This window comes from Lutjanus erythropterus, chromosome 8 (assembly GCF_056507025.1).
Source record: "Lutjanus erythropterus isolate fLutEry1 chromosome 8, fLutEry1.hap2, whole genome shotgun sequence".
Classification (NCBI taxonomy): Eukaryota; Metazoa; Chordata; class Actinopteri; order Lutjaniformes; family Lutjanidae; genus Lutjanus; species Lutjanus erythropterus.
The window spans coordinates 37,719,305-37,977,225 of record NC_139324.1 but is presented as its reverse complement, the minus strand read 5'-3'; the positions used below and the strand labels follow the sequence as shown (position 1 = coordinate 37,977,225).

The window sequence follows — 257,921 nt, the reverse complement described above, 5'->3', positions numbered from 1 at the left end:
TTTCATTTCTTTACCTGAGGAAGACCTCGTTTGGTTGAAATCATATACATGTCAACTTAAAAAATGGGAAATAGACATAAGTGTGACACTCCTTTGTCTTTTTGTTAAAGCTACCACAAGGAGTTTTTAACTGGTTATGAAACAGTCTCTTATTGCTGATGCCTCTATGTGATCTACATAAGTCAACAAGACCATCTATGAGAACATTGGCTGCTTCTGTATTGTATTTCCTAATGCCAGCCACCAGGTCAGATTTTTGTGAAATCACATGAAACAAGGCAGTGTTTACATTTTCTCATGCATCATTGCCATGAGTAGTGGGTTAGCCAGTTAAAAAGAAACAGGAGGAGACTGTTATTTCGTTAATTTTATTTTTGGCATTATATTTTGTGGTCATTACAGTGGATACACTACCACTTTTGTCCACAAGGGGCCTCCAAAATCAATGCAGAAGATACTTGTGTACTTTAACCCAAAATACTTCTTTTTCTTCTTCTTTGTTTGTTTTTTACCTCTATTTGAGTACTTGTTTTTAAAACTAACAGTACTTGATTTGGCTGGTTTACCAACCTCTGGTTGTCAAACATCAGTAATTCCACCCCAACAGTGATGAATCCAGCTCCAGGATGATGTAAAAAGCAGCTGGGAGCTGCTTCTGATGTAACACAGGCGCAACACACATAACTTGATAATGGGCTAGCGCGCGTGTGTGCGCGTGTGTGTGAGAGAGTGAGATATCTAAATGAAAATCTAGGGCAAAGCTCCACTGTGTCAAACACAATCTCTGGTAAACCTACAGACTGGATACATGAACATTTTTCTCTTGCACTACTTAGAAATTTCTTTCAGCACCAGCAAAAATAATTTCATAGAGAAATTACCGTCTCATTGAAGTTCATGCAATGGAATTCACTGTTTTTAATTTGCATACTGCCCTACTGCAAGCCTGCTGTCCCTCCTTTTCCTGCAGTTCCTTACTTATAATGTGTTGAAGATGAATGTGAAGGATGTGGTGGTGTGACTGAATACAAGGTTAACAGGTTTATTGTGACTCCATGAAAGTAGAGAGACACAAAAAAATTAACGTTGAAATTTTACCAACCATTTGATTACCAAATCTATCCGCCACTTACATATTTTACCAGTATTGGCAGGTGGCTGTTGCTAATTTTGGTCCCTGACTATAGCTAACACCTGTACAGTCAGGGACTGCCCTATGCTGCATTGGAACGAATGCCCATTTGTCCAACAGCCCGTTATCCCAAAACAAATGGCCATTTCTGCGTGGTGATCCTAATCATGGGCAGGTGACCTTCACTGCCACGGTAGCAAATAATAAATACATCATTAACATGACATGGTAGCAGTTTTGGTTAGATTTAGAAAAAGATTACAGTTTGGGTGAAAATATGTATATTATTTAGGTCAGTTATCTTACGTACGTAAGGTTAGAGCAATCGATCTTCATTTCTGGGATACTGGGCAAATGGTCAGACTATTTTGCAACTATTGGGGTTTTGGAATAATGGGCCGTTGGAACAATGTATAGTCTATGTAAAGCTATGCTGTCAGAGCTAGCTAATGTCAGTAGTCAATGCATACAGGGTTACAGCTATAGCTAACATCTGTATAGTCCATGCATAGTATTACATCTATAGCTGACATCTGTACAGTCCACACATACAACAGTGCTACAGATATAGTGTCTGTGCAGTTGATAGTATCACAGCCAAAGATAACGCCTGTACAGTCAAATAAACACACTGCAAAAACTACACAAAACTTGCACAGTAAAACTGACACAAGTAATGCAAAACCAGCATTAGCTCTGTATTCAGACTGAACAATTACAAGTCTTTATACTACAGCCAGGACATGGAGGAATCTTTTATTTCACCGAAGTGTTTCAGCACAGGGTCTTTGTCAGGTAACAGACACGTTTAACATGCACTCAGTTATCACTTTATCTGGTTCACTGAGCTAAAACTAATGCAGTCTAATACAACAGTCCAGCTGTAAATTTCTGTTTCATGAATGTTATGATCTGTTTTTGTTTAAAATGCTTCAGGGGGCACTGATTGAATGATTATTGTGGAGGATTTAGTTTGAGTTGCTGTTAAATTGTGTTGCTTTATACCGACATTTGTTTGAACAATTTTGTTTTTCCATGTATCTCAATGAGGGGTAGGCTATGTATATTTTACATTATAACCACTATTGCTGATTATGATCAATGATTTAATGACAAATGGCAAGATAAAGATTCTTAAATCAGACTATCTTAAAATAATGACCTGGACTAATGTGCTGTATTTAACATATTCAGGCTTTATTTCTATGTATTTTTTTTCCAAATTACAATGATAAATGATTATTAATCTGAAATGACATCTCATTATGATACACATTCTTTGTAATTACTCCTGCCATCATTTTTAGGATGTTGGCAAATCAATTTAAGAAAATTAATGCAGTGAATTTCATAATTTCTTCTATTTAACCTTGTGACATTGATTAGCTGCATCAGTTCCAAACGCTGTTTACTCATTAACATATTCATTTTATAGCATTTTGATTTGTTCGCTGCTGTCAGCAGTAATGAATAGAATGAGTCAGATTAGTTTGCATTATTAAATCACAGACAGGAGCGTTTTGTCCGAGTGCTAACTGCACAGTGCAGCTGTTTGTCCACCAGTTTAAGCAGCAGGCTGAGAGATTTCACACGGCTGCGTCTGTTTCCTCAGGGCCTGACAGAAGAAGAAAACCAATTTCACAATTTGGGGCAGCGCTCCAGTCCAGAACAGGGAACACGCATAATCACACAGCGGCCTGTGCAGAGGAGGAAGGAGAAGAAGTGAAAGAAGGCTCGCTGCAGTATTTATGTCTCTGTTAGATTTACTGTGTCAACAGCAGGCTTTTCTCTCTCTGTGGGCTCCTCACTGTTCATGTCACGATTTGTACACAACAGCTGGCAGCAGCTTCATTCTCACATTCGCCAGCTCACGATGGGTGCTTTTGTTTGAATGTTGGTTTACACAGTAGCATCACACTGTTCTGGACAGGAAGTGAATGAGATGGTGGAGAATGCTGGTAGAATAAGCACCTTTTATCCTATCCTGTGCTACCCCATCCTGTTTTATCCTATCCTGTCCTGAACTATCCTATCCTATCGTATGCGTTGGTTGCTTGACCTGAGAGATGTTGAAGTGTGTAGCTCAACCACTCAACTCTCATTTTACGGTATACTATGACTAATGCAGCCCAATAACAGTCACTTAACCATCATCAGTGCCAAGAGTCGTACAGCTTGAAGTCACAGACGCAACAGAGAAAAGCCAATCACTTTTCAAAATAAAAGACCCTGTGCAGACTTGCAAACATTAAAACAGACAAAAAATATTTAACTATACAGCCTACTTATCAATCCCTCCAGGATGTCATGATGTTACGATTGAAACAATTCATGCAAATTCAATTAATGTCCACAACCTTGCAATTTTCTCCAATTACAGCAACCTTCCCGCAAATTTGACCAATCATTGTATCTTCCCGCCAGTTCGACCAATCAAAAAAGTTTCCTGTGCAAACATAAAACATGTATGCCTCAATGAAACGACTGAATGTTTTATTTATTTGTTTGTTTGTTTTGTATTTTAAGATTTGTCATTGTTATTGACATTTTCCAGTGCTCTATGCATGGCAAAAGAAGCAAGCAAGACTTTGCTTCTTTGTGGAATATCCTCCAGGTGCACTTTTTCATTCACAAAGAAGGAAGATTTTCGTAGAACTTTTGTAATCCTGAGCCTTTTTGGTAAGGTTACTTGGAAAACCGCCCAAAAGAAACACTGCAATACACAACTTTTTTTTGTTTTTTTAGAAAAAATACTGTAAAATCAGGCATTTTAGGCTGCAGCACTCCCAGTAAAAGCCAGATGTGCCATGCTGAGTGATCAACAGGTTAGTCACACGTTTTCATTTATTCTTTAGTTGCAAAACACTTCAAATTCCATTCAAGAGCTGCGCTTCACCATTAAGCCCGAGGGAGTGTTGCAACATGGACCTTTAGTTAGCTCAGTTAGCTGTCCTATTAGACTGGGACACTTCAGCCATTTTTGGACTACAGTAATCTTACTGAGGTGATGTACAGGGACTCTAGGGACGCTTAAGACACAGCAAGTTTTGGGTAGGGACATGCATGGACAGGCATTTTGTGGTTAAGAAGAGTTTCTAGCGATTTGTTTTGTATCATCAAAATCAACATGAATCATCTATTCCTGAGATTGGAATTGCATTAATTGGAACAAATTGCATTTTAACAAAACAATATTTTTAAATAATGGTACTTTGATTTGCATTAAGGGAACTCTTCAACTTTCAAAAATAAAATGGCTGCTCACTGCAACTATGCCCGATAGGTTTAACAGCCAAGAGTTTGATCTTTTAAAATATATTTTCCCAGCAGTAAAAATCAAGACCCACTCAAAATATGGTTTTGTCCCAGTTCTCAAGAATATGTGGTATAAATCATCCATTTTACTTTAACTTTATTTTTTTTTAATGAAAGTGGAAGTTATTTATTTCTGTTAGAACAAGACGTATGTAAAATAAATTAAGCAAGTGTTCAGTCTCTGTGCTGGTTGTTATGATACATTCAGAATCATTACCACTTTTTAGCATTTAACAGGCTGCAGAATGCCTGAGGTCCAGTGTTTGAATAGTCTGTCCCCCTGTGGAGCGTTTAAATGCCAGGAAGCTGCTGGAGGAGCTGCAGTGTTCATGCAAACATCGTTCATGTGCGACAGGTTTCACAGACTGTTCATTAAAATCCAACTGCACCAATTTCTCATGAGGGACATATGACTTGGAAAAGGAACAATGGGCCAATTTACACACAAAAAAAATCAGTATTACAACCATGTCTTTCTCGAGATTGAAGTCAACACGTTGTACAAAACATCACTGTAACAAACAGAATACAGCAAGAACTGGATTAATAAACTCAATTTTTTCTTTGTTTAAATCTGTCTCCTGAACCACTTGTTTTTCCTCAGCTCCTCCTCAGTGTTTCTGTCCTCTATCTCTTTCTCACAGTCCCTCCTTCTTCCATTTATCTCCCCTGTCCTTCTCTCTATGCATCTATTGTGCTTGTGTTTGAAAGAAACATCAAATACAAACAGACATTACAGAGGATGTAGCTGTCAGCCCTGGCTGATGATTCCTCGGGGCAGTAATTACTTCCAGCCCCCTGTCCTCTCTCTGCTGGATAAACACACAGTTAGAATACCAGGTCCTGCAGTCTGATAAACCACACTTTGTCCTGCAAAATTTAATCAATAGAGGACAAATTGAAAATGTACATAGAAATGGGGAGAAGGAAACACACTTCCTATAGACCATTTAAGGGCCAACTATAGGTACACAATCAGATGAAACCTGGGAGATGCGTGTGAGCTGCGTCATAATAAACAAAATGAACTCACAAATTATCATGAAAGGAAACATTCTCACACACAGTGTCCCTGTTAAACAGAAAAACACAACCAGTCACCTTCTCAATTCAAGTCTCTCTCTTTTACCCAATGAAGACGAGCTTTAATCGCCTTGTAAAACACATATCATTAAACTCGACAGACAGAAACAAACCATTGTTGTTTGTTTTTCTCATGTCATAACAATCACCAACTTTGGTTTGGTCCCACTAAATTCTTAATTTTTCGAGTTAGAGCTGAGTTGCTTTATTGTGCAACCATGAATAAGTAGGTTTGTAGTCAAATAGCTTCTTTTTTGTCTGTTTGGGTCTTTTATTTTGAAAATCAATTGGTTTCTTTCTGCCGTTTCTGTAACTGACTTCCTGCCCACCCAGTAAGATATGCGCGGCTTGGCATCTATCAAAAACAGACTTGGCGTATATTTGAAGTGGAGCAGAGCGGAAAGCTGCTTCTCGGACACACCGAGGTGTCGCTGGTGGAATCATGATTATCATGACTACAATCAGCTTCAGAGGATATGGCTCAGCTAACATGAATCTAGCCTCAATTTACCGAGGAAAGTCTGTTGAACACATGGATAATGTTTGTGTGGGTGTTTTCCCACAGAACAATATGATACACAGTGATGAGAACAACACCTCTAACCAATGAAAACTACAAAAAAACAAAACAAAGATGGCAACTATTGCATCCTCAAAGAAGACACACAAATTAAAAATCATTGTTAAAAAAAAAAAAACTAAATCAGGCTCAGACTAATATACAATTTTGTCAAAAATCAAAAATTCGATTATAGAGCAGGTGTAAAAACTAAGTACTTTACTAACAACTAATTTATCTGAGACAAGTTATGACTTTTGTGTGTCTAAATCTTTTAATATCAGCAACATAAGAGTCAACCCTGGGCCCCAATATAAGATTATCAAACCAGGCCCTGCCCACCCCAATCAGACATAATATAACGTAATGTCAGTAGTGAATGAAAGATGTGAAAGCATGCAAACGACCAGCAACAGCTAAATGCACTGCATAGTTAATGTCCAAATGAAGTGAGTAGGCCTACTAGGAAAACAGCCTGCTGTGATACAGAGAAGTCAGAAAAGCCAAGATAGTGATAGACTCAGTGATTTGGCAACAAAACAGATGAAAAGATAATTGTTGACAGTGTACCTTGACACATATAAAAACTAACTGGTGATAGCACGCAGTCCACCTTAACATAGATGAAATTACAGTATACTATACAGTATACTATACAGTATACTATACAAAACCACATGAACGGTATATTTCATATATTTTTAACCCATCATCTACTGCCTTGGTATGAATTATATACAAGATGCTAGACACAAACTAAAGTGAAATTTACCAGCTGGGACATTTGTGAGATGTTTTAGTGTGTTATTTTAAAAATAATCCTATTTTCAAAGAAGACGGAGAAGAAGGAGAAGAGAAAAAAAAATAAAAAAATCAGCTGAACAGCCAATTTGCCTCCTGGCCAAAAAATTTATCACTTGCTCCACATCCTGATGAGGAAGTGTGTGTGTGTGTGTGTGTGTGTGTGTGTTGCTGGTCTATAAATAATGTGTTGAGAAGCAGCAGCATTATGAGGAGGCAGAGGGAGCAGCCTTCCATTAGCCAAGCTACATCTCTAATGAAGCCCGTTGACGGCGGCTGTAATTAGCCACGGCTCTTTGTGTTCCCTTTGTCGGCTGCAGTGTCGAGACGTTCTTTCATATCCCCCGCCGCTGTCACGTCTCATCACGGACGCCTGCTTGTCATTACACCTGGCAGCCATTACTGTGAGAAATCTCTTGTGTAAAAAATGTACGTAGGCTATTGTAATGCTGCTGTTAGTTGACGGCTGTGAGTAACTGTAAATGACGGCATCAAATGGCGTGTCCAAAATATACTGTCACTCTGAGGGATGGTACTGCTGGGATTTCGTGTGTGTGAAGCGTGTGCTGTGTTAGAAGTGGAAAGTAGAGTTTATTTACTCAAGTTTTGTAATTTTGTGTTACTGGTAATTCTGCTTTTAGCTCCGTTTTGGTCTCCACCAACTCCTGAGAAAAATAATCAAGCCCAGGGGCCTCATTTATAAATAGGACTTTCAATCAATTTAAATGTCATAGGAATTCCAGTATCGATATATCAGTTGATATTCTTTATATAAATGGGTATTTCACAAATTTGCAGTAAAAATTCTCTTCTTTTTTTTTTGGTAAAAAAAACAAACAAAACTTTATGTAGTGTGAAATCTGATATTTGAGAAAATACAAGGGGTCACTATCTCTGTCAATTCATTAAATGTGTTTGATGGTGTGACAAATCTTAAAGAATATATAAATAACGAGAGATTTATCTTTATTGTCAGACACTTATTTTCATATAGGGTTATTATAAAAAAAACTCAGAATTTTCAAGTCAGAATTAAAACTATATGACCTATAAACTTTTAGTGATTTAATATTTTCTTCTTTGGATAAACTGTTTTAGAGACCTAAAGAATTCTGTCAAAAACTGTTCACCCGATTTGTCATCATTTTGGTGCTTGAAAATTAAATACTTGTAAACTGTTCAATAATTAACAATTATTCACTTTCACTTTAATGAGGTTACTCAAATTCTGAAATACAAACATTTTGTTTCCAAAACTCAAAGACTGTCATCATCACTGTCACCATCATGCAGAAAAGACAGGTGAGAATCTTCTGTAGCTGCACGTCATGGTCACGGGGGCTATGTGTCTGTTCTAATCTGTTAATATTGGCTCCAAAATAAAAACCAACAGGTTCTCACAATGCACAGGCGTTGCTCAAACACAGAGTAAAGCCAGGCCGTAACATTAGTTAGTGTTGCACACTGTTGGGACTGTGGGGGAGCTGCAGAGAGACAAGGCACTCAAGAGTGCACATAAGAGTTACATCTTCTGAATTTTCACCAAAAATCCACAGACTGGCTTTTATGCAAAGGACTCGGGACATTTTCATGGGCTGTTACAGGCAACCAAGAAAGTCTGGGTAAGTCATTTTTTAAGTTACGTTTAAGTCCATTCACACCTTGGCAATACAAACTGATTAATACATGTAAATTACTTTGCATTGTACCTTTAAATAAAAGTAGCAATACTACAGTATAAAATTACAATGTTACAAGTGAAAGTACAAACATATTAGCATCAAAATACTACCAGAAGTGAAAGTACTCATCAAGCAGAAATATCCATTTCAAAATAATATAGTTTACAGTTCAATATAGTTATCACTGGATTATATGTTAAGAATATACTGGTTTATACTGTACATTATTATATGTGCAAAGGTGGAGCTCATTTTAGCTACTTTACATACAGCTGGGTATCTTGTGAATTCACAAAAAATTGACAGCTGGGCCATTTGTGTTTAGTCATCCTAAACATACAACTGTATGGACATCAGCTGTGACCCAGCAACACTGTGTTTTCAGCCCAGTGTCTGACCCAATCAGAACTCAGCAGAAGCTCGAGTTTCTTTAGTCCCTCAAAAACGAAGTTCTGCTGGAAAATCTGTTGTCCTTCCTACAACAGGACATGTGGCTGTTGGACAAATGAGGTATTTGGTATTGGGTTTTCAGAATAATTGGCCATCAGAACAATTTTAGGTCCCCTTCCATAGTATGCTGCATGTTATAATCAAAGATCCATCACTGTTGCACAGAAGTGTGAAGAGCGTAAAAACACACAAGTCGTCTGACCTCATTGTCATTGTGACTGTCCAGCTTCTAAACCCAGTGCCTGGCTGCAAATTTGCAGGCTTTTTGGCTGGCCTACATCTGAACACAATTCCCAGGCCAGTGTGTGTGTCTCTGTGTGTATGTGTGTATGTGTGTATGTGTCACTGTGTGTATGTGTGTGTGAGAGCAGCTGAACTGTTGGAGAGATGGGGAGGGTAGTGATGCAGTGCAGGCGAACCTCGTCCTGACAGGACCGAGGTCTCCTGGCAGCTCAGGTCATCTTTACGGTCCACGGTCCAGTCAATGCGATTTACATCTATTAGACATTTCTGTGATGACAAACTGATGCTGTACACCTGAGCAGGTAACACGCTGCACATATGTCACCTTCAACAGGGTCCCATATGTTATTAATGACACATTAACGATGAGCATGTTTTTAATTCCTTTCGAAACATATTCACAGTTGGAAATTAGAAGTACACTCATTCTTGAGAAGTGGGACAAAAAAAATTATGTGGGAGGTTTGAGTTTTACTCTTCAATTATGCAGGAAAGATATATGTTAAAAGATCAAACTCTTGGCTGTTAAATCTTGTAATGGACCAGCCTCCTACTGCTTAATTTTTTAACTAAATGTAGAAGTCAGATTTTCATCTGCAGGAGTTGACAAAATGTTACTTTTTTTTTTTTCATTTCACAGCATAATCGTCGTAAGCAGCCTTTTTTTGTTTTGTTTTGTTTTGTTGCTCAGATTTCTCTTAACGCTAATCAAAATACACAATTTTAAACCATAAGTCTGGTTTAGCTTTGATTCAGAAGGGCTACAGAGTTGACATGTTATGGGTGAGATACGTATGATAGCAATATTATTTAATGCATTTGTTGAAAACTAGAAAGCTTACCTGCCTGAGTGGCACTCCTGGAAGGAAGTCAAACAGGGGTCCTTAGGGTATAGCTAACCTTTTTATGCCTGATTAAATCATGTTTTGATGTCAAAATCTGACGGAGTTGACCTTAATCTTGGACACAACTTTAAAGGGCTGACATTTTCAGAAAAAAAAACAACAACTATGTTATCAATAACTATTATTAGGGTTAGATTTTGAAGGTATAAAACATTTTTTAATTGTTTGAAGTTGTGAATTTTTGTCTGGGATAAGGTTTAGAGAATATTTTTTTTCCCCTCCAAATAGTGGAATTATACTGTTAGTGTTAGAAACTCAGTAAGTAACAGAAGAAGTAAGTAATAAAACACAGACCAATAATAGTAAAGGGATAAAACAACAATATACAATAATAATACAGTCTAATTTTTAAATTTGTTCCAATTCTCAAGAACGAGCGAGTATAAAAAGGTCAAATGAGAAAGATTTGTTTGGTTTATTATTGATATTTCCGCAAAGTGCAAAAACATTGGTTAATATGAAATATTAGAGCTCACTTAATGAAATAAAATATTTAAGGTGACTTAATACGTTCATACCACAGAGGTTTACAGTCAAAAACATTCCTATTTCTTTAATACAAGAATTCCAGCATGACATAAATTATTTTATAATTGCTCATTATGCTTGGTAACCTCTGCCCTGCCCCTCACTAATGCTGACAGAAAGGAGGTCTGTTATGTTGTGTGGTTCGGTGATGGGTTCCCACTCAGGAGCAGCAAGAGAACAACACAATGCTACACAACAGTTGCTTAGCAACCTCTGCCTGGTCAGTGTTTGAAATGATAGAGAGCAGCGATTCACCTCAACACCTCCACCTCCACCTCGCAGATCTGCTGCTGGAACTGTCAGACAACAATATCTGAGTCTCCACTGCAGACTCGTAACCTGGAGTTTTGCATGTCCTAAACTTTTAAAGCCGAAGCTTTGGGTGGTTGCCGTTTTGTTAAAAAAAAAAAGGGTCAATATATATACATTTTTTGAGGCCAAAAAAAAAAGGAAAGTGACTGTGGTCATGATTCCATCAACATATTTCTACATGCCTTTTGAAGTATCACATCAGAAAAAGATGATGAAATGGCATCATTTGAAAAAACCTTTTACGCTCGCTTGAGGTGGTTTTTGCCTCTTATGAAAAGGAGTGAATGTGAGATGGAAACACCCTTTCGGAATAAGTTGACATAGCGAATAATTAACCCACGTGATTGATCAGCTGTTTCCACTCAGAGAGAAGAAGCTATTTCTGCTGTTGGCATCAACTGTCCCATTAAAAAATAATTACAGCTTCTCCAAATGACAAAAATTCCTGATGACCTGATGACTCTCTATTTTTCTGTCAGAGATGGCCAACTGTCACCGACATATTTTCTTATATTGAATCACATTTGATTGTTCAATACGAATATTAAGTGATCCTTTTTTTTCGTTTTCAATTTAGTGTGCCACACTAAATTCCTATTTCAGCTTTCATGAATTTGTTTTACCAGTATGACTCATGTTTTAATGCCTTTCTTCGCCATGTGTAACATGTAAACATCAGATTTTCACAGTCAGAGAAAGTAAAAGTTGTGCATCTTTATATAGTTAAGTTATAAATCAGTTGCACCTTGGAGCTTCTCTCCCCAGTCCAGCATCACATGCCCTGCTGTGAATTAATGGTTTATTTTGACCAGACCAGGGCTGGTGATTGATTGAATAGTGAAAAGACAAACTGAGACGGTTTCGATGAGTTATATTTTCATTCTGTTGAGTTTAAGTGAAACTGACGCTGCTGGTGTTAAAATGACAGTTTTGGGAATCTGGTTTCTTTCAAAAAAACGTCTCACTGTTGTGATCTTTCTATAACGTTGGCAGACACTTAGAATAACAATCTGAGCCCGTCAGTGGCAAAAACGATCACAAGAATTTTTTTAAAAAGCGTTACCTGCCCTGTCACTCAGCAGTGTGCCGACACTTTTATTTTTTTGTTTGTTTATATCAGTTAGTAAATCCTTAATGTTCCTTGGTAGTTGCATATTGGGTATTATTATTCCTTTTGTCTCTGATAGTAGAAGTTTATGTTTATGCTCATGAATCACTCCAACATTTCAGTGACTGCATAAAGGAAGAGGTTCCAGTTGTTTAATGATGTAGAAACTTTGTAAAGCATTTACAACTAAAATACAGTTACAGTTATTAAATGGAGTGAAATTTTTACAGCGTGGAATTAGTACTTTTAATTAGGTAAAGGATCTGAGTATTTCCTCTACTACTGTCCTGTTATATCTTTTCTTGGACTCATCAAAAACATACAGAATACACTTTGTACCAAAAAACACCTTGCTGTTCTGTTGTTTTGGTCCTAAGCAGCAGTTTGACACCATGGTTACACTGACACCCTGAGGCCAATGTTGCAGACTGCATGTTATCCATACATCAGCACCTCTAGTGAGTAGGAGCAGCAATTCACTGTAGGGTTTGGTCTTTTCAATGAATTTGTGAGAAAGTGAGAACATTTTTGAAAACTGTAAACCAGTTTATTCTTAATCATAATAAAAAAAAAACTGACAGACATAATCATTGAATATTGTAGTGTAAATAGTAGTGTTATTGTTTAAATATATTCTTGTACCTTGTTGCTTTTTTCTTAGTAAAATTGAAAATTTCAGTCCAAATTATCAAATTATGTTTTTTTTTTTAAACCATATACTGCAGCCCTATTTGGCAGGACACAGGGATAAGCTACCTTGAGCAATGTTATAGTAACAACATCCTCATGTCCTTCTTTTGCCTGACAGAAACATTTGGGGGAACAAATGGAGATTACCTGACCTGACAAAGGTGGAGTAAGTGTTTCACAGTAACAAAGGTCAGAGGCAATTTTTTAGCAGGATATAGTCCACAATGATGGAAGTATGACCTGAACAAAACACAGACCGATCAAGAGAGAGGCGAGAATCTCATTTAGATTAGATTAGGTAGAGCAACCGCTGCAAATGCCAGATTTAAATGGGTCAGTTACAATTTTCTGCTTCAGCTTTACCTTTCTGGTAAAAAGAAAGCAGATCTACTGCTGAAATAAAGTATAGTAAAATATATATTTTTGGTTTTGGGGTGAACTGTCCCTGGTGTGAATAAGACAATGTGAACAATTATTTATAAATGTAAGAAAAATATGGACTTGACAGCAAGGAGATATGACTGACACAAGACTGAAATATTTTCTTCCTACATGTCAGCGAGGTACAACAGGTGTGACAAGGACGAAAATCTATGGTCTGATGTAACTGGATATGCAAGATATGGAGCCAAAACACAAAACCTTTTTTAAGTTTTTGGAATATTTGTGTTTGTCTGAAGTCACTGTGTGGTGCTTATCTGTCTCAGAGCAAATTAAAGCAGCCAAAACACAGCATTAAACATTGAAAATATAGATTTACTGAAACCGACAACCTGTGAATTCACCCACTGAGGAACATATACAAAGTAATGTTTACGGCCACAGAACAGATCACCTTTCTGCTACTGCCTGTGTCTCTCTACAGTAAGCTGGTCTCACGGGAGTGAGGCTGCAGGATCTGAAGAGTGACAATGAGTTTAACTGCTTTTCCAAACCAGGGGTACAACAGGGCATAGATCACAGGGTTCAGACAGGAGTTTAACAAAAAAAATGGCGTGAGTATTACAAATGAAGCTGTGTCATTTATAAAAGTGGCACAGTAATAAGGGCAGAAACATATAAGGAACACAAGTATAACAGCACCAAGATTCCTGGCTGCTTTCAGCTCAGATTTCTTGGTTGTTAGAGTCACTGAACGCTGGCTTTTGGCCGCTGCAGTGTGAGTGCGCATGGCCCGAGCCTGAGACACTGCCACCATAAACACTCTTATATACAGAATTATGATGACAGAAATTGGACCAATAAATGTCACAACAGTGTCGACAACTCCTGGAATATAGTCAATGAGCCACACACACTCTTCATGCCTGAAACTATTCCTGCCTAGTTGAACCAGATCACCCATGATAATGAGAATGTTGTAGACCACAGAACAGAGCCAAGACAGACAAACACACATCTGAACTCTTTTCACAGTGAATCTGGTGGAATATTGCAGGGGGTAACAGACAGCCACATAGCGGTCGACTGATATGAGCAACATGTTTGCAACTGAGACAGAGGTAATGATTAAAGATAGAAAAACACACAGAACATCCATGACATCACCAAGAAACCAGCAGCTTGTTTGTTGCAAAACATGTAATGGTACCACCACAAGCCCCCAGAGGAAGTCTGAGACAGCCAGAGAGAGGAGGAGGAGGTTGGTGGGTGTGTGGAGCTGCCTGCAGGGACAGAAGAGCATCAGTAAGCATGATATACATTCATGCAAAATTACATGCCTAATGTTTAGCACATCACCAGCATTAATGTGCAAAACCATGTCAACATAAGATGAGACATTTTTCATGTACTCGCTCAAAGACACATTTTTTGTAAATCTGAAAAATGAAAACATCTGCCTGTAGTGAGAGACTGAGATGATGACAAGCAGGTTGAGAGCCACAGTGATCACACACATGGCGGGGAGTAAAAACATAAAGATGGCTTCAGAGTGACGAGGCTTTGGCTTCTTGCAGGAGGTGTTGAGGAGCTGTGGAAAGCAGAGCTCCGTTCCATCCTGGCTCTCTGTCATCACAGTGAAGGAGGGGAAGCTGCCAGAGCCTCCTCTCTCTCAGCGCCTCTGCTGAGATCGCTTTCTTATAGGCTGTTTACGTCACATCATCATCTACATTTTGGCCTTTCACCCACTGCGTCACTTCAAACATAGATGGTTTATTAATTAGGATTTAATATACTGTCAATCGTTCCAGCTCAATATTTGGACTGCTGTACTCATTCCTGCATGTGAAATAGCTACATATTGCTCCTTTAAGTCTACAGAAATCAAGAATTTTTGCGTGAAGTATTTTTTTTTCTTCTATTTTTTTTTTCTAAATTCTTAATTCTGATGGTAGCTAAAATTAATAAAACCGAAAGTTTTTGATGCCCCAATATTTTTGTTGCCTGGAGTGAGGCCCAACGATATTGAAGGTGGGCTGACAACACAACTCTCTTGTTCTCGTTTTTGTATACTGTGCTGCTAAAGTATCCCACAGGGCCACCAGATGGCCAGTCAGGCTATGATTTTGTCTTGTTTGCTGATTTACAATACTTTCTTTCCTCAGCTCAGTCAACCTTCTCCTCTCAAAAATTTTTTTTTTTCTTTTCAATTTAGTGTGCCACACTAAATTCCTATTTCAGCTTTCATGAATTTGTTTTACCAGTATGACTCATGTTTTAATGCCTTTCTTCGCCATGTGTAACATGTAAACATCAGATTTTCACAGTCAGAGAAAGTAAAAGTTGTGCATCTTTATATAGTTAAGTTATAAATCAGTTGCACCTTGGAGCTTCTCTCCCCAGTCCAGCATCACATGCCCTGCTGTGAATTAATGGTTTATTTTGACCAGACCAGGGCTGGTGATTGATTGAATAGTGAAAAGACAAACTGAGACGGTTTCGATGAGTTATATTTTCATTCTGTTGAGTTTAAGTGAAACTGACGCTGCTGGTGTTAAAATGACAGTTTTGGGAATCTGGTTTCTTTCAAAAAAACGTCTCACTGTTGTGATCTTTCTATAACGTTGGCAGACACTTAGAATAACAATCTGAGCCCGTCAGTGGCAAAAACGATCACAAGAATTTTTTTAAAAAGCGTTACCTGCCCTGTCACTCAGCAGTGTGCCGACACTTTTATTTTTTTGTTTGTTTATATCAGTTAGTAAATCCTTAATGTTCCTTGGTAGTTGCATATTGGGTATTATTATTCCTTTTGTCTCTGATAGTAGAAGTTTATGTTTATGCTCATGAATCACTCCAACATTTCAGTGACTGCATAAAGGAAGAGGTTCCAGTTGTTTAATGATGTAGAAACTTTGTAAAGCATTTACAACTAAAATACAGTTACAGTTATTAAATGGAGTGAAATTTTTACAGCGTGGAATTAGTACTTTTAATTAGGTAAAGGATCTGAGTATTTCCTCTACTACTGTCCTGTTATATCTTTTCTTGGACTCATCAAAAACATACAGAATACACTTTGTACCAAAAAACACCTTGCTGTTCTGTTGTTTTGGTCCTAAGCAGCAGTTTGACACCATGGTTACACTGACACCCTGAGGCCAATGTTGCAGACTGCATGTTATCCATACATCAGCACCTCTAGTTAGTAGGAGCAACAATTCACTGTAGGGTTTGGTCTTTTCAATGAATTTGTGAGAAAGTGAGAACATTTTTGAAAACTGTAAACCAGTTTATTCTTAATCATAATAAAAAAAAAACTGACAGACATAATCATTGAATATTGTAGTGTAAATAGTAGTGTTATTGTTTAAATATATTCTTGTACCTTGTTGCTTTTTTCTTAGTAAAATTGAAAATTTCAGTCCAAATTATCAAATTATGTTTTTTTTTTTAAACCATATACTGCAGCCCTATTTGGCAGGACACAGGGATAAGCTACCTTGAGCAATGTTATAGTAACAACATCCTCATGTCCTTCTTTTGCCTGACAGAAACATTTGGGGGAACAAATGGAGATTACCTGACCTGACAAAGGTGGAGTAAGTGTTTCACAGTAACAAAGGTCAGAGGCAATTTTTTAGCAGGATATAGTCCACAATGATGGAAGTATGACCTGAACAAAACACAGACCGATCAAGAGAGAGGCGAGAATCTCATTTAGATTAGATTAGGTAGAGCAACCGCTGCAAATGCCAGATTTAAATGGGTCAGTTACAATTTTCTGCTTCAGCTTTACCTTTCTGGTAAAAAGAAAGCAGATCTACTGCTGAAATAAAGTATAGTAAAATATATATTTTTGGTTTTGGGGTGAACTGTCCCTGGTGTGAATAAGACAATGTGAACAATTATTTATAAATGTAAGAAAAATATGGACTTGACAGCAAGGAGATATGACTGACACAAGACTGAAATATTTTCTTCCTACATGTCAGCGAGGTACAACAGGTGTGACAAGGACGAAAATCTATGGTCTGATGTAACTGGATATGCAAGATATGGAGCCAAAACACAAAACCTTTTTTAAGTTTTTGGAACATTTGTGTTTGTCTGAAGTCACTGTGTGGTGCTTATCTGTCTCAGAGCAAATTAAAGCAGCCAAAACACAGCATTAAACATTGAAAATATAGATTTACTGAAACCGACAACCTGTGAATTCACCCACTGAGGAACATATACAAAGTAATGTTTACGGCCACAGAGCAGATCACCTTTCTGCTACTGCCTGTGTCTCTCTACAGTAAGCTGGTCTCACGGGAGTGAGGCTGCAGGATCTGAAGAGTGACAATGAGTTTAACTGCTTTTCCAAACCAGGGGTACAACAGGGCATAGATCACAGGGTTCAGACAGGAGTTTAACAAAAAAAATGGCGTGAGTATTACAAATGAAGCTGTGTCATTTATAAAAGTGGCACAGTAATAAGGGCAGAAACATATAAGGAACACAAGTATAACAGCACCAAGATTCCTGGCTGCTTTCAGCTCAGATTTCTTGGTTGTTAGAGTCACTGGACGCTGGCTTTTGGCCGCTGCAGTGTGAGTGCGCATGGCCCGAGCCTGAGACACTGCCACCATAAACACTCTTATATACAGAATTATGATGACAGAAATTGGACCAATAAATGTCACAACAGTGTCGACAACTCCTGGAATATAGTCAATGAGCCACACACACTCTTCATGCCTGAAACTATTCCTGCCTAGTTGAACCAGATCACCCATGATAATGAGAATGTTGTAGACCACAGAACAGAGCCAAGACAGACAAACACACATCTGAACTCTTTTCACAGTGAATCTGGTGGAATATTGCAGGGGGTAACAGACAGCCACATAGCGGTCGACTGATATGAGCAACATGTTTGCAACTGAGACAGAGGTAATGATTAAAGATAGAAAAACACACAGAACATCCATGACATCACCAAGAAACCAGCAGCTTGTTTGTTGCAAAACATGTAATGGTACCACCACAAGCCCCCAGAGGAAGTCTGAGACAGCCAGAGAGAGGAGGAGGAGGTTGGTGGGTGTGTGGAGCTGCCTGCAGGGACAGAAGAGCATCAGTAAGCATGATATACATTCATGCAAAATTACATGCCTAATGTTTAGCACATCACCAGCATTAATGTGCAAAACCATGTCAACATAAGATGAGACATTTTTCATGTACTCGCTCAAAGACACATTTTTTGTAAATCTGAAAAATGAAAACATCTGCCTGTAGTGAGAGACTGAGATGATGACAAGCAGGTTGAGAGCCACAGTGATCACACACATGGCGGGGAGTAAAAACATAAAGATGGCTTCAGAGTGACGAGGCTTTGGCTTCTTGCAGGAGGTGTTGAGGAGCTGTGGAAAGCAGAGCTCCGTTCCATCCTGGCTCTCTGTCATCACAGTGAAGGAGGGGAAGCTGCCAGAGCCTCCTCTCTCTCAGCGCCTCTGCTGAGATCGCTTTCTTATAGGCTGTTTACGTCACATCATCATCTACATTTTGGCCTTTCACCCACTGCGTCACTTCAAACATAGATGGTTTATTAATTAGGATTTAATATACTGTCAATCGTTCCAGCTCAATATTTGGACTGCTGTACTCATTCCTGCATGTGAAATAGCTACATATTGCTCCTTTAAGTCTACAGAAATCAAGAATTTTTGCGTGAAGTATTTTTTTTTCTTCTATTTTTTTTTTTCTAAATTCTTAATTCTGATGGTAGCTAAAATTAATAAAACCGAAAGTTTTTGATGCCCCAATATTTTTGTTGCCTGGAGTGAGGCCCAACGATATTGAAGGTGGGCTGACAACACAACTCTCTTGTTCTCGTTTTTGTATACTGTGCTGCTAAAGTATCCCACAGGGCCACCAGATGGCCAGTCAGGCTATGATTTTGTCTTGTTTGCTGATTTACAATACTTTCTTTCCTCAGCTCAGTCAACCTTCTCCTCTCAAAAATTTTTTTTTTTCTTTTCAATTTAGTGTGCCACACTAAATTCCTATTTCAGCTTTCATGAATATGTTTTACCAGTATGACTCATGTTTTAATGTCTTTCTTCACCATGTGTAACATGTAAACATCAGATTTTCACAGTCAGAGAAAGTAAAAGTTGTGCATCTTTATATAGTTAAGTTATAAATCAGTTGCACCTTGGAGCTTCTCTCCTCAGTCCAGCATCACATGCCCTGCTGTGAATTAATGGTTTATTTTGACCAGACCAGGGCTGGTGATTGATCGAACAGTGAAAAGACAAACTGAGACGGTTTCGATGAGTTATAGTTTCTTTCTGTTGAGTTTGAGTGAAACTGACGCTGCTGGTGTTAAAATGACAGTTTTGGGAATCTGGTCTCTTTCAAAAAAAGGTCTCACTGTTGTGATCTTTCATAACGTTGGCAGACACTTAGAATAACAATCTGAGCCCGTCAGTGGCAAAAACGATCACAAGAATTTTTTTAAAAAAGCGTTACCTGCCCTGTCACTCAGCAGTGTGCCGACACTTTTATTTTTTTGTTTGTTTATATCAGTTAGTAAATCCTTAATGTTCCTTGGTAGTTGCATATTGGGTATTATTATTCCTTTTGTCTCTGATAGTAGAAGTTTATGTTTATGCTCATAAATCACTCCAACATTTCAGTGACTGCATAAAGGAAGAGGTTCCAGTTGTTTAATGATGTAGAAACTTTGTAAAGCATTTACAACTAAAATACAGTTACAGTTATTACATGGAGTGAAATTTTTACAGCGTGGAATTAGTACTTTTAATTAGGTAAAGGATCTGAGTATTTCCTCCACTACTGTCCTGTTATATCTTTTCTTGGACTCATCAAAAACATACAGAATACACTTTGTACCAAAAAACACCTTGCTGTTCTGTTGTTTTGGTCCTAAGCAGCAGTTTGACACCATGGTTACACTGACACCCTGAGGCCAATGTTGCAGACTGCATGTTATCCATACATCAGCACCTCTAGTGAGTAGGAGCAACAATTCACTGTAGGGTTTGGTCTTTTCAATGAATTTGTGAGAAAGTGAGAACATTTTTGAAAACTGTAAACCAGTTTATTCTTAATCATAATTTAAAAAAAAACTGATAGACAATCATTGAATATTGTAGTGTAAATAGTAGTGTTATTGTTTAAATATATTCTTGTACCTTGTTGCCTTTTTCTTAATAAAATTGAAAATTTCAGTCCAAATCATCAAAATATGAGTTTTTTTTTTAAGCCATATACTGCAGCCCTATTTGGCAGGACACAGGGATAAGCTACCTTGAGCAATGTTATAGTAACAACATCCTCATGTCCTTCTTTTGCCTGACAGAAACATTTGGGGTAGGGGTGTGCGATATGACGATATTAGATTGTGAAGGATTAGAACGTGTAGACGATCTGCCAAAGTGAGGAGATCGTATGGATCGTTCAGTGGTCCCTAACAGGCGGACCCACACGCCGTCCTATACAGACCCGGACCTATAACCAATAAATTATTAATAGATTTTAAAATTTGACGGGACGCTTGTATTTTAACTGGCGCAACTCTTCTAGTCTTTCCAGCGCTTCTTTAGCTGATCAGGAAACACACAGACCAACTGCAGAGAAGCTGCGTGTGGAGGAGACTGTTGTTAATGACGGATTTTATTACAACAGAAGCTAACATGATGGTTAATGACATCGACATCAACCAGATGCACTTATAAAATTAAACAACTGTATAAGGAGTAAGGGTGGGGGAAATTTCCGATTCTTAGATGCATCGCGATTCGGACGTGGACGAATCTGAATCGATTCACAAACGTCCAAATTTCGATTATTTAAATCTGTTAATTAAAGTGATACAGAAGCTTCTAAATAATGTGGAACTAAGAAGCGCGGTACGCGTCATCGCCGGGACACTTTGGGACGCGCACCTGGAGCGACATGCGCACAGCGGAAAACAAACATGGCCGACCGGCAGCCACCTCGCCATGAGGTCCGAACAGCTCCTTCTAATTTAAAAGCAGCCGTGTGGAAACACTTCGGCTTCTACAACGTCGACGGCGGAAGCGAACTGGACAAGAGCCACGTTATATGTAAGCTGTGTCGAGCTAAAATAAAATACTTTGGCAACACAACAAACATGAGAAGCCGTAACTCGATTCCACCCGACGGAGGAGTCGGGGAGACGGCAGGCTGCTGTTGCTGCGGCTACTAGTGGCTACTGTTGGTACTTTCCAGTTTGCACATATTTCCAATAGTTTAATAAAATATAATCGAAATGAATTCTTATTACAGATGCGCTGTTTTTAAAAATTGCAAGTGACGAATGCTTATTCAGTGAGACAAAAAGAAATGTGTTTGTGAAAAAGTGCATCAATATACATAAAGATGCATCAATAATCGTTTTATAATCGAATCGTAGCCCCTGAATCGTAATCGTAATCGAATCGGCAGGTGCCCAAAGATTCCCACCCCTAATAAGGAGGCCTATACGTAAAACAGGAGAGTCTGTGTTTCTCTGTGAGAAACTTTCAGACCTTCTCACAGCAGAGTGAACAGGTGAGGGAGGAGAGGAGGGCAGACTGATCGCTAATCAATCACTGATACCGTCGTCCTCTCGGACTGCTTAAAAAATAAAAATGCCAAAATTGGTGACAAACCAAACCTGGGTGTCCACACAAATAAAGTGTTTGTGTGAAACACTGCAGAGTGTAACACCGTGCTGTTTACAGACAGTCTGCTGTCATTAGTTTGACAGAGAGACACTTAATACTTAATTACAATTTAAAAATCTCGCATGTTATAGTTTCCTTTTTTGAAAAATCAACATTTTTATTGCTGTTGTTGTACTTTCAGTTAAAAGAGTTAGTTCCATCTTCTGTTTGTGGTTTCTGCAGACATTACTACCTTTACTTTTACCTTTGTGCTTGAAAAAAAAAGTAGAAAGTAAAGTAAAAACAGTAAATGTAAATCTAAATACATAGCATAATACATCATATAAATACATGTAAGATTGTGATAAAATCAAAATCGTGATTTTCTAATAAAAAAATCGTGATATGATATTTTGGCCATATCGCCCACCCCTAATTTGGGGGAACAAATGGAGATTACCTGACCTGACAAAGGTGGAGTAAGTGTTTCACAGTAACAAAGGTCAGAGGCAATTTTTTAGCAGGATATAGTCCACAATGATGGAAGTATGACCTAAACAAAACACAGACCGATCAAGAGAGAGGCGAGAATCTCATTTAGATTAGATTAGGTAGAGCAACCGCTGCAAATGCCAGATTTAAATGGGTCAGTTACAACTTTCTGCTTCAGCTTTACCTTTCTGGTAAAAAGAAAGCAGATCTACTGCTGAAATAAAGTATAGTAAAATATATATTTTTGGTTTTGGGGTGAACTGTCCCTGGTGTGAATAAGACAATGTGAACAATTATTTATAAATGTAAGAAAAATATGGACTTGACATCAAGGAGATATGACTGACACAAGACTGAAATATTTTCTTCCTACATGTCAGCGAGGTACAACAGGTGTGACAAGGATGAAAATCTGAGGTCTGACGTAACTGGATATGCAAGATATGGAGCCAAAACACAAAACCTTTTTTAAGTTTTTGGAACATTTGTGTTTGTGTGAAGTCACTGTGTGGTGCTTATCTGTCTCAGAGCAAATTAAAGCAGCCAAAACACAGCATTAAACATTGAAAATATAGATTTACTGAAACCGACAACCTGTGAATTCACCCACTGAGGAACATATACAAAGTAATGTTTACGGCCACAGAGCAGATCACCTTTCTGCTACTGCCTGTGTCTCTCTACAGTAAGCTGGTCTCACGGGAGTGAGGCTGCAGGATCTGAAGAGTGACAATGAGTTTAACTGCTTTTCCAAACCAGGGGTACAACAGGGCATAGATCACAGGGTTCAGACAGGAGTTTAACAAAAAAAGTGGCATGATTATTACATATGAAGCTGTGTCATTTATAAAAGTGACACAGTAATAAGGGCAGAAACATATAAGGAACACAAGTATAACAGCACCAAGATTCCTGGCTGCTTTCAGCTCAGATTTCTTGGTTGTTAGAGTCACTGGACGCTGGCTTTTGGCCGCTGCAGTGTGAGTGCGCATGGCCCGAGCCTGAGACACTGCCACCATAAACACTCTTATACACAGAATTATGATGACAGAAATTGGACCAATAAATGTCACAACAGTGTCGACAACTCCTGGAACATAGTCAATGAACCACTCACAATGCCTGAAACTATTCCTGCCTAGTTGAACCAGATCAACCATGATAATGAGAATGTTGTAGACCACAGAACAGAGCCAAGACAGACAAACACACATCTGAACTCTTTTCACAGTGAATCTGGTGGAATATTGCAGGGGGTAACAGACAGCCACATAGCGGTCGACTGATATGAGCAACATGTTTGCAACTGAGACAGAGGTAATGATTAAAGATAGAAAAACACACAGAACATACATGACATCACCAAGAAACCAGCAGCTTGTTTGTTGCAAAATATCTAATGGTACCACCACAAGCCCCCAGAGGAAGTCTGAGACAGCCAGAGAGAGGAGGAGGAGGTTGGTGGGTGTGTGGAGCTGCCTGCAGGGACACAAGAGCATCAGTAAGCATGATATACATTCATGCAAAATTACATGCCTAATGTTTAGCACATCACCAGCATTAATGTGCAAAACCATGTCAACATAAGATGAGACATTTTTCATGCACTCGCTCAAAGACACATTTTTTGTAAATCTGAAAAATGAAAACATCTGCCTGTAGTGAGAGACTGAGATGATGACAAGCAGGTTGAGAGCCACAGTGATCACACACATGGCGGGGAGTAAAAACGTAAAGATGGCTTCATAGTGATCAAGCTTTGGCTTCTTGCAGGAGGTGTTGAGGAGCTGTGGAAAGCAGAGCTCCGTTCCATCCTGGCTCTCTGTCATCACAGTGAAGGAGGGGAAGCTGCCAGAGCCTCCTCTCTCTCAGCGCCTCTGCTGAGATCGCTTTCTTATAAGCTGTTTACGTCACAGCATCATCTACATTGTGGCCTTTCACCCACTGCGTCACTTCAAACATAGACGGTTTATTAATTAGGATTTAATAAACTGTCTATCGTTCCAGCTCAATATTTGGACTGCTGTACTCATTCCTGCATGTGAAATAGCTACATATTGCTCCTTTAAGTCTACAGAAATCAAGAATTTTTGTGTGAAGTATTTTTTTCTCCTATTTTTTTTTTCTACATCCTTAATTCTGATGGTAGCTAAAATTAATAAAACCGAAAGTTTTTGATGCCCCAATATTTTTGTTGCCTGGAGTGAGGCCTAACGATATTGAAGGTGGGCTGACAACACAACTCTCTTGTTCTCGTTTTTGTATACTGTGCTGCTAAAGTATCCCACAGGGCCACCAGATGGCCAGTCAGGCTATGATTTTGTCTTATTTGTTTGCTGATTTACAATACTTTCTTTCCTCAGCTCAGTCAACCTTCTCCTCTCAAAAGTTCACTCAGTCACAGCTTTGGCACATCAGGGTGAGGTCAATCACATCCCCTGGTTGGCTGTACTGAATTTGTGTCAAAATATCACCATAAATATCCCAGTTTTCCAGTAGTCCATAGGCTCAAGATCGAACCCACCACTGGTCATGTGCACAGTGTTTCACTTCACGTTGCTTCATATCTCAATAAAACACACTGGTGATGGTGATAACAGCTGAGGCAACCGAAAGGCCTCAACTTTGACTTTGTTTGCCACTGAACCAATGAGATAACAGCTCTATTTGACGCAGCCAGAAGCGACACATACAAATAGAGGAGGGAGAGAAAATGGAAGAAAAACTCATTCTCTGTGTTTCGAGTTCTCCGAACTGTATAACACCACGTTAAAATCATACCACAATCTCGGCAGGCAGAGTACTGCTTGGCAGAGAGAGAGTTTACAAAATACCGTTACGCTAAATACAATGCTAACGTTAGTTTAGCTGTTTGTCTACGTTCGCTATTCCAGGCAGACACAGCGACAGGATCAGTGCTTCGTAGATATAAACTGTCGTTTAGCTCAGCAATAGTAAATCCTATCATGTTGTTACACAGAGCTGTGGTTTGTTTTTGCAGAAGAGGAGTGTGCTTTTTCCTCCTCATCCTTTTTCTTTCCGGAGTGACAAGTACCGTTTGGTGTTGCCTAGCAACGGTGAATAGCTCGCACTTGTTGATGACGTATACCTGAGCTCCACCGCATCCGCTCGGCGCCTCTGCGCCCTACCTGGCGCTGAGCGAAGAGCAACATGCAAGAGCAAGAGCATGTGGAAATGGTACTGACAGTGATAAAAGCCAAATTCAATTATTATGTGTTAGAATTATAATTTGAAATGCAGTCAAACTGGACAATGCTGACATAACTATGAAGAGTAATTTATTTTTCAAACTCAAAATGTCTTGGAATATACAGTCATTAATGAAAAACTTGGTTTGAATAGCAGCAGACAGACCGGACACTGTGTTTATATTTTGGAGACAAGTCAAAAATTGGTAAATGCAACAATTTCTCCTAAATCACTCATATAAACCACCTAAGAACAAATTGGATTGTATGAGTGGTTTTTGCATGTGGCACGTTCAAGACTTATTTCTCTCCCTTTGCCGTTGTGCTCCATTGGAGAGTTAAGTGGTCATGGAAATTTCTGTTTTAGTATCTGTGCTACATTTAGAAGTTTACCTGCCACCTAAAACTTATTGTGTGGCATTCTGCCATATTCTTTTGTCATTTAATTTGTGTATGGGCATGAGCTTTATCAGTAGTCTGCGACCTTTACTCTCAAAAGAGCCATTTTAGGCCCAGAAAAACCCAAAAGGAATCTGTGTGGAGCCACAACTATTAAATCCTCCATGTTCCTCTGATACTTCAGACTAGCTACTGACAAAATTTAGTATAACTTGATGATTTTTTTTTTTTGTTCAAGCCACAGGGAGCCACTGGAGAGAGGTATGGAGTGTACGAGTGTGAGGAGAAGAGAAATGACGAGAAAAGCAAGGTGAGCAGTAGTTTGTGACTAGGTTTGTGACAAGGTGGAGAATACAGTATTATTCAAAACGCAAAAATCTGCCCAAACTGGCACTTAGTTTGCAGGTATGTGTGGTGCATTATGCTGTCAAAACTTCAATAATTAGTGTCCTCTGTTCCCAACAGGGTGTTATCTACAGAAAAGGTGTTGTAACAGAGTGGTAATCAAAATCATGTGTCCTAACTTTTTTTGGAACACACTGCAGGCATCAAATTCAGAATCATTGTATATTTGGAGTTGTGAAATGTGGTTTACAGTAAACTCAGACATCTTTGTCAGGCTAAAAAGGGGGGCTCCAGAAGTGGAAACAGAATCCTGTATAATTAGCCAAAAAAAAAAAGTGAAAAAGAATGTACACTGCTACACTGAAAAGCTGAAAAAACAGGTTTTCAGCCACGAACCCTACATGACGACTCAAAACCCTCAACAGCATTCACACACCTCACTCACTCCCACATTAAACAATGTCAGCCCTTCACCACTCTCCAGCTGGACTCAGGACATTCAAGAAACAGAAGACCAGGACGGCACCAATCCCAGACCGCATGTCACTATGAGTATGAAAGTCTGTATTGACCAGCTCACTTCCTCCACCTCCTTCTTCAAATGCTCCACAATCATCCTGGTCCTCAAGAAACCCTCTATAACAGGATTAAATGTTACCCAGAAGTCTGCAGTCATGAAATTCTTCAAAAGACAGGTGTTGACCCATCTGAAGGCAACAGAGGCCCACTGATGGACCCCCTGCAGTTTGTCTATGAGGAAAACCAGTAAGGGGATGATATGCTCAACATGGGACTACGTTACATCCTGCAACACCTCGATTTCCAACCGACATATGCAAAGATCCTTTGGATGAACTTCAAGCTTACTGTTCAAGGCCATCATTGCAAATGCTCACTGTACTGGCCTCAAATTGTTGGTAGATCACAACACTATAATCTGAAAATCAACCCTCACCCTTCCTCCTCTGCCATGGGGATGTCACAATACCAGAAATTTAGTAGTTGATACCCATACTAGTGCTCAACTAGTTCTCAATACCTAATTCCATGCTATGGAGAAAATGCAAAAACAAGAATTAAATTCAGCCATTGTTGTTTTTCTCTGCCACCTGAAAGAAAAACTCTTCTGAGCTTATAGAGAAAGACTGAAGGGTAGTTTAACCGAGCCTGCCACAAATTACTCTCTGAAGAGCATTTTGCCAGGTCTGGAAAATAATGCAAAAGTCGTTCCTCTCTCATTAACTTCCTCTTTTTCCCTTCATATTTTAACAGAATAGTAGTACACATCTGTAGGCCTATACTGTATTTTTTAGCCTGGTGTTCAGCTGCACAGTTTCAAGATTTAACCAGTTTTGTTGTGCTTTACGCACCGACCAGCTGGACTGACAGGGAGCTGGATGTGCTGCTGTGTGCATCACTGCAGCCAGTGTGTGTGCGTGTGTGTATGTGTGTGTGTGTGTGTGTGTGTGTGTGTGTGTGTGTGTGTGTGTGTGTGTGTGTGCGTGCGTGCGTGCGTGCGTGCGTGTGTGTGTGTTTGACTGAGGAGGAGACAGAGAAGAAAGAAGGTGGACGATTGCACACAGTCTCTCTGTTAGTCATTAACACATACTCTGACCACGGCAAATTCCTTGCGTGTGAAAACCTTAACAAAAAACCTACTTCTGGTACAGTTTTAGGCCTTTGAGTCAAGACATAATAATCCTGTATATTAACATTCATGATAAACACCATCTCAAAAACACTAACAAAGCTGCAATGATTGCATTGCATGTTGATGTGTGACAGCTGCATCATGTTTACGTTGAATAGTGTTTTTCTCACACCTCAGGGATACCTCAGAGGTTAGGATGGCATCATGTGACATTAAGCCACAGAGGTGTGAACAGACTAGAGGTTCAGCACACTGCTGTCAGGAATAACTAATGGATCACAAATGTCCTCTTAGAGGCAAATTAGGTCTCACTGGCATCAACTGTGAGCGTGTTTGTTTTCTGTGTTTGTTAAGGCTAGTTTCCAAACAAACACTTATCTATAGAGACGTGAGTTTTTGCACACTGTTGTAGAACTAACATCACTTGTGTCATTTGCAGAAGAGAGTAAATTCCAACCAAAGGCACCATGATCTGTCTTTGTACACCTATCAAATGCATATACCAGTAATGTGCGTATGTATAGAATAGAGAGTAAGGGACAGATAAACATATGCTACGATACATACAGTATAAACAAAAATAAAGTAAAGTAAGCAATAGTAACAATGAGACATCCAGAATAAACAGCAGGGGGTATGATGTAAATGTACTTTATGCACTAGATCAGATATAAATAGTATAGACAGCAGTATAAATATTAATACACAATAGCAGTGTGCTCAAATAGAGGTACGTGGCACTCTGCCAGGGGGGTGTCCTCATGGGAGGCAAGTTCAAGTTTATATCCCCACAGATTCAGTTTGAAAAAAAAAAAAAGGATCGCTCCAATTCTGATATCAGGAAAATGCCTCTGATACAGCCCAAAATGCAGCATCAGGCATCACCAGGATGCAAGTCTATGCAACAGTCTTATACCATGTAAAGTATTAGCACCAAAACTAGACCCTGCTATCTCCCAGCAGCCAAAGTTTATGGTATGTGAAGAAGAGGAAAAAAAAGCTTTACCTCAGCATCGAACTGAGTTGCAAAGTCTGCATTATTGTAACCAGCTTGTGTTAAACAGAATCTTGTAGTCACTGGAATCTGTGCTGGGAGGAGGAATAATCTGGTGGATTTTACATTTCAAAGTCAGAGTTCACCAACGCTGACACGCAATAAGTGCTAAACTTTGGGAAACTCTAACACTGGACCATTTTTTATAAAAAGATATTGACAAAAATTCTAGAAATTTTGGAGAGACCACAGATTCACAGAGACCACAAATAACAGGCTCAACTTATATGCTTTGCAGAGTTGTGTAGATGTAGATCAGATGTCTCTTCTCCAACAGCTTATGTTCTCTGTCTCCAGAGCTGTATGTGTGCGTAAAGTTCAGTCCTACCGTATGTGTTCGGTTCACAACGTCCTTCCTACAGGCAACAGGTTCTGTATTATGTGAGCTGGAGTCGCCATCCAGGACTGGAAAAGGTTTCCTCTGGAATCTCTGATGATTCTAAGATGTCCTCTGAAGTCTCAGCCTTTCTGAAGAGGACCTATGAAGAAAGTTAGGATAAAATCACCTTTATGCTAATTCTCTGGGCCTTCAAGCCTATCCAGTCACTTTTTTTTAGAAGGGCCACAAGTTAAGAGCCAAGGGGACAGACACGAATTACTTTATTCTTTTTCATGGTTATTATCTTTTGTCTTTTCCATATTCAAATAATAGCCCATTTCATTTTTTCCAGTGTAACAATATAGGAGGGTATGTGGATTTCCAATCTTTGACTATTAGCTTCTTTAACACAACTGAAGAAAAAGTAAGTAATACAACTCCATGGATATGTTATGGAGTCCTGTAACATATCTTAGAATGTACTAATTGATGGATTAAAATTAAATTTTACATCCAATACCGCTCATAACAAATGCTGTACATCAAACCAAACCTTATTTAGTTTGCTAGTCTCAAAATGCATGGATCAATGAATCTGTTATTCCACATGTAAAACACTTCCCTGGTTATTTCCATTATAATTATTAACTTTATCTCTTGTACAGTGGGTTCTGTACATTATTTTATATTAGATTAAACACAAAGTTTCACAGTCTGTTATATCCCTTGTTAAATTCCAACAATCACTCCATCTTAAATTTATGTCCTTTTTCTTTAAATCTTGATTCCAGAGCTTTATTATAATTTAAGAGCCCCAACTCCATGATGCTTCATTTAGGGGTCGTGTTGTTGAGTGCCACAAAATGTGAAATATTAGTAAGACAGGGTCCTTAATAAAGTACGTTTCAGCCAACTGTGAAGTTGCAACAGCTAACACACTGTAAAAGGGGCCTCAAAACAAAATAAATATCACTATCTTTAATAAACGAGCATTACTGAACGTGTCTGTCCAGCTATATCACTTACCCCCATTACATATCTAGCTTTAAAGTTGCTAACAATTTAGGGATAATGAAATGGGATTTTCAGTGGTTCTAATTAGCATTGCAGCTAGCGAACTTTTAGACGCTAACGTTTTTAGCATATGTCAAAGGTGTTTAGCTTAATGAAAGTTAGCATCCCCGCTAACGGACTTTTGGAGGATAGGGTCATGGTAGTGGAGTTTATTACACTATGTAAGTTAGCGTCGCGGCTGATGGCGTTTTACGTCGCTAACGTTATTAGCATAAGTCAATGGAGTTTAACATAGCAAAGATTAGCTTCGGGGCTAGCAAACATTTTTGCTAGTTAGCAACAGCTCGAAGTCAATTCAACTCACCCGTGCATTAAACCGTAACCTTTAAGTTGAAAAATGGCGGCGTTGTCTTGTTTGTTTGAACTGTAATGTTATGATGTCAATTAGAGCTGCACAATATATGGTTTGAGCATCGTCATCGCAATGTACGTGTGCGCAATAGTCACATTGCAGGTCCTGCGGTATAGGAGGCAAGTGAACAAAACACGCTCTCATTTAATTTCCAGGGTACCTGACACACACTGCGCGCAGCGATCCACCAATCACAATCGTTCTTAATCAGTTTGCCAAAGCAGACCACGCCCCTGCATATGGAGTGAGTCGCGAGATCAGTGCAGGTTAATTGTCCACGAGATGGCAGCAGTGCAGCATAACATAAAATGCCATTCAAGTCATCTGGTGAAAAATTCCTGTATTTTTTCATATCGCAGGGTTAAAAAAAAAATCGCAATGTCAGTTTTTTCCAATATCGTTCAGCCCTAAATTGTCAATATTGTAGGCATTAACACCAGAGAAGACATTCAACTAGCTTTTTTTTTTACTCTTTGCCTTTTCACCTCTACATGACCTATCAGTGGACGGTTAGGAGGTGGGCTAAAGCGTTTGATTGGCCCAATTGAAAGCTTATCAACAAACCTTTTTTTTCCATACATTAACTGTCTGAAACATACACATGTAATATTTAATAAGAGTTTATTTCAGGTGGAATGCAGCAGTAGTCACGTCCCACAGCCATGCTCCCTTTGGGTGAAAACAAGTATTTTACAAGCAATCAGTCAGTGTGTGCCTGTTTGTGTCAAATACTTCATCACAGGTTAGTTAATGGTGTTAATGAGTGAATGACTTGTGCCGATCGAATCAGAAAACAGTCTAATGATGGTGGAATTAAAGTTAATACTTTTAAAAAATATGGCAATACCATAAAACGCCTGATTTTAGAATGGAGTTTGGTTCAACAGTGTTGAAAAAGCAAAATAAAGTTATATAAAAAGTTACATATGTCTGAAATATATAACCATAATATAAATTAACAATTTATCAATTAACTATTTAAACAATGTTTATGTTCAGTTTTTCACCCTCATGGAAATGACATAATGAAGACAAATGGCGAAATTAAAATTTTGTACAAAATTCTAAAATAAATCATGACATTTATTCTAAAATGAATCATTACATTTAAAGGAAAATAAAAAACTAAGAAAGCCTTCTCCAGTGACCTCTTTGTTCACAAAGAACTTCAAAGGCTCAGTGCAGTATTTCAAAATAAAGGTGTTGTGTGCAGCAGTAACATCAGTTACATAATTTTAGGTAACTGATATTTATTTTTTTTTTTTTAAATGGCTATTTATTTACTATTTCAACCGTCAATACAATGTATGTAATGCAAATGTAAATGTGAATGCGATTTAATTCTTAATTCATTCTTAATTTAATTCTGCCCACTGACACGCACCAAAGAGAGCAGCCTGTCTGATCAGCTAGCGTTAGCTTGGCTAGCTTCAACACAGGTATAACACAGACAAAAAGGTTTGGTTAGCTCTGAATACCACATCTTACTACTGCTATACTGATGTCACAGCCATGCCTCCTACAGTGTACATCCTCAACCCCTCATCAGCGTCTTTAAGTATTATGCCAAATTATGCAGTGGGTGGAGTAAAGCTCAGACCTGAGGATGCAGTTACACTTAAAAACAAATATTTGTTATTGCTTATTTAACTACTCTGAGCTAGATTTCCACATTAACTGAAGATATACAGAATATATTTTGTGTGACATTCACTAGATTAAAGCTCAACAGGATATAAAGTGCTACAACATGGACATGTGACCCTGAATATCAAGTTTTTCATTAGCAAAGTCAAAATGTTAACCTAAATATTAAAAACATGTTCAACCTCCTGTGATCTTCCAATTAAAACCAGAGCATGAAGATGAAATGGACACAAATAACCACAGCAGAGACATCCTCTAGTGCTGATAATCATGCTTTATTAAATCAATAATTGGAGAAAAACTCAAGGAGGCTGCGAAAATAGTCAACACTAACAAGTCTAACTTCAATCAAACCAAAGTGCTGAGCGACACGCGAGACCACGTTTCTTTCCGTTCTCGGTGAACGCAGCGGCGGTTAGTTTCCGCGGCGGTACATCTGCTTGGCGGCGCCCAGCTTGACTGACAGGTGAATCTCTAAAAACTAACACACAAACACACTGCAGTCCTCCAAGAGACAGCTCTGCCTCTGCAAACAAGCACAAGATGGACTCTTATTTAATGTGATTGGCCAGGTTGATGGTACAAGTGAAGAGTCGAGCGAGTGGTCATTTGCCAGAAGCAGAGCACAAAACAAAAAAGAAACACTTGTGCTCAGGCAGTGCAGGCCGCTCGCACTGTGAGCATGTCATCGAAATGGCGGTATGACATAATCAGTCAGAGTGTGAGGTCCAGTCGTCCTGCTTACATGAGGGTAAATGCAAACAGCACTCAGGATCTCACACTCTTGTTACAATTGCAACAGCACTACTCCACTTAGCAGTGCATTCATAGTTCTGTCTCTGATTGAGTTAACGTCAACAGGGAGCCTCTCCACCTGTTGAGGCAATCTTAAGACTTCAACTTATCGTTGAGGCACAGAGTTTAGTTTCTCAGTTTAACAGGGTATTCGTTCCACATGAAACTTTCTCCTGTTAAACCACATTTAGTTTCATTTTGTTTCAGTTAATATTATTGTCATAAATAACAATGCATACATTTCCCATAACCGTTAAATTCGGCTATATACATTATGTACATGTCACAGAAAAATGGATCAAAAATCCTAAGTCATAGTTATCCAATATGGCACATTTTATAACAACTTTAGACTTTAGTCTAGTTTGGCATAAATTAATGTCTAGATTGGTACAAAAATAGTTCATATTTACAAGAACAGAAATCCAGATCTTTATCAAGTAGATTATTTCGCTCAATTAATAAATAAAAAGGCATGGAAGTAGGGAAAAGGGGAAGATTGTAAGATTAGATTTTTTTTACACTGATCGAATACTAATGTGAACAGTCGCTGTGTCAGATCCGAGCTCGTTGGATAGTTTGAGGGTGTAGGTTCCGGCGTCTTCCTCCTTCACCCCTGTGATGATGAGGGTGGTCAGGTCCTCCGTGGTCTCGATGTGGAAGCGTCCACCAGCAGTAACCTCTATGGTTTTGCCGCTGCGGGACCACTCGATGTGTTTGGCATCACCAGAGAAGGCGCAGGCGACTGTCAGGATTTTGCCCGGCTCAATGCTGATGTCTTCTGGCAGAGCCTCGATCCTGGGAGCAGAACCTGGAAATCACAGTACATGAACATCAGCGCACTGAAGTTTAATTAAAATGTTAGTGGTCACAATACTTCACAACAGAAAATGGGGACTGTAGAATAGGCTTTAGATTTTCCAAGTCCGGTCCATAAAAAAGCTTCTTTAGCTCATTTTGCCTCCTTGGAATGTTTATGGTTTGAAGCTATTTATTTCAAAACAACTGTCATTCTGTTGCATATGAATATTAGTGTGGAACTAAGAATGCTAAATCAGAAACAACTTTAAAATGACACAACTCCAAAGACCCATTGTGAAACAGATTTCATCACTAACAGTGACTTACCTATTGCCCTGAATGAGGATCCCTCCATGTGGGAGGCCATCTCCGTGAGACTGCTGGAGCTCATTGCGTATGTCTCAGATGTCATGGAGGACATGCTAGACATGGACATGGTCTCGAACTTCATCTCAGCTGCCATGCTGCTGAAGGAGCTGGACTCCATCATGGATGACATCATTGCCTGCTGGGTGGAGGAAGAGAAGGAGGAAGACTCCTCCATCATGTGCATTTCTTTCTTCATCATCATGGCTGAGCTCATGGCAGAAGACGCCTCCTTGTGACTCATCATCGTGGATCCTAATGAGGGTAGAGATGGAAATGGTTAATACGTCAATTTTCAAAGGGACAGTTCACCTAAAAGTCCAATTTACATATCAGTGTATTCCACTATAAACAGAAAGTATTTCCAACATGAAACTGCTCAGAACAAGTCTGTGCATTATTTTGAATAACCAGGTCATGATTTCTGGAAAGAGATGCTAGTGCTAAATTTTTCAAATGTTATTAGCTGAGTGCCATCTAGTTCCATTATACTGAAGAGAAGGCAGACACCTTGACAGCCAATTCCTCCAAAACTTGGCAACTAACACCAAACCAATTTAAATTGATAAATAATGCCAGAGAAAAAATGTGGATTTTTGACTTGTGGGTGTCAGAATTTAATTCAGTTAGCATTAAATCTGACTAAATTCTACTTGGATACTTGAGACAAGTGCTCACCTTTAAGTGCCAGTTGCTGCTCACGATAGGCTGTGATCTTCATGCGTATGGACTGGAACACCTGTCCAGTGAAGGAGAAGGAGGATTTGGACACTCCTCCATCTGATGTCATCTCACAGATGTACTCTCCCTGATCACTGTCTGCCAAATCATGGATGAGAAGGCTGCAGGAGCCCTCAGAGTAGTGCATCTCAAAGTGGCTGCTCTGCGAAAGCCTCCTCCCGTTGACATACCACACCACCTCCCTGACGCTGCTCTCACAGACGCAGGACATCCTCACGGAGCCCTCACAGGCCTCGGCTGTTAGCTGACTCAGGACTTTGGGAGGTTTCGGGGTTGGGGATTTGACAGTGGGTGGAGACACGACCCTCTTGGGGGACATGATGGGAGGAGGAGACTTCATCCTAGGAGGTGATTTGATTCCCTCAGGCTCAGGGGACTTCAAGGCCCTTGGTGACTTGATACCTGAAGGTTCTGGGGACTTGATGCCTTTCGGTGTTTTTATTCCAGCAGGTTCTGGGGACTTGACTCCTCTTGGTGTTTTGATTCCAGCAGGTTCTGGAGATTTGACACCGCGGGGTGATTTTACTCCCTCAGGTTCAGGTGACTTCACTCCTTCTGGAGACTTGATTGGTGGTGGCGACTTGAGTCTGGGTTCAGGAGATTTTAAACCCCGTGGTGACTTAACTCCCTCGGGTTCCGGAGATTTGACACTTGGAGCTGGTGATTTCACACTGGGTGCTGGAGAGGGTGCAGATGGCTCAGGTGACTTGACGCTCCTGGGAGATTTAACTCCCTCTGGTTCAGGAGACTTCACACTCGGCGTTGGTGACTTCACACTCGGGGTTGGTGACTTCACACTCGGAGCTGGTGACTTAACGGAAGGCTCAGGAGACTTGACACTGGGTTCTGGTGACTTCACACTGGGCACAGGGGAAGTTATGGAGGGAGCAGGAGATGTGACTGAAGCCTCTGGTGACTTTACACTGGGAGTGGGTGACTTCACAGATGGCTCAGGGGACTTGACAGCCTTGACCTCCTCCTTGGGAGCTGGTCTGCGGATGGTCAAGGTGAAGTGAGCTTCCTGTCTGCCTGCTGAGTTCTCTACCACCAATGTGTAACTGCCCTCATCAGAGGCCTTCACGGAGGAGATCTCCAGGCTGGATTTGTACTGAGTGGTGGTGACCTGGATACGGTAAGATGAAGTGATGGTTCTGCCCTCATACATCCATGTTACAGTGGGTGCAGGCTCACCATCTATATCACAGGAGAATCTGGCTGTCTCTCCCTCTGCAACTGTCACAGACTGGGGCTTGGTGAGGATTCTGGCAGGAAGAGAAGGCTTCACCTTGAGGACTTCAACTTCCTCAGCAACAACAGCAGAAGATGTCTTCAGTTTAGCCTCCGATGTGGTGTGTTTCCCAGTCAGAGAAAGCTTTTCAGATGAGAAGGAGGAACCAGATGACAGGTAATCAGCAGAGGCATACTTGATAGATGAGTCGTACCTCTCAGCAGAAGAGTACCTCTCAGCGGAAGAATATCTTTCTGTGGAAGAATACCTCTCTGCAGAAGAGTATCTTTCAGCAGAGGCAGCATATTTTTCTCGCGTGACAACCTCATGTGTTTCAGTTAGCTTAGACTTGCTCTCTTCTACCTCAAGGTGTGTCTGGGAAGCATAGCCTGCTTTAAAGTGGCTTATGTGGTAGTGGTCAATTCGAGTGACTTCAGGGACATATGCTTTGGGAGCATCCTCATCCCTGCGGCGAGAGGAGAAGGTGGTGTAGCCACCTCCTGACACTTCAAGGGTGGCATAGTCGGAAGCCTCTCCCTTGGAGTTGGAGCACACACAGCGGTAGGTGCCACTGTCCTCTTCCTGGCAGTCCAGAATAGAGATGGACAAAACACCACTCATGTTTGTGAAGACATATTTCTCACCACTTTCGGAGATTTCATCTCCATTGTGGAACCATTTGATCTCAGCTTCTGGCTTGGCTTGGATGTTCAGAGTGAATTTGGTATCTTGGCCAAGCGGTATACGATGAGAGCGCATCCTGACGGTCACACGAGGAGCATGGTCCAGGCTGAAAGGTGTCTGGCTGACCACCTGATATTTCCTCTCAGACTTCAGAGCAGCCTTTCTGGCCTCATAGCGAGACATAATATCAAAGCGGGCAGACCGTTCAAACCTAGAGGAGGAGCGGGATGACCTCTCAACAGACCTGATGGGGCTGGGCGAACGGGGACGGGTCCTCTCAGGGGTGGGGGACCTCCTTCCCACAATCTCTCCCTCTACTTCCACAGGAGGCCCAGCACGTGGAGGTCTGATCAGCTCAGAGACTGGACGCATCAGCTCAATGTATGTGGGAGACAGTGACCTTCTCCTCCTCGTATACTGAGAAATAGTGCGTTTCTTCTTTGTCTCAACAACCTCAGCAGCCTCGTGCCTGACCTCATGCTTCCTCTCTTCACGTTCCATGGCATGGCGCTCAACACGGACAGGGCTGCGAGTAGGAGAGGCAGAAAAGCCGAGCTCAAGTTCATCCTCCAGCATCATTTTTTCCTCTTCTGTTCTCCTCATGGAAAGGTAGTCATCCACAGGCATCAGCAGCTCTTCATCACTCAGGTCTCCCAGGGATCTCCTCCTGGATCTGAAGGAGACCTCAGATTCAGGAGAGGGTGAACGGCGGGCAGGCCTGACCGTCTCCAGATCATCCAGAGTGAGTTTTGGAATGCGCCATCTTGGCCTATATTGGTCAGTGATTCTAGGGAGGGGCATGACATAGAACTGCTCCCACCTGGACAGGCGAATACGTCTCTGCCTTTTCTGCACAATCCTCTCCATTCTCTCTGGAATCTCATACTGGTCTCTCAGCTTTCTGTACCACTTCATGTCAGAGAGAGGCACAAACTGTTTGATAGCTTTGTCCTCATCCAGAACTCTGGGATCATGAACCACAGGCTCAGGTATCTCATATGGCATGAAGATCCTCCTCTCCTCCTCGAGTTTCTTGGTCTCTGACTTCTCCACTGTGATGTCGAACTCGCCCTCAACGTTCTTGGTGCTCACTGCAGGCTTGTACATCTCTGCAGCAAATTTGAGAGCCTCCTGAGCTGTGGGGTTGAGCGGTACAAGCTCCTCAGTGGCGACAATTTTCTGAGCCAACTTGTTAGTCTTTTCAATTTGTTTCTGGACATGTATATATTTCTCCTCCTCACTCTTGTACTCTCTCCTGGTGTAGGTAAGGCGGTCCACCTTCAGTGTAGCCTGGCAGCTTGCAGAGCCAGCAGAGTTGGTTGCAGTAACCTTGTACACACCAGAATCCTCAAGCAGAGTCTCTCTGATGTGTAGGACATGGTAGTCAATGTCCTCCTGTATGACAACGACCTTGGGGCCAAACTGTAGTGGATGACCATCTTTCTCCCATTTCAGAGTAGGAGTTGGGATTCCTGAGACTCTGAGTTCGAAGCGGACGCTGTGTCCTTCTACACAATCAACATTAGCCAGCAGACGCTTGAACATGGGCCTCATAGTTTCCTCTGTAACAGGATGAGGTGCCACAGTGAGACGGGCTTTACAGCTATCCTCTCCAAACTTGTTGTGGGCCATGACGGTGTATTCAGCATCATCATTCATGTCCAGGTTGTGGATCACCAGCTGGTACAGACCCTTATCACTGGTGAACGTGTACTTGCTGTCGTCTTCACCTGGCTTAATTCTCTCTCCATTCTTAAGCCATGTTACATGAGGCTCTGGGTGCACTGTAATAGTGACACCAAAGCGGACATCTTCTCCAATGTAGGCAGAGCGGTTGTAGAGAGGCAAAGTGAACTCTGGTGGTCTCTGCAGGAGTTTAGTCTTGTCAACTCTCCTCCTCAGTTTCTTGATGGAGCGGCTGATGTAGTGCTCTCTGATGCTCCTCACTGTCTCAACAAAGAGCTCTCCATAAGCACTGTCTTCTCCCTCATCACTCACCACCTTGCATCTGTACACACCATCATCACTCTCTTCAATGTCCTTTACATAGATGCTGGCGAAACCATTACTGTAACTAATTTCATACTTGGCGCTTGAGTGTAGCTGACGGTTACCAAAGAACCATGACACCTGGGTACTCTTGTCATAGCTGAGAATGCTACAAGTGAATCTGACATGTCCACCTTCTTCAGCTGAGCTATGCATGACTGGACCAGCGCGAAGACCGTGGTACTCACTTCCAATCTTCACCTTACCCACAGCCAATCCTCGCTGATTCCTGAAGGCACCACCATAGGCCACACGAGCTGCTGATATAATAGTATCTGTCTTCTTTACCAGAACCTGGTAGTACCTTCTATGTCTCAGTGTCTTAATGATCTTGTTGCTGATGTGCTCAATCTTCATCTTGAGCCACGGGTGCTCGAGAGCCTCATGGGCTGTCATACGGAGCTTCTTGTCCTTGACCAGAAGTCTGTCCACAAAGTCCATAGCCTCCAGACTGATGTCCTTAAATGCTTCACTGTCAAAGACGTACTCACAATTGGAGATGTTCTCGATCATCTTTGTAGTTGACTCTGCTGCAAACGGATTAAGGCCACTGAGCAAAACATAGGCCATTACACCAACAGACCACATATCAGTGGCTGTTGTGACCAGGTCATGACGGTGGATCTCAGGGGCGCAGTACTCTGGAGCTGAGAACAGCATTCTGATGTTTTCTCCTGGCACCAGCAGCCTAGCCTGGCCCATCTCAATAATCTTAATGTTGGTGCTTCTCCTTGTGGTGTAGACAATGTTGTCTGGGCGGATGTCAAAGTGGCCAAAGTTGTGGCTATGCATGAACTTGAGGGCAGAGCAGACTTGTCTCAGGTAGCGGACAATCTCCTGCTCTGTTAGCTCAAAGTTGAAGGTGCCAAGGCGCTCAAAGATGTCAACTCCAGAAATGAATTCAAAGATCAGGATGATCTCCTCCATGCTTTCAAAGTATTCATGTAGGTAGATGATATTCTTGTGCCTTGCTACATTCAGGGCTTCAATTTCCCTGAGAACCAACTCACGGTCCATTCCTTTGACCTTGATAAACTTGGCCATGAAGGTCTTCTTTGTGGCAATCTCTGTGCAGCGGTGGACCACTCCAAACTGGCAGCGAGAAAGTTCCTCAGAGATGATGTACTTGGAGGATAGCTCCTTCACCTTGTAGAACAGAGCCTCCTCCTTGGTGATCTCTCTGGTTTCATCCACTTCCTCATCATAGTTCCTAATTACAGACTTGTCTTCCCTTGTAGTGATGGGCTCAGTTGGCTCAGAAGGTGGGCTCAGTCCAAACTGATTTTCGGCTATGACGCGGAACTGGTACTTGGTCTTTCCGAATATGTTGATGATGGTGATGCTGCAGTCAGTGGTCTGTCCAGCGCGGATCCACCTGTCACCAGTCGTGGGACATTTCTCCAAAATGTAGCTAATGATGTCACTTCCACCATCACTGGCTGGGGGCTCCCATGTAAAGGTGATGGAGTCCCGGGCAATGTCGCTGACAACAAGTCCCTTTGGAGCTTCAGGTATGTCAGCCACATTAACCTCAATGGTCTGCTTGTCTGTTCCAAACCTGTTCTTTGCGGTAATAATGTAGTAGCCAGTATCCTTCTTCTGCATTCCCTTCTGGAAGACCAGGGAGGTGAAAGACCTTGTGGTGATAACTTGATGATAAGGAGAGTTGGAGAGGATCTCCTGACCCTTCTGCCAAGTGATTGCTGGCTCAGGCTTGCCAGAGATGGGGATCTTGATGGTGATGTGATCACCACGGACAGCATGGACAGCTCCCATTCCCTGGAGCTCCTTTGGCAGGTGAATCTTAGCAGGAACTGGAATTAAAATGATAAAGAAATGCATTAGTTTCATATGAATTAGTTTTCCTGTTTGAGGAATTACACCTGCAGAGGAACAGTACTGCAGTACTTTGTAATACCAAAATGATATAATTACCTTCCACCTCCAAGTTGGCTGTTGTAGAGATAGATCCTGAGGAGTTGGTGGCTCTAACTTGGTAAACTGTGGAATCGTTCTCATCAGCAGAAATGATGACCAGCTGGTAGTAGCCTCCCTTGAACTCCAGGGCTTTGATCTTGGTTCCATCTGCCAGGATCTCCTTTCCACTGCGATACCATTTCACTACAGGCTTGGGATATCCTATCACCTTTTCATAGAAAGAATAACCAAGTTAAGTTAGTTACTGAAAAAGAGCTCTGAACATAGACATTTTAGGAATTTGCTTCCTCAGACCCAAAGGCAAACATCTGTTGTTTTAAAACACACACTACAATTTCTAATACTTTTGATATATTTAGACTTTAAGAAATGTAGAGATGGCATGCAGTGCAGTTAAGTTAAGTACCTTAGTGACAAAGGTGGCACTGGCATGGTATTTGACAGTCATGTCCCTGATCTCCTCCCTGAAGCTGGGAGCACGAGGAGACTGGTCGGACTTGGGGATGATAGGTGCAGAGATCTCACTCCAGTCACTCTCGCCACCCATGTTCGCACACTTAACACGGAACTCGTACTCAAAGCCCTCAATCAAGCCAGTGACCTCGTAGTTAGTCTCCACCATCTTCTTAGTGGTTACAGACATCCACTTGTTCTGCTTCTTCTCACGTTTCTCCAGGTAGTAATTGGTGATTTTAGCTCCACCATCACTGCTTGGAGGTTTCCAGCAGACGACACAGGAGTCCTTGGTAGAGCTGATGATGAAGGGCTGCTGTGGGATGCCAGGTTTTTCTGAAAAATAAACAGGATATGTAACTGTTTTGCTCTACATATCTGCCTCTTGACTCTTATGACTCTTTATATTATGGCAACAGAGGCCAAAACTGGCCAACAAAATATGAATGGACTTACCAAATGGACTCTTGACGATGACCACTGATGGGATCTCCAGAGACTCGCTGACTCCATACTGGTTCTGGGCAGAGACTCTGAAGTAGTAGCCAGCATTCTCTATCAGGTTGGGTATGCGGCAGGTAGTGCCAGAAACAGAGGAAGACACCAGGTTCCACTGCTCGCCTTCTTTGGCCTCACGCTTCTCCACAATGTAGTTGGTGATCATTGAGCCTCCATCATCCTTGGGAACCTTCCAGCTGATGATAACAGAGCTCTTCAGCAGGGCATCAACAACAACAGGGCCCTCAGGGATGCATGGTTTATCTGGAAAAAGAAAAGGAATGAATAGCAGCTCTTTTTTATATATGTATATAGATTGAATAATAGAATAACTGAAACTGGAAAAGTGGAAAAATAAATGTATATGTGTAACAAATAATATTTAACCATTAATGTTTACTAAGAATATTTAGACAACAATTTGAATTTTAAAGATAATATAAATGTTTTCACTAGAAGACTATATTATTTGATATATTAATTTTTTTTTTCATTTGAGGTTTTGTAATATTTCCTGTTTGCAGTAGTGGCCATACCTTGGATTTCAACACGCAGTGAAGTGTCAATGGTTCCAAATGCATTGCTGAGCTGCACCTTATAGCGGCCAGCGTTGGTCTTCCTCTGGACATTCCTCACAACCAGGTGGGTGTAGCTTTCAGTGTTTTCAATAATCACACTGTCTGATGAGTTCAGAGGCTTCTTGCCATAGAACCACATGATCTGGGGGATGGGACGCCCAATGTAGACGACATGAAGGCGGAGGCTGGTGCCAGCTCCAGCGTAGTATTTCTCCTTCAGAGGGAAGCCTGGGTGGAACTGGGGTGCTGCCTGCAGGCGCAGTTTGCCACTGGTCTCAATTTCTCCAGCCTCATTGATGGCCCTGCAGGTGTACAGGCCCTCGTCTTCCTGTTCGTCTGTCAGGATGCTGAGAGAGTGGTTGCGGCCATCTGAGCTCATCTTGTACTTGCGGCTTTGGATCAGTTCCTTGCCATAGCGGTACCACTTGATCTCAGGCAGAGGTCTGCCGATGATGCCACAAGTCAGAGTGCCGGACTCGCCAAGCTTGGTGGTCGTGTCCTGGATCTCTTCCTTCAAAGCTGGAGCTTCACCAACTACAGAGACATCAGGAATTTAAATGATGATTCAAATCAAAAAATTTTTTACACTTTCTACTTTTTGTGTGTAACATTGTGCTGAAATGAAAAAAAAAAAATTCAAGAACACATGATTTAGTTTGTAGTTTCTAAGACCCATCACAAATTGGCTTTGATGTTTATTTCACTGCTCTTTTTTTGTTTCAACTAACAGAAATATGTTTTAAAGAAATATCACACTAATGCTATCATGGTCAGGCCATTCTGGAGCTGCTCACCGCTCAGTTTGGTCTTGATGCCCATGGGTGTGCGGCGAGGTCTGCTGAGTCCAGTCTCATTCTCTGCGAAGATTCTGAACTCATACTCGGTGGCCTCCATCAAGCCGCCCATGGTGAACTGACGATCCTTGGAGCGCTCCTTGTTACATTTCTTCCAAGAACTCTCTCCAGCCTCCCTGAACTCAATCCAGTAGCCCAGAATCTCCTTGCCGCCATCGTGCTCGGGCCTGAGCCAGTGGATAGTGATGCAGTCTTTGGTAACAGAGATGATGTCGATCTCTCCTGGCTGGCTGGGTTTGTCTATAAGACAACAGATAGAAGGAGATAAGTGGAACTGATGTAAACTAGTTCTTGAATTAGTTCTACATAAGTTAAGTTCAACTTGGTTTAAACTTGTCTTAAAACTTCATTGTCTTGCCAACTTATTCTACTTATTTTTATAAATGTATTCATGTGGGAATGGGGAGTGTTAACTCACCAAATGGATCTTTGCAGACCACAGACTCTGAAACAGGACCAGGCTCACTCTGCCCGATGTCGTTCTGAGCCACCACTCTGAACATGTACTCTGCATCGGGGATGAGACCGGTGACATTGTACATGGTGGTAGTAATGTGGGTCTTGTTGTGGCGGACCCACTTCTCTGTCGATACCTCCCTCCTTTCCACGTAGTATCCTGTGACGCGGGAGCCACCATCATCCCGGGGCCGGGCCCAGGACAGAGACACTGTAGTCTTGGTAACATCCATGATCTCTGGTGGGTTGCTGGGAGGTTCTGGTGGGCCTAGAGGTAATGTTAGTGGTTAGTGAAATCAATGTTTTTGATGATTGCTGACATCAGAATTACGGATGTACATTGTTTTCAACGTGTTTATCTAATCAGAACATGTCAATATGTCTAGCAGGGTTGGGTAGTAAGTGATTACATGTAATCAGGATTACGTAATCAGATTACAAAAATAAGCAACAATAATCAACCCAGATGTAATGAGATTATAGTTACCTTGTAACAAGTATTGCTTGATTACAGTTTTGATTACATCTTTGAAATATGACATGACAACCAAAAGAGTTGCAAAAATTAGTCAAGTAAATGATTGGATGTCAACTATTAAATTAATCAACAACTATTTTGATAATAGATTAATTGTTTTGAGTCACTTTTAAGAAGAAATGCTCAAATTCTCTGCCATGTAATTTGTAATCAGCAACTGACTACATTTCAGAGTAATCTGATCCAACCCTGCTAATAAGTGAATTAACTTGGCCAATATGTTTACAACACAACTTTGGATGAACATCAGTTGGGACTGGATATAAGAACAACTGCAAAAAGTATCATACTCACAGAGTGGTGTCTTTGGCAGGACAGCCTCATCAGACTTGAGAGATCTGCTAGCACCAAACTGGTTCTCGGCAAAGACCCTGAAGTGATACTCCACATTTTCCTTCAGACCCTTCACCACCAGGGAGGTCTCAGTTACCCTGGAATCCACTGTGTACCAAGCAGCCTTGGGGACCTCCCGCCTTTCCACAATGTATCCCAGGATGTCAGAGCCGCCATCATCTGATGGTGGCCTCCAGCTGACACGGACTGACCTGGCCTGAATGTCGTCAAACTCCAGAGGGCCTTCTGGGATGTCGGGGCGACCGATCACCTTCACCTGGAGAGGGAAGATAAACAGACGGTTTAGTTCCATTTCACCCCAAATGCATTTGTTATTTTTACTTTTAATATTGAAGTCAAAATCTTTCAGTTAAGCTGCTCACCTTGATATACACGGCCTTCCTGCCACATTTGTTTTCCAGCACCAGGTCATAGGTACCGGTGTCATCTTTGTGTGCTTCTTTGATGACCAGTTCAGTGATATCATCATGGGTGGCAATCATGGCGCGGTGGGAGATGTCACGACCATCCTTGGTCCACTTGCATGTAGGAATGGGTTTACCCTTGATGGGCACAGAGAGGTGGATGACTCCACCCTGCCGCACCACGTAGCCCTCCACGTATTTATGATCAAGCTCATAGTCAGGATAATCTGAAACAGACACAGATTAGATTGTTGTCCATTAAATTACAGATTCAATAAATGTATGATGTCTATTTGACTGCAAGGAAACTGTAAATTAGAGAATTTGCTCTCTTACAAAGCATTTCCTGAACTTTAACCACTCCAGGAATCTCAGCAGGCTCTCCAGTACCACCGGCATTGCAGGCGCTGACCCTGAACTTGTACTCGGCACCCTGGGGCATGTGGGTGAGAGTGTACTCGCACATCTTGGTAGGCGTGGTATTGCACAGAGTCCATTCCACCTGGTCCACCTTCTGCATCTCAATGAAGTAACCAGTAATGACAGAACCGCCCTCCTCTTCAGGTGGCAGCCAGGCAAGAGAGACAGACGTCCTGGTGGTGTCTGTGACTCTGGCCTGAACCGGAATACCTGGAGGCTCTGTTCAACAACACAAAGAGATGTTTCATGAATCCAAAACAGGTGGTGAGGATTAAATCTCATTACAGCAGCACTGCAGTAAGAGTTTGTTACACATACCGATGGGATCCATGGCGACAGTAATGGCAGAGCTCTCACTGGGTTTGCCGGTTCCTCTGGAGTTGATGGCGGTGACGCGATGTTCATACTCCAGGCCCTCAATCAGGCCAGAGGAGCGGTACCTTGTCATGGTGACAGGGTTCTTGTTGATCCTCAGCCACCTGTCAGAATGAGCCTCTTTACGCTCAATGATGTACCCAGCGATGGTGGAACCACCATTGTCCTCAGGTGGTTGCCAGGTCAGAGTCATGCCCTCATGAGTGACATCAACAATCTCTGGTCTGCTTGGAGGTCCAGGGATGGCTACAAAAGAACAGATGGGTCAAGAGATGAATTGAATGACAGAAGAGCAGAACTGTCCACAAATTAATAGATAAGATTCACTGATTCAGTCATTATGGTCTTACTCTTTGGGCTTTTTTCTTCTGAACTACAGTCTGCTACAACAGCGTCTTCTTTTAGAAGCAGACTTAAAATACACCTTGTTTGAAAGCTTTTAGTTAGGTTTAAAGTTTTTTTTTTGTTAGTTTTTTAATCAGTAAGCAAAGATACATGTACATGAAAAAAAAAAAAAAAGCTTACGAAAAAGCATGCATTTGTGCATCATAAATGCCTGGTACTAAAAGAAGCTGGAATAATGAGACCAAAAATAACGGGAAGAATAATAAGGAGTTTGCAATTCCACAACACAAAAACATTAAAGAAAATAAAGAGAAAAAGAAGACTGTGCTTTGATAGGAGGAGAACTCACTCTTCGCACTCTTGCACTCCACCACCTCGGACTGCAGGAAGCCACCGACACCGAAGCGATTCATGGCGGCGACACGGAACACATACTCTGTTCCTTCTGAGAGTCTGGTGAACTTGAAGCAGGGTCGGGTCACTGACTCAGAGATGGTGGTCCAGCCTGGCCGGTGGGCATCGCGCTGCTCCACCACATAGCCGCCGATGTTGGCACCACCATCCTTCTCTGGAGGTTCCCAGCTCACTGTCACTGACACGCCATCAACCTCTTCGATCTTCATTGGACCAACAGGGATTCCAGGTTTGTCTGGAGTGACACAAGAAGCTGGCTGGTTAGACTCACAGAATGTTTGTGCATTTTACTTGGTGTATTAAATGATGTGGGTTTTATGCACTGAAGATTAATGGATACTTTTTTCTAGTCTCTAATTAGTGAAAGTGCACTCAACAGATCCTTCATTTGTATGCATAAAGTCTCCTTACCGAGGATGACGACCTTGATGACTTCAGTTGCCTGGCCAATGGCATTCTTCACCTCAAGTGTGTAGTCTCCCGTGTCATTGATGGTGGTCTCACGGATGACGAGATGGGTATATTTGCCATTGCTGTCAATCTTGATGCGGTCCAGGGTGTCCTTCAGCTTGACGCCACCAAAGTACCAGGAGCAGACAGGCTGCGGTTTGGCCTTTATTGGGATGTTGAGGTCAATGGGTTTGCCGCGATGCACATGGACCATCTTCTGAGGGATGCTGGTCATGTCAATCTTGGGCATCACTGGAATACGAAGGACAGATGAGTTAAGGCAGTTCAGTCTCACAAATCACAATTTCCAATCTGTACAACACCCTCTGTCTTTAGACCCTTGATTCTAATCATGAGAATGTCTTACCCTTAATGTCCTGGATGGTGACAGGTGTGACTGTGTCCATGGGCTCACTGGTTCCCCTGCTGTTGGTGGCTCTGAGCCTGAACAGGTACTGGTCGTTCTCCATCAGAGACTGGATGGTGTACTGGGACACTGACGACTTGACTGTTGCCACAGTGCTCCACCTGTCTGAACCCACCTTGCAGGCCTCAATGGTAAAGCCTGTCAGCCTGCTGCCGCCATCGAAGAACGGCTTCTCCCACTGCAGCGTGACAGTGGACTTTGTGACATCGATAACCTGGAGGTTCAAAGGCACTGACGGCACCTCGCACACCAGCACGGCCTCGGCTGTCTCACAAGGCTCGCCAACACCATAGATGTTCTCTGGCAGGACTCTGAAGAAGTAGTGCACACCCTCCTCAAGACCGGTGATCCTGAACAGGGTCTTCCTACACTCAGTGGTCACAGTCTTGTATGACTTCATGCTGGCTTCACGCTTCTCTACAATGTAGTTGCTAACGTGGGCACCACCATCAATGCTTGGGACATCCCAGGTGATCACAACAGACTCCTTGGTGTAGTCCTTCACCTTCACAGAACCTGGAGGACCGGGAGTGTCTGCAGGAGAGAAACACGTAGAGCAAATAAAATATTATTGTCTGTTTGCAAGTGTCTTTATAAAGCAAAACTTGTGAATCTGAGCAAAAAAGGTGATATTTTACTTATTTTACAGATTTATTCAAAATTCAGCCTGTATTTAGCATCTGTAGAAACTTTGGACAACTTTGGACTTTTGACATACCGTAGACTTTAACCAGGATAGTGGCAGTCTTCTTGCCAGATGGGTTCTCTGCCTCCACAACATATTTTCCAGAGTCATAGCGATTGACCTTCTCCACCATCAGCGAGGTGTAGCTTTCAGTGGTCTCGATGTATCCTCGGCTCTGCAGCTCCACACCTGTCTTCCTCCAAGCGATCACTGGTGAAGGCCGGCCGCTGACAAACACAACCAGACGCAGGGTTCCTCCGGCACGCAGACACACAGTTTTCTTCAAGTCCTCGGCCAGCTCCAGGTCTGGCATTTCTGAAAAGGTAGACAGAGAATAGTCAAGGATTAATGTTGCAATGTAACAATCTGTATTATTAATTTCAGAATTTTGGTAAAAATGTCAAAACATTTCTTTCACTTAAAATACTTCATTTGACTTTTTTGTGTATTTTTAAGGAATATTGTTATATGATATTATATAGAAACAGTGAGCATACAAACTTTTGTGATACAAGGTACAACTTGCTGTCTCTTAATACTGTACTGTAAAATAAAATGGGACCAACATTTGTTTAAAGACAAGATGAAAGTTAGTGTAATAGGCTAACTGGCTCATTTAGTTTTCCTGGTGATGAATACATGTTGGTCTAACTAAATAAACCTGCTGTCTGCTGCCTAAAGTTGGTTTTCTCCACCTTCTGTCACAGTTTTTAATAACAGCAATAAAAACTAAAAACTGTATTATAGATAAATGTAATCTGCGCTGACTCACCGACTCTCTCCAGCGGCTCGCTCTCAGCGCTAGGTTCACTGAACTCTCCGGTGCCGTTGCTGTTTATGGCAGCTACCCTGAATCTGTACTTCTTATTGGCTGCCAGGCCAGCGGCCACATACTCATTGGTCTTGAGAGCCTTGGCTGTGGCACGGTACCACTGCTCGGAGCCCTCCTCAAGGATCTCCACTACGTAGCCGGTAACATCTGAGCCACCGTCGTACATGGGCCTGGTCCAGGTCATGCTGATGCTGTGCTTGGTTGTGTCGGTTATGCGGGGCATTGAAGGAGGAGCTGGCGTGTCTGGTAGTAGATGAAAAGAAATACAAATATGTTGTTTATCTGTTTGTCCCAGCATCATTCCATCAAAGAGAAAATGACCCTGATGTTTTGTGGAAATTTTGTGACCACCACAAGAAGTTAAGGCAAAGTAACCCTAAGATTTTGAGAAAGTAGTCAATTAAAGTCTCTTACATGTGGGATCTTTGCAGAGGATGTATGGCGAGGCGTCACTTGGATGGCTGTCTCCAGCAGCGTTGACTGCTGTCACCCTGAACTGGTACTCACTTCCCTCCAGCAGGCCTGTGATCTTCAGACGGGTGTCATAGATGGTGTAAGTCTTATTCACACGAGTCCATCTGGTCCAGAAAAGAAACGAAATTATATTATGAGAGAGAAGCTATAACAATCAACTTTTCAGAGAGTGAAAACCAACATCTGTCTGTTAGCTTCTTCAGGAGTTGCTCCCACCTGGTGCTGCTCTTCTCACGTTTATCCACAATGTAGTTTTTGATCTCACTGCCTCCATCGCTCTCGGGCTTCAGCCATTCAATGATGACATGCTCCTTACCCACAGCAGTGGCCTCTGGAGTGCCTGGCTGAGATGGGATGGCTGGGAAAAGGGGTGGAACAGGTTAGAGACACTGTAATACATCTAATTATAATCAATTTTCTTCTTTCATAAGGCATAACCTAACCTCATTCTACAGTGGATGAGGAAATTATTGAGGGTATATTAAAGCTACAACAAGGAGTTTGAAAGTTAATTAAACTGTTTCCATTTAATACTGATGCCTCTATATAATCTACAAAATAAAACAAAATCATCTGTGAGAAGGTTATTTTGGTTATTTTGTGTTTATATTTTGTGGTTATGGTGGTGGAAATGGCTACTTTTGGTCCACAGGGAAATCAACAAATCAACAAAATCATTCCTTGTAGTAGCTTTAACTTTTTGAAAATAGTAATCTGAAACCATTGAAACTTTAGTTGGATTTTGTTGTAAATATTTGTATTTAATTGTTTTAAAATGTCTTGCTCTGCAACTGCATTTAGCAATATCAGTTTCCCAGTTGATTTTTGTAATAACATTTAAACATAAACCCCAAATTGTCATCAAACCACATGCTCTCAGTATGCTCAATTAAATATGGCCAATTAAAAATGTTGCCTTAGATATGAAATGATGAACTTATAAAATCCTCTGTGCTGCAAAAATATCTCCTCAGCTTTTCTTAAATCCACTTTCTGTAAAACTTTTTATTAGACATTTAAACTTTTTTTTCTTTTAGATATTTTAGACTGCTGCCATAGCACCCCAATCAGGAAACCTGACAGCAATGTTGCAGCTTACTGTATGCGTTCCTGGCAATGATGGGTTCGGACTCCAGTGGAACTCCAGGTCCATACTTGTTGACTCCTCTGACTCTGAAGATGTACTCGTTGTTCTTGATCAGCCTGGAGCTGACACATGACAGTGTCTTGCATTCAGTCTCCATGACGACCCAGTTGAGGCGGCTGGTCTCACGACGCTCCACGATGTAGTGGGTGACGGTGTCTCCACCATCCTCCAGAGGAATCTTCCAGGACACTGTACACTTCTCCTCTGTCACTCTACTGATGGTAATCTTATCAGCCGGAGCTCCAGGAGTGTCTGTGAGGAAGAGGGCGAGAATTAGATCAGACATTTCAGACACACATCTATCCACTGCTAATCAACTAAATGTTTTGTTGCTTTGCTGATTTATTAATGTAGTTCCTCGGCTGCTCACCCAGAACTTTGACATTGACAGAGGCGGTCTTGATTCCGCTGGCATTCTTGACAGTCAGGATGTATCTGCCCGTGTCATATCTGTCACAGTTCTTGATGACGGCCATGGCTCTGGTTGCAGTGTAGGTCAGCGAGTATTTCTCACCAAGCTCCAAAATCTTGTCTCCCTTCGCCCAGTACACAGTAGGCTCTGGTTTGCCACCCACTGCACCATCCAGGACGACATCAGAGCCGGCAGTGACGGTGACAGTCTCACCCACCAGCTTGCTGTCCAGCTCTGCTCTGGGAGGAGCTACAGCAAAGAAGAGACAATACATTTTTACTTCAATAAAGTTATCAGTCCCTCCAGGATTTCACAGGCTTTTTTGGTATTGTTGCAGCCTAAAATGCCTGATTTCAAAGCAGCTTTTCTAAAAAATTGTGATGCATGATGCAATGTTTTTTTTTGTAAGGATGCTACATTTTTATTACACTTTCCTTCCAAATTGGAAGGACGACTAAATGATAAGTTTTAGAATGTAATTTTAAGGTTTAAGCAATTGCACAAGCTCTGAATGTAAATTTACAATGAAAACCAAAATCCTAATTGTAATGCCTGTGTAACTGTCTAACTTACAGTATTCATCCTTGCATGTGACTGGTCCAGTGGACTCAGAAGGAGCACTGTGGACACCGGCCGCATTCTTGGCAATGACGCGGTACTCCAAGGTCTCTCCTTCTCCCAGGTTGGTGACGGTGAAGTAGTTCTCGGTGATGGTGGTGTAGTTGCACTTGAGCCAGCGGTTGTCGTCCCACTCATCTGTGCTGTAGACTTTCCTCTCCACCACGTAACCAACAATCTTGCTGCCTCCATCGTTGAAAGGCACGGTCCAGCACAGCGACACAGAGGAGCGGCTGATGTCAGTCACCTCGGGTTTACCAGGAGGATCTGAGCAGGGAGAGGTAGAAGTTTATCTTAACACTGTACCACAGCTTTAATCACAGCTTTTTATTCTCTTAAAGTAGGAGTGATCTGTAGCAATTATGCATGCAAAAATTAATACTTAAATCCAAATAACGAGTTGGAGCCATCAACTGTATATTAAACAGGTTGAAATCCTATTTAATATAAAATCTACGGCTCCAACTATTTGTTTCTTTGTAGTTAAGTTTCCTCACCAACAGGATTGAGTGCCACCACTGGTCTGGAGGCCTCGCTAGCCTTGCTGAGTCCAGCGATGTTCATGGCATACACCCTGAACTGGTACTCCAGGCCCTCAATCAGGTTGGACACCTTGTAATGGCACTCCAGGCAGGGTAGCTTGTTCTCCCTCACCCACAGGATTGTGTTCCTTTCCTTTTTCTCGATCCAATAGCCTGTCACCTGGCTGCCGCCATCAGCATATGGCACATCCCATTTGATGCTGATGGCGTTGGCTGAAACAGATACCACATCTGGACGAGTTGGAGGACTTGGAGGAACTGTGGAAATGAAATGGAGGTGAGATTAGGGATTCTTAATTTGACCTGGACATTAATATGTTAAACTGGCATCTACACATATAAAATCAGTATTTTGCTTACTAAATGGATGCTCAATGACAACAGGAGACGACTCGGTGGACTTGCTGACTCCAAACTTGTTCTCAGCGCACACTCTGAAGGTGTACTCCATATACTTGGTAAGATGGGTCACTTTGATGGTGGTTCTCTTCACACTGGAGTTCACCACTTGCCAGGAGGCAGAGCCTGACTCTCGTTTTTCCACAATATAGTTGGTTATTTCACTGCCGCCATCGTCAGATGGCTCTGACCAGGACAGGGTGCATGACTCTGAAGAGACTCCAGAAATTTCCAAAGGACCTGTGGGTGGATTTGGTCTGCCAACAACAACCACGGTCACTGTGAATGTCTTCACACCAGCAGCGTTCTCCAGGACTAGGTAATATTTGCCACTGTCGCTTCTCTTGCTTTCTCTCACAATCAGAGTGGTTCTCTCCTTTGTGGTTCTGATGATGACTCTGTCACTCTCCTTCAGCTTCATTTCCTCCAGCTTCCAGGTGACTTTAGGGGCAGGCCTGCCACTGATGGGGATGTCGATTGTGAAGGTGTTGGAAAGCTTGCAGGTGATGAGCTGGTTGGTTATGCTGCTGAGGTCAGCAGTTGGCTCAATGCGAGGCTCCTTAATGACCACAGAGCTGAGGGTGCCCTGAGGCTCACTGATTCCAGCATCGTTCTTGGCCTTGACCCTGAAGTCGTACTCTGTGTTCGCAAGCAAGCCCTCCACCACCATCTTTGGGAACTTGGACTCACCGGCAACAACCCAGCGGTCAGTGCCTTTAGCCCTGAATTCAACAATGTAGCCTCTGATGCGACTGCCTCCATCATGCTCGGGTTTCAGCCACACCAGGGAGGCTGTGGAGCTGGTGGTGTCAACAACATCCAGCCTCTTGGGTGGTGCGGGTTCTTCTGTGGCAATGATGGGCTCTGTCATCTCATGAGCTTCGCCCTGGCCATACTGGTTAACGGCAGTCACCCTGAACAGATAAGGCACGCCAATATCCAGACCAGTTACCCTGATCATCTGGCGAGAGCACTTATTGCTGACCTCCTGCCAGGCAAGGCGGCTGGCCTCACGCTTGTCCACAATATAATGATGGATTCTGGCTCCACCATCATTGGTAGGGGCATCCCACATCACTGTCAAGGCTCCGCGAGTAACGTCTTTGAAACTGATGGCTCCCGGAGGTCCGGGTGTGTCCAGTACTTTGACGGTGAATGTGATGGACTTGCGCCCACTGTTGTTCTCCAGAGACAGTGTGTATTTGCCAGCCTCATACCTAGTGCAACCCTCGATGGTCAGAGTAGAGCAGGAATCTGTGGTATTGACATCAGCCATGACAGGCAGCTCACCGTCCACCTTGGACCAGGTGGCGAGAGGAACTGGTTTGCCACGGAAGGCAACTGAAAGGGTGGCGGTGCCACCATTCTTCACGATATGAGTCTGCTTGAAGTTGGCATCAATGTCGATCTCAGGAGATGTAAGTCTGTCCAGAGCCTGGACAGCGCTGGGCATCACTGAAGCTTCTCCCTCTCCAGATCCATTGACAGCACTGACCCTGAACTTGTAGAGCTCTCCAGGCACCAGGCCCTTGGCAGTATATCTGGTGTGGATGCAAATCTGGCTGTTGACTCTGTGCCACTCTTCCAGACTGGCCTTACACATGTCAACGTTGTAGCCAATGATTTCCATGCCACCATCGAACACTGGCTTGGTCCATTCCAGAGTGATTGAGGATTTGGTGGAGTCAATAACCTGATTGACAAAAAAGAGCAAAGTTTATGGTGTGATGTATGTATGCTTTTCTTTGTTACTTATTCTTATTTTGCTACATTTAAGTTATTTTATGGTCTCTTCCATAATAAAATAGTACCTAATTTGATTATTATTACTCAAAATAACTTGGCAATGACTGATATACCTGAAATTATGTATATCTATATCACTGTATTAAGATTTTTGTTTTTTTGTATGAGAAAATTTGGATGAGAATTTGGAGATGGACCACGACACCTTCGCATGAATGGTTCAGTGTTCCTGCAATCCTACCTTGATTACTGTGGGGGCACTAGGAGTAGTGGTTGGTTCTCTGCATTTGAAGAGCCTGGAGGTACTGCTGGCCGGTCCAACACCAGCGCCATTTTCAGCCATGACACGGAACTCGTACTCGTTGCCCTCAGTGAGGTTGGTGACACGGTGTCTCAGCTCTGTGATGGGCCTCTTGGAAGAAACCTTCACCCAGCGCAGGCTCTTCTTCTCTCTTCTCTCCAGGATGTAATGTTTGATCTCGTTACCTCCATCTGTCCTTGGCCTGGTCCAGCACAGGGTGATGCTGCTTCCGGTCACATGGGTAGCATCTGGAGTACCAGGGGCATCAGGCACAGCTGAGGATGAGAGCAGAAAACAGTGTAAGTTATAAAAGTCATGATCTGAATGTCAAGCTTTGGGTAGTGTTTGCATTTTTAATGTTTGGTCAATATGTAAGACAGACAATACCAGTGAATGACTTAACTTACTATATTGCATCTGTGCGATGATAGGATCAGAGTCCAGCGGTTTGCCAACGCCAAACTTGTTGACAGCAGAGATTCTGAACTGGTACTCGTTGCCCTTTATGAGGTTGGTGGCATTGTAAGAACAGGCTTCGCATTTAGAGGTGACCAAGGCCCATGAGATCCTGGATGTCTCCCTCTTCTCCACCACATAGTGGGTGATGGCGGCACAGCCATCATTCTCAGGTGGATTCCACCACACAGTGCACTTTTCAGCCGTGATGCCAGTGAAACGGATGGGACCTGCTACAGGTCCAGGGGTGTCTGCAGGGAAAGAGAAAGTAAAGGGGTGACTTAAAAAATAGTCATAAATTGCAACATTGTCAACTGATATTATTTACAGGAAATGCTATAGTTTTGTAATCTTAAGTGTTAAGAGAATCAGGTTTGAAACTGTTGTATCATACGTCTTTGTTTACCAACCTTGTACTCTGACGTTGACATCAGCTTTCCTGGTACCGGAGTTGTTCTTGGCCTCCACAGTGTAAATACCACGGTGGTTCCTATTAGCATCACGGATGAAGACACTGCTGGTGCCGATGCCAGTGGTAATCTCAATATCAATCATGGTCCTCTTGTCAATCTCTTTGCCATCCTTGTACCAGAGAACTTGCGGGACGGGACGTCCAGTGATGCTGCAGCCGAGCTTAACATTCTCTCCTGCCCTCAGGGTGAGCACCTGATCTGGAGACCACTCGATCTCAGGAGCAACTGAGGACACAAAGAGAATGAACAAATGAGGAATCTGCACAATCTAAGGGATGATTATTTATTTACGATCATTTGTATATATTTTTTTATTTTGAAAATACTTACTGCTCTCATCCTTGGTCATAATGTATCCAGAGGAGTTAGAAGGTGGACTGACTGTGCCCACAGCATTCCTGGCAATCACTCTGAACTCGAATCTGTCTCCAGCAGACAGGCCAGTCACTGTGAACTGGGTCTCACTAATATCAGTGAAGTTGCACCGAAGCCATTTGCCTCTGCCTTGGCGTCTCTCCACACTATAGGCCACAATTTTGCTGCCACCATCCCTCTTGGGGATTTCCCACTGCAGGGTGACTGAGTCTCTGGTCACATCGATGCAGACAGGAGTGCCAGGTGGATCTGTTTAAGAACAACAGAAGCAATTAATCCATAGTGCTTGATTGTTAAACCCTCAACTAATACAGAAGCAAAGAGAATTTTGATCAAAGTAATCACATTATAAAACACATTTAAACATACCTAGATTTATATATTATATATGTGATGTTAAAAGAGGACACTTTAATTAAATTATTATAATTATCACAGATAATTGTAGTATTTAGCGTGCACTTACCAACAGGGGAGATAGCGAGTGCATGTTTGCTTTGTTCACTAACAGGACTGAGCCCAGCATTGTTCTCAGCGTAGACTCTGAAGGAATACTCCAGACCCTCAATGAGACCAATGATCCTGTACTCTCTGTTGGAAATGATGGTGGAGTTCACCTTCTGCCACATGAGGCTGTTCCTGTCCTTCTTTTCAACATGATAGCCCAAAATCGGGGATCCGCCATCAAAGCCTGGGGCCTCCCACTTAATGGTCATACCATCACTAGTGACATTGAAGGCCACTGGCTTTCCTGGAGGGCCTGGAGGTTTGTACTGGTGCTGGGCAACCACATCTGTGGAGGTGAGTGCTTCACTGACTCCATACTTGTTTTCTGCACGGACTCTGAACTGGTACTGAGTTCCCTTGACCAGGTTGGGAATCTTGAAGGTGGTCCTGACAACACTGGAGCAGACCATCTTCCAGTTGGCCTGGGAGGTCTCACGTTTCTCCACGCTGTAGCAGGTGATCTCACCACCTCCGTCTTCTTTTGGTTCATCCCAGGAGATGATGATACTCTGGGCTTTAATCTCATCAAAGCGGATAGGACCAACAGGAATTGAAGGAGGTCCCAGAGTGATCACATTAATATCAAAGTAGTTCTTAATGACTCTGTTGTCCAGAACCAAGGTGTACTGGCCGGCATGCTCCTTCTTGGCTCCTCTGACTGTGACTGCAGTCTTGTTGTCAGTGGTCCTAAAGCGAATCTTATCACTTTCCTTCAGAGGTAAGTTATCCTTTAACCAGCTGATTGCAGGTCTTGGTTTACCCTTGAAAGGCAACTCGATGTGGATGTTCTGACCAATACGAACAGCAAGCTCTCCATTGGGATAGTCACTGAGGTTGGCCTCAGGTGGAATGAGGAAGTCAATCACTGTGATTGGTCCAATCTGGGAGAAGTCACTGTTGCCCTTCTCATTTTTAGCAAATACTCTGAAATCCATAACAGCATTCTCCTTGAGTCCTGTCACCTCACAGCTGCAGCGCTTACATGTTGCACCCAAAGTCCAGGTGGGATCATCCTTGGTTCTCTTCTCAATTATGTAGTCAGAGATATGGCTGCCACCATCGTGGTCAGGTTTGGTCCACTGCAGGGTAACAGAGGTCTTTGTGGAGTCCAGCATCACCAGATTTTTAACAGCTCCTGGAGTTTCTGTGGCTCTGACAGGCTCAGTGGTCTCGCAAGTGTCGCCCACACCATACTCATTTTCAGCAGACACACGGAAGAAGTAAGCTATATCCTCCTCCAGGCCTGACACCTTGTAAGTTGTGTTAGCACACTCGGCAGTGATCACCTGGTAAGCCTTCATGGTGGAGCCCTTCTTCTCGACAATGTAATTGGTAACAGGGGAACCACCATCAATGAGAGGAGCCTCCCAGCTGAGTGTCAGCTTTCCTCTTGTCACGTTCTTGACTATTAGTTTCTGGCAGGTGGATGGACTGTCCAGAACCTTGAGGGAAACTGTGATTATCTTGGGTTCTCCTACACCATTCTCAATCTCCAGCAGGTACTTGCCGCAGTCGTCACGGGTGACCTTGGGGATGAGGAGTATTGTGGCTCGCTCTGTGCTGGTAATGGTGTAACGGTTGTCACCAGCAATGTTGCGGTCACCACGGCGCCAGGTAACATTGGGGGCAGGGCGCCCCTTCAGGGGGATAAACACCTCAACGTCACGGCCGGCCCTGGCCGTGTACTGAGTTGTCATTGGAACATCCAAGTCCAAATCAGCCTCCTCTGTTGGAGAGAAGTGGGAAAGGAGAGGAGACCAGGACTTAATATCAGTAATGACATAATAATAAGCCACCAGAAAATAATAGGTTTACTCCAAGACTCATGTTCCATGTGAATACGATGGACGATCAATATGTATACAAACCCAAGATATCTTTGGCTTGCACAGGTTGGTACATCTTGATGTCTTCTCCTTTGCCCTTGCAGTTGACAGCAGAGACTCTGAAGAAGTAGTAGGTTCCTGGTTTCAGGTGGGACACCACATACTCACAGGCCTTGACCTGTGGATTGGTGATCACCCATTCTTTGTCCTCAGTGTTCATTTGTTCTAAAATGTAGTGTGTGATTTCACTGCCGCCATCGTAGACAGGCTTCTCCCAGCCGATGGTGATGGAGGTCTTTGTGGAATCGACCACACGCAGCTTTGATGGCTCACCAGGCAGATCTGGAGAAAACAAAAGGGCATGAAATTTGTCAGCAGCTTCATGTAAAGACCTTAATAATAACAATACAATACAATAAATCTCACAAAGAAATTCTTAAAATGCTGGCATGGGGATGCCAGTAAATGTAAGCTGTAAGCATACCGATGGGGTCGTAGGCCTTGTAGAGGTCAGAAGCCTCAGAGTAGTTTCCTGCTCCAGCCTTGTTGATAGCACAAACTCTGTACTGGTACTCATTGTTCTCAACGAGGTTGGTGACTTTCTGCCTGGTGTCTCTAATGGTGCCTTTCACCACCTGGACAAAAATGGATGTAATGATGCTTATAAATACCAGTTATTAGTTTGGTTTACTTTGTATTCAAAAAAATGAAATCTGAAGATAGGTCAGTAAACAAACCTTGAACCATTGCAAACTCTTCTTCTCCCTCTTCTCCAGGTAGTAGCCATCAATGTCGCTACCTCCATCCAGTGCTGGTCTTTCCCAGATCACAGTCATGGTGGACTTGGTGATCATAGTCACTTTAGGCTTGGATGGCTCACTAGGAGGAACTGTACAAAATCCAAATATTCAAGTTGATGAAATGAACTAGTTTTTCATTAACAATTATTTAAGTATAGATATGTATTAAAAAAAATATTTTCTCTGTTTTCACAAGTGTTCTATATTACTGTGTGTATAAACAATATATAATAGTACATTGAAGTACGTTTCAAAGCTAATTATCAATCTGGATTGAACAGCAGTTGTGGTAAATGAGGATGTGATTATTAAGTTTGCTTACCAAATGCATTCTTGGCAATTACAGGCGCAGACTCTAGTGGGTCTCCGATGCCATACTTGTTGACTCCACGGACTCTGAAGATGTACTCATTGCCCTGGATGAGTCTGGGCACGTTAACGATGCAATCTATCAGTTTCTCTGAGACAATGGACCACATGACCCTGCTGGTTTCCCTCTTTTCCACAATGTAATGTGTTACCATAGCACCACCCTCATCAGCTGGTGGAGACCACATAATGGTGATGTTGTCAGCTGTAACTTTCTTAAACTGAATCTCGCCATCAGGGGGGCCTGGCTTGTCTGGAGAGGGGAGGAACATATTCAAGCACATCAGGATACTGTATATAACATACAATTCATGCAAGGCAAAATTAGTCATAAATACAGTTTTTAAATAATCTGAATACCTTGAATGAGCAGCCTGACAATGCCGCACGCAGATCCCAGGGAGTTCTTCACCTTGACCTCATAGGTTCCAGAGTTCAAACGAGTTGTTTCCCTTATGAACACACTGGTGGACTCAAATGTGTGTTTGAAAGTGAGCTGGGCAGTGGGTTTAAGCTCTCTGCCATCCTTAAACCACTCAATAGTGGGAGCAGGTTTGGCTGTGATATTAAACTTGAGCTCCACATTAGAGTCAGCCCTATACTTGACCTCGTTGAGGTACTCCTGAGGTATTTCAATCTCTGGGGCACCTGGATGACAAACCAAAAACAGGCAGATGATTTCAAATTCTAATGGATCTGTGCGTCAAACATGACAGAACTGGATGTGATAATAAGGTATCAACTTCTAAACACGCAAAAGGACAACTGTGATATCTAGTTTCACAAAAGACACTGGCTCTGGAGGAAAAGCCACTGAGTGTCAAAGTGTTTGTTTGTACTAAATTTAATAGCAATCTGCAGTGTGTAATTAAATGTGTGGACTTACCGTAGGTGTCCACACAAGTGGCTGGTCCAGCGGTTATGGATGGGTTGCTTATTGAGCCAACAGCATTCTTGGCCATGACTCTAAACTCGTATGTCTCATCCTGGGTAAGGCCAGTCACAGTAAAACGGGTGTCTGTGATATTGGTGAGGTTAGCCTTGGACCACTTGGCACTAATGCCCTCTCTCTTCTCAATGATGTATCCAGTGATTGGGGATCCACCATCATAGTTAGGTTTCTGCCAGGCTAGGCTAATGGAGTTCTTGGTGATGTCACTGATGCGCAAGTTAACGGGTGGCTCTGCAGGAACAGACAGTAATTATTCATTATAAGACAACTGTTGCTAAGAAATAAAATTAGATTTTCATGACTCAATGTTTTTTACATTAAACTCACCACAGGCATCAATAGCCAGCACTGCATCAGAGGCCTTGCTGAAGGCACTGATTCCTGCAGCATTCTCTGCTGCCACCTTGAACTCATAAATAAGTCCAGCGTTGATGTTGGTGACCTTAAAGTGTGTAGCACGGATCACCATTTTATTGACTCTCTGCCAAAGGATGCTGTTCCTGTCTTTCATCTGAAGGTGGTAGCCAAACACATGGCTGCCACCATCTGACTTAGGCTCCTTCCAGGCAACAGTGATGGACTCCCTGGTTACAGCAGTGATCTCTGGAGTCGATGGAGCATCAGGAATAGCTGATGGGTAAAAGTTAAAGGGTGTTAATATATTAAGATCTTGCAAAAACAGAGAAGAAAAACTAATAAATGTGAAGATAAAGGAGTCAAAGAAAACAAAGACCACTTACTGTAAGGTAGGCTAACAGTGACAGTTGGTGAGTCAAGGTGCTCACTGATTCCGTATCTGTTCTCAGCCCTGATTCTGAACTGGTACTCCAGGCCAGTGGTTAGCTTCATGATCTTCATGGTACAGCGGGCCACAGCAGAAGAGACATCCATCCAGTTGGCTGTTGTGGTCTCTCTCTTTTGAATGATATAGTTGGTGATGGGGCTGCCACCATCATATGCTGGTGGGAGCCACTTCAGGCTCACACTGTCTTCTGTGACGTCAGACAGCTCCACGGGTCCTAGTGGGGCACTGGGGCGGTCCAGAACCACAATGTTCACAAAAGACTTGGTGGTTCCAGTGGAGTTGGAGGCAATGATATCATAGCGCCCTGTGTCTCCAGCAATGCTCTCACGCAAAGTAATCTTGATGCTGTCAGGAGTGACTTCGGAGTTGAACCTCATTGTTGATTTGAGCACCACATTGTCCTTCGTCAGACTGACTTTAGGCAAAGGCCAGCCTGTCAGGGGGATCTCACACTTGAGGGTGGAGCCAGCTCTAACATACACTGTGTTGTGGGGGAAGTCTTTCATAATGATCTCAGGAGATTCTAGAGTAAAAAAATAACAAAGAAAGTTATACCAGGGGAAATACAATATTGCAATATTGTGTCATTTAACTGGGATATATGCAGTCATTACAAGTAATGGATACTGGCTTGTTCTGTTGTTTGTATTTCTTCTAAGTCTTCACTAATCATTTTATTGAATCTGATAGTCATAACTTACCAAGTTGGTCTTTGACCATTACTGGAGTGACCATTTCCTTAATGTCACTGAATCCAGCATGGTTCTCAGCTCTGACTCTGAAGAAGTACTCAGCATTCTCCCTCAGACCAGAAACTGTGAAGTGAATGGACTTGGTGACACCACATTTAACCCACTTCTCTTGGCCCTTTTCTAGAGCTTCCACCAGGTAGCCAGTAATTCTGCTGCCTCCATCTTGCTCAGGCTTGGCCCAGGCCAAGGTCACACTCTCCTTGGTCACATCAGTCACACCAAGCTTCGGTGGTGGGCTTGGTTTTTCTGCAGAAAGAGAATGTAGTGTGTTATACTGATTGAAATAACCAGGTATTATCTTTTGAAAAAAAAAAAAACTTATGATGTTACAGAATTAAAATTTATTACCTGTGATCTTGGTTCCTTCTTTGGTCTCAGCAGGAACACCAATACCATACTCATTCTCGCCTGTTACTCTGAAGTAGTAGACCTCTCCCTCCTTCAGGTCTGTCACTTTGTATGTCAGTCTGTGGCATGTGTCAGTCAACCTGGTCCAGCCTTTCTTGCTGGCCTCACGGATATCAACAAGGTAGTTCTTGACTGGTCCTCCTCCCTCATTCTCAGGGGTATCCCAGGTTACAGTAGCAGAGGTCTTGGTCACATCCTTGACTTCTACATTGGTAGGAGCTCCAGGGGAGTCCAAAACTCTGACGTTGAGTGTCAGAGAGGCGGTTCCAGCAACACTGGACAAGGTGACTGTGTATTTGCCAGAGTCGTTGCGAGTTGCTTTCTCTAAGGTGATGGAGGTGAAGGTGTTTGTGGTGTCAATGACAGCACGAACTCTAAGGTCAACGTCAGGCTTAGTCCATGTAACAGTTGGGATGGGTTTGCCTCTGAAGGGCACTGTCATGGTGAATGAGCTTCCATCCTTTACTATAAGAGTCTTCCTCATCTCATTGCTGATGTCAAAGACTGGCTCCTCCTCTCTTTCCTTGGCGATCTGTTTGTCTGACTCAGGACTGGGCTCACTGATTCCAATCTTGTTAATGGACTTGACAACAAACACATATTCAGCCCCAGGTGTCAATTTCACCACTGTAAACTCTGTGTTCTTGGTATTGTGGACTCCAACAATCCATTCATCATCTAAAGTCTTTCTATATTCCACTCTATAACCAGTAACAGGTGCTCCACCATCAAATAGTGGCTTGTTCCATGACAAGGTGACCGTGGTCTTTGTAGAGTCAACAATCTTAGGCTTAGCAGGAGGTGAGGGCAGGAACTGCGGGTCTTCAGCCTTGGTGAGTGGGCAAGGGGTGCTGGGAGCACTAAGGCCAGCAGAGTTCTCTGCAAATACTCTGTATTCATACTCTGCGCCCTCACGAAGGTGTGAGGCTTTGACTCTAAGGTCATAAACAGGTTTCTTGTTGACACGGCACCAGCGAAGGCCAGTCTTCTCTCGTTTTTCAATAACATACCCAGAGATACTGCTGCCACCATCAGAAACTGGTCTTTCCCAACAGATGGTCATTGCCTCACTTGTAACTGAGGTGACCTGGACATTAGTGGGAGCTGCAGGTACAGTGAAAGGATCCATGGCCTTTATTGGCTCACTCTCCAGGGCCTCACCATCCCCATATTTGTTTACTCCCCTGACTCTGAAGATGTACTCATTTCCTTTGAGCAGCTTGGTCACTTTACAGGTAGTTGCCTTCATGTCACCATAGACAAGAGTCCAGGCAAGGCGACTTGTCTCACGCTTCTCCACAATGTAATGCATAATTTCAGCACCACCGTTCTCCTGAGGGGGTCCCCACGATATGGTGCATTTCTCTGCTGTGAGGCCAGACACTGCCAAAGGACCTGAAGCAGGTCCAGGTCTGTCCAGAACCTTACAATTGATAGCCACAGACCTTGTTCCTGCAACATTGTGCAGGGTCAGGACATACTGGCCAGAGTCCCTCCTAATTGCATCTCTGACAATCAGTGTGGTTGTGAAGTTTGTGGAGATGATTTCACACCTGGCCTTGGCCTCAATCTCCTTCCCATCCTTAGACCAAGTGACAACTGGGAGTGGACGGCCTGTGATTTCAGCATCAATTCTAATGATCTCTCCAGCCTTTATAACAACCAGTTGTCTGAACTTATCTTCCAGGATAATAGTGGGAGGGTCCACATCATCTTTGACTGTGACAGGACCAGTGCTCTCTGAGGGAGCGCTCAATAGCTCTGCAGAATTCTTAGCAATGACATGGAAGTCATATTGGACATCTTCTGTCAGGCCTGTGACATCAAAGTAGGTGTCTTGCAGGTTAGTGAAGTTACATTTCAACCAGCGGCCATTGGGAAGTTCTTTACGCTCAACAATGTAGCCAGTAATCTTTACTCCACCATCATATTCTGGCTTTTCCCAGTAGAGGGAAACTGAGGTCCTTGTAATGTTGGTGACTCTTAGGTTATGTGGAGATTCACATGGATCCCTGGCTGCCACGGCATCACTTGCCTTAGTACATGGACCAATACCAGCAATATTCTCAGCATAGACTCTGAACTGATACAGCAGGCCTTCTTCAATACCTGTCATCTTAAACTGGTTTTCAGCTACCAGACCTCTGTTGACCTTGGTCCACAAGATGCTGCTTTGGTCTTTGCATTCAATGTGATAACCAATAACAGGGCTTCCACCGTCGCTGGCAGGTCTGCCCCATTCCACAAGCATGCCATACTTAGTGGCATGGGCAACATGTAAGTTGGTTGGAGGGCCAGGAGGCTCGAAGGGATACTGAGCAACAACAGGAGCAGAGTCAATGGCATGGCTTTTGCCATAACGGTTCTCAGATGCAATACGGAACTGGTACTCTGTTCCCTGATTGAGACGAGTCACCTTAATTGATGTCCTGGCTACTGTGGCTGAGACAATCTGCCATGTGGTTGTGGTAGTGTCTCTCTTCTCCACCACATAGTTGTTGATTTGACATCCTCCCTCATAGGTTGGAGGATCCCAAGACAGGGAGATGAAGTCAGCACTCACCTCATCCACCCTAATGTTGCTAGGTGGGCCAGGTTTGTCCAGGATAATAACAGAGACTTCAGCTGTCTTGGTGCCAACTGAGTTAGTCAGAGTAATCTCATACTTTCCTACATCATCCTTGGTTGCATCCTTGATGAAAATCTTGGATGAGGTCTTGGAAGTAAGAACATTGACCCTCGTCGTCTGCTTAAGCACCTGGCCATCCTTTTTCCAGGACACCTCAGGCTGAGGTCTGCCCTTGAAGGGAACATCAATCTTCAAGTCATCTCCTGCTTTTACACTGTATGTGTCGAACAACAGGTTGATAATGGGTGCCAATGTGATGTCCTTCACCACCACAGGGGTAGCCAGAGGCTTGGCATCACTCTTGCCCTTATCATTCACTGCAATCACCCTGAAGGCATATTCCTCTCCAGTTGTGAGTCCATCAATAGTAGCTTCCAATGCTTTGACTTCACTGCATACAGTCCATTTGTCATCTCCCTTGGGCTGCATCTCCACAATATAATTTGTAATTTTGCTGCCTCCATCATAATCAGGTTTCTCCCAGGAAAGGGTAACAGTATGACGAGTCACATCAACCACGACAATCTTACCAGGAGGCAAAGGAGCCTCAGACACTTTGACCTGATCTGTAGAGGCAGGCAAACCCACTCCAAGCTCGTTCACAGCCAACACTCGGAAATAATATCTGCCTCCTGCCTGCAGGTCAGAAATAATGTATGAGTTCCTCACACAGTTGGTACAAACACTGGTGAAAGCCATCCTCTTCTGCTCTCTCTTCTCCACAATGTAATGTGATATCTTAGCCCCACCATCAATCAGAGGAGGCTCCCAGGAGAGAGAGACAGAATTTCTCTTCACATCCTTAACCTCCAGGTTGGTAGGAGCACTTGGTGAGTCCAGAACTCTGACATTGATGAAAGCCGATTTAGAACCACTGAGATTCTCAAGAGTCAGTACATACTTGCCAGTGTCGAATCTGTCAACATTATCAATAACCAGCATTGTGTAAGAGCTTGTGACTTCAATCTGTGCACGCTCATTCAGAGAGCCATCAGCCTTGGACCATCTGACCTCAGGCTCAGGCTTTCCTCTTATTGTCACAAACAGACGCAAGGTGGCAGTGGCACGAATATTGACCATCTTCCTTAGGTCAGCATCTAGTTCAATTTCAGGAGCCTCCAGCTTCTCTGCAGCAATTACAGAACCTGGTAGGTCCACATGCTCTCCTACTCCCTCACAATTAGCAGCACAGATGCGGAAGTTGTACTCTGCATTCTCCTTCAATTTCTTTACAGTGTAGTGAGTGTCCTGCACACCAGTGTATGGTGTGCAAGTGATCCATTCATCATCTGCTGCCTCCTTCATTTCAACAATATATCCACTGATTGGTGCTCCACCATCATAGATAGGCCTGGACCAAGACAAAGACACTGTGGTGCTTGAATGATCGGTGACTTTGGGGTTATTTGGAGGTCCTGGTGGATAAATTGCATCACAGGCCTTTATGTATTCAGATGGTGCACTAGGCTTTCCCACACCAGCAGCATTTTCTGCTGAGACTCTGAATTCGTAGCAGTGGCCTTCTGTGAGACCAGTGCATCTGAATCTCAGGTCATTCAGCCTCTTCTTGTTGCACTTAGTCCATCTTATACCATCTTTATCACGTTTTTCAAGGATGTATCCTTCAATCTCAGCTCCTCCATTATGTTCTGGTCTCTCCCAGGTAAGCACAATGGAGTCTCTAGTAACAGCGCTAGCCTCTGGGGTGGATGGGGCACTGGGAGTGGTGAAGGGGTTACGAGCAATAACAGGCTCAGATTCCAAGGGCTCACCAACACCGTATTTATTCACAGCAGTGACTCTAAATATGTATTCATTGCCAGGCAGCAGTTTTGTGATTTTGTAGCTAATGGCCTGGATCTTAGGCTCAACCATGGTCCATGACAATCGACTGGTCTCTCTCTTCTCAATGATATAGTGGGAGATGCCAGCTCCACCATCATGTGAGGGATGGTTCCAGTGCAGGTAACATTTCTCAGCTGTGACCCCTTTGACTTCTAGAGGGCCATCTGGGGGACCAGGTCTATCCAAAACTTTAACATTAACTGGGATCATCTTAACTCCTCCCACATTGACAAGTTTGATGACAAAGTGGCCACCATCTACCCTGATGCAATCCTTGACTGTCAGGACGGTACGTGTAAGTGTGGTCTTGACCTCCATTCTTGGTGTGGTTTTGTCAATTTCCTTTCCATCCTTTAACCAAATTACCTCAGGCATAGGCTTGCCAGTGTAGTCTGCATCAATAACAAATGTCTCACCAGCATTAACGACAGTCAGATCCTTGAATTTAGGATCCATGGTGGCTTCTGGAGCCTCAATTTCATCTTTGGCAGTAATTTCTCCTGTGCTCTGAGAGGGACGGCTAGAAATGCCACCAGCATTCCTGGCAACAACTCTGAACTCGTAAACACAGTCTTCAGTCAGGCCAGCGATTGTGAATTGTGTGTCCATGATGTTGGTGAAGCTAGCCTTCATCCAGCGGGTATCTGGGTGTTTCCTCCTCTCAATCACATAGCCAGTGATTGCACTGCCTCCATCATACTGAGGCCGGGTCCACTGGAGGGTAACATGGTTTCTTGTAATTTCAATAGCCTCAGGAGTGCCTGGTGGGTCACAGGGATCTCTGGCTACAGTGCTCTCAGAGACCTTGCTAGCTGGGCTGAGTCCAGCAATGTTCTCAGCATAAACTCTAAATTCATACTCAATACCTTCTTCCAGCTCTGTAGTCTTGAAACGTGTTTCTGGGATTAGAAGCTTGTTGAGTTTAGTCCACAAGAGGCTGTTTTTCTCCTTTCTCTCGAGGTGATAGCCAAGGATGGGGCTGCCTCCATTGTTGGTTGGGACTTTCCACTCAACAACCATGTTTTCCTTGGTTGCAGCAGAAACAATTGGTGTTCCTGGTGCAGCAGGCTCTGTGAATGGATACTGAGCAATAACAGCAGGAGAGACAATAGCAGGACTCTTTCCATATCTATTCTCAGCAGACACTCTGAATTGATATTCAACTCCAGTCTTCAACTTGGTGACTTTGATTGTTGTCCTGGCAATAGTAGCAGACACAATCTGCCATGCTGTTGTTGTCGTGTCTCTCTTCTCCACAATGTAGTTGTTGATTTGGCAGCCTCCAGTATATTCTGGTGGCTCCCAGGACAAAGTGACATAATTAGAGCTCACCTCATCAATCTTCACAGGGCCTGTGGGTGGGCCAGGCTTATCAAGAATAATAACAGTGATCTCCTCTGTAGCTGTTCCAACACTGCTAGTAGCTGTGATAGTGTATTTACCAGAGTCTTCTCTATTTGCATCCTTGATGCACAACTTAGTAGATGATGGTGTGCCAGATACATTTAGTCTGGTTGTCTCCTTAAGCGCCTGCCCATCCTTCTTCCATTCAACCTTGGGGACAGGGCGTCCAATCACTGGAATCTCAATCTTCAGATCCTCACCACTTTGTAAACTGTAAGTGTTAAATGTCATCTTGAATCCGGGTTCAATAGTTACATCTTTAGCAGTAACTGGTGCAGCCAGAGGCCTGGGGTCACTCTTTCCCTTTTCATTGAAAGCTGACACTCTAAACAGGTACTCATGTCCTGTGCTGAGGCCTGTGACAGTGCCCTCACAAGTTCTGGTTGTGGTGGCCACCACCCATTCCTCTGAGCCCACAGGCTGCATTTCAATGTAGTAGCCCATGATCCTGCTGCCTCCATCATGGTCTGGCTTCTCCCAGGAGAGTGAAGCAGTGGTTTTGGTCACTTCAGTCAGAGTGACCTTACCCACAGACAGAGGAGGCTCAGAGGTCTTAACCGCGTCTTCTGTCTCAGCTGCCTGTCCCACACCAAACTCGTTCTCCGCTAAAACTCTGAAATAGTAGATGGTTCCCTCAGTGAGGCCAGTGATACGGTAGCTTGTCTTTGTACATTTGTTGTCCACATTAGAGTAAACCTTCCTGGTGGATTCACGCTTTTCAACCAGGTAATTCTTAATTCTTGCACCACCATCAATAACAGGAGGCTCCCAGGTCAGAGTGACGCTTTCCCTCTTAATGTCTTTTACTGTTAGATTCAGTGGTGCTCCTGGAGTGTCCAGAACTTTAACAGAGACAAATGCTGATTTGGTGCCAGCACTGTTTTCTAAGTTTAGGATGTATTTTCCAGCATCATATCTGTCACAGATGTCAATGGAAAGCTGTGTATAATCTTCACCAGTCTCTATCTGAACTTTACTCGGGAGTTCTCCATCCTCCTTGGCCCAGTTGATCTCAGGAATAGGACGTCCCTTGAATGGAATGCAGATTCTCATTGAACCTCCTGCACGAACAACTATTCCCTTCCTAAGTTCTGAATCCAGAATCACTTCCGGAGGATCAATCTTATCCATAGGTTTGACCACTCCTTGAATCTCGGTGGGCTCACCAACACCCAGCTTATTGATGGCACATATGCGCACCTTGTATTCCTGGTGCTCTATTAACTTGGTGATGGTAAACTTGGTAGCATTAACTCCAGTGGGTGGGGTGCATATGGTCCACTCCTCCTCATCAGCCTTGGTAATTTCCACAGCATATCCTTGAATCTCAACACCACCATCATAGATAGGTCGATGCCAAGACAGAGTGATGGAGTTTTTAGTTGTGTCCACCACATGAGCATTAGTGGGACAGCCCGGTTCAAAGGTGGGGTCACAGGCTTTGAGGTAGGGTGTAGCTGGGCTTGGCTGACCCACACCAGCTGCATTCTCTGCAGATACCCTGAATTCATATTCATGATCCTCAGTCAGTCCTGTTACTCTGAATCGTAAGTCTGTCACTCTGCGCTTGTTGCACTTGGTCCACCTCACTCCAGCTCTGTCTCTCTTCTCAACAATGTAACCCACGATTTCACTGCCTCCAGTGGTCTCAGGACGGTTCCAGCAGACAGTCATAGAGTCCCTGGTAATGTTGGTGATCTCAAGCTCTTGAGGTGAGCCAGGTGGAACAAATGGATTTCTCATGATAACTGGTGCTGATTCAAGAGGCTCACCCACACCATATTTGTTGACAGCCATGACTCTGAAGATGTACTCATTGCCCTTTAACAGTTTGGTAACCTTGAACATGGTAGCTCCACAGTCACTGGAGACCACAGTCCATGCCAGGCGGCTTGTTTCTCTCTTCTGAATGACATAGTGAGAAACGCTAGCTCCTCCATCGTGCCTGGGTGGCAGCCATGACAGTGAACACTTCTCCTCAGTGACGTTGCTGACAGTAAGTGGTCCCTCTGAGGGGCCTGGTCTGTCCAGGACCTTCACACTGAATGGGACAGTTTTAGTTCCACCCACATTCGTCAGAACCAGTGTGTACTGTCCACCATCCACTCTGATGGCATCCTTTACAACAAGCAAAGCCTTAAAATCTGTGTTTTTGATTTCAGCCCTTGCTGAGTTTTCAACCTCAACATTTCCTTTGAACCACTGAGCTGTGGGTATAGGCTTTCCTTCCACACTGGCCTCCAGACTGAATGTTTCTCCAGCACTGACAACAATGGTCTGGTTGTACATAGGATCTGTCTCACACTTAGGTGGGTCAATCTCATCCTTGGCTGTGATGGATCCTGTGCTCTCAGAGGGCTTGCTGACAGCACCAGCTGCATTCCTTGCAATTACTCTAAAGTCGTATTTACTGTCTTCTGTCAGGCCAGTGACTGTGAATTCATGTTCAATGACATTTGTAAAGCTAGCCTTCATCCACTTTCCTTCAGGAAGATCACGTTTCTCGACTACATAGCCAGTAACTAAACTTCCACCATCATACTGTGGAGCAGTCCAGCTCAGTTTCACTGAGTGCCTGGTCACAATCAAAGCTTCAGGGCGGCCAGGAGGATCACATGGGTCACGGGCTACATAAACTTCAGATACTTTGCTGCATTTTCCAATGCCAACAATATTCTCAGCATAGACTCTATACTCATACTCAATACCTTCCTCAAGAGGAGCAGATTTGAACTTGCAGTCTTGGATGAGCATTTTGTTAATCTTGGTCCAGAGGATGCTGTTCTTCTCTTTCCTCTCCAGATGGTAGCCCAAGACAGAGCTGCCTCCATCAGATGGGGGTTTGTGCCACTCAACCAACATATAGTCTTTCGTGTATGAGGACACAAATGGCGTTCCTGGTGGGCCAGGCTCCTGGAATGGATACTGTGCCAAAACAGGCTCTGAATCAATTGCATAACTCTTCCCGTATCTATTCTCAGCATAGATTCTGAACTGGTATTCAGCGCCTGTCTTCAGATTGCTCACTTTTAGTGTGGTTCTGGCCACAGTGGCAGATACGACCACCCAGTTGGTAGTGGTTGTATCTCTCTTCTCCACCACATAGTTGGAGATTGGGCAGCCACCTGTATATGTAGGAGGTTCCCAGGTAAGAGTAATACTCTCAGCACTGATGTCCTCCAACTTGACAGGGCCTGTTGGTGGGCCTGGCTTGTCCAGGGTGATCACTTCAATTGTAGCATCCTTGGAACCCAGGGCATTGGCCACATTGATGCTATACATGCCTCCATCCTCTCTGGTGGCATCCTTTATAGTGAGAGTGGTGTGATTTGCTGAGTCAGTGACATTGACTCTGGTGGTCTGCTTAAGGGCAGCTCCATCCTTGGTCCAAGTGATGGTTGGCTTTGGATGACCAGCAACTGGCACCTCTATCTTGAGGTCATGTCCTACCTGGACACTATAGGAGCTCACCTTGGGTCTAACAGCAGGCTCAATTACCAGGTCCTTTGCTACAACTGATTGAACCAATTGTCTTGGGTCACTTTTGCCCTTGTCATTTACAGCAATAACTCTGAACTGGTACTCCTCTCCCTTAAGTAGGTTTGTCACTACAGTCTCCACTGCCTTCACACTAGCACACATAGACCAAGCTTCACTGTCTTTGGGTGCTAGTTCGACTTCATAGTGACTGATCCTGCTGCCACCATCATGTTCAGGCTTCTCCCAGCGAAGAGTTACAGTGCTAGAAGTGACATCAAGAACACTGACTTTACCAGGTGGCTGAGGCTTCTCAGATATCTTAATTGGCTCTGTGGTTTTAATGGGGAGACCCACACCATATTCATTCTCTGCCGAGACTCTGAAGAAAAAGATTCCACCTTCTGGAAGAGGTTCGACTTTCCATGACATCTTGTTGCAGGTGGTGATGGGAGAGTAAACTTTCCTGGTACTTTCACGTTTCTCAACAATATAATGCTTAATCTTTGATCCACCATCCAGAAGTGGAGGCTCCCATGTAAGAGTGACAGAATTCTTGGTAATCTCTTTTACTATGAAGTTAGTTGGTGGACTGGGTGAGTCCAGGACTCTGACACTGATGAATACTGACTTCACTCCACTGGCATTCTCTGCAGTCAGAGTGTACTTGCCGCTGTCAAATCTGTCAACATTCTCAATGACAAGAGAAGCATAGCTACCTGTATTGTCAATCTGGGCAGTCTCCTTAATCTCACCCTCAGCCTTGCCCCATTTCACCTCAGGTGCTGGACGACCTCTCACAGGAACAAACAGCCTGAGAGTGCTTGCTGCTCTAATGTTGATCATCTTTCTCATATCAGCATCCAGGTCAAGATCAGGAGCCTCAAGCTTCTCCTCCAGAAGAATCTTTCCTGGAACATCAGCATGCTCACCAACACCAACTTTGTTGATGGCACACACTCTAAATTGGTACTCATGCTTCTCCAGAAGCTTTTTCACTGTAAACTTCGTGTCTGTGATTCCAGTGGGAGGAGTGCACATAAACCACTCATCAGAAGCTCCATTGCAGGCCTCAACAATGTAAGCCTGAATCTCACAGCCACCGTCATAGATGGGTTTGCCCCATGTCAGGGAAACGGTGGACCTAGATGTATCTACCACCTTGGGGTTGTTTGGTGGGCCTGGTTTAAAGATAGGATCCAGTGCCTTGTAGTACACTGTTGGTGTGCTAGGTGTACCAACACCTGCAGCATTTTCAGCAGCAACTCTGAATTCATAGCTGTGGTTTTCTAGAAGCCCTGTCACTCTGAAGCGCAGTTCACTCACTGTACGCTTGTTACACCTAGTCCATCTCACACCATCCTTGTCACGTTTCTCAATAATGTATCCCTGAATGGGGTTGCCACCATCATTAGTTGGTCTCTCCCAGGTCACCACCATGGAGTCTTTGGTGATTGTGGAGACTTCTACCTCTGTTGGTGGGTTGGGAGTGACAAATGGATTTCTGGCAATCATTGGCTCAGATTCAAGAGGCTCACCAACTCCATATTTGTTAACTGGAATCACTCTGAAAATGTACTCATTGCCAGGGAGAAGTTTTGTGATCTTCAGGTTCAGTGTCTGAACTTTTGGTTCAACTACAGTCCAAACCAGTCGGCTGGTTTCTCTCCTCTCAACAATGTAATGGGAAACATCGCTCCCTCCATCTTGCAAGGGAGGTTTCCAGGAAATGGAGCATTTCTCATTTGTGACCCCATAGATGGAGATAGGGCCCTCAGGTGGGCCTGGTCTGTCCAAGACCTTGACATTAATGTTAACAGATTTCTCTCCTCCAACATTCTTTACCAGCAAAGTGTACTGACCTCCATCAACACGAATAGCTTCTTTAACAACTATACAAGCAGTAAAGTCTGTGTTCTTGAGCTCAACGCGAGCTGCTTCACCAATTTCTTCGCCCTCCTTCAGCCAGTGTACTGTGGGCACAGGCTTACCATAGATAGCAGCCTCAAGCCTGAATGTCTCTCCAGCATTTACCACCACAACCTGGGAGTATTTCGTTTCCAAGTCAATCTTGGGTGGATCCACCTCATCTTTGGCAGTGATAGTTCCAGTAGAGTCAGAAGGTGCACTAAAGACACCTGCTGCATTCCTGGCAATGACACGGAACTCATAAATCTGGTCTTCAGTAAGTCCTGTGACAACAAATTCAGTTTCAATGATGTTGGTGAAACTGGCTTTCATCCAGCGGCCAGATCCCTCCTTCTTTTCAACCACATAGCCTGTGATCTTGATGCCACCATCATACTCAGGTTTGGTCCATCTGAGTGTCACTTTGTTTCTTGTTACAATGACAGCCTCTGGTTTTCCTGGTCTGTCACATGGATCTCTGGCCACTTGCATTTCACTTACTTTGCTGGCTTTGCTAAGGCCAACGATGTTCTCAGCATAGACTCTAAACTCATATTCAATACCCTCCTCGAGGCCAACAACCTTGAATCTAGTGTCTGGGATAAGTTGTTTATTCTGCTTCACCCACAATAGACTGTTTCTCTCTTTGAGCTCTAAGTGGTAGCCCATAATTTTACTTCCACCATCATTGCTTGGTTTCTCCCACACAACTACCATGGTTTCCTTGGTGGCTGACTGGACCATAACAGAACGTGGCTGACCGGGCACTTCAAATGGATACTGAGCAATAATGGTATCAGAGAGCAGAACCGAGGACTTGCCATATCTATTCTCTGCAGCAATCCTAAACTGGTATTCACATCCAGTCTTAAGACGGGCTGCCTTGATAGTAGTTCTGGCCACTGTAGCTGAAACAATCTGCCAGTTAGTGGTGGATGTGTCTCTCTTCTCAACAATGTAGTTGTTGATGGAGCAACCACCATCATACTCTGGTGGATTCCAGGACAGGACTACACTGTCAGCAGTGACATCATCCAGTTTAATTGGGCCAGTTGGAGGACCAGGTTTGTCTAGAACAACCACACTGATGTCAGTAGAGGCCTCTCCAGCAGTGTTGGTCAGTTTGATAGTGTATGTGCCCACATCATCTCTGCAAGCCTCCTTAATAACCAGGAGAAGGTTTTTGTCTGTGGCTTCAGCATTAACTCTGGTTGTCTCCTTGAGAACAACACCATCTTTGAGCCAAGTTGCTGTAGCCTTGGGACAGGCAGCATATGGTACATCTATCTTCAAATCATCTCCTGCTAGTACACTGAATGTGCTAAAAAGCAGTTTGAAGATCGGTGAGATGACCAGATCTTTAGCTACCACAGGCACACTGAGAGGACGTGGGTCACTAAATCCCTTTTCATTGGTGGCTGAGATACGGAACATGTACTCCTCTCCCTGTGTAAGGCCGGTTACAAGAGCCTCATTGGTCTTTACTACCATGACCTGGGTCCACTTCTCACTGCCTTTACCCTGCATCTCAACAATATAACCTGTGATTCTGCTGCCACCATCATGGTCAGGCTTTTCCCAAGATAGTGTGACACTCTTACTGGTAACTTCCCGTAGCGTCACTTTGCCTGGTGGGAGAGGCTTCTCTGACACTTTGATTGGTTCGATGGTCTCTACTGGGAGGCCAATGCCATATTCATTCTCAGCCAAGATTCTAAAGAAGTACATCTTTCCTTCCTCCAGGTCTCCAACTTTCCAACTAGACTTATGACAGCTGGCACAGACTGTTGAGTAGGCCTTTCTGGTTGACTCACGTTTCTCAACAATGTAGTTGCGGACTCTGGAGCCACCATCAATCAGAGGTGCATCCCAAACAAGGGAAACAGAATCTCTTGTGACCTCCTTGACTATCAGATTCTGAGGGGCTCCAGGAGTGTCTAGCACCCTGACGTTAACAAAAGCTGTCTTGCTTCCTGAGGCATTCTCTACAGTTACCATGTATTTACCTCCATCAAACCTGTCAACATTATCTACCTGAAGAGTGGTGAATGATGAGGTAATTTCAATGTTAGCTTTGTCCAGGGATTCACCATGCTCTCTTGACCATTTTACTTCAGGTGCTGGTCTGCCCTTAATAGGGACAAAGAGTCTGAGTGTACCACATGCTCTGATGCAGACCACCTTACGCAGCTCTGCTCCAAGTTCAATTTCTGGAGGAAGGAGTCTGTCTTCAGCCTTGGGAGTTCCAGGAACAGCAGCAGGCTCTCCTACTCCCTCACAGTTAGTGGCACAAATGTTTATTTTGTACTCTTGGTTTTCTTTCAAGTTGGTGATAGTGAAAGAAGTGGCTGTCCATCCCTTCTTAGGAGTGTGAATTGTCCACTCATCCTCCTCAGGCAGGCAGGTCTCCACAATGTAACCAGTAATTTCAGAACCACCATCATAGACAGGCTTGTTCCAGGCAAGAGTGATGGAGGACTTGGTTGTGTCCAGTACTCTGGGGTTCCCTGGAGGTCCAGGCTGGAAGATGGTGTCTACAGCTTTGTAGAATGGACTGGAAGGACTAGGCTGGCTTAGACCAGCATTGTTCTCAGCAAGGATTCTGAATTCATATTCATGTCCTGGTGTGAGGCCAGAGACCTTGAATCGCAGGTCAGTTACAGTTCTCTTGTTGCACTTCACCCAGCGCAGGCCAGTCTTATCCCTTCTCTCAATTATGTAGGTGTTGATTCTGCTGCCTCCATCGTGTTCAGGGCGCTCCCAGCAGACGACCATGGAGTCTTTGGTAATGGTTGTGACTTCAGGTTGCTGTGGTGCGTCACTGGGGACATAGGGATTGGCACAGATGACAGGCTCAGACTCAATGGGTTCACCCACACCATATTTGTTGACAGCCATGACTCTAAAGATGTACTCATTGCCCTTCAGAAGTTTGGTGACCTTAAACCTGTTCGCCTGAAGGTCTGTGGCCACATTTGTCCATGCCAGCCTACTCGTCTCACGCCTCTGAATGATAAAGTATTCAATCTTGGCACCACCGTCATGTGTTGGATGCAGCCAGTTAAGGACACATTTCTCAGCAGTGACGTCAGTAACAGTGAGGGAGTCTGGTGGTCCAGGTCTGTCAAGTACCTTGACATTGAATGTGAACTTGGCAAAGCCACCAGGATTGCTTGCAGTCAGAGTAAAAGCACCTCCATCCCTCCTCAGGGAATCTTTGTTTATTAGAGTTGTGTGGAAGTCAGATGACTTTATCTCTATCTTGGCTGTATCCTCAAGCTCCTTTCCTTCCTTGGTCCATACCAGGGATGGGATCGGCCTGCCAGTCACATTAGCCTCCAACTTGAACACCTCTCCTGCCATGACAACAACATTGCTGCTATATGATGCATCAACGTCAAGTCTGGGCTCTTCAACGTCATCTCTGCATGTGATTGCTTCTGATGGCTGGGATGGTGCACTAACAGCACCAGCTGAGTTTCTAGCAATCACACGGAATTCATAAGTTGCATCTTCTATCAGACCACTGACTGTGTAGATGGTTTCTAGGATGTTGTTGAAGTTGGCTTTGAGCCAGCGTCCATTGGGCATCTCTCTCCTCTCTACTTGGTATCCAGTGATAGAAAATCCACCATCTATCTCTGGTTTCTTCCATGATACTGTCACCTCATGTCTGGTAATATTCAGTGCCACAGGCTTGCTTGGTGGGTCAACGGGGTCCAAAGCATACAAAGGCTCAGAGGGTTTGCTTGGTTTGCTGAGACCAGCCATGTTTTCAGCAGTAACACGGTGTTCATATGCAATTCCATCAACAAGGCCTGTTGATTTAAAGATATTTCCAACAACAAGAGCTTTGCTGATCTTCTGCCACAAGATGCTGTTTTTCTCTTTTCTCTCCACATGGTATCCCAGAATGGCACTGCCTCCATCAGAAGAAGGCTCATTCCAGCTCAGAGTCATAGCATCCTTGTTGTGAGATATGACCATAGGAATGCCTGGCTGGCCTGGTACATCAAATGGATAAGCGGCCACTACTGGCTCAGAGATAATGCTTGGACCGATGCCATATCTGTTCTGGGCCTTGACGCGGAACTGATATTGTGTTCCAGTGTTGAGTCGGGCTGCCTTAAATGTGGTACGGATCACTGTAGCTGCCAATTCCACCCAGGAAGTACCAGTGGTCTCCCGCATCTCGACAATATAGTTGTTGATAGGAACACCTCCATCATTCTCTGGTGCCTCCCAGGACATGAGAACATAATCACATGAGACCTCTTCCAGCTTGATGGGACCAGTGGGAGGACCTGGAATGTCATGGACCAGGACTGTGATCACCTCAGTCACTGTACCCAGCATGTTCTTTCCGGTAATGGAATACTGGCCTCCATCAGTCCTCTTGAGCTCACTGATGTTGAGGATAGTTGATGTTGGCGTGGTTTCAGTGTTGATTCTTTGTGTCTCCTTTAGCGTTGTATCTCCCTTCTTCCACGAAACAACAGGTCTTGGTTTGCCAAGCACTGGAATCTCCACTTTAATGCGGTCCCCTGCCTTGGCGATAACAGTCTTCTGGTAGACTCCACGTAGGTCAAAGGAAGGAGCGGAAGTCTGCTCTTTGATAATAGCAGGCCTGCTCTCACGGGGGTCGCTCCTGCCTGATGCATTGACAGCCATTATGCGGAAGGTATATTCTGCACCCTCAATCAGATCTGTGACAGTATAGTCCAGAGCCTTGATGGTGGCCACATGGACCCATTGGTCAGTGTCCTTCTTCTGGGCCTCAATGACATATCCAGTGATCAAGCTGCCACCATCATGTAAGGGCTTGGCCCATGCCAGGCTGGCACTGTCAGCTGTAACATCTGTGACATACAAGTTCTCTGGTGCAGAGGGGGCCTGAGACACCCTGATTGGATCAGGGGTTTCAGCTGGCTCACCTACACCCAGGTCATTTTCAGCAGATACACGGAAGTAGTAGTAAGCTCCCTCTTCAAGGTCTGGAATCTTGAAGGAACATTTCTGCCATGTGGTGCTTAGCACTGTGTATGCCTTCTTGGTGGCCTCTCTCTTTTCAACAATGTAGTTATGAATCTTAGAACCACCATCGATTATGGGGATTTCCCACTGGAGGGTGATGCTATTCTTAGTGATCTCTCTAGGTTTGAGGTTGACTGGTGGTCCTGGTGTGTCAAGAACTTTCACATTAACAAAGCCAGTCTTCTTTCCAGCAACGTTCTCCAGACAGAGGTTGTATTTTCCAGCATCATATCTGGTGCAATCAGGAATCACCAGGAGAGTGTAAGACTCTGTGGTGTCGATGTGGGCACGCATTTTCAGGTTAGTATCATCTTTGCTCCAAGTTACTTCAGGAACAGGACGACCCCTGATGGGAACAAACAGACGGATTGAAGCACGGCACCTGACCACCAGGGTTCTCCTGAGTTCAGCATCCAGCTCAAAGTCTGGCAGCGTCTCCTGGTCCACCAGTTCAGTCACTTTCTCAATCTCTGCAGGCTCACCAACTCCTTCTGAGTTTACTGCGCTGACTCTGAAGTGGTATTTACCTCCTTTTTGAAGTTTACCAATAACATATTCAGTGGCTTTCAATGGGTACTGTGTCTCTGTCTCCCAGTCATCATGGCCCTCCTTTTTGTACTCCACAATATATCCATCGACTTCAAGACCACCATCGTAGTGGGGTCGGCCCCAGGCAAAGGTGGCTGTTGTTTTTGTTGTGTCTGTAATCCTTGGGTTGGATGGAGGACCGGGTGGATCTGTTAACAAGAAAAACAGGGGTTTAAAGAAGTTAAGGAGGGATTTGCAATTATGCTTGATGTGTATCTCTGACTTTTCTGCATACTTTAACTGTTATGTTAAAAAAAAAAAAAAAAAGGAATTAAGTGAAATATTTTACTTACAGACAATATCTTTGGTCATCACGGGCTGTGATGGCTCACTTGGCTCCCCAAATCCAGCCTTGTTTTCAGCTGTGACTCTAAACTCATACTCTACTCCCTCACTCAGGCCTTGCACCTTAAAGCGCAGGTCAGGGATCGTCCTCTTACAAGCTCTCACCCATCTCAGTCCTCTCCTCTCTTTCCTCTCTACACAATATCCTCTGATGTCACTTCCTCCATCTTGTGCTGGTCTCTTCCATGAAATGGTGACAGCATTCCTACTGACATTGTCAATCTCTGGGGTTGAAGGTGGACCTGGTGGGCCTGGAGAAATAAAATATGCAAGAAGAAATTAATATCTTGAATTCTAAGGTCTAATTTCATGTCATTTTTATATCATATTACACAAATTATAACCATAAAAAAGTCATATACTTACGGAAACTGTCACACATTTTGACTGGACCAGAGTGGCTTGAGTCCCCAGTGCCATACTGGTTCACAGCAGACACTCTAAATATATATTCATTGCCCTTGATCAGTTTACTGGCTACATATCTGCAGTCCACAACATTTTCAGCTAGCTTGGTCCACTGCAGGCGGCTGGTCTCTCTCTTCTCGAGGATGTAGGACTTGATAGAGCAGCCTCCATCCTCCTCTGGTGGAAGCCAGGTCAGAGTACACTTCTCAGCTGAAACGTTACTGGCTTCAATGGGGCCAGGAGGTCCAGGCACGTCCAGGACCTTCACCTTTACATGTTCTTCCTTGATGCCGAAGGGGTTGCTGGCAGTGATGATGTACTCTCCTGTGTTTTTCCGGCTTGCATATTTAATAGCCAGAGTGGACGAGGTGGGAGTGCTGGTGATGGTAACAATGTCAGAAGTCTTGAACTCACGGCCTCCCTTTGACCAGACAGAAGTGGGTGGAGGTTTCCCCACAATCTTGGAGGCTGAGATCACAATGGTGTCTCCTGCCCTGACTGTTACACCATCCTTCATGTCTGGGTCAATGGTAATTGTTGGAGGCTCTGCACAGAGGAAAAAAGAAAGTTGTGTTGTAATTGACTACAAACATCTTGAATCCAAATTCATGCCTTTATGACTTTAAGGACCTGACATTTGAAAACTAAAATAAAGACATTTCAAGGACCCAGATTAGTTCAGTCAGCTTACCATACTCATCCTTGCAGGTCAGCAGCTCAGTAGCCTCTGAAGGAACGCTGATAGCTCCAGCAGCATTCTTGGCCCTGATCCTGAACTGATACTGAGATCCCTCTGTCAGGTCAGGGACAGTGAAGGCACAGCCCTGGATGCTAACATGATTGGCTTTCATCCAGGCCTTGCCTCCAGCTTCCAGCTTCTCCACCATGTAGCCAGTCAGCTTGTGGCCGCCATCATATTTGGGAGCTGTCCAAATCAAAGTGACTGTGCTCCTGGTGACATTGATCACTTCAGGCTTGCCAGGAGGATCTAAGAGAGTAGATGTACATGCATTAAAACATACAGAAAACACAAAACACATGAGGTCTCCACATTAGGGAAAAAAGAAAATCCAAAAGAGTGAACTCACCAATAGGATCCAGGGCGACCACAGCCTCAGTGACCTTGCTTGCCTTTCCTAGGCCAGCCATGTTCATGGCCATAACCCTGAACTCGTACTCTAGTCCCTCTATCAGGCCAGTGACTCTGCACTCCTTCACTCTCAGAGGAGTCTTACTGGCCCGTTTCCACATAAGACTGTTTCTCTCCTTAAACTCCACATGATATCCTAGAGAGAACACAAAATCAGTTGGTCACGGTGATTGCTGTTTGCTATTTACTCATGCTTAACAACAAACTGATATCTATCACAGTTACCAGTAATTGGGGAGCCACCGGTGTCCTTTGGATCAGCCCAAGTCAAGATGGCTGACTCATGACGGATGCTCACGATTTCTGGAGGAGCAGGCGCCTCAGGCACATCTGGACGAAGCAGAAAAATAGAGAGGGGTGGAAGGATTAGGAAAGTAATTTAGACATGAAAATACATTCAACAAACCACAGTGAGTCACAAAAGTGTTTACATGGCCACACCTTACTTTGACTTAATGAAGTACAATTACTGCTCTTTTACATGAATCTGTTTCTATAAAAAAATCCCCTCTAAATTTTGCAGGTTGGGTCCTCATTTAAGAAAGACAGATAAAAGATTAATAAAACTGAATATAACTATATTTTTCATTCAGGTCCATTGCATATCTGACTTTATGTTGTGTCAACTTCATAAGATTCACAAAATTAATTCTGAAACAAAATCTTAAGTCATCTGGTATTATAATCGGCACCCAGATTTCTTAAAAACAAGAGAGGTTAGATGATTTCATTTTATTAGGAATGAGTGTTAGCATTTTGAAACAGGACAAAAAAGGTAAGATCAGTGGACTGGAAGTTTTCCAAAAAGTTGGTATTTTTTATATTATCAAAGTTTATGCAAAACAAAACAGGTGAGCAGACCAAAATGTATTGTGAGTGTGATACTCACTGAATGGATGCTGGGCGATGACTGGGTCAGACCTCAGATACTCTCCAATGCCATACTTGTTCTCAGCAAACACTCTGAAGATGTACTCTATTCCATCATGGAGCCTGATCACCCTCATGGTGGTCTTCTGGATGGCTGAAGCTACTGTGGCCCACTTGTTGTCTGTGGTCCTCCTCTTCTCCACAATGTAGTTGGACACCTCCGCACCACCGTCATCTTTGGGTGGTCCCCACTCTAGGGTGATGCCGTCTGCGGTGATCTCATCAAACATAATGGGTCCGGTGCAGATGCCGGGCTTGCCGACTACCTTCAGCTGGAACTTGCACTCCTTGGAGCCGGCACTGTTCCTAACAATGATGGTGTAGGTGTCGGCGTCTCCTCTCTGGCAGTCTCTGATCAGCAGAGTGGTGACACCCTGAGATGCCTCCACACACATGCGGCCAGTGTCTCCAAGCATCACGTCACCCTTCTTCCAAGTTGCGCTTGGGTAGGGCACTCCAATGATGGGGATGTTGATACGTGTGGTGCTGCCTTCCTTCACCACATAGCAATTGTCATGCAGGGCACTCAAGTTGCAGTCAGGCAGCACTGAAATCCGGAGAAAAGGCTTGTTAGAAAATAATTCTAGCAAAACAAGTAACCTTAACTAACAATAGATGGCATGATGGCTGACTTCTTACCAAACTGGTCCTTGGCAACAACAGTGAGCTCGGTGGGTGGTCCCTCTCCGGACTCATTGAGTGCCTTGACTCTGAAGGAGTACTCCTTGCCCTCAGTCAACTCGCCGATGGTGTGTGAGGTGTTCTTGCCCTTCATGATCTGCTTCCACTTCTCCTCACCTTCACTCTGCTCCAGAATATAAGCAGTAATGTGGCTTCCACCGTCACTGATGGGCTTCTTCCAGCCCAGGACGATGGAGTCCTTGGTGGTCTTCTGGGCTTTGAAGTCTGTCACTGGACCAGGTTGCTCTGAAAGGGGAGGAGAGACGAGTTTGTGTTAGACAAGATATTTTTAGCGTAGACAGAGAGAAGTTCCTTCATCTCAAATTTGAATAAATAGATAGATAAGCTGCAGCCTTTTCTGACTTTTGATATATCTTGGCCATTACTCTTAAGTTCAGTTCTTTTGATTGGATTTTGTTGTTTCCTTGTTTGTTTTGTTTCTGATGTTTCCTGTATTTAGTTAACATTCTATAATCTTAAATATGGCTTTTATCTAACTTGATGGTAGCAGTAGTTCAATCAATAATCAATAACAACCTGCAACACTGACAGATGAAAATTAAAATGTAAAAAATATGTTAAAAAGATAAGTTATTAACCATTTCCAGATTATTTAGTTTATCAGTACTTTACAGTCTACTGTACTTTTCAGTACTATACTAAATAGTCTAAGCTGTTTTACTCTGTTAAACAAAAAATCTATTCTAATTTAGAAAAAAGCAACAATGCCTTGTAGCTACCTGAGGCTCGGACAATGCCGGCGGTCTCACAGCCCTCTCCAATGCCATAGGCGTTCTCAGCCAGCACTCTGAAGCAGTAGGCCTGCCCCGCCTCCAGGTTGGTGATCCTGAAGGAGATCTTGTGGCACTCTGCTGACACACAGGTCCAGGCTTTTCTCTCAGCCAGACGTTTTTCTACAACGTAGCTCTTGACTGGGCTCCCACCGTCAAGTAACGGGGCTTCCCAGGTGATGCAGGCATGGGTTCTGGAGGTCTCCTTCACGATCAGGTTCACAGGTGGTCCAGGAGTATCTGAGGGGGAGAGAAGCAGTACATCTGGATTAGAGATTTAGTTAATTGAACTCAGATGCAAATCAGGTCCTAGATGCAAATTATAGGACTGAAAATAGCCTTTTCTGATAATTTGTGGGTCAAGACATCTGGACACCTATGCACATAACCATTGTTTTAACAACTGTATTTCTGTATTGTTGCAGAATCATAAAAGGACATAACCTGCACTCAGCTATATTCATGGAAAAAGCTCTTTGACTTTGCAACTGAATTTAGCTAAATTCTAACCTTTTTTTTCAACATACCAAACTCATGCTCACTTGGGTGTGTGTACTCATATTGTGTGTTATGTTTCTTACCTAGGACCTTGACTATGATATTGTAGCTCTTGGTGCCGCTGCTATTCTCCAGTGTCAGGACGTATTTGCCAGCGTCGTATCTGTTGATGTCCTCAATCATCAGTAGGGTGTCCCAGTCTGATGTATTGATCAGCAGGCCCTGCCTTTCCTTCAGGTTGGCGTCCACCTTTGTCCATGTCACCTTTGGTGCTGGGCGTCCTCTCAGTGGGACGTATAGCCTCATGGTGACACCAGCACGAAGAACCAAAGCCTTTCTCAGGTCGGCATCTAGCTCAGCCTCAGGAGCGACTGTAGGATGAACATAAAATTGCCTTTTAATCATGACTTAACTGTCTTCTTTGCTGTTTGTTTGACTTTCTATGAGCAACTTGTTATTTTCAGTTGAAAACAAGGCTGCATTAGCTTGCACATAGTTAGCATAATTTTAACAAGTTCACAAGAATGGTTATTTCTGAGAACATGCTTTGTTTATGCAAAAATAATTAGCTAACTGAAATGAGCGATAATGCACAATTAAATATCTTGATGTTAGCAATGAATCATTGAGGCAAAGATATAATAAGGGAATGTACTTATATATATATATATATATATATATATATATATATATAAAAGGGACAATATTTCACTCAGATGACTTCATACTTAGAAGTTATTGAGTGGTACAATGACAGTTAATGAATAGTTGGAGCGTACTCAGGATGTCCTTGGGCATGTGGTTTCCAGGGACCTCGCTGGGCTCACTGTAGCCAATCTTGTTGACAGCGATTACTCTGAACTGGTATTCGGTGTTGTCCATCAGGCCTGTCATCACGAATTTGGTGGCCTGTAACTTCTTGGGGATGTTGCACTTGGTCCAGTCCTCGGCTTCAACTCGCTTGCACTCCACCAGGTAGCCAATGATCTCACAGCCCCCATCGTAAGCCGGTTTGGTCCAGCTAAGGCTAATGGAGCTCTTGGTGGAGTCCACAACCTTGGGGAAGGCAGGAGGTCCAGGAGGATCTGGAGAATTAGAGTGATATATTTGTTAGTATTTCCACATTTCATGGGAAAAAATGTTTAAAATAAAGTTGCAGCACTGTCTGTTTAAAGATTTTTTGTTTCATATTTGATGTGTGATTTTTAAAGCTTATACTTACAGACAGGGTCAACAGCCAATGCAGCACTGGACGCATCGCTGGGTTTGCCCAGACCGGCCTTGTTCATGGCGATGACTCTGAACTCATACTCAGAGCCCTCGGTCAGCTGAGTGGCCTTGATAGTCCTGTCGATAACTGGCCGGCGGTTGACTTTAGCCCATGTCAGCTCAGTGGCCTCACGTTTCTCCACCATGTAGCCCAGGATGGTAGCCTTGCCGTCGTTGGCTGGGGCCTTCCAACTTACTGTCATGGAGTCCTTAGTAATGTTGGTGATGATGGGCGGCTCGCATGGACCAGGAACATCTGATTGAAGAGATACAGCCATGAAAATTGTTTGTGAAAATTGTCAACATTCAATTTGCGCTATCTTGTTAATCAAATATTAATCAATATTCATCGAGAGGGACTGAACACACAAAAAATGTAATGATTAAAAGCAGGGCTGTACAATGACACACTGACCAGGTCATATAATATACTAAATGCTCGAACGAGAATGTGATGGATGATAAAATAAAATTGTTCGCAGAAATCAACAAAATTTGAAAGTTCCTTGTAGTAGCATTAATAACAAAAATAAAACATATTTCAGCAGTTTAAACCATTTCAATTTTTCCAGCCATGACCAACCTAAAACATGATTCTCAACATGTATTTGCAGAGACATTCAGAGGAAGCAGAAGGAAGTTTGCACATTTCAAACTGTCTACAAAGCCTTTCTGTGCAATATGACGTTTTTTCTTCAATATGTGTGAATATTCCTGATCTATTTTCTATCAACACGATGCATAAGTACTGCAGTGGTGTGAGTGTCTGCGTGTGTGTGTGTGTGTGTGTGTGTGTGTGTGTGTGTGTGTGTGTGTGAGTGTGTGTGCGTGCATACAGTGGGTGTGGATGAGCAAAAGAGAAAAAGAAAAAAAAAGGGGTCATATCAGGTGATCAGAGCACAGCAATTAAAGTTTAGCCATGAATTTGTGTAGTAGCAGTAAATATACAACTTGACCATGAATAAACACTGCAGAAAAAATTCAAGAAGCTCTTGCGGCTTGCCTTCAAGCTGCTGTGGAAAGCACAAAATGTGGATGAAATACGTTTTCTGTGCCTTTTTACTGAGTGCTAGCCTCACGTTTACAGGAGTTTAGTCAAAAAGATAGACTTGAAACCGAATAAACACAAGAAGAAGTCATATAAACACTTCAGGCCGTATTTTTGCTCATCATGAGGCAGCTGGGAAGCAAGATGCACAGAGCTGGTGCAGACAGCTGAGTCTTCAGCTATATTGGTCTGAACTTACCATACGGATTCTTGACCATAACGGGGTCGGTCATGATGGCGTCGCCCTGACCATACTGGTTCTCAGCACTGACTCTGAACTGGTACTCGTGTCCTTCAATGAGTTTCTCCACTGAGCAGTCAGTGATGTGTCCGCTGATATTGGAGGTGACCAGCGCCCAATTGGCCCTGCTAGTCTCACGCTTCTCAATGATGTAGTTGGTGATCTCAGAGCCTCCATCTGCAAGTGGGGGCTCCCATCGCAGCTTAACACGATCTGCAAACACCTTAGTAATTTTCACTGAGGCTGGAGGGCCGGGTTTATCTGCAGGGGAAACAGTGGAAGGTTAGCTTCTTTGTTAATCTCTAGACATAAAATGCTACAATAAAATAATATAAAATCCAACTTACCGAGTACTTTGACTTTGATGGTGCCATACTTGCTACCATTGATGTTCTCAGCGGTGATGGTGTAGTCTCCAGTCTCCTTCCTCGTGACAGAGTAGAGCTCCAGCAGGTGGATGTGTTTCTTCTGGACCATCTTCATTCCCTCAGTGAGGACCAGAGGAACTCCGTCTCTCTTCCAGCTCACCTTGGGCAGCGGCTTGCCAAACACCTCAGCATCCAGGAAGACGTTCTCTCCAGCCTTCACCACAATCAGGGTCTTCATGTTGATACCCAGCTCCACACGAGGAGGAACTGCTCGGCAAGGAGAGATAAAAAATTTAAAAAAATCATTGTTTGTCAATAATCACATTTTACAGTCATAGTTTTCTTTGATGAATGCAGTTGTACCATTCTCTGCGATGACAGTGATGGGGTCGGACAGCTCGGATGGCAGGCTGATATTGATGGCAGTCTTAGCGATGACTCTGAACTGGTACTGTTGGAACTCTTCCAGGCCAGTCACCACATAGCTCTCCGTTTGGATATTCATGCAGTTGGCATTGCAGCGGGTCCACTTCTCCTCTGGAACCTTTGTGTACTCCATGTAGTAGCCAATCAGCTTGCTGCCACCGTCATGCTTGGGACGGCTCCAGACCAATGAGACAGAGTTCTTGGTCACATCCATGGGCTCAGGTTTGCCTGGTGGGTCTGGATAGAAAAAAAAACGTACAAGAGTGTAAACCTGGTTGGTATCACTTGCCTGGAAACAAAATTTGTCATGCAGCAATATTGTTTCATGCAGACTATTCAAATAAAATCTCCACTAAAAAAAAGCTTCAATGAAGAGACAGTTTTTGTTTCAATTAGCTTAAAATTGTGACTTAATAATATCATTATCTAAAGGCAAGAAATTATGTAATAATTAGGCAGCAGTGGGTCTGCTAGTGCAAAATGAAACATGACAGCCTTCATTTAGTATCATGTTGAAAATGTGATATAAATATGATAGAGCGATCCCTTAATCATTATTGTATTAAATTTCATGATATAATCTGCATTATACCTACCACAATCACAAATTCACTATTAAATGACCTAATTAAAGATTGAAATGTCATCTTAAGATAAAATTTGGAGTGGAATTTGAGATATTTATATGCATTTTTATGTATGCAACCTACAGTCATTATACTAATTTCGATGCTGAAAGGAATTATTAGCAAATAAGCACTTGCTAATAATTGTGTTTTCGTACCAACAGCAGTCCTGGCGGTGATGAAGTCGGTCTGTTTGCAGGGTTTGCCCTGTCCAGCCAGGTTGATTGCCGACACCCTGAAGGTGTATTCCAGACCCTCAATCAGGCCGGTGCAGGTGTACTGTGTGGCTTTGACCACGGACTCGTTGGCCCTGACCCACAGAAGGCTGTTCCTGTCCTTCTTCTCAATACAGTATCCAGTGATGGGGGTGCCACCATCACTGCTGGGACGTTCCCATGATAGGATAACAAAGTCCTTGTTGACCTTGTTGATCTGAAGGTTTCTGGGCTCACTGGGAGGATCTTTGGGGGAGAATGAAACAATTAGTATAAACCGTAACCACTAATGGAGTTAAAAATGTTTAAAATGTTTTGGTTCAGACTCACCAAATGGATATCTGGCGATCATCTTCTCAGAGTAGATGGGCTCGGAGATGCCAAACCTGTTCTCAGCACGGACTCTGAAGCCATACTCTTTGCCGGGTGTCAGTTTGGTCATTCTAAAGCTGGTTTTGGTGCAAGATGAGGACACGGTGATCCAGTCGCCTTGGCTGACGTCACACTTCTCTACAATGTAGTTGGTGATGTTGCTGCCACCATCCTCCTGTGGGGAGTTCCACAGCAGCGTGCAGGCATCGTTGTCCAGTTCAGTGATCTCCAGCGGAGCCTCAGGGGGTCCAGGGATGTCTGCAGAGACACAGTGGACAAGTCATTAATGAAAGAAACATCACCGCTAATAAATTATCTATTATTCATCATTTAAGTATCATCTGTCTCAGTTTAGAACCAGCAGCTGTAACTGCATCTGTTGTTGGAACTGACCCGTGATGATGACTCTGAGGATCTGGTTGACTTTGCCGGTACTGTTCTCGGCTGAGAGGCTGTAGTAGCCGCTGTCCTTTCTCGTCACATTCTTGATCATGAGCGTGCATGTTGTCAGAGTCTTTATGACAGACAGGCGGTCAGAGGTCAACACGTCCTCATTGCCCTGCTTCCACTTGCAGATGGGAGCAGGTTTACCTGCCACAATGGCCTCAATCACCATCTTAGATCCAGCTCTGGCTGTCACAATGTCAGGCATGATGATCTTAGGAGCCACTGGGAGGAGGAAAAAACACCAAATGTTACGTCATAATATATTCATTCATCAAGGGATATTTAATATTTTTGGCTTCAAAGTAAATATTTGAGTGTCTTCCAGTCAGTCACTGAGGTAGACTTTTGTACTCACTTAGCTGCTCCTTGACCTCAAACACACCCTCCGCCTCCCGGGGCAGGCTGACGCCCACTGAGTTCCTGGCTGCCACTCTGAACTTGTACTTCTTTCCTTCCTTCAGACCAACCACCACAATGGTCAGGTCTTTGACCACAGAGTAAGGTGTCCACTTGTCTTCAGGTGCACCCTCCTCCTGGTAGTCCACCACATAACCGTTGATCTTGGCTCCTCCGTCTCTGAGTGGCTTCAGCCAGCCCAGGGTGGCGCTGTTCTTGGTGATCTCCAACACATCCATCTTCTTCGGAGGGTCGGGCTCACCTGAGTGCAACAAACAGCAGGCATTAGGAGGAATAAAAACAGAAAAATGGAGGAACACTAGGGTTGGCATGCTAAACCTTATCTTTGTCTGTGGTGGCACTCACTGATGGGATCAACAGCCAGGTAGGACTTGGGTGAGTCCTGAGGAACTCCAATGCCGTACTTGTTGCATGCCATGACTCTGAAGTAGTACTCAATACCAGGTGTCATATTGGTCACTTTGAAGCTGGTCTTCTTCAGTTCCTCTGTGCACTTGGTCCAGGTCTTTCTGTCTACCTCACGTTTCTCCACAATGTAGTTTAGGATGGGACTGCCACCGTCGTTCTCTGGTGGCAACCAGGCCAGCTGAGCTGTCGTCTTGGTAATGTTGGTTGCCTCCAGGCCACCAACAGGTCCAGGAGTATCTGCAGAGGAGGAATTTAAAAATCATTTTTATAATAAAGTTTGGTTTTTTTTAAATGCAGGTGCTATGAAAATTAATTTTGTCCTTATTATTCTGTTTCTCACCAAGGACTTTGACACGGACGAACACAGCTTTCTCTCCAGCTGAATTGGACAGAGTCAGCGAGTATTTTCCAGAATCCTCTCTGGTGCTCTCAGGGATGACCAGGAAGGACATGGTATCGACCTGGTCCACATGACCACGGCGGATCACATTGTCCACACCCAGGCGCTTCCAGGTAACCTTGGGGGCGGGCCTTCCTCTGATCACAGCGAAAAGCCTGATTGGACAGCCAGCTCTGACAGCCAGGCCCTTCCTCAGACTGGCATCCAGGTCAATCTCTGGAGCCTCTGTTGTCATAGAAACACATTGATGTTGAGATCATTAGAGTGTAGTTAACATTTGCTACCACCACCTCATGTAATACAATGAATTTATTGAGGTACGTCTGCTGTTGGCTTTAGTAGCTGTTCATTCTTACCCAGGATCTCCTTGGGGAAGACAGCCTCCTTCAGGTAGGCATGGCGTCCCCAGCCCACCTGGTTCTGGGCAGACACCTTGAATTCATATTCCTGCTTCTCGTCCAGCTGGCCAATGGTGAACTCTGTGAGCACCAACGGGCCGCGGGTGTCGATTCTCTTCCAACCCTCTGTGGGTTTCTCAGGGTCAGCCTCGCTCTTCAGCCTCATGTCCAGGCTGTAGCCGATGATGGGGGCACCACCATCATACACAGGTTTAGACCAGCTCAGGGTGATGGAGGTCTTGGTGCTGTCGCCCACCTTCAGTCCTGCAGGGGGGCCAGGGGGCTCTGCAGGTAAAGATAGTAAAACAAAGGTTAAAAAACACAAGAAGACACAGGGGACAGGCCCTTCAAGTCCATCTCTGACATCTGAAGCGCGTTCTGGCCTGAGTGCAAATCTGAAGAAAATGTTTAAAAACTGTGACTGCAAACTCACCGATGGGATCTTTGGCTGCGACAGGTCTGCAGGGTTTGCTGGGCTCTCCCAGGCCAACCTCGTTCTCAGCCTTCACTCTGAACTGGTACTCATGGTTGGGAATCAGGTTGGTGACTTTCATTCGTCTCTCAGAGATGGGGCTCTTGGTGCAAGGCACCCAGCGCACTGCCCTCTTCTCTTTCCTCTCGAGGATGTAGCCGGTGATTGACTTTCCTCCATCATTCTCAGGAGGAGCCCAGACAACAGTCATCTCATCTTTGCTCACCTGGATCATAAAAATAGCAAGTGTGAGTAACAGTAGCTTTTTCAAGGAGAAGAGTCTTGACTGTGCCTAATTAAATATATCCTCAGTGTCCCTTTTCCAGTTTAATTAAATGTTCACAACGATACAAAGATATTTGTAAGACTGTCCACTCTTAATTTGCTGAGCCTTAATTCTCACAGAGAAGACTTCCACATTATTCCTTCTAAAATCAAGAATTAATTCTTTTGTCTTCCCAAAATTCAATTTAAAAAAAATTGCATCACACCAGCTGATGAATGATTCAATCTCTCTTTTATAGGCAAGGCTATTGCCTTGGTTAAGTAGACCCACTAGGGCAGTATCATCTGAAAACTTTTGACATTTAATAGCATACCTGACTGTGCCTGTAGTCAGCAGTATTTATGGAACTCCTATGCTGGTTAAAATAATGTCAGAATATTTGTCCTCAGTCCTGACACACTGAGGTCGAGACAAAAGATAAAACCCAAGCAATATTTTGGTTGTGCAATTTAAAGTTAATTTATTAGCCAAAATGTGTGGTTGAATAGTATTAAAAGTACTAGAAAAGTCAAAAAACATAATCCTAACAGAGCTATCAGTTGTTTTCAGTTGGTGTAAATGCAGAATATTAAATGCACCATCTACTTGCACACCCTTCCTGTTGACAAATTGCAAGGGATCTTGAAAGACTGACACTTTGTATGTAACAATGTAAGTCAATGTGAGCCACTTTTAGAGAAATCTATACAAGAGGAATTCTTTTACTCACCTTGGTGACCTCAGGGGCATCCGGGGGTCCAGGTTTGTTGAACTGAGTCTTGACAGTAACAGGCTTGCTCTCCATGGGAGGGCCAGTTCCCATCTTGTTCTCAGCCCTCACTCTGAAAATGTACTCGTTGCCTTCCACCAGTCGGGTGATATTACAGTAGGGTGTGACCACAGAGGCGGAGTATGTAGACCAGACCATCCTCCTCGTCTCACACTTCTCCACGATGTAGCTGTCAACCTCGCAGCCTCCATCATCCTCTGGGCCGTCCCACACCACTCTGCACTTGTCAGCTCCGATGCCAGTAATCCTGAGGTTCCTCACCGGGCCGGGGACATCCAGGACATTAACATTTGCATATGCTGTGAAGGTGCCAGCCGAGTTAGTGGCGGTGATAATGTACTTTCCAGTGTCGGTGCGTCTGGACTTGGTCAAAAGGAACTTGGAGTAATCTGGGCCGGTCTCATAGCTGATTCTCGGGTTGTCTCCAACAGCCTTGTCTTTGGTCCATTTGACCTCAGGCTGGGGCTTTCCTCTCAGGCCGGCCTCCATCCTGACAGACTCTCCAGCCTTCACTGTCAAAGTTCCGGCCAGCTTCAGGTCAATGACGGGCTTCTGGATCTCCTCCTTCACCACAATATCAGCAAGTCTCACCCAAGCACTCTCACCTCCTTCGTTGACAGTTTGTACTCTGGATGAAAAATTGTAAGAATTATTATTTAAAAGTAATCTGCAGGCAATACTCAAAGAACACCATTGCTCCATTGCAATTGATTCACTTGTGCATCAATACTATCAAATCAGGAGATAAGTGTATTGTCCCAGCTTTAAGAAACACCCTGCAAAGCAAACAACATGACCTTTTAAAATAAGAATACAGTAACCTACCTGAAGGTGTACATCTGGTTCTCCACGCATTTGTCAGCCAGGAAGAAGGTGTCAGTGAGAGTGCCAGTGTTGAGCTTCTCCCACTCCTCAGCATCTTTGGCTTTGCACTCCAGGTTGTAGGACAGATTGGGGCTGCCACCATCGTAGTCAGGCCTCCTCCATCTCAGATGGACGTGGTTCTTACCAATGTCAGTGACTCTGAAGTTCTCGGGCTCACCAGGCTTCTCGATGGGGTCGATGGCCAGCACAGGGGTCTTGGTCTCAACAGCAGGTCCAGGTCCCATCTTGTTCTCGGCACAGACACGGAACAGGTACTCGTGGCCCTCCATCAGCTTGGCCTTGATCTTGCGATTGGTGCAGGTGGAGGTGATCATGGACCACATGCTAATGCTTGGCTCACGGCACTCCACAATGTAGTTTGTGATCTCAGATCCACCGTTGTCTTTGGGGGCCTCCCAGTTGATCATGCAGGAGTCCTTGGTGACATAGGTCAAGTGCAGGTTCTGGCAGTGGCTGGGTCTGTCCAGCACATTGACGGTGATGGTGCAGGAAGCCTCGCCGCCCTCATTTGAAGCCTTAAGGACATATTTGCCATGGTCAGCTCTTGTGGCCTCCTTAATCCTCAGATGGACCACAGGGAGATTCTGCATAATGGTGATGCGTTTGCTGTTCTCCAGAACTGTCTCCTCCTTTGACCAAAGCACTTCGGGGTCAGGACGGGCTTTGATGTAGCCAATGATGTTGATGTTGTGTCCAACACGCACAGTGACACGCTCACGGCACATGGCGTCCATCTCAATCTCTGGAGGGATGAGGATATCCTGAGCAGTGATTGACTCTGGGATTTCTCTGGACGCTCCATCTCCAATCATGTTTGAGGCATAGACTCTGAATCTGTAGGTCATACCCTCCTCCAGACCCTTGACCGTGAAGGCACACTGCTTGATGAAGTCATCCAGGTTCACTTTCTTCCATTCTTCAGCATCACCCTTCTTCATTTCCACGGTGTAGCCAAGGATGGGGCTGCCTCCGTCTTTGCTGGGTTTGGTCCACACCAGGTCAGCAGTAGTCTTGCTGTAATCCTTAACTTTGGGGTTGATAGGGTGGCTGGGGACAGTGACTTGCCTGCAGGGCTTGCAGGGGTCAGAGATGGGAGAGGGGCCACTGTAGCCGGCAATATTCTCAGCAAACACTCTGAACTCATACTCATTGCCCTCAAACAGACCCAGGACTCTGTACCTCAGGTCCTTGCAAGGTGTCTTGTTTACACGAATCCATTTTCCTCCCTTGTGTCTACGCTCAATGATGTAACCAGTGATCTGGCTGCCACCATCAGCCAGGGGCATGGTCCAGCCAACTGTAAGAGCATCCTCTGTGATATCAGAGGGCTGTGGCTTACCAGGCGGGCTGGGTGGCATGAAGGAGTGCTCAGCAACAGTGGGCTTGCTCTCCAGAGGAGCGCCGATACCCATCTTGTTCTCAGCACGGATGCGGACCACATACTCCACTCCCTTCTGCAGGCGAGTGATGTTGAGCTTGGTGGCGAGGCTGCCGGAGCTCACACCTCCCCAGGTCTCCTTGTTGGACTCTCTCTTCTCCACAATGTAGTTGGTGATGGGGCTACCGCCATCATCCTTGGGAGGACGCCATTCAATCATCATGGAGTCTGGAGTGACCTCTAGGATGTTGACAGGTCCTATGGGAGCAGCAGGGACATCCAGGACAGTGACGTTCAAGGCTGCTGTCTTGGTTCCAGCTGGATTGGACACAGAGAGCAGATAGGTGCCGGTGTGGTTCCTGGTGCACTCGTTGATGCTGAGCACGGTGGAGAAGTTGTCAGTGTCGATCTTAATGTTGCCTGCACTGGTGATCTCCTCTCCTTCGATGGACCACTTGGCAGTGGGGACGGGGATTCCTCTCATGATAGCTGGCAGCCTGATGGTGGTGCCAGCCTTGACGATGATGCCTTCAGTGAGCTTAACATCCACCTCGATAATTGGAGGCACTGTGGGCATGCAGACAGAAGAGGTTAGCCTGTGCTACTACACAGGTGGAGGTTAATTGGAAACACTTTATATTAAGCATTAGTTAATAGGTAATAAGGCCCTTACAAGGTGCTTATTAACATATGTGTTAATAAGACGATATAAGTGTTAACAGCATAATAAACATTTTTATTGTTATATTATAAGACATTTATAAGCAGTCTTATAAGAAACTTGTTTATGGATTTTGAGGGTACCAGATCTGAAATGTTAACAGTGCTTATTAAGGTTAATTGATCCTTTATTAAACACTTATTAACAATTAACTATGTATTTTGGGGGCACTGGTTCTTCAGCTTGACCAGTGCTTATCAAGGTTAATTAACCCTTTATTATGCACGTGTTAACAGTACATAATAATTTTTTTAAATTATTACTAATTTCAGGCACTTTTCCTCTTCTAAGAGGTGCTAATAAATGTATAAAGAAGTATGTAAAAATCCCAATTAAGCTTAATAAATGTTTAAGAATGACATGATTGGCAAGTTAGTTAAACTCAATAAATGTGTTTGTAATAAACAATTATAAGAAACTCTTTTAATAACTTTTGTAAGCATTCTATAAACTATAAACAAGTGTTTTTTAAGTGCTTGTAAATGTCTTAGAATCCAATAAGAAACATGTTTATTATGGTATTATTAACAACTATATAGTCTTAAAAAATATTAATGGTAATAAGTAAATAAGACATAATCCTGCATAGAATTCATGTGATATAAGTGATATGTGGTGTGTTTAGGTTTTATCCAGTATCTCACCCAGTTTCTCCTGGCAGAGGATTGGCACGGTGGTGTCGGGTCTGCTGAGGCCGATGGCGTTCTCGGCCCTCACTCTGAAGCGGTAGGTCTTTCCTTCCTCCAAGCCAGTCACATGACTTTCAGGGATGCTGACAGTCTTCCACTCGTCCCACTCTTTCTCCCCCTCTTCCTGATACTCCACCAGGAAGCCTGTGATCTCACTTCCTCCGTTGCGGTCGGGCCAATTCCAGACCAACCACACCTCTGTCTTGTCCACATCACTGTGGTGCAGATCTTTGGGAGGACCAGGGGGGACTGGAGGGATGGAAGAAGAGACATTTAGATTTGAACCTGTGAGTTTGAGCAAGCACATCATAGACTCCACCTTCTATGACCCTGAAGAGATTAATTTGCAATATGTTGTTGGCATATTGGTGCAGCTGCCCAGTGTAAAGTGGAAAGTATGCATTGGTATTACATTTTTTTTAAATTAAAGTTTTTTGCCTCATTATCTCCCTGTTCTGTTTTTGTTTTCTACAGTTATACTGTAAAATGCTGTGAAGCTGGATCACTCTGTTAAGGTTTTTCACCAAATATAACTGTATAAACTACTGTGACTATGTAAAAAAAAATGGATGGACTACTACTAAAACACTGAGATCTACTCTCAATACAAGATAATCCACATTAACCAGCCAATAAAAGTGGTCGCTGTGGTGTTACTCACAGAGTGGGTTCATCGCCTTGATGGCCTTTGGCGTCTCGACGTACTCGCTGCGGCCGCACAGGTTCTCAGCAGCGACTCTGAATGTATAGGACGTGCCCTCCATCAGGTGCTTCAGCATCATGCTGCGTTTCTTGGATGTGGAGCAGACAGGCACCCACTGAGTGGATGCCGTGTCTTTCTTCTCCACCACGAAGTTGGTGATGCGAGTACCACCGTTATCCTCTGGGTCCTTCCAGGACAGGTAGGCGGAGTCGCTCCTTACGTCAGACACCCTGAGGTGCTGAATGGGACCAGGTTTGTCTGAAGAAAACATGAGAAGAGCGTCACAAAACTGTTGAGCTTGACTTTTTATTAGTGCCAGATACAAAATGGAAATTAACTATATGCATCATAACCACTTCCAGTCAAGTTTATCAACTAATTGACAAATTATCCCCCTGTTTTTGACTCACTTAAGTTTTCATTCACTTCTCTTTTTAATTGGAAACACTTTAATCACTTCTATTTATTTTTCAATTATTTTTTTGTTATGTTCACCCTTGAGGCCACTTTCCTTAAATGATAAATGGAAATTTTGTGTTGTAAATACTGAAACGTGATTCTGTTTTCATCGTATCATGAGTTTCGATTCACATTCTCATCACATCATCAGATAATTTTTGTTCCTTCCAAACTTCATAAACAATCAATGTTAAGTTGATTATCCTCACCAAACTATTCAGAGCAAATAAGTGCTGAATCACACTAATGAATTCAAGCTAAATATCTTTGTGCAGTTCTTACCAAGGACCAGGACGGTGCAGATGGCAGTCTTGGATCCAGCTGGGTTCTCCACAGTGAGGGTGTAGTCTCCACAGTCACCACGGTTACAGAACCTCATCTCCAGCTTGGTGCCTGCCTGGTTGGTCTCAATGTCGGCCCTGGTTGGCACCTCAGCTTCATTCTTCTTCCAGGAGACGGTGGGGAATGGGACGCCTTTGATGGCGGCCATCAGGGTGATGTGGGTGCCAGCCATGGCCTTCACCTCACGGGTCATAGCAGCATCCAGAATCAGCTCTGGGGGCTCTGGGGGGGGGGCAAGGGTGGAGAAGAAAGACATGAGACATTAACAGTTGACTCAGTGAGAATTACTGGTTGCTAACAGTGTGTTATGTTTAATACTCAATTCTGATCGTTAAATTAAGGCATTCTAAGGTTTGTTATTTCTGTATAATACAGCGTTGCTATGAAGAGCAGACTGTTGCTATGTACACAGTTCTGATCTTGGACTCTGTTAGACTCGGTTCAGATAAAACTGAATGACTGAAACAATGACTCACCAAGTCTGTCCTGTACCCTGACCGGTTCCGTCAGGTTAGCGGGGTCGGACTCTCCGGCAGCGTTGACGGCCATGACCCTGAAGCGGTACAGAGCGCCGTCATCCAGGTTGATCACTTTAAACTTGGTCTCCTGGCAGGAGTCTGGAGTCTGGTTCACCTGAAGACAGCAGCAGGACAAAAGTTACAGATCACATTTTACTTACAAAGATTAAGAAGACGCAGAGCAAAGGTCATGGGGTCATTAAAATCAAAAGCATAACTTGTCCTTCATGAAAATCTGCCTGTAAGATTTCATGGTGACTGGACAACCAGCTCACCTTGATCCACTCCTCCTCTCCGGCCTTCTGGTACTCCAGCAGGTATCCGAAGATCTTTCCTCTGCCAGTGTCGGTGGGAGGCTTCCAGGACAGAGTCACGGACTCCTTGGTGAAATCGATGACCTGGAGGTTCACTGGTGGACCAGGTTTCACTGTGACAAAGGACAGGGACGAATTCTTATAGTGAGGCGACATACTAATAGGAGGATGGTGAGATATGACTCATAAATAATAGTTTATATTAATTAATCTTCTCTAAAATAACATACTGTTAGGGCTGGGTTATATGGACGAAATCAATTACCACTTTATTTTTGACTCAATTCCTCTATCAGTATGTTGCAACAATAACTGACTACTGCTGTTTAAAAAAATGAACATAGTGAGATTTTTACTAAATAATCATTAGTAATGAGGATATAATAACTAAGTGGGTACAGTTAAACAGCTAGAACAGTCAGTAAGTTCATGACTTTTCTGTGATACAAAATCTAATCTAAGATGATATCCAGCTCACATCACAATATTCTTAGAATATCAATATGTTGGATCATCCCAAAAAATAGCAACAAAATGAAATGATGCTGCAAGAGGTGAACTTACCGATGGGATCTTTGGCGAAGACGGGTTTGGATGGTGGGCTTGGGTCTCCAGCTCCCACCACGTTCTCCGCGCTGACTCTGAACTCGTACTCGCAGCCTTGCAGCAGCTCCGTCACCCAGTACTCCACCTTCGGGTAGATCCTCTCTGTGTTGCAGCGGACCCACCTGGAAACAGAAACATTAACAGATAATCTGTTAACTGCTGAGAAACATTTTTATATTTCATTCTGCAGCCACATTATTTCAAATTTTAGAGTTTTTTAGTCATTTGATCTCAGTGTAGTGACTTCAGTAAGAGATTATCTGGGAAGATAAAACTCCATGTTACAAGGTTCAGCAATAAGGATTGCCCTCTTGCCTCCTCAAGGCATGCAAAATGCCATGGTGGGCTAGTAAATCTTAAAAAAGAATTCTTAAACTATGTTGACAATCTGTAATAATAATTTTCACTGCTGTGTGTGTTTATGTACCTGTTGGCCATAGTCTCCTTCCTCTCCACGATGTAGCCTGTGATTGGTTTTCCTCCGTCAGCAGGTGGCTCCCAGCTGATGAGGGCGGAGTCGTGGTAAACTTCCTTCACTATGGGTTGTTTAGGAGCATCTGGCACCTCTGTGATGGAAACAAACAAACACAGTCCCACTGATTAGACACCGCAGGATGTGCACTGGTAGAACAAGACTTCCAGAATGGATTCATTGGCAGGTTGTGTCCCCCTCAGTTTCAACATCTCGTTTCCTGTCAGTGTGTTTGTCAGGACTTACTGAAGATGTCTCTGGCCTTGGTCTCTGCAGACAGCAGCGGGTCACTGATGCCGTAGATGTTCTGAGCCATGATCCTGATGATGTACTCACGACCCTCGATCAGCTTCGGCACCTGAAGAAACAGACAGCAGGAGTCATTCGTCAGTGTTGAGGAGTTACTGCCAAGTTTTTGACTGTGTGCTGATCTGAGTTCCAGATTTAAATCAAGATTTCAAGTTCTTGTACAGCTGCTTGTCTTGAGACAACATTTAACAACTTCAGATTCTTTTCTTAAATGAAAAAAAAAAAAAAAAATTGAGGTACTAAAAAAGCATCTTCACACCAGTTTCGAAACTCATGCATTGTGACAACACTGGCATTGCTATATTTTAAGTAATACCACAGAATACCCCATAGTTATGTTGAATCACTAACATCTTATTGTTGTCCATTACATTTCTACCAACTGTATACCTTAAATCAACATCTGGAACATCTGTGCAGTATTTAATGTTAATGAGCCCATTTGGCAGTTGTTCCAACAAATTGTCTATGTTGTCTCCAGTTAAATTATCTTTTTTTCTTTGAGCACTTCAGCACAGATTTGCCCACCCTGCAGGTGGTCCTGGTGCAGGACGAGGTGACGGGCATCCACAGGTCTCTGTTGGTGTCTCTCTTCTCAATGATGTAGTTGGAAACAGCGCAGCCTCCATCATCCAGAGGAGGGTTCCAGGAGATCACCATGTAGTTCCTGTAGACCTCGTTGAAGACAACGGGGCCCTCTGGAGGCTGAGGACGGTCTGGGAATGACAGGAGGAGCATTCATAAAAGGTGACACTCTGGGTTTATTTAACAAACAAAACTCAAAATTCAAAAAGTTTTTTAATAATAGTCCTGTACTGTCATCTCTTTATCCTTCATCTTGCTTTATATTTACATGGAAACCTAACTACATATTTGTCAAGGACTGTCCCTCTTAATCATCCGCGAGTTGACGTGCTGTCCATCTTGAACGAATACAAAAAACCTTAGTGGTCAGTTTTGAAACCCTAAAACCAACAACTCACCGACAACAGTGATGGTGCAGATTCCTGTTCGTGGTCCAGCGGCGTTCTCCACGCTGACGCAGTAGCGGCCGCTGTGTTCTCTCTTGGCCTTGCTGATGGTAAGACTGAGGTGGCGGGCGGTGCTGTGCATGCTGATCTCATCATCAGCCTTCAGCTCCTCGTCGTTCTTCGTCCAGGCAATAGTTGGGGCTGGTTTGCCGCCGTAGCGTCCCGACAGCGTGCAGCTGTCTCCAACCTTCACCATCATCCTGTCCCTGAAGTCCAGGTCCAGAGTAGGTGGTTCTGAAGGGAGAGGAGGGACAACAATTTGAACATTTAAAAAGGTTTCAATATTTTTTTTAATAGCTAGCTAACAATTTGATATTTTTGATGGGAGATATATTATTGGCTGATAAATGAGAGAATTAAAAGTAGAATTAGTAGGATTTGTTCAAGCTGTTTGTAAGCGTACCAGAGGACAATTCAACTCAAAAATCTAGTGAAGGCACTTGTCTTGAAATTATGAGTTTTCTCATTTTTTTTTAACAGTGTGCAGTAAAGTCGACTGCATTGATCAAACACAGTCTGTTTAAATCACAGCTTCATTGATAAATATAAATTTAAGTTACTGCTGATGTTGATGAACACATCTGGACAGGCTGATGGATGAGTTTAGTTTTTCCTAAAATAAATTTGTTTGTTGTTGTGTTGCGTCACTCACCGAGCTCGTCCTTGCACTGGACAGGTTTGGTGGCGAAGGATGATTTGCCCTGTCCCACCTGGTTGACGGCGGAGACTCTGAACTCGTGGCTCGAGCCGTCCTTCAGCCCAGTAAGTGTGAACTTCCTGTCCATCAGCTTGTCCTCTCCACCAATTCGTGTGAAGGTATCCCGGCCAACCATGCGGGACTCGAGGATGTACTGGGTCACCTCGGCGCCGCCGTCATACTTGGGTGGTCTCCAGGCAACGGAGATGGAGTCCTTGGTAACAGCAGTGATGATCAGGTCCTCAGGACGCTCTGGGACAGCTAGAGGAGACACAAATACAAATGTATTGGATTACAGGATCATACTTTTAGTTCTTTTCTTAAATTCAATTGTTTCACATCTCAGGATTTCTGTAGGTTTCAATGGGTTAAATTCAAGACCCTTTTAATCAATTCATCAATCAATTCATTCCCCATCCCTAATGAATATCCAATATGAAGGGGACTTCAGTAAAATGAGACCAGAGCTGATATTTTCACAGCTCTTCACTGGCTGCATTTTGATATGATATGTGTTGGACTTACAGATGGGGTCCTTGATGAGAACCATCTTGTCAGTTTCGATGAACGGTCCCATGCCGATGATGTTCTCGGCTGCGATTCTGAAGAAGTAGCCCTTGCCATCAATGAGTCCCTGGACCACGGCGTTGTTCCTCGTCACTGTGTAGGACACTGACGTCCAGCCCATGCGGTCCGCCTCCCTCTTCTCGATGATGTAGTTAGTGATGGCTGAGCCGCCGTCGTCCTCAGGGGAGTACCAGGTCAGCTTGCAGGAGTCATTGGTCAGATTCTCGCCAGCGAAGGGGAGACCGACAGGTCCGGGAACATCTGGAATGGGAAAGTCAGAGACAGGTTAGACAGTCCAATGAAAATTTAAGTGCAGCCTGGTGCACCACTGAGGAGACCATATTATAAGGCTCTATTTCACACGACACCATCACGAGGCTGACTCACCCAGGACCTCAACGATGACAGCCTTCTTCCTCTCTCCTCCATCGTTCTTGGCGCTCAGTGTGTAGATACCCTGGTGTTGGCGTCTGCAGTTCTTGATGACCAGAGAATTGGAGATGCCTGTCGTCTCCACCACGGCCTCTTTGGGCACCTCGGCGTCGTCTCTGCACCAGGTGATCTGCGGGGCGGGTTTACCGGACACATAGGCGATGATGCGGATGGTGCCGCCGGCGTGGACCACGATCTTCTCCTTCACAGAGGCGTCCAGGTCCATCTCAGGAGGAACTGAAGGAGAAGGTGATGATTTGTATGTAAAAAGTGTTCTGAAAAGTTTTATCATCAGAAATATCACTTGACATGTCCAGATTCTTACTTGTTCTGTCTTTGCACTCGATCAGCTCAGCCACGAAGCCTGGGTCTCCCACTCCAGCAGCGTTCACGGCTTTGACTCTGAAGCGGTACAGACCACCTTCCTTCAGGCCGGGCACCACGAACTTGGTTCCTCTGACCTCTGTGTCTTTTGCCTGGAGAGAGACGAGAAGAAAATTAACACCCAGGAGCTTTTGTTTGGTTTGTTCATTTTTCAAGGATCCCTATAAAAAAAATGTCAGTATTAAGCATCTTAACTCTGAAATGCAAGCTCAAATACAGGTTTTATGTAGATCATAAGGTTAAACTTAGTAATTCTGCATTTTTCTTTAGAGACTGATTATTCTGATGCAGTGAAATGAAAATTCGGAACAGTTTACTTCTGAAAAGGGGGTCTTTTGCTTTAAAATGGCAAATACTTGATCACGTCACATAAACAGGAAATCCTGTTTGCACTACCTCTTACCATGAATATGTGACACTGAGTTGATCGTGATTTGAGGGATCCCAAAGTTAAGTAATTGTTCAATATTTGGACAAAATTCCTTTAATATAAAAAAATTAAAATACTATTTGGGGCAAGTTAAACTTGCTTTTAAACTTCATCATAAATTTTAGATTATTTTTTCTTGAAAAATTCTAAAATGATCTTGTTGCCTTTTGGTAACTACATAAGAATGTGGAAGTGATCCGTGTGCATTCAGTCTATTGAATTCTAGAAAATATATTTTATGGTACTTTCCACAATTGGGCACCTTTGCCATATGTCAAAAATTTTCAAACTATTCATCCTTCAAACAAAAAAATACTTTCAAGGAAAATTTAAGTCATAAAAACACATAAAATATTTTTTATCATGTTTAAGTAATAATTCATGCAATGACAGTATATTAACTAAAAGTTTATTTTCACCCTGAAATGGTTTCAAAACGACTACTACTGTTCAGCTTTAGATAAGAGGTGCATCTCCTATTTCTCCTTCACTGAAAAGTCTAGAATAAATGTAGCTGTAACTCTGAGCTGTGTTTTTTTTTTCACCTTCTGCCAGCTCTCCTCGCTCTCGGGCTGCTTCTCCTCCTCAGCGTCGCTCAGCAGGAGCCTCCTCTGAGCTTTCTTCTCCTCCTCCTCCTTGTTCACCTCCATGAACTCCACGATGTAGCCTGTGACCTTTGACCCACCATCTATCAGAGGAGGGATCCACTCCAGGTCCACCGTTGACTTCGTCCAGTCCGTCACCTTTGGAGCGGGCGGCCCGGGAGGCTCTGATCGCACACACAGATAAATATCGTAAGTTTCCCATCAACAGTATCATAACAAACAAAGAGATTATATTACTTATTTTCTGAACCTAATTTGGTAATTTAACACAATCTATAACTCAGTTTATCTGTTAGTATTAATTTTGGCTGGTCAGATATTTCCTTCATGGCCCATTTACTCTGATTGGCTGGTCTTGAGACAGAGAGGTGTGGCCTGTCATTTGTATCCACTCTTAAATTCAGGGTAAAAGACTTTGATAATAAAATGAAAGACAAAAATTCAAATTCAAGGACTTCTAAAGTTTTTTCAAGGTGTTTTTTCAAGCTTTTCCAACACATTACAGCTGTGGTGAATTACACATTTATATGCACATAACACAGTGAAAACTTCTCTTTCTTACTGATGGGGTCTCTGCAGAGTATGGGGTCAGAGGGCATGCTGGGCAGACCGCAGCCAGCAGCGTTTACAGCGATGACCCTGAACTGGTACAGGGAGCCCTCCAGCAGGCCGGTGACGTCCCAGTTGTTGCCCAGAGGCAGTGCCCGGATCGGGTCGCGGGTGACACGGGTCCAGCGCTTGGCAGTGGTCTCCTTCTTCTCGACGAAGTAGCCTGTGATGGGGGAGCCGCCATCATACTTGGGCTCGTCCCAGTTGACGGTCATGGACTCCAGACAGACTTCTGTTATGGTTGGCTTCTCACATTGACCCGGGACGGCTGCAAGAGGACAGGACAGTCGTCAATAATCAATACATCGGCTGAGTTAGAATTAGATAATGATGGTTATTAATCTTGAGAGGTGGTGTTTAGTGTTTACATGATGAGGATAAAGACAGCTGACAGGCCAGGTAGACAGATCTGAACTTACTGAAGAGGTTTCTGGCCTTCTCTGGCTCGCTGGCCACTGGAGGACCGACTCCAAACTTGTTCTGGGCCATGACTCTGAATTCGTACTCATGGTTTTCAGTCAGGCGGGTCACCACGTAGGCGCACTCCTTAGGGTCATTGGAGACGTGGACCCAGGACTTCCTGTTGTCCTCACGCTTCTCAATAACGTAGTTAGTGATCTTGGATCCACCGTCGTCTGTGGGAGGGTTCCAGGCTAGGCCAATCCTGTCTGCAAACACCTCGGTTAACTTGACTGGTCCAACAGGTGGGCCGGGAGGTCCTGCAGGAGGGGAGGGAAGGAGGGAAGCGGAGTCATTCATGTAGCATGAACATGAAAAGATATCCATCTCTAATTCTTTACATTGGAAGAGCTACAACCAACTAATATGTTCTACTGGATAAAGCACTCAAATCATGTTTAACTGACCCTTTCATCAGAAGGAAAAGACTTGTCCATTCCTTACACTTTTATACCAGTTTCTTCTTCAATGTGAGAAATATAAAAACTGACTGGCTTGCTTTGAGAAGTTACTCTTGCTAAACTGAATCATTATTCGGGAGAAAGTTTTAGCAAAACCTAATCATAATTCAGGGTAGTCAAATTACAATTTCTTTTGATGTGACAACATGTTAAGTGTTTCTCACCAAGCACGGAGAGCTTGATGGTCTTGGTAACGGTGCCCAGGCTGTTGCTGGCTGTCAGGCTGTAGAGGGCGCTGTCATGCCTGCTGGCCTGCTGGATCAGCAGCGTGCACTTGTCATGGGTCACCAGTTTGTTCATATGCTGGTCATACTGGACGGCAGCCTTCTCCTCAGGTTTGGCCACGGCGGCCTTGTGCCAGGTGAGCGTCGGGAACGGACAGCCGCTAATCTTTGCCACTATGCTGACATCACAGCCCTCCTCGCCCTCCATGGCCTCACGCAGCTCAATGGTGGGAGCGCCTGCAGAAACAAATGAGATCTTTTATTAAAGTGGCCTGCAGCAACAAACAAAAGTAAATGGTTCAAAAATATTTAACATTAATATTCGGTGTTTGAATCAGTCGAAAAGGGCTTCTGATTGGCTAAAGTGTCACTTACATGTCTGATCCTTGATGACCAGAGGTCCAGCAGTGGCGGAAGGTCTGCTGGGTCCAGCAGCATTCACGGCTTTTACTCTGAACTCATATTCTCCTCCCTGCAGATCAACAGGTTAGGGTTAGGATTAGATAGCCAACAGTAAATACAGGGCTGAAGGACATCATCATCTTTATCACACAATAATTCCTCCCAAATTAAAGAACTCAAGTTCTTAAACACCTCAGTTTATAATGTCATCTGGCAGTTATCTAGGATTAATATAATTGTACTTACATATGTAACCCTCATTTTAACTTCTATACTGTCTACACAGTTTCACTAGCACAACCCAAAAGGTAAATGGACTGCACTTAATTAGTGCTTTTCTACCTTAATGGACAAAGTGCTTTACAATTGGCCTATTAGGACACTTACTAGAGAGAATTACCAGTTAATATATTTTTGTTGGGTCTAAAGGACATAAATTACTGGATTTTCTCTGGAAGAAGTACAGTAACTCCTGTAATGAATGCCATAGAATAGAACCAGGATCAATTACTAGACCAATAAGATGATCCTATACATAATTTACTGACTCAAAAAATATTTACTAGGGGTGAGAGAAATGAAGTGAGTATTATGATTCTTTTTTTATGACATGATTTTTTTTTGTGATTCTTTGTAGGACAAAGACCAACCTCCTTCAGGTCCTCCACCACGAAGGTGAGTTCCTCCACGTTCCTCTTGTTGCACTGCTTCCAGGTCTCTTTCTCCTTGCCGCTAGTGTCCCAGCTCAAACGCTCAATGATGTAATGCGTCACCGGTGAGCCGCCATTGTTTTTGGGAGGCTCCCAGCTCAAAGTGACGGTGTTCTTTGTCACCAGGTTGACCTTCACCTTGGTAGGGGGGTCGGGGGGGTCTAAGGAGAAGGAAGGAGAGGACGATCAGCATTAGAGCATGAATTCCAGTGAAGTTTTTTGCTATTTATATGTAAATGGAACAGTAGGTGTGTCCTCACAGATGGGGTCTCTGGCCCGGACCGGGTCGCTGGTGACAGTGAATGGGCCAAATCCAAGTCTGTTCTCAGCTCGGACCCTGAACAGATAGTCCTGACCTTCCAACAGACCTGGCACCACAAAGGCCTGACTGGCACAGGCTGCATTCACCTGATAACAAATCAATCAATCCATCAGTTAATCGATCACAAAAACACTGGATATTTTCTTTAAAATATTCCAGACATTTTATATATTTTAGACATCTCTTTTAAAAGTAAATTCACTAAAAGGATTTGTTTTCTAACGTATTAATTAATAATGAACTAAAATGCTACAATAGTACGAGTGGAAATTAACTAAAATGATGTGGACAAATTGACTAAGGGACTGAGCAACACTTACTTTTGTCCAGGCCTTGTCAGTGAGAGATTTCTTCTCGATAAAGTAGCTCTTGATTCTCTCTCCTCCATCGCTGTCAGGGAGTTTCCAGATCAGCCTCATCGTTGAGCGGGTGATGTCAGTAACCTTCAGTTCCTTTGGAGGTCCGGGGACATCTTCAGCCGGGAATGAATCACAGTTAGAGATCCAAAAACAACAAAACAATGTCCCCAATGTACCGACATCTGAAGTTTGTATGTTTAGGTATGTATGCTGGGTTGAAGTCTATATACAAACAATATGGACATACCAAGGACATTGACTCTGACGTTGACGTGTTTCTGTCCGGACTTATTCTTGGCGGTGATGGTGTAACGTCCAGAGTGGGTCCTCAGACTGACGGGGATGGTCACGACAGAAGTGGTGTCAGTGGACTCAACCTAAATACAAAAAAATTTGAAAATAAACAAAAAGCAGAAGCATGACTAGTCTTTATAGAAGATTGAGTGCTATAAAACATACAACTACAAATAAATTCCTTCTTTGTATGAGTTGTTTTTTGGGGACAAAAATATCTGAAATGCTTTCTTGAAATTGCTTCATAAATACATTGTTTTGTCATAAAGAAAGAAATGTAATGAAAGGGAGGTTTTTCTGGAAAATGCAGTGTAAAAATCATTTTGTTACTGTGTTGGGTCTCACCTCGGAGTCCACAGGCAGTGTGTGCAGTTTGTTCTTCTTGTGCGACTTGGCTTTGCCGTCAAAGTCCCAGGTTACCTTGGGAGCAGGGCGGCCCTTGATGGTGGCAGGGATCCTGATAGGATCTCCAGCACGAATGTACAGCAGGTCATCTACGATTAGGTCAATGCTGATGGAAGGCGCGACTGTTGAGTAGGAAACATTGATTGAAACATTAGTGACATAAAGAGAAAAACTTTTTAACAAAGACGAAAGTCATCAGTCATCTATTTATTGCAGTGAGACTTCAAAGAGGGACATACGCTGGACGTCTTCAACCAGAACCTCGCTGGTGCGGGGGCTGGGGTCAGATTCGCCAATGTCATTGACGGCAATGATCCTAAAGCGGTGGCGTTTCAGCGCGCGGAGACTGGGAACAGTGAATTCAGTGGTGGGGTGCAAGCTCTCAGGGTCGTTCACCCTCATCCAGTCTGATTTGCCCTCATCCTGGATCTGGATGATGTATCCCTTGATGGGGCTTCCTCCGTCCCTCTCTGGTGGCTTCCATTTCAGTGTGACACTGTGTTTTGTCTTATCAGCAATCTCAGGAGCAGCAGGCATGCTTGGAGGAGCTGGAACAGAGAGCAACAGTTTGTCAGAATCAGTCAAATTCATTATCTTCTAAAATGCAGATAAACCAGTTTGTTTAAGAATACTGATCTAGTCAAAGATGAACTTCAATTAAGTACCATAATTTTAGTTATTTAAGTTGATTTTGAATTGAAGGACTTATTTATTTAGTTATTATCCCAAACTTAACAGGATGCCTGCTGTTTTTTTACTCACTCAGGGGATCGACAGCGAACGCAGACTCAGATGGTGAGCTGAATGGTCCAGTTCCTGCAGAATTGCAGGCAGCAACCCTGAACTCATACTCGGTTCCTTCGAACAGACGATTCACCTGGGAGACACAGAAAGATGTGGGGATTTAACAGACTCCTGAGGCCAGCAAAAATGACTGTGACCTTCCTTTCTGAAGGCCAGGGGAGGATCTTCCTAATGGTCTGTGACAAAACATGAAATGTCATTGTTTGCAAAGGCCTGTGACAAACCAATTATGAGTCTAAAATGGAATTCTCTAAAGGTGGTCTATTATGGACCTTTGGGAAAGTCCATAACAGTCTGTAACAGACCACTCCGTAGGTCTACAAAGGATCATCCTAACAGTTTTTGATTGGACTATTCTTAACAGAACTTTTTAAAAGTTTGTGATGGACATTCCTAAAGGTCTACTGATCTGCTTTGGATTACCCTAAAGTTCTTCTTTGATATGCAGGAAGTTGACAAAGTTAGGTACAAATTAGATTAAACACTGTAAATGCTGAGGAAATAATTTCAATATTCAAAAGATTAATTCTGTGTGAATGCAGAAACAAAGCCTTAGCCACTCACCTGGTACTCCCAGCCTTTCATGCCCCTCTTAGAGATTGGCAGTTTGTTGACTCTAGCCCAGTAGTCAGTGCCTTTCTCCCTCTTCTCCAGCCAGTAGCCGATAATCATAGAGCCGCCAGTGTCTCTGGGAGGCTCCCATGTCAGGGTCATGGTGGTCTTGGAGTACTCTGCGATGGTTGGCCTCTCTGGTGGGCCAGGAAGGCCGAATGGGTCTGTGATCTGGACTTCTTCTGTGGTGCAGGGGTCAGATATGCCATAGCGATTCTCGGCTTTGACCCGGAACAGGTAATTCTTGTTGGTCTCCAGGTTCCACACCTGCAGGGAAGGGAGGTGATGTGATCGTTAGGGGCTTTAAAAGCTTATGACATCCCTGGTATCATTATCATTGTCATTACCAGGACATACCCCATATTTCCTCTCAATGATGCTGCTGGTAACCTCCACCCACTGTGGCTCAGGAGGTGCTTGTCCCTCTTCCAGCTCTGGCTCATCTTTCATCACTTCCATTTTCTCAACAATGTAGTTTGTCAGCTCACTGCCACCATTATCCACTGGCGCATCCCACTGAAGGTAGCAAGACTCCGCCCTGATGTTAGACACTGTCAGATTCCTGGGTGGAGTTGGTCGGTCTGATAGGAGAAAAAAATGCACTCAGTACATACAATTTTTTATATACTAGCAAGCACATCCTTTATTTCTTCCTCTGAACTCACCCAGCACCATGACAAAGATGGTGTGCTTGGCTGAGCCCATGTTGTTGGAGGCGGTGACAGTGTAGCTGCCACGGTCCCTCCTGTTGGCTGCAGGGATGGACAGCTTGGTCTTGCAGTTCATCCTGCCAGTTACCTCCGTCTCCATCAGCAGAGCGTCAGTGGAACTAGCGATCACCACGTCATCCTTGGTCCACTCGATCTTGGGGATGGGGAGACCCAGGACATCTGCAGGGATGTCAATGAGCTCACCTTTCTTAACAGTGAGAGTGTCTCCCTTAAACTGCGTCAGCATGTGGACCTCCGGAGCCACTGAGATGGACAGAACAGGAATGAAACAAATCAGCACACAACAATAAATGATGAAAAATCCACCTTGGTCTCTTCCATAAATATCAGAGTAGTGCAGGAGTCTTTTAAGACCATTCCTAAAATTCAGCCTCACCTTCATCATCCTGGATGACCACAGTCAGTGGGATGGATGGCTCACTCTCTCCCATCAGGTTGGCACACTTGATTCTAAACTCGTACATCCAGTCCTCCTCCAGGCCCTCCACAGTCATGGTCATGTCGGGGCAGATCTCAGTGTTGCAGGGCTCGAAGGCCTGCTGGTCCTGCCTCTTCTTCTCAACAAAGTAGCCGATGACGGGACTGCCACCATCATTACGTGGTGGCTTCCAGGCCAGAGTGATGGAGTTCTTGGTACGCTCGGTGTAGTGGAACTTTTCAGGGTTAGATGGTGGGCCTGCAGAAACACCAAAGCAATGAATGGTTGCAAGTACAAATACACTGACCACTTATCATGCTTCTCTTCAACACTGAAGTCTTAGTGTGCTCACAAGGAGGAAGTTTTGCATTAATTTCCAAAACAAAATCGAGTGACTTTAGGACTCACCCTGTGGGTCCACAGCCTTGATGGGTCCCAGCTCAACAGGCGGTCCCAGGCCAAACTTGTTCTTTGCGATGACACGGAACACGTACTCCTGTCCCTCCATGATGCCCACACACTCGCACTTGGACGAGGCCGTTTCAACAGGCTGCCTCCATGTGTGCATCTTAGCGTCTCTGCGCTCCACAAGGAAGCCGGTCAGGTCGCTGCCTCCATCATCCTCGGGGTCGTCCCAGTTCAGGAAGATCATCTTGCGAGTGACAACAACGGGTTTCAGGTCCGTGACAGGTCCAGGGACATCTGAAAATAAAAAAGCATTATAATTCTGTGTTCACCTTTATTTCATAGCATCAATTATTTGCAAGTTAACTGTCAATTTTTATCCTCAACTTCCACTCACCCATGACGTCCACTCTGCATGAGGCGTTCTTGATGCCACTGGGGTTGCAAGCAGAGATTGTGTATTTGCCGCAGTCCTTCCTCTGAACGTTCTTGACTTCAACAATGCTGTCGTTGCCCTCAGTGAGGATCTCCACACGGTCTTTGTCAAGTTTGCCATCGTCCTTTGTCCAGGAGATGGATGGGTAGGGTTTACCTGTGACTGTAGCGGGCACACGGAGCGTCTCTCCAGCTCTGATTGCCAGGCCATTCTTGACGGACAGGTCCAATTCAATCACTGGTTTCTCTGTGGAGGCCAAGAAAAGAAACCAACAACAACAAAAAAAGCTATGAGATTTTGATCAACATTTGATCAAACAACATTTCACTTTGTTCAATTTTTCTTTGTCTCCATTTTTTGCTCTGTTTTATTTTGTTGTCTGCTGACCTGCAGGATTCCTGACGAACACAGACTCTGTGAATCCTGGTGTTCCCTCTCCAGCAGCATTGCAGGCGATGACTCTGACCTGGTACTTGGCTCCCTCACGGACGCCATAGACAGTGAAGGCCCGGTTCTTCCAGGGACGCTCTGTAGACCTGGACCAGTCCTTGCTATTGGCCATTGCCTGAAGAACACCACAGAACCAAGAGTCAAAATCAAGACCGTTTAAGGTCTCGACATGAGAAAGTCTGATTGAGCAGATGAAAATAAATGTAAAGAGTAAGTCTGTATGTGACCTTATCCACGTGGTATCCCAGAATCTCTCCTCCACCGTTGTCAACTGGTGGGTCCCATTCCACATCAATGGAGTGGTCGGTGGTTGATGCCACTCGGGCAATCGGGGGTCCGGGAGGTACTACAGTGACATGAATAAACATTTGGAACATGTTAATTCTATAGTTTCTGATTTCTGCCTGTAGCAGTATTTTCTAAATATGCAATTATTCCAGAATAGTTTACATACGGATCGGAGCCTGGGCTGTCCTGGGTTCAGAGGGGGGGCTGAATTTTCCAGGCCCGGCCTGGTTCTCAGCCGCCACCCTGAAGATGTAAGTCAGCCCCTCCATTAGACCTTCAACGTTCAGCTCAGTGTCAGCAACGATGTCCCTGAAGACCAAGACAGAAGGGAACATTCAGAAAACTGGCAAATAGATTTTTGGAATAATTGTACAAATATGCTTTAAGATGTACCCAAAATCAGTGAACACACATGTTTTTATGAGAACAAATGTTTTGTCATTGTGTTTCCTCACCTGTTTACACGTGTCCAGTGAGAACTGTTGATCTCACGGCGCTCCACCCAGTATCCCGAGATGGGGCTGCCATTGTCATTTGGCTCATTCCAGGTGACCAGCATGCTGTGGGATGTAATGTCGTCAACCTCTGGCTTATCAGGAGCCTCAGGAGGTTCTGTAGGAAAGAAGAGACAAGGAAACAGAAAATAACTGGGTCAGATGTCAATTTATGTTGTTTTTCACCTTTAACTTTGAAAGCATTTAACATTTAAAGTGTTTCCCTATAATAAGTATTTTTTGCACTTTAACTCCAAAAAAACATGCATCATTACTGCTGTTTGTAAATCCTTGATTTCACTTAGTGTGTATTGAGTAAATATTTAATTCAAATTCCTTCCTTTTTAATTTCTTTATAAATGTATTAAACATTTATAGCTTTGTACTGTTTTTGCTAAGCTAACAAAAACTGTAATTTTATATAAGTGCATGCTAACGAACAGGGATATAGCAAAAACGGAGACTTAAAGGGACAGTTCACCCCAGAATTAAAAAGAGATATTTTTCTTGATCTATGGTGCTATTTATCTGTCTAGATAGTTTTGGTGTGAGTCACAGAGTTTTGGAGATATCAGCTGTGGAGATGTAGAGATTAGAGATGTGAAAGCTTTATCATTAATCAATTAATCGCCGTTAAGAATTTAACTGAAAAATTAATTAATTGATCGTTTATCAATAGTCTAAAATAAGTGTGTATCATTTGACAGTTTTATCTGATGAAAGCAGTTGTCCAGGGCACAAAACAAACTTAAAATGAGAAAAAATGGAAACAGTAAAGAGGAAAAACAAAATGTAAATATGTAAATAAAAGAATAATTTCATTTCTAACTTATTCACAAAATGAATTTATTAAAGAATAACAGTAGTAATAATAAATGATACCATACCGAAAGGATTTTTAGCAATGAGTGGTTTGGAGATGCAGTATGGACCAGCGCCAAATTTGTTCTCTGCCACGACCCTGAAGAGATACTCCTTTTTCTCAATGAGTTTGGGCACCAGGTAGCGACATCCTCTCAGTGTGGAGGTGACGCAGCTCCAACCGATCTCCAGCTTGGAGTTGTCCTTCTTCTCCAGAGTGTAGTTCAGGATCTCACTGCCACCGTCGTCCAGAGGAGGATCCCACTTGCAAATGACAGAGTTCTTCCTCACCTCCTCAAATTTGAAGTTCACTGGAGGTCCAGGAGTGTCTGTGGACAGACAAAACGATCATATATTATCATCAAGTTAACTGACATTAAGCACAGGACAGCAAAAAACTGCAATAAACAAAACAAGAGAAACGAATTCTCACCAAGCACGTTGACCTCGCAGGTCGCTGTGGCTTTGCCGTGGTCATTCTTCACCTTCACCATGTAGACGCCGTGGTCGGCACGGATCGAGTCCTTGATGACGATTGAGGACATGCCCCTGCGGCTGTTGTTGATGGTCAGACGTTCATTTATGGTCGGGTAGTCGATCTCTTCCACCTCTGGTTCTGCTGCCTCCTCTTCCTTCTTCTTCTCCTCCTCCTTCTTTTCCTCTCCTTCCTTCTTCTCTTCTTCCTTCACCTCTCCTTCCTTCTTCTCTCCTTCCTTCACCTCTTCCTCCTTCTTCTCTTCCTTCTTCTCCTCCTCCTTCTTCTCCACTTTCTTCTTCAGGGGTCTTTCAGGCCTCTTGCGGAGAGGCTCAGGCTGGATCACCTGGTTGTTCCAGTACCAGGTGATCTCAGGATACGGTGAGCCAGAAATGTTGGCGTCCAGGCAGATCTCGCAGCCTCGCTTCAGGCTGAGACCGGACTGCAGGCTGCCACTCAGGAAGACCTTTGGAGGATCTGAGAGAGAACCGAAGTAAAATTAACAAAAAGCTGCATTATCATCAAGACAGAAGAGAATTACTTTACCAATTTATACAATTAAATAAATGATTATTTACCAAGTATGTGAATTGAGTAAAATATTTTACTATAATATTCAAATTGATATTGTCTAGAATAGGCTTAAGCCATTCGTATTTTGGATTCTGCTTTTCTTTATTAAATATTTGCTTTTTAAACAATATGTTATCTTAAAAAACTTAAAGAACAGGAAAGGTGGCAAAGTCACAATATAAACTCAATAATATCTCACTGGAAACTAATCTGTTGTCTACTAATAACATTACCGTATTTATATAAGTCTATGAAAGGACAAGAAAAAAATGAAGACCTTTGTTAATGAACTTCAATACTTTTAAGGCCTTATTTTGAGATTCAGCAGTTGGCTAACTTAGCTTAGCATAAAGACTCAAAACAGGGAAACAGCCTGGTTCGGTCCAAAGCTAAAGAAATCCCCCAGCCATTGGATTGTTCCTCATCAGAAACGTAGGTATCAATCTGAACATCTTACTTTACATTTCTAGTAAAGTTTAAATGTCTGTAAAGACTTTTGAAACTGCATACTGTATGAATATTGAACTGTATTTGCCTCGCAATGAGATTGTAAAACTGTTCAGAAGCGGACGTCATTCTTACCAACAGCGTCTGAGATCTTGACAAACGGCGTGTTGCGTGATGGCTCGCTGACACCGGCAGCGTTTTCAGCTTTGACTCTGAAGGTGTAGTTCTTGCCCTCCTTCAGCCCTCTGACGGTGTAGGACAGAACAGGCACAAGGAAGTCGTTGCACCTCTCCCACTTGTCCTCGCCCTTCAGCTGCTTCTCCAGGACGTAGCCCATGATCTTGCAGCCGCCATCGTACATGGGTGGCTTCCAGGTCAGAGTGACGGTGTTTGATGTGGGGTTGTGGGTCTCCACGTCCACCGGTGGGTCGGGACAATCTGGGACAGATTTCAGCAAACCAAAGCGTTTTTATACATGTCTATTTTTTGATAAAATAACCTTTTCCAAAACATTTTGGAGCAAAAAAGTTCAAAAGTATTTCTTCAGATTACTGAACAGTTAATACAAAGTACATTTTTAATCATAGTGAAGAGGAAATGTCAGTTTTTTTCTTACGTTTCTGGTCCTCAGCGATGACTGGGTTGCGGAGCTCGATGAACTCTCCTCCCCCGATCTTGTTGACAGCCTGGACTCTGAAGTAGTACTCTCCGTTGGGGATGAGGTCTTTCACATTCCAGCTCACCTTGTTCTCTCCGGACATCATGTTGACGTACGTCCTCCTGCCAGCCTCACGCCGCTGCACACACACAAACAAATAATAAGCAAAATAAACATCATTTTAAAGTTTTCAAGCCTAGCGAAAGTCAGAATAAAACCATCATCATGGCTTAGAAGTAAAACCAAGCTGCTGCCTCTGACCTGCAGGACGTAGTGAACAATCGGGCTGCCGCCATCGTAGTCTGGAGGATCCCAGGACACTTTGCAGGAGCTCTTTGTGATCTCAGAGGCCACGATCTCCTTACAGGGACCGGGAAGACCTAAAGACAGAAAGATAGACGTGTTAAAAAAAGGATCTTCTGCTAGAGGAGGTCGATGTCTATGTGATCATGTGTGATTGAGTACCGATGACTTTGACGTTGATGGTGGCACTGGCAGCTCCCAGTTTGTTCTCCAGAGTCACTTTGTACTGTCCTGCGTCAGCGTGAAGGCTGCTGTCAACCTCCAGGTGACAGGAAGTGTAGTCCTTCCTGTTGAACACAAACAATCCCATCAGCCACTTATCTTATCTTATCTTATCTTATCTTATCTTATCTTATCTTATCTTATCTTATCTGTTGCATATTGACCCCCCAAAAAAACAACTTAATTGATGCATAGTTTGAGTGAGGTCTTTAGTTTTAGGAGGGGGATACATTTACTTCTAGATCTCCAGATGGAAAAAAAACTGTTTGGACTGAAGGAAAAGTTGCACTGACCTGAAGCCAAGGCGTTCGTCAGCCTTCAGCTCCTTGCCGTCTTTGTGCCAGGTGATTCTGGGTGAGGGGACTGCTCTGAAAGGAACGGGGATGTGCAGCTTCTCTGTTTCAACAACAACCAGGTCCAGAGTCTGGAACTCCAGTGTTGGGTTACCTGGAAAAAGAAAAAAAAATGTCATTCACCTCTTAGTGCCAATTTGATGACTTAGAGAACTTTGCACAGGAACCGTGACACTTGAAGGACAGCAGTAGATGTTCTTACAGTCGGATTCTTTGGCGAAGACGTTCTCAGAGATGTCAGAGGGCTCGCTGACTCCAGCGGCATTGATGGCCCTCACTCTCAGGATGTACTCCTTCTCAGGGACCACGCCCTCCTCCACGCGGTACTTCAGCTCTTTCACTGGACGAGAGTTGACCCTCATCCACTTCTCTGTGCCAGCCTCACACATCTCAATGTGGTAGCCGGTGATGGGGCAGCCGCCATCCCTCTGCGGAGGCTTCCAGGCGATGGACAGGAAGTCCCGGCTGGCTCCGGTCACATGCAGCTCAATGGGTGGTGATGGGACGCCTGGAAGGGACAGGACATATGGATTTAGATTCCACTTTCCTATATTTTTTAAAAAACAAGTCATTACTTATTACCAGACAAACCTGTTGGATCTTCGATGGTGAGGATCTCAGTGGGTTCGCTAGGATGACCGACACCGGCCTCGTTCTCAGCTCTGACCTGGAACTGAACCTCTGTTCCCTCGATGACGTCTGTCACTCTGTACTTACAGTCTGGACCTGAAGTCTTTCCGCATTTCACCCAGCGGGTTCCAAGCTTCTCCTTCTTCTCAAGGGAATACCTGCAGGGCAGTCACATAACGGTAAACATGCTTCATACTGTAATGGTCGAGGCATTTTACCCAAAAGTTGCAGCATAAAGAACCTCAGCAGATTTAGTGTCCTCAGCGTGTTCTGAATGAGAGAAAAAAACTCTGAAGGGATCATATGAAGGGAAAGTTTGGAAAATTGGCCAAATATGATTTATGATGGTACCAAAAATACCCTTTTAGTTCAGGCATGCTTCCTAAAGAGATTTTCCTTTAAAGAATTTTATTTTTGATGTTATTATGCTGGAAAAACTTCTGCTTTTGTCCAAAGGGGGCTCAAAAATGAACAAAATATGAAAGTAGTTGTAGTAGCTTTAATGTTGAAAATTGTTTGCTAAAAAAAATTTGGGTGGACAAAAAAACCAACCTAAGGATGGGTCTGCCACCGTCGTTCTTAGGTGCCTCCCACTCTAGGTCCACGTATCTTTTGGTTATAGCCTCAACAGTGAGGGCATATGGTGGCCCAGGAGTAGCTGTGAGAAAAAAAAAAAACAACTTATTACCCTACATCAACAGAACAAACAATGTCGTCTTCATCTTCCTGATTAAAATAATCAATGTATGCATGACTAAAACTACTCTAACTTACTGAAAGTGTCTTTGGCCAGCACAGAGTCTGGCAGCTCGCAGAACGGTCCGACGCCCACAGCGTTCTCGGCCGCGACACGGAACACGTACAGAGATCCTTCAGTCAGTGGTGTCACAGTGTACTTCAGCTCTTTGACTGTGGTGTCGACAGCCTGCCAGCCTTTACGCCTGACATCACGCTTCTCCACCACGTAGTTGGTGATTTTCGAGCCTCCGTCGCGCTCGGGAGCTGTCCACTTCAAGTCGGCGCTGTTCCTGCTGATGTTGATGACGTCCAACCAGCGAGGAGCCGAAGGAGGATCTGAGGAGATGAAGACAAAGGTTTATTTTCATATGTTAAACGTGTCTTTTAATTCCACATGCCATGTTTCTGAGTGGCAGCTGGCATGTCCTCTGCACTGTCTGCTTGACATACGGCCCGGCAATTCATGTTTGTCCTCTGGGTGGGACAAGACACTGAGGCCTTTATTTCAAACACCATGTCGTTTTACAACATCAATTTGACTTACTGAGTCTCTCCTTGCAGAGCACGGGGTCGCTGGGCTCGCTGGGTTCGCTCTCTCCGGCCACATTGACGGCTCTCACCCTGAACGAGTACTCCTGCTTCTCCATCAGGCCCTTCAGGAAGTGCTCAAGGAGGTTGATGTCCTCGGCCACATGGATCCAGTCTGTAGTGCCGCTCTTCAGCATCTCAATGATGTAGCCGTCGATCTTTGCTCCGCCGTCATGCTCTGGTTTGGTCCACATCAGGAAGCAAGAAGTCTTAGCCACATCCTTCACTGTGGGCTTACCAGGAGGCCATGGAGGATCTGGAAGAGTTGGACCATGATGTTTATAGATGAAGGGATTTTGATGCTCATCATACACAGCTTAAGAGAGTAGGTAAAAGGTTTTGTACCGATAGGATCTTTGACAAGGATCGGGTCTGTCTCCTTGCTGGGTTTTCCAGTTCCAGCCAGATTCTCAGCCAGGACTCTGAACTTATACTTCTTCCTGGTGGGAAGACCTTTGACTCTGCAGAGGAAAACACATCACATCAGCACAGACCCACAGTGTAAAACTCATGTCAGACAGCAGACAGTGAAGCCGTTAGACTCACCTGTAGTTGGTGTCCTTGATGGGCAGCTTGTTGCATCTCATCCACCTGTCGTGGTCAGGTTCGTATCTCTCCACCCAGTATCCGGTGATGGGGCTTCCTCCGTCCTCATCGGGCTCATACCAAGACAGAGTCAGGGAGTCCTTGGCGATGTCTGAAGGCTCCAGCTTGTAAGGAGCTCCAGGAGTGTCTGAAGATAAGACAGGAGGGATGAGGTTAGCAAAACTGGACTAAGACCTAGGACAGTGGTTTTCAAATTGGGGTTGTAGTGAGTTGGGCATAGTGAATAATGACATCACTGAATGTGACAAATATATCTTGATCTATCTAACTGACATATAGACAGCACATACATGTGCCCACACACTCATTCACTGGTTTAAACACATTTTTTGTGCTTTTTCTTCATATATTTATCTTATTTTCCTTAATGAGTCATAGTTTTTTTAAAAATCAATTGTATTGTTTCTTTATCTTTAATATCATTATTGAATTTAATATGTACTTCTCTTTTTTATTGCATCATTAATGTTTAGGCAATATTGTTTATAAAACATTCATGCCAATAAAGCGTAGTGAATTGAATTGAATCACACAGTCTCCAGCAAAAAGCGCAGGAGAATATTTTAACTTTTAACACATTTTTTGGAAGTATAAACAACAAAGGAGGAAACAGTGCTGGCTGTACCGATTGATTGTAATTTACAGTGATCCTAGTTTGATCAATGATTGACTTTAAAGCCTTGATTTTCTTCAAACCTAAAATGCAAATACTAAGAGGGAATTCCTGAACGGCATATTATGCAGCAGTTTCTCCAGAAACATCGGCCAATACAGCCCACAAGTGACCAATGGTAACATTGCATTCTCTGTCTCTTTCTTCTGCTCTCTGTCTGTGAGAGCTGCAGACACACACACACACACACACACACACACACACACACACATGATTACAAATTCATGAGACCTACCGAAGGGGTATTTGGCAGTGATGGGTGGGTGTTCAGCCGGTGGGCCGACACCAAACTGGTTCTCGGCGAAGACTCTGAAGATGTAGTCCTTGAACTTGACCAGGCCTACGGCTTTGTAGGTGGTCTGTTTGACAGTGGAGGACAGCCGGTGCCAGATCTCGCTGTCGGCAGCACGACGCTCAACAATGTAGTTGGTGACTCTGGAGCCGCCATCGTCACGTGGAGGGTTCCAGGCCAGGAAGCAGGACTCGTTGGTGATCTCAGAGATGTCAAAGGCAGCCGGAGGACCGGGCTTATCTGTGTGGGGAAAGTGAAATTTAATTAACCGGAAACTAAGAGAGTCGTTATAAAAACTTTTTATTCCTTTTCGGTGTTACCGAGGATGTTGACGTCGACGGTGGCAGTGGCGCGGCCGCTGCTATTGGTGGCCTCAATGATGTAGGTGGAGCTGTCGTCTCTCCTGGTCTTGGCGATGGTGACAGTGGAGTGTCCTGGCTTTGTGTCGATGGACACCCTGTCGTCCGGTTTGAGGACCAGGTCGGCCTTGGTCCATTTCACCCGGGGTTCGGGTTTACCCGTCACCTCAGCGGGGAGTTCAATCTTGCTGCCAGCTTTGGCGGTCAGACCGGCCAGTAGTTTGGCGTCCAGCTGGATCTCTGGAGCCTCTGCATGGACAAAGAGGACAAGGAGTCAGTCCAAAGTTTGCACTTTAGAGGACAATTAACAGGACGTTTGCAGAAAGTTTAAGTAGCTCAAACTGCTCTCAAAATGGGCTCCAGAGACCCCCTTTAAGTTTTATTTCTTCATCGTCTATATAATCATGATCAATCCTCCTCACTCTTTTGTTCCTTTCATACATGAGAGGAAGTAAAGTAATTTCTGGGTACCTTTAGGATCAATGGCCTGGATCTCGTCTGTGGCCTTGCAGGGCATGCTGGCTCCGAGACGATTCAGGGCTCTGACTCTGTAGGCGTACCACTGACCCTCGATCAGACCTGTCACCTGGCACTTCAGCTCAGGGATCATGTCGCCGCAGGGCTCCCACTTATCAGTTCCTCTCTGGCAGCGGTCCACGTTGTAGCCTCTGATGCCAGAGCCGCCGTCGTACTTTGGTGGCTCCCAGGTGAGGAAGATGCCGCTGGAGGACTTGTCTCTCCACCTCAGGTTCTCCGGAGGGTCGGGGATGGCTGGAGAAAAGAGACAGAGGTTAGAGAGTTCTGTTTGAAAACTACTCTCTACTAATCTCTCATACTGTAGCTCCATCTGCAAACTTTATTAGCCCCATTTCCAATGAGTTTGAAGAGAAATTATGTTGTGAAAAGACATCTGCAGCAACGTGGTGAAAAACTAAAGACCTACACTTATGAAGACACTTCTTAGTTTGATTAAGTAAGTCCTGTTATGACTCACTGGCAGGAGAGGAGACATTGACAGGGTCGTCGATGTACGCCGGCTCTCCTGGTCCACACTTGTTGCAGGCAGTGACTCTGAACAGATACTCCTTCCCTTCAACCACGTCGGTGACGGTGAACTCCTGATCCTGGATAAATGTGGCCACCTGAGAGACAGAACAGAGATAACAGATTTGTTAAATTATCTTTAATTTTGCATCAAGTTTGTTTTAGGTCATGCATATAAAAAAAACAGACAGAGTAGAATAATTTCATTGAGTATAATGATCACTTGCAGATGTTGATGACGTACCTTGACCCAGGTCTTGCGGGCCACGTCGCGTTTCTCCACCTGGTAGCCGGTCAGAGGGCTTCCTCCATCATGTTCTGGAGCCTCCCAGCTCAGGTGGACATGCTGGCGTGTCACCTCCACAACCTTGAAGTCCTTTGGAGCGCTGGGCGCGGCTGGAGGACACAAACAGAAATAACAATGACACATGACTTTAAAAAACAAATAAAAGCAGTTTGGAGCCAGAAAATCTTCTTTTGCTGTTTATAGTTTGTATTTTATGTGTTATTCATCACAAACTGCCTCAGATAAACCGTTTTCTCAGATTAGAAAACATTTTTTCCCGGCATACCGATGACGTTGACATCGATCTCTCCTGAGACAGACGTCACATCGTTCTCCAGTGTTAGAGAGTAGGTGCCTTTGTCCGGGCGCACGCTTGGTGTGACGATCAGCTCTGTGAAGGTGGACCTGGTCGTCATGGTGACTCGTTCGTCATCGGTGGACAGCTCCTTCTCTCCGAAGGTCCACTTGGCAACGGGGATTGGGTATCCAGTGATGGGGACTCTGATTGTGAGAGGCTGAGGGACGATCACCTCCAGGCCGTCTTTGAATGCGCTCAGGTCAAAGGTTGGAGCAACTGGGGAGGAGAGAGAGAGGCATCATGGGAACTGAAACTTTAAATGGCCATATTAAATTCCTATGGAAATGAAACCATTTCTGATATTTGACACTGTCTAGAGAGTTTTACTGTAAATTAGCTGCCTTGTCTTTGTTATTTGGTAATAGTTCCTTCAAAATAGTGTGATATAAATCATCTGAACTGTCACACTAAAAATATTAAAGAGTCAGTGATAATGAAACACAATACAGAAGTCTTACAGTGTGGGTCGTCGGCCAACAGAGGTCCGATGATGTTTGATGGGCCAGAGAGTCCGGCGGCGTTTTCAGCAAACGCTCTGTAGTTGTACTTGGTTCCGTACTTCAGGCCAGACACCTGAGGTAAAAAGTTAAAGTTACAGTGTTCAAATAAAATAATTATTTCAAAAAGTAAGTGAGCAAGTTTTAGAGAATAAAGCTGACAATGGTTGCAGGAAAAAAAAATCATTTTTAAGAAGGATTTTATTTCAAAGCAACTTTATGCCCACAACTCACCAAGAAAACTCTCTTAAAGTGACTTTTCCCAACTCTAACACTTTTATTTCAAAACACAACAATATTATAATAATTAATATTAATATCAATAAGTCCTTGAAGGGCTTTTGCTATGAAGCATCTTGAGGGTTTTTGATGCAGCCAAATTTTCTCATATTGGTATAAACCACTTGGGATTCAAGGCGATTTATGAAGCAGTAAAGCAGCCAGATGTTTTTTCTACTGTAAACGGCTGAACTTCATTTTAAAAAAAAGTGTTTGATGTAGCATTAAATGCTAACGTAGCCCATCAAGTTCGAATCAGGAAGTTACTGGAAGTGTTATTTGTACCTTGTAGAAGAGGTCGGGGCAGAGGCGAGCGTTGCAGCGGAGCCACTTGTCGGTGCCGTCCTCGCAGCGTTCGATGATGTATCCAGTAATCATGCTGCCTCCGTTCTTCAGAGGAGTTTCCCAGGTGAGCTGCACTGAGTTCTTGTTCTGGTCTTGCCAGGCCAGGTTCTGAGGGGGACTGGGAGGCTCTGCCGGGGACGGACACAAGAAAAATATCCAAATTAAATATAATAAGCTTTTTTTTATGTTACTCCTTCCTGTTAAACGAGTGACTAAACAAAACCTTAACCAAAGAGATAATTGTACACCAGTATTTGGGGTAAATTCATTTATTCATTAAACATATCTTACTGAACTATAAAATGTGATGAATCTTCTCTCCACCGGCCAAACTTACCGATGGGATCCATGATCTTGACGGGATGTGAGGCGGCGCTGGGCTTGCCTTCACCGGCTTTGTTCTCAGCCTTAACCCTGAAGATGTATTCTTTGTTCTCAATGACGTCGTTAACAATGGCGCTGAGCTCGTCGGCTTTGGTCACCTGGACGGGGGACCACTTCACCGACGTCCTGTCACGCAGCTCGATGATGTAAGAGGTGATGGGAGAACCTCCGTCCGACTCGGGAGGCTCCCAGGAGACGGTGCAGCCGAACTTGGTGACGTTTCCGACGATCACGTTCAGAGGAGCCTCAGGAACGTCTAAAGAAAAAGGTAAAGAATCAATTCAGTAAAATGGAGAGCAACTTTCTAGTGTTTTTGCTTTAGTATGATATTATTTAGTATAAAATTATGCTTTAAGTATGATAATTCTTAGAAAATAAAATTTGACTTTTTATTAAAATTTCACTAAATATGTACTTGGACAAAATATGATGCATCCCATTAGCTTTCTAATTGACAGACCCTGTAGAAGTATTGTTGCCAAATCAACCCAATCATTTAACTTGAAAATAAAAATGAAAATAAAAGTCATTCTTACCAAACTTGTTCTTGGCCTGCACAGGTTTGTCGGTCTCTACGTTAGGTCCGCTGCCGACCCGGTTTCGGGCGCAGACTCTGAACAGGTACATGGAGTCCTTGTGCAGGCCGGTCACTGTGTACTCGGGGCTCTCGGCGTGGTCGGTGGCCAGCGTCCAGGTCTTGCGCTTCACGTCGCGTCTCTCCACCACGTAGGCAATGACCTTGCTGCCGCCATCGCTCTCGGGCTCCTCCCATGCCAGGCTGACCTCGCCATCGGCGGTGTCGACCACCTGCAGGTTCTTCACAGGTCCAGGGACATCTAGGGAAAAAAAATCATCAGGATAATGATTAATGTTAACTTGCCTTAACATGATTTCACTTTGTAGAAAACCTGCTGTAGTCAAATTCAAGGGTAAACCTAATCTTTTGGTCTGTATTTCTAAAGATTCAGTGAAGTCTACATGAAAGTTTTAGGTTTATGCTCGTGTTAAGCGAACTCACCGATGACTTCCAGGTTGATGAAGGCTTCTCCCTCTCCGTGTTTGTTCTTGATGATGACCTTGTAGCGGCCCTCGTCGGCCTTCAGGGGGTCCTTCAGACGGTACTCTGTGCGGTCGGCGGATGTGTAAATGTTGTCTTTTGGCAGACTCAGGTTGTTGTACAGCCAGTCGGCCTCAGCCTGTGGGTAGGCGCTGTAGGGGACTACCATGGTGATTGGCTTCCTGGCGTCTGTGACGTAGGTCTGGTCTGTGGTCTTAATCTGAGGCACAGCTGGAGGAGGAAAAGAGAGTAAGTTAGTGAGACTTATAGTAATCTAACAAAAAAATAGCATAAAGTAAAGATTAACATAAATATACTGTTATTTTTTCCAAATTCTTACCTGCGAGCTCCAGCTTGGCCTTGGCGTCTTTGTCCTTGGCGATGATTCTGTAGTCTCCCTGGTCTCTTGGTCTGATCTCACAGACCTGGAGTCTGTGGACTTTACCCTCGCTCATCATCTGGTATTTGTCTCCCTGGACGACTGTCATGTTGTTCCTCAACCACTTCACCTCCACTCTGTCTTTGTTCAGCTCCACCTCGAACACGATGTCCGAGCCAGGAGGTTCGAACACGTCCTGTGGTGGTCTGATGATTTCCACTGGGATCTCTGCAGGACAGAAAGACATGAATGAAGAGGTCAACCAGAGTACGGACAGAATAAGAACTCATTTATACTGAAAACACAGTTTATACAGATAAATATCTGAGGAACCTCACCGTCAACAAAGAGCCTGGCTCTGGACTTCTTCTCGTCCACGCCACAGGCGTATTCACATTCATCGTCGGGTCTGCACTCCTTGATACGCAAAGTGCAAATCTTTCCATCTTTTTCAAATATGTATCTGAGAAAATGAACAAAAAGAGAGTATCAGAATCGAGTTTGTTCAGTGAGTAACTAAAATGTGAGTCAATGATAAGCACAAGCTAAGTTTTAATGTAAGCTGCAAACCTTGGCCTGTCTTTCTAAATTAAGGCTGATTTATAGTTGTATGTCTGATCAGCACATGCCTCTGTGTTGATCTTGTTCAGGTTCTTAAAACACTGACAACTGAAACTGAGCAGATGAAGTTGGAGTTGAAGCTAATAAATGAACAGTTACTGATATTGACAGCCTTTGTAATGTGGCAAAGAAGAAAATGTCAAAATACACATATATACATATTTTTGGCCTTCCTCAGTTAAACTGTCTTCAGTTTAGTCCATGTCCTCCAAGCTCACATAGGAGCAGCCACAAAAGTGTAGGAGGAAATGTGATGCTACCAAACTACAAGCTACACTGCATTTAACTTTTAAACTAGCTTAAGTTTCAAAAGTTTAAATTAGACTAAAAAAAAACCCAACTTTTTAAATAGGTGCCTTTTTGAGATGGATTGAGCAAAATAATTGTCTGCAGAGCCATCATGAGTAAGCTAACTAAACTAACTTTTTTCCTAGTTAGAAAACAATATAAACCTTTTTTTTAGCTAGCTAGCAAACAATATAATCCTTTTTTCTTTTTTTAGCTAGCTAGCAAACTTAGTAAGTTCACTGACAATATCTTTTTTCTTTCTTATCTAGTTCAAAAATTTTTTTTTTAACTTTTATACTTACTTTTAATTTGGTTCAGCAAGCATATCCATATTGTGAAACTCACGTTATCAAACATCACTTTGGATTTACTAAACAAAGATTTGTTTTTAATTGTGTATTATTTTAAATCTGTATTTACTCATTTTGAAGATAGATTTGCTCAACTCGTTTGGAGCTTAATTTATATAAAATTAATGTTTTTTTGGTGCAACCCAGTCTGAGAGTTTATAAATGAGCATCTGTGGTGAAGTACCTTGGTCCTTCTCTGATTTCACGTCCGTTTCTGTACCACTTGACTTCGGCTTTCTCTTTGGTCAGCTTGCATGTGAACTCTGCGTCTTCGAACTCAGTGATGGTCTGGTCCTTCAGGTGTACGGAGAAGTCTGTTGGCGCCTCGCTGATGATCAGCTCAGCGGTGGACTTGTTGTCTGCAGCGACGGCGGTGTATTCGCCCTCATCTGCCAGCGTGCAGTCTTTGATGGTCAGCGTGTGCTTTTCTTTGTCTACCTTGTAGACGATGCGTTTGTTGAAGGTGATCTCCTCGCCGCCCTTCATCCACTTCAGAGTGGCGTTGGGCCTGTTGACCTTGCAGGAGAAGCTCACGGTCTTCTTCTCCTGAGTGTCGATGTCCTCCAGAGGAACCACGATCCTCAGACTCTCCTCTGAACAACACAAAATAGACACATGTTCAACTCTGTGTTCAGTGTTACAGAAAGACATCCAGGTCAGAAACAAAAGAAAAATACTGAAATTTAATTTGTTTATCATAATTTTTCTGAATTACTTTGGTTGCAGCTGTTGGTTAGCCATGAGAAATATGTTAGCTAGAGGGCTAATGACAGGTTTAAAATGTAATTTATTCTCTCTATTTTATATTTTATTTATATTTCATCTAATATTTTCTACTTGAACATATCTGTACTGATATGCTGTGAATCACTGACCTTTGACGGTGAGCTTGCAGGAGCTCTTGGCCTGCTCGCCTCTCTGATTGGTCAGGTTGATGCTGAAGTTGGCTTCGTCTCCTTTCTGGGCGTCTCTGATCCTCAGAGAGAAGACGTTGTCTCTCTGGACCATCACGTACTTGCTGCTCTCGAACAGCGTCTCGTCGTTCTTCAGCCACTTGGCCTTTGCGCCCTCAGTGTTCACCTCGCAGTTCAGGACGATCTCCTGACCTTCTTTGGCCTCAGTGTCCTTCAGTGGTGTGATGATCTTCAGTTTCTCTGCAGGACAAAAACCATCAGAGATGATGATGACCGGAAAAGTCTTCATACTTATTACATATTTTTGTTTTTGTTTTTTTGTTCAGGGTTGGAGGTTAGATAAATTAGATCTTGTGGACGGGGCTTACCGAGAACAGTGAGGTCAGCGCTGGCTCTGGTCGTTCCGATCATCACCACGTATCCGCCCTCGTCTTTGAGCTCTGAGTTCTTAATGATCAGCGATCTCCTCTTGCCCTCGCTGACCATCTGGTATTTGTCTCCAGCCTCCAGCTCTTTGTCGTCTTTCATCCATTTGACCTCGAAGGTTTCCTTGGAGACGGAGCAGGTGAACTCCGCCTTCTCGCCCTCCACCACCTCCTGGCCGTGAGGCCTGGAGATGAACTCAGCAGCCAGTTCTGAAACGCAGGAAACACCGTGAGAGGTCAGAGGTTACTGAGGTTACAGAGTGAGGTTGATTCTAAAACTAACAGTGTTACTAAAGTATTGACAAAACAACACAAAGACATTATGATATAAATAATTAATAATAATAATATCATACCATTAATCTTGAGATTTCCGGAAGTTTTGATGCTGGGACTCAGCCTGCAGTTGTACTCTCCGGCGTCGGCCATCTTCAGGTCCTGGATGAGGAGGATCCTCCTCTTCCCGTCTACAATCTGGTCATAGCGGCCGCCCTCCGGCAGCTCCTCGTCTCCTTTGTACCACCTGACATCAGCGCTGGGTTTAGAGACCTCGCAGATCAGCTTCACGCTGTCTGTCTCTGTTCCCTCCACGTTGGACAGGTTCTTGATGAACCTCGCCTCCTCCTCTGTGGCGAGACAAACAGACGCAGCGGTGAGACAAAGTCAGATCTCAGCTGAAAGTCACAATGACAGATTCAACAGTCTCATGCGACGACTGCGGTTTTAATCTTACCGACGACAGTGAGCATGCCGGAGGACTTGGAGGTCTTGGCGTCACATTCGTATTCAGCCTCATCGTCAAACACGGACTTGTGAATGATGAGGATGTGTTGGCGGCCTTGAGCGATAATTTCGTACTTCTTCCCCTTTCTGATTTCACTTCCATCCTTAAACCAGCGGACCTGCGAGAGGGCAAACACGAGGAGTTGAAATACAATTTTAAATCTTACCTTCATTCCTAATTTATCTGGACAAACAGACGAACAAACCGCAAACTCACTTTGACGTTCTCTCTGGAGACTTCACATTCAAACCTGGCAGATTCCTTCTCTTTGACCTCGACATCATGGAGCGGCTTCGAGAACTCGACATGTGGAGCTGTAGACATACAGAACGAGGAGTTAACAGGGTGACTCATTCACACTCTTAATAAGGATTCCTTACCACTTCATTGGATCTAATGAATGGTCCCCTAAAGGTTTTCCTTGACATAGTAAAATTAAGAGACAAATAAAAAGACAAAATCGTACTTTTGCACAAGAAACAGTAACTAGATAATGTTTATGAGGATTTCTTATTATTGAGGGGTTCTTTGCCTGTAATGAGGGATATTTCTTAACTCTAATTAGGAGTTAGTTTACTTAACACTTTACTTTACTGAACAACTCTTCAGTAATAAGTCTCATAAACAACTTGAACAAGTTATTTTTTAACTTTTTCTTTTAAACTGAGGGGTTTCTTTAGTTTTATAAAGATCTTTTGGCTTTTAAGTGAATTCCTCAACTCAGTTGAATGATTTCTTATTTTGGGGGAGATTCCCTTAACTCTAATTATCAGTTTTAAGTAGGTGGGACGTGGTCTTTAAACCTCTTGAAACCACTAATGGGGGGTGGGGGTTCTCTAATGAGGAGTTCCTTTATTTTAGAGATCCCTTAACTCCAGTAAGAAGTCCCTTAACTTTTACACTCTCCTGAGGAATCTTTTAACTCAAATGAGGGGTTCAATAAATCTTATGAAGAGTTCCTTAAACCTTACAGGTTCTCAAAGGTTTCATAGAGGCTTATATATGTGGAGGAGGATCCCTTAACATTAGTTAGAGTCATGAAGGGTCCTGTAAATCTTTATTGGGGTCCTTATCTCTTTTGAGAGAATGGGAAGATCCTTTAACTCTATCTCCCTTAGTTTCTCTAAGGGTTAAAGGTTTTTGAGTGGTTCCTTAACTTTTATAAAAGGCTTTCAAGCTTTTTTTGGGATCTCTTACCTCTTCTATTGGATTCCTTGATTCTTAAGGGCTCACATCACTTTTTTATGTCTTATAAAGAGTTTCTTAACACATAAAGAGGGTCCTTTAGCTTTTACAGAGGGTCCCTTAATGCTAATGGGAGATCTATTTACTCGTACTGTGGGTTCCTTGTTCGGTTTAGGTCTCATAAAGAATTCCTTCACACTTATGAAGGGTCCCTTAACTCTTAACTAGAGGTTGATTCAAAAAGGTGATTTTTTAAAAAACTTTTTAGGGGGTTCCTTAACCTTGATAAGGGGTTTCTTTGGTTTTATTGAAGGTTCTTTAACTTATATTAAGAGTTCCTTGAATTTTAAGGAGGGTTTTTTTTAGGAACCTTTAACTCTAAAGGGGTGATCCTTTAATACAGAGGTTTCCTAACTTTCCCCAAACTTGCCCCCCTTCAGAAGAGGAAAAAAGTTCATGCAGGATCTAACTAGAACTTTAAAGTGTTTTCTTTTAGATTTTAATGGGCATCTTAACATTTTTGAAAGGTCCATGATCCTGTTACTGGTCCCTTGATACTTATAGTGTTCCTTAACCCTTATAAACGGTCCTTTAATAACATGATAGTTCTATTGCCTAGCTGTACTCACGTTCAACATTGAGGAAGCAGGAAGTTTTGAAGTCTTTGGCGTCACAAGTGTACGTCCTCGAGTCGTCCATGGTGCAGTCGTGGATGAGCAGAGCTCTCTTGCGGCCGTCGACGATCATCTCGTACTTCTTGGTCTTGCGGATGTCTTGTCCATCTCTGAACCATCGTACCTCTGCGTTCTCTCTGGTAACTTCACACTCAAGTGTGGCGGTGGCTTCCTCCTCCACCGTCTGGTCCTCCAGAGGCTTTGAGAATTCCACTGGCGGCTCTGAACGCACACAAAAACACCCAGAACCGTTGTTTTTAACAAGCCGACAAAAAAATCTGTATTTCCAAATTGTTCACAGTGAGCTCTGAGCTGATTTGTAATTATTTGAGTGATTGAAAATTAAATAGTTGAAAATATTAAATAAGTGACTATTATTCACCTTCACTTCAATGAGTTTAGGAATTTTTGAAATACTTTTTTTTTAGCTTTCTAAAACTCAAACACTTTTTAACTTAAGTTTGAGTTAGGCTAAAAACTCAAAAATCTAGTGATGTAAGTTGCCTTAAGCTTTGAGTTTTCCCAAATTCTTCATTTTTGTCTGAAAAAAAGTATTTGTTTTTGCCACTGACGGACTCAGATTGTTATTGTGTGTGTCTGAAAACATTAAGGAAAGAATCACTACAGAGACTGACCTTTTAAAAAGCAAGATAAGTTTTGTTTAATCAGGAACAGCCATTGGATTACTCTTACCAAACTAACCCTCCTTTTGCAAAACTGTAATTTTAACATTGTCATCTTCGTTCAAAAGGAACGAAAACATCGGAAAATAACTTTAAAAAGTTACCCTTTTATCATAGAATATTGTGGTATTTTCTTTAAATTTAATACGGAATACAATTTGATAAAGGTTTAAGTCTAGAAATCATCAGCACTGATGCAGGAAATGTAATCTGTGTTCAACACGAACCACTAATCACGCCTTTTCATACCTCAAAGGTAAATTCTGGAGCTACAACAAAGTTAGCTTGCAGTGTAATGAATGAATTTGTGAAGATCATCTTTTTGAACAAAAGAAGTAACCATTATTATAAAAAAGTTTATTTTCTTTGTTTATAAAAAACCCAATGCAGAACTTCATTTGGAAATCTGCTGTTTTAAGAGAAACTTGATAACCGGCTGAAAAGCATTTCACTAAACGTCTCTGGTTTACAGTTTCAGGTGAGTTTGTCCTCTGTTAAACCACTCTAGGTCAACATAACAAGATATTTTCAGAGGGTGTTGGAGGATTTACTGCAAATAGATGATCAGTAGATTCATCGGTCCAGTCCGGCTGCATCAGCAGATGTTGCTGTCTTACCTTTGACGATCAGGTTGGCCTCTGTCTGGAAGTCTTTGGCTGTGAGTTTGACTTGTCCGGCTTCATTCAGCTTGACGTCCCTCAGAGTCACACTGTGGACTTTATCGTCTGCCTTCAACACCACCTGTCAGGTTCAACACAGACGGTCAGAAGTAGAATCAGATTCGGCTTTATTGGTCAAGTATGTGCACGTGCGAAGAAGCTGTCATTGTATTTACACAGGAAGCAATTAAGTAGGTGTTTAATATGTCCTGAGCATTGTCTGTAGGTTAAGCAGAGTCAGTAACTTCATGGTTTAACTCTCCCTGAACACCACCTGTCAGGTTAAACAGAATCAATAGGTGAGGGGTTTAATATTCTCTGAACACAACCTGTCAGGTTCAACAGAATCAATAGGTGAGGGGTATAATTTTCCCTGAACACAACCTGTCAGGTTCAACAGAGTTGGTTAGTAAAGGTTCAGCAGTTAGTAAAGGGTGTAAGATCCTCCATAAACCAACTGTCAGGTTTACAGTCAGGCAGAATGTTTTTTACATCCCTGAGCACACCCTGTCAGGATTAACAGTCTGTTTGGCAAGGGTTTTACCTTTACCCCAATAACATCAGTCTGAAACTAGGATCAAAAGCCTTTGATTTTTACCAGCCTTACAAGTTCAACTGAGTCACGAACGTGGACAGTCCTTTCCCTGAGTCTTGCCTGCCAGGTTCAATAGTCAGGCAATAAAGGGGGGTTTACCTTTCCTATTTAGGGGCTCACTCAAATCTTTTAGAGGGTCAGTTTACTCTTACCAGGATTTCTTTAATAGTCAGCTTATTGCCACCCCTTAAGAGGCATACTGACCATTTAATCTCTAATAATATCTAATGGATTTGCCCCGAGCATTGCCTGTTAGGTTCAACAGAGTGAATCAGATTGTGGGGTTTGATATATGTGATTATGTGGATGACTTGAGTGATTATTTTTTAAGACAGTGTCAGTTAGATTATGGGTTTTACGACCCATGAGCCATGACTGTGAGGTTCAAAGACAGAGCTGCTTAAACTTTAGGTTGTATTTCCCTGAACAACACCTGTCAGGTCCACAGCACATGTTAAGACTGAGCCTTACAGTGTGTGAAGAAGGATGAGAGTGTGTGTTTTCTCATTCCTGAATACTGACAGGGACATTCAGAGGACACAGTGATTTGGGGGATTACTTTCCTGAAGTGTACCTGACAGGTCTACAGGCACATTGTGGGTTTCAAAAGACGCAGAGATGAATTAAGGGTGAAATCAGGCCTCCTGCAGCACACAGCCTCAGTCAGCTGAGCCCTGACAGCTGAAACGAACGCAGGCAGCTGCTTTCCTTCCCCCAGTTTAAACTGCAAGACCTTTGACACCTGAGGGCTGATTTTAACACACATCCCCTGACTGCGCGTCACAGTGTGTCGTCTGAACCTCCAACTAAATGATTCACTGACGAGGAATAAACATATGGTAGCCTATTTCTATTTCTGATATGAAAGTTGTCTTCTTTATAATCCTTGTTTTTTAAAGAATAGCAAAGGAAACCAGACTAAAATTATCTCTATTTCTTGGTGTTATAAGATTTAAATATTTCTTCTGTCCAATTTATCATCATGTGTACTTTTTATAGTTTTTCTTGGATAATTTTAATAATTTAGCTTTGTCTAGCTGAGAATACTTTCAACATCATATTTTATGATGCTGATGTGATAAAATGTCTTTGTAGTCAGTGTTTTAAAGAAGATCTTGCAGCTGCTTTCTGGTGGCTACAACATACATTAAGGAGCCATGATGATAAATGTAATCACATTTGGTTTCCAATCCTCATGTTGGAATAGAGACTAGATCTATAATATACTTTTGGGTGATCAGTAAAGTTCATATGTGTCTTGTTTTGTAATCAGCTACAGACAATTTAATATTTTGTTTGAGCGTATAAAATAAATTGTGATTGAGACAGATTGAAATAAAAGGCATTAAATGTAATAAAGGAAGTTTCTTCAGGTCTGCAGACAGAAATAATTTGATTTTTGCCAAGTTTAATGTCAGATTAGGTTCATTCTGATGCTGTTCAGGATCTTGTCTACTTTTCCCATCCAAAGACCAAAACATTATTCATGCATCACTTTACTTGAAATTTTGCCAGATCTTTAACAGTTGGGACGAGTTTGTTTGTGTGGCTTTTGGAGGGTGACAGATTGAGCTCTTTTATTGCTTTATTGGTCTCTCAGAGGTCTGTTCACTGCACATTTTTATGTTACTACATCTTGTAAATGCCACTTTAAAAGATCATTAAAAATTTGTGTGAAGTTCTCCTCACTGAAAATAAAAATATATCTAAACAAACTGCAGTGGTTCATAGCTTTTATTTACCAAAATCAAAGCTTTAAACCTACTTTTCAAGCTTTATATTTAACTTTAGCCTCATCTAAACCTGGATGTTTTTTAGCGCTGTGGTTTTAAACTCTAGTTTTAAACACTTCAAACCAACAGGTGAGGAGGTTTAATGTGACTCGTCTTGGTAATATTCATGATAATCTAATGTGTTTCATCTTGTGTTTTGTTTTCTTTTTTAGTTTTTCAGATGTAACAGAACGTGCATGCATCATTGTTATTTATTTATATTTATCTTTAGTTTTTAAGTACTTCAAATTACCTAACTGGTTTCACTAAATAAAAAATCTGGTTTAATTGTTTTAAGACACGTTTAACTGAAGGCTGATTCATCTTTTTTTTAAATAAATCCTTGCTGGTGCAACCATGACTTTATTTTGTCACCAAAGAAAACCAGGAAGCCAATCTTTGATGCAAAGACAGCCACTAACCAAACAGATAATAGAACAACTCATCTAGCCAGCAATTTAAGGAAATAGTTTATGAACCATTATAAATCATTGCTCAACATGTTAATTTACATACTTTATACTACTGTATTAATTCCATATTAAAAGTAAACAAGCAGATAATTTAAACAAGGTCTATTGAACAGTCAGACAACAGCTAGCGGCTTTAGTTTGAGATTTGGTGAAACAGTTGATGTTGCGTGTGAATATGCACTAATGCTGAACATGTAACATGCAGTAAATCACACTTGCACAACCCACAGAGAGATCACGTGTCCTTCAAGTTCTCAGGTTACATCCGATAATCAAACTAATCCTGCGTTATGACTGGATATTATTTCAAGGCCCGGACTCACACCGAGCTCTTTTCAACTCTAATTTCAGCCTGAAAGCAATGACTTTGACGCAAGCAAAAACATTTACAACACGTCGTGTGATTTTAAAACTGAAGCTGTCAAATAACTCCTGTTGCCACCTGCCCTGCGCCTCAACCTCCTGCAGCTGTTAAAAATAACCCCGTAGAAACGCTTGCAGGGCAGAAAAGCCTCCCCTGCCTGTGTTATCTCAAAACCAGGATCGAATGCTCAGCTGGAATCCTGAAGCTCCACCGGCAGGCCCTTATATGCAGACGGGCTGAAGCTGGAGCAGTGTGGTGCAAAGAAAACTGAACATTGTGTACAATTGTAAAGGGAAACATTGGCCCTGGCTCTGGACCAGAAGCACCATGTGGCCTGGACACACTGAGCATCTGTGAGGACTTTGTAACCGAATGTAAACAAGTGTTTGTTTCAGGAAGTGAACCAACCAGTGAGCCTGTTTGTGCTACAGAAACATTGTGAGGACTCAGTCAGGTGTGTTGGGACTTACTCTGTCGCTTGGTTCCAGCTTTGTACCCCCCAGGAACCACTCGACAGCGATGCCTTCGTATGACAGCTCGCACTCGAAGGTTGCGGTCTCTCCGGCGGTCACGGTGACATCCTTCAGAGGCCTCATCAGACCGATCACTCGGGCTTTGGATTGGGGAGAAGACATGATTAGTCCCCCCCCCGAAACAGGTCAATAGATCCAAAAAATCCGCAGAGAGAAACGGCTAATCCTCAGTGGCTAATCCTCATGGTGTGGTTGAGCTGAAGGCAGGCCGCTGAAAGCCCTCAGGACAACTGAAGTCAGCTACCCTGGGACTTGGCACTGGGGACCCAGCTCATTAGCATACGACCTGCCGTCAGATGTATATGGCCGGCAGAAACCAGTGAGAGACAGGGTCGCGTCCTCTCCGCTGCCAATCACTGCAAACCTGCTCTAGATAAGGCATGTGGCTTCTAAAATAACCAAGGGGCCTGATTGGCTGAGAGCCCACCTCTGCCAAACCCATCAGGGGGACCCAATCTGCTCCTGTCAATCACCAGCCTGCAATTTTCCTGGAAAAGGAGAATGTGGAGCTCCTCGCAGGAGTTACCCAACGTCACACTGGAGAAAATGCCGACATCATGGTTCAGTTGTGTTGTAACACTGCTATGTAACGGGCACTGTGCAAGTTTAAGCAACACGGGCAGAGCTGAAATCCAGGATGTCGGCTTAGATTAACAAGCAGCATCAACTATTTACGACAGCTTCTTCACATTCCTGAATTAAAGCCCTTTAACAGCCAGTTAAAGACCTCTGGCAGCATCAATGACAGCGAGCTGAGAGCCGGACAGTTCATATAATCATCGAGCTGTCAGTCTGAAGTGTTTACAGTCTTTATCTGCTGACAGACAGACAGGGGGCTCTCACTTCTAGATTTTTATCACAATATCTGATCAGGAACATAGAAAGGAAACAGGACATCTCAAAATACACTAAAAGTTGGGGACACTGCAAAAAAAAAATCTCTATCTGAACAAACGGTTTCACCTTTTAAGAGTTTAGTTTTATAAGTTTTACTTTGAGCTTCCTTATGCAGAATATGAGGTGGACACGATAAAATCTTCCGCAGGTAACGTTGGGTAACAGTTTAAACAGAATATGTCTCTCACATCAGTTTTGCGTAGTGTTTTTGCTGTGGTTGGTTGAGAGGCATTTCTTGTTTTAATGGATGACTCTCTGATTCCCTGTAAGCTTCTCAACAAACTGACTTTATCTTTGTTTGATAAGATAAAACCTGCGTCACTACCCATGACAACATTCAACAGGCTGTACTTTATCTCAGCCTGATAACTCTCTGATAACTCTCTGTAACCCCTGATGTCCGCCAGAAGCTTGAGCTGCTGGTCTTTTCTAACTGCTACTATCTGAACAGTCCAACCATTAAAAAGATGCTAAACAGAACAACTTTTTTGATAGACCAGAGAGATTCTAAAAGCCAATAAAGATCAAAGTTTTTCAGTGACATCAACCACTTTTTCTTCTCAGCCAACCAATCGAGATGAAGCAGATGCTGAGTTTTATGTTTCTCGCAACAACAAGAAAATTCCATCATGAAACTAGTAGCAAAAATCAGGTAACTGTGGATCAGAGGCGTCCCAAACACAAACAAGAGTGTCGTCTGTCACGAGGAGAGATTTCAGTGACTTTTAGCTAACTACAAATAAATCTTTTCACAAACTGTCTCTGATTTATGTTAGGGATAATTCTTTCACCTTTAACCCTGAGCTGAGCTGAGGATTTGGCATTCGCTGCCGAGAAGTCGACGGTTCCGGCCATGTCCTTTTTGCAGTTGTAGAGGATCAGTGTGTGTCGGGTTCCCTCCTCCTTGATCTCCATGTCCTGGGAACAAAAATCCACAGTTCAAACAAGATCTGGTTGAGATGATTTTACAGGAGAGTGTGCTTACACGAAACATTTCTTAAAAGCTACATTCATATTTTATTGATTTTGGAGGCTCCTGTGGACAAAAAAAGGTCGTGTTTTTTTACCATAATAACCACAAAATATAACATAAAAAAAAAATTGTCTGCCTTTTTTTAACTGGCTAACAGTGACTCACTATAACTTGCTTCATCTGATATCAAGGACAATCTGACTCGTTAGTTGAATTATTTTGACCTCATTTTTTTTTTTTTTAGCTGGTTTAAATAAAAAGGGGGGCTTCTTTGGTGTCAGTCGGTGTTTAATCTTACAGCAGATGGGTGGAGTGTCTCGCCCTTCAGTTTCCAGACGCCATGAAGGTCCTCCTCTGAGATCTCTGTCTCAAACTTGGCTGTCTCTGTCTCTGTGACCTCCACGCTGTACAGCGGGCGAACAACCTTGATGTCGCGCTCTGCAGAGGTTTAAAAAGACATTAGAGGAAACCAACCAAGGTGCAGCTGACTGAAATCTCTCAGAGAACCCAGAGAACAGCAAGTGAAAACAGTTTCATGTTGTCGTATACAATGAAAAAGACAGCTGTGTGTCTCATGATCAGATGATGGGGGACATACAGAGGACACGACATGGACATGACAATTTGGGCGAGTAGCTGACGCTCTCATTCAGAGCGACTTACAGTTTGCGCAAAAGCAGAAGACACTGATTAACTCTCGACAATAACTCAACCCTATAACATTTCTACACTACCCTCTGACACTCTACAAGTGTCCTATGATGCATTATAACTAAATTATTAATGTTTATGAGAATGTTTATCAACTATTTTATTCAGAACAATTCCAAATGTATTTCTTGTCAAACTGTGAAACTGTAATATATAATAGAATATCAGATTATTATTTGTAAAATAAATTTATAAACTAGCAAAAAAATAAACAGGTTACAAATGTGCAGACTGATGTGATTAAATTATAATCACAGCTCAATAGTTACTGATGAATAAATAAAACTTACTAAACTAAAATATTAAGTGCTATATCTTGATTGAAAAATTCAGCATTTAAAATTGACAGAAATAATAAAAAAAAAATCATATTTCGTTAGCATATTTACAGAAAGCTTAATCTCTTTGTTTATCTTTGATTCTGAATTTGGTCTAATTTAATCATTCATATTCAGGAGGTATTTTACAATTACTTTTATCAGAACAGTGTTGCTTGGAAAGTAAAGCTGAAATGATTAATGAGTAATATATTAACATAAAAATTTAATATTTATTTCAGCTTTTTAAATGTGAATATTTCTGGTGTCTTTGCTGCTTTATGACAGTTACCTTCACAACTGAATATAACTGGGTATTGGGCAAAACAAGGTGTCATGATCTTGGGCTTTGGGAAACACTGATCAACATTTTTCATAATTTTCTGACATTTGACAACAACTAATTGATTAACTGAGGACAGCTCTTCCATGGATTAAAAGGTTTGGGACAAAATCATTCCTACATAAATGTTAAAATAAGCCACTTATAATGATGAACAAGTTTGCTCAAAGTGTTAATTTTGGGTCTATTTATACATGACAACATATGGGAAACAATTCTAAAACTACAGTAATTCTATTTTTGTTTAACTTGACTGTCATGAAACATTGCTGTGTAGTAACCCATCTGCATCCAGCTGGCTTCCTGAGGCTGCTGCTGCATGCACATTGAAATCATGACGGCAAGTTATTTTTTTCTTAATGCAAAATGTAGACTCATGACAAACTGCCAAAATCAAGCCAATGAGATGCAGCAGCAAAACTTGGTATTCCTCAGGTTACCTTGTTCAGTCTACTCAAACTCTAGTTTGTTAGAAAGGCTTAAGATGTATAGGGTTGGATTATCCTCAAGTGTTATGTCACAAACATTGCAAACGTTTAGAATGAGAGTACAGGACACAGTAATGAAGGATGGAGGGGAGATGAGCAGCGGCTTGCAGAGAGGCCATGTTTCGGTGAATGGTGATGGGCGGGGCCTGATTCTGCAGTCCTGACCGGGGTCTGGGGGAGGAAGGCTGGATCGCCGCAGGTATTACCTTCGATGTTCAGGTCAGCTGTGGTTTTGTCGGTGCCACAGTCGCAGGTGTACGCTCCCATGTTGCTCTTTGCCGCCTTCTTGATGACCAGCATGCGCTTCTTGCCGTCTGATTGGAAGAGAATGTTCTTGGAGGGAAAGATTTCGTTACCGTCTTTGAACCATTTGACCTCGCCGGTGGCCTTGCTGAGCTCACAGGACAAAATCACCTCATCCTTCTCGACGGCAGTGTAGTTCTGGAGTTTCACTGTGAAATACAGGTCGCCCTCTGCAAGAAGGCATACAACAAAACCAGTAATGACCTTTTAAAAACAACAGTATAAAAGTATGGAAATTAGGAAATGGGGGTTGGTCATGTCTTATTATAATTTCTCATCTTTTCTGTAATCGTGCCTCTGACATGAGCCTGTGGAAATTCAGCTGCATCCTACTGAAAAAGTTATACTAACCGAGCACTGTGAGCATTGCCTCTGAGGTCTTGCCCATAGCCTCGACTTTAATCATTGAAGTGTCGTCAATGGTGACCTCCTTGAAGGCTAGGGTGTGGACTTTGCCATCCTCTGACATGTGCACCACCTTGCTGGGGTGCAGACGGATGTCGTTTTTGTACCAAACCACTGGAATCTTTTCATGGGATAGTTCAACACTGAACTCTGCAGTTTCACGCTCCTTCACAGTCACGTCTTTAATCGGCTTAATAAATTCGAGGCGAATACCTGACAAACAGAAATTATATGCATACAGGGAATTGAACACAAAGTTGTAACACAGTTGGTAAGACATCAAAACATAAAGATTATAATAGTGCCTAAAAAGAGCAGAACGTGCTCTGTGATCAAAAAGTTGTGCTCATACTTAGGTGTTCCTAATCTGACATGGTCTGACTCCATTTACCTTTGATAAACAATTTTCCAGATGTCCTCTTATCTTCAACATCAAACATGTATTTGGCTTCATCTTCATATTTGGCAGATTTGATTACAAGAGTGTGTTTATTTCCCTCCACCAGGAGTTCAAACTTATCATCGTTTGACAACTCCTGAGTTCCCTTCAGCCAACGGAAGTTTTTGGGCTCTCTAGAAATTTCCAGCTCAAACCTTGCCTCATCCTTTTCGTACACGTGCACGTCAGCCAGTGGTGTAATGAATGAGACAGGGAGTTCTGTTGATTCAGACAGATAGAGTTAAAATCAAGGCGCAGATGGAGTCCTCGCAAAAACAAAAACTTCAGGTCCGTTGTGTCTGGGCAAGTTTATGAAAGTCAAAGTGAAGCAGAAAGAACATCCAAGTGCTCAAGCTTTACATTTCAAAAGAAGAAGACCAAGAGCACATTCTTGTGCATGGAAAATGTGTTAAGACAAAAGAAGCTCACCCTTCACTTTCAGGTTAGCAGAACACTTGGCGTTGGCAGCCGTAAACACCAATTCGCCTGTTTGAGGCACTTTGCAATTGTACAAGACCAGTGTGTGTTTGGCACCATCCTCAATGATCTCAACGTCCTGCAGGTGATCCGAAAAACTTTAGCATTTCAGTAAAAACACAAATACTCAAGGAAAAGTGATCAGAGCAAAGCCATGGTCAATTCACTTTCATTTGTTAGCTAACAAGAGATCAAACATATTCATAGTTCATATCTTAACCCCAACAGGTAAAATATGAAACTGAATAATGAAACCAAGCAGTTAAACTGAAAATGAAACTTTTCAAACAAAAATTTCTCAACGAAATCCAGGTCTGGAATGAGTAAAAATGAAAGTGAATCGAACCACAGGTAAGAGAATGTCTGCTGAGATGTATTTTACTGAGACATACGGGGGATGGACTGAGGACTTCGCCATTCAGTTTCCACTGGCCATGGACATCATCCTCACTGAGCTCGACCTCAAATCGAGCGGTCTCTCCGTCAAACACCTCAGCGCCATACATCGGCCGAACCACCTTTATATGGCGAGCTGACATTTAAGAAAGGGGACAAAAGTCTTACTGAAGACATTCAGACAAACTTAACATAAAGACACCAACAGTACATTTATATATACAAGTATATACATACAAAAACTTAGACAATAGACAGGTGAAGACAGAGTTGCCAAGATATATTACTCACAATTTGAGAAATTTCTACCTTAGCAATTGACACTATACAGAAACCTCTAGGGTTCTGTATAGAAACCTCCTTTATTGTGCTGTAAGCAACCTTTCCATTGAACCATAAAGAAACAAATGGCTTTCAATATTGGCTGTAACAGTGGTAGTAAAAATAAAGTGATGAGTTTGCTACAATTGTTTGGTGCTGAAGGTAAATCGCTACAACATCAAGTCAATTACTTTGGTCAAGTCATTGCCAAAAAACACTTCTGAGGAGCCATTTGGTCCTATATGGGCCTTTAGGATTATTGAGGTGCCACAGTTCTTCAAAAGGCATTGAACAACAATAAAGAGGCTTGCTTCTTCAAAGAGGGATGGTTCTGTTAGGGAAACCATGAGGACCCTCCGAAGACGTGTCTTCAAGAACTCACAAAACAATAGACAGCAAAACAGGACAGAAGACACAAGTTATGGATGAAGATAAAAAGACACACGTTAGTGGAAAAACACTACAAGAGACGATTGATTCCACCACAAATTAGGGTGAAAATCAGGGTTGAATACATCATAGCTTCAACAAGAGCCTTCCTTTGGAAACTTTTTAATTCTTGTAGTGTTTCTACCATTTTTGGAAGGACAGAGTGATAAGAAAGACCACATACAGGTGTCGATAGTGGCAATTAAGAAGATGAGGGAGAAAAGGTGTTTCAAGTGCAAAAACTGCAAAAAAGAGGGTGATGGGGCCTCAAGTGTGGTTAGGAGGCAGTGCAGGTGAAGGGTGAGCAAAAGAAGGGCGTCAAGAAGGGGAAGCTGCCTCAATAGGTAGGTAAGTACTAAAAATCCACACCACATTCTGTCTTTACCTTCAATGTGAAGCACTGCTGCTGTCTTGTCTGTTCCACAGTCACATAGATACTGTCCTTTGTCTTTGTCCCCAACTTTCTTGATCACAAGAGTTCTGCGTTTGCCCTCTGCCTTAATGGCCACCATCTTTGAGGGCTTGATCTCGGCCTCATTGTGGTACCACATGACATCGACATCTTTGCTGAGCTCGCAATCTAGAACCACCTCGTCTTTCTCCACTGCAGTATAGTCCTGCAGCTTAACTGTGAAGTAAGGATCTCCCTCTGAAATGGGGAAATTTCTGGGTGACTATCCATGGCACGTATACAACAAAATATATGGTACAAGGCAAATAACGGACAAGACAGTCAAAAAGGCAAGGACCACAAGTAAATGACACAAAAACAACACACAACACAGAAAAACAATGACTTACAAACACATAATAGGGTCCTTTTATGGACCTGCACTAACACAAACATGGACAAACTGTACGAACGGCTGTGGGGAATGAGAAGAGACACTGGAAGAGGAAGACAGAAAGAAGACAGGCTGTTACTCTGGAAGGCAGTTTACCTATGACCGTCAGGTTGGCCATGGAAGGAATTCCTTTGGCCTCAGCCTTTATTTGGCAAATATCATCTAGAGTCACTTCCTTTATTTCTAGCACGTGTTTCTTTCCATCCACATGAGTGACCACTGTTCTGCTTGGATGAATTTTAACGTCGTTCTTGTACCAGGTGACAGGGATGTTCTCGTGAGACAGCTCCAGCTCAAACCGAGCAGTATCGCCTTCCTTCACAGTTTGGTCCTTTAGTGGTGAGATAAATTTGAGCCTGATACCTATAATTGTGTTAATAAAGCATATTCATATAATTTAGTTTGAAAAGGGAGGAAACCAACTCAGTCAATAGAGTCATAATAATAATGATTCTACTAGTTATGTCCAGTAATAGCAGCCCAGGACTTACCCTCCACTGTGAGTCTAGCTGTTGAAGTTTTGCCCAAAGCCTCAATTGTATATTCGTCCTCATCATCAAACTCACAGCAGTTTATAATGAGAATATGCTTCTTTCCATCATCGATGATGTCATACTTTTGGTCTGGGGTGATGATATCAGCCCCTCTATACCACATGACCTTAGAGACATCCTTCGTGATGGTGCATTCGAACTTAGCCTGTTTCTTTTCAGGCACAGAAACATCCTTCAGCGGGACAACAAAGTCCATTTCGATCTCTGGGTTGAAAAGTGACACAGGCAAAGTACATCAACAACATAACAAAACACAACAACAGCACACGAGTCTACAGTAAGTGGCCAGTTTACCATGTACCCTCCTGTAAAAAGGACTGGGCTGTGCTGCTCCACGGCTGTAGACATTTCGTGCCTCATAGATATGAGGGGTTATTGGCATGAAAACCCCAAGAAATTGCTTGTTGCCTACTAGATTGGGGCTCACTGATGATCTACACAACTAATCCTATCCTACAAGAGGCCTATTGGAGACATCTTCAGATTGTGCAGTCCCAGAGCCAAAAGACGCCACAGTCCCAGGATTGGTCTGCTTAGTAGCACAGCATTAAAGGACTCCATGTCATGAAGACTTAAATGTTGTCATCAAGGAACGCAGTCTTGCTGGTAATAAGGAATGTGTACATTTGAAACATTCACCAAAATGTTTGTCGCAGGGAAGGACCAGTCCATCATCTTGATCAATCTTCATCTCTCAGGCCTTTCTTCTTTCTACTTGCTTTTCATCAAGACCCCACCAGTTTGGTAAAACTTAAGCAATGTGGAATAACCCATTCAGGAACATGGTGTCAGTGCAACTTAAACTGGCCACTGTATGTAGATCGAACATAAAACATTTAACCACAGACAATACACATATTCTGTAGAGTGACATCACTACACACATTTTCACACAATGTCAAATCTGACACAACACCAGACAGGTTTACATTTTCCAGTGAACACACTGTACAACAAGTAAAACAACAAACACAGGACATCATTTGGACCATGAGTAATAGCTGGGATCCCTCATCAAAATCCCTTTTCTTCTTTTCCAGGCTGCAGAAAGTCTCAAAAAAGACGCAAAAGTAATGAATTTGACTCGTCAGCCCTATTAAATAAAGATCTAAGGTCCGCTCTCAGTTGCCTTGAAGCTTTATTTTTATTGCCCACGGACCTTACGCCTTTATTTTTACACCTAATATCCAAAATATCATGGCACGTTGTAATTACGATCTTGGATACCAGGAGTACTTCCTTACCTTTGACATTGAGCATTGCGCTGGTTATGGCATTCAGAGCCTGGTAGGACACTTCTCCGGCCTGATCCAACTGGCAGTTTTTCAGTATGAGCTTACGCACGCCACCCTCCATTTGGATGTCACATGTCTGATGGATACATTACAGTACATTTTTATATAAAAAGTAGTGAAAATTGATATCCTAATATATAAATACGTGCATTAAGACGTCACAAGCTTTATAAAACTAAGTCCATCTAGTCTTACCGGTGATCTGGTCAAAACCTCTCCTTTGAGCTTCCATTCTCCTGGAACATCATCCTCAGAGATCTCTGTCTCAAACATGGCATCTTCCTTCTCAACCACCTCAACGCTGGCCAGGGGCTTCAGGATCTCAGCCTCCCGCTCTGAGAAAGGTGTCATATTAGTATTCAGAAACATACACCAATTTATTGAAAGACAAGTTAAGTATTTGAAGGATTCAAGTTAAAAGAAAGGTAAGGTGGTAGATAGTTAAACCTCCTAGCGTTAGCTTGGCAGTATAGATGCGTCCTTCCACCTCCATGGCATATTCTGCTACATCCTCAGGCTGACAGTTCTTGATGGTGAGTGTCAGCTCCTTTCCATCCTTCTTGATCTCAAGCTTGTCAGATGGAGTGACCTCATTCTCTCCTTTGAGCCACTTCCAGTTAGGGGTGTCCTTGAAGAGCTCGCATTTAAATGTAGCGGTAGCCTTTGGTTTAACATGCTGGTCTCTCAGTGGTTTCACAATCCAATCTTTGATGATTTCTGTTGGGATTAGAAGTTACTGAATCAATGTCCATCATACTATTACAGATAAAATGTGCGTAATTAATATATTATATAATACATAAATGTAGTCTGAGCCAGGGCAGAGCAGCTTAAACAGGCTTACTCTTGGCTTAGTTGGTCTCTTACTGGGTGGTTTTCAGATATTTTGCAGAGAATTCAAAGGTTCTTTTATTCTTATCAAGTTTAAGTTCAAGCTGAACAATGCTCTCCTGTTCTTACCTATCACTTTGACAGCTGTTGTGGTCTTGACATCCTCCTGGCCAGCCACTTCACACGAGTAAGAACCAGCGTCCTCATCTGCTGAGTTCTGGATGGTCACAGCGTGCTGCATACCAATGATATTGATCTGAATCTTGTTGGCCTTTGCCTTCAGGACCTCGCCATTCTTCTTCCATACCACATCTCTCTCTTTATTCAGCTCACAGGTCATGTACACTGGCTGACCCTTCAGAGCTGAAGTCTCCTCCTCCAGTTCTTTGATCCATTTCACAGGTAGCTCTGTAAGGTCATAAAGTTATGAGCAATCTGACATTGGCGAATGTTTAACTTGGATCATAAGAGGTACAATTTCTAGTCTTAGTACAACAAGTATCTTTGGTGTTAATTTTGAGGCAGAGAAAAGCTAAAATACCTTCAACAATGAGCTTGGCTGTGCATGAGATTTCCTTGCCAGCATTCTTGGCTATACAGGTATATTCACCGGTGTCAGACAGCTGGACATCAATAATGTTCAACTTGCGATCTTTGCCATCAGAAGTGAACTTGTGCTTGGGGCTCTCACGCAGGTTACTGCCATCTTTCATCCATGAAGTGACAGCAGTGGAAGGTGAGACCTCACACTCAAACACAGCTGATGAGCCAATAGACTCGGCCTCCTGCAACACGATATCCTGAAGCTTCTTGATAAACTTCAGAGGGACAGCTTTGAGCTTAAATCCTGCAAAAGGTTCCTCTGGTGGTGGTGGTCCTCTGCCACCAGGCTTAAGGCCACGGCCCCTGCCTTCTCCAGGAGACGGGGTCTGCTTGGCTGAAATATACATTGAGGACAAACAACCAATTCATAGGGTTCTGTGGAATGACTATATATGATATAGAATGAAATAATTTTCTTGCTGAGAATTCAAAGGAAAAGCTCATGGGTAAATTAAAACAAAAGACTTACGTTTCACCCCTCTACCTCTACCTCTTCCTGCTTCTGCTTCTGCTGGTTGTCCCTCTGTTCAGAAACAATTAAAGTGAATTTGCTGCACATAATGTAATCACATATCAATGTCTTCATAAACATGCCAGAGCAAGGAGATATGTGATGTCCACTCAAATGTATAGGGGAATATGAAGTGAGAGTGATGGAAAATGTATGAAATAATGACACTGAAATGAAGGCTGACAAAAGACACAATGATGAATAATGTGTAGTTACAACTTTACTGTACTGTAGCTCTTAGAACATGAAGACATGGAACAACAAACAGAAAGGTAAAGATGATATGAGTGTGAAGAACAGATGTGGGACTGATGGGAATGAATGATAGTGACATACAGATAGACATGTATGGAAGACATACAAATGAAATAACATAAATGACAGAAAGCAATGAATATGATCAGACGCACAGAATGATAATTAACATAAATACAAGAAAGAGATGGCGTAAATCGCGTAACACTTAAGATATGATGTGGTAAAGATGATTTAGATGGAGCCATGATGGTGGGAATGGGTAGAGATTATTCAGGGCATGAAGGTTTTCTCAGTCGTCACCCAACTAGTTGGGACCGCCACCATCTCACCTCTCCTGGCCACCCCTGGAACCTCCAGAGCACCTTCCTCTCCTTCACCTTCCCAGTCCTCTGAGCCGTAACTGTCCCGAGGAACCAGCTCCCAGCCCCAGGCCTCTTCCTCCTCCGGCTCCACCTCTCCCTCAGCTTCAAACTCCTCTTCAAATACCTCCTCCTCCAGCTGAGTTGCAACCTTCTTCATCTGTACAGCTCCAGGAGAAACCTCCTTCACCAGGGGAATCTTCCCTTTATCAGGCTTTGCTGGTTCTGTAGCCTTCTCTTCCTCTGGTGACGGCTTCTTTGGGACCTTTTTGAGAGTCACAGCTTCAATAGACTCCTTTGGTGAAATAGTTTTAGGAATCTTTTTAAGTTTATCAACACTTGGCCTCTTCTCAACAGGCACTGCCTCTGGTTCTTTAACTTTCTCAACTTTAGGAGATGGTGTCTTTTTCAGCTCAACCTTCTTAAGCTGCTCCACAGGCTTCAGTGCCACTTCTTCCTTCTCCTCTTTCACCTTGGGTATGACACCCTTCTTCACCTGCAGAGGTTTGGGCTCCTCAGGAACCTTTTCAGGTTTCTTAACAGGAGCTGGCACAGGAGATACCGTCTTCTCTGCTGGAACTGTCTCTACCTCCTTTGGCTTCTCTGGCTTCTTCTCTGGAGCTTCTGGGATCTCAGGTTTCTTTGGCTTAGCCTCTGGCTCTCGTCCTTTTAACTTTTCATCTGGACTTATGCGTCGACGGTGCAGGTCATCAATTGGTTTCCTCTCTTTCTCCTCTACCGGTTTCTTCTCAGGCTCTGCAGCCTCTTTGGAAGGCCTGGAGATGGGTTTCAGCTTGACGCTTTCCATGTCTTCCTCTAGTGTTGGGATTTTCTTCACCTTGGTGGGTGCTTTGACCTCCTCAGGCTCTTTCTCTGGAGTTTTCTTTTTATCTACTGGTTTTGGCACCTTGGCTGGTGGCTCCTTTACCTCAGGAGGAGCTTCCTCCGGTTTCTTCAGCGGTTCTTTGGTTTCCACTTCTCTGGGGATCCTCTCTCCCTTCTGGAAAGGCACAGTGTCCCTGTCTGGCCTCTCCTTCTTCTCTTTCTCTGGCTCTTCAGCTAGTTTAACAGGCTTTTCAAATGGTTTTAGTTTGACAACTTCTGGTTCCACTTCGTCTGATGGCAATTTTTTAACTTTCTTCAAGGCTGCACTTGGTGGGGCAGGTTCCTCCTCCTTTGGTGCCTTGGGAGTTTTCTTCAGAGAAATCTTATCATCTGGTTTCTCATCCTTTGGGATGGGTTTCTGCCGGGTCCATGCATCTTTATGAGCTTCTTTTGGTTCCTCTTCTTTAGGCTTCACAATTCCTGGCTTTTTCACCACGTCTGCTTTCTCCCTAGGTTTCCTCTCCTCTACAGGTCTCCTGGTGGCCACTGACATCTCAATAGCCTCTTCTTTATGCACAATCTCCTCTGCATGGAAGACTGTGGTCTTGGTGACTTTCAGAGATTTTTCCTCTTCTTCAGCCTCTTTAGGTGGAACTGATGGGATCTTTTTTAGTTTGACAGTTTCCTGCTCCTCTTCCACTTCTCTTACGACTCTGGTTGTTTTCCTCAGGGTGGGAATCTCAAATGTTCCATCCTCTTCAAACTGAATTATACCTTTTTTGTGCAGAACCAGTTCTGAGGCAGCAAAGGTTTGACAGTACTTATTAACAGCACAAGACAGCACAACATGTACAACCACATTTAGAAAATACGAAGAATAACTAAAGATATACAGCAATAAGAAAAGAATAAGAAAACACTGTCATAGGAAAAAATTGAACATTAAAGTTTAAACTTCCTAACTTGTCCCCAAGGATTTCAACAAACAGTAAATTCTTAATAAAAAACAAAATCAGTGACAGAAACAGAACAGACATAGAAGAGGACAAAAGACAGACACAAGAAAAGACAACTCCCACAGGATACTACAGAAAAACAGACACTATGTGTACTAGATATGTCTTTAAAATAAATTTAAATCACTTCTGATAAAGTGTTTTTTATTTGTAAATGAGCCAGTCAGAACAAATTTACCTTTAGTGTCCTAAAATCTCCAACTGATCTTTTGAAATACAATAGTGAGCCAGATCTTTACATTTGAGGGCACTATTGGATGCTGTACTAGAATCAGTTGGTGTACCTCTATAGTTGCTGAGTGCGTTGCTGTGTATTGTATGTACCAAAGTAAAGTGAATGGCAATTGATGCTCCTACCTTTCTTTACTCCTCCCGGTGCTTGGACGGGTCCCTTGGTTTCATCTAATATAAAAGTATAGTTCAGAAAATTGTTAATAAGGTCACTTAATTAAAGCAATTTCACTTATACAAAAATTAGAAGGGGTAGAAGAAAAAGAATACAGAAATAATAAATATTCTGATTCTGACAGAATGTGGATGACATGATAAAGTTGTGACTGAGATGCAAAGCAGTCCAGTATGACATGATTTAGTTGAATGACGTGAAATGAAGACATAAGAAAAGATAAAGAGTTGAAATTAGGTTATGTTGTGTCATAGGACAAATGGGGTATGCTTTTTTTTGACTCAAGATCAATTAATTAATGACTAAAATACATGACACACAACATGAAAAGACCAGTAATACAACACCACAGAAAGGGACCGTAGCGACCCAGTGAAGACTGACAACCAAAGCAACAACAGTGGAAACACACAAGAAGGTGGTTACATAGTCAGCATTTGCAGTGATAAAATAAGATGTAAAAAAAGATGGTAAGAACTAAAAGACTCCAGCAAAGAGGATGTTTCCATCTCAGTCCTTCAAATACCTCTACCTGTCTCAGGAGTTATCTTTTCTACAACTGGTTTCTCTTCTTCCACAACCTTCTTAGTTGGTTCTTCAGCCTTCACGACAGGCTGTGGCTTGATCACTTCAAGTATAAAAAAGAGGGAATTGAGGTGTGTAAAGTATCACCAAGACACACTGTCTGCACAAGGTGATGGTATGAATTCTTTAAGAATATTGTCTGGGTACCTGGCTTTGGTTCTTCTTGTGGAGTAATTGTCTTCTCCAACTTTTTGGTTTTGTCAGTGATTTCAGGTCTTTTGACAGCTTCTTCAACTTTTACAGCAGCTTGTGGTTTGCGCTCTTCAAGTACAAAGTATACAGGAAATTCAACAGAAACCTCTCCACAAACACTACATTCAACATGACATTCTAAATCTGAGAGCCTGACACTAAAAGAACCAAAGTTCTTATACTTATTCTATATTCTTGATCACCTTGTTTGATTTCTTTCCTTTCCATAGTACTCCACTCTCTTTAATGACTTGAGTTACTTGTTGGGTTTCTTCAGGGTAAAGTTTCAAAGATTCATATTTGCTCAAGAGCGGCATTCTTTGATGAATGCCTTCAGAAAACCCTCACACAGACATACACAGACATAAACACAAAAATACATTTGAAAGAGAAGTTGTGTACCTTCTTGAGGAGCAACTGGCTTTACCAGCTCTTCTTTGATTTGTAGTGGCGGCTCCTTCTCCTTCACAGGAACTTGGAAGTGAAAGTATATGACAATTAGAACCACACAAAGACTGATGGGGTGAGCACTGAACCATGCAAAGACAAATAACTCAAAGAGAACAAAGAAAATACATGATGACAACATATAAAGTTGGAAGAGTTGAGTTTAAAGATGGAAGAAATTTCCAAGAAATTTCAACAAAAATATCTCACCTTGCCTGTCCATACACACAGGTATAGTGAAACACAATGTGCACAACAAACAGTATTAGAAAAAAGCATGATAAATACCCAACATACAACATGAAACTGTGGTGGTTTAGACATCACGTGATAAGAAACCAAAAGAGACTGTCTCAGTCGACAGCGTGACGGTTCTTCACAATGAGCAAAGAAGTTTGTGCCCAAACAAAATGGGTGATATGACATGAATATCCTCTTGAAATGATGACGACAAAGAGGTATGAATCTAATAAATCCTTAACAGAATGATAACGAGGAGGTGCACAACGATGTTTGGTGCTCAGATCAAAAACGTGCTCTGTGACATATAACATTTTTCCCTCTATACCTCTGGAAGATTCTTGAAGGGAGACGCGTTCTTTCCCTTCTGGTTCCAAAGACAAAACCCTCGTTTCTATGATGGACTTAAGCCCCTGATCTTCTTCCTTTCTGCTTATGGTTTCAACTTCCTGAGCAGGGATGTATTGGGCATCTGCCTTCAAAAAAGACTGCTCGGCTTCTGATTTCCACTTCCTGGTGGCACCGTCTCCGTATTCTGGAGAGTCTGTTTTGTAGTCAGTAGTAGTAGTCGTTTTCTCATATATCTTTGGCTTGGTTTTATCTGTTACTGAGGGTTCTCTAGCAGTGGGGTCAGGCCAATCAATATCAGCTGACTCTCTCTTTGCTGGTTTGTATTTTTCAGAACTCTTCACTTCCTTACCTGCTCTCTTTTGGGATTCATGTATTTCCTCACTTGTTTCTGTGGGTACAACTACCTGTTGTCCTTTTATGTGTCCTTGGAGAGTGGATTTCAGATCTGTTTTTTCTATGTCATGAAACTCTTTGACTTTGATTTTGTCTCGCCCTATCATTGTTTCTGTCTTACTTTCCTTTGGTTTAGCCAATTCCAGTTGTCTTTGCAAAGCATCATGCTCAATTAATGACTCTTTTGGTGTTACTGTGGATCGTCTTACTTTCATTCCTTCTGTAATAACTTCAGCTTGCCCCTCAATAGTGACTGTTTTTGGCCATTCCTCTTCAGTTGACATAGTTGTTCTAATTTCCTCTTTTGTTGTGATTCCGTCTTTGAGAATTTCTCTTTTCTTATGTTCTTCTGGTATGACATCTGCAATAAGTGATTCTTTAGATGCCACCTCAGCTGCAGACATTACTGAAGCTTTGGTTCCAATGTTTTCCAGTTTCATTGTTGTTTCCTCAATAGGACTAACTGTAGCTCTTTTGTCTTTAATTGTGAAAATCTCTGAATGAATTTCTTTATCAACAAGATCAGATTTATCACTTTCATGCAAAGACAGTTTATCTCCAACAATTCTGATCTTATGTTCAACTGGTGCAACTTTGGTAGTTGTGTCACCAAGTTTTTCAACCTTCGACTGATCAAACTTCTGTCCATCCTCTGACTTGTAAGATCCTTTTTTTCTTGATGTAATTTCCTTTACTAGATCATCAGGGGAAATATGCTTTTGTGTAGTATCTAATATTAAATCTTTTTCATGCACAATCAGTGATTTTTCATGTGCAACATCCATTGCAGGTGTTCTTGATGCCTTTCTTTCTACTTGTTCCTGCTTTGTTTCTACATTTGGAGTAACACTGAGAAAAACTTCCTGAACTATATCCGTTTTAGACTGAATGCCTTCCACTGTAACCTGTCCTTCGTCTTTTAGAGAGTCTTGTTTCTTTGCTGAATGGTCTCTGATAAATACTTTTGTTTTAGCATCTTCTCCTCCCAACATTTTTTGAGTCTTTCGTTGAGTTGCATCTGGTCTTTCTGCTTTTTGTTGAACTTGTCTCTGTTTTGTATCATCAACAAATGTAATTTTGTCAGTTTTAAAATGACTTGTGGCTTCTTTTGCCCGAGTATCGTTGTCTGCAATCTCCTCTTTTTCAGTTAAAATTTCCACCCTTTCCTTGGCAGACTCTAGACTTTGTGAATGCCTTTTAAGAGAATCTTCACTGGATTCATAAATGTCCTCTGTCTTTGATGTAATGTCTTTTACACGCTTGTCAGGTACAATAACTCGTTGCAGGGTGTCCAATTTAACATCTCCATCTCTGACTATGAATTGTTTTTCAGATGCAACCTCCATCACAGGTGCAACTGAAACTGTTCTTTCGAACTGTTCCAGTTTTGTGTCTGTTACATCAAATGGCGTAACACTACCATATTCATCTTTAACTTCAACAGTCATAGACTGCATTTCTTTCAGGGAAATTTTTGTACCTTTGTCCAACCTCTGCCCCTTCTCTTTTAGGGATTTTGATTTCTTTGGCTGACTGTCCTTAATCTCTGTGTCTGTTAACTCTGTTGCTGGAGTAACAACTGTTGTTTCAGTTTGCTTTTGCCTTGTTTTTATCTCTTCAACTGTAGAGGCTTTGTCAGTTACTTCAAATGGAGTAACACTACCATATTCATCTTTTACTACTACTGAAGCTTTTGTACTTTTTTCTGACATCTTTCCTTTCTCTTTAAGAGATTTTGTTTTCTTTGTTCTGCCATCTTCAATTATAATCTCTGGTGTTTTGTCAGGATCAGAGACTGTTGTCTTTGTTTCTCTTTGTGTTTGCCTGGTTTTCTTCTCTTCAACTGGAAGAACTACAGTGGTTTTGTCCTTTATTGTAAGTTTTTCAGGAGTGTGTTCATGTGATATCGCTGACGTATCTGCAACTGAAACCTCTCTTTCAACCTCATTTTTCTCTAGTTTATCTTTACTGATGTCTTCATTTGTCTTGTATTGTTCAACTGTGATGTGTTTGTAAGTATCTGATATAGAATCTCCAATTTTTACAATCTGAGATTTTTCCGATGCAACCTCCATCACAGGTGCCATTATGGACTTAGTTTTAACTTGTTCCTGTTTTGTTTCTGCTACTTCAAACAGAGTAACACTGCCATACTCATTTTTAACTGTAACTGTCTTGGACTGGATCTCTTTAGCTGTTTGTTCTTTAGATGGTTTGTCTTGGAAAGCTGTAATTGAATCTTTGCTTTCAATTTGTGCTTGACTGACTGGTTTTGTCTTTACAGTTGCAGGGACTTTGCCAGTTTCATCAACTGCGGTCTTGTGCGTTTTAACTAATTTTTGGCCTATGTCTTTTACCTGAGAAATGTCAACTGGGGTCTTCTCTTTTATTTCAATTTCAGGTATCATTTCTGCCTTTGTTTCAGTTTGTTCTTGCCTTGTTTTCTTCTCTTCAAGGGGAGCAAATTTGTCTGTTTTGTCTTTCTTTGGAGTCCCTATTGATGGAATTTCATCGACTGTCTTCGCTGCTTTCTTTTCTCTCTTAGTAAGTGTCTCTGGATGAATGGGTTCAAATTGACTGATTTCCCCCTTTTCCGTTTCTCTGTCTTTAACAGTTATGTCGGTTCCAGCATATTTTCCTGGTACATCTGCCAAAGACTTTGTATATGTTACATCAGCCTCTAGGGCTGTGCTATGAATTTGTTCCTGTCGTTTTAGGGTTTTCTTTTCAATGGGAGCCACCTTCTCTTTTACATCACTGTATTCATCTGTAACTGTGACTGACCTGGACTGGACTTCAGTAATCTTTTGAGATTTGGCTGACTTAGGCTTTTTATCTTTTTGAGCTTCATCTTTCTCATGATACAGAGGTTCTGATGCATAACTGTTAACTGGTTCTTCGGACCCAGTGTCCTTGGCAGCATCTACCCTCAGCAACTGCTTATGTTCCTGTTTTGTTTTCTCCTTTTCAGTCAGTGGTCTTAACCCTTTTTTATGTTTTATCAGGGATTGACTTTCCTCATCAACTGCTGCAAGTTCAAGTTTTTCTGGTGCTACGTCAAATTCTTTAGAAACTTCCTCCATCATGGGTGTACCTGGAACTTTTCTTTCAATTTGTTCCTGTTTTGACTGTGTCTCTTTAAGTGGAGTAACTTTAAAAGTTTTATCTTTAACAGTGCTGAACTTTAGATGGTCTGTTTCTACTATAAACTCTTGTGGTAGGATACGTTTCTGTTTTGGTTCTTGTGGCGATACTGATTTGCTCTTGGTCGCATCAATTTCCTCATCGAATGTGGCACGCTCTGTTTCAAATTCTTCAGTTTTACCATACTTTTCAGGAGTACCATCTTTTATGGGAGTCACTTTTTTAGTTTTGTCTTTAACCACGACAGACTTTGGTGTGATTTGTTTGTCTGCAGCCTCTTTAGTTTTGGCTTTCTTTTTTCCTTTCTCCTGCAGGGATATTGATTCCTTCTGAGAAATTCCCTCTGACACATGAATTACCTCATCGTCTGCTGCAAATTCAGTGTGTAAGGTTTCTAGATGTTTTTCAGGCACTACTTCCAATTCTTTTGAAGTCTCCTCTATCAAAGGTGTGACTGAAACCTTTCTTTCAATCTGATCCTGTGTTGTTTTTGTTTCTTTCAGTGCACTAACTTTAAAAGTTTTATCTTTAACTGTGCTGATCTTAAGCTGATCTTGTTCAACTATAATCTGTTGAGGTTTGGTAAGTTTTTGTTGGGATTCTTGTGGAGATACAAATTTACTCTCTGTCATGTCAATTTCCTCATCAAATGTTGCACGCTCTGTGACAAATTCTTCAGTTTCTGCAAGTTTTTCAGGTTTACCATCTTTCATGGAAGTCACTCTTTTAGTTTTATCCTTAACTGTGACAAATTTTGGTGTGACTTGTTTGTCTGCAACCTCTTCAGTTTTGGCTTTCTTTTGTCCTTTCTTCTGCAGGGATATTGATTCCTTCTGAAAAATTCCCTCTGACACATGCATTACCTTGTCAGCTGCTGCAAATTCGGTTTGTATGATGTCTTCATGTTTTTCAGGTGCTACTCCCAATTCTATAGAAGGTTCCTCAATTAAAGGTGTAACCGAAACCTTCCTTTCAATTTCTTCCTGTTTTGACTGTGTCTTTTTAAGAGGACTAACTTTAAATGTTTTATCTTTAACTGTGCTGACCTTTAGCTGGTCTTGTTCAACTATAATCTGTTGAGGTCTGGTAAGTTTCTGTTGGGGTTCTTGTGGAGATACTGATTCACTCTCTGTTGTGTCAAGTTCCTCATCAAATGTTGCACGCTCTGTGACAAATTCTTCAGTTTTTGCATGTTTTTCAGGTTTACCATCAGTCACTTTTTTAGTTTTATCCTTGACTCTGACAAACTTTGGTGTGATTTGTTTGTCTGCAGCCTCTTTAGTTTTGGCTTTCTTTTTTCCTTCCTCCTGCAGGGATATTGATTCCTTCTGAGCAATGCCCTCTGGTGCATGACTCACCTCTTCATCTACTGCAAAATCAGTGTGTAAGGATTCTAGATGTTTTTCAGGCACTACTTCCAATTCTTTTGAAGTCTCCTCTATCAAAGGTGTGACTGAAACCTTTCTTTCAATCTGATCCTGTGTTGTTTTTGTTTCTTTCAGTGCACTAACTTTAAAAGTTTTATCTTTAACTGTGCTGATCTTAAGCTGATCTTGCTCAACTATAATATGTTGAGATTCACCGAGTTTCTGTTGGGGTTCTTGTGGAGATACAAATTTGCTCTCTGTTGTGTTAATTTCCTCATCAAATTTTGCAGGCTCTGTGACAAATTCTTGAGTTTTTGCATGTTTTTCAGGTTTACCATCAGTCACTTTTTTAGTTTTATCCTTGACTCTGACAAACTTTGGTGTGATTTGTTTGTCTGCAGCCTCTTTAGTTTTGGCTTTCTTTTGTCCTTTCTCTTGCAGGGATATTGATTCCTTCTGAGAAATTCTCTCTGACACATGAATTACCTCATCGTCTGCTGCAAATTCAGTTTGTATGGTTTCTTCATATTTTTCAGGTGCTAATTCCAATTCTTTAGAAGTTTCCTCAATTAAAGGTGTAACTGAAACCTTTCTTTTAATTTGTTCCTGTTTTGATGGCATCTCTTTAAGAGGACTAACTTTAAATGTTTTATCTTTAACTGTGCTGACCTTTAGCTGGTCTTGTTCAACTATAATCTCTTGAGGTCTGGTAAGTTTCTGTTGGGGTTCTTGTGGAGATACTGATTCACTCTCTGGCACATCAATTTCTTGTTTCTTTTTAGGCACTTCTCTCTCAGGCGTATCTTGTTCTGTCAATGATTTTATACAAGTTTTCTCAACAACAGGAGAAGTTGATGTTTTTCTTTCAGTTTGTTCATGTCTTGTTTTTATCTCTTTTGATGGAGCATCAATGTGTTTATCTTCAGTTGCAACTATCCCTGGCTGGACTTCGATCCCTTTTAACGTCTGTTCTCTTTCTTTTGGACGCACTTGGATATGTTTATCTTTAACGAGTGCTGCCTTGATTTGGTCCTCATCTTCAACCACTGTTTGGTGTCTCACTTTCTGAGCAACATCTTTGAGAGTCCTACCCTTTGATGAGATTTCAGGGCTTTGAGGGGTGTCATCAGTGATGCTTTCTCTCTCTGACAGTGTTCTGTCTGTCAGTTCTGAAGGTTTGACTTCTACTGCATGAGGAACTGAGGTCTCTGTCTTGGGTTCTATCTCAGTTCTTCCTTCCATAGGACTGAGTTTGACCAGTTTGTCTTTAAGTGTAACTACTTTGCACAAAATTGATTCTATTGGTTTAACAGGCTCTGAAATATCAGTCTTTTTGGTCATTTCAATATTTTCAGCTTTTAAAGGTTTTTCCTCTCGGTCAGTTTGTTTTAATTTCTTCTGGAGACTGGCCTTTTCTAAAGGCTTACTGTCTGTCTCACTGGATGGCTCAGGTTTTCTAACTGATAGTTTAGTTTTATCTTTGAGCACCTTTGTGATAACACCTTCCTTTTTTGCTTCAAAAGCTACCTGCTGTGGTTCTATCATCTGTTTTTGATCAGAAATGGTTTTGAGTGAAATTTCTGGACCCTCAGCTTCCCTTTCACTGCTTTGAGAAATGTCTTTATGTTCTTCAGTCTCTTCTTTAATGTGTTGTATTTCTACCTTTGCTGTTGGAGAACATGTTTTTTGAACAGAAAACTCTTGGTTTTTAGATTTTTGTTGATTGGGTTCATCCTGAACTGCCACAATTTTTTTTGTCTTGGATTCACTTCCGGTCATGATGACCTTTTGTTTAGTTTTAGGAGTGACTCTTGTTTTAAGTCCGTCTGTCTTTAAACCATCAGTAACAGATATTTCATCACTTATTCCAAATATTTCATCAGGTTCTTCCCTCTTACTTAAAGATTTAATACTTTTGACCACAATTTCTTCTTCATCTCTATGATACATTTTAGGTTTTTCTTCAATCTTCTCTCTTTCCACGACCTCGTCTGCAGAGAATGTTTCCTCTGATATGAAATCTTTTGGGATCCTCTGAGCATCTGCTCTTTTCACAGCCTTGGTGGCTGCTTGAGGATGGAAGATTTTAAGAAGTGTGAAGAGAAAGCACCATGTGGCGGTGCCAAGAGATTAGGGGAAAACAAACAACAAAAACACAGACACAAACACTTGGTGTTAAACAAGACAAACAGATAATAAAAAACGCTGTAAGAGCTGTCGATCAAGGACAGAAAAATGTGCCCTCATTGTACCTCTCTCTGGTTCTTTCCCTTTAATCTCAACTTGTGTTTCAGGAGGCAAAGCAGCAGGAACAGTTGAGGGAATCTTCTGGGCCTTGACTTCTGTTTCTTTTTTTGTTTGACGCAAGATATTAGTATTTAAGAGAAGAGAAAAGAGGAAGAAAGATAGGCTTGAATAATCACAAAGAGATTAACAAGAACCCATTTGATAAGATACAAAAACAAAGTTGCAGAAGAGTAATGTAACACGAAGACCATGCAGAACACAATGAAGATGAGACGATTACAGATGTGGAGACAGACAGAGGTTGCTGCGGCTGAAATGGTGACCCCTGGTGGAGGCCCAAGATTGTGGATAAAAAAGAAAAGGGACTGCACCCAAACATGACAAAGTTAAAGATGGAGATGATCATGATGTTAGAGTTTCTCTTTGTACCTCTGGCAGCTGTTTGTGGGGAAATCCTTTTCTTCTCCTCTGGTTTTGAAGGGATCGAAGGTTTTGTCTGAACTGTATCCTTAATTAAAAGAGGTGTTTCTTCTTTTTTCTTTTCAGCCTCAATTCTCTGAGGAGGGACATGTTTTGGTTCCTCTTTTTTCTTGTATACTGCTTCAGTTTTTGCAGCAACTGTCTCAAACTTGGTCTCTGGTTTTGAAGGGATGGAAGGTTCTTTCTGAACCGCATCTTCAATTAAGAGACTTGTTTCGTCTCTTTTCTTTTCAGTATCAAGTCTCTGAGGAGGAACGTACTTGGATTCCTCCCTTTTGTCATGTACTGCTTCAGTTTTTGCAGTGATTATCTCAATCTCAGTCTCCTGTTTGATCACTTTTGGCTTCTTCAGCTCGACATCTGTTACTGACTCTTTTGGTTTTACTTTGGGGGTCACCTCTACTTTAGGTTTTGGTTTTTCAACAACTTTCTCCTTCTTTGTATCAATTATATCATCAGGCATTGGCTTCTTTTCCTGTTTCTTTTCTGCTACCTCATGTTTCTTTAGTGGCACCTTTTCTAGAGCACTAGTTTCATCCTTTTTGGAGTCAATGATGACTGATGGTTTAATTTGAGTTTTCTCCTTTCTAGTTGTTTCCTCCTCTACTATTTTCCTTTGAGTGGGGGTAACTTTTGTTGGTGTGTCTTTAACCTCAACCTCTCTGGGTTTGACTATAATTTCTGTGAGTTCCTCAGCTCTGATGAATTTTTCTTCTGGAATAGCTGGTATTATCTCAACTTCATGCTCGACTGATTCCTCGTGGGTGACCTCTGTCAAAGCCTGTCTTTCAATTTCCAGCTTTTCAGTTCGTTTTCTTGCTTCTGCACTGATAATAATTGGAGAAGGTTTGCTTTTATCTGCATCTGTCACCAATGGGAAATCTTTTACTAACTCTATTTCTTTGACTGCAATAGTTTCCACAGTTTTTCTGACTTCCTGTTCTTTCACTTGTCTCCCTTTGCTCTCTGTTTTAATGGCTATCTCCCTTCCCTTTTTGACTGTAACACTAGTTTCTTGTCTAGAAACATCCTTCTTGTCTGGCAGGTGTGTGACTGATATGCTGTCTCTCCTCTCATCTGTGATTTCCTCTGTTGGTGACTCAATTGTCCTGACAAAAAACTCCTCTTCAATTTTTTCTTTTGGAGGTTTGTCCTTCAGCATTGTGACCTCCCTATCTTTGTCAGGTTCAGATTCCTGGACTACAACAATGGTTTCTTGTGTTTTTGGGACAACTCTGTGTTTGCTCACCCTGGTCTCTTTCCTCTTAGAAGTGTCAGTAACAGATATCTCACCTCTCAGTTCAGACTTTTTATCTCTTTGGCTCACAGTTTCTGTTATACTTAAGAGATCTACCTCTGGTAATGACACTACTGTCTCGCCCAGAGGAGCCACTTCCTCCTCATAGAACACTTCGGCGTGTTCTTTCACCACCTCTTCGTGTTCCCACACTTCCTCTGTGGGGGACACTTGCTCTGTCACATAATAAACTTCCTGTATCTTCTGAGTTCCTTTCCTTCGTTCAATCTTGACAAGACTTGTAGTTGCTGGAAGTTTTAAGAGGTATAGAAGAAGAGGCGTCATATGGCGGCGCCAAGAGGTGATGACAAAACACAAAGACAAGCATCAGTGTTAGACAGAAGACAACACAGAGATTAATTAAATGGCTAATGCTTTAGGTGATAATCCACCCATTGTGTATTAGCATCAAGAGTTAAAGATGTGGTTAAAGAACTCCATCATGTTTTCAGATGGTCGGTACCTTTTTCTGGAGGAGAGACTTTTTTCTCCTGTTCAACTTCCTTGGGCAGAATCTTCTCTATCTTCTTAGTTTCTATCACTTTTAAAGAATTAATCAGTTTTTAATCCAAGATGATGTGTGAGTAGAACATCATTGTAAATAGAAGAGAATTTTGAAAGTTAACAAACATACAGAAAAAAACAGCATACAATAAATAACACAAAACACAGCAAGCAAAAGGACATCAAAGAGGAGTGTAAGACGTTAAGAAACCCAGTGAAGAAGTTGCAACAGTTCAGTTTGTATTCAATTTTTTTTTTTTTTTTTTTTTCAGCCAACTTATCGCAGTCAGTCACAACATCAACATAACTCAAAAAACTGAAATTGTTATATTCATTGTTTGGTGCAATTGTTGAGCAATTGTTGAGCTTATCCTAGTTTCAAGGTGCCGTTTTGAAACAAGAATTTATTGTATTTAGTCGTAATTCCTGGATGATGATTTTGACGTAACACTGAAGGCACTGTTTGATTTGTCTGTTATGGGCTCCTGTAGAAACATGGCACTGCAATATGGTGGCAACAATTCAATCAATTTCAATCATTCAATTTCATTTTTTGAGCATATGTTTGATGAATGCTTCATATACTGCCATATGGCAGAAGTACTGTAACTGGACTGTTGCTGATGGCACACATGCATGAAGAAGACACAAAGAAAGATATAAAGAGTTGAGGTCTGCCTCAGCTGTACCTTTAGGAAGAGGTTCTTCTACCTCTCGTTTAGGTTTAGCTTCAGGCACCTTCTCAGGTGTTTTTGAAGGAACTGCTTTATCTACAGAGATCCTCTGTGTTTGTTTCGTAGGCACCTTTTCAGGTTTTATTTCCTCAACCTTCACAGGGAGCTCTGTGGGTGGCTTCTTCTCAGGAATCCTCTCTTCTTCAGCCACCTTCTGAGGAACTTTTACAGGCTTCTTCTCAGGAACAGCCTTCTGTGGTACTTTATCTGCTGGTGGTTTTTCTGGAACCTTCTCAGGTACTTTTTCTGGCACCATCTTTGGAATTTCCTCCACTTTTCTCTCAGGTGCCAGTACCTTCTCTGGAACCCTCTCAGGGGTCTTTTCCTTCACCTCAACTTTAACAGGAGGCCGTCTCTCAGGTACTACTTCAGGTATTTTATCAGGCAGCCTCTCAGGTTCAGGCTCCAACACAACTACCTCATCAAAGACCTTCTGGGGTACTTTTACAGGCACCTCTTCAGGTAAGAGTTTGGGTTTGGGCTCATCAAACACCTTCTGGGGTACTTTTTCAGGCACCTCTTCAGGTAAGAGTTTAGGTTTGGGCTTCAAACCTTTAAGAGGGTTTGACACAAAATATTCACAAGACATGACTATAAAGATTTGAAAAATGTGCTGGCGCACAAATAAGAATACATTAAACACAATGGGTGATGCTGCACTCAAATTATCCTGTTTTATACACAATGCCATGAAATGCTTCTAGTTTGGCCTGAGGGCAATGGTTATGGAATAACCAAAATGGAAAATTTGCCAGTAGTTGCAGAGGAATCTGACATCAAACCTACTGGCACTAGTGTATAATCATATCATTTAAATGTATCACGGTAATTTGAGTAACATAACCCCACTTTCTAAAACTTAAACAGACTCAAAGACAACAAACAAAACAGAAGCAAACAAAGCCTGAGCTTGTTATTAAGGAAAGATCCGTCAGAAACATCAAAGTACCTTTCTCTTTCTTTGTTGGCTCTTCTTTTGGAGGAGCGACAGCAGGTTCTGGTTTCTTGACTGGTTTTGGAGGCTCCGGTATTTTTTCCTCCACAGCAACTTTAAAGAGTACCATTCACATATATTAGAAGAATTTCGACCGATTCGAGTTGAAGAGTGTTGTTAAAGATGGAGAAATATCAACACTCTATCGAGTGTAAGACAAGAAAAACTCAACTAATACTGACAAACACAACGTGCAGCCCCATCATAACATCACAGCAACTCTGATCCAGAAGTTAGACATTAGACAACTGAAACACGCCACAGAAGCTGAAGAGGGTTTAAGATGAGAGTAAGAGTTTTAGAGTGATGGGTTGGGGTTAGATTTAAGAATGCATGAAAATCTAAACTAAATGCAAAAATGTTCAATATGCACTCATGGAAAACCACTTCAGAAGAGTTAAAGCTGGATGATAAAGTTTAGAAGATTAAGAAAAACTCCAGAGTTACATCTCAAACAGAGATGTTGTATACCTTTCTTTGGTGGTTCTTTTGGTGCAGGCATCAGTTCTGGTTTGGTCTTTGGAGGTTCTGGTTTTGGCTCTCTCACTTCAACTTCAGCCTTTTTCACTGCCGGCTCAGGTTTGGGAACCAGCACAGGTTCTGGCTTTTCAGTGACTGGCTCTGGCTTTGTTACAAGAGGCTCGGGTTTACGAACCTCTGGTTTTGGTTTTTCTGGCTCTGGTTTTGGTTTTCGGACTTCAGGTTCTGGCTTTGGTTTTTCTGGCTCCAGTTTTGGTTTTCGGACTTCAGGTTCTGGCTTTGGTTTTTCTGGCTCCAGTTTTGGTTTTCGGACTTCAGGTTCTGGCTTTGGTTTTTCTGGCTCCAGTTTTGGTTTTCGGACTTCAGGTTCTGGCTTTGGTTTTTCTGGCTCCGGTTTTGGTTTGCGGGCTTCAGGTTCTGGCTTTTTTACTGCTGGTTCAGGCTTGATCTTTGCCAGCTCTGGTTTCTTTGCCTCTTCAGGGACTTAAAGTAACATTAAGATTGTTTTAGATGTGAGCAAATACATTCAAGATACACAGAAAGGCAAAGATTCGCTTCCTTGCTTGAAGCTAAGCACAGTTGAGACATTTTCAGACCCAAGACAAAGAAACATACATACAGTTAGACTTAACAGTCCCAAAAGTCTCTAAAACAAAACACACACAACCACACAGAGCAGGAAATACCTTTGGATGGTGGTGTCTCCGGCTTCTTAACCAGCACTGGCTTAACTTCAGGCTCCGGCTCAACCTTCACTGCAGGTTTAGCCGCAGGTTTGGCCTCAGGTTTGGCCTCAGGTTTGGCCTCAGGTTTGGCCTCAGGTTTGGCCACAGGTTTAGCCGCAGGTTTGGCCTCAGGTTTGGCCTCAGGTTCTGCTTTTGGAGCTGGTGTGGGCTTAGGCTTTGGTTCAGGTTCTGCTTTCGGTTTGGGCTTGGGTTCAGGCTCAGGCTTAGCTGCAGGAGCCACTTTTTTGGGCTCAGCTGGTACCTGAGGCTTGCGCTCATCTTCAGGTAGATAACACAGACATTAGCTAAGGTTAGCAGAAAGTCAAGATAGCATCTAAGAGTTATCAAGAGGTGTTCAAAAGAGTGAGGGGACACTTAACAGGGAGACACAGAGTGAAACAAACTAGAGAATTGTATAGAAACTCCACAGATCACCAATTACATAGTACAAATAGTGAGATTAAGGTCAGAACAGAGTCAAGACAAAACAGACATTAAGAGGTGAGAAGCTAGCAGTAAGAACAAGTAAGCTTCTACTGAGGACGCCTGATAAGCTGTCAAACAACAGGAAGAACATAGTTAAGTACCTTTCTTTGGCACTTCAGGCTTCTCGGCAGGTGGCGAGGGAACAGCAGCAGGTTTCTTAACCTCCTCTGGTTCTTTTAAGATACATTCAAAAACAGTTACTCAGAAGATCAAAGACAAACAGGTGAGGAAACGAACAGACTGAATCTGATCATATACAATGGTCAAACCACCAGGTAACAGAGTAGTCAACATAAAGACAGTGTCATCTGCAAAGAATGAAGATGTTCAGTAGAGAGATTTTAGGTATCAGTCATCTCTACCTTTGGGAGCAGGAACTTCCTTCTTCTCTGGGACTGAAACTACAGGAACCTTTTCCTCCGCTGGCTTTTTGGCCACAGGTACTTTAAAATTTCAGCAAAATTAAGTGAGATTTCACAACATAAAAACATTACCAGAGGTTACAGAGTGAAAGACCACAGAGAGACAGTTAAATTAAATACACAAGAACTATCTTGACCATGTAAAAACCATGGGAAGCAACAGTTGAATTTAATACTAAACAGGTACATGCCAACATCAGAGATATGTTGGTACCTTTTGGTGGTGATGGCTCCTTCACAGCTGGCAGTGGTTTCTCTTCAGGCTTTTCCTCAACTTTGGGAGTTTAAAAGACACTGATTGTGTTAGCATCACAAGAGAGGTGCTGAACATTTTCAGATGAAGCAGAGAAGCGAAGCAAAAGATAATAACAGACTACAGTATATGATTTAATAAGTCTGTAGCAAAAATAATAGATTAAGTAAGAGAGGATCAGAAAAAACAAGAATGACAAAGTGGAACAGGACAAAACAATTAAAGATTTTAGTAATGTAGGACAGACAAAAAAGTTTGCATTATTTGCAGGACAGGGCTCTAAACTGCAGCAGGGAGACATTCAGATCTGTGGTACCTTTGGATGGGAGTTCCTCTCTCATTTCAAACTTCGTGGTCACCACTGTCTCCTCAATGGGAACTCTGGCAGCTAGTTGGAAAAAAAAACACACACACAGGAACACATCGAGAATCAACATCACAGTCGGAAAACAAGAACTTTCTGATTATCCATGTTACTGCAGAAAAAACAATAATTTTCACTTGTGAAAGATTAATTACTGCTTGTAACAAATGGATGAAATATCTGTGAAAATTCTTAATCATCCAGGTCATGGTTATCCAAGAGAAGTTGAACTGGTCTTGGTTGTAGATCCTTGAAAATGTTTCGCCAGCTGGTGGGGAGTATTTCATCAAGTATTTAGCCTAAACAAAGCCCTGTGTTTTGCAAACCCATCAACACACTAAAACAAAAACTGCTCCAAAAAAGAACACACCCTAACAGGAAGAGAAGCGGCCTCCTGTATGCAGCCCAAAACAGTGAGGAATGCACAGATTTGTATATCCAGGAAAATAAAACAACCACTAAACAGACACATGGCTCAAAACAGGCCAACCGCCTCTGAAGGAAAATGAACACTAAGGTGATGAAGAGGAGCAAAGGAGGCCAGCTACGTAAATTAGAGAAACCAATCCCTCAACATGGGAGAGGGTCTATGACATCACTTATTCCCCACCTACGATGCTGTCCCTGTCTCAACAACCGTTCATACTTTGCCTCATGTGGATGACTTCAATGACTGTCGTTACACTTGGCCTCAGGTGACTCCAATAACTCTAACAACTCCAGGAGCGCTAACGAACCATGCGGTTTCAACGACTTTGAAAACGGCCCCAGATGTTCAACACCTGGCTCTCCCCACCAGCTCCTGGAATTGAGGTCAAACATTACTTAAAGATCTACAACCAAATCCAGTTACCCAGGATTCAACCTTGAAATGGATTAAATCTAATGTTTTAATTGAAATTATTTAATCAATCAAACAATCTAGAAAAAATATAATTATCTCTAGCATTCCTGTAAAAAAATCAGTGCTGTATAAAGCCATGTGTTATGTCAAAAACACCTTAAAACGTTTAAATAATGTGTAGTTTCTGTGTGGTTTGACATAATAAAATCACCAAAAAAGCTGTTGAAAGTGCTGAGTCGAAACTTTAAATGTACATGTTAACCATTGGACCAATTAAGCCAGAGATATACTTGTTTTGTCCACACGTTCACATATGCATCACGGTTGTCTCACATATCCTGCACCCCTTTGGAGGGATGGTTGTGTACGTCCTCAGAAATTAATGCCACGTGTACACAAACGCCTGGTTATAAAGCAAGTATATCTCCAGCCTTAGAGGTTAAATTTAAAGAAGAAAATTAATAAGCTGATTATCACTGATTATCTACACCCATGCATTTGGGGTAAGCAGAAGTCAAACGATGTCCAAGTTGACCTGAGACCGAAATTAAGGAATAAAGAGGTTATTATGGGCAATGTAAAGACAGCAAACGGATGATTATAACACACAAAAAAAGAATAAGGGTGAGAGACAGGAACAGAAAAAGTAAAAGAACTAACGGACATAAATTTCAAACATTAGACAGAGAAATTTTAAAACTGAGCCATGGTTAAGAGCGGCTCAAACACACACACACAGATATTAACAGACAGATCATCGTCATCCGTCCCGTGCGTTACTGTGATCTGATACCTTTGGTTTTGGACACCTGTTGTGTTATCATCTCTTCTGTCCAGCTCTGATACTCGACTGAGGGTGTGACAACCACAAAAGTGACAACAAACAACAAACACAAGTGAGGCAAACAGTTTGTGCTCTGTGAAGAAAACTCATGTTGTCATTTCACAGTTTAATGAAGTCACTGTCTTGTCTCACAATAGCCTAAACTTTTGATTTTAAAAATATATTCCTTGGTTTCCTTGGCTTTGGGTGGATTACTGAACTGGTCTGGAGACGGTTAACCGAAAGTCACTCAAACGACCACAAAGGGATGCAACACAACTACAAAGGCTGCTGTTTTTAAAGCATTGACACATATAGGCCCCAAAAGTGATGCCAGAACATCTTCATTGCCCCCTAGTGGCAGGCTGCAGTATAGATCATAAACCCCACCCCCTCCATGTTAACAAATTGGACATGGGCCAAACTTAAAAAGTCAAAACATGCGTCAAATAAATAGTTCATATCTGGGCTATAATAGCTTAATTTCTGAACAGCAAGAGGACGTACAGATGTCATTTTGTGTTCAGGGGCCTGTTGTCTCCTAATCTGTCCATGCATTAATTTGTTACAGAGCTGAAAAAAGTAAAGATTTTAGCCTCATATCACTGTTTTGAAAGTTCATAGTTTATGTTTAGAAGCTTTAACAAAATCGAAACTAAACCCTAAACACATCTAAAACTGGTCCACAGAACCCCACTTAAAGTTTGGACACATATAAACTATTTTACTGAGTTTAAATTTCCTGACAAAGCTTCACTGAGTTTAATTGTCCAGACTGACAAGACGCAGGACTTTCACCTGACTGTGAAATGGCCACACAACTGAAAGTTAGAGAGTGTGTGATGGAAAAAAAGATGAAGATGGGATGAGAGTTAAAAGGTGAAAAAAGAAGAACGCATCCCCGAACATCAGACACAAACAAACACGTAAAATCAACTGGACAAACACACATATATATTAAATCTGCATGTGCCTTCATGTTGGCAATAAAGACAAGAAGGCACAAGAAGCAGAGATCAGTTAGACGACAAAATGATGATGTTATGATGAACGCAAGAGGCAGATTTGGGTAAATTCCCATTCTGAGACACTTTAAATTGTGCTTGAATTAACAGCAAAAAAAAAATCAGTGACTTCAACATTATTAGGAAGGAGATTTTGCTTTGTTTACTTTTATATTTATTTTTATTTATTTTTAAATACCTAATCTTAAAATTTCATATAGTTTGTTTAAAAAACAAACTTAAGTTCCTGTCAACCTGTCTTTTTTTTAAACGTACATAAAACAAAACTCAAAATCTTAAAGGAAAATAGGACTACATAGTTTGGACATCTGGACTTTGTTCTATGTTCAGTATTTATATTAATCTGTCTGATTAAAATCACGGTGATGCTTCAAAATTGGAGAGAATTCTGTTTTTTCCCAGATCTGCTCGGATGGTTTGATGGTGATGGAAAGGATGAAGTTTGGGTGAAAAAAGAAGAAATTTGACACGCTGTACCTCTCTGCTCCATCTCCACCTCCATCTCCACCTCTTCTTCATACTGATATGAGTATTCAGCTGATTCTTGAGAAAACAAAAATGTGCTTTTGTTTCCATTATCAATAACACAGACAGAAGAGTTTTCAACTCATGGTGAGAAATAGGGATTAGTTTGACTGTCCGTGAAGTGATGGATTATAACATAAAAAAGTGAATTAATTGTGTTTTTACATTGTTAATGTTTAGATTTAGATCTATGACAAAGATTATCAGTTTCATGTTAAACTGAAGTTAATTTATTTTTGGTAAAATCTTGTTGGGGTGGAGGATGTTAACAGATGAAGTACAAAAACACACAATAAATACCTCTATGTTCTTCTTCATAATGATAGAATTCAGCAGATTCTTTGAAAGATAAAAAAAAACATGTTGTTTTCATTATTATGCTTGATAATTTGGGTCAAAATGTTGTTAATTTTATTAGTCACAAAATGCTTTTCAAATTCAAGAACTGGTATAAATCCACTTTGCGATAAACGGCATTGAATGTGAAATGGCTCCTGATTCCAGTCTTACCTTGAATTGCCACTGATGAAGGCACTTCAGGCCTCTGAACTGAGGAGTCTGGGACATCTACAGAATATGGAATATGGTGCATACCAAAATTTTATTTTTTAAAAACTGTCATGATACAACAGTTTAAGAACAAACATGACTGCATGTTCTGTAGTATTAGATGAAATGTTATCATTAACTGTCCTGTAAAGGAACAGTCTAACATTTTGGAAAATCCTCCTTGCTTCCAGCATTTGCCAGAGGTGTTAAAAGGTGTAAGACATAGACGGCAATAATTCAAACTGCTACCATGAAGCCAGCCAGCTGAAAAAAGTCAGACTCATTCTGTATATGCTAACTGTTATCATGTAACTATGCTATCAGGACAGTGACTAGCCTTGGTCAATGGTGTGTGACTGGGACCTAACGCAACACTGATTATGCTAGCACTTTGTGGCTACATTGGCTACAAGTTTCCCCTTGTTTCCAAGTTTGGTGCTAAGTTGGCTTGACATACTTTTTGCAGCCATCTTAACACTGGGTAACAGTTTGTAGCATAACATCTGTTAACTACAAAATAGCTCTCATAATATAAGATATGCCAAAAATCTATAGCTAGCATAACATAACAGCAACGGCAAACAGCTAGCATAATTTTGGATATCTAGACAACACAAACAAAGCACAAAGAAGATGCCATGGATGCTGTTCGTGTTGTGTGGCTTACTATCCGTACCCATAACTTCAAACAGCTACAAATAGCTAGCATAATGTTTGATATGCTAACAGTTTGTAGCTGCCACAATATCAGTCAACTACAGACTGCTAGCATCATTTTGTATATCCAAACAATTTGTACCTTCCATAACAGTCAATAGCTGTTAAGATAATTATGCTAGGTGTTTGTAGATACACTGTCTTGCAGTTTCCTTTTGCTTCCAGTTTCTGTGCTAAGATAAGTCAAACATGTCTATAGAGATGAAAACTGTTCATCAGACTCTGGTGAAGAAGAAGAACAGGAGGATTTCCTAAAATGTTGTTGATTAAAGGTGTAAACAGTCTAGAAAATAAAATACTTACCTAACGGCACCATTGCTAATTCAATTTCTGCAAAAAGGGAAGAGTGAACAACGTGTTAAACACTAAAAGAGACAAAAGCTGAACAGAAGCATAAAAGGTGCCGCCTGACTGGGAACTGTACCTTTGCCAGATAAATAAAGCTCAGCTGTGCTCTTAGCCTCTCCTCTGGGCTCCAACCTCACAATCACTGAGTACACGCCTACACGGGATTATTAATGAAGACGTTTAACACTCAAGTCATAAAAACAATGAGAAAAAAAAAATCTACTGGGCTTTGTGACGGGCCTTTGGGGCTCGGTGGCGCTCTACACACCTTCGTCTTCAATGGTCACATTTCGGATGACCATGAAATGTCTTCGGCCCTCGCTTGTGAAGTTGTACTTAGGGCTCTCTCTCAGTTCCCAGGTGTCTTTGTACCATGAAACAATAGCGTTGTCGAAGGACACCTCACACTCAAAGGTGGCCGACTGTCGCTCGTTGACTTCGATGTTGTGGATGCGTTTGGTGAAATGAATTTGTTCAGCTAAAACAGATAAAGACGTGAATGGGTAAACGTGTTTGGCATCACAACTGGGAATGTAATGACAATACTTGAATGGTAGTTTTCATCGACACAACATCCACATGGTTAGAAATGGTAACAGGAATGTTTATGGGAGAGTTATGACGACTGGTTGTTGGTGGGAGGATGGGTTTGAGTCGAGACGGACGTAAGAAGACAACGAATGACATGATGACGGACGCTTTTGCGAGATGATCCAAGCGAGGAGAGGCATGAAGAATGTTATGACAGAGGAAGACAAATCGCAGAAGAAAGAGGGAAAAAAGAGGGTAAAATCCAAAACCCCAACGTTAGTCTCAGAGTTTGATGGAGGGAGTCGAAAGAGGTTAGTAAACGGGCAGAACATCCACCACGTCTAGAAGGTTGCAGGATTGTTTCCAGGTACAAACCTTCCACCCAGAGGTCAGCTGAGGACTCCAGGGTCTGGTACTTGCAGCTGTATCTGCCCTGGTCTTCTGGCTTCAGGTCACTGATCAGAAGCTTCTGAACCTTGTGTTTCACCTCGGACCTGTACCTGCCCTTCATCTCTAACTGCTTGCCATTTTTAAACCAGTGAGCCTCTACATTAGGGATGGACAACTGACAAGACAGAGTACACGACTGGCCTTCCTTACCCGATGTGTCCTGCAGATGCTTCTCAACCTCTGGCTCTGAAAGACAGAACACGAAGAAGAAAATGGAGGGGTAAGAGCTAGTAAGCCAATAAGCCGGATAGGCTAACGTTAGCAGCTTAAATTAGAGCAGAAAAACACACTACTTATTCCATTCTTTAAACTTTTGTTCTTTAGAATTTTGTCTCCTATCAGTTTTGGCCATTCTATATGAAGATTCAACAAATTGTTCCTTTTTTTCAGTCCAGCACGACAGTAAACACTCACAGTAAACATGGGTATGTTTTACAAGTAGGACTGATGTTTTAATGCCTTTCTTCATCACATAAGATGTGAAAATATCAAGTTTCCACAGTCAAAAAAAGCCACAGTGTCAGTTCTCCTGTTTGTAGCTCAAGTATAAGCTAGCCAGCTACAAAGCGATTCTCCTGCTGCTCTGTGGTGCGCTGGGGTGAAGTGGCTGACAGCGCATCATCTGCGCTCCATTTCTATCACTCCTCTCTGTTTCCAGTATAGTTAGTTTTGTGGTTTGTGGTGATTTAGAGAGTCACTTTGTTCATAAACTGCTGTTGCATTGCTATGAGTGCAATGTTGCAGCTAAAAAAAGAACTGAAACCTGTTTACCAACCACTTGTTTAACCTTCTCTTATCAGTTAACCACCAGCACATGTTGTTTTCTTAACATGTGCGACAGAAAATGTATTCATGATTCCCTCTAATTTATTATTCCTAGTTAAATTCTTATCCCCGGTCTTTTTTAACCTTTCATCTATTGTATCTGTTCAATCCTGATAATGATATAGTAATCAAAACAAGCCACCTTCAAGATTTTCTTCAAATTGAGCAACTTAATGGATCTCAGCTGACTGAGGATTGAATCTCCAGCTCTCAGAGGGCAGCCCTATCTGTTTTTGGTTTTTGAAAGACTAAAAAAGACCTGACCCTCACAACTTTCTGTATACAGAGTATCTCTCTTTTTTGCTTCAACATGTGGACAAATATAACTTTTTTTGTACATCAATGAAAGTTATGTGTTCGTTTTTCCAGAACTCTAATAATCTTAGTACCTCTGAAAAATCACAGGCGTAATCCAGCTGTAACAATGGTATATAAATGCTATGATGTGACATATAACTAACAGATGTGCAGATGTACAGAATCAGTACTGACCCATGACGGTGAGCTTAGCGCTGGAGATGTGCGGCCCACAGACCACCCGGTAGTTGCCCTGGTCGGATGACTGGCACCTCTTGATCTTGAGCAAGTGGCGGTCGCCACTGATGCTGATGTCGTACTTATCACTGGTGTCCAGTTTCTGGGTGCCCTTGTACCAGGACAGGGTGATCTCTGGGTAGTTGATCTTGATCTCACACTCAAACACAGCCTCTTTTTTTGTGAAGACGGACTGATCAGAGATGTCCTTCACCACGGTGACAGGCTGCAGGAAGAGAATTAGTGAAGTCCGTGTTACTGTCAGAAATATCAGCATTTTCCAGCATAATACGAATGAATGTCTTTAAAAAGCAATGTATAGACTATATATAGACTAGTATGTCGGGGTGGCTATATCTGCAAAGACCTTGCCCTCTGCCTGTATTTCTCATTGGTTTGCTGCATGGGATGTTTAACCAACCCAACATCCTACTGATTCTACCTTTAAAGTCCCTGCAACACTCTATTAATCCCACACTGGAGTCTCCCAGGGCAGATCAATGTTTTGTTAAATATCAATGTGAAACTTTGATTTGTGGAAAAGCAAATGAAAACATGAGTTTGGCCCATTCGTCTGGGTCCCAGGCTACTGGAGATCAGTTTACAGATGAATTATCATCAGTGTGATAAAGGAATTGATGAATTTTGCACTTTGATGTAAGAATAAAGCTTCATCTTTTTTAAGCAGCCACTACACATGTCCTGACCTCTGTCCGCTCCATTCTCTTCTGCAGGTCGGCCACCAGTCGGGCCATGTCCTCATCAGACTCTCTGTCTCCACGTTCCAGTTCCTGTCAACGACAACCACATCATTCAACACAATGCTTACGGACACAAACACACTATATGGGTTGGCTGACTGTGGGGAAAGTTACCGGTCTTCCACTTTCTTCAGCTTTCTCCTTCTTCAGCTGCTCGATGGCCTGCAGCAGGCCTCGGTAGTCAGTGATGCCGTACATTCGGGCATATTTTTCATACTCTTTAGGATCAACGTTTCTCAACAGCTCAACAATGTCGATGTCTTTCTCCTCCTTTGGACTCTTCTGTTTCGATGGCGTCCTGAGAACAAGAGTTTAGAGATTAGAAATGACCATAAATCTAGACAAAAAACAGATGCAGATAGATTAAAGAATATTTCAACAGATATCTAAATCTATCTGTTGGAGTTAGATTACTACCGATAGGATGACAGAAACATGCTCTTAGGAATAAGTGCTCCTAAAGGGTTCTTCCTGAAGAACTGAGGTTTTACCGAGAACCATCTGCTTCTAAATAACCCATTTGGTTAGGTTCTCTGTAAGACTAAGGGTTCTGTTCATAACTCTTTTCATCTCATTTTGAAAGAAAGAGTTTGCCATGGGTCCTTTGTACCACGATTGTATGCAGTTCTAGGTAGAGCTCCCTGAGTGGGTTCTAGATAAACTCCTTGGAATATGAAAAGGTCCTTGATAGAACCCCCAGGTGGTGTTCTACCAAAGAGGGTTCTCCTATAGGAACAAGCCACTTTCATGGTACTAGTTACCTCCTTGATGGTTCTACAAGTATATAACTATGATCACAGAAACAAGCGTCAAAGCTGAACTCACTTCTTCAGTTTGGCGCGCAGGTCTCCCTCCAGCTGTGACGCCTCTTTCTTCTCTTCCACGTGCATGTCGGCGCTGCTCTCGATCTCTCCGTGCTTGTTAGAGGCGACACACCTGTACTGACCCGAGTCAGACTTGGTCACCTCTCTGATCTCCAGTTTGGCCTCCTGGCCCTTCTGCTCAATGGAGATGCGGCCGCCGTGCGTGATCTGCCTCCACTTGCCCTTCATCCACTTCACGTTGGGGATGGGGTCGCCGCCCACTTTGGCGATGAAGGTGGCGACGCCCTCTGTGGAACCACAGGTGCGGAGTTAGAGCAAAACTATGAAATCTGATCAGAAATTTCACATTTACTTTCATGGCAACAGCTAAAACATGTTTGTTGTTAAATTCAGACTCTTGGGCAATTCACCTGAAAGCTAAAGTCTAAGATTACAGTAGGGGTGTAACGCCAAGCTGCTACCTGTATCTGTTCATGGCACAAAAACATCTGTATTCAGATTATATTTCACGGTGTTAGAAACTGTTTAATCTGCTTCATTTTAAAATGGAAAGATAATGAGATCTATGTCAGTGTTTTATGTACATGTTGTGTATTGTGTTCATGTTGTGCATGTGTCTCACTCTCAGTGGCGTGCACAGATTTGGGCTCCTCAATGAAGAACAGGTTGTCGAGTTTTTTGGCTGGAGCTGCTGTTGGAGCTTCAGCAGGAGCTGGAGCTGCTCCAGGTTTCTCTGTAACACAAAAACATGGTACAACATTACAGCCCTTTACACCAACACATTTTTCCAAGAAAGTTTTTAGTTTTCAGTTGAAAGTGATAAAAACAGAAAGATGATCCACATAAACCTCAGTTCAACTGTTAAAGAATACCTGTTTAAAAGGCTCAGAGTTCAAAAATACATTTCTACCAGTGAGTCTGTGCTGAATATAAACATATTTAGCACTTTGGGATCAATATTTTTGAAATAGGTAAAATAAATTCAAATGTCCTGGTTTGTCAAACTACCTCAAAAGTAGCTGACAGGCCTCAGACTCCACAGGGGATGGATATGGTCACAAGTACAAGTGCACTATGTTTCCACAGTTACCTTTGACTGTGACTTTGGCCTTGCAGAACTCGCTGCCGGCGTCGTTGGTGGCCTTGCAGAGGTAATCGCCAGCGTCGTGTCTGGACGCCTGGCTGATCTCCAGACAGGCCGTCCCGTCAGAGAAGCTGATCCTGGTGCTGCCGGCAGATGTCAGGTCCTTCCTGTCTTTCATCCACTGGATCTTCAGAGGAGGAGACCCACAGACGTGGCACCTGAGACTCAGCTTGTCACCCTCGTCCACAGTCACTGGTTTGAGGGGGACGTCAAACACCGGAGGCTTCTTGGCCTCTGCAGGAGAGACAATGATCATTTCATTTCAGCAGGCTTTACTGGTGTCAGTGATGAGGTCACTGGAGTGGACGTTATGTTAAAACTAGTAAAGAAAAATAAAACAGCCCAAAAAATACCAGAAGTAAATAACCAGTCATTTTAACACTGAGGTGATAAGATCTGACTGTCCATTATAATCGTCCACAGCAAAAACTGCCAGTAAAACATGAAACAATGGGCAGTTTACAACTGACCATTTGGATGAAAATTAATCTTGAGGATGAAAAAATCAGCTTTTCTTGTGGGTATTACTTTGCATCTTTACTTACAAAAAAATCAATAATTAGGACTGAGGGACCAATTATAGGATCATATCGTAGTATCTTTTTCATCATCTATTATGAAATTTTATGTTTAAATTACAGAATTCACATGTAATAAGATATAGGGCTTGTAATTATAAAGTACTCATCTTGTAAGTATGTCTTACCATACATTATCTTACCTTTTGTTTATTATATATTTATTGATGGAAAGGGGAAGAATATATAGTTTAGAGCTCAGTTGTGTATAAAATGACAAAGTAGTAAAAAAGTGCCAGCAATTTCAACAAGTCCAAGGTGACGTATTAAAATGATGGTGTTTTTATGCATCCGACCCCAAAATAAACTAAGGGTGTGGCAAAATTTTACCCATTTCCAAGGTGCACGTAGAAGAGAAAAGGGCTTAAGAAGTTAAAACTATAGCAACATTTGTAGTACATAGAACAACTTAATTGTTAGACCAACATGTTTCATCCTCCCTGATGAAGGCAACAAACTGAAACGTGTTGGTCTCACAATAATGTTGTTTTGTATGTATACTTCAAGTGTTACTGGAGTTTTAACTGAAAGATATTCATTTTACAGAAAAGAGTTTACCTTGTGAGGCAGCTGAATTCACAAGATCACAGACTCGCAAGAAAAATGTTTTTAGAAACATATTTTAGTAATTGTGTAGTTGTAATATGAGAAAGATTGTGACCAGGTGCCCACCTATGTGAGTACAGTTTCCAGCCTCCTGAAACTCTGATCAAATTGTCAAATTAGGCAGTGCTGATCAAATATGGATCAAGATTCTGTTCACTGCATTGCGTATTTCTCACCTACAATGATTTCAGAAACATGTTTCAGTGACTGATTAGTTAGTAGTACTTGAAAGATCAAGACCAGACAGCCACTAAAGTGTTTCTGGTTTCCAATGAAGGCTCATGAAACTCAGATCAAACTGTCGAACTAGGCAGTACTGATCAAATATGGTGCTGATCAAATATGGATCAACATATTTTAGTGACTATTTTGTTGTAATACAAGAAAGACTATGACCAGGCAGGCCTCCAATATTTCCTGCTGATTGGACGAGGCCAGCAAAGCACCACCCAAACTGCAGTACGTCACCCACCAGCTCCACGCTCTCGTCGGTATTGAGGTACATAAGGCCGAACATAAGGCTTTAAATTGTTAAACCATAAACCAATGGGTGACTTGAGTCCAACATAGTGTAAACTCTGTAAGTCCAACCCACCTGAGATTCCCACAGTGATGTCACAGGAGGCTCTTCCAGCTTCGTTGGAGGCCTGGCAGGAGTACCTACCACTGTCCCTCAACTGACTGCTCTTAATGCACAGCACGGCCACATTACTCTTAAAGCTGATGTCGTATTTGTCGGAGCTGTAGATCTCTGTGTTGTCTTTGAACCAGCTGACAGACATGGGCTGCGAGCCGGAGACTCGGCCCTCAATCTTGATCAGTTTGCCCTCAATGTCCTCAATGTTTTCTGAGGGCTTTTTGGTGAACACTGGAGGATTTTTACGCTCTGAAAACCAGAGAAATAAGTAACAATGAAGAGAGGAAGTTTGTTATTTTCACACAAAGAAACGCCCTTAAAGTGGACTGAGTGTTAAAGAAGAGAGGGCCGAGATGGCATGAGTGTGGCCCGGGTTACAATACCTTTGACAGTGATATCAGAGGAACAAGAGTCCTTCCCCATGTCATTAGAGGCATGGCAGAAGTATTTCCCTGTGTCGCCTTTATCTGCCTTCAGAATGGTCAGGTGGGGTGTGTTTTCCACACAGCTGATCTTATAATTCCCCCCAGTGCGAATATCTTTATGGTCTTTGGACCATGTGACTTTTATTGGGGCAGAGCCGGTCATGTGACACTCAAGCTCTATGCTGTCACCCACTGTCACCTCCTGTGGTGACAACTTCCTGTCAAAGACCGGAGGGTATCTTGGTTCTGCACAGTTCGTGAAGGAGCGGGAAGAAGATAAGACAACAAGAAGAAATCTTTAGATGGAATTATTTCAACAGTTTGGGCATTAAACAGCCTCACACTGTCTGATCATTAATGTCTCAAAAACATCTGTATGGAAGAAAGTACCCAATCACACAGTCTCACTGAAAGGAGTGTTAGAGTTTCTCAACCTCAGAGACGGGAAATAACATGAGTTAAATTCATATGCAGCTGAGTTCATGATCAAAGTTACTAAATATAGAAACATGGGACTGTCCGGGAGAGTGTTAAGATCCTACGTTTATGTCGGCCCCCCAGTTTGAATTATTTAGAATTTATCTGTGTGAAATCAGGGCTTTTCTGTCGGTTTGGTGGATGGCTCTAAATACTGTAATATCCATGAGTTTTGGTAGCTGTTGCTATGGAGAATCAGCCAGTCAGAGGTGTGTAAGGTTATTCTTCCTTATTTCAAGGTACAGAAATTCCTTTTTTATGACAAGTTCATAATTTGCTGTATGTAAGAATATTTTGCTGTTCTACTTTGTAGTAATTTTAAATCCTTTACTTTCAATTAAGTGTCTTTATCATGTGGTTTTAATACTTTTACTTTAAGGTTCTAAATACTTTTTCCACCACTTCTTGAGGGCAATTTTGAGACCTAAAAAACGGGGGTCACAGGTCAGAGGAGGTTGAGAAATTCTGCCTCAGTGTCTCAAACTATACTGTTTGTAATCAGCACCATAAAGTCTGCTGTAAACCAAAACCTTAAACATCATGCTGTTTATTTCCTAAAGTACTTAAATCCTAATCATCAAATCAGTAAATCAACTCTGCCATGCTGTACAGACCTTGCAGAGTGAGTTTGGCTCTGCAGGAGGCTGAGCCCACGCTGTTGGTGGCCATGCAGGTGTACTCCCCAGAGTGCCTCATCTCGCTGTGGCTGATCTGCAGCACAGCCGTGTTGTCATCGAACACCATGGAGAATTCGCCTCCCTGTCTCAGAGGCTCGCCGTCTTTCAGCCATGACACCTCGATGGGTGATGAGCCAGCGACACGGCACTCGAACTTGATGGGCTGACCCTCCGTCTGCTGCAGGCTGGTGATTTTCTTTGGGAAGGATGGCGGCGTTTTGGCCTCTGGAGAAGGTAAAGACACGACAGTGAGTTATTTACAGTGACCAGTGGTGGACTTTACTTTAAATAAGACATGCTTAGTGTATTCACCGATGAACAGATGGATTGTTAGCTATACAGTCACTTTGACTTAGAATCTGAATTTAACAAAATTTTACTCTGAAAATTTGGCAAGTGCCATGTAATTGAGCAATTTATTTATTGTATGTTTTTATTTTTATAAAGCAGTCTAAGCTTTTCATTTTGTGAATCTGCGGACACCTTTTAAAAGCAGCTCAAGACTAACATTGCATACATTATATTTTATTAATTCTTACCTCAAATTTATTTATTACTTCTATTTCGTTTCTTAATTTTAATGTCCTTTAAGCACTTTCTAAATTTAGATCTAGACAGGTGTAGCTGCATATGAAGAATGGTTACGATTATTTAACAATTACAACAAATTAAATTACACATAAATATATACACAAAAATTATCTAATTAAGTTTAAAATGACACAACTGCTTAAGAAATAAGTTTTTGTTGTTTTTTTGACTATTAAAGCTGAAATAAGATCCCAACTTTATTTGTAATTAAGATTCATATTACTTCTAATTTAAAAATAACACTATTATGAGAAAGCAAACATTTTGGAGAGAAAAAAGAACTTTAGTGGTTTAGAGGAGGAAAAATCAGGTGCTCACCTAGCACATTAAGCCTGCAGGTGGTGGAGGCGGAGCCTATGCGGTTCTCTGCCTTGCAGGTGTATTCTCCAATGTCAGCCTTGGTGGCTTTGCTGAGCTTCAGACAGGCAACGCCCTTCGAGTACTCCAACTTACAGGTGGGGCTGGACCGGACTTTACCGTCAGCCTTGAACCAGGACACCTTGATCTCAGGTGTGCCCGCCACCTGGCACTTCAGACACACAGCATCTCCTGCCGTCACCTCCATGGGCTCCAGGGACTCGACAAAGTATGCCGGCTCTGCAGTCACAAATACGAACCGTTCAGACACCAGAACACATCTGTGTGAAGCCTGACATCTGCTGGTCAACACAAGTACTGCACAGAGATGTTACTGTCTACACATACTCTTTTTTTATACTGAGCCTGCTATAAATACATGAAAGTCTTTTTTTAAAAAATGCATTTCTTAATGTTTTGGCACAGGCATAATGATTGTGTGCACTTTTATTTATACATTCAACTTAAATAAATAATTTCACTTGTTTTTGAGACTTTAATTTCCTGTGCTTATGCTTATTGTTTCTGCATGCACTTTAAATGTAAGTTGATTACAGAGGGCAAAATTACCTAAAATTATATTATTATTATTATTATTGTTGTTGTTATTAAATATTTATTTTTTATATTATATTAACAGTAATTGCTTTCTTAAATCTTAAATATAAACTCTATGATAAATAAAGTCAGTGTCTTTTTGTTTTCTTAAAAACTGATACTGAAGGGAGATGAATCTAACTAATAATGACTTCAGCGAGGCTACTGAGAACAGGTGACATAAATTACATGCAGAGACTTTCAAAAAGTATCCATGTGTGTCTGATCAATCTTATTTAAATCAAGTCTACAAACATCACTTTATAACTCAATAAACAAAAAACACTGTCAGAATCAGATATCGGCCATGAAAAGTTGAACTGACCAAGGATGGACACAGCTGCCTGACAGGTGTCCTTTCCGGCATCGTTGGACACTTCGCAGGAATATTTCCCTGCGGCCTCTTTGTCGTCGGTGCTGAGACACTCCAGGATGCAGGAGCTTTCAGTTGTAGTGATGTTATATTTGTAAGAAGCAAAGATCTGCTGGCCGTCTTTGTACCAGTTCACCGTGATTTTAGGAGTTCCAGTGTACGTACACTCAAGCGTCAATGGTTTGCCCTTCTCAACAGACACGTCCTTCAGCTTCTTAGAGAAAGCAGCTGGCTCTAAAGGACACAAACAAATACAATGTTTTGTTTACATTTAGAACAAAGACATTATCACAAGAAAAACACAGGTGAGACAAATCTTAGGTTGGTGCTTTTTAGCAAAAATTTGGACTGATTCAGTGTTGTCTGATTAACAGGGTTTCTGACTGACAAGAGATGGAACCAATCAGGTGATTGTTTCCTTTACAGTGTGTGATTATAACTTGTATACCACAACCATTTTGCCAAATTAGCTCTGGTTCTTAAACTGGTTCCCTTCAAGATTCTTGGACGTTGGTGCAACCTGGTGAACCAGCCTGTTTCCATCAGATCTGAGCAGAATATCACAGAATATGACACCTCCACAAGAAAACCCTGCTATTTTGGTTTCTGAAAATTTAGTTTCAGCTGGAAACTAACTTTTTGGGTTCCAAACCAATTCATTTTTGGTCTAAGTGCTCTGGATGGTTCAAAATTAGGCACACAAACCAGAACAGGACCATTTCCATGTCAGTGGAAAGGGGCCTTGAGGGGGATACAGGACCTGGATCAGGGCTTGCCAGTCATCAAATTCTAAATACTGTTTCTGTACAGTCTTCATCTTTGTCAATCTTGTTATTATCTTAAATGTATTCTTCTGCCTGGTAGGAGGAGTTGCAGCTTCGAAGCTGATTAGTTTTCCAAAACCAATTAAAATTCAATACTTTGTTTCCGTGGCATATGAATACATCATACCACTGCCTATTACACAAGTTCAGAGGTACCATTTCTAATTACTTGTACTAAGCTTGACTGATTAAAATTAAACCCACTTTATAATTTGGATGTAGCACATTTAAGTGTGAAATATCACTTTTCTTAAGATATCTTTTGAGTTTCCTCAAATAAAATCTGAGTCTCAAATAATGGCTGGGGGTGACACTAACAATTTTCTGATTAAAATGAGACCTTGTAGAAAAATAAAAAAGACCAATTATACTCAGTCAAACAGAGCAAATTAGAAATAAAGGCTTGTCTCTAATACAAGCCTGCTTCATATAAAGGCCTGTTGTCTTCTGCAGTTGAGGTAAATTAAGGCCATTGTCAATACATAAAGAAAATTTTAGCTAAAGTTTGTGTACTTAACCTATGAGATAACAGAAGAAAAATATAATTGCATATCAGACTGACCTTTGACAGTGAGATTAACTGGGCAGTTTTCCTTTCCTGCATCATTAATGATTTGACAGGTGTACTCTCCAGCATGAGATCTGTTCACATTGAAAAGCTCCATAATAACTTGGTTATCCTTCAGGGAGAAATTGCAGTCCTTTCCACTCAGGATTTCCTTTGTTCCTCTGAACCACTTCAGTTTGAGGGGAGCACTGCCTTTCACCATAGCTGAGAAAGTCACTTTAGAGCCTGGCATGGCTTCCACCGGCTGTGGTGGCACCACAAAAGATGGAGGTTCTGGGTATGGACAGAGAGTGACAGAGGTCAAACATGGTAGAATCCATGTATTAAACTATTTAAGAAACTACAAGCACCAAAAACAGGATCATTTGTATTTTTATTTATATTAATTAGTATTTTTTAAAATGTATTTCATTCAACTTTGAATTGATCTGTAGGGTCACTTGAGATCTAAATTGGAAGGACAATAATGCGACATAAATCTACACAGAGCCAGCATTCACTATGCAGAGATGACTGTGGTCCCTTACAAGTTAGAAAAGTCCTGTTTTGTCTTGATTACAAGCTGTTATAATCTATCAACTTCACCAAAACAGGACCAACAGATTTCACTGGCTGATTGTGTTATGGATCATTTACCCGAAGAAGAAAGGCCAAAATTTTTGATGAAACAAACAACACTGGAGGAGGCTGCAAAAGTGGAAGCAGTGTTGTAGATGGCAAAAGTAATTGCTGCAATGGAATACATTGCCACATGTGGACAGAATTATATTTGTGAAATAACTACACTGCTACCCTGCCTCCACGACTTGCGGAGGTACTTCTCCATTTTGCCCATATCCATACGTTTTCAGAAAATGTACAGAAATACGGATGAAATGAACATGAAGGCTCTTTCTGGCTCCATCTAAAATTCAACATAAATGAGTCTTAACTGTTTTGTCATGAGCTAGCATAACTGACACCCTCAGGACTGTAATAAAATTCATTTTGTAACAGAACATTTCTAGGTGAACCTAAAACCTTGTTTCTTCATTCCATTTTCAAAAAGCCCTGGTTATCAAAAAGAGAAAATGTGTGATCCTGACCTTTTACAACCAATGCAGCCATGGTTTCACTGGATCCTGCCTTGTTGACAGCTTTACATTTATACGTTCCAGAGTCGGACAGCTTCAGCGTTGGCACTTTGAGAGTGCAGCTGTTGTCACTGAATGAAATCTCATAATTTGGCCCGCTCTGTATCTCCTCCCCATCATGGTACCATGAGATAATGAAAGGTGGGGAGCCAGACACTTTGCACTCCATCTCTCCAGCTGTTCCAACAATTGTGTTGCAATCCCTCAGCTTCCTTGAGAATGTTGGGGGTATGATCTTATCTGTTAGGGAGGGAAATAAGGAGTAAGTAGTGCACAAGGACAAATCAAAATGTAAGGGTATTGTCATTAATAGGCCTGTGAAGATTTTCAGTCATTCAGGAGCTGTAAAAAGGCAACTGGATTTGCTTGTGGTTCTTGAAGACTTCTCCTCCAAAGGTCTTCTGCAGCTGAGGAGTTCTGATCAGAACTGAAGAAACCTTCTTGATGAGAGGCTAAAAGTCTTCCAAGAACCACAGTAAGGTCAGCTGCCATTGAACAGCTCCTAGAGAATGTCATTAATGACAGGGCTGGGTATGAAACCTCAATGCTTTTTTGATACAACCCAAAAGGCATTGTACCAAATAGTGTCTGGTCACCAATTAGCTTGATGACTCATTTTTATCAGATAGTTTCTGATTTAAATCAAAACTGTGCCAATTCCAGACTAGGTTATCTTTAAGTAAAGTGGCTGCTTGTATTTTGACAACAATGAACATTTGAGAACTTAACATCTATTGTTAAGCCTAAAAACAAGTTGATTGTAGTTGTAGAAAACTATTTTAACATTTCATGAAGTAACTTATGAAAAAAAAGGGATTATCAACAATTGTTGTGTTGGAGTACCAAATTTCATGTATCATATTGGTACTTACTTAAAAATTTTCAAAACATACCAAGCCCTAGTCATCAAACTTCAAGTAGGAAGTAGAAGACACCTACCTAAGACAGTGAGATTAATTTTACTCAGGTCCTTTCCAACCTCGTTCATAACCTCAAATGTGTATTCTCCAGAGTCCATCTTCTCAGCAGAGAGCACATTCAGGCTGGAAATCATCCGAGAAAATGAGATTTTGTATTTCCTCCCAGAGGCCAACTCAACGCCATCCTTGAACCACTTAGGGATTAGCTCTGGGGTTCCACACACTTTGACCTCTAGGGCAGCAATGTCGCCTGCTGTCACACTGAGAGCATCAGGCTTATCCACTATCTTAGCAGGTTCTGAAATCAACAGAGAATGAGCAGAAATGCTTTTAATCAAACCTGCAGAGGGAAGACAAAAACACTGCATGAGAAAGAGAGAATTATATGATTACAAACCTAGAACAGTCAAGTTAGCGAAACACTCCACACTCCCAGCATCATTTCTGAGTTGGCAGGTATATTTGCCTGCCGTGGTTGCATCAGCCTTAAAGACTTTAAGAGCCACCTGGTTGTTCTCAAAGGTGATTTTCCTGTTGTCACCGTCCCTGAGAATGTGATCCTTGTCTTGAACCCAGGACACAGTAATGGGTTCAGAGCCTTTAACAGTGGCCACAAGGGTCACCTCCTCTCCCATTATGACTGTCATGTTTGACAGTTTCTTCACAAACGATGGTGGCTCTGAAGAGAGGAGAAAAACAGCGCAAAAGGGAAAGTCAGCAAGGTGACAAAGTAATAGGAAAATCTAATACTTATGATTTTCATTTGAGACTATCGCAATTGCTACTGACCTCTGAGTTTAACCGACGTCTGGCAGGTGTCACTTCCTACACTGTTTGACACTTTGCACTCATATTCGCCGGCATCCGAGGGCTCTATTCCAATGACATGCAGCGTAGCTGAGCTGCCCTCACTCACCATCTTATACTTCCTGCTCTCCATCAGAGGTTTCCTGTCTTTGAACCAGGTGATCTGGAACGGAGCTGTACCGCTCATCTCGCAGTACAGACTCACGTCCTTACCCTTCAGCCCTTCAATGGGCTGAGGTACTTTGACAAAGGATGGAGGGTCTACAAAAAGATCAGGAAACTGTTATAGAGGCATACACGGGAGAAGAATCCATAACTTGAAAAATCTTAAAGCTGAAACACGTAACATTTCATGTGTCTTCGCGCTAGGCAGTGGCAAAATGCCCACAGCTAAGATGGTAGCCTTTAAGGACGTTTTTTAGAACGACAGCTAACGTGGTGGAATTTTTGTGGAAGGTGAAGATACAGTCAAGATGGCAGACTTATGTCAGACAATTGTAGTCTACATAGTGCAATTTTTGCAGTGTAGTAAGCCTTATTAGGGTGCGTTTATGAGCTAAATTTGCTGTGGGAGGTTCTTGGAACTACAGCGTAGCTGGCATAATTTCCAGATGATGGACTAGAGCTAACATGATGGATACATCTACAACTGTAACATAGCAAATGTGGAATATATTTACTTCAGCTAAAATGGTGGAATTGTAGTAAGAAATCGTTGAAACGACAGCTAAAATGGCAGAGTCACGGAAGTGCACTGAGATGACCTGAGAAGGCGGAGCTGTTGTTGGAACTACAGTCATGGCTGTTTGACATAATTATTGAAACTACAGCTAAGATAGCAGAATTGATGTGCAATTGGTTGGAACTACAACTATGACAGCAATTTCTAGTTGGAAGTTATGTTGGAACTACAGTCTGGATGGCAGACTAGTGAATGTTCAATGAAACTACTACTAATATGGCAGAGCTATTGTGGGAATTTGTTAAAAGTACAGCTAGAATGACAGAGTTGTGGAAGTGCACTCAAATGAGTTGAGATGGCAGAGTTGTGGAAGTTTGTTACTACAGTAACTGACTGCTGAGTTCCACATATTTCTTGAAACTACAACTAAAATGGCAGAATTGATGTACTGTTGGTTGGAACTACAATTGTGATGGTGGATTTTTAGTTGGAAGTATGTTGGAACTGCAGTCCAGATGGCAGGCTTGTGAATGTTGGTGGAACTACAGCTAACATGATGGCATTGTTGTGGGAATCTGTTTAAACTAGAGTTAAGATGGCAGAGATGAGGAGAGTAAAGAGAGAAAAGTGCACTGAGATGAGCTAATTCATCGTGTAAGAATTATAGAACTACACCTAAAATAAAAGGAAAAACAAAAATTGTTGTCACTACAGCCAAAATGGCAGAATTTTTGAGAAAGGATGATGAATATTGGACCTACAGTCTGGAGGGAGCTCTGGAAGTGCACTGAATCTATAGCTGAAATAGCAAAGTTGTTGTGGAAGGATGATAGAACCACAGCTAAAAGAACAGACTTGTGGGATGTTGCTGGAATTACAGTTAAGATGGCCAAGTTTGGGCAGTTTTTGGAATTACAGCAAAAACTATAGTATATAGTGGTATAATGGCTGAGGTGTTGTGGACAATTGTGTATCTAGTATGTTTTATTTGCCTTTCCCCTCAAAAAAGGGGGCAATTCGACAAGCTGATGAACATTTCTCAATAGCAGAAAAAAGGAGAATCTTGAACCAAGGTAAAGGTGCTGGCCTGAGCGTTTGACGACACTTAACCACACGAGATGGCTGTATTAAGAACTTATAAAAATGTTACGTATTCCAGCTTTGAGCAGTGCAACAAAACATCTAAATCTAAATCTCAACAACACACTGAACAGTCAGTGCATCAGAAAGTTAGTCCATGAAAAATAAATGATTAGGATGTCAGTGAGAGGCTGACCTTTAACATTAAGTGTGGTGCTGCAGCTGACACTGCCAGCATCATTCTGAGCTTCACAGGTGTAAACTCCATCATCATCAAAGCTGGTGGAGAGCAGTTCCAGGACTGCTACTGAGTCAACAAATGATGTCCTGTAGTTGCCCCCATCTGTGACCTTGGTGTCGTGTTTGTACCAGGTCACTTTAAGAGGGGCTGTGCCACTGACTTTGCACTCCAGTCGGAGTGACTCACCCTGCTTTACAAACTTAGTGGCAGGGAGTTTCAGCACAAATTCAGGTGGTTCTGGAAAGCCAAAATACAGACATGTTAGCTTCTGAAACCATGAAGGGATATTTAAGATAGATGGCTATGACAGGCAGGATGTGAGCACATGAGATGAGCTGAGGAGATGAGCTGACAATGATGAGTTAGCAGCAGAGGCGGGATGGATATGGAAAATGCAGATGCAACACAAATGCAACACACAGTTCTTGATGGGAAGCTGTGGCGCTGAAAAAGCTTCAAATAATAACAATGAATATGTCACGAAGCTGGTAAAGTGTGACAGAGAATCACAAGTTTTAGCCAGCGATGCAGATGAGCAGTGAGATGGATACAGCCACGCAAGAGTTGATTTAAAAGATGTAAATCCAACCTTTGACCGTCAAGTCTGCACTACAGCGTGCAGAGCCAGCATCGTTGCTGACTTGGCAAGAGTAAACTCCACTCTGGGTGACACCCACTGAATAGAGCTCTAAGAAGCAAGACAGCCCATCCAGGCCTGTGAAACAAGTGGGTCCAGTCATGAGCTCTGTGTCATCCTTGAACCATTTGACTGAGAATGGAGGTGTTCCTTTAAATGTGCCTTTGAAACGTACAGTGGCATTGGGTAGAGCCACCTGGGACTCAGGTGGTGTCACAAAGCTTGGAGGTTCTGAAGGGAATAAGATGGAGCAGGTTAAAGAGGTACTCACCTTTGGTATAGCCATGACCAACCATGTCAGAGAACACTTTCTAACCTTTAACCATGAGAGATCCACTGCATTCACAACTTCCTGCTGCGTTGGTCAGTTTGCAAGTGTAGGATCCTGCGTCAGATCTCTCTAGGTGTTCAATTTCAACTGACACAGAATTGTCCTGCTGAATGAGTTTGTGCTTTACACCACTAGAAATTTTGGTCCTGTCCTTCTGCCATTCCACAGAGATAGGGAGGGAACCGGATATTTTGCAAGATATCTGAACAAAGGACCCCAATATCTCTTGCATGTCTATCAGGGGTTTGATGAAGCTTGGGGCAATTACTTGTTCTGTTACCAAAAGAATAATAAAAAAAAGCAATTACATTTTTTTCCCCAACATGTTAATGTATACAACAGGAGATATGTTTGTCACACCAACCTAGTACGATCACTTTGACTTTGCAGGTACAGCTACTGATGTGGTTTGCCACCTCGAAGACATATTCTCCTTCATCCTCTTTCTGAGCAGATTGAATCTTTAGGCTGCTTATGTTGTTCTCAAACATCAACTTGTACTGCCTGATGGACTGAAGCTCCTTGCCATTTTTCATCCATTTCACTTTAAGCTCAGGGGAGCCTGTTACCTTACAGTCCAGACCCACAGGATCTCCGACTGTAACCTTTATCACCTCAGGTTTCTCTGTGATCTGAGGTGGCTCTACAAAGCAAAACAAAGTCAATAATTCATACATTTTTCTAACCAAGTTAGGACCACAGAAAGATTGCCAAAGATAGCCATGATTAATTAAGCACAGGAATACCTTGCACTGTGAGGGTGGCAAAGCACTTATCCTGTCCAGCCTCGTTAACCACTTGGCAGGTGTATTTCCCACTGTGTGTTGCCTCACAGACAGGAATCCTGAGAGTGGCCACATTGTTCTCAAATTTTCTCTCAATCTTTGGATCCTCCAAAATCCAGTTCTCATCTTTCTGCCATTGTACAGAGAGAGTGGGAGAACCCTCCACAATACACTGAAACTCTGCCATTTTACCCAGAACAGTGGTGGTGTTCTCAATCCGCTTGGTAAATGTTGGTGGTTCTATTTGGGAAAACCAATGTAATGTTAAAGTAAACAGCCAGTTATCACCTCAAGAACTAATAATGTGGATCAATAATTCTGACAGGACCAACCTTTAAGGTTTAGCGTAGTCTTACAAGTACAGCTTCCCACCTCGTTTGCAACAGTACACTGGTATTCACCGATATCTACAGAGTCACATTTGTGCACCTCTAGACCCACAGTGCCATTCATCTGGGAGAAGCCATGTTTACCACTGGGTTTGATCTCCTTTGCATCTTTATGCCATGTTATCTCAAATGGACCAGTCCCAGTAACCTGACAGTCAAAACCAGCACTGGAGCCCTTCACAACATCAATTGGAGCCAGCTCTCTAATGAATGATGGTGGTTCTGAGATGAGAGAAAACAAACTGTCAGTTACTCATTTTTAAATATTTTATGCCACATAGGCTCTTTTGGCATGTTTTTCCCCATATAAATGTTTCTTGATGGTTTCAGACAGGATTCAAATTGATTACGGTCTAATAAGCAATCTGTTAGGCCAGGTAATTTATCAAAGATATTTTTTAAAACAATGGTTTGAAATAACCTGGTTGTTTTAGGAACCAAAAATGAAAACTCTCAACCTAAGTCAATGCCAATACATTTCTCTCAAGCAGTAGAGCAGATAACCTAGAAAAGCCTCCGCAGTGTTTGGGAAACCACTGCCTCCAATCCTACATTCATCCACAAAATGATCATCATGTCTTCTGTCACAACTAACCTTTGACCTTCAGCTCCATGCTGCAGCTCTCACTGCCAGCCTCATTCCGAGCCTCACAGTAGTAGAGCCCACTGTCTTTGGTATCAGTTCCACAGACTTCCAGAGTGGCCACAGAATTCACAAAGGCCATCTTGTACCGATCACTGGGGGTGATTTCAGAGCCTTCCTTGAACCAGTAGATGTCTATCTCAGGTGTGCCAGTCACCTGACACTCAAACAGTTTATTCTGACCAGGACGGACCACGGACACACGGGCTGGCGTCCGTGTGAATTTAGGGGGCTCTAAGAAACAAAATAAAACAATGTAAAACTGACAGACGATGAGGGGGAAAATTTTATCTTTATAAAGCTAATGTGTTTCCATCCAAATGTTACTCAAATTTTAAGCAAATCTGTGTTTCCATTGGTTGTAGCAAAACAAAATAATTAAAAGAAAGCCTTTATAGGTTATGTAACAATGGGAACATCACAGCCTTTCATTGCAGTTTCCCAACCTAATATGGCATTCATTTACTGTTATGTTACTTACTATTTTTATCAATTTGTCCTTTTTTGATTTTTTTGGGCTTTCTTGTTGAGTCTGAAACTTTCTGCATTTTCTCTTGCATTCCAATACCCCATCTATTTTTTTGTGATATTGGCAAGTGTTGCAAGTGCTTAGAGCCCCTGATAGGGAAAATGTGAAGTGCTATACAGTCACTTCACACAGCAAAGTTTTGAATAAAAACACTAATAAGTTTGAAATGGAAATGAAATCAGAACGTGGAGGGCCAGCATGAAGTCAAAGGAAATTCCAAAGTCAAACTGCCCATAAGAACAGATGGATGGAAACACAAGGTCCCTATCAACTCAGTTTCACATAAAGAATGATAACCTTTGACAAAGAGTGTTGCCTGGCATGAAGTGGAGCCAACATCATTCTGTATTTCGCAGACATACTCTCCAGAATCTGAGGTTTTCGCAAAGAAGAGCTCCAGTGAGCTTGAGGTGTAGTCTTTGATTACAGAACAGTCAGCACTGGATAAAATCTCCTTCTTGTTTTTAAACCACTTGATGGTCAGTGGCGGAGTGCCAGATACCAGTAAGTTAAACTGGACCTTTGAGCCAGGCAAAACATTCATGGATTCAGGCTTTTCAAGAATGCATGGTGGCTCTGGAAGAGAAAAGCAAATTAATGCCTGTCAAAGCTGCACAACTGGCAAAGTTTCTTTAAGTTGCATGGCTACATTTTGATTAGACATGTCCATCTACTGATAAGTATTACAAAAACAAATTGTGTTCAAACCTTTGACAAACAAGATCCCAGAGCACTGGACAGTTCCTGCTTTGTTTTTAGCGATGCAGGTGTAGCTGCCGCTATCTTTACTGTCAAGATTAGAGATTTCCAGAAAAGCAACATTCTCAAAGAATGTGCATTTGTGTTTCTCACTAGTCTGGATTTCTTTATCATCTTTGTACCATTGTATGGTTATCGGCAGGGAGCCAGATACAAGACATTCCAGATGAGCAAATGATCCTTTGATACCTTCCGTCTGCTTCAGTTTTCGTGTAAAAGATGGTGGAATTATTTGATCTAACATAGAAGAAAAAAGAGTGAGAAGCAGTGTTCAAAATAATATGTAAGTAAAGATAACTAATTTTAAATTCTGAGATCCACATTAAAAACTGACCGAGAATGGTGAGTGTGGCCTCGCAAGAACTTTGGCCAACATCATTTGAAACCTCAAAGGTGTATTCACCACCATCACTTTTGTCAGTTTTAATAATCTTGAGCACAGAGCTGGTGTCTGTGCTGTGTACTTTGTATCTCTGGCCTGAGGTCAGCTCCTTGCCAGCCTTTAGCCATCTGGCCTTCAGGGGTTTTGTGCCTGAGAACCTGGCTTCCAGCGTTGCTGGATCCCCCTGAGTCACACTGATAGACTTGGCCTCCTCTGTGACCTTAGCTGGCTCTGAGACATCAAACAAAACTGTCAGTAAAGAATCTCAAACTTGATGTAATAAACAGTATTGATGAATGAAGAACTAAAGTCAATAGCAGACTTCAAGATTCTTAAGATTCATTCTTCATTCTTAAGTATTTGGTCCTAATCAACTTGTAATGTCACAGAATTATCATGTCAAATCAGGTTTCTAAGTGAATTGTTGCAATTCATAAACTTTCCGACTGGGAAACTTCCTGCTAGTAAATCTATGACTACACAAGCTGATAAGGAATGTCTGAGCATTCAGCTGAAAGGATGCAAAGTAGGGTACAATCTGGGTAACCAACCTTTGACTGTCAACACAGCTGAGCACGTCTGGCTGCCAGCCTGATTCTGTGCCTGGCAAGAGTATTTGCCACCATGTTTGCTCTGTAAGCTGGTGATGTGCAGCAGGGCAGTCTTGTTCTCAAATGTAAGCTGAATGTGTTCAGCCTCTTTGAGCTCATGGTTGTCTTTCATCCAGGACACAGTCATGGGCTCTGAGCCCTTCAGCACACACTGCAGAGAAACCTCGCTGCCCACCAAGGAACTGAGGTTCTCCAGCTTTTGCACAAATGATGGTGGTTCTACATGGAAAAATGTTGTATGAATATTGTTGACATCCATACTAATTATTAGCCTCACAAAGTCAGACTTCATTCCACACTCTTTTCTCCAAGATTTGTCTGGAGCCTGAATCAAAGGTTTATTGATAGATGGTGCGGTGTGTTGTACAGATTGTAAAGCTATCTGAGACAAATTTCAGGTTAAAAATAACTTGGCCTAATGTTACTGTATCTGTGAGGCCTACTACAAACACAAATGCCTACTGAGCATTGCCAGATCAGGAAGAGCAAAGAGGGAACTTTGTGTTAGCTTTGTGAGGCTATCCAAATATAGATATAGGACAGATTTAAAAAGTTGTTTTTTTCAAATGACAGCAGAAAATTTGATTTAATACATACACAGCATCATAACAAACCTTTTAGGGTTACTTGACATTCACAGGAGACCTTCCCTACTTCATTCTCAACAGTGCACTGGTACAAACCGACGTCTCCTGCCTCTACTGTCAGCACCTGCAGGGCTAACAGGTCATCTTTCACAGTGATCCTGTGTCTCTTGTCATTCCTGATTGGCTTTGTGTTTTTATAGAAGGACACAGTGAAAGGGGCAGAACCAGTGACTTGACTCTCCAGCATCATCTCAGAACCTTTCACCACATCTTTAGGCTCCAAACTACGCACAAACAATGGTGGCTCTAGAAGAAAACAACGGACGAGTCAGCCTATTACACTACAGTATACAAGTATGGCATACAATGATGCAAAATAAAAGATTCCGGTGGAGTTTTATTGTGAAGTTGAAGACATTAATGGTGTTTACCCTATGGACATCCTGACCAGAGAAATGCTGATGATTTATTATTTGAAAAGCAGAAAAGCAGAATGTCTTCAGTGTCACAATAAGTCTCAATTCTAAAATAAATTGCTGAAAAACTCAGGTAATGTTTCAGATTACACCAACCTTTGACTGTAACTGTACTGCTGCAGCGGTCACTACCAGCTTCGCTGGATGCCACACAGACATAATCTCCACTATCCTCTACTGTACACTTGAGTATTTCCAGAGATGCCACTAAGTCAGTCACTGCCATTTTGTATTTAGAACTGGAGATGATTTCCATCTCATTCTTGAACCATTTAAAACTGATGACGGGACTGCCTGTTACTTTGCACTCCAGCCTGGCAGAGTCACCGCTGGTAACAAGCTTGGTCGCCTCAAGCTTTCTCACAAACACAGGAGGTTCTGAGAGAAGAGGTTAACATTCATTATCAGACAGAAGACATTATGTTAGTATTAAAAAAAGATATTGATGTCACTCAAGAATGTCAAGACATTTTCATGCAGCTGCACGTGATACTGAAGACAGGCACCTTTGACAAAGAGGACTGCGGTGCAGTCTACCTTCCCAGCATCATTTGATACTTGGCATGTGTATTTAGCGGAATCACTGGGTTTCACAGAGTGAAGCTCCAAAGAACTTGAGGAGGCATCTTTCTTTATGAAATATGTGCCTCCAGTTACAATCTCTTTTTCTTCTCTGAACCACTTAACAGCTAAAGGAGCTGTTCCAGTGAAGGCTGCTTTGAAGGAAACAGTGGTTCCTGGGATAACATCTTGGTTGTCTGGTTTCAGTGTGAACACTGGGGGCTCTGGGGGCCATAAACAAAGCAAAGTTTGTATTTCATGTTAGCGTGAAATCATTCAAGGACTGTACATAGCAAACAGAAGCACAAAATAAGCCAAGCATTCATAACCTTTGACATAGAGAGTGCCGCTGGTTTCTTTAAAGCCTGCTGAATTGGTGGCTTTGCATTTGTAAACTCCAGAGTCGGCCTTCTCCAGCCGAATAATTTGCAGTGTTGCAGAGTTGTCTTTGAATTCAGGCTGGAATTTGGATCCAGGCGCAATCTCCTGGTCGTCTTTGAACCAAGCTATGGTCATGGGTTGGGACCCAGACACCTTACAATCCATGGAGACATCATTACCAATGTTACCATCAACTCTTTTCAGGGACTTGGTGAAAGTTGGAGGCATTATCCGATCTGGTTGTTAAAGAAAAAACATCTAATGCATTAACACAGTTTCAACTGTTTTTGAGAAGAATCACTCAGATAAAATCCAAAAGCAAATGGCAATCTGCACACCATCTTTACTTAAGACTACTGCAGTGTTTCAGTTTTAAGACCTTAGCTAAATGTACACCCCAAAATGTGTTAAAACAGTGTGTCAGTCTGTTTCCTTGTGGTTATACACATAATCAACAACAACTATAGATTTTGGCAAGAAGTTGTTAGCAACTAAAACTTGTCATATTTTCATGATTTATAAAAGAGCCAAGTCATTAACAAAAGTTAAAGAAGCAGAAACCAGGAGCTAACCTAAGACAGTGACGGAGCAAGTGCACTGGTCTTTTCCAACTTTATTCGACACCTCCATCTTGTACTCTGAAGTGTCTCCTCTTTCTGCTGTAAGAATCTTCATGGTGGCAATATTGTCCTTCAGAGTCATCTTATATTTACGGCCACTGATCATCTCCTTCCCGTCTTTAAACCACTTCACTTTGAGGTCTGGACTTCCAGAAAATGTGCACTCCAAAGTAGCTGAATCTCCTGCAGTCACACTAATGGATTCTGCAGGTTCTACGATTCTGGCAGGTTCTGGGATATGGACAGACTCATTAGTTTTAAGAGTTTATACAAGAATCTATAAAACTTGACATAGGAGCCAAAAAAAGTATTTCTGCATTAAAGATGTCATCTGACCTTGCACAGTCAAGGTAGCTTCGCATTTTTGTTGGCCAGCCTCATTCTCAGCTTGGCATGAATACTTGCCGCCATGGCTAATGGCCACTGTTGTTATCGACAAGCAAGTAACATTGTTCTCAAACACCATTTTGATATTTGGATCATCATCTCTCAGTATTTCAGAGTCTTTCATCCATTTTACAGTGATGGGAGTCGAACCCTTAATGGTTCCCTGCAGCTTCACTGTATTTCCCAACACTGCTGTAGTACTCTCAAACCTCTTTGTAAAAGTTGGTGGCTCTACAAAAGACACATTATGAATTAAAAACTGAGCTTGAAGCACAAGATTAGACCTCAGCCAGTAATGGTTTTATTATAGTTTACTAACCTTTAAGTTTTGCTAAGGCCTTAGTGGTGACTTTCCCCACATCATTGGAAATAACACATTGATAATCTCCAACATCTGCACTTTCAAAGGTCTTAATCTCCAGCCTTGACAAGGAATCTTGGGAAATTATTTTATATTTCTGATCACTGGAGATGGCTTTCTTATTTTTTAACCAGCTTATTTCAAAAGGGGCTGTTCCTGTGATCTCGCACTCCAGCTGAGCTGCTGCTCCCTTCACCGCCTCTATTGTCCGCAGTTCTTTTCTAATGGATGGTGGCTCTGGGTGTCAAAAGGGCAAATAAAATATATGTAGTTATTGTCAAAAGTTTTCTTACTTAAACAGTGTTTGTAAAGTAAATGCAAGACTTGACAAACCTTTAACAGCTATAAGGGTGTTGCAGCTCTCACTGCCAGCATTATTGGACACCTCACAGGTGTAACTCCCACTGTCTGTGACCAGAAGGTTCATTATCTCCAAAGTGGCAACTCCATTCTTGAAAGTGATTTTATATTGTTCTCCATCGCTAAGCTCTCTCTCATTCCAGAACCAGTGGATGCGAAGCTCGGGTGATCCTTTAACACTGCACTGTAAGCGTGCAGCTATACCTTGTTTCCAAGTAATCTTAGGTTCCATTTTCTTGACAAAGGTAGGGGGCTCTGAAATGAGTTTTTTTGTTTGAAAACACCAAGATTTTTAAATGTTGTCAAAAGAGAGAAAGAGACAAAATAACCAAGACAGAAACGTGTGAAAAGAAATGCAACAGAAGAACAAGAAGATAGCAGTGCATAATGTTAGCATCAGCTTGCAATGGGCTGAAAACAGTTGTCAGCAAAAATCCACTTGCTCATTTCAAGAGATATATGTTTTAATCAAAGCTAATGGAAAGATCATCTCTAAGATCTTACCTTGAACTGTTACCATAGCCTCACAGGATGAGCTTCCAGCCTCATTTGTGGCTGTGCAAACATATTTCCCTGAGTCCTTCAGTTTGGACTTGGGTATCTCAACAACAGCCACCTTGTCCTCAAAGGACAGTTTACAGTCCATGCTCTGGTGGACTTTTTTGCCATCCCTGGTCCAGGTGATGGTCACACCAGTGTCCTCGTCCACCTGGCACTCCAACCTCAGCAGGTCATTGACAGCGGCTGAAGCTGGCTCAATGGTCTTAACAAAGCTGGGTTTGTTGATAACCTTAAGCTCTGTTGTAAAGGTAGCAGTGCCGACACTGTTGGAGGCCTTGCACAGGTACACTCCCTGGTCAGTCAGCTCAAGACTTTTAATGTGAAGGGAATACTTGTTCTTTTCACATTTCATAACATAGTTCCCTTCAGAGGAGATGGCTATGTTGTCCTTGTGCCAGACAACGTCCATGGGTGAGGATCCAGTGAGTGAGCACTGGAACACAGCTTGTTTGCCCACATATAAAGTCATTGGGTCTGGTTTTGATACAAATACCGGTGGGTACATTTCTATGGAGAGCAGGTAAAACATACAAAAAATTTAACAAACTGTAAAAAGTGGAAAAATACACCAACATGAAAAATAAACTAATCTCAACAAGGTGATCAATGTATGTAGGTTTAAACATGAGAAAATAAGATCCTCAACAGCATTATGTCTTGTCAAACATGACACCAGATCCAGTTTATGAACAAATCAGTACTTCCACACTGCATCAATGATTCAGGGTAAAAAAACAACAATGCAAATATGTATATAATTCTCTCTCTCTCAAACACACATATATGTAAAGCAATAATTTAAAAATGGTCCCACTGGGGTCTTACCGGTGACAATGAGTGAGGCTGTGCAGCTGGCTGCGCCATGCTGGTTTGAAGCTTTGCAGGTGTATTCATTGCTGTCAGGTTTGACCGGGTTCAGGATTTCCAGTGATGAACTGATGTGGCTGCTGAGGATTCTATACTTGTCGCCTTGTTTGAGCTCAATGCCAGACTTGTACCATTTGAAGGTCACACTCGGAGCATCCTCGATTTCACATTCGAACTTGGCGTGGCTGCCGACATTTATCTCCAGAGGTGTGATTTTCTGCCTAAACACAGGTGGCACTAAGGCACACACAAATTAAAAGATAAATGTTAATAATGGAATCTATGAAACTCTTGTAAAACATTGACAGATCATGAACATGAATGGTGGAATGTACAACAATGGTGGTAGGCAATTCAGGAGTGACTGTAAAGAAGAGTCATAGCAAGAACATTAGCCCCATGGTTTCACAAAAAGCTTCCCGAAAACTCATCATGCTAGCACTGAACATGATTCTCATGGGGCTAGGGTTCAGGCTAAAAGAAGGAGAAAAAAGGGTTTGTGAAATATGAAGCAATGTCAAGTTGAAGGCCTGGAAGCATGCAGAGAGACATCGGAGATATGAAGAGAATGGACCTTGAATGTGATAAACCATGGGTTTAAAGGAACCTGTTGTCGCAGACATGCTAAAGTGACTATGGAAAGACCATGAAAGATGCCTGAAGTCCAGAGTTATGACAACCATTATAGCAAGATGCTTACTGACTACAGAGCCTTAAGCGAATTTGCATGGCTGTGACAGTTGTGGTCTTTAGGCAGTTACTGACCATACAATGATGTGGAACAAACAAGACATGGTGAGTTAGTACCATCAAGTGCCCTGATAAGGGTGCTCATGCCGAGCTATGAAATGAATATAGAGACCAAAGTGAAAAATGCATAATTTCATGTGAGGACGAAGGTCTTGAATGAACCAATTTATGTGAATGATTAGTCATTCTCAGAGAAATGGGTGAATGAATGAATGATACATTAATTTTTTTCTATTTTCAAACCTCTTGAGACCACAGTGAGTCTTGTAGATGTTGTAGTCCTGCCGGCTTCATTCTCAGCCTCACAAACATATTCTCCTTGATGCCTCTCCTTGACAACTTTGTTGATAACCAGTGTGTATGTGTCATGGTCTTTGGAACACTTGAACTCTTTGCCAGATTTTACCAATTGGCCATTGAAAAACCAGTTTACCTTGGTGACATACTTAATTGTGGTGCTAAAGGTCACTTTACTATCTTCTTCAATAGATACATCTTCAAGGGAAGTAACGATTACAGGGCATTCTCTCTGCTCTGGTCTGGAAACTGTGATCTCCTCTTTGAAGATCTCCTCCCTGTGCTCCTTCTGGATGCTAATATCCACCACCTGTTCGGTTGGGACAGTGGTGGGAGGTAGTGCAGTTGAAACAATTGCTGCTCCTACATCTTTCTCTCTGCTTTTCACTGTTACTGACCTCACCTCTTGCCTTGACACCTGGACGGACTGCTCAAAAGCCATGTGAGCCTCAGTGGAAATTTTGATCTGGGATGATATGGACTGCTCCATCTTTGCTGCTTTGGATTCCTCCACTACAACCTTTTGCTCAGCTGCTGCACATTCAACTGTCATTTTTGTCTCAGTCTTGAGTGCAGCAGCCTGAGATTTAGTAGCAGTGAAATCCACTGCACTCTCTGCCACGCTTACTGTCTCTACCATGGATGACAGCATTTGCTTAGAGCGGGCCGAGGTGACCTGCGCCCTTTGAGGTTTGTCTAGCTGCATAGTGCCTGGCTGGTCTGAAGTAAGAACATGGGCTTCCTGGTATACTATGGAGTGAAAAGCTGCCTGGAGTTCAGTTCTGAAGTCAGCTGTCTGAGGATATTTACCCTCAAAAGCCAGAGTGATCTCCATTGGGGCGCCTGCTGTTGTGATCAGGTATGTAAACATGGCCCGCTTGGGCTCTCTTTGAACCTTGACTTCCTGGACTTCTATAGCATGTAATCTTCCAACAACGTCAGCCAGTAACACTGGCTGGTCACTGGCCACAGCAGACTGAAGTGCGTCTCTGAGCTGTCGCCGTATATTCAGACTGGATGGTTTAGGGGTCTGAACCACAAAGGTCATCTCTTTGGGAAGAGCTGTGTTGTCTTTGGATTCTGATGCCATAAAGGACATTTTTGGCTGTGTGGTGACAACGACTTTAGTGGACTCAGACTTGGTAATCTCCTTAGAGAGCTCACCCATCAGAACTTGTTTCTCATCCATCATTACTGACTGTCTGACTGACTGGCCTTCCTGTATCTGAACAGCAAAGTCCTGTTCTGCTGCCTCTAGTAGGACACTGCTCTCAGTGGAGATCTCCTTCTCCTCGATGTGGATTGGCTCAGAGGGAATTTTTGGCTCTAGAGCCATCTGGCAGGTGAATTTATCCACAGCTTTAAGACTCTCAGTGTGACCCTCCTCTAGGGCCTGACTGTCTGCCACAGTGGTGACATGCATCACATTCAGGCGATCCTCCTTCTGCACCAAAGCTCGCTGCTGTTTGACATCAGTAGTAACTGGTGTCTCTTTTGGCAGCTGCATGGGCTGGAAGGAAAGCTGGAGGATGTTTTGAGGCCTGGGCTCAGTTCGTAGCTGAGACTGAATGCCAGTTACTGACAAATCCAGCTCTGTGTGATAATCTGCTGTAAGCTCCCTTCTCTCTTCCAAAATGGCTGCATGACTCCTTGTCTTTTCTTGTTTATGTGCTGCCACCTGCTGGTCAGGCTTCTCAATTATGAGAATACCCTCTTTGGGTAGTGCCTCCACAGGCTGAGTTGACTGGAGATGCAGCAGAGTAGGGGACACTTTCTGGGGCTGGATGGTCATAGTGCTAGCCTTGGCCTCAAACTCTGATGTGTCCTCGCAAAGTACTGTCCTCTGCTCATCCTGAGTAACAGTGTGTAGCAGAGTAGGACTCTTCCTGGTTCCTGCCTGCTCTGGTGCTGGTTTCTCACAGGTGAAGCTCTTCTCAGATGGAAGCAGGTCCTGGTCTGTGATAACCTGCAGGTGCAATAACTGCTCTCCTTCAACCTGCGACTGAATGGACATAGCAGTGTCCAGACTTGGCAGCTGCTGTGTGGGCTCAGCCTGCAGCATTTGCTTCTCTTCTGCAGTTAAAGCTGCCTTTATCACTTTATCCTTACAGAGATGGGCTGTCTCCTCAACAGGCCTTTGCATGGAAAACATAGACTCTTTGGAAAGAGTCTGTTTAGACTCACTGACTGAAGCCAAGATAGGTCGATGCTGTTCTTTCCCAGGAGAAGACTTCACAGCAGAGTCTGCTGTGGCTAGTTCAGTTGTGTGGCCCTCTGCAAGCACCCGTTTCTCTGCAGACTGGGCTGAGTATAAAATCTTAACACCTTCCTTAACCTTGTAACTCTTTTCTTCCTGTGGTTTGGGGATATCCTGAGACTGCTCTTTTAGGATGGACAGTTGTGCCTCAACCTGATGCCCACTGACTAGATGTTTAGGTTCTGCAGTGGGCCTGACAGTAGCAGACTTCCTGTCAGCCAGAGGCTCTGTGCTAACAGTACAAAGTGGGGTGAGCTCCTCAGCAACAGCTGACATCACCTTTGACCTCTTTTCTCTAGCTGCCTTAAGTTCAATGACCTCAGGGCTTTGAATGCGATCACAGTGCTGCTCTGTGAGGTCCTGGCTCTCTTCAACAGACGATGTAAACGCTGCCATGTGAAGCTGTTTTGCAGGAACAGCTGAAACCTGAGGTGGGTGGGTAGGAACCACAGACACCCTCTCCTCTATTTCATGAGACTGAAGCACTGCTGCCTGGTGGGTCAGCTGCTCGCGATGAACGGTGGCGGCAGAGATATCTAGTTCTCTAAGGGAGCCCACTTGCTCACTGGGAATTATCTGCCGGTCTTCAGTGCCAATGGTATAAACCATCTGATCTGACTTAGCTCTGTCCTGGCCTGGCAGGCTAACCTGGTACAATCGGGACTCTGTTGCCTGTTCTGTAACTGAAACCTTATAGCCCTGTTTTTGAACCACTGTCAGCTGTTCCTGTTTGCGAGAAACAGAAACTGATTCTCTGAACACAACAAGCTCAGCACTACAAGATGCCTCCCCAAACTGGTTAGAGGCCTTGCATGTGTACAGGCCACTGTCTTCCTGTTTGACACTCTTAATATTGATGAAACCAGATCCATCTGGGTTGGCTACAACAATACAATTTCTACTGGGCTGTATCTGGAAAGCTCCCTTGAACCACTTCACATCAGGGATGGGATCACCACTGGCTTTGTAATTAAAAGAAACCTCCCCTCCTTCTGAGCACCTCACAGGTTGGATCTGAACTGTAAAAGTAGGAGGCTGACCTGTGACCTTGAACATCTTCTCCACCCATTTCTCTGCCTGGCTAACATCTGTCTTTTTCACTTCAAGGTATGTAGTGCATGTTGTCTGGCCAAATCTGTTGGTGGCAGTGCAAGAGTACTCGCCCTCATACTCAGATGTGACCTTGGTGATTACTAATGTATACTCCTCCTTCTCCTCTATTAGCTTGTATACAGAGGAGCTCTTTATCACTTTTCCATTATGAGACCATTGAACAGTTGGCTTTGGAAAGCCAGACACTCTGACAGTAAACTTGGCTGTTTCTCCACTGGTTATAGCTGCTGGGGAGAGCTGGCTGAGGAAAACTGGCTTTTCTTTTTTCTTCTCTAAAGTGGAAGAGTAACGTTTGGACTCTGGCTTGAGTTCAAGTGTTTTTGTTTTCTGTGGTAACTGGACCCCAGTGTAGTAGGTTTCCTCTTGTTCTTCCACAGTGGTGATGGTGGTGCTATGATGCTCTGTCAGGAAATATTGAGCAAGACTGATAACAATATTCACAACACAAATATTAGCATTAGCAATGAATTCATAAAAGAAAATATTAGGTAACTGACTACAGTTATTCTTAGTCCACCAACAGTCAGATTTTTTCCAATCAATCAATAAGTTGACAAAACATTCTGACAAGTGTCAGTGTCCCTCTGCAGATGACTACTCCAAAAAAGGCAAAAGACCATTTGTGAATATTGATTTAGATAATTAATTTCACATTTTACACCTACTATCTCACTCCTAATCCATATTACTTAAAAGTGAAAATAATAATTGATAAACATAAAATCTCTGTTTATAAATATCACAATAATCTATTAGTTGACTAAGTGATTAAAAAACGACAACCTGACTACATAGTGTATGTGTACACACACATATATATACACACACACTAAAGTAATTAATTAAAGTAATTAATTAAAGTAATTAATTAACATAAACCTGTCATTTCTTTTTACAGTAACTCAATAAGCACCATGTATTTGCTAGAATGACCCAAACAATAACCAAAAACAAAACTAACAATATTAAATCCCCCAAAATGGACTTTCCCCAAATAATAATTTGATTTTCATATAAATCAAACAAAGCAAATAAATTGCTTACATATATGAGGTGAAAAGTTGGTATTTTATAAAGCCCAACAAAACAAAGGTTGTTTTTGACACCTGCATTTTGCCTGTAAATGTTGATTGACAAATAAACCAAGTGAACATCCACTAACCCATATGCACTAACCCATTGTTTTAAAAAACAAACAAACAAACAAAAACAAAAACAAAAACAAGCTAAGACTCCAATTTTACATCATCAAATATTTTATTATATAAACTCTTAGACAAACCACCATGATGTCTGTACAAATAAACCATACATTTCTATCTCAATGCCAGAATTTTTTAAAATTTACTTAATTTTATGATACATACTACTTATACACTCCTAAAATTACACATATTTACAAGACTTAAAACTTGTTTAAAATAGAAAAAAAGGTTTCACAGTATTATCCATTTTTAAAATTTATTGTCTTACTCTACTATGAATTATCAACTTGCTTTAAAAGCCAAAAAGTGTCATTCACACACAACAAAAACTCTTACACACACACACACACACACAAAAAAAAAATCACAACAAAGTTGCTAAATCACACAAGTAACAATGAGTAAGCCCTATGACAATAATGTTCTTTAATAGTTCCAAGACTGACTTTTGATACAATGACTGCTAAAATGAAAAGGGCTGAGATCATTGTTCAATTTACTGGGCATCAATAATGCTGCAAAATTATAAGAAAATTAAATTACTGATTTTGTATCAAGTTTTGTTATTCTGACACAGTAGTAACATATTTGAAATCAAACTTTTTGTAGTTCTGGACAAAAACTGAAGTGACATTACTAACACATTTTCTGTTAGTATTTCCTTAATTACACCAGCAACAGATCAAACAGTTAAATTTTCTTCCTCCTTTTTTTGGATGTCACCATACTCCCATGTTTATTTGAACTGTTAAAAAGCAAGCAATATTTCTTAATAACTTTCTCCTGAATTATTGATTCCCTAAAGTTCAATCTAAGCCCTGATAATTAGACTTGGAACATAAATAGATATTTCAAGATATTTTGATATTTTATACATAGATTATTTCAAATGAAAAATCAATCTCAGTGAAATAATTGCTTTAGCTTTTCACACAAAAATCTGCTGTCATAAATTTCACAAGGATCTTAAAATGTCAATGATATGTACTTCTGTGAATGTTTTGTGTATATAAGATAATTGCTTCACACATTTCTAATATTCCTAGTTATAGCTGTTATGTCTGCAGTGCAAACTGATGTGAATAGCACAATGTTGAAAACAGACCAGTAAAAATTTTTTTGAGCTGCTAGACTTTGGCTAAAACCCAACAGATACAATTTGTGGTCAGTTGTAAAGACATTACTTCATAATATCATTGTTGAATTTCATAGCTCACTCTTAAAAGTCTTACCTTATAACAAAACCAAACATAAATCCAAAATTGTCTACCAAAAATTTAGATAAAACTACTGTGGGAAGTTTTACACAAAAAGTGTCAGCAGACAGTCACTTTCTACACTATTCATCTGCCCCCCCGCACCCCACCCCCAAGGTTTACATTTTTCAACACTGAAACACTAGAACAACATTTACACACAGTTTTTCCCTACATTACTGTGGGCTGGTTGCCCAAAGATTATTTAAACTTTTCTACTGTATCTACTTTTCTATTCAGCTCCAATGCTATCTCACAACACTTGTTCAATTGTAACAATAAAGCACACGTTCTGCAAACTGACAAAATGTGGAACACTTGCAATTTGTAAACAATATTAAGCAAGCAATGAAAAGAAACCGTAGGGGTTCTTAAATGTAAAAACATTTCCTGTTCAATTTAGGCTGTTGCTTCACTCATTATCTACAGAATGTTTCCCAGTAAAGCAACTTTTCTTTAATTTCAGATAATTAATCCTAGTACACCAAGAAAACAACCTGCTAAAAGTACTCAAGGATTAACAACATACAACAAAAGGACTTGAACAGGAACTTTATCTTTGTGCAACCAGCCCAAGACCCTTCAACCCTTCTAGAACACCTTTAGTAGCGCAGTGGTTTCAATGCAACCGGCTGTGTTTTGGATTATGCACTTGTACTCACCAGCATCACTCTGGGTCACATTAGTAATGAGCAGATTGAAATGGCCTGCAGTTTTCTCCTGGATTATACACCTGCTGTCTGTGACACGCTCTCCATCTTTGTACCACTCAGCAGTGGGGTTTGGCTTACCACTAACTAGACACTGAAGGATAACTGGCGTCCCTACTGCTGCTGTGACGTTAGTCAATGGGATGACACATTTGGGGGGTGTTTCAGTCACCTGGAATTGAAAACTACACATATCAGAAGACTTCCCCTTGAACTCTATTTTGTCATCTTTTGCTGGCTCAGCAAATACGTCAAAGTTAATGCTTACGTATTTCTCTCCCTGTTCACTCATTTCTTTGTCAGTGTTGGCTACCAGCCTGACTGCCCGCTGCGATTCATCTGCCTCTTGCTCAAACTCAAACTCAAGCTCTATTTCTGATACCTGTTCACCGTCAAACGATGTGTTGCCAACCATCAAGTCAAACTTCTGCGGCTGCACTTTGGCACTTCCAAGAGAGACAGCGGTCAACTCCCTGCCCCTGGTCTTCCCTGAGAAAGCTTTAGCGTTTAACACCACCAAGGAGGCCCTACAGAGCGTCTCCCCAACAACATTAATAGCTCTGCAGGTATACACTCCAGTATCCTGTGTTGTGACTTTGCAGATCTTCAGGAAGTGGTTGTCTCCATCAGATGAGTGCAAGTATTTTTTATTATTGTGAGGAATTTTTTTGTCACCTTTAAACCAAGACACGATTGGAGATGGAATACCCATCAGTGAGCACTCAAACATGACAGTGGTACCCTCTGGGGTCTCCATGTCACAGATGGGATTGATGAACCTTGGAGGCATCTCAGTGACCTCAAAAGCTATTTTCAAATCATCATGCTCCTGAGTAACAAAATCCACAGCACCCTCCTCATAAATACTTGGTAACACATCCAAAGATATGATCATGCTCTTGTTATCAGCTGTGTACTCAGGAATGGTGATGATCTTAACCTGTTTCTCAAATTCTTTCACCTCATTTTCATCCAATTCTACTTCAAGAAGAATCTCCTGAGGAGAAGGAGAACGAGAAGAGTCATCTTCCTCCACATCAAACTCCATCACATGCTGATGGGTAACAGCAGGTGGGGCAGGCATGAACCTAACTTCCTGCGATACAACGACCACTAAAGCAACACTTCTGGCCTCCCCAACATAGTTCACAGCCTCGCAGATATACTCTCCCTGGTCGGCTTTAGTGACATTGTGAATTGTTAGTGAGATGCTATCGCCATCTCTCTCCATTTTAATTCTGTCATCTGCCACCAGTTGGGTTTTGTTGCAGAACCACTTCACCTCAGGGGAAGGTAGACCAAACACCTCAGCGTAAAATGTTAATGAGTCATTTTCAAACACTCTTTTCTTAATTAGAGGTTTAAGGAAGGCAGGAGGGATTCCCTGTACTTTCTCCTGAAGGGTTGCCAAGCCTAAAGACCCTCTTCCCTTTGTGAGGTATCGATTCTCATCCACGTTTATTCCAGGAGGTGTTGTTTCAATTCCCTCATCAGCAGGAGATGTCAGGAACTGAACTGGTGAGAAGAACCTCTCGCTGGAGTCTCCTGTCGAGGCTCTCTTATGTTCTGCAGGGGAGAAGGGATACTCCTGAGGGGTCATAAACCCACCAGGTGTATCAGAACTTGGAGTATGGAAGGACATGGGGGACTTGGGAGTGTGGAAGGACTCAGCAATTGGCTGTGAGACCTCGGTAGACGAGCCTGGGGTGTAGAATCTCTCTGCTACTTCGGCTATCTCTTCGCTCACAGTACTGCCAATCTCTATGGACATCTCCGACTCAGGAGACAGTGGCCTTCCCCAATCTGTTGGAGGGTTGTAATAGTCATAGACAGCACCAAAAGTGACCTCCTCTTCCTCCATGGAACCAACTGCTGCCACTGCTCCCCCCTCTTCAGCTGCTGAGGCCTTGTCCACACTACCTTTTTCCTGTATAGATGGAACCTGGCTCTGAGGTCCCCCGGCTGCAGTGTTCTCAGGCAAATCAAGTTGCCTAACTCTGCTGTCCACTTTAGGCTTGACAATAAGTGGTTTAGGTTCATCCTGACCCCTACCTTGTGTATGAGGCTCAACTACATCACCAACTGTTCCATCTGCTACGTCTGTCACATCAGCCCGGGAGTCTGGCATACTAAGGAAGACACCACTGTCCATAGAGGGTTCTGGGATGGAAATAAGCTCCTTACTGGGAAGTTCAGCCTCCTCACTGACATGCTCCAATCCTTGAATAAAATCATATCCCTCACTAATTCCTTTAGCCTCTTGTTTCATTTGTACACTCATTTCTGATAACCTCTCCACAACACTACCCCCCTCAGCATAACTTGGGACCTCCACACCGACAACTTCAGCCTCACTGTGAATAGCGGAGGATATTGCAGCTGCACTTTGTCTCTCAGGTTTGAGAGATTCAGAAATTCTTTTAGGCTTAACAGCTTGCTCGGCTGGAGCTGAAGTTCTCACAGAGCGTTTTGCTGCTTTTTCAGACTGGAAAGGAATGAAGCTGCTTGTTCTGTCAAATGTACGCATTGTCTCCTCCCTCACCATCTCCACTTCACCTGCCTCCATTTCTCCCGGCAAAACAGGTTTTCGGGGCTTAGGCCTGACCAGCTCTGGAGACTCCTGCACTTCCTCTACAAACTGTTTAAGTGCACCACGGCCTTCTGCTAAAACTGCTCCCTCTTCAGCATCACCAGATACTGCACAGATGTCACTCTCTTCCTCCAGAAAGGAGATGGGCTTGGTGGTCTTAGAAGATAAAGGTTTTGGTGCAGCAGGAGTGAAACCTGGCTCTGCTCTACTCACATCTTCCGGAGAACCTAGATTTTCTGTTGTAGCAGTAACAAGTCTATCACCACCTTCTGCATGCAAGGTGTCAGGTTCCATTACTTGTTCCTGCTGGTCAAGGGAAACAGCCACAGCAGGTATAAACTCCTCAGGGAAAAGTGATTCTTTTCTCAGCTCATCCGGAGAGGACGACATCAGTAATGCAACAGGTGAATCTGACTCAAAAGCTTGTTTAATCTGAGAAACTTTTATCACAGCGGCAGAAGCTGGCAGACCACAGCCAGATATAGTTGGAGGCTCTCTAGAGGCACCAGGTCTGGATTTTGGGGCTCTGGCAGCCACCTCCGATGGAGCTTGTGAACTCAGACTTCTATCTTTTGCCTGAGCAATACCATCCTCAGTGTGAGTGATGGCAGCTTTGTGGAATACAGCAGGTTTCTTGACATCCCTGGTTAAGCCAACAGGAGACGTCCTAACTCTCACAGATGGAGTAAAACCATCACCCTCAATAGCACCACCACCTTCTGAAAATTGCACAGGCTCTGCAATTTGAAATGACACATCAGAGATGCTTGTAACCTCTCCCATCTTGTTTCTAGCGACACATTTGTACACTCCTGCATCAGAGTATGTAAAACTGTTGATATACAGCCTGTGCACTTTATCATGTGCTTCAACCCTGTATTTTCCAGCCATGACTTCTAGGCAAACATCATCACAATACCATGTGATTTCAGGGGCTGGCTCACCTGTGATTACACACTCTAACACAGCAGTGTTGCCCTCCGAACAGGTTATATTATCTAATTCGCTGATTATGTGAGGAGCTTCACCAACTACATCAAAGGAGAAAGTAAATTTGTGTTTGACAGTCTGAGAGGCTCCCTCATCACTTGGCACATCTGACATTCTCTCTATAAAAGCCTGAGGTTTGTCCTCGCTGCTTTCCTCTGTCATCCCAGGGACAGGGGTCGGTGCAGTAACTCTGATTTCTACAGGTGAAGAGCCAAAAGATTCCTCTGAACAGCGGGGTCTGTGGATCACCGCCTGAGGCACCTGTAGCGTTGCCTTTCCTGAATCCATGTAGGTCTTAAGTTCCTCTTCTATCATGCCCTCCTGGTTTTCCTCACCCTTCTCTAGTTCCGCTGTAACTACCACCTCTTGTGTGACCCCTGACGTTTTCACTACCTTTTTGTCAGAGATCTCAAGAGTGCCGCTGCAGATGGATTTGCCATGTTTATTGGTTATGACACAGTCATATGTCCCCTCATGGTCTGTTGTTGGATAGAAGACAGTGAGCTGTGATTTGTTGGATTTGCTGATGATATCGTAGTCAGGATTGTGGGCAATTGGGTGGCCATCTTTGAGCCAGGTGACTGCTGGCAAAGGGTCACCGTGGAACTGGCATGTAAACTCTGACATCTCACCGATTTTTACTTTAACCGAAGATATTTCCTTCACAAATATTGGACGGGTGCCTCCTTGAGTGTGGTAAACTTCCTCTTTCAAACCTGAATCCTCGTGGACTCTCCTCTCCTCCTTTATATCTCCAAGTCCAGGTCTTTCTGCAACTGTGTCACCACTTGGTTCTCTTCTTATACCTGCAAAATCCTTCTGTTGTCTCCATTCACTGCCCTCTCTGGTAGTTCCTGTCTCCTCTCTCATCCCTCTCTCCTCCCTTACCTCTGACTGGAAGCGTTGGTTGCTGGATTTATCAACAATGATAGCATACTCTTCCCTGCTCTTCCTACTCTCTGCCACTCTTGCCAGATCCTCCTGTGGACTACGGCATGGGGAGCGTCTCCTGGCTGAGAAAAACTCTCTGGAAGGCTTACTGGGGCTCTCAGCCTGGGCAGAGGCAAGTTCATATCCCTCAAAAGGGACACTAGTAATTTGGGTCGGAGAGTATCTCTGAACTGGTGAAGCTTCATGACTTGTTCTATCTTTTACAGAAGTAGATTTTAAATCATAAGAACTTTCAATAGGCACACCCACATGTGGTAAACCAGCACGTGTAGGAGAATGCCTTATTATGGAAGATGACTCACAAGGAGGAGATGGCTCATACCCAGTGCCATGAAGTGGTGTGGATGGGTGGCTTTTTGTTGGTAAGGCTCCACCAGCAAGAGTTGTATGTGGAGGTGGAAGGTCACGAAGGTGGGTTTCATGAGAAATGCCACCATGATGAGGTTCACGATCAAATGGTGGAACATGGGACTCAAATGGCAACCCAGGGCCAGGTTGTTTGGATTGACTGTCCAAAGCCCACTCAGACTCCAGTTCAGCTACTTCCTCTTGTTCAACAACATCTTGTTGCCATTTCAAGATGCGCTGAGCCAGTGCTTCCTCCTCACTTACGAAGTACTCACTGTCCCTCTGCAACCTGGTCTCACGACCCTCTGTCGGGAGGTCACCAGCAGGTGGCCACTGCAGGCTATCACCCCGCTGATCTTGGAAACCAGCAGGAACTGACTCGCTCAAAAGGAACTTCTCTTTGGCTGTTTTTCCAGGAGAAGGCTTCCTGCTGCGGACCACTTCAGGGTGTGGAATCGATTCTGAATCAGGAGCCTCCGTGACATTTCTTCCTACTTCAGTGGTCCTCATTGTCTGGTTCAGCGAGTAACCCTCAACCCAGTCTGACTCATGCTCCACAGCTTGCTCTTGTTCCATCAGAACATCCTGTTGCCATTTCATTATCCTCTGATTCAAGGCCTCCTCCTCACTGACAAACTTCTCACTCTCATTCTTCAACTCAGAGAGGTTCTCCCTTGACAGCTGGAGCTCACGCTCTTCTCTTGTCTTCTCAAACAACATCTTCTCTGCTCTGGCTTTTGTTCTAGGTGATGATTCAACTTCCATTTCGGTCGCTCTAGTTTTTAGTCTGGGTGATTTTTGTGCCAACATGACTGATGCTTCAGTTTCCAGTTCTCCTGGTCTGGCTTTCAGTCTGGCTTTAAGCAAGGGGGAAGAGCTTTCCTCCTGTTCTACTCTACCTTTTACTTTTGGTGACTTAGGTGTTGATGTGGCAGCATGGTCTAGAGTTGCTCTTTTCTCCATCATTTCCTGCTGTGCATAAATGTTCCCCTCAGGCTCCATGTACTGTGTCTCTGCTGGCATGGGCAGATCAGTTTCAGGGCAGGATGTCTCCTCTTCCGACATTCGCATGCCTTGCTGCCATTTCCTGATCCGCAGGGCCAGGAGTTTTTCCTCACACTGCATTCGCTCAGTCTCCAGGCTCTTTTCATACTGAGCTCTCAAAGAGTCCCCTGCACTCTCTTCATATGGCTCAGCTCGCTCTGTTGCAATGCAATCTGGTGTTCCAGCTTCACTAAGGAAGCTCTCTTTGACAGATTTGACATGCCTTGCCCTGGGTGACCTAGGCAACAACTCTGCTTCCATTTCTGCTGCTCTTGCTCTTATTCTGGGGGATTTCTGTGCCAGCAAGAGTGGTGTCTCACCCTCCATTTCTTCTAATCTGGCTTCCATTGTGGCTGTTTTCGTAAGCAAAGAGCCAGACATTTCCACATCTTCCCCTCTGGATTTGATTTCAGGTGATTTGGGTGTTGACACAGTTGCAGCTTCAGGATCTGCCAACTTTGCCCTCATTCTCGGTGATTTATGGAGGGAGGAGGGAATGGCTTCCATTTCTACAGTTGTTCTTTTCTCCACCACCTCCTGCTGGGTATAAATATGCCCTTCAGGCTCCATGTATGTCTCTACTGGCATGGGAAGATCGGTTTCAGGGTGAAATGTCTCTTCTTCTGACATTCTACTCCCTTGCTGCCATTTCCTGATCCGAAGGGCAAGAAGCTTTTCTTCACACTCCATTCGATCAGCTTCAAGGCTCTTCTCATATTGAGCCCTCAAAGACTCTCCTGCAAACTCCCCTGCAAATGGTTCAGTCGTTCCTGTTGTTGCTATGTCTTTTGGTGTCACTGCCTCACTAAGGACCTTCTCCCTGAGAGATGTGACTGGCTTAGGCCTGGGGGACTCAATGAGTGATGCCTCCTCTTGAGCAGGCACAATTCTAACAGATTCTCTACTTTCAGTGTACACTGTGGTTCCTGGGTATGACAACGTTTCAGAGTATGGAACTTCAGGGTGACGGTGCTCGACCTCAGCCGTTGTAGCCTCTACCTTTTTGTCTGCAACTGCACTGTGATGTTCACTTACCATATGCTTCAATCTAACATCTGCCGAAGATTGAACAAAACTCTCAACTTTTGTATCCACCAGTGTATCAATCAACTCACCTTTCATGATCTGAATGGCCCTGGTCCTGGACTGAGGCTCAAATGAATGTCTTACACGAGGCTGAGAAGGAACGGTGCTTGAAGTTTTACCTTGAAACTCCCTGTAGCTCTCCCCTAAATCAAAGGGTCGATTGAAATGTTGGACATCAGGCAGAGAGGCAGGCTTGACCCTGAGCTTGTCCACATAATCTGCGTAGCTTGACTCACTGGCAACTGATTCTAACTCAAACTCAGAGGAAGACATGGTAGAGATAGAGAGCCTCTTCTTCTGTTTGACAGCTTTTTGGAGTGTGGTAAGTTTTGTTCTTACCTCGTTGTGAAGGCTCTCAGTGTCACTGAACCTCTCACTGTACCTGTCGCTGCATCTGTCACTAAATTTGTCACTGAACCTGGCACCAGTGCGCCGGTCACAGTAGATATCACTGAATCTATCATTAAAGCGCTCAGACCTGTCAAACATGGGAGGAGGGGATGGGGCACGCTCAGAGGCAGTCTCCAAACGTTTGGACTCTTTCTCTGACTCTTTTTCCTTGGAATGGGAACCAGATTTGAAGTACACAGAACGCACCAAAGAGTTCTTAGATCGAGATCTTCCCTGATGGACTTTGGACATCTTATCAAATGGCGACCCTACACACCTGAGGTCGACCCTAATTTTCCTCTCTTTCCTCTGCTCTGCCATGGTGTCTATGCTTTCATGGACTTTGGCAGAGCGTCTAACAAAGCCCAGGTAGTTAGCAGACTGTTCTTCCCTAAGTGAAACCAAAAGTGACGCTGTGGACTCGGCAGAACCCTCTGAGTTTATTGCCATTACCTTATAACTGCCTGAGTCTTTCTCTTTGATACTATCAATAACCAGACTGGTAATGTACATGTGCATCTTGCTTTCAGTACAGATCTTGCGTCTACGCTCTTTAGGAATAGATTTATTATTATGAAACCAGAGGATAGTTGGTGGAGGACAAGCGACCAGTTTACACTTTAACTCCACTGGTTCACCTTCCAGGACTGATTGGAACTTGAGTTTCTTGGTGAACGAAGGTTTGATGTTCTCTGTCCATGACGTGATGGAGGAGGTTCTGCTGGAGCAGCGATTGGCTGACACCAGCCCATGATCTAGGAAGTCCTCAGTATCGGAGAAAGCTCCTCTCAGCTGCCGAGTGCTGGTGAGTTCTGTGCTGCTCTCTGGTGCTACTTCTTTGCTTTCATGATAGAATAGCTCTGCAAATAGAAACAGACAATTGTCAGAACAACAAAGCCTCCAGGGGTAAAAAGAGAAAAGGATTTGAATGAATCATTAATGGAAATATTAAGTGCATGCTGGGAGTCACAATGCCATAAGAAATAATTTCACTCACCATATTTGTTCGAATAAACGCAAGACTTGATTCTTTTTAATAGAAATCTGCAGGAAGTTTTGATCCTTCGTCTGTGGAAATTTCTTCAAAACATAAATTATTTTATTATCATTAAAGAAGAGCATAATTTCAAGATGGGCTCCTAGCATTCAGTTGTTTTACTTTTTGATTTGGCTTTATTCTAGAATATTCCTTACCTGACTTGCAGACAGGAGAATAAACGCCCTTTCTAATCCTTAAACTTAAGCGGAAATATATGATGCACAAGAATCATTGAGAAGCAAAGCTCTCCAAAAAGATTCCAAAAACTAAACAAATGAAGCTGGAAAATTGGGTGAGAAGGCGTTTATTCGAACTAATATAGTTTACTGGTGTTATTTAGAGTGCAAACCACAGGAATCACATCCCACTATCTGCAAGCCAGGCTAAGAAATATTTTGCAGGAGGAAGGTATCAGTTCCAGATGCAGTAAACCTCCATATCTTTTAAAGGGCATTTCAAGTCTGGAAGCTTTAAAAGATACATATCCTGCGCCTTTTCTTGGAAAAGATCAGAGGAACCTTCATGCCAAAATGAAACGAGTTTTGGATGCAAACCGCAAGTGTCAAAAACTGGTACAAGCAAGTTCTACCAGTGCTCGCCTGGGGGAAATCATGGAATATTATCAGAATAAGAGCAGGTAGAATAATACAGACAATAGGAATTTTCTGTCAGGACACATAGTGATGACATGCAACTGTGAAAATTCTAAGATGACTTAAAGGGACAGTTCAACATAAAGGCATATTTACAAACTCTAAAAGTAGTCTGTGAATGCAGGCCAACCTTAATCCATCATACATGCACCCACACATCTGTTTTTTTCCTCCACTGTCTCAACCATTTCTCCACTCAAAAGCCATCTTCAACGAGTTAAAGCTTGGATCAAAGTTACCTGCTGACAGACTACTTTCAAAGAGAAGAATCAATACAGTAAAGCAAAATATTGGTTAAACTGTCCCTTTTCCTCTATGCCTGCTACTCATGTGTGATAATAATCAGGTCTTTTGATATATGATGGTCATAAATCTGATGTGATCTTACCTTTGACTTCTTGCTCAATCTTGGCTTCAATCTGCTGTCTCACAAGGGTCACTGTGAGGAAAAGAGAATATATGAATTTAGATTTCATGTGAGCATGTTGATCCAATGCAGATTAGATCTGGGGTCTTCAAACCTTTCCACCTATGACAGTGGATTTCCACCTCTCTCCATTTTTCTTTGCTGGACTCAAACATATTTACCCTCTGTATTTAGGTTTCATCAAGGTCAGTCCATGAACTGAGAAAACTTCATCTCAAAATGTTTCAAAACTGGAAAGGTGTAGTTGAGCTTTCTACTTAAAACCAAGAGTACTTCATATGTAAAATATGTGTCAAAGTTCAATGTTGATCATAGTTTGGTAGTTTGGCCAATAAACATAACTCAAGTTCAATTAACCATCTGCTGATGGATTTGGATCAGTTGCCATTATGTGACCTCTGTATGGAACCTTGGTCACATGATAACAGACAACCCAAATAAGAACAAGTCAACCAACAGTACAGCCAACTCCATCTACTGATGAAGATCATGGAATGCTACTTAGAGTGCAAAAACTCAGCCCTGTGAGTCTAGGGGCCTGGACCCCAGAATAGGAAGCAATGGCATAGAGCAAAGCCATTATTTCACATGGAGGAAGTGGTGGTGCCATGACTGTGAGCACTACAATGGTTTTCCCGTCAGGCTTTATGGACAAATTTCAACTAAACTGAACTTCAAACTGAACTGATCTCAAATATGCTGACCTTTTCAGCAAGTTTTGTAAGTCTACTCTCTGATCCTCCTGGGAGTCGAGTGAAAAACCTCAAATGGGGCAGAAAATATCAGAGAGGATGATAACTGTTTACATTTTAATGTAGTCTTTAGCATACTGGTTAACTGTATAAATCTCTATATACATTTAATTCTTTACAGATGAAAAGTACAAAATAATTTGCAAAATAATCTTAACTCAATGTCCACTTTCAAGCATTTCCACGAGCATCTCATTGTCCACCTTAGTGGAAGATGTCACCTCAGTTGTTGGTTTCATTGGTCATAAAAGGGTTATCTACTATCACTTGACCAAAGTTTTATATACCAAGGTCACATTATGGGCACTCATCCATCAACCTGAGCAAACTCTGCTGAGAAATGACCCTGAAATGCCAAAAAACAAAAAAACTGCCAAGTGGACCTTGATTATTTTGCTAAATTAACAGATCTAGAATGACTTTTATTGCTTTATTTGCCTTAGACTGTTTTGTATTTTCATCATTTGTTGACACATTTTATTTACAAGCAATAATAGGTTAAATTCAGTCAACTTATGGACCAAAATGATGAGATTCAAACACAAAATGAAAATAGATTTGAGTCCAATTTGTCTATCAAATGTTATGACTCATTCGAGGATTTAACCCATATTTCTTGATAAATTAGATTGTGTGGTGAGAAATCAAACAATGCAAACGTAAGAACAAGGTGAAAAACAGTGACAGAAAAAGAAAAAAACAATACAGACATAACATAAAATAGGAACAAAGTGAATCAGACAAATAAGGGTTTGAGTTTCCTGGAGGATAAAGGTACAACAGTGAGGTTACACATGCAAGTTTCATGCATTTTCCAGAGTTTTCCTGTGCGGGAGAGGAAGAGGAGGGTGGAGAGATAAGTTTGTTCCTGTGGGGAAGGATGAGAAAGGTGGAGCAGAGAGGAGACATCACAATCCCAGGATTCAAACAAACTTGTGCACACAAGGACAAAGTGGATCGTCTTTCTCAAAATGTGAGGTTAGTCAGATCCGGAAGAGGGCAGAGGGGATGTCCCGATCCAGTTTCTTTTTTTTTCAGTGTCACTTTAAGAACGCATTCAACTGACTTACAGTGGCAGTTATTAGGATCAAAATTATTTTGGGGTCATTTGGAAGCAATGTTACCATTGCAGAATTTATTCATCAGAGAATGTTGACAACTTTGTTTTTAAATGGTAAGATCTCCTGCTCAGAGAAAATCCTGGCCACAATTCTTGAAAACACATTTAAGGGAGTCTTTAAAAAAAAAAGAATTATGTGTTTGTATAAAACAAGAGAAGAGAAACTGAATATCAAAAACCCTTTGCATGGCTGAACCATCACTTTTTAGCCATATGCTAACACAAAACCTAAAAATTTAGCATTTTTTTTAACTTCTTTAGATCCTGTAGTCAACAAGTTATTAAAGCATCAATCCAGACTTTGTATGAATGCACACACGTTGTCTAACATGTCGACACAGTTTGCAGATTATTAGAGGTCCAAGCAGGGTCACTTCTAGGGGATGAAAAACAATAGACCCCTATTGTTTCTATTTCGATTACAGTTCTTCCTTCTTCTTGTTTTTCTTCATTAAAAGTATCCGTGCAGCAAAATCCGAAAGATGAAAACTCACCAAAATCAGCAAGTGGGTTATAAATTCCACCCACTACTCAGGGAAAAAAGACACTCGTTAACCTCGAGGTGGCGCTATCACAATAAAGTGTACGTTATTATCATTTTACCAACTGTCCCCAAAATTAGCAGGATCATCTACAGACTTAGCTGATCTAAAGATATCAAAGGAATTTTGATACATCAATCAATACTGATGTTTTATGGTATTTCAGAGTCTTGATGTGATCGTCTCATTAAGGTATAGTTATGGTGCTTTGGTCTTCACAGTTTCAGCAGCTCTTGGGTTGTTTAAGAGAGCCTTTTTTTGAGGATGAGATCTTTTATATGACTGTCCTTAAGATATTATTCATGATGTTTAATTAAGGAATATTTATTGCTGCTATCCTGGCCAGAAGAACAGTTTTAATCTGAATGATGCTTTCCTGGTTGAATAAAAGTTTAAAAAATATTTAAAGTACACTTTTTGCAGATTGGTTCGGGACATCCCTTGTAAAGTGTTTTGTCTGTAGACCACAAGGAGGTATTCAAGGAGGGTGAATTAATCTTGCAGGAAGAGAAACAGGTGTGGTTTCAGAGGGAATGTGGCTGCAGTCGATGGATCCGCAAGTTACCTTCTTCTTCTTTGGTAACGGTGAGGGTGGCCGAGCATGCGGCCTCTCCAGCGTTATTGGCTGCCCTGCAGGTGTACTGCCCCGCATGCTCAGAGAAAGCATCGACTATGATGAGCATGGCGGTGTTCGTCATCTCATCGAAATGAAACACCACGTTCTTGGTGGGCTGAACCGGCTGCCGGTTGTGGTACCAGCTGATTTCCGGCTTCGGCATGCCGGACACACATGCATGAAAGCGGGCCACCTCCCCGTGTGGCACCGTGCAGCTTGAGATTGGCTGGATGAAAACTGGCTTTTGGCCAATGGAAGATTTCTTTATACTGGTGAGGCTGGTGGAGACATGCCACTGAGACTCAGCAGGACTGTCCACTGTTTGTTTTTGCCCTGAAAGGAAGCATGTTCATTGACTTTATGTGCCTCATTTGATTTACATTCATCCCAGTCAGCACAAGTTTGGGTGATTTTCAGTGTGAAGTCAGTCTGCATTTGATGGAAAGATGGTGGAAACTATCAAAACTGACATCAGTCATTTGTTCAGTGCCCTTTTTCCGACTAGTTACCTCTCTGGTCGTGTGAATAACCTGCAAAACGTCTTAGGTCCTACCAGAAGTCAGAAGGTAATAGACTTTTAGTTTCATAACTCTGTGTGAAGTGAAAGTTAACATGTCTTGTCGGAAAGTCAAACACATGACTGTAAAGAGTGAAATCAACCCCTGAGAGACACAAAACAAATACAAAGAAACAAAGACCATAAAGTAAATTTTCACAAAAAGAAAGAAAATGACCACAAAAACAACCACAAACTGAGAAGAATGACTAAAAAGAGATGCAAAACAACCACAAAGACAAGTCAAATTATCATAAATAGACACAAAACAATAACAAAGAGGGAAATAACTACAGAGAGGGGTCTTGCTCTTGTGTAGGAGGGGTGGGGTGCATTCTACATGTCTGTGTCTCATAATCAATGGCTGTAGGCTATTTAGACTTACAAAGAGCATATATTTATTAATATTATGTCATATTACAATAGTAAACTTAAATGTTTTACATTCATTTATTACACTGAAGAAACAGAGCACTTTTTACTAACGTACAGTTTATTAAAACCAAGAATCCAGGCTTTAAATGCCTTTGACAGATGTGCTGGCCGTCATTCAAACTGCCTCCATCTTTCTAAATCTATCTCTGATTTTGTTGTTCAGGTTGGAGTTATTATCATTATTATAGAAATCAAAATGCCGTTGTTCATCCAAATTTAGCGTCTTTGTTTTGTTCTCACCTTCAAACCACTGAACTGGTGCTCACTGGGATGTGTGTTTCAGTTTCAGTGAAAAACAGAACAACAGAGCTGGTGTCAAAACTCCACCACACAATCATCATCTACAGATGGGTGACAAATGACGGAAAAAACAAAATAAAGAAACCAGCTTTGAAGCGTCTGCATTTTTTTAGGTTTTTCCTTTATTTGTCACCCTTCTGTGTATTAACACTATAAAAGAAATCACAATGGAAGCTGACAGTAGCCATGGTTGACAATATGTGTTTGCATTCTCATATTTAATAGAACTGTTAACCTGCAATTATGATTTATGGTCACACTGATTTATTTTTGCATCAATGTTTAGTATTTCTATATCAAAATCCCTTATTAATTATGGGTAACCATGACTACCGTTGGTCTCTATTACAGTCTCAGTGCCCGAGTAAAAACTGCACTTCTCGACGGTAACAAACTTACCGTCCAGTGACAGAGTGGCAGAGCAGGACACAGTGCCGGCGTTATTCTTGGCCACGCAGGTGTACTCGCCCTCATCCTCGGGGTAAACCCTGGAGATCTCCAGCTGACAGCTGTCGTCAAACTGAGACATCCTGAAGAACTCCGACTGCTTGATCTCCTTCTCCCTGTGGTACCAGCTGATCTTCACATCTGGGCAGAACACAAAGGAAAAGAGCGTTGGTGGTGTGATGAAGTACTGCAAACATCACCATTAAGGTCGGGTCACAGCACCATTTAACAGTATAACAGTTCGTTCTGATCAAATCGAAATAATGTTTGTGTCACCTGATAAATGTCAGTCCGATATTCACTCTCTTTTAGCTCTGTTTTTGGTCTCCTCTTGCGTTGCTAAATGCTCCACTGTGTTCACCTCTTGTCTCTAACTGTATCTTTGAGCTGTTTGCTGTGCAACAGTAAGATTTTAGAGCCTTTTCTATAAAAGCAGCTGCCTGCTGCAGCTGAAAAAATAACACGAGAGCAGTAAGAGTGTCCCAAAACAGTAAAGTGAACAGTGAGCTGAAACTCACTGTATAGCTGTGTACAGCGTCACTGCACATTTTTCATTTCAAATTTGATACTTTTCCAAACCTCTCAGTAGATTTTTCAGACCATATTTGATATCTGAATACAAACAACTAGGTATTTATCATGTAAATAAATGGATCCAACTCTTAACATGTATGCTACATTCTGACCTTGTTGCCAAATAATTTGCAAAGACTGTATCAAACAAACTGATTAGCTACTTGCTACTTACTACTACACAAAAAGGTGGACAATGTTCCTCCGTCAATTTCAGACTATAGCCACTTAAGTGAGACTTTAGTTTTCTTACCGTCTCCACGGACTCTGCACTGGAAGCGAGCCGGTTCTCCCTCACGGGCCGATGTGCTGGCGATGGGTGTGATGACGACAGGAGGTGCGACGGTAGCAGCCGAGTCCGGAGAAACCACCTCTGACACTACAAAACACACAAAAACCTGCATGTATACATGTCCTGGTGTTGATCTGAAAAAAAATTCCCTCTTCATGTTTGCCTTTGTCTGTCTTACCTTCCACGTTGAGCGTTGCAGTGCTGGTGGCGGTGCCGTAGTCGTTCTTGGCCTCGCAGTTGTAGATGGCGGCGTCCTCTGGGAACACTTCGATCAGCAGCAGCGAGTGCTCATTGCCGTCGTGCAGGAATTTGCACTTGAAGCCCGGAGAAAGAGCCTGGGAGTTTTTGAACCAGGAGACCTGAGGCTGAGGCACGCCGCTCACTTGCACAGAGAAGCGAGCAGGTTTACCGGCTTCCACCGACTGGGGCTCCATGTGGCGAAGGATCTGAGGTGGCTCCGGGACTGAATGAGGCAGAAATAAAAGATTTCAACAGCCAGAAAAGGGGAGAGGACATTCCTTATGTTTTAAAAGAAAAGTATACAATGTATTCCTGTCAGTCACTGTGTGGTAATTATTCTTCCTCTCGACTCACTGTTGACTCGGAGGTGCATGGTGCTCCTGTTTTTGCCGGCGATGAAGGTGTACTCCCCGGCGTCACTCCTGTAGGTCTCAGAGATGGTGAGGCGGTGCAGCTTCCTGATGGCCACGTAGTTGAACCTCTGCTCCATTGAGAACTGAATCTCCACCCCGTTCCTCAGCCAGCGGCCCTCCACGTCGTCCTCGTTCACCTCGAACTCGAACGTCGCTCTGTGTTTCTCCAGAACCTGCGACGGTCAATTTTAAAACAGTGAATAAACTTTAAAACCTGCGCATTAAAAATGCACGGAAGAGGATTGGGGTCACATGTGAACGATTTATTTGTGTCTGAGTTTAAAGAATTCTGAGATTGAAGATCAAATTATGACTTTGAACTCAGACCTCAATTAAATTTTTCACATGGCGCTTTTTCTCAGATTTTTTACTTTTCCCCCAGATTTCTGACTTTTTTAAAACAGAATTCTGACTTTTTTTCCTGGGAAGTTTGACTTTATTACGACTTTTCCTCACAATTCTGACTTTAAACTCAAGACTCAAATACTTTTTTTCACATGTGGCCCTGATCCTCCTCGGTAAAACTGAACATCCAGCTCACAGTGATTTCCCGCTCGGCTGGTTCAGCGATCCGGATGTCACGACCCTCCACAGTCAGCTGGGCCTTGGAGACACTCGATCCGGCCACCACAGAGTACTCTCCGGCATCAGATATACGAACTGTCTGGATCATCAGACGGTGAACATACTTCTCTGCTGTCACAACGTACCTGTGAACACAGAAAATGTTCTCTCTCAGCTCGTATTTTACTGGTCAAAATGCTTCTGTTTATGAAAAGAAGTTAGTGACCGTTATTTTAAGATGCAGTAATACCTTTCTTCAGACATGTCGAGCTCCTGACCATCCTTCATCCACATCACCTGAATGTTGGGCTCAGATACCTCACATTCAAAAATAGCCTTCTTCTTCTCTGTGATCTTTATGTCCTTGATTTTCTTGGTGAATTCAATCAGACGAGCTGAAAGAAGAAACAGTTCAGAGGGGATCCTTCCAAAGAATTACTTTTTACAGTTTTCCTAGAGGTGCGTAAGAAGGCCGTTCAAAATGTGAAAATGTGTTACCTTCTACAAACAGGTTGGCGGCGGTGGCAGCAGAGCCAGCCACAAACTGGTACTCTCCTCCGTCTCCGAAGTGAACATTTCGGATGGTCAGCGAATGCGTTAGCTGCTTGCTGCGGACCTGACATCTGTCCGACGACTTGACCTCCACGCCGTTCTTCAGCCATTTGTAGGTGATGCCCTCGTAGTTGACGGTGACCTCGAAGGTGATGGTGTCTCTCTCCTGAGCGTTCAGGTCCTTCAGCATGGAGGTGATCAGGACGGCTGCAGAGGAGAGGACACATTGGATGAAATACAAAAATATCTTCTGAAAACATTCACTAAAGATCCATCTACACAATTAACATTTAGTCAAAACATATTATTTTTATGTTTTACACCAGTGATTAAAACTATCAGGAAACATTGTTCACATAGTTCTTAATTGTGATTAATTTTAATAAATTATAAATCAGGTTGTTTTGTATCATAATAAATGATTCACAGTTGAATATTTTGATTATACTGGTTAGTTACAAAAAAAACTATTTCTACTGCTAAAAATTGCAGCAATACAAACATGTGAATGAAGAAATCTCAATGCATACTAATTAAACTTCATTTACTCTGCAAATTCTCTTTTGTCCAATTTGTTAATCTCTTTCAAAGTAAATTTGGTTTTCATTGCAAATTTACAAAATTTCAAAAGACAAAATATTACAAATTGTGCATAATTACAAATTCTACCTAGTTTAATGTTGTGAAATTATGAAGTTTTTTTGTTTCTTAAGTTCCCATATGATTAATATTTAGTTGGAGATAGTTTTCCTATGTAAAAAGTAAAAAAAAAAGAAAGAAAAGAAAAAACTCTGAAAAGGGGCTGGAAGCACGTCTCCTCTTTCTCCCTCATTGTGACACTCTGGTTTCGGCTTCGCGTCCTGACCACCACCACCGCTGCTTGCGTTTGGTTGACCGGTGAGCATCAAAATTGCTCACATTAGGACACATTCAGACACAATCAGCTGCAGGGTTGTGCAGAAATAATAATAAAAAAATAAACCAAATAAATAAAAATTGTTTTATTTCTCTGATTTGACAGTTTTGCTTCCAGTGCTCCCTCCTCTCATTCAGTGTGAACCTTTTCGAGCACAGCTGCGCGCTCTTTCTCTCACTCTCTCACACAAACAAATGGACTCAAACCAAAGGAAGCTTCTTGGTGTCGCCATTTTTCAGCATAAACTGCAGTCAGACCAAGACTGTGAAGCTGTGTGCATGAAATGAACCAAGTGAGGACACAAGTGAGAGATAAATCATCGTTTGGTCCATAAACTCCTCCTGAACAGCGGTCTGATCGCCGGCTCGTGATTGGCCATGGCAGCCTGACATCGGGTTGCGTTTCTCCAAAAGTTGTTTCAACATTTCCACCACAGCGCTTTTTTTTTCACTGCTGCAGCCTAAACACACCTGTGTGGACGTATCAGAGTGGGAAGTGTATTTAACATGAATGGTCCACTCTGCGCTGGAGGTTTCAGGTTGCTTTGCGATTGACTTTTGAGTTTGTCACATACCAAATCCAGTTTGCCCAGGGTACGTTTGAATTAAGTACACACACATCTCACACTTCGGTAGAGGCAGGGTTGGGAGGATTACTTTAAAAATGTATTGTGATACAATTACTAATTACATATTAAGAATGTAATTAGTAATGTAATCCAAGTATCACAATATTAAAGTAATGAGAAGATTTGTTACTCTTGGATTACCTCAGTACCAAATATGGTTATTTAATAATTGTTATATTGCCTAAAATAATGTTTTAATGTTCACTGTGAGGTTAAACAATTGTTTGTCCAGCCTTCCTTTGTTATGCAGAAACTTACGTTATTACTTGGCTACATGTTATTCACATTTCACACTAAAAACTTCCAAATAAACTTTCATTAAATTAGATGTCAAGACACTGGATGATAACAGTATTTTCACAGCTAAAGGCAGAACTGTCGCAGTAAGGTAAGGTAACATTAGCTGGTTTCACTGAGACCACAGTGGTGATGTGTGCACACAGCGCATAATATTGTTCTTTAATTTAAAAATGTATTTTAATATTGTAATCTGCTGAAGGATGAAACGATAATTGAAATTCATGATAACAAATTGAAACAATTGGTATTACTATTTAAAATTTTAATTATTGTGATAACGTTACCGCCCTTTGAAAAACTCACGGCAATCAGGTTGAAATTTACTTAAAATTTACTTAACTGCTCACAACTGATACTAATTAATCATTTTAATTTTGTTCTTTTTTCATTTTAAGCTTTTTTACTGAAAGAAATGCTTCTACCAGACAAAACAATGTCAAATAAGGCATAATTACTGCCATTTCTAGACAATCGATTAATTATCTATCAATATCTTTTTGATAATTAAATTCTCAACGGTGATCAATCGATTAATGATTAATCATTAACATCCCTACACAGTAAATACTGTACAGCACCAACCAAAGATTGCAACAGTCTCCCACATGCAGTTGCAGCAGCAACGTGGGTTTGTTTTGCGCCAGTGACATCACAAAGGACATGATGTCATTTCAAATTGATGAAAAGCTTTCAATAAAACGATGATTCGTGAAATGATTTCAGTGTGAATCAGTGCATTTTGAATATTTTCAGCACATCTGAACAAGAACGCGATAACACTGACACCATTGCTACAATCTCTCTGATACTGCTCATAATCCCCTTTTTTACTAAATGTACGTATATGCAATTTTTATTTGTAACTGTCATGGAATACAGTTACCATATTTTTGCATCTTAATTATGTCCCTTATTTGTAATCCATTACTCCCAAAGCCTGAGTTGAGGAATGTGAAAACACCTCTCCAGTGACAAACTTTGCACAGACACAAGTTAGTACAGGAAAGGTCAGACATTTTAGGGGACATGAACATAAGAAAAACACATGTTTGAGTGGAGGGGATCTTTAAGTCTTTATTCTGAAGAGACCGGCCACATGTGAAACACACATAAACCCAACTAACCATGACATAAGACTTCAGGAGGTTAGTCAATTAGTCTCACTCAGCGACATTATTTTGGTGTGAATTCACGGGTTTTGATCTTGAACGTAATCTTACGGCTAACGGTGAGCGTTGCAGACACTCTGTCGTTCCCGCAGATGAAGGTGTACTCGGCAGAGTCGTCCCTGCTGGTGTTCATGATCTTCAGCTGGTGGAGTTTTCCCTGAACCACGATCCTGAACTTCTCGCTCATCTCGATCTCCACGCCGTCTTTCAGCCACGTGGACGGCACGTTGAAGTGAGAAACTTCACACTCGAACGTGGCCACCTGAGTCTCTGGGATCGAAACGCTCTTCATGGGTTTGGTGACTCGCAGAGCTGCAACAGACAAATACAAAAAAATCATAAGAGTCACAACAAATTAGGAGAATTAGACAAAATATTAGATATAACATATTCATATACGTCTATGCTCTTCTCATGTGATGGAATGTCAAATTCTTATTATTACTGTGATCACTGTCCACATAAAATTTCAATAAAAATTTGAATATCTGTAAGTACAAATTAGAAAATATGCATTCTTAATTACATAAAATGCAAATTACAATTATAGAGACGCAGCTGAAATGAATAAAAGGTACGAACCTTACGAACCTAAGTACAAATGTAAAAATGCGTGACTATACCACATTATTTCAATGAGAAATTCTATATTTGTAAATAAATTACAAACTAAAATTCATTCATTTTCTCATGATCTTTTTATAAACTGTTATACTGTGACCTTTTCATTATTTAGATTATTATTATGATCATTCAGTACATAATGATTACGTACCCTCCACACTGAGCATGGCGCTGCACTGCAGGTGTCCGACCACGGCCGTGTATTCTCCTGCGTTGCTGCTGTCGACGTTCTGCAGGATCAGTTTGTGAGCTTTCCGCTCTGACAGAATCTTACACTTGTCGCTCGGCTTCAGCTCCATGCCTTTGAACATCCACTTGACGGGGATGTTGTCATGTGACAGGCTCAGCTCAAAAGAGGCGGTGCCATCCAAAAGTGATGTCATGTCCTTGATCTTCTTAATGATTTTGATTGCTGCAAAAAAAAAATTAAAAAAAATCTAATTTAAAAAATATAAATGTAAAACAGTAAAAGTTTCGATCCTAGATGACTATCGGATGGTGGCTCTAAACTGAGTTATTATGGATTATGGGGCAGAGTCAGAATTTTACAGAAAATCAGTGTTACTCACTCTCGACATTGAGCCTGGCGTTGGCGGACAGTTTTCCCAGTTTGAAGGAATAAACAGACTCGTCGTGCGTGTTGCAGTTCTTGACCTTCAGTGTGTGGACCGTACCGTCAGTGGTGATCTCATACTTGTCGCTGTTCTGCAGCTCCACGCCGTTCTTGATCCACTGGGATCCTTTGACGTCGGGGTGGGTGAGCTCCAGCGTGAACACCGCCTCCTGGGTCTCTGTCACAGTCTGGTTCCTCAGAGTTTTCTTGATCTTCACCGCTGTAGATGGAAACAGAGGACTCAATTATAGAATTCTAAAATTCTATTCTAAAATAGCATTTAATATAAGAAACAACATACTGATGATTTGCCTGCTTTCAGAGCTCTCAATCCAAAAAAATGAAAGGAAGATAAAACATCTACCTTATATTTTGTATTTTATTCATCTTGACATAGAACCTCATACGTCTTAGTCTTAAAATAACAAGGACACTGAATGTGCACGTGCAGAAACTTACCCTCCACTCTGAGGTTGGCGGTGGTCTTGGAGTTGGCCACCTGGTAGCTGTACTCTCCAACATCCTGCGGTCTGGTGATGACGATGACGAGGCGTCTGATGGCGCCGTTCACCTCGCTCACCACATTCTCACTGAAGTCCACATGCTTGCCGTCCTTCAGCCACTTGCCCTCAGCATTTGCGTTGGCGACTTCACACTCGAACTCGGCTGTCTGCGATTCTGCCACGGTCACGTCCTTCAGGGGCCGTGTGATGGCTCCACCTGGTGGCAACACAAAGAGAAACAGTTTGTTTTATGGTTCAGGGGTAACAGAGCAGCTCTATTCCAGATTTGATCATGTATCACACAATCACAAAACAAAGTGAAATCTTTTTCACTACTCTGAAAAACAGTCATAACTTAAAGGGATAGTTTGGATTTTTTGAAATGGGGTTGTATAAGGTAATCTTCGATAGTCAGTGTATTAGCTGCACTATATGCCAATCGGCACACCCCCAGCTGGGCAGAGTAGAGAGGAGAACCAGCACGGAAGCTACACAATGAACTGGTATGGACAGGGTCAACAACAAAACTCATTTTCAACACTTAAAGTTTCAAGTTTCAACTGGGGGGAACTGACCAGCATGTACTGTAGCTAATACACTAACTATCAATAAGTGCCTCATACAACCCAAAATAATCTGAACTATACCTTTAATGTCTTCATGGTTTATATTAAACATTTAAACATAAGTATTATTTCAGATGTAGTTTTAGGGGTATATTTGTAGGGGTTCAGTGTCATGTATAACACGAGGAATCAGCACTTGTGTAACTATTCATTTGAGTGCCATTCAAGGGCACAGGTCAATAATCTCTTATAGAGTTTGGACGTACCAGAGACAGTGAGCTTGGCGCTGGATGTCTTTTCACCAGCGTGGAACATGTACTGGCCCTCCTCGTCCTTCATAGTGTCAATGACCGTCAGAGAGTGAGCTTTGCCCTTGGACTCCATCTTGTGTTTGGGACCAGCTTTGAGCTGCTGGTTCCTGAATGTCCAGACCGGGTCGATGCCAGGGTGAGAAACTTCAACATTAAATGTGACGTTCTGGGACTCTGAGCACACTTTGTCCTCCATGTGCTTCACAATGTGCACCTCTGTAAAAAAACAACGACATGGTCAGAACATGGAACTGGGACTGGGATCTAAAAACAAGACCCTGGGGACAAAAAAATTCTTACTTTCGACAGACAGGCTGCAGCTGGTGTCGACTTTGCCGACCACCAGTTTGTAACGTCCTTCATCAGAGGCGTAGGTCCTGCTGAAGACCAGACGCTGCTTGGCTCCCTTTGCCACCATCTGGATTCTGTCGCTAGGTACCAACAGTTTGTCGTTGTGGTACCATTTGACTGAGCTGATGTCCTGAGCTGAGATCTTGGCCTCCAGAACAGCCTTGGTGCCTTCAATGGAGGACACATCCTTCAGCGGCACCACAATGTCAATAGCTGTAAGTAAAGACAATCAGATGTGAGAATTTAGTGTGTTCTGCTGATGAGAACAGTTTGAAATCACTTAGATCCAACACTGATTCTGACTCTTACTTTGAACACTGAGTTTGCCTGAGGTGGAGATGTCTTGGGCAGGAACCACAAAAGAGTAGGAAGCAGCATCGTCTCTGGTGACGTTCTCCACCAGAAGCTTGTGAACCTGTTTGTCGATTACGATGTGGACACGGTCCGAGGCGGAGATCGCCTGGCCGTTCTTCATCCAAGTTCCCTCAACGTTCTCCTGGGAGAACCTGACCTCCAGCTGAGCGATGTCACCCTCGCACACTGTGAGGTCGGTCAAGGGCTGCATCAGGGTCACGGGGCGCACTAAAGGTAGATAAAGTTCATTAGTATCATATTACACTCCAGCCAACAATGACTGAGTCATAACATGTAATAAAGGTAAAAGAACTACCACCAGGCTGGTAAATTTTAACTCTGCCTGGAATGAAACTTTAAGCATTCTTTAAGTAAGAAACCCACAATCAGAGAACTATAAAATATGTTGAAGTACAGCTAATTTAGTTTTTTAATCTTATCAACAGATCAGTGACCAGGTAGCTCAAATAGTTGAGTGTTGAGGCTCCTCAGCAGCAGCCATGGGTTTGACTCATGCCTGCAGCCCTTTGCTGCATGCCATCCCCCCACTTTCTCTCCCCCTTTCCTGTATTCACTTCTGCCGTCCTATCTATGAAAGGCCCAAAAGCTCAAGAAAACACAAAACTAACAAACTTATGGTTAGATGTGTCCAAAGAAACTTCTCAGAAGCAATGGCTCCTCATAATTTACTGCTCTGTCAAGTTACTTACATTTCATCTTCAGTGAGGCGCTGGTTCTCAGATCTCCACACACAAATGTGTATTTTCCCTGGTCTCCTTTCCTGACATCCTTCACAGTCAGGGTGTGTCTTCCTCTGCGAGAGGACATGATGTATTTACTGCTGGGAGAGAGCTCCTTGTCTCCAAAGAACCAGATGCCCTCAGCATCCTCACGAGACAGCTCGACCTCAAACTCTCCAGCGTAAGTCTCTGGCACCTCAATGTTGTCCATGTGTTTGATGAGCTCCAGAGGGGCACCTGAATACAGAACATGATAAAGAACTTATTATGCACCAGTCTACCCAAACAGGACGAAAGAAAGCAGTAGACTGAATGATTCTAGGTGCTAAGATTACCTTCAACATGGAGCCTTGCGCTTGTCCTCATGCTCTCATCGTCTATAATCACACAAGTGTACTCAGCATCATCCCTCATTTCAATCATCAGCACAGACAGGAAATGGACCTTTCTGTCTGAGTGCATTCTGTATTTGTCTCCGGAAAAGATCTCCATGTCGTTCTTGAGCCATTTGACTTTGACAAAAGGTTCGCTGGTTTCACACTCAAAGGTCACCATGGTGTCCTTCTCATTGGCAGTGGCATCCTCCAGGTACTGAGTGAAGTTAATTGCTGCCTTGGCTGCAATGAGAAAATATGAAGTGAGACTTTGAAACAAATTAGGTCATAAACAGGGCTGGGTATCGTTTGAAAAAATATGATACCTGTACTAATACCAGGACCCTTACAGTGATATCAATACCATTAGATACCTATTTTTATTTCCCTACTACACTATTAGAAACAAGGGTTCCAAAAGGGTTCTTACTAAAGGGCTGAAGTTAAATACAACGTCTTCGCCACCACAGACCTTAAGTAGCTGCTAACTGTAGCTGCAGCTGTCTTTTTTTTAGGTATGGGTACAAAAAGGACTGAATGCTGGTATTGCTTGACTGGGGAGGTTTCGATACTACCTGGTACTGTGCCATTTCAGTCAATTCCCTAAAGGTAGTGACTACGGATACCCAGTCCTAGACATAAACAATGAGTACAGCACTGGAGAGATTTGGTATAAAGTGTCTTTACCTTGCACAAGCAGGAAGGCGTGGCTTGAGGCCTCACCAGCGATATTCATGGCTTTAACCATGATGCTAGCAGAGTCCTCGGCCGTGACATCTCTGATGACCAATTCACACACATGATCTTCAGGCCAGTACCAGTAAATGCGGTCGGTCTTTTCCACCAATATGCCATTTTTGAACCACTGGCACTCAGGTTCTGGTCTGCCAACGACTCTGAGTCTGAAACGAACCTCTTCCATTGGAGCAACTGTTTTGCTTGTAATGCGTTCCAGGATCTTGGGTGCCTCCATGCTGGGGGAGAGCTGGATCCTCTCTGGTTTGATTGTGGGGATGGTGATTTTCCCCTCTTCCTCCAGCTTCCTTCTCTCAGCTTCTTCTTTCTCTTTTAAGTGATGAAGCAGCTCCTCCTTAGTCTTCTTCAGAAGATCTTCATAGGACTCGTCCCTCTTGCGGGTCTTGAACTCCACAGCGGAGATAGACTCGTAGAAGCCTTCCTCTGTCCTACGCTTGAACTTGCTCTTCAGTTCCTCTGACTCCTCTGAGGTTTTCTCATGAACAATTCTCTGTGTCTTACGCAGCTTAACGACTTCTCTGTCCTGTGCAGTCTCGCTAGGTCGGTCGACCTTCACAACGTCAAATCCAATTCTGCCGGGCTCATGTGGAGCCTCTGGAGCCTTTGCTTCTGGAGCACGACGCAGCACAGATCTGAAGTCCTCTTTCTGTTGGATCTCCAGCTTCACGGTGTGCTCAGTTGTGCCGAGAGGATTGTCTGCGACCACCCTAACCTCTCCTGAGTCATAGGACTTGATGTCGACAATCTCCAAGTAGTAAATACCGTCATAACGAAGTCTGTATCTCTTGCTTTTGCGGATAAGTTGTCCATTAAGGTACCAGTTAACCTTGGGTGCTGGATAACCAGTCACTCTGCAGCGGAATCGTGCAACGTCACCTTCCAGCACTCTGGCTGGCTCAGGAGGCAGCACAATTTCAGGTTTGGTCTTCTCATATTCCTCATCAGTGCTGACTCCTGCAGGTCCTCCTTCGTGAGCCATTCGCTCAATCTCATCCATCCTCTGTGGTGCCCTTCTGCCTTCAGGAAGCTGCGATTCTTCAATGAGGCCCTTCTCGTCCTTAACTATCAGAGTGGCTGAAGTCTGGTCGACTCCAAACTTGTTTGAGGCTCTGCAGGTGATGACGCCACTGTCTCTAGCGTAAGCAACTTCATAATCAAGACTGCAGTAGCCAAACTCATTGACCATGCGCAATCTGTTTGCAGCTGCCAGAGGTTTGCCATCATGCAGCCACTCCACCACCATGGTGGGGTCGCCAATAGGGGTCAGTCTGCACTCAAAATGAGCGGGACCAAAGCGCTTCATTCTGATAGAGGTCAGCTTCTTCTTGAACTGTGGTTTCTGCTGCTTCTCTTTGTCATAAAGGTCGCCCTCCTCCCACTGCTCTTGACCATATCGCATGTGAAGGGGCTCCAGCTCTGGAGCTGCGATCTCCTTGGCCTTGTAGGTTCCTTTGGTTATGATGAGCTTCCTCTCAGCTTGAGGAGCAGTGAAGTCCACCTCAACATTGACCCTGCAGCGAGTGGTGTCTCTGCCAGCCTTGTTGATGGCTGTCGCAGTGTACCAGGCGCTGTCTGAGCCTGAAGCAGATGGGATCTGGAATTTAGCCTCTCCTTTAGTTCCGTCAATCCTGAAAAAAGCAATGATTCAGATTATTTATCAAGACATGTACTAAAGTACTCTAAAGGTTAAATCATTTCTAGCTAAAACTAAAAATACTTACTTGATATGTGGGTGCTTCTGTGGGGTGATAATGTCGCTGTTTTTCAGCCAGACAATGTCAGGCAGGGGGTTTCCAATGGCTTTGACAGCCAACTCAACCAGAGTGCCCTGCTTTACAGTGATGTTCTTCAGCTTCTCAACAAACTGAGGGCGTGCCACGCTTTCTCTAGCTGTGGTGGTGAAATACAACACAGAAAAAGGCAGTATTTAATAACAAGACTTATTTAAGCTGCAAGAGTTGTCCTGTGAATGCATTCTGATGCTGGTCTGACATATATTGAACAGATCATCCCACCAGGTGTGAGATGTATATGGATTTAACACAGGTGGCAAAAGTACACCTATTGTTTTTTCAAGAAGTACACGATACCTGCATAAAAAAAGTAAAAGAAGAAGTACTGAGTACAGTACAAAAACCTGAAAAATATACTAAAATACAGCAATTAAGTATTTGTATTTAGTCACTTCCCACCTTTGATATTTAGGTGGTATCTAACAGACTTACCATCAACAGTAAGATTTACAGAGACAGAGGTCCGTCCAGCTCTGTTCTGAGCGATGACGGTCCACTCTCCAGAGTCCTGTGGCATGGCTGGGACAATGATCAGGGACTGGACACCGTCCTCTTTAATCACTATCTTGTGAGTGTAGTCGTTGACCACTTGTTGGCCTTGGAAAAGAACCATAAAAAATGGTTTTAAAAGCGGCAACAGAAACAGATAAAGCTGCGTTTCTTGAATTTGTCTCATTCATCTTACCATTGTGGAACCAGTATGTGTCAGGCATGGGTCTGCCCACAACCTTCAAGTCGAATCTGGCGGTTTGCCCCTCGGAGCATTTTATCGAGGAAGGCTTCATGACGAACACGGGTTTGTAGAGTCTTTCCAGCTGGGCTTCATCTGTCTCGTCCAGCCTGCGGGAGGGAGAACGTCCAGGAGAACGGCTGGAGGAACGTCCGGGTGAGCGGCTCAGAGAACGAGGAGATGTGGATCTGAGAAAGGAGCAGAGTTGTCAGTAGTATCATGTTTAAGTGCTGGTTAAGGCTTAGGGCTCTTTCAGCTGGAAAGTGCTTGGAAGTCTGGTGATAACTCTATGGGCTCATCAACTGGAGCAACCCAGTTCCCATTACCGACCGTTCTGATGTTTTTGATAAGTTAGTATCAGTGTGAAAGCTGCTATTTCTCCCTTGTATGAGCCTGTGAAACCTTACCTGATCCTCTGCATTGCCGGCTGTGGTGTGTATCTCTGAGGTGTTACAGCTCCAGACGGCTCTATGTAGAGCTTTCCAGAGCTGACAGCATTTCCCTTCATGTTACACACGAAGGCGGTATACACGCCCTCATCCTCTGGGAGCACCGAAGGCAGACGAAGGCTGGCTCGTCCATCTTGCAGAACTTCCATCTGGTAACGACCACCAGCTCTGATGCGCTGGCCATCCTTGTACCAGGCAATCTGGCAGAAGACAGAAGATGAGACAGAAAATACAAAGACCAATTTAACTTGCTGTTATCAGATCCTTAAAAGGTTTTTACGTGTTCTTCAGTGAAAGTTTTCTCGCTAATATAGAAAGGAACTTCTCTGATGTATGCAAATACACATTACACTGACACCTATTGAGGGCAAGTTAGTGGCAGCTGAACACTTTTACAAAAGGATAAAGAGACCCCAAAGTTAGTTACCATTGGAGATTTTTTCAGGAAAGTATCAATAATGTTGATGTTGTTTTATCAAATATGATACAAATGGAGTTACAGGGTTAAGAAAGCCTACAGAGGCATTAGTGAAATATCCAATAGTGGGAGCTATAAAGGACAAAAAATCTGATCTTGTTAACGAAACTACAAGAACTTAAGCATTCATGAACCATATATCAAACAAGCTGCATACCCAGCATTGGTGAAAGCTTGTTTTCTACATTGTTGACTACTTTTACATGATATTTAGTTAAGATTTTCCACTCTGTACCTTTGGTAGTGGGTTTCCACTCATCTTGCAGTGGAAAGTGACGCCCATTCCATCCATGATCCTGTAGTTTTTGACCGGCGTGTCAAAGGCTGGCTGCACTGCCTCCTCTTCTGCTACAGTCACCGTCTGTTCTCCATCCTCTGTCACCAGCTCGATGTAGGTAATCCTCATGATGCGGAGCTCAATCTCCTGGATGATCCTTTCTTCAAAGGCTGAAATGAGGAATTCCTGCAAAAAAGTTTGTAATGTTTAACATTAAATAATAGCTACGATTTACTGACTTCTGTTGCAGAACTGAGGATGTTTGGAAAAAAGTACCGTTTCTGAGACGAAGCTCATGGGGGTTGTCACCCTCTTCTGTTCCAGCTCGTATTGACTCACAACCACAGAGGGCTCCTGAATCACTGTCGTCGTCACTTGAGTTTTATATGTCACATCGTGTTCCTTCATGTAAGCTTCATATGCCTCTGTAAACATAGATCATTAATACTGTGAGACCCTGGTCCAACAAGTGGTCCTTAAAGCATTTAAATGATTTTCTAAATAGAAGATGCCTTTCTGCAGTTGTTCAGAAAGATGCTCATACCTTCCTCCATCAGGCTGGCAGAAGCTGAGGCTTCTCCGTGTGTATTCTTGACAAAGACGGTATATTCTCCTGCATCATCAGCAAAAGTCATGGAGATCTCCAGTTTGCATTCTCCAGTCTCTTTCTTGTAGGCGACTTTATATCTGATGATGAAAAAACAAACGGTTATTTGTTGTGATCTGTCAACATAGAGATCATACGAGATCAGGAAAACCTGTGTATCTAAATGACAGAGAGTGAAAATATCCCAAACAAACACAAAAAAAAGTGAAACTAATGAGAGATTTGTACCTGTATCCAGTAGTGAGCGGCACACCGCTCTTCTTCCAGATGATGTGAGGTTTGGGGCTTCCTCCAACCTGACATTCGAAGACAACACTTCCTCCCTCCACCAGCTTCTGAGCAGTTGGTTTCCTGATGAAGAAGGGAGCTGCAATCTCTCCTGTGCTCACCTCCATCACCATCTGTTCCTTTGTCTCAACAGCAACACTGAAGGGAAACAGCAGCTTGATCAAACTCTACAGCTGTGGAAACTTGTATGTGATATTACACTCGCTCGTTAGGAAACAATAAATCAGACTTGAACGACTCACGTTTTCGCCTGAGTAATTCCAACTGCAGTGACAGTTGTCGTTTCCTCTCTGCTCTCAATTTCTTCTGACACTGCAAGAGAGTAAAAACTGAATGAGTACTCTATAAGCACCAACATGCGTTTCTCAAATCGTATCTACAGTTTGAAGATTGTGTTCCAATCTTTAAGACAGACAATAATTTCATATTGTTTCTAAAATCAACTTGCAGACCTCAATCTATCACAGTCCCCATTACATCTGCTTGTTGTGTGGTAATGTACATGCAGACTGATTGGAAAACGTCTGCACATGCAACATTTATTAACACAAATAAGTCTCTCACGTTTACTGGACTACAACAGAAGCATAGAAACAAGCCAACTAAAAACGTTGGGGGTTGTATTTCTTCCCTGTCATGATTTAAATACTGAAGTACTAATATCTTAAACTGTCACGCAGCTTATCCATTTTCTTATGACTTTGACATAAAATTGTTTCATTAAAATTGCAATTATTTTCCAGCTAATGTAAGTTTCTATAAAAAAGCATTTTTAAAAGGCTGTGATTAGGGATGTTAATGATTAATCATTAATCTTGAAACATGAAACAAGAGACCAAAAAACCCCCCCCAAAAAAACAAGAGAAAAAAACACATACATTTGGTATCTTACAGAAAATGCACACAATTTGCCACCATAGTTACAATAGCCAGAAAAAAGGCAATTTCTGGGTTGTTGTTTTTTGTTTTCTTTTAAGTTTGAGACTGTGACAATTTATTCACAAAACCTATGATGAAAAGCCTTACATGCATCTATAACAATATCCATATTATCAGCATATTATAAACAACCCAGTTTAAAGCTGCATCTTATGTTTCAGTAATGTTCGTTTTCTGCCAGTTACGTTAGTTAATGTAACTGGTGCTTGCAGGGAAAACTATGACAATCCAAAGGCCTCAAAGGGGTGTTAATTTTCCTCCCACCGTTACCTTTGACAAGCAGGTAGCAGGAGGTGCTGACGGTTCCCGCCTCACTGGTGGCGGTGCAGGAGAAGCGGCCGCTGTCTTCAGCGAACGCCTCGCGGATCACCATCCGGGCAAATCCGTCTTTGTAGCTGATCTGGAAGTCAATGGAGCTCTCAATCTGGTAGTCCTCCCTGAACCACATGATGACGGGAGTCGGGTGGCCGCTGATCTGACACTCCAGAGTCACAGACTCACCCTCTGTCACTGTCACGTTCTTCAGGCCCTAAACAGAGAGAAAAAAGTGACAACTTCAGACAGATGGAAATACCAAAGCCGTGTTTATTGCAACAAACAACACACTTTGGGTCTGTCTGAACGCCTCTCTTACATTACTCCTCATTTATCGATTACAGTAATTAGATTTTGATGGAAATAAACAGGAAGAAAACGGAAAAAGTACTCACAGCAACAAGAGTGGGAGGAACAACAGGCTCCTGGGCTCTTGTGGGCACTGCAGCTGCCTCCTAAGGAGAAACAACGAGACAAGTCAAACCTCAAAAACAGAAAACAACGAGGTGTTTTTCAGCGGTTTCTGTGAGGATGGAGGGGCAGAAGCTGGTTATAACAGATAAAAACCCTGCAGAGAGGACAGAGGGATGAAGGTCAACAGGTGAAGACAGAAGGAAGAAGAAGAAGAAGAAGAAGACTCTTCATGAGGCGGGTGAAGGGCAGCAAGTGATTGGCTGCTGCGTTACAGTGAAGAGGGGAACGCAGGTGACAGTCCACACGGGGTTAAATTGGGGGTTGTGAAGGGAGAACGGCAGCAATGGCAGTCTGACCAACCTGAGGTTCCCAGTCCTCAAACTCCTCCTCACTCACTGCATAAGCTCCGCTCGTCTGTAACTCAAACTGACTCTGATATCTGATGTCTTTAAATGGCGGTGGGATGGGCTCCGGTGTCACTCGCATCTCAACCGCCGCCGCTCTGCGAGACGGACTGGGGGACTTGACGGGCTTGATGATCTTTCTGGCAGCGTGAGGAGATCTTAACTCTTTCTGAAGAGTGGCAATGGCAGAGCCAGCAATGGACACCTGACCGAGCCAATGAGAACAGCGTTAACCATCGTCACAAACAACAGCCCACTACAAAATTCAACGGCCAGCTGAGCATTAGTGAGCGAAAAGAACGGTAAAGAGGAATTCTTATGAAAGTAGGAATTAATTTTCCAATCAGGGCTTAGACAGAAGTCAAGAAACACTGAGATTAAGTCTCCCCCTCTCTTTCTTATCATTTGGATATTTCCTGTTTTATTCATTTTATGTGGCCATTCAGTGATTAAGTTTCCTCTAGAAGTTTATTTCTGATGGAGAAATAAAAGTTTATTCTGATATGCTGAGTTTAAAAACTTTTGAAGTTGTTTTTTTAAATCACAGCATGTAAACACCAGTTTCTAGACCTCAGTGTCTTCAATGATAGCCTCAGTCCTAAGCCCTAGAGAGTTTATATACGGAAACAGTCCAAAACAAAGCAGTAAAGAGGTTACCACAGCATTACAACAGCATCAGTCCAGATGATGAACACGTCAGGACTGATTCTTCATTCTTATGTACACAAACTGAAACTGGTAGCCTGCCAAATGATTTCTTTTTTTTATTATTATTGAAAGCGTACATTTTTCAAATTTTCAAGAGAACAAACAACATGATTTCTAAATTACAAGTTTCATCATAACTTTCATAATTAATAGTGTCTTAACAAGATCTAGCAGGTGAAAGTTTTGTCAGCAAATTTATTACAGATCACTATCTTGCTACATCGGTTTATGACAGTATTATGGATCACAATCTTGCTAGACAGACAATGTCGCAATAATTACAGATTACAATCTTGCTTCACTGATCACATGATAGTCGCTATTGATCGCTCTATCTTACTAGACTGACTGTGGCAATTACAGATCACTATTCTCGTAGCTGATATGCTTGTTCGATGACAGCCATTACCGATCTTATATCTTCTGTGTTTGATGTTAATATTTTTTGCCACTTGCTGACTGGGTGTACCTGACTGACAGAACGATGTGAAGTCTTGACTTTTTACCTTGTCATATATGGATCCAAAAAAGAAGAAGACAAGAAGGTAATAACTTTTCATAAGAAATTTGCAGTTTTGTAGGATTATCATAAAAAGCAGCTGATGGCTGTAATGCTGTAGTTGCCTCAAAAGAGAAAAAGTGATGTAATATTTTAGGGTGACGGGTGATACTGTGAGGAGTCAAAGTGAATCACACCACATAACAAAACAGTGAAGACTGAATGTTAAAATGTGTGTGAGTTAAAGATGAAATGGAGGGTTTTGGATGATGACGGCGGGCCTGTAGCTCCTCTTCTTACCTCGTGGCTATGTTCAGGTTTAGGAACGGAAACTTTAGAAACTGTGAAATGTGGAACTGGGGATGGGGTGGCACCAGTCTCCACATGGGAGGAGATTTCTGTTGTTTTCTGAATCTGGAGTAACCAACAAAGTTTATTGAGCGGTTAAGAAGGTTCTATTCTTACTGTCAGATATCATATAATATCTAATGTGAATTCAGTAAACTCTTCCGACCTGTGAGACCTGTGAGACCTGTGAGACCTGAGAGACCTGAGAGACCTGAGAGACCTGGACTCTGCGCTGCTCTGAGGTCACAGCAACAGCAGCTGGCGGTTCAGCAGGCAGTGTTTTTGTTGCAACAACGTGTTTCTTTTCAGTAATTTCTCTGCCCTGCTGCTTTATCTCCACCTCTACAGCCTCGTCCTCTTCAGCTACATCGCCCTCTGCATGCGCAGGCAGGCGGACACGAGCGAGGTCAACGGCGGCCATCACTGTGGCCACCGCCTCGGCCTTTTTCCCTCCCTCAGCCTGGAGACACAAAAAGTAGCACATAGATTTCAGAACATCCATGGCAGGTATTTGGAGGAAGATTCCCTACCAAAAGCCCCAAAGAGTGAAAAAAATACCCTTATAGTAAATGTACAAGAGTAAAAGAACATTCAAATCAAAATAAACATCATCACTGAAGCCATGCGTCATGCAACATTTGAGTGAAACATGCAGTTTAACTCTCTTTAACTGTGAAGCAAAGAGAACATGAACTCCATCTAGTGATTTCATAAAAAAGAGCAGACACAGTGGGGAAGAAAAGGTGAAGAAGAGAAGATATCCAGTGATGGCAGGTCCAACAATTGACCTATTAAAAGTGAAGAAGTCCACCATTCAAAAATTCCAACACTGTCACATTTACACACATGGCGATATTCAGCAAGAAAGGTTTTGTGCAGAGATAAATGTGTAGAGTTAATGATCAATCATAATCTATAATTTGCAGTTAAGAACACCCAACTGAATGTTTCATTTAGTCCTCTCTGTAAATCTGGCCTCTCTGCACTGCTGCTGTGCTGCGTGTTTAAAAGCTTTTGACAACCCGCCTGTATAGTCTGTCCATTTCTGTAACTCATTACCATGAAAACATCTTGTTTTCTATCTACTCTGTGGCAAAGTTTATAAAAGATGTAAGAGTAGACTTGCACCAAAAAGGACAGAGGTATTGTTGCAGTTTAAATCTTTAGAACTTCATCATCAGGGGCAGATAGGGGCTGTTAAAGTGAAAAGGGTACATTCTCTGGGGAGCAAGAATGTGCTCATATGTGAAGAGACTGAAGTGACAAAAACTAGAGTAAAGAAAAGAAGAAAAAGTGGGAAAAAAAAGATAAATTGAATGACAGAAGAGGCAGTTTGATCAGCAGGTGGAGTGATGGTAGCAGACATTTGGGTTCTACCTGCTCTCCAGCTTCAAGCGGCCCCCGGCTGCGAGCCTGATCCACGGCCGCCACCACAGTAGCCACCGCCACGCTCTTATCGTCCTGGGAAACATGCACGTCCTGACGCATTCACAGCACATGGACACATCAACACATGTTCATCCAACACACAGGCAGAGCTGCACCAAGGCACTGTTTCACTTCATTACATTCACAGTTAGTACAGTTACGGCTAATGGTAAGAGTACACTGTTGATTTATTTTTCAGTATGCATTCAGTGAAAGTTGCTGCAGTTTCCCTTTATCCAATCTGCAGCCACAAATAAAGCTCAAAAACACATTCATGAAGTCACACATTCATGTTCACATTCATCTGCCAGAGACAAGTTCACCATGTCTGTGGTTTCTCACTTCCTTAAACAAGCCTGAATGATTTCAATACCGATTAAAAAATAAAACTTCGCGTTAAAATCAGCCTGCATGCAGCTCCACATCAACTCCACCCTCCTCACCTCTCTGGTGGCGGTGACCTGCTGCTCCCAATGCTTCTCCATATGAAGCTGGGCTGCACTACTCACACTGGTCATGCTTCTCACAGTGGTATAGCTGGCTTCAGCCACATAGTCTCCCTGCTTCCAGGGTGGCAGGACCTCCGGGGAGGCAGATACCTGCAAGAGGAGGGTAACCATGATGTTAAGTCTTACACATTTGTTACACCTGGAGCAGCAGCTCTTCATGACTTCATGAGTTTGTAGTACAGGTTTCAACAACTTAAATTCAAGACTTTTTAAGACCTTTGTGTTTTCCTGACTTCCTATGCGACTTTAATGCCTAATTTCTGTTTTCTTGCGCAAGGTTCAGCAGGCTTCAAATTTGTTACTTTCAAGGAAGTACTTAATGTGCTGTTCTCGAGTCAGATCTTGCTGAATTTGCATTTGTGTTTATTAGTTCTGTGATGGTTTCATTTTGGAATTGATTGATTGATTAATACAAGATTTTCCCAAAAACATATTTAAAAGTGAGACTGAAAACGTTATCTTCATTAACCCGGTCAATTTTTAGGACCTCTCAGAATATATATTAAAATATTTAAAACTCCTAAAATTCAAATTGTTTGATTTTAAGACTTTTTAAGACCCTGTAGACATCCTGTAATGATGAGATTAAACAGGTGGAAGGTGGTAGACATCGATATTTAGCATTTTGGAAGAACTAGCTAGTGTGATTCAGAGCGTTTAAATTTCAATGAGCAAATCTTTTCAATTTTAGTTATAGCCATATTACAGCTGATGTTAACTGCATGTTAAATCTTCCTTGACTTGGATGTGAAATCTTCATCAATGTTCTCACCTGTTTCCTGGTCATGATAGGAGACTTGACAGGTCTGATGGGAGAGACGGACAGTCTGGTGGACGGAGAGACGGGTCTGCAGGCAACAAAGATGCAGATTACAAAACAGTAACACAATACACAATGTAACATCAGGGACTTTATGCTTTTTCAGATCTTATTTCATGCCAGTCATTCATTTTATATCGCTTTCAAACCCCAAAAGTGATACAGAAGTCTATCTTGCTACACTGATTCAGTGGCATTCGTTACGCATCTCTGTCTTGTGAGATTTGGTGGCAGTGGTCGTACCTGACAGGTGTGGGTGTCGGCCCTTTCACGTGTCTGACGGGTGAAGGTGACTGCTGGCGTCCTCCTGTCACCTTGGAAACAAAGGACGGTGGGGACTTAGAGGTCGGCTTTGGGGGAACCCGCGGTGGGGTTTTGTGTGCTAAATGCTGAGTCATCATTCCTCCTCCTTCTACGTGCATCTCCATCATTGTGGTAGCCTGGAAACTGGTCTCCATTTTCTAAAGAGGAAAAATTGCATCAGGAGTCACATATTTTATGGAAGTATCTGAAAAACCAAAGCTAAACTAATCCTCTCATTTACACAGAAAGTTGTCAGCTGCATTAATTACTATATGTGAGATGACCAAAGTCCAAAACCTGTCCAATCATATATAACAGGACATGATAACTTTTTCAATCTTTACAAAAGTCTTTGCAAAAATCCTTAATCACAATGTCAAATCAAATAGATAACAGGTAGACAGTTCTATAATTCAGAACTGTGTTTCAACCCTTATTCTATTAATCAGCTTTAATCAGATTAACTCAGTAAAACTGTTTCTTCAAAGAGACAAAAGTTTTTTGGTTTTTTTTAGTATGTCTCACCCTCTGTACTCCGGTCTGGGAAGTTGCCATCTGGGATGTGGACACAATAGTCTTGGTTTTCTTAGTAGGTACAGCTTCCTCACCTGCAGCAAAAACACACATGTAAGTTTTGGTTGATCTACATTTTACACCAAGCAAACAATAAATCAAGATTACTGTATTTCCTCAAATAGAAACTGTAGCATTAATTGATTAGTTGTCAACTATTAAATATAATGACGACTATTTTGATTTGAGTTACTTTTAGTCTTTTTTTTTTTTTTAGCATCTCCAGTGTGGTTTTCGTTTGACATCTATGAGAGTAAATTAAATATTTTTTCCCACCAACTCCCAATTAAGCATAATGTATATGTCCGTTGCTTTTACTTAATGAATTAATAAATAAATATAATAGAAAAATAAATAAATCATGTTATTTTCAACACCTTGTTGTTGGTTTATTGTCCCTTTTCAGTCACTGTGGTATTTGTGTTTGAATGTCTCAGCCAAACTGTTTTGTAGTAACAAAGGCAGACCACAAGATGGCAGCAGCTAAATTTCAGGTGCTGTATGAGAACCTTGTGAGTCTTTGAGATTTCCACAACACGTTCCTACAAATATTTCACCATGAAATTCTAGTTGAGAAATGAAAGGTATCTGTCCACTGAAATGATGGAAGGTTTTAATTTGAAATGGATACAGGAAATGTTGAATTTGTATGAACAGTGTTGTTATGTGAGTGGATCAAAACGTGCTTTTTTGATTATATTTATCATACAGAGCCTGTTTCTAACACATGCCTGCTTCAAATAAAGGACACCGGTAATTATTTGAGGAAATACTAGTTTTCTGATGCTGTCAATGGTTAAATTATAAACACACAAAATTCTTATTTTCCACTTGTAATACTTGATTATGTCCTTCATTGTGTGGTAGTTTGAATTTACACGACTTAAATCTTAAATTTGCTACAGCTGATTAAAAAAAATTGAAAATGTTGGTAAAAATTTTCTGAGGGCCTTACCCTGAACAAGCAGTTCAGCGGTGGAGGTGGCACGTCCGCTGCTATTGGTAGCAGTCACAGAATAAGCCCCAGAATCCTCTGGGAAGGCCTCAGCGATCAGCAGACTGTACAGGTCTCCCTCCTGGAGGATCCTGAAGTCGGCTGAGCTCTGGATCTCGGCTCCCTCTCTGTAGAACTTCACCACGGGTGTTGGGATTCCTGTCACTCGTACGTCTAGCCTCACCTGGCTGCCCTGTCTCACTGACGAGCTCTGCAGTCTCTGAAGGAAGTTTGGTGGCGCCGTTTCCGCTGCAGGGACAGAAAGTATGTCTTATTAGGCCGGTTTTAACGACGACCAGTTTAATTAGAAGTTGTCTCACTGGTATCGTGATGTTTTAAAGAGAGAGCAAAAAAAAGTTTAAAATCAAGGCAAGTTAAAGACAACCAACAAGTCAATTTAAAAAAAATAAATTTAAGTAATAAAATATGAGATAATAAACCTTTAAAATCTCCAAAGGGAATGAAAGAACTGACAGATGTTTACAGATCCAAAATGAAACCAACTTTCCCAGGTGAGAAAATGCCTCGTCAATAAAATAAACATAAACATACAACTTATTCCACATTCCCTACATCTTATTGTGTACCACTGTAAAAACATTTGTTACTTTATTTTTATTATCATTATTTAAAAACGCACATGAAAGTTATTTTTAGGGCTGCATTTAATGATTAGCTTCATTATCAATTTATCTCATGATTACTTCCTCGATTAATCAATTAATAATACTTTAATCTGTAAAATTTGATGTCTTCAAATGTCTTGTTTTTATCAACCGTTAAAAACCCAAATACATTCAGTTTACAAAGACTCTCATACTGAAGCTGAAACTAGACAGATGTTCAAAAGAGAACTGACTGATATATTAATTCATGCAATATCAAAATTTTATCTCAATCGAATGAACAACTGATCAGCTTATCATTTCAGAACTTAATATTTTAAAGTGCATTTAAATGTTATGAGGCTAAACTCTCTCTTGCATGTTTGAGCTGGTTTATAATCAACCAGGTGACATGTGGAGTTTTGCAACCGAGGACTCAGACACGAGATCTTTACTGGTTCAAGTTCAAGTTCTTAATCGCATAATAAACTTGAGGTTCCACTTAAGGAAAGCTATGCTGCAACAGCTGCATCTATATCGGTTTTATCACTGGATTAAGTGACAGGCCACGCCCCTCAGCTGAGAACAGGATATATTTAGACTCGAACTGAGGCACAGAAAGACCATCACTGTAGTTTAGTAGCTACAAACTTGTGTTATCACTGCTCTTCTTGGTAATGCTTTAAAATGCTACATAATCTGTTTGCAATTGTTTTATGTGTCACTGTAACTTATTAAAGAAATATTAGGCAACTCTTAGTCCGTGGGCTTGTGCCTGGCAGGCCCGTAGAGTAAACCATCTGTGATTAAAAGTTACGCACAGTGAGAGGTCTCACCTGTAACGAGGAGTTCAGCGGTGCTTGTGGCTTGTCCAGCACCATTGGTGGCTCTGACGGAAAATCTTCCGCTGTGTGCGGCGGTCACAGCAGGGATCCTCAGAACAGCGCGGCCGTCGCTGAACGAGATCTGAATGCCGGGAAGAGCGGCGGAAGTAAGAACCTGGCCATCACGGAACCAGCTCACCTCAGGAACTGGAGAACCTGTCGAGGGGGGAACCCAATGATTCTTAATTAGAGATGGGATAATACAACTTTTATATATATGAACATATAGAAATTTATCTTACTATGTTTAAGGTATGCTAGGGCTATTTTTTATTGATTTTTGTTACTTGTGTTATTTTTCTATTGGTATATATTTCTCTATGTCTTGTATATTTACTGTTCCACGCAATGGCTGCTGCTATCTATCTGTAAGAGATGGATAACTGTTTATCTCTCTCACACAGAATAAAATCCAAGAAATGGACTGGAACCCCAGGGAAAATGCTAGCCTCATTAAAAGAGAAAAAAGTGAGAAACTCCACTCTGCATTTAGCCTTTTCTTAAACCACAAAAAACTCTCAGTCATTATAGCCATTGTATTTTTAATTTAATTTAATTTAATTTAATTTAATTTAATTTATCATATTGATAAAATTCTTTTCTGGCTGTTCTTGAATCTATCCCCAAACAGCAATGAGCTAACATTTGTTAGCTAGAGGTCTACAGCTTAAAAGATACATCATGTTTCTTGTATCTTGCTGGCCAACCAGCTAGTCAGCAGTCCATCTTGTAGTCAGCTTTGCTCAGTTGACCGCAGCATTATGGTAAACCTGACAGCCACATCATGAGTCAGGGCTGTAGACTGTCATGCTGTGTGCAGTCACTGCATCCAGAAATTATTGGTCGATAAATAATTCAATCACTAACTGCTGCTAAACACACAATTTCTCCTTTTAACATTTCTATATTTATGCCTGTTCAATAAAAAATGTTTAAGTTTTCCACTGCTTGGTAAACAGTAACACCAGTTAGCTACAAACAGCTGAATATGCTAGCTGGTAATTGCTAACAGTACACTACAACCATAACAATACAAGAAGCTTGCATAATTTAAAAGATAACTAATAAGTAGCAAAACAAGAACTAGAAATAAACACCACATGTAATACTGATTGTTTTTTCTGGGTCTACACTTGCTAGCAGTTTCCCCCTGCTTCCAGTCTTTGTGCTAAGCTAGGCTAAACATGTCTTGAACCTCTCTCTGTACTGGACGCACAGACATGAAACTGATATCTTTTCAGACTCTGAATAAGCCAGACAACAAGAGACTTAAAGATAGAAAGGTTCCTTTCAACAAATAAGAACCGTCCAAAATTACCAGAGCCAGCACAGACATGTATACACAGACACTGGCACAACATCACCGCCATATTGGACAGGGCAAGACTGGCCTATAAACTCAGTAAATGGTGGAACTGTGTTTTTTTCACATTTACAATTCTTACTGAGTCATTTTCATATTTAAGGGTTCATGATTTACATGGACTATGTTATTAAAAAAAAAATCCCTACTCTTTGTAGATCATAAACCCTTGAATATAACATGACTCACCGAAATCAGTTTGGAAAGATAAATGCTATAGTGCTTTTTACCCAGAAAAAGCAGCTCCAGCGTTTACGTTATTTGTTAACAGGCCAGACTCCCCCAGTACAATATGGCGGTGACATTTATGAATTGCAGAATTGGGCCGAAGTGGTCAATTCGGCATCTACTTATTGTATATATGTCTATATTTTTGACACGTTTATTAGTTTGTATGTTCATGCTGTTTTTTTGGGGTTTTTTTAGGAATTTAAAAGCTTACAGAGTAAGAATCAAATTAAGTGTAACAACTTAATTTTGTGGCTCTACTCTAAAAGTGTGATAGTCTTCTCAAAATAGCTTTACAACAGAAACAGCGCATTAAAAAAAGTTGCATTCACATTCACATTAGCCTGATTTGGGGTTAAATCTCTCCATACAGGACATTCTGGAACAAAGTCTCAGGTTTTAACTGTGAGTTCAATCACAAAGTTTCCTTACCACTAACTTGAGCCTCGAACGTCGCGGCACTACCCTCAAGTGCCACGACGCTCTGCAGCGGCTGCGTAAATGTCGGCGCCTGTGTTGACATATTGGTCGGCACCCTGCAAAGACAAGGAAACAAATGATCAGAACAAAACACAAAAACAGGAACAGAGAAAAGCTTAACTCAAAAACAAAAACTACTATTAGGCTTCTATTACAGACATGAAATAAACTCTTCTACTTCCACTGAATCTTTTTTCATTTGTAAGTAGCTATAAAATAATAACAGACGGATACTATACTTATATTATTGTAAAGTTGTATTTTTATGACCAACTTTGTTGCAGTAACCAGCAACAAACAGCAGGGAGCCACTCAAACACTACACAATGTTGACTGGACACAGGAGCATGCTGGGAATAATATTTTTTTTGATAGAGGAGGCAGAGAAATTGGAGACTGATTTTATTTTCCAGACTTTTGACGACTTTTAGACACCAACTGAGGTGATAAAAAGGATATATTTATTACAAAAACAAAACAAATGTTTATGAATATAATCTGACGATTCTGATGACCAGTTTCATTCCTCCAGAGAAGAGAATTTCACATTTTCAAGTCCAGTGAACAGTCCCTGCTCTTAATTTCATCATCACATGAAGATAATGTAAATTTGACAAAACAACAACAAACTATCATCACTAAATGTTCACTACAATGGTTTTCCATCTGGAGAAAATGTACAGTTTCTGTAATTTAGGGCTAATCTAGTCTGTCAATCAATCTCTTGTTGGCAACTGATATATGTCTGTATTGAAAACGGCTAAGAACCAAAAGTTGGCACCAAATTTCCCATCAAAATTCCCTCCTCTAACAGTCAAACTCACAACGGAAAGTTTACACAAAAGGATTAAACTTGATGCAACAGAACCATCAACTTTTTTCCCCACACATTCTTCCTTGCTCATTACCCATAATGCAACTCAACCACCAACAGTTGGTGTCATTTATCAGAGGTCACACAGCTCCCCCTGAGACACAAAAGGTTTTATACAACTTTTTTCACACCTGCAGTAGTACTACACCTCACCTATAAACACACGCTCGTGTCATTTACATCAAACTTTGGCCATTTAGACGAAGTTCTTTCAAAACACTTAACATTTGGCAACTGCTTTTGTTAAATGTAAAGTTTTGCTGCAAAGGTGTTTATAGTTCTCTGAGCAAGGTCTTTTAAAAAGGAGATTTTTAGCATCTGTCCTGAAACTTGTCATACTGACAGTAGTACTAAACATTTTCAAACAATACCCAGTCTTACTATAGTTTAATTGACAATACTGGCATACATTTATAAACCTCAAACAAACATTGTCAGAGATAAAACGACTATGTCCGTAGGCCTGTAACAATAAACACATTATTGACTTATTGTACATATGGACATTATCTCAATAATTTCACCTCAATACTGCTCATTCTTTTGGTTGTCTGGTTTTATTTTATTAGTGTTTTATTTATTTAGGAGATTTTCTTTTTTTCACATTCCACTTCCAATGTCTGAATATTTTTAAGAATTAAAAGTTCATTGCTATTTGAAAGGCTCCTCTTGTAGTATTATGGTAATATATTATGATGATATCAGCGACAAAATGGTCTTAAAATGGCAATAATATAATTATTCCAAATATTTCTGGAACAAACTAAAGGCCTACCAATCCAGGACTTATTTCCATCAATGTCCCAAGTGTTATCAAGACAAAGACAATCAAGCATTCAATGTCTGCCATTAAAATATATTAGAAAACATCAAACTAGGAGCTAGAGTAAAGTAAATCACGTGAAGAAACTATTGATGAAACACTGAAAGCAGCCGCTGCCTCAAAGATATTGAATCAGTCTGAAAATAAGACAGTCCTCTTCTGTTCAAACAGCTGAAGATTTTTTATGTTCAGTACTTAAAAAACTACAAAGAACCAGACACAGAGGTTCATGTTCAATCTCCTTCTACAGTCAACAACAGTTTCCTTTTGCTATGACTCTGCTGACATTTAACTAAGTAGTTTTATTTTCCTAAATTGCACAAAACTTAGACAGCCACAGAACCGATCTCATTATATATGAGGTAGGACTTTTATTGGCTATAGAATTGAAAAATTTCAAATGGTTCCCAGAATTAATTGAAAATGAACTGCAAATGTGTAACCTGACCAATACATCAACATGGCCCATATTATCACCTGATCACAGATATACTGGTATTTTCAGTTTAGGTGAAAACACAAATGGCCTTTAAAAATGCCAAAAAGGCTCAAACTAAAAGCCCTGCTGATGTCCTGCTGTATGACCTGCTGACAGCGAGACTGTGATGAAGCTGCAGCAGCTCAGATCGTCGGTTTGATCCCCCCCGGGTTTATTTTTAGGAGCTCTGTCCCTGGAGAAGGTCCAGGCTCCGCGGGGTCTGGCTGATAAACGACCAGCAGATCCACCGCAGAGCTCAGAGCAGATTAAAACACCTGTTTAACCCCGAGGAGAACTGGTCTTAGATTTCAGTTCCAGTTCAGTTTCAGGTCGTCTTAAAGGGCCGTTCAGTTTAGTTTTAGTAAAATGAGCAATAAGTATTAAATTCTATTTTTAAGGTAGCTTTTGTTTACAATGTTTTTAAATACTTTTTGCAATAAAAAATATTTGCAGTATTATGAGCAAGCACTGCTAAGATAAAAAAAAAAAAAAACGACCAAATGACAGCAGCTTTGTGCTTAAAGGTCCATGAGCAACACTTCACTCCTGTCACAACAAAAAGTTTTGAAATCTCTCTTAATCTTCTTTTCTTTATTTTGCCTTTATTTGATATTGACAGCAGGGACAGACAACATCAACTTGTTTAATCGTTTGGTCTATAAAATGTTAGAAAAAAGCAGAAAATTCAGTATTCAGTTTACTAAAATTATTTAGTTTATAAAAAAAAAAGACTGAATACATATATTTTAATATTACATATAAATATTGATATTTGAGAGGCAGGAACCTGTGATTTTTTTGGTATTTGTGCTGAAGTTTAAAAGCTAATCTATTTATGTTAATGCTGACCGATGAATTGACTTTCAATTCGTTTCAGCTTAATTTCAAAGTTGACATCATGGTAACAATGTACACACTCCGACCTAAAAGAAATGATGGTGTCTATCACAGATTTTATCCAAAGCTGTAAACCTAATTAAAATTTTCAGTTTATCTGTAGTTGGTTTTTAGTTTGTTCCTTTTTTGGGAAAACTTTTTTTTATTTTACTTTTATTTAACCAGATATGTCAATTGAGAACCAATTCTCATTTGCAATGATGATCTGGCCAAGAGGCAGCAACGGGATGCAAAACTAAGCCTGAAACACAAAGAAATATTTGACTACAAATGGTATGAGGAATCCTCCTATCTTGCAATTTTCAGTCAAATCAATCGTCTCCAAATGGTTTGACTGGAGTCACTGGAGTCGGAAGATAAATTTTATTGCAGGGTTTACGTTTTTCTGCTTGCCAAGTCAGAAATCTACTTGCCTGATGTAAATTTTTACTTGTACAAACTGTTTTATTTATTTGTGGTCATCCCAGTTCTTCAAAGTCTAAGCTGATGTCTTTAAATGTCTCATTTTGTCAGTCCAAAACCTAAAGATACTTTTAATATGATAATAAGTGGAGAAAAGCAGGAAATCTCCATTTTTGACAGGCTGAAACAGCATTTTCTGCCATTTTTCCATGAAAAATTACTTTAACAATCAATTATTAAAATATTTTAATAGTTTATTTCTTGTGAATGAGTTGCTAGTTTCATTAGCCAAACATGGCATTTTACTAGCCCCAACCAAGCAGGCACTCCTTGCTTGAGCCCAATTATTGGCTCTGATTGGCCCTTGATGAGCTTGTTTTGGCCTTGTTTTCCCTGCTTTGACCTACTTGGACCCTTCTGGCCTTGATTTGGACTGAGGTGGCGTTGATTCGCCCAGGTTGGCCTTGAACAACGCTGTTTGGCTCCACCTGTCTCTGGTTGGACCTTACTGTCCCTGTTTGTATCCAATTAGACCAGAGGCCACGTTCAGCCCAGATAAAACGTAGCCAAGCATTCTTAAACAGAAGCCTGTTGTGTCCACAAGCATAATGCTCTGCAATGCCTTTTAAATACAGTGATATTTGTATATTCGTCAATGCTGATTGGGTGACATCTCTGACACATCCACCAATTGACAGAAAACACATCTCAAAGCCTGTTGCACAGCATTTTGGATAATCAACATTTTGGTTCAACATAGAAACAGTAACAGTGCACATGGTTTTTAGATTGAGTGTGAACCTGGTTTTGCCTGAGATTAGACGGAACCGTTCCTTTGGTTGGTTTTGGTCGGCTCTTTTTTCGTTCTTACTAACCCTGGTTGTCTCTGGCAGACACCACATTGGTCTTTGGACCATACATCAGCGTCGCCGCCACATCACACTGGTCAAGACTAACGAGTGAACTAATACATATGAACGGGAGCTGGTTTTTTTTTTTCTGGATAAAAAACACTGTTATGTTTACATTCCTCAACTGTTTTCAATGAGTTGTATTTTCTTCAAGGTTCATGATCTACAGGAGTTAGAAAAAAAAGTTTTTGTTTTTCCAACTTGCTCTCTGTAGCTCATAAACCCATGAACACAAAAACAACACAATGAAACTGGTTGAAAGTTTATATATCCAGAAAAACAGCAGCTCTCCTGTTTATATGTATCTGTTCACAGGTCAGTCTTGCCCACTTCAGTATGGTGACGACAGGATGAACCAGTCAGTGCAGCATCTATGTATATATGTTCATAGTCCCTGGTGGTTTTGATTACGCCTGGCTGCGTCCTGTTTGGCTCTAGATGGCCCTGGATTTTGGCAGTTTGAGCCTGACTGACCCTGATTGTCTCGGGTGTTTCCAGCCAGCAAACAGCTGCTGTTGTTTGACACCACATCACTTCAAACTGACGACCTGTGAGAAGAAAGTGTCAGCACACTCATATTCTGGTTCTGAAACATAAAGTCTGTAACAATAACATATATTTATCCTGTTAAGTAACAGATCAGCGCTGTTCGAATGAACTTGTAATGATAGTTTGTTATCTTGTGGGGTGTTTCATCCCTTAAAAACCTTTAATATATCACAATCAATTAATTCACTCATTAATTAAACCCAAATATTAGGTGAATCCCTGAATTAGCATTTTGTAAATTTGTAAAAGTTGTTTTCTTTACAAATGAAGAATCCCTAGGTCCACAAAAAATAAACCTTAATATATTAAAGGCCTGTTATTTATCTTTTACTTTACTACAAATAGTGTCTATTAAATAGCTGAATAAGTGATAAAAATCCCCTAAAATGTCCTTCATTTTTAAAAATTATTTATAACAAACACTAAAATCCCAAACCAATAACACTATAAATTATCATTAATAGATTTGTCATATACCCCTTAAAATCTATTTAATTTGTTAATTCAAAGGGTTTTTTCAGATTCAACCCCTTAAAAAACTTTTTGATATAGATTCAGGTGTTTGGTGTGTTTTCAGGAAACATGCCAAACAAAAAACACAAATTTTAGCCACAAAAAGCAAACAAACAAGCGTTATCATTCCATCAAACTCCAGCCAACATTTTAAAGCTTATTTTAAAGCTTCAAAGGTTTTTAGCTGTCTATGTTATCATTACTATGTTTGAGTTAATTCTTGAACCAAGAAACCAGAAAAATGTGAGAAATCAGCTCTTCCATGTTGCTTCAGTATGTGTAGAAATACTAATCCGGTTTCTGCGCAAGTTAAATCGGTTTCTGTGAATCCCTGAACTCCACACAGAACAGATCTGATTGCAGCTAAACTTAACCTGATGACTCGACCGCATGTTAATGAAGCGACTGAGTGAAAAGCTGCCAGCTGGACATCTGACTTTCACCGTCACTTCAAGTTAACAAAAAGTGAATCAGCCGACATGTTTCTTCTAACAGGGTTAACGGTTCTGGGAAGTACATTTACTTACATACAATGTACTTATATTTCTGCTGCTTTACACTAGACTTCACTACATTTTACAGGCAAACATTGGACTTTTTGCTGTACTACAGTACTCTTTACAAAATTATATTTTTCTGACTTTTCTCTAATAATTAATTTTTTTTTAAATACTGTACCTTTTCTGGCCTCTAAAATGATTCAAATAACAATTTGACCGAGGGAAAAGGAAAGTACATATACTCAAGTATGATGTTACTTTATTCTAGACTCCACTATATTTCAGGGGTCAATTGTGTACTTTTTACAGCAACACATTTATCTGACAGCTGGAGTCACTTTGCATATTCAGATTTTTATCCAAAACATACAATCAGGTTATTAAAAATGATGAATTGTTAAAATAATCTCCTCCTCAACTAGAACATTAAAATGCTGCTTAAACATTGATGAATTAGTAATAATAATACAATAGTAAATACAGTGTAATAGTATAAAACTATAAAGAAGGCTGTTCTGTACTGAGTATTTTTACTTTTCATACTTTGTTTATTTTTTGACTTCTGTAACACAGGACTCAAACAGATGATGGTTAACTAATGACTAATAACAGAGTATTCCTGTCACTGTTTAAAAATACAGGAAACATCTAATGTTGATGTTATTTTTTAAATCCAATCTGTAAATTTTAATTTAAAAAAAATTAATTCAAAAAGTGTAACCGTCAGATGAACAGAACTGCCTGCTAAATGCTGATGATTTGAATCACCAGTCACAGAGTCAAACCTCATGTTACAGTTGATCACAAGACAAATCTACTTTTAATCCAAGCATTGGCTCAAACTTGTCAACATATTGTCTTGAGCATTATTCAGTGTTTCTCACACATTGAGGGTTTATTTCTGGAGACAGATCAGCCACTCAGACAGATTCTTTAAATTCGCTCTCCTCGCTCAGCACCTCCAGATTAAAGTAAAAGCTGCAGAATAAAATCGCTGACAGTTTTCACTTTTTAAAACTTTGTTCTGAAACATGCTGCAGATGAGCCCGTCCAGTCTCTCATTCTTTAAAATAAAAACTAAAAATACTAAACCCAAAGGACAGACCAACAGCTGTTCACTCCCTTCCAAAATAAAAGCCCCACTGCTGTCAGTCAGACACTTCCTCAGCACGCAGCTCTGTGTAATGTAACGAGGAGGGGGGGGGGTTTATCTAACACAGGACACCAGACTCTAAAAATAACAGCAGCCCCCCACCACCAGCACCCCCTCCCACACCTCTGTTTGATTGACAGCCACCATGTGGCACATAGCTGGAGGAGCAACTGATAGCCCTGCTGCTGATTCCCTTAAAAAGCCATCACCGCCCAGCTGAGAGTCCAGTCTGATGCTATCAGGGGCTATTCTGGGACGTCCCATTATAACCTTCAACATGAAAAGCAGCAAAAAGCTTCAATATGTCAGTGTCACTTCCTGCAAAGTGACTAGAAAACTGAATGGAGTCTGGTACGTTTGGTCTGTCTGTTAGAAGACAATCGTCTGGGTGTTACAGTGTGAGGTGTCAGTCAGCTGTTGCTCGTCAATCACAACACTTTGGAAAACTTGAAAGACACTTACTTGTCTGCACAAGGATGCCTGGGATGCCCAGAGGGCTGTCTTCAGAAAAGCAAAAATCTCTTTATCCAGAAAATTTAGTCAGAAAATCCAAAAGGGGAACAAGCTGAGCCTCAAAGGAACCCCACAGAAAAAAACAAAACTACAGGCCGTCAGCGCCGTGTAGTTTTGTTTTTCCTCCTGACAGCAGTCCCTCCAGCCGAGGCGTCCAGGCCGGGAACGCTGACTCTGCTCAGAGGAGCCAGCAGGACGGCGGGGGGCTTTATACCTCTGTGACATCACACAAGGCAGGCCGTGCCATTGGTCAGCCCTGCACGGTCCTGCAGGGAATCATGGGAGGACAGGGGAGCCATTTTATGCAACTCGTCACACCTGTCAGTCGCTTTACTTAACAAAGAGACAGACTGAGAAAGATGTTACTAAATCTACAACAATAAATGAGGAATTCTGGGAACAAAATCTAAATTTGGCTGCAACTCAAAATTTTTCAGATTATTCTAGCAATTATTTTCTTATTATTTACTGGGTGTATAAAAACAACCATCGGGTACATCAGGACCGAGAAGAGGAAGACTCACTCAGAGTTTTGGTCGTAGAGCTGAACTGACAGTTGACAGAAACTCAAACTATTTTGACAATTGATTTTTTTTAAAGGCCAGGAGCATTATTTTTTTTTTTACATTCTGTAGCTTCCCATTCATGAACTATTGTCGACTTTTTGTACTGAACAGCCAAATATGATTTAACTGACAAAATTTTGAGTCAGGTACAACCCTGAACCCAAACATGTTTATAATTACATACAGCACAGTAAGACAACAGCCAATGAAGAGGCTCATGCCAACTTTAGTTGATATTTTTTTTTTTTTTTTGCTTTCTATTGTGGATAGTACCTGCAGATAGTACAGATAGTACCCCCTCAGTGTAGACAGGATCCTTAGATGATCGTCATAGCAACACACTTCATTATTCATTACTGATGTTAGTCTTATCCAAACAGTAATCCAGACAGTGACAGGCCTCAGCTCTGAGACCAGACTGACTCACCTGCTGATGTTTCCCAGTATGCATGTGGTGGTCTGGGCTGGTCCCCTTTCCTCTGTGCTCCTGCCATAATCCCAGATCAGTCAGTCAGATTGCTGATATGGAGCTGTCCCTGTCAGTCAAAGTGACACATCAGCAGCCCACACAGACAACATGATAAACACAGAAAAGTTTTACTATGATTTATATTTGAGTCCTCTAACAACTAATAATCTCCACTTCTACGGCCAATAATTTGGGCATTTAATTTTGGGTCGTACAGTCGTCTAAATTAGGCAACTTAAACCTGGACTAGATTCATGCTTTGTCAGTTAAAGACTAAATAGAATATCTACAGAAGAACATGAGGAAAATTAGCTTTTTATCTGTTTTCAAATGCACGAATTAGCTTTCTGTTATTCCTCTTAATCTTTTCAAAAAAGTGCTTAATTCCACAAAAATTAAGGCAACAATATGTACAACCAGACAGTAATAAATAACAAAACTGGCATAAATTATATGAAGATACAGACAGATAAGATACAGTGTTAAATCTTGTAGATGTTGGGTTTTGTAGGGTGAAAGAGAGCTGACCTGAGCCTGATTGAAAAGCTTTAAAAACTGAACATGAATTGTTGGACACTACAGGACACAAGACACTACGGGTAAAACATTGTTTTTTTTTCACTTGCACTGGTCAATTTTGATATTTTGATCTATTTATCTTCTATAACATGTCTTCTTTAAGACTAGTGGGAAGGAAACATCCAAAATACAGATTTAGGTGATTATTTTAGTTCTGCCTTCTCTTCAGAAAAATATTTATTTAATAATTCCTCACTTACATATTAATTTCAATACACTGGGGAAGTTTCATGCTGATATCTATTAGTTAAATTTTTTACCCTATACACCTCTAATGTTTTTTCTTTCCTTTAAATGTATGAAATTTGACAATACATATTCAGTGCCACTTGCAGACACCAAACAATCCAGTTGTTCCCTCTAAAAGTTTTTTAAAAATATTGCAACAAATTATTTTTTAATGGCTTTTATATTCTCTGACTTGTGGAGTGGTTAAAAAGAAAACAAATATCCAAACTTTCCTTTGTAGAAACCTTTGACTCTAAGATGCCAACAAAAAGAAACAAAACCTTTGAGTAATATTCATATTTATGTTCTGCAAATTAATAGTATATATAATATTGTAAAGCCTTTTTCAAACCTTTTATTAAGGGAACTAAGGGACAGAGGCAGCAGCTGCCCAGCGACCCCCATGTTCCTCAAGTAAAATTACTGTTTTTTTCCATGGAGTTTGGTTGCTTTTGACAGACTGATATGGTTTCAGGTCCCCATTGGAAAATGCTGCTTGACAGCAAGGTAAAGCAGCAAAAATATTCTGAATTAAGTGTACACTTAAACCGATATTAATTTTGTAGGTGTCTTAAATACATGTTGTTCCTGACCCTGTCCACAGCAGGACAGTGTTAAGGGACCCCTGCTGCTTCTCCAAACTGAGGGCGTGTTGACCGCCACCTACTGTAGGGAATAAAAATACCTCATAGAACTATTCTTAAAGAACTGAAGCATCCTTTTAAATAAAGAAGTTAAAATTACAGGTTGGTGTTTGCAGCATTGGTCCGAAAGCTGCCTGTGGTGAACACGGCTAACGTTAAATAATGGTTTCACGAGTTCTACACTTTTAGCTAACATTCTTAAATTTTCGATTTAACTCCGAATATAAATAATGAAACAGTGTTTTAATTGTATTTCATGGTGTAATATTAAAGTCTAAGTTCTTACCTTTGTAACCAAATACCATCTTGGTCATTTAAGTTAGTTTTGTGTTTACTAGAGTAACTACGCTAGGTAAAATGACAACCGCCATGTTTCTGAGTCAGTCAAACGAACGGAATTGAGAATGAGGTCAACAGATTCGGGGTGTACTTCCTTCCTTCAAAATAAGATAACTTCTTTCCTTCACAATAAGATTACATGCTTCAACAGCTTCAAACTATGCAGTAAAGACTTTTAAAATTACGTTTTGAGAGTAAACCACCATCTGCTGAATGCTTTGCTAAACTCTCTTAGTCTTTTTTGAGGTGAAGCCAATTGAAGTTTATATATTTTTAAATATAGTGTCATAATTTAGGTCATATTGATGTTTGCTGTCTTGTTCAGAATTAGCTGGGTTATTTAGTTCTTTAGACTACTCTGTAGTTTTAGACTAGTCTTAAATTGTGCTTATAGATTAGTCTATTGAAAGTTAGACCATTTCACAAACATAAAGACTGACTAACTTTAAGCCAAAAAATAGACATCTTGAGACTCATGTTACCATGGTAATAATCAGTGCTGCAAAAAAGGGGAAAAAATGGCTCATAATTTGTGGTTTATGAACATTGTTATGAGCAATGATTTCTTTCAATCTTGTATCATATTCTTATATCCTTCTTTTTTTTAACATATTTCATGCTTCTGTAACTGCTACTCTACCATAGTCTAGTTTGAAGTACAGTAAAATGTTTATTTCTAACACATACATACTAAACTGGTTGTAGGGTTTAATAAAAACAAACAAAAAAAAAACCAGGACAACAGGCACATGACTGATTTCTTTATTTTGAGAAACACATTTTCAGAGAAGAACCCAGTAGACGAAAAATAAATCAATCAAAACATGATCTGAAACAAAAGCCTTCATTTTACCAACATGGTGCTTTATTTCCCTTACATTTAAAATATTCTCTCCTTAAATAAACCAAGCACCCTTAAAATGGGGCAACTGGACATTATTTTTGGAGACCACCTTAAACAAATACTTTTTACTGCTTACTTTCTAGATTTAGTACAATTGAAGCAGATTGAAATTTGCCATTAAAAGTCCAGTAAATGCCAGACTACCATTAATCTCAAACACCCCTAAAATAATAAGATTACACCAAAAAAAAAGTTGAAATTTTATCTGTCTCTCAGTTATGATTGTGAATTTTCTCTTTCTGATAATCCTTAACTTTTCATCCATTTTGTTAGTTTATTTATTGACAGAAATGGGCATCGATTGACTGACAGAATAGAAAATGTCAAAGTTTCATTATCATCAATTCTACATTGACATGACATTATTTCAGCTGCTTTGACAACAGAACAACTGCAAAATTCATTCAGATTTAACTCAGATATATTAAACACTCTTCAGAATATTTGTGTATATTTTGTGTATATTTCACTCATTTTCAATACATATGTTTAAAACAAATGTAAACACAACAGTTCTGCAAAACTTGTGTGTCCTTGTCTGAAAACCAGTGTTTCCTCGTGG

At 42.1% G+C, this 257,921-nt stretch overlaps 5 protein-coding genes across 5 annotated transcripts; all 5 read right to left on the bottom strand.

Annotated features, from left to right (window-relative positions):
* Positions 1–13,667: 13,667 nt before the first annotated feature.
* Positions 13,668–14,792, bottom strand: LOC146323257 (trace amine-associated receptor 13c-like). The gene is made up of 2 exons (XM_084724163.1): positions 14,650–14,792; positions 13,668–14,472 (listed from the first exon to the last, which is right to left on the bottom strand). Exons 1-2 carry the CDS (start codon positions 14,724–14,726, stop codon positions 13,668–13,670), a joined length of 882 nt encoding a protein of 293 aa, XP_084580289.1. The 5' UTR covers positions 14,727–14,792.
* Positions 14,793–17,484: 2,692 nt separating this feature from the next.
* LOC146323256 (trace amine-associated receptor 13c-like) lies at positions 17,485–18,558 on the bottom strand. Its single transcript, XM_084724162.1, has 2 exons — positions 18,467–18,558; positions 17,485–18,289 (listed from the first exon to the last, which is right to left on the bottom strand). The coding sequence occupies exons 1-2, from the start codon at positions 18,541–18,543 to the stop codon at positions 17,485–17,487; spliced, it is 882 nt and encodes a 293-aa protein (XP_084580288.1). The 5' UTR covers positions 18,544–18,558.
* Positions 18,559–23,042: 4,484 nt separating this feature from the next.
* On the bottom strand, positions 23,043–24,191 carry LOC146323255 (trace amine-associated receptor 13c-like). Its single transcript, XM_084723909.1, has 2 exons — positions 24,019–24,191; positions 23,043–23,841 (listed from the first exon to the last, which is right to left on the bottom strand). Exons 1-2 carry the CDS (start codon positions 24,189–24,191, stop codon positions 23,043–23,045), a joined length of 972 nt encoding a protein of 323 aa, XP_084580035.1.
* An 8,477-nt stretch (positions 24,192–32,668) lies between these two features.
* Positions 32,669–253,799, bottom strand: ttn.2 (titin, tandem duplicate 2). Its single transcript, XM_084725464.1, has 260 exons — positions 253,580–253,799; positions 245,970–246,073; positions 243,899–244,102; positions 242,419–242,706; positions 241,416–241,498; positions 240,831–241,048; positions 240,540–240,615; positions 239,702–239,857; positions 239,208–239,309; positions 238,042–238,290; positions 237,783–237,896; positions 236,232–236,480; positions 235,853–235,912; positions 235,413–235,671; positions 234,446–234,515; positions 234,144–234,341; positions 233,853–233,995; positions 233,585–233,733; positions 233,267–233,494; positions 232,512–232,753; positions 232,060–232,292; positions 231,807–231,971; positions 231,303–231,471; positions 229,513–231,209; positions 228,787–229,068; positions 228,422–228,688; positions 227,667–227,939; positions 227,307–227,570; positions 226,962–227,222; positions 226,086–226,346; positions 225,583–225,846; positions 225,165–225,425; positions 224,441–224,701; positions 221,323–221,583; positions 221,075–221,219; positions 220,802–220,970; positions 220,202–220,433; positions 219,786–220,070; positions 219,569–219,694; positions 218,695–218,883; positions 216,954–217,337; positions 214,136–214,138; positions 213,936–213,986; positions 197,862–201,686; positions 196,827–197,105; positions 195,945–196,508; positions 195,414–195,695; positions 195,039–195,317; positions 194,669–194,950; positions 194,285–194,563; positions 193,661–193,948; positions 193,277–193,555; positions 192,867–193,148; positions 192,322–192,600; positions 191,648–191,926; positions 191,049–191,327; positions 190,664–190,951; positions 190,253–190,531; positions 189,379–189,660; positions 188,727–189,005; positions 188,356–188,634; positions 187,974–188,252; positions 187,595–187,882; positions 187,231–187,509; positions 186,597–186,878; positions 184,621–184,899; positions 184,229–184,510; positions 183,851–184,129; positions 182,864–183,151; positions 181,773–182,051; positions 180,339–180,620; positions 179,378–179,656; positions 178,406–178,693; positions 177,273–177,560; positions 176,848–177,138; positions 175,015–175,302; positions 174,547–174,657; positions 173,926–174,211; positions 173,215–173,398; positions 173,047–173,130; positions 172,298–172,565; positions 170,906–171,166; positions 170,268–170,477; positions 170,076–170,153; positions 169,955–169,981; positions 168,896–168,952; positions 168,686–168,724; positions 168,338–168,403; positions 166,806–166,862; positions 165,124–165,192; positions 164,766–164,837; positions 164,492–164,572; positions 164,231–164,302; positions 163,605–163,922; positions 163,232–163,401; positions 162,910–163,078; positions 162,394–162,492; positions 161,938–161,996; positions 161,400–161,874; positions 160,670–160,747; positions 159,228–160,454; positions 158,859–159,059; positions 158,435–158,530; positions 150,643–150,714; positions 150,196–150,309; positions 149,996–150,091; positions 149,415–149,459; positions 147,187–148,836; positions 146,558–146,611; positions 146,027–146,422; positions 145,615–145,893; positions 145,102–145,371; positions 144,850–144,989; positions 144,604–144,730; positions 143,297–143,563; positions 142,902–143,168; positions 142,346–142,609; positions 141,207–141,346; positions 140,767–140,893; positions 140,290–140,556; positions 139,845–140,111; positions 139,397–139,663; positions 137,630–137,769; positions 137,150–137,276; positions 135,399–135,541; positions 131,683–131,806; positions 130,338–130,604; positions 128,740–128,837; positions 128,473–128,641; positions 128,096–128,365; positions 127,683–127,949; positions 127,276–127,554; positions 126,585–126,993; positions 125,480–125,604; positions 125,103–125,369; positions 124,724–124,993; positions 124,242–124,541; positions 123,659–123,961; positions 123,262–123,449; positions 122,659–122,773; positions 122,129–122,416; positions 121,801–121,952; positions 121,507–121,654; positions 120,984–121,283; positions 120,474–120,761; positions 120,097–120,393; positions 119,129–119,315; positions 118,928–119,043; positions 118,539–118,838; positions 118,031–118,330; positions 117,809–117,914; positions 117,218–117,414; positions 116,829–117,134; positions 116,567–116,720; positions 116,214–116,338; positions 116,010–116,128; positions 115,707–115,887; positions 115,226–115,528; positions 114,029–114,547; positions 113,622–113,924; positions 112,696–112,852; positions 112,407–112,549; positions 112,180–112,298; positions 111,890–112,067; positions 111,464–111,748; positions 111,070–111,363; positions 110,620–110,919; positions 110,178–110,486; positions 109,870–110,093; positions 109,465–109,779; positions 108,859–108,973; positions 108,336–108,644; positions 108,037–108,218; positions 107,645–107,774; positions 107,359–107,510; positions 106,977–107,124; positions 106,657–106,877; positions 105,980–106,076; positions 105,545–105,841; positions 104,880–105,179; positions 104,414–104,728; positions 103,792–104,015; positions 102,758–102,908; positions 102,388–102,669; positions 101,959–102,261; positions 101,389–101,694; positions 100,689–100,970; positions 100,234–100,421; positions 99,643–99,754; positions 99,352–99,490; positions 98,883–99,046; positions 98,280–98,431; positions 97,963–98,119; positions 97,427–97,708; positions 96,644–96,943; positions 95,938–96,231; positions 93,135–95,139; positions 92,250–92,937; positions 91,216–91,480; positions 90,741–91,067; positions 90,325–90,609; positions 89,922–90,221; positions 89,515–89,817; positions 89,106–89,381; positions 88,671–88,970; positions 88,284–88,586; positions 87,437–87,736; positions 87,053–87,340; positions 86,664–86,966; positions 85,370–85,672; positions 84,927–85,232; positions 84,231–84,518; positions 83,599–83,889; positions 82,817–83,104; positions 82,137–82,724; positions 81,473–81,577; positions 81,186–81,383; positions 80,789–81,085; positions 80,056–80,643; positions 79,638–79,940; positions 62,400–79,493; positions 62,001–62,297; positions 61,235–61,822; positions 60,822–61,124; positions 60,429–60,725; positions 59,903–60,190; positions 59,496–59,795; positions 59,111–59,262; positions 58,858–59,008; positions 58,416–58,715; positions 56,507–58,273; positions 55,996–56,289; positions 55,603–55,890; positions 55,144–55,443; positions 54,677–55,011; positions 52,651–54,382; positions 52,246–52,548; positions 51,704–52,015; positions 51,089–51,379; positions 50,671–50,970; positions 49,788–49,929; positions 49,512–49,675; positions 49,038–49,340; positions 48,299–48,580; positions 47,521–48,114; positions 47,115–47,405; positions 46,639–46,938; positions 45,888–46,190; positions 45,486–45,788; positions 45,108–45,376; positions 44,686–45,001; positions 43,816–44,121; positions 43,338–43,637; positions 42,502–43,077; positions 41,924–42,229; positions 41,421–41,803; positions 41,012–41,222; positions 35,053–40,890; positions 34,336–34,629; positions 32,669–34,018 (listed from the first exon to the last, which is right to left on the bottom strand). Exons 2-260 carry the CDS (start codon positions 246,058–246,060, stop codon positions 33,726–33,728), a joined length of 96,279 nt encoding a protein of 32,092 aa, XP_084581590.1. The 5' UTR covers positions 246,061–246,073; positions 253,580–253,799; the 3' UTR covers positions 32,669–33,725.
* LOC146323254 (uncharacterized) lies at positions 202,524–213,694 on the bottom strand. Its single transcript, XM_084725006.1, has 3 exons — positions 213,678–213,694; positions 212,853–212,935; positions 202,524–212,715 (listed from the first exon to the last, which is right to left on the bottom strand). The coding sequence occupies exons 1-3, from the start codon at positions 213,692–213,694 to the stop codon at positions 204,338–204,340; spliced, it is 8,478 nt and encodes a 2,825-aa protein (XP_084581132.1). The 3' UTR covers positions 202,524–204,337.
* Positions 253,800–257,921: the final 4,122 nt, after the last annotated feature.

Bases quoted from the DNA above. Each gene is read 5' to 3' on its own strand.
- LOC146323257 (XM_084724163.1), bottom strand. From the start codon at position 14,726: ATGTTTTTACTCCCCGCCATGTGTGTGATCACTGTGGCTCTCAACCTG. The intron at 14,473-14,649 runs GCAGATGTTTTC...CTGTCCCTGCAG, and splicing joins ATCTCAGTCTCTCACTACAG to GCAGCTCCACACACCCACCA.
- LOC146323256 (XM_084724162.1), bottom strand. From the start codon at position 18,543: ATGTTTTTACTCCCCGCCATGTGTGTGATCACTGTGGCTCTCAACCTG. The intron at 18,290-18,466 runs GCAGATGTTTTC...CTGTCCCTGCAG, and splicing joins ATCTCAGTCTCTCACTACAG to GCAGCTCCACACACCCACCA.
- LOC146323255 (XM_084723909.1), bottom strand. From the start codon at position 24,191: ATGACAGAGAGCCAGGATGGAACGGAGCTCTGCTTTCCACAGCTCCTC. The intron at 23,842-24,018 runs GCAGATGTTTTC...GTGTCCCTGCAG, and splicing joins ATCTCAGTCTCTCACTACAG to GCAGCTCCACACACCCACCA.
- LOC146323254 (XM_084725006.1), bottom strand. The intron at 212,716-212,852 runs GTGAGTGAAATT...TTCTATTTGCAG, and splicing joins CGTTTATTCGAACAAATATG to AGCTATTCTATCATGAAAGC.
- ttn.2 (XM_084725464.1), bottom strand. From the start codon at position 246,060: ATGTCAACACAGGCGCCGACATTTACGCAGCCGCTGCAGAGCGTCGTG. The intron at 179,657-180,338 runs GTCAGTTCAACT...TTGTGACTGCAG, and splicing joins GGCAGCTGTGTCCATCCTTG to AGCCGGCATACTTTGTCGAG. The intron at 46,191-46,638 runs GTGAGTTCTCCT...GTTCTTTTGTAG, and splicing joins GGAGTGCAAGAGTGCGAAGA to CCATCCCTGGACCTCCAAGC.